At 38.7% G+C, this 288358-nt stretch overlaps 1 protein-coding gene across 1 annotated transcript; it reads right to left on the bottom strand.

Annotated features, from left to right (window-relative positions):
• Window positions 1-67225: 67225 nt before the first annotated feature.
• Window positions 67226-273140, bottom strand: PUR4 (purine biosynthesis 4). Its single transcript, XM_089374764.1, has 31 exons — window positions 272776-273140; window positions 272610-272689; window positions 272136-272246; window positions 271997-272044; window positions 271314-271440; window positions 270328-270527; window positions 270022-270120; window positions 250006-250074; window positions 249804-249911; window positions 249540-249652; window positions 249197-249323; window positions 190747-190866; window positions 190414-190485; window positions 186805-186870; window positions 186602-186691; window positions 186442-186498; window positions 186255-186308; window positions 111745-111933; window positions 111559-111645; window positions 71492-71583; window positions 70934-71036; window positions 70651-70806; window positions 70374-70463; window positions 70039-70092; window positions 69848-69919; window positions 69405-69668; window positions 69233-69322; window positions 68998-69063; window positions 68666-68842; window positions 68025-68576; window positions 67226-67854 (listed from the first exon to the last, which is right to left on the bottom strand). Exons 1-31 carry the CDS (start codon window positions 272897-272899, stop codon window positions 67276-67278), a joined length of 4236 nt encoding a protein of 1411 aa, XP_089230890.1. The 5' UTR covers window positions 272900-273140; the 3' UTR covers window positions 67226-67275.
• Between the last annotated feature and the right edge of the window lie 15218 nt (window positions 273141-288358).

The raw sequence follows: 288358 nt of genomic DNA, 5'->3' as shown, positions 1-288358 counted from the left end.
AATATGCACATTGTTATTTCCTCTCAATCTGACCAACCAACCCCATTTCCCATGTCTTTACATCATTATATGTAATGAGGAATTCGAATTACCACTCTAGGTAGTCGAACTCACTTCATAGAAGTTGAATGGTCTAGATGCAATGCATCTTCACTTGCTATGTAGAAAAAATAGAAATTGTTATTACAATTTAGAAACATCAACTCAAACAATGCATCTTTTTTTAACAACTCAAACTACATGATTTTAACCTATCAACACTTATCCAACAACTAAAATGACTTCTAGAAGCTCCAAATTTCGAAATTTTCCAAAATAGAGTTGACTAATATGTTTGTGTAGTAGAGGGCACCGAATTTGTGGATAAATAGGGTTCAAAAATGAGCTCATATATCCTAAATATGGATATATTTTGCAAAACCGAGGGAGGTTTTTGTATATTTGAGTGTGGTGAAGAGAAACCTCTCTCAGTTTCGAAAACTTCCTCTCTCACTTCACACAATTTTTACCAAAACATCATAACTAAAACAAGAAATTCCAAAACCTGAAAAATAGGTTGTAAAGATGAATTTGAATCTTCCAATATATGACTATTGTGAAGAAACTGAAGAAAATTTGTGCTTTTTGGTTCTTTCTTAACAAAAACCTCTTTCAGTTTTCCCAAATTCATCTGACTTTGGTCGAAAACCACTTTTGAAAATGATGACAAAAACAATCAACTTTGCAGCAAATTCATAGCAAGTCTAGGTAGCCCTCATGATTTGTATGTTTGCACACCTCCTCTATCAAAATGGATCAAATGGGTAGGATTTAAATGTCTGTGTGATGGTGTATAAATCTTGAAGTAATTTTTCCAATGCCTGCAGACCTCCTATATTAATAGTAAGAGGAAAACACACTTTGATTCCTAGATTATAGGATCTTAAGAGGCTCGACACTTTACAACTTTATGTCCAAAATTTCCACATGAATAGAAAATTCCAAGAAGTATATTTTGATACCTGAGAGGGGGATACCTCCTTCATGATACTATTCTCATGATCCTTCTTTTTGATCTTGAACCTTTTGTTCCATTGGGAATCCTTTTTCCTTCTCAATGGATCCTCTAGAAATTATTGCATAATTTTTCTTTCCATCTCCCTTTTCTACCATGGAGGAGGTTGAGCTTGTTACAAATGTTTCCTTATAGCCCAATCTTGTCTTGTCACTCGACATCCTTTGATTTTTGATGAGCTCATCTATTGATTTGGAGCTATTCACAAAATTCTACTAAACATTTCTTCTTTTCTCTTCTTCCTTTCTTAGATAGATTATCGAGCCTACTTCTAAATCCTCCCTTACCTTGTTGCTTTCTTCAAGTTCTCTTCTAAGGGAATCTTCAACATTTTTGGCTTCCTCTATTTGCACTTTAAGGATGATAATGGATTCCTTTTATTCTTCACTCTTCTCATTGATGCTTCTAGAATGTTCTTTTGGTATATTCAGTTTGGAGTCAAGAGATTTGAAATTTTCTCTTTCAACCTTGAGATATTTTACAATTCTAAGCATCTGGTTTTGAAATTGGATCTTGTCTATCTTTTATTCTTTTTCTTTAGGTAATTCCTTCCTCTTGTCCCTAGCCATGAATAGTACTCTTCTTGGGTTTTTTTCTTCATCATTGTCACTTTCTTCTTCAGATGAGGAATTTTTCTTTAGAGAATTTTTTTTTCTTAAAGCCTTTCTTATTACCTTACTTGTTGAATCTTATTTGACCCTTCTTTCCTTTCCTGGGTGCTTCATCTTCATTTTTAGAGTTATTATGGGGACATTTAACTGTAAAGTGACCAATATCTCCACAATTGAAACATATTAATGGAAGTTTACCTTTGCACTGGCTTATTCATCTTTTCAATTTTCTCACAAAGTTTGCAATTTCTTCATCTGAGTATTCTTCTTCACAACAACAACTAGAGCTTGGCCTTGATTCCTCTTTGTTCTTCCCAGTATTCTTGGATGTTGTAAATTCTACTTCTTGGTTAGAAGGGATTTCTTGTTCTTTTCTCATTTCATATGCCATAAGTATTCCATGCAACTGGTCCATGATGAGTTTTTCCAAATCATCTCTTTCTTCAAGAACAAATAATTTAGCATCAAATTTTTCTGGAAGATACCTTAGAACCTTTTGGACAACTTTCTTTCTTGCCATTGGTTCTCCCAATGCTTCTATGAAATTCAATTTTTCTTCCACATGGAGAAAGTAGGATACAATGTTTTCTTCTTCATACATTTATAATTGCTCAAATTTTCCTCGATGAGTTTGGAGCTTAGCCTCCTTTATCTTTTGATCTCTTTCATATGTATTTTTAAGTTTGCCCCAAATTTCTTTTGTTGATTTGCAGTGCAATATTTTTACATATATAGAATCTATAACACCAGACATGACGGAATTTTTAGCTTTATCATTTCTCTCGTAATTCCTTTGGCCGTCATCATCCGAAGGATGAGTCAAAGGTTACTTGTATTCAGTTAACAAAATATTTCAAACATTAAATCCTTGAGATTGAAGATATGCCTTCATATTTCTAGTCCAAAAAACATAGTTGTTCCCATTGAGTACTGGAATTCTTTGCTTATTCCACTCCATGATCTCCTTTGAGTTGTTAAACTTCTAGTGAAGGAACTTGGCTGTGATACCAATTGTTAGAAATACTGAGAGGGGGGTGAATCAATATTTCTTAGCAATTAGTAACTTACTAATATTTTCAAAGCATTAATTAATATTTAGAAGCAATACCAAACATAAATAAATAATAGATAATAGACACAAGATTTTTTAGGTGGAAAACCCCCTTTGGGACAAAAAACCACCAAATGCATCTCTAATAATTTATGCTAACATCAATGCTTGAGATCCAACTAAAAGGGAAGCCCCAATTCCCTAGTACACTAGAGAATCATTCAATTCTATAGCTCCAACTTGAAGGATGCTTCAATGCCTTGAATTGATTAGTCAATGTTGAAAGGATAATCCAACACCCTAGCAAGCTCCAACTCATCCTAGCACCACCCTACCACCCTGAAGTGTTTTCAAGATACCACTACCCCTACCAGAAACCCAACTAGAAAAATAAAAACAATCCGTGAAGGACAAGTAGAAAAAGCAAGTGTCGATGTGCGCATCCCTAAGAAAGTATTCTGAAACACAGAAGCATAAGAAAGATAAGAAGTCGGAGAAAGTAGTGGACAACCTAGATCTTGAGAAGTTCACCATATACACGTCCCTTCTACCTGAGCAGGTCCCTTTTGAAGGTTCGCGGATCGCAAGGATCCCTCTGTTGAAAATGGAGGATTGGGACCTCGCATACCACGCTAGGTTTCCACACTTGGCAACAGAAAAGTATATGCACAGGGTCTATTATGCATAATCAGGTGTTACAGCATTGGAAATAGAGGAATGGGTTCATGGTGTCAAGCACTCAGGGTTACTCAATCTGCTATGGGTGCCCCATTATCACCACACCCCCATTAATACAATCTGTGTGCGCCAACTTCTCACATTGGTGCACGATGGTTGTTTATGGCTAGGAGGGCATATCCCCATTACAAACATGCTCATTCACAGAATCATGCACCTACCTTATAAAGGCGTGAACCTGGTCAAGGAGTTTGGCGAAAACACTGGGGAAAAAGACCTCGCAGAAAGGTTGAAGAGGGATTATGGCCTCCTTAAGAAGTTTTGAGGGTATTCAATTATTTATATAACAGACCTAGCAGTTCAATTGGCTGCCCATATTTTAGCAGGGAAGGTGATGAGAAAATTTCGGGCAAACAAAGCTATAGCGCCTATAGTTTCCCTTGTTACGTAGTGCGCAAAAGGCATATAGTTTAATTGGGCAAGATACCTTTGTTTGATAGGGCAAGATACAGGTGGACGAAGCACAAAAAAAGGAGGCCTTTCTAAAGGCTAGGTTGCAACCTTGGTTGGAGGAGGCCTATCAAGTCATGACTAAAATTTAGGATAAGGTTAAAGGAATACAACAGAAACAACAAATGATGAGGTTGGCCATAGAAGGACCAGCCACAGAAAAATTGGTCGAGGAAGTCAAGTAAAAAGAAACGTAGAGCGTTGCTGAAGTTGCAGTGATCCAGGTGGAGCGGGGGATCTTTGTAGTAAGATCGCAACGCCAATAGAGTGACTCAAGGGTGAGTCATGATCTTTGTGTTGGGGGCCTATAGGGATGGGGTCCCTTAGGTCAGTTTCCGGGTTAATATAACCCAAGTTTTGATATAGTTTTGTAATTAATGTAAAGTCTCCATGATTAGTGGACGCGAAGCGTGTAGATGAATAGGAGTCAAAGGGGTTTAGCCCCTTGTTTCATGTAAAGTTTGAGTCGGTTTTGAGATTCACCCATGGTCCGCGGACCATGGCATTGTATGAAAAAGGCTATAAATAAGTGTGTCTTAGAGAGTCTAATGGATGAAGGTGGAGAAGGAAAGTGATAGTGAAGAGAAGTGGGTAAGGCAGAAGAAAGGCTCTGCAGCTGAGTGCGTAGAGGCCTAGGTGTAGCTGAGTGCACGGACCCCTGCAGCTATGTGCGTAGGGTAGTTTTGAGTCTGTAAGCTTGAATTGAAGATCAACAAAAATAGTTTCCAAAGAAGTCTTGTGTATTTCTGTCTATTTCTGTTAATGTTATATGATGTCGATGAATGATGTGTTTTATGGAATATTGATTGAATTTTACGTGATTTTCTTGAATGAGTGTTAATGATGTACACAATGCATGTCTAAGTATTTTCGCGAAGACTCTGATGAATTCCCTAATGTTTACTAATAAATTAAGTAAATCTGTGTAAACCCTAATTTAGGGTTTCTCTCTGATGCGCATAAGTAGGCAAATTGACTATTAAAGGCCCGCAAGAACTGATCGTAGACCTTCGCAAAGGTCTAAAGGCTATTTTAATAGAGTTGTAGTAGTGTGCACTAAGAGTGTAACAATCTGCACGAAGGCAGATTTGAGGCATTGGAAGATATCACACTAGTCTCTGGATGCATAAACTTGGTTCTTGCATCCCCCCATACTACTTTAGGTGAGACTGTAGCTTGTGCTACATGGGTTGTTGCTGAAAGGGCCAGTAGTGTAGGGTTTTGTTGGTTGGTGTAGCTAAATTTGAACCTGGGTTAGGACCCCCCTAAGCCAACAACCTGTCTAGCACTACTCGACCACCCTGAAAGTTATGATAAACTTGAAAACTATTATGGGCTCTCGTACCGGGGAAATAATGAACCACTTACAATGAATGAATTCCTACAAATTTATGTGGGCTCTCATACCAAGGACAATGAACCACTTACAATGATTTTTAATAAGACCCTTTCTACCAATACTTATAATGATGAAAATATCATGGTGTCAGGAGAAAAGTTAAACCATTGATCCAAACACACTTCAACTCTAGATACATAACTGTCGAACCACCAATTGATATAACCTCTCTTACTTCTGATCCTATTGTCAATATCTTAAGGACTAACTTGATTGTCAAACTGAATTCTTACTGTAAGTGATAGGAAAACTCATCTTTTTTTCTATATTGAGCTGCTATTGAACACCTTGAGGCATACTCTTATAGAATTAAACTCAACACTATACTTCTTACCTAAAATTATTAGTGATGCCTTTATGCATGTTGCTACAGAGACCTTATAAGACTTTTATTGTTACGTGATGATGTGATAGCTACAAAAATCTTTATGCAAAATGTAGCTTGGATGCCTTATATATAGTGTCAAGTGTTTCAAGTAGAATATAATAGCAAAGAAACTTAACTGAATTAAATGTGTGTCTCTATATGTTGCACTCTGACCATGTGAACAATCAATTATCTCTTAGACTCCTCTCTGTCTTGTTTTACACATTTCCAAAAATTTGGATTTGGAATGCACGAGTACAATAACAATAATGGATGAAACTATAGGAATTAGTGAATGCAAGTGTGCAACATACCTCAATAGGATTTCTTTGATTTTATGATTTGAAGGACTTCACATTAGATGTTGAGGATCAAAACTCAAGAAGTATTTTGCTACAGGTCAGCTTGATTTGTTTAATGGAGTTGTATGTGTGTGTGTGTGTGTGTGTATATATATATATATATATATATATATATATATATATATAGATATATATAGAGAGAGAGAGAGAGAGAGAGAGAGAGAGAGAGAGATAGCTGAGCTACTTCTGTATGGAGCACTACTTCAAGATATGTACAAACAACAAACCTTCAAGACAATCAATTGAGCTACCTTTCAAATAGAAGCTTCAAAAAAAAAATGCCACAAGAATATATTGCTTTAGGTCTTTGAAAACAAGTCCACATACCCATACTTCAAACCGAAAATTTTATGAGATAAGTCTTAATTTCTTCTGTTCTTCTCATTCAAATTGATCGTAACCAAACAACAAGTATAATCTTCACATGAGACATATTTCAGGCTTCAGTGAAAGCATCCTAGATTAGGGCTAAAAATCTGATCTTGTTCTTCCCTTAAACATCATCAAAAATCAGCAAGTGATCTTAGCTAACCAAGCCACAAAACCGTAGTTTCTTCATAGAGTTTTAATGCCCTAATGAGGGTTGACTTTTAGAGAGAAAGCCACAAAAACCTTCGATATTTTTGAAGCCTCCTCAACCTCTCAAAAATGTACCATATATTCTTTGGATTGATGCCCTAAAGAAGGGCCAAACTCTTTTTCCTACAATAGACAAACAATGAATCCCAAACCATAGAAAATTCAAATCTAAAACCCTTTTGTCTAATGTTTCTTAGTCTTCATAGGGGCCAAAAATTTCTTCAAGGCTACAACTTCATTGGTTTCCATAGAGACAATCCTGCTTTAGTTCTTAAGGAAGCAAAAAGTATAGAAGAATAATTACAATAGCCATTAGTCTTCCTCCTGTAAGAGAGATTTGTTGGCATTGATGTCAATAAGACCTTCGTGCTTCTGGTCATATGCATGTGTGATGAGTACTTGGTGATGTGTATTGGCTTGATGGTCTTGCTAGTTTTCATTAATGTCAACATACCTATGACTATACCTAGTGGAGGATGAGTAGAGATAGATTCCACACATGTGATTGGATTGAGGTTGGCATGTTGTTGTTGGTTGGAGATGTTGCTACTGTAGGAGGTTGGAGTGCTACTCTAGGTGTTGCATATGTCTCTACATGTCTTTGAGATATTGGATTGACGCTACATGTGATGATGACATTGCTTGTGTTGGAGGTGCCTCTATTAGTGTTGGAGGCAGTTTTATGACATGATGTTGCTACTACAGGAGATGGATATGTTGCTACAGGGGTCGAAGACGTTTAGAGAGGTTGTGGCTGCTACTTGAGGAGATGGAGGTGTTGTTCTTGGTCCTGAAGTTGGCAGAATGGGTCTGGCATGTCATAGACTTGTTCTTAGCCTATTTCATTAGTAACTATAGACCTATTGCATAGGCCTGGAGGAGTGTTTATGAGTTGAATATGATGGTCCATCAATTAGCATATGTTCTAGACTAAAGAACTGATGTTTTTACTAAGCTTAAGCCCTAGTCGCATGCATGTTGAGTCAAGGGAGCAGATGAGATGCTAAAGTCGCATGGAGACAGGCCATTAGGGGAATTTTGAGGTATAAAATGGGCCTTCTAAGGAAATTATAAATAATAGTTGAAATAATAAAATAATATTAGATTACATCATCAAATTTTATAGGGAAAAAATAAAAAACTACTTTTTCAACTAGTATTTTCAACTTATCTCCCTATGGGTTTATTCAAATTTTGAGTGGGGACACTTGTTGGATGAATAATTTGATTCCTCATATAAGTAATACCCATGTTGCATATTTTGATGGACCATGCTACACAAAAAATGAGAAATACATGAAAAACGAGATTGCAATCATGATTTTTCATGTATTTCTCATTTTTTGTGTAGAAGGGTCCATCGAAAGTATGCAACACAGGTACTCATTGGATGAAGAATTATGCATCCAATGAGTAATCCCACTCAAAATTTGAGTAAAACATTAGGGATATAAGTTGAAAATACAAGTTGAAAAAGTAGTTTTAATATTTTATTATTATTTGATCTTTTTTCCTTTTTTACCCCAAAAATGGTGAATCATCCCCCATGGTTGACATCGTCATCTTGAATCCTATTAGTTCTTATAAAGTTTATTTTGGTTGTACATTTTTCTTAGGATGCCCATTTTAGACCTCAAAAGTTCTCTAATACCAAGGGAGTGATTATAGCCCCAATATGCTAAGGTTGCATGGATGACAGTGCAAAGGGAGCAACTAAGGATTTTTCACTAAAATTGCTCTGCATTCCTTACATTGTTGCGCCAAATTTTGTGTTTTGGTGACATCCTTGATCGAAAAATTTCAGTTTATGGTCGGAAAATTTCTTGGGACCTCCATAAGCTTATTAAAGTTTAAAATATCAACAAGGCTAATGGAGTTAGTGGTTGGTTGAGTCCAAGAAGATGAATCTAGATCAAATCGGGCATATTAACATGATTGTTGAGCTCAGTAGTTATGAGTAATTATTAAGTTGAGCACTTGAGTTCATCTACATATTGGAGGAAGCTCATTATGATTTGGTTGATTTTCTAGTTGTTGTGTGGAGTGAGTGAGAGTTTGAAGAAGAGCTTGCAAGCTGCATGTATTGTCTAGTGCAAAATTTCTAAAGCAGATTGTAATTGTAGTAGTAGTGAGCTGAAGTATGTTTCAAACATTATATTGATGTAGTGTGAGAGAAGATGATGTGTGGATTGGTGTAGTATTTTGAGGAGTTGTTTTCCAGCTTTTTTGGATATTTTGTGTGGAGGTTTTGATGGATGGCATCCCTGGGGTCAATTTTTGTAATAGTTTTTGTTAAAGAATGTAAAGTCTCCGTGAAATGTGGAAGCGGAGCACAAAGCTAAGTAAGAGTCAAAGGGGCATTAGTCCCTTGTATGGGTAGGTGATAGAATGGTTTTAAGACCCACCCATGGTCTGCAGACCATGGTATTGTAATGAAGGCTATATATAATTGAGTCATAGCAAGTCTAAGAAGGTAACTTTTGGTGAAGAATCATTGTAAGGGTAAGGTTCTAAGGTAGGAAAAGTTTGTTTCTTGTACTTAGGCGAAAGGGGAAGGCTCCTGCAGCTGAGTGTGCAAAGACCTTGGTAAGTCTGCAAGTTGAGTGTGCAGGCCCCTGCAACTGAGTGCACAAGGAGGAGAAGTATGTAATTGAATGCTTATTCATAATAAAGACTGTTTGGGAAGAAAGTGCATATGTGCCTTGTTTATTGTTTCAGTTAAGTTTGTATATCTCTGCGATATGTTATTACGCGAAAGTAGTGGATATGTATCTTGTATGCATGTTAATAACAATTTAAGACCTTCACGAAGATCAGGAAGTTTTTAGATAGATCTGCTGTAGTTAGCTGTTTGGAAAGGGTAGATCTATGCGACGACAGATCTAGGCCAGAAGAGCTTCAGAACACACATTTACTGCGTAGAACTGGTAGATATGTATTCTTTATGTATGATAATTATAATAAAGTACCTTCACAAGGATTTGAAGGTCATTTTCATAGAGTTACAATAGTTGACAGTCAGAAGGAATAGATCTGTGTGAAGGTAGATCTAAACCCTAAGAACCTTAGGAAACCATCACACAGGCCTCTGGATGTAGAAACTTGGTTCTATCATCCCCAATACTGTTTCAAGTGAGACTATGGCCTACGCTACGTAGGTTGTTGCCAAAAGGGCCAGCAGTTAGGGTGTTGTTGGTTGGTGCAAATAACTCTGAACCTTGGTCAGGCCCCCTCAAGCCAAGAAGTGGTTTCATTGTCGAGTCTGGGATCAATCTGAGGAATGTGTGATGTCGAATAAGTGGTTTCCTACTAAGAAGGAAATTGAGAAGTGGCTCGATCGAAAGGAACACGTGTTTGCAGCTCAGGAAAACAAAAATACATGGTTATCCAAGGAACAGTGGTTAAATAGATACCTATACTCAGATAAAACCAATTTTTTTTTTGTTCCTTCCCTTCCAAATTGCATGAGTAGCTGTCTATATTGGCGGACAATCAAGGTATGTGGAGACTTGACAGCCCTATTCTGTGGGCTCCAGAGTTGGTGAGGCACTTGGAAGCCTCAGAAAATAATATCATGTGGGTTGTTGATCACTCAACTGATCGTATCATAAGAGGATTTGTCACTAAGCTCACGATTGATATGTCCATCCATTATAGTGAAGCAGAGCGCAAGCTTGTCAAGGGACCACAAGGTAAGTACTTAAAATCTCTGAAAACTTGGATTAAGATGTTGTTGTGTGAAAAACAGGTTATGCCATTACCTTGATGTTTGGGACTATGTGAAGTGGAAAACCCTTCAAAAGGAACAGAGAATCAGGCTCTAAATATAGTCTATTATTGGGATCCTCTTCAAGCGACGAAAAAGGAACTATTATGACTATTACACCACGAAGTTTGTTTTAGTTGGTAAGTCAGGGTATCCCGTGGATACCTCATCCATCCACTCCACCTCCACCTCCACTGCATACACCTACACCATCACCTCCACCTCCACCTCCACCTCCACCGCATACACCTACACCTTCACCTCCACCTCCACCTCCACTTCTACCATTCAACATGGAAAACGCAATGAAGATGTTGATCTTTAAAGGGGTAAGGAGCGAGGACCTCAAGAAATTCTGGTTTCTTATAAATGTTGTGTGGACAGAGTAGAAAATCACTGATGATAATTTAAAGAAAGTTCAGCTGGTCACAGTGCTACAAGATAGAGCATTGACTTGGTACATCAAGTACTGTCAAGATCACCCTATCGCGACATTGGAAAATACTCAGGAAGCTTTGAATAGTGAGTTTAAGAACCCTAAGTCTTAAGCGTAGTTGGTTATAGAGTTTAAGGAGATACAAAAAGTGGTAAATGAATCCTCGTGGGATTCGATCAAAGGCTAAAATTCCTAATCCAGTAGGCTAACATGAACATCACAGATGAACAACACAAATATTGGTACATTGCTTTGTTGTTGCCTCACCTAAGATTACCATTATCACAACAAAATATAGCAATGCAAGAAGAAGCAGTGGAGATCGCAATGTGGTTGTAAGCCTCACCAATACAAGATACAAACATTGGAGTACAACAGATTCACTCGCAGCTAGAAAGTTTGCACTTGGAGTTGCAAAGACTAAAGAAGGGAAAGCAAGCCCAGCCTGAAGTTCACGCAGAAGTTTGGTTCCTGAAATGAAAGGGCCATGGTCACGATAAGGACCATTGTCTGGTTTATCAAAATTATCTTGGGGGGGGGGGGGGGTTGTCCCCCTGAATCCAGAAGATACCGCTTGGTCGAGCACAGGAGTAGCACAGTGGTGCGCTATTTGTCAAGTTACACGACAGCACATGACATACAACTGTCATCTACTACAAAATTTTGTACAGATCCCCCAGCAGTTTTTTTGCAATTTTTGCAAATATGTAGGTCATGATGAGTGCCATTGTCGAAGTTATGAATTAATGATGGACAAAACCCCTACATATCGAATGCAGGCAGAAACTCGGCCTCATGATCAAGGCACAGGTGCAGCACACAGAGGATTCCAAGGTTGTGGAAGAGGAAGAGGAAGAGGGGATGCTAGAGGTCATGGACAAGTTATTTGTTATAACTGTGGTGAAGTTGGACATTTTGCGCATGACTGTCCGAACCCAACACATCCATCTTGTTATTATTGCAGACAATTCGACCATGTGATAGAATATTTCCTGATACTTATAGCAAATATGCAAGAAAATAATATTCAGAACTAGCAACCTACACATACTATTCAGATGATTAGGGTAGAGCCTTAGGAAGAAGATCATAACATCAATATCGTAAGGCGCAGTGGTATGACCATAGGAGAAGATAAGGGAAAGTAGCCAGAAACCAAGGGATGGGTGCACAAGGTTGCTAAAAACGAATTTGGGTTTGACCTCAACCAGGCTAAAGAAAATTTTATGGAAGCTAAGAAGAACTTTGTTGAGGCTTCTATGTCAGGAAGCCAGGAAAAACTGGGTGGAAATAGTGAAGTGAAAGATGTGGATCCTTCGTTGTTAGCCACTTTTCTCAAAAGCTGTATGAAGTTGTTGAGGGATCAGTAGGCAGTAGAAGGGCTACAGGAACTAATATAAAATTGTATAGGTAAGATTAATATTCTTTCATAACAACGCATTGTGAGGAAACTAGGTAAACACAAGAAGTAGATAGGGTGTGAGATGAGGCTAACCGCACAGACAGGTGAATATGAAATGGACCAAGTCATCCTGGATTTGGGTTTTTATGTGAACGTGTTTCCTAAGCAGACATGGGAAAGGATGGGGAGACCTGCACTACAATAGTCTCCTATACAGCTACGCATGTCCAATCAACAGATGGTCATCCCTATGGGGCGCCTATATGGGATAACTATGGACATTGAAGGAGCGAGCGCGTTCATTGACTTTGAAGTAATTGAAATCATGGATGACGACAATCCTTAACTTGCGCTACTAGGAATTGACTGAGCCTTCGAAATGGATGCGGTGACTAATCTGAAGAAACAGAAGATGACATTTGAGAGGAAGGCACTTAGGGTTATTGTGCCACTGGACCTTGCTGAAGGAGCAAGCTACACTGAACCCGTCCATGACTTTGTGGAGGAGGATGATGATCCATACCAAATATACAAGATCATGGTGTGAGATGAAGATTGGATCAATCCTACAACCAATGGATGAATTACGTGGGATAGGGATAGTTCATGTACCTCAAACTCAGATGAAGAACTCGAGCACTAGCAAAATTGATTGTGTGAGGTAACTACACTGCATTTCAATATGATGACAAAATCGTTGCGGTGCGTATCTACAGAGGTAATAAACTTCCACATTATGATGGCTTAAATGATGTTAATCTCATTTTGGATGAGTTTGAAAGGGAGGTGCCCAAGGAAAATCAATTCCAGGCACTTAAATTGGCATTGCATGCTATGCTTGCCTGATGGTGGGGTACACATAAGGAAAGCTTTGCTAACTAGAAGGAATACAAGTGGATGATGAAGCTAAGGTTTAGGTATGCTAATACTGGGATGATTGAGAAGTATAGAGGAAAGGATGAACCGCACAATAATTTGGCACGGTGGATGAAAGCTTGGGGAGAAGAGCCATGGCTAGAATGGGTGCACATCTTCTATCACACCTTAGATACTATTCCCATGGATTGGTACTTAGAAATAGAGCTACACCATGGAATGGTCGAATGAGACATCTTGAGGGAAAGCTTATTATTAACTTTTAGCTTTGAGGATGGGTTTGAGTGCATTGATGAAGCACTCTAGGAGATTAAGGCAGCTATCTTTCGAACACTTGAAGAGCTGGTAGAATGGGTACAACTAGACTGGAGTACACATCTGTGCCATGTGTTGGAGTGCTACAATGTGACTTCTAAAGAAGAAAAGGATGATCCAAGAAAAATCAACATTACAGAAACTAAAGGTCAACACAAGGTTGAAGGACCTAAGACAGAGAACCCTGATGTAACAAAGCCGCTGAAAACCTGACAAGTAAATATTGGATCTGATGTGGAGCCTAAGTTCACAAAGATAGGAGACTATTGGGACGAAGATATAGTCGATAAGGTAGACGAACTGTTGCGCGAATACCAAGATATATTCCCAATGAATTTATCAGGTCTAAAGGGTATTATAGGAGATTTGGGCGTAATGAAAATTACTTTGAAACCTGACACGAAGCCCATAAAGCAGAGACCTTATCGGCTCAATCTGAAGTATAAAGAAAAGGTGCACAAAGAGCTTAATAAGATGTTGGAGGCCAAAATTATTGAGCTCGTAGAAGAATCCGATTAGGTGAGCCCAATAGTTTTCTAGGGAAAGAAACAACAAGGAAAAATTAGGATATGCGTAGATCTCAGAAAGCTTAACGATGCATGCTTTCATGATCCGTTTCCAACACCATTTATAGATGAAGTCTTGGCGAATGTTGGAGGCCGGGAGGCATATTCATTCACTGATGGATTCTTAGGATGCCATTAGATTAAGATTGGGTCAGAGGATCGCAGTAAGACAACCTTCACGATAGAGTGGGGTTGCTTTTAGTATACAGTAATTCCATTTGGGCTGAAGAATACGCATGCAATCTTCTCCAGGGTAGTAATTGTGACGTTTAAAGATTTTATTCATAAATTCTTGAAGGTATATTTTGATGATTGGACTATGTTTGGATTGGTAAAGTGCCATGTTGGAAGTTTGCACCTCATGCTGGATACATGTCGCAGATACCAAATCACACTAAATTTGAAGAAATGTATATTTTAAGTGCCTTTTGGAATTTTTCTAGGCCATGTAGTATGTAAGCAGGGATTGATGGTGTACCCTGTGAAGACAGCAGTGATTGTGAATTTAGAATCTCCCAAGAATGTGAAGCAGTTGCGCGCAATGTTGGCCCACATAGGCTACTATAGGAAGTTTATCAAGTCTTATGCCTAGATAACCATGCCGATGGAGAAAATATTAAAGAAGGATGCAAAATTTTGTTGGGATGAGGAGTGTCAATAGATTCTTGATGTGCTAAAGGAAAAGATGGTGACTACACCCATCTTAGTATTTCCAGATTGGAAGAAAGAGATACATGTGCATGTAGATGCCTCATGTATTGCATTAGGTGCAGTATTGACCCAGCCTTGCGAAGGCAAGATTGACCATCTGATAGCATTTGAAAGTGGTGGGCCCCAGTATTGTAGCAATAATGCTACAACTCCTGGAACTCCCTTCTTTAATTTTATCAACCCGGTAGTTCATAACAAACTTGGAAGCGACGGTGCTGTATGCACAAGTACTAGCTCTTGCCGCAGCTGTCACTTGGTCAGCTGGCACAAGTCCGCTAGGAGCTTAAGCCAACTTCTATGAGCTCTTATAAGAAGCTTTTTAATTGATGGATGAAAGCTAACTCGAAGGAAGCTAATCTAATTGCGAAAAGAAAATGAAAGCCAAAAAGGAACGCAAACCCTAGCAAACCCTAATTCTACCAGCTAGTCCTACTGACGCAAATGAGAGCATGCAAACTACTGAAAGAGATGCCATTACTTCTAGGAAGGTAAAATGCATGTGTCTAAGTTATCACTATCTGAAGAAAACATCTTTTTGTATTTTTGATTAAGTTATTAGAATTATCATGCATGTGCTTTTAACTAGCTTTTCACTGTGCAGAGGTGGATCAAGGAGGAGAAATGCATGGAAGAGGTCAGGAAGGTACAGAAAGGGTCTAAGGGATCCCTATCATCCTTTCAGAGAGTTTCACAAAGTCAGGATGCCATGCAACCGTGTTTATGAACTTCTACAGGAAGTCTGCAGGGGTTCTACAGGATGTTCAGAGATTTCTACAGGATATTCTGAAAAGAGGATTTTGGAGAATGGATGGAGGGAAAAAGGTGGAGGAACGAGTATGGAGGTGAAATAGGGGTGTAAGGGAGTTCAATACTTGGAGGTTGGAGTTGAGGAGAAGGTGTAGATGGTGAGATTTGTTCAAGGAGGGATGAAACGATGTTGTACAAGAAGATGAGAATCATGGCAAAGTAAGCGGATGAGGCAAATGTAAGGTAAGGGTTATAAGTGAAGGGTGAAGCAGGTAGGTTGGATGGAGTATGGGCAGGTAAGGAAGGATAACAGGTACTCTGCAAGTGGTTTTTCAAACTGAACAAACAAAGACATGCAAGAAAACAAAGATCTAGTTATAAAACCTATGACCTAGTTACTTCACTTTAATCTGACCTAACAGCAAAAGGAAATGAACAGAAGTTTATTTGCAGTGAAACCATGTGAAACAACTATGAAACTAAGTGATCATAAACCTAAGCATGCATCCAAACTGATATCAAGTTCTACGAACGAGATTCAAACACTAATGATTGCATGGTGAAGCAAAGAAAGTGTTTTTGTTTGGGACAGCACGGTTACTTCAACTCCAGCCCCTGATCCAATAAGGAAGAGGTGAAACCAAAAGCGTTTGCTGACCCTTTTTTGGAGTTGTTTCCTGTTATTATCCTACCAATATATTCTAAACATAAACAACTACTTTAACCATCAAAAGAAATCCAAATAACAATGCAAGATTTAAATACAAATAACAGATTTTATTTTAAGAACGCAACAAAGACACATGATAGTAAACAAAGGAGGTCCTGGGCGCTTGAGATGGGCCCAACCCCAAGAGCCACAGCCTCCTAAGAGAGATTTAGAGCTGGTGCAAAGCTGGATTCATCTTTATTGATCAAGAAACGAAGAGTTACATCAAAACTGTCCACAAGAAGGACTTGAAAATGAGCTGAAAGCAAAGCTAATCTATTGCATAAAAATCGAACTACAAACTAGCTAACTAATGGCTGCAAAATGACTAACCACTAGCTACTATCTACTAGCTAACTAGCTAACATCCACTGGCTAACAAAATGACTAACTGGCTAACCAAAATGAGGCCCTAAGCCTTCTTATTTATACAAATTGAGGACCCAACAGTCCTCCTAAACTTTAGGGACTCGACTGCCCAAAAATTGGAGTTAACAACAGTCCTACTTGACTTGCTTGGCTGCCCTTGTGCTAATTGATTCGGTGGCCCTTGAACTCCGAGTTGATGGTGGAGAATTCGAGGTAAGGGCCCATAAATGAAGGGGACACCTTCCTACAAATCCTCTCCCTTGTCTTCCCACGAATTTGGCTGCCAAGTGCTCATTAAGACCTTCAATTTTGTCTCCAAATTGACCAAAAAGGCTACACAAAGCACCCATTAGACTTGTTGGCATAATGACTAACCAAATTCACTCTATTAACATAAATGTAATAAAAAACATGCAATAAACTAATGGGAATGGTGGATTAAGTCAAATTAGGAGGTTGAATGAGCCCAAATAATTGTCCTATTTTTGGGGCTCATCATCACCCCCCTACTGAAAGTGTTGCTCATCCTCTGAGCAACCAATCTATCTCCTCATCTTTGATGGCCCTGGTGGCCTCCCTGTCATGCCAAGCTTCTGAAGTGATGCCCTCTTCTCTGTCAAAAACAATTCACTAGCATTTTGTGTGAAAGCAAATATACCATCAAACTATCACCTCTCAGCTCCAAAGTAAGATCTTCACAGAAATCATCAAATATGAACATCTTGCCAACAATCCTCAAATGCTAAGTTGGACCAGTTAGCAGAATGAAGCCATCACCAAATCACCCCACTTTTCAAAGGCTTTGGTAAGCAGGTTATTGTGCTTAAGCATATTAGTAAATGGAATAAGTAGCAATATACGAACATACCCAAGTCCCAAGTTGAAAACACCTTCCTCTTTTATAAATTTCACAAACATCAGTGAAACAAGGAGACACAAGACAATCAATCAAAACCAAGCCAAAATAGTGTAGCACTGGAAGACAGTGAACAAACAAGATGCTCAGTGCGCAGCATGCTTTTCTCTTTGCTTCTTCCCACTGCCTGTGCTTCTTTTCCTAGAGTATCTGCATACCCTTTCTTGCCTTAAAATATAGTGGAAGCTCCCTCTTTCACTTCTCCTTCAGCTTGGGAGAGGTACTTAGGGCGGCCAGCACAGCTGCTGCCTCCCTAGCTAGGATTTCGGCCGATTTCTCCTTCTGCTTCCCTTTTTCAGGACTTCCTGTAGAAAGTCCTGTAGCTGATTTCTGGCTTCCTGTAGAAGCCATTTTTACACTTCCTGATTTGGCTTGCATGGCTGGGGGTGTCTTCTTCTTCAATTTTGTTGATGCTAGTTCCAAGACCTTGAGACCTGACCCTCTAGTGGTGAATGCTGCCTACACTAGCATCCTCAAGTATCAAACTTGAAAAATTTGAGAAATGTATGCAAATTTGACTCCATTTCAGCTACCTGTTCGTCAAGGTAAATTAAGAAGCTCTGATATGAGTCAATCCCTTTGAAAATTGCATGGAAGTAATCATCTTCGATCTTATCTCTCTTTGCCAAAAGGCCCTTGGTGTCTACTTTCTGATTTATCTTGTTGTCGTTTTCACCAGCATCATTTACAGCAGTTCTTAGAACTTCATCCATATTAGTATCCTTGCTGCCTGGATCCAACTGAAATGTTCTACTAATTTTTTGGCACAAGATGCAACTTCTTTGGAAGAGACAACTCTGGTTGGTCCCTCAGTCTCTTTTTCAATATCCATGTCAAAACATGTAGACATTATCGTTTTAATTAATTGGGTTTCCTTTACTGAGATTGCCTCACCAAGCTTTGTCAAAGGCTCATCAAGAAGCTCCACATGGTTTTTTTACAATTCTCCAAAGCTTGCAGCACTTTCTTTTTTCCAGAAGCATTTCTCTTGCAAAAGATTCTTTGCCAGCCTTTACACTAGGAGCAGCCTGGAGTTTAAGTTTTTCCACAGCTTCTGTTAACCTCAGAAATCGAGATCTTGCACGGTTTGCTCTTTTAGAACTGCAAACTCGATGAAAAGTCCAAGCTTCTTTGCTTTGGAAGGATATGCCATACTTCCTATAGAACTTCTTCTTGTAGAACTCTCGTCAGCTTGTGAAGGATGTCACTGCGCCTCTAAATGAGCCCGGCACGTGGGAGAATTTCAAACTAGACCGAGAAGCTCGGTGGAGGACGACAAGTTAACAGCTTGTGCAAACTTCAATTGACGATGTGGCAAGTGCAGATGAACAACAATTCGTGAGATTCAGCCGAGCTTACTTTAGTTGCTGCGTGATTTGTGGTGAGATGGCGAAAACATGTGCACTGGCTTTTTAGAACTGTAGTGATATTATGAACTGCATGTCTTCATCTATCTGTCAATCATCTGATGTCTTGTGCACTGGAGTTCAACAGATCTACCACTAACTGTGTTTTTCAAATTTTTCATGAATGACCATACACGTATGTTGCGTGATTTTTCCTTGAGCGCTAGAGAACTGGGTGTCTTGCTACATTCATGGCTTAATTTCACCATTCCATTTGTTCATTCAATGCTTAGACTAGATTCATACAATATATGAACAAGGTTTAGTCACGTACCTGAAGTCAAACGACTGCTTGTGAAGCTTTTTGCTGCTGCATGCTCTGATTCTGCTGCTGCATGCTTGGATCCTTTGATTGCATGAGGGCTTGGCTGATGATTTTTGATTGCTTTTCCTTGTGCAGGTGTCCTCTGGCCGGATCTGAGCTGCATGCAATTGTTTCCACGTTCAGATCTGCACCTTCAAGCTGCTGCTGCTGCATGGTCACAAAACCAGAACTTGTTTTTGCCATTGCTCTCAAACGGTAAATCGGATTGATCTGAAACTTGGTGAGCATGTTCCTATCATCATTATGCATCTCCCATAGCAAAATCGTGATCAATGGATGCACGGATTTCGAGAAAAAGGGAAAATGGCTGAAGATTTCAGAGGTCGATTTCTCGGAAACCGTGCATCGGAATCGGCTGAAACTGCTTGGGTAGGTTACCATCACTCACATGCATATCCCCATGAAACAGGTTTTGAAACGGATGCACGGTTATGGAGAAAATGCAAAAATGGCTGATGGTGATGGAGGCTAATTTCTTGGAAACCGTGCACCGGAATTGGCTGAAACTGCTCAAGCATGTTGCCATCACCCTTGTACAATTCCCCATAAAACGGTTTGTCAAATGGATGCATGGTTTTCAAGTTATGGCAAAAACAAATTTTGTTCTATGGATTTTTACCTCAAGGCTTTTTGCAAATGTTTGCATGGAAGGAAAAACTGAGCTTGGGCTGTGATGCAGGTATGGAGATGATGGAGGAGGAGTTGGAAGATTGCATGAGGGCTTCTGAACCCTTGAGGAAGCTACCATGTTCGCCAAACCACTTTTTGAAATCCATGTCTAGTTTCCCACAATTTCTACAGGAAGTTCCTGTAGAAGCACAATGAGAAGCACAATGAGGTGGAAAAAATGATGGAGAAAGGCAAGGGATGGACACACAAGTGCTTGCAGGTCTAATCAACAGATTCCCACCATTAGATTCCATTTTGAATTTGAATTTGGTTCGTCCAAAGGTTCTACAGGATGTTTCCTGTAGAAATACAGAGCTTCCTGTAGAAGGCACAAAAAAGATTCCTTTAACCTTGATTTGAGTGCTCCTCCTGTCATGAAATGTCCTTCTTGCAACCTGCAATGTCATTGCTGCAACATGAAATTATTCAATGGAGATTAGCTTTATTTTTCTTTTCCTTTTTCTCGGTTTTTTTTTTTTTTTTTTGAAAAAAACAACTAGGGCGCCTCATGGAGGTTTTCACCCTAATTGCCTGCCTTGGGCGCCTCCAAGGGAGGTTTTCACCCAAAGATCTTATTCTCTTTTCTCTTTTTTTTTTTCAACCCATTGACCGCTTCATGGAGGTTTTCAATCAATGAGCCAATCTAAGGCGCCTCCGAGGAGGTTTTCACCTTAGATTTCTATTTTCCTCTTTTTCATTTTTTTTCCTTTTTCTTTTTTCTCTTTTTTTCTTTTTTTTTTTCTTTTTTCTACCCTACCCTACTTGAAAAAACAAAATCGTTCTCAAGTATAAGAATACTTCCAATGGAGCCATGTGCACATCGAGATTAGAGAAAAAATGATGTGAAGGCTCGAAATGCATGCTTTGATAGGTATCCAGATCTCAGAGACCAAATGATCTGACCTTGAAGGGATCAAACATAGCTGAGGAAGAGAGTACTGCTGCAACTTAGTGACTATCTGGAACCATGTCTCAATATAGCTTTGATATCCTTGGTCCTCTTGCTGATCTGGATCATTCTTCATGTCACCTTCTATCATGATTTTCTCATCTTCCTCTTTTTGTTGATATTTCTCTTGAATACATGGAAGATTTGATGGTAACCATGAGGAGGCTTTCTCGATCTCTGATTCTGATCTCTTCTCTTCATCAAGTGCAGCCCATGGTTCTTTGATCTCCTCTTTTGAATCTTGTTTTTCCGGATGTGGTCCTTCAATGCTTTCAAGATAATCTCTTTTTTGCAAGGCTCTTCCTGAGCTTTGGTGAACATCATTGAGCTCAAAAGAAGTCATTTGCACATGTTGTGCCTCAACTTTGCAATTTGGTTGAGCTGCTCCATTGCATGGTTTTGGAAATGGTGCTACGGGTAGCTGAGTGGAGGGGTGTAATTGAGATGGAGGTGGATGGCATTGTGGTTGGGTAGGCATTTGGGGTTGCCTTGGTGGAGGAGGAGGCGATGGTTGTGGATGAGCAGGTGGTGGAGGAAACGAAGTGGGAGGAGTGTTGTACTGGGGCCTCCACCCCTGATGAGGTGCATTCCACTGAGGTTGTGGCTGAGCATAAGAGTGAAACGAATGAGCAACTGGTTGGGCATAATATGGATCTGTGAAGGAACAAGGAGGAGGTGTGAACCAAGAAGAATGAGCAGGGGGACCCCAAGAAGGCATGAAAGTGGCTTGATAGGGGTTGTTATCACAAAATCAAGCACTGAAGGGCTGCTGATCAGGTAGACTCTGTGTAACTGTTTCAGACCAATCTTTTGACTAAGGATTAGCCTCCCTAGCCTGAGAGGGCTCTCTCAAAAGGTTATTGATTTTGACTATTGATAAGATGGCTAACTCTTGTAAGGTGAATTTAACAAACATGCTGGCTGGACAAACATTACAAAGACTTCCATTGGGCTTATGGAGTTAATCATACTTCAGTAAACTATAACACTACTCATACATAGAAGTCAGGGCATGTGATGTTTAAATACTCAAAACACATCTCATAGAAAACCTCAGCTTACAAATACACACAGGAAATCAGAGCAGCATAAGTGAATTCTGAGTGATTGTGTATTTATACAACTGTAAAAACATTAAGGATAAAGCAAAACCACATATCTTGAGCATTGAAACACTGTATGAATCCTGAGAAGAAAAGCAGCAAATTGTATTACTGAAACTGAGTTTTTACACAAGCCAAAATAATACTCTGTTTTCTCAAATATCCAACCCTCATTACATAGATGATTCAGCTATATATAGAAACGTAATTCTAACTACTTGGAGCTTCCTCCTCCAGCATGAGGGGAGCTCGATGACTGCCACTAATGACACCTATCTGCTTTGTAACAAACTATTAAATACAATAACTGATAATTGAAATTCTAAAGAGTTCTAATCTGATTATGACTCTAACTCTATCTCCTTCGTAGAATGATTCCTCCTTGCAGCTTTGACACCTGGTTTCCTTTTCGTTTGGCTGAGATGGCTGAGATGAGCAGTTAATGCTCCATGTTGGCTTTGGATACTGAAGGCTTTAACTGCTCAGCGATGTTAGGGAATATCCCTTGCTTTCTGGTTCTGGTCCCCCATCACTTCGAATATGCAGCAGCATGTCTTTTTAGTCCCTTTAATAACCCAAAAATATAGAACACCGCCATGTTTCCAGATGAATCGGATGCTCCATCGATAGCCAAGTGTGCAAGCCAAAATTCCATGTATGCAATTCATTCAATACCCTATGACCGGTAATAAAGTGGCTTTATAACCGAAAAATTTTTAAACCTGAGTTAAACATTTCACCTTTTTGAAGGCACACCTGTCTTGATCAGAATGGCTAGGATGTCTTCATTTGAATTTTACATATCCTTTAGGTGTTCCCTTTTGGAAAAAATCCCGCACATATTACCAAACTGTTTGTTTGCTTTAAAAAACACCACCTTCAGCAGTTTCGTAGCGCGCTACGAAACTGCTGAATTTGTTAAAACAGCTTGTATTTGCCCTGAGGTATTTACTGCTTAGACCTTTAATTGCTAAAACACCTTTACATATGGCAGGGATCTACATGTCCTCAAAACAAGAAAACTAAGCAAAATTTAACAAAATTCGGAACAACACCTTTCTTTGAACAGCAACTTCATTTAGCAGCTAACTGACCTAGTTGTGCCTTTAAGTCTGCAACTTTCTTCCTCATGGCTTTATTTTCAGCTCTAAGATGCATATTTATCTTTCTGATGAATTTGGCCTCTTTGAGAGCTGGGACCGTCCATGTGTAAACATCAGCTACTGAATCCACCTGGTTTACTAGGTTTTCACTTCCTTTCAATACAGCTTTACGATAATTTGCATACCTGACTGCAGACTCCCTAGTGGCATTCTTCACCTTAGCAATTTCATTTCTAGCTGCTTCTAACTGGTTTCTTATAGCTATAATATTACCTCCTTGGGATATGATGACTGTTCTATTTGTGTCTTTTTGCTTGATTTTCTCTGCCTCCTCTGTTCTGGACAATTCCTCAGCTACCTCTGTTCTAGGCAGTTTCTCGGCTTCCCTTACTTGCTTTCTTGTAATAGGTCTTCTTGGTTTGAAGATGAATTCATCACCTGGTTCATCAAACCTCAGTCTTTTTGAAGCCCTAGACTTCTTGGTGCTTTCTGGTGATGACTGTGTCAAATCAATGTGCACTGGTTCAATGTGCACCGGTTCAATTTGCTCAAACTCAATGGCCTCCAACAAATCACTCAAGCTTGCCTTAGATACCGGGCTCTCTTCAACAGCTAAGGCTTTACCCTTTTCTTTACTTATTTGGCTCCTTGTCCTAACTCTTGACACTGTTTCAGATCCACTTGGTCCGGGTACAGTCTTCTTATGCTGAGCTTCTTCCTTTGCTGATGGCTGAGGTTGTTCTTTAATGATCAGTGGCTTCACTGACTTTCTCAACTGTGACTTGGCTTGCTTTTTATCCTTTGCCTCCTTTTGAAGCTCAGCTATCGTGAGTTCTTTGACTGATTGTTCTTTTTCTTTAACTGGTTGTGGAGTAAGACCTGTTTTACTTTGGAAACCAGCCATGAAAATGAACGAGTTCCAGACTCTACCTATTTTCTGGAGACCATCCAAAACTAACAATTTAACCAAACCATGGTGAAACAAAGATGTTTCACAGTCTTCCTTTCTTAATTGCACTTTGTCACACATTTTGCTCAGACTGCGAAACAAGTAAAAGGGAATGTCTATGGATGCTTTACCAGTAAAATGTAACAGCAACTTGAAGTGATAAGAGTAGACCTTATTGTATCTTCCCTCACAGGTCAAGTACTTCTGAATACAGGTGAGAAGAAGGGCATAATGCTCCTTGACATAGTTTCTAGGCACTGCTTTTGTTAGGTCTTCATTCACATATGCCTCTTTTAAAAACTCTTTGCATGGATTCATATCGAACTTAAAATTCTTAAACCATTCTTGCCCCCCTCTAGGGATCTCAGTTACAGCATCTATTGCCTCCGGAGACACTTGAACTTCCAACATAGCTATTTTAGAATTTAAACCAGTGAAGTTTAAAGCAAAATCTTTTGTTACCTGAGCATGGCCACCTTGCAGCTTCTTACAGAAATTCCAACACCCAGCATCTTTGAATGCTTTCTTCACGCCTTCATCTCTTAATGCGAGGTCTAAACCTTCAGGTTCTGTTCTCTGACATCTTCCAGATCTATGTTCTTTCCTCTCCATTTTGCTTTTGAAATCTTCGCACAGACAATGACCAACAGCTTCAGTTAAAATGGTGATTCAATTCTCTTTGACTCGGCCTCGCTTGTAATCAGGCTCGCTTGGAAACAGGCTCGCTTGAAAACTCAAATACATCATCACACAAGCTGGTCACTTATGCATCGTTTATGATCATCATAAAGATCCATGCACGGTAAAATCCATTTGAATGATATTTCTGTGCATGTCTACAAATCTATTGGTGGAATTGTGGTTAATGACTGACATGAGAGGACGGAATTGATGACTCATCAACAGACTTGACACTTTGGGAAAAATTCGCTGCCAAACGCACGAATCTACGATTTCGCAGCGCGGTTAGTTTTGAATTCTCATAACGCACTGCGAAACGGCTTAATGATGACGCGCTGCGGAATGGCTGAACAATGATTACGCTGCGAAACTGACCAATAAGAGACTGCGCTGCGAAATCACGGAAAGAGCCGGTGACTAGGATATGACAAGACATGGCTTATGAAACCATGATGGTGGAGGACGACCAATAGGATTAGAGTATAATTTAAATTAAACACCTTTAAAGCTCCAACCCTAAGTAAGAAACATAAAACAAAAACAATTTGACACCAACTTTTGACATTGAACTTAGGACAAAGGATTACATGCAAATTTTTATAGTTCTAAGTGATAACAGTGGCTCCACTTGGGATAGTGTGCTCCTGTAGTACACTAAGAACTCGTAGGTCCAGTGCTTTGTTCAATTTCTCAAAAACACACACAGAGTTGACAAGCATTCCTTTCTAGCTTTGTGGGCCTTCACCTCGGGCTTAAGCTTTTCTGTTCAGCTTGTCAGTTATTTTCAACAGGAAAGACTCATAAAACGGTTATATACAATGCTCGTGAGATACTTGGCAGAAATTCATTAATTGTAATGCTTTAAGAACCTGCCATTAACAGGTCCTCCAGCATATGGTGTTCCATTAACCTCCTGCAGAATGTAGGTATTATTTCCATGAAAAGCAGAAATTTGATATGGCCCTTTCCACAAATTTTCAAATTTCCCATGTTTACCTTTCTCTTCAATTCTGGCTTCCCATTTCAGGACTTTATCATGAATCTGAAAAGTGACCTCTTTGATCTTCTTGTCAAATGCTCTCTTGACCCTATTCTGGTTTTGTTGATGACTTTCAAACACCTCACTTCTTTTCTCCTGCAAAGCTATTAGCTGATTGATCCTTCGCTGTATAGCATTTGGTTCCTCTTCTAATCCTTGAATCAGCTTCATTACTGGTACCCCGAGAGATGTTGGGAATATAGCCTCTGCTCCATACACAAGTTCATATGGTGATGTTCCAATGGACCTCTTTGTGCAAATCCGGTCAGCCCACAAGGCATACTTTAGTTTCAAATGCCAAGCCTTTTTATTTTCTTGCAGCAGCTTCTTAATAATTCTCACAAGACTCTTGTTTGAACTTTCAGCTAAACCATTTCCCTGTGGATAATAAGCAGTGGAATGACCAAGGGAAATGTGGTATTGATGACAAAAATTTATCATTCTTTTGGACTTAAAAGCTTGGGCATTGTCTGTGATAATCTTGATTGGGCAACCAAACCTTGATAAGATGTTATTTTCTAAAAAGGAAATTATTACTGAATCATTTGCTTGCCTGGTGGGTATTGCCTCTATCCACTTTGTAAAATAATCGGTGGCTGTGAGAATCCAGCGATGCTGTCCTGATGAAGGAGGATGGATTTCCCCTATAAAATCTAATCCCCACTGCTGGAAAGGTGCTTCAACATAAATAGGAACCAATGGCATTGGCATGAGCTTTCTCTTTCCTTCAAATACTTGACATTCATGGCATGTTGCTATCTTTTTATAAATATCTCTGAACATAGTTGGCCAAAAATATCCAGCTCTCAAAATTTTGTTTGCAGTGGCTTTCCAATAGTGATGGCCTCCACAATCCCCTTTATGAAATTCATCAATTACTTTATCAGCTTCTTCTTCAATGAGACAATTTAATAATATTCCTCCTGCATCCTTCCAAAATAAATTTTGATCATATACAAAATATCTGAGAGATTTCAACTTGGTGAACCGAGCTTTAGATTTTGAAAGGTTATCAGGGGCTCTATTGTGCTGCAAGACAAATGCTACATCCTTATACCACTCTGAGATCAAAAATTTTTCATTGATTTGGACCAATTCTTCTTCATTCTCAGAAATTTCTGAGATTTCTGTGCTAAAATTGATACCAATGCAGTCCAGATTTGACTGAGTCAACAATTTTGCTAAGCCTTGACCTTTTACCAACTTAGTGGGCTTAATTTCAATGTCATATTCCAACAGCTTTGCTATCCATTTTCCTCTTTTTCCATCTGGGTCAGCTTGTGTAAGAATATCTTTTATAACAGCATTTGGCACGTATGCAACAATATGAGAGTGCAACACATAAATTCTGAAATCCTTAATTGCTTTCACCAATGCATATGCTTGCTTTTCTAAGATATTATATTTCAATTCAGCATTAGCCAATGTCTTGCTAAAGAAAGAAATGGGTTGTTCAATACCTTGACTTCCTTTTTGCAATAAAACTCCAGCAATTGTATCTTCAGAAGCAAATGTGAAGATCAGAAACTCCTTGGTAAAATCCGGGCTGATGAGGACTGGTGCTTGAGTGAGTGCCTTTTTGATCTCTTCAAATGATTTCTTTGCTTCAGCTGTCCATTTAAAATCTGCTCCTTTCCTTAACATTTTTGTTATATTTTTGACCACTTCAGCAAAGTTAGGAATGAACCTTCTAACAAAATTAACCTTTCCAAGAAAGGATTGAATCTCTTTCTTACTCCTTGGTAAATCTAACCTTTGAATTGCACTAACTCTATTAGGATCAATCCTAATTCCCTCTTCAGAAATAATATGTCCAAGCAATTTGCCAGAAGTTAAAGCAAAAATACTTTTGGTTGGGTTTAAAGAAATACCAAACCTCCTACACTTTAGTAGGATCCTTTCAAGGTGCTTTAAGTGGTCTTCTTCCTTCTTTGAAAAGACTGTGATATCATCAAGATATACCACCACTGATTTATCTTTTTCTTCAGCGAAAGCAATGTCCATAGCCCTCTGGAAAGTTGCTCCTGCATTCATGAGGCCAAAGGGCATTTTTGCATACATAAATGTGCCCCATGGTGTAGTGAAAGTTGTCTTCTCCTGATCATCTGGATGAACAAGGATCTGATTATACCCTGAGAAGCCATCAAGCATAGACATTCTTTGTGAACCAACAATATTTTGCAAAATGAAATCCATTTTGGGGAGGGGGTAATTATCTTTCAGTGAAGCTTTGTTTAAGTTCCTGAAGTCTATACAAATTCTAATCTCCCCATTCTTTTTCCTGACTGGTACCAAGTTAGCAAGCCAATTTGAGAATCTGATTGGAACAATTATTTTGGCATCAAAAAGCTTTTTCACTTCTTTTTCAATTAGTGGCATCAGAAGAGGATTAATCCTCCTTAATTTCTGCTTAAAAGGCTTCTCATTTTGCTTAATTGGGATGGTATGTTGTATGATTGAAGAATCATACTGTTTCAAATCAGCATAGCTCCATGCGAAAACATCAATAAACTTCTTCATCATTTCAACATATTTGACTTTCATATCAGCTGATAGGAACTTTGAAATCTTGACTAATTTGGGCACAACTGAGTCACCTAAATTACAGCTTTCTATTTCCTCTTCATTGGCTTGCAATCTTGGTGCTTTAAACACATCATTTTGATCAAATAACTTTTCAAGTGGAATAAGGCCTTTAGGAATTAGGTTGTTTTGTAGCTGCAACACTTCAGAATTTTCCCTTATCTCTGTTAACATATTCTGCTGATCTATTTGATTATGCTCAAACTCTTCTTTCAACTCAAGGAAATTTCTTACCTGCTGATCATCTTCAAAGACTTGCCAGTTTAGGATATTATCTGGGATGACTGGTCTATGGCGAACCTTCACTTCATAGCTATCAGAAGAATGTTTGGGAATAATAAAAAGACTTGCAGAAACAGCAAGAGAATCTGCAATAGAATTTTGATCTCTGGTTTTTATACTGAAGGTATAGGATTGAAATTTTTCCAACAATTCCAACACTAAATTTCTGTAGGCTCTCATCCTTGCATCCTTTGTTTGATATGCACCTTGTACCTGCTTAATAATCAATTCGGAATCTCCACAAACAGCAATATTCTTTGCCTTCAATTCTATCAAGGTTTCCAGGCCTAACACCAGAGATTCGTACTCAGCCATGTTATTGGTACAATCAAAGTTTAGTTTGTATGACAGAAACTTACTTTCTTCAGTTGGACTAGTGATCCAAATTCCAGCTCCTGCCCCTTCTTTTCCTGCTGCTCCATCAAAGTATAGGGACCAGCAACCAGTGATGTCTCTTTCATCTCTTTGCTGTACCTCTTGACACTGATTTTCTGCATGTTCATCTTGTGACTCTTTACCAACTGATTCATTGAAAAGGATAGCTGATCCAAGACCTGTATCACATGAGTAAATAGGAAAATTCTGAGGCTTGTCTTTGCTGCTTACCATATATGCCATCCTTGTTTCACGATACAACCTCCTTTGCTCACCAAACACTGGGATGGTAGCATATGTCAGATCCATTTGCATGGTACCCTTGATTTTTGCTGCCCATGACCTTGAAAGAAGCATCCCAAACTTAGGTGGAATGTCTGCAACAACAATGTCCATGACAGTTGTTTTTGCTGGGATTTGTGTGAGTGCCACAACAACATCTTTTATTAAACCAATGCAATGAACTCTCTTTGAATCAAATGAAAATAAGTCCTTGTATGGTCTAGTTACTTCTAATCCCAGTCTTTCCATGATTACCTTAGGCATGAGATTATGTGATGCCCCTGAATCCAGCATAGCATTATGTAGAGTCATATCATGAATATTAATGCTTATGTAAAAAGGGGGAAACTCATCATTTTGTTCATCCTCAAGTCTTGGACCTAAACAGATAATAGGATTATCCTCTTGCACATTTAGAATATCAGCCCCTCCTGGTGGAGAATTAAGCATTTCAACAATCTTGCTTCTATATTTGTCTACCTTGAGAATTTCATTGAAAGGGACTGATATTTTAATTTTTGCAATCTCATTTTCAATGTTAAAAACAGAGGTAGACTTTTCAACTTCTTTAGGAGGAGCAGGGGTTTGAATATCCTTTCTATCAAGAGGAGAATCACCTTTACCATCAACCGGCTTTGACTTTTCCTTTTTATCTTCAATTGCCTTTGAGATATTCTTCTTGGGCTGTGCTTTATTTGCTGTAATAGGGACATCTCGGTTTCTAAGATTGTACTGCTTCTGAATTTCAAATATGGCATGCTGATAACCCTTTAAGAAATCTGAAGGCTCCTCTTCTGCTTTTACCATGCTGGACTCATCATGTTCCTCCTTTGTTAAGAAAATTTCTGAGTCTTCCTCACCAAAGCAATGAATAGATTCCTCAGGTACTTCAGGTTCTTCTTCTTCATCCACCAAGTTTTGTTGGAAAGGAGGTCTCACTGGAGGATCTGCCTGCTGATTTCTATTGTCTCTTGGCCTTTGCTGATTTTGAGGCCTTCTAAATTGAGGGTTTCTAAATCGAGGCTCTTGCTGTGCTTGGGGAGCAGCAGTATTCCCAAGTGCTAATTGGTCCATCAATTTTTCCATGGTTTTCATCATGGTTTCAAACTTGTCTTCTTGAGCAGAGGTAGAAGGCTTCTCCTCTTCCTTTATCTTAGTCTTTGCCATCTTCGACTTCTTAGCAGCAAGCATATTCACATCTACCTTAACTGCATCATTTTGCATGTCAGCCAGAGTAGCAGACTCTCTTTCTCTGAGTAAAAGAGAGAAATCTGAATCAAATGACTCAGCGTATCTTAACTGTGCCAAAGCTCCAGGAGGTTTCAAGTGTGCTGGAATAGAATTATATACTTTATTAAACCTCTTAGAAAAGTTTTGGACAGTTTCATCTGGAGCTCTTCTTAGACTATTATATTCAGTGAGGGCTTGAACAGGATTGGTTCTATTTCCCCATTTCCTCAGAAAGCTATCTTCAAACTCAGCCCAACTATGAATGCTACCAGCTCCAAGGGCTTTAAACCATTTTCGGACTTCCCCAATGAAAGTTTGAGCAAACAGTCTTAATTTTACATCTTCATCATCCACTTCTTCCCTGTCAACAAAATCATTGAATCTATCCACATGTTCCTCGGCTGTAATATCTTCATCTCCTCCCCATGTTGGAATTCTAGCAGCATATTTACTAGGGAGATCATGCAAAACAGCAGGGAGAGCTAGAGGAGCATACCTAGCAGGTACAGCCATAATGAAAGGAGGAGCAGGGATAACAGGTACTGTATGACTAGTGGAACCAGAACTAGTATGAGAGGTTGTCTGAGGACTATTTGGACTAGCAGAGGCAGAAGATAAAGTATGAGTACGGAAAGGGCTATTGGGACTCTGTAAACCACTGACAAAAGAACTCCAATTTGGGAGAGGTAAACCAGTTTTAGATTTAAGCAAAACTTCAAAAGGGTCAAGCTCTTTGAGCTGTTTCAAGTCCTCTTCCTCTAATAGCAATTCTGAAGTAACAATTTCCCAAAACTCTTCTTTATCTTTTTGTGACACTAAAGATGAAGTATCAATGCCTTTTTTTTGTAAATCTAAAATGATACCAATAAGTTCTTCTTCGTTTTCAGACCTCAACAATACTTCTTGAATTTTATCATCAACAATTTTATCTTCAGGGCTTCTAGAAAACTCAGGAAACAAAGACTTTGAAATGTTTGAAGTACCTGGTATATCAGAAAATCTTTGTCTACTCCTTGAGATGATGTTGGGATTATCCACAGGACTAGGTGGGTTTGGGTCAGGATTACTCCTTGTATATCTTCCTCTCGAAGCCACCTTTTGAACTTTAAGATTTAATGGAGTCACCAAGGTAGAATGCAGCCTCGAAAACCTTTCTGAGCTCCTGCTACCTTCAGAAGTTCAGTCTTATAATTTCGGGAATGAGTAATCTTCAGGCTCCCGGCAGACGCACCAAAATGTTATCACAAAATCAAGCACTGAAGGGCTGCTGATCAGGTAGACTCTGTGTAACTGTTTCAGACCAATCTTTTGACTAAGGATTAGCCTCCCTAGCCTGAGAGGGCTCTCTCAAAAGGTTATTGATTTTGACTATTGATAAGATGGCTAACTCTTGTAAGGTGAATTTAACAAACATGCTGGCTGGACAGACATTACAAAGACTTCCATTGGGCTTATGGAGTTAATCATACTTCAGTAAACTATAACACTACTCATACATAGAAGTCAGGGCATGTGATGTTTAAATACTCAAAACACATCTCATAGAAAACCTCAGCTTACAAATACACACAGGAAATCAGAGCAGCATAAGTGAATTCTGAGTGATTGTGTATTTATACAACTGTAAAAACATTAAGGATAAAGCAAAACCACATATCTTGAGCATTGAAACACTGTATGAATCCTGAGAAGAAAAGCAGCAAATTGTATTACTGAAACTGAGTTTTTACACAAGCCAAAATAATACTCTGTTTTCTCAAATATCCAACCCTCATTACATAGATGATTCAGCTATATATAGAAACGTAATTCTAACTACTTGGAGCTTCCTCCTCCAGCATGAGGGGAGCTCGATGACTGCCACTAATGACACCTATCTGCTTTGTAACAAACTATTAAATACAATAACTGATAATTGAAATTCTAAAGAGTTCTAATCTGATTATGACTCTAACTCTATCTCCTTCGTAGAATGATTCCTCCTTGCAGCTTTGACACCTGGTTTCCTTTTCGTTTGGCTGAGATGGCTGAGATGAGCAGTTAATGCTCCATGTTAGCTTTGGATACTGAAGGCTTTAACTGCTCAGCGATGTTAGGGAATATCCCTTGCTTTCCGGTTCTGGTCCCCCATCACTTCGAATATGCAGCAGCATGTCTTTTTAGTCCCTTTAATAACCCAAAAATATAGAACACCGCCATGTTTCCAGATGAATCGGATGCTCCATCGATAGCCAAGTGTGCAAGCCAAAATTCCATGTATGCAATTCATTCAATACCCTATGACCGGTAATAAAGTGGCTTTATAACCGAAAATTTTTTAAACCTGAGTTAAACATTTCACCTTTTTGAAGGCACACCTGTCTTGATCAGAATGGCTAGGATGTCTTCATTTGATCTTTACATATCCTTTAGGTGTTCCCTTTTGGAAAAAATCCCGCACATATTACCAAACTGTTTGTTTGCTTTAAAAAACACCACCTTCAGCAGTTTCGTAGCGCGCTACGAAACTGCTGAATTTGTTAAAACAGCTTGTATTTGCCCTGAGGTATTTACTGCTTAGACCTTTAATTGCTAAAACACCTTTACATATGGCAGGGATCTACATGTCCTCAAAACAAGAAAACTAAGCAAAATTTAACAAAATTCGGAACAACACCTTTCTTTGAACAGCAACTTCATTTAGCAGCTAACTGACCTAGCTGTGCCTTTAAGTCTGCAACTTTCTTCCTCATGGCTTTATTTTCAGCTCTAAGATGCATATTTATCTTTCTGATGAATTTGGCCTCTTTGAGAGCTGGGACCGTCCATGTGTAAACATCAGCTACTGAATCCACCTGGTTTACTAGGTTTTCACTTCCTTTCAATACAGCTTTACGATAATTTGCATACCTGACTGCAGACTCCCTAGTGGCATTCTTCACCTTAGCAATTTCATTTCTAGCTGCTTCTAACTGGTTTCTTATAGCTATAATATTACCTCCTTGGGATATGATGACTGTTCTATTTGTGTCTTTTTGCTTGATTTTCTCTGCCTCCTCTGTTCTGGACAATTCCTCAGCTACCTCTGTTCTAGGCAGTTTCTCGGCTTCCCTTACTTGCTTTCTTGTAATAGGTCTTCTTGGTTTGAAGATGAATTCATCACCTGGTTCATCAAACCTCAGTCTTTTTGAAGCCCTAGACTTCTTGGTGCTTTCTGGTGATGACTGTGTCAAATCAATGTGCACTGGTTCAATGTGCACCGGTTCAATTTGCTCAAACTCAATGGCCTCCAACAAATCACTCAAGCTTGCCTTAGATACCGGGCTCTCTTCAACAGCTAAGGCTTTACCCTTTTCTTTACTTATTTGGCTCCTTGTCCTAACTCTTGACACTGTTTCAGATCCACTTGGTCCGGGTACAGTCTTCTTATGCTGAGCTTCTTCCTTTGCTGATGGCTGAGGTTGTTCTTTAATGATCAGTGGCTTCACTGACTTTCTCAACTGTGACTTGGCTTGCTTTTTATCCTTTGCCTCCTTTTGAAGCTCAGCTATCGTGAGTTCTTTGACTGATTGTTCTTTTTCTTTAACTGGTTGTGGAGTAAGACCTGTTTTACTTTGGAAACCAGCCATGAAAATGAACGAGTTTCAGTCTCTACCTATTTTCTGGAGACCATCCAAAACTAACAATTTAACCAAACCATGGTGAAACAAAGATGTTTCACAGTCTTCCTTTCTTAATTGCACTTTGTCACACATTTTGCTCAGACTGCGAAACAAGTAAAAGGGAATGTCTATGGATGCTTTACCAGTAAAATGTAACAGCAACTTGAAGTGATAAGAGTAGACCTTATTGTATCTTCCCTCACAGGTCAAGTACTTCTGAATACAGGTGAGAAGAAGGGCATAATGCTCCTTGACATAGTTTCTAGGCACTGCTTTTGTTAGGTCTTCATTCACATATGCCTCTTTTAAAAACTCTTTGCATGGATTCATATCGAACTTAAAATTCTTAAACCATCCTTGCCTCCCTCTAGGGATCTCAGTTACAGCAGCTATTGCCTCCGGAGACACTTGAACTTCCAACATAGCTATTTTAGAATTTAAACCGATGAAGTTTAAAGCAAAATCTTTTGTTACCTGAGCATGGCCACCTTGCAGCTTCTTACAGAAATTCCAACACCCAGCATCTTTGAATGCTTTCTTCACGCCTTCATCTCTTAATGCGAGGTCTAAACCTTCAGGTTCTGTTCTCTGACATCTTCCAGATCTATGTTCTTTCCTCTCCATTTTGCTTTTGAAATCTTCGCACAGACAATGACCAACAGCTTCAGTTAAAATGGTGATTCAATTCTCTTTGACTTGGCCTCGCTTGTAATCAGGCTCGCTTGGAAACAGGCTCGCTTGAAAACTCAAATACATCATCACACAAGCTGGTCACTTATGCATCGTTTACGATCATCATAAAGATCCATGCACGGTAAAATCCATTTGAATGATATTTCTGTGCATGTCTACAAATCTATTGGTGGAATTGTGGTTAATGACTGACATGAGAGGACGGAATTGATGACTCATCAACAGACTTGACACTTTGGGAAAAATTCGCTGCCAAACGCACGAATCTACGATTTCGCAGCGCGGTTAGTTTTGAATTCTCATAACGCGCTGCGAAACGGCTTAATGATGACGCGCTGCGGAATGGCTGAACAATGATTACGCTGCGAAACTGACCAATAAGAGACTGCGCTGCGAAATCACGGAAAGAGCCAGTGACTAGGATATGACAAGACATGGCTTATGAAACCATGATGGTGGAGGACGACCAATAGGATTAGAGTATAATTTAAATTAAACACCTTTAAAGCTCCAACCCTAAGTAAGAAACATAAAACAAAAACAATTTGACACCAACTATTGACATTGAACTTAGGACAAAGGATTACATGCAAATTTTTATAGTTCTAAGTGATAACAGGGGTCATAATAGGTCTCGGGTGTCCCTTGCAGTTCCTGCTGGTAAGATCTAGGTCCATGCGGCCAACTTTGGTTCATGTAATAGAGTGATTCAGTGGCTCCTTTGGCTCTCTGATATGCAGCTTTGAATCTGGGTAAGGAAGGGCACTGATCTGTAGGATGGTATTCTTCACAGACAAAACATACTTCTATGGAGTACAATGGACATTCGTTCCTAGGATGCTTTCTAGTGCAACTAGGACAAAAAATGACCAAAGCCCTCTTGGCTTCTTCTTGCTTCTTTTGGATCCGCAAGGTATCCAGTTGCATGGCAAGAAACTGCCTCATATCACTCTTGAAATCTTCGATCTGATTTGCAAATTCATGTTGGGACAAGGTACTGCTCCCAACATTCCTGCTTGTAGCCATTTGCTCCAGAGGAATGGTTTCTTCTTCTTCTTCCCTAGAGGTTCTTTAAATATGCCTTGATGTCCACCTAGGGCTTCTTCTTAATCACAGCCATCGAAGAAGAGAGAACGTTGGCTGTGTGAAGCAGTGGGGGTGTTGTGCAATCATTTTTCTAACTTATCTCTACTCCTACAAGGCATGAAATGAAATCTTTTTGGTTGATTTTTGTTTTTTTTCTACTTCTACCTGCAACAACGAAATAGATTGAACTGCAACTAACTATCTTGCTAAAATGAAAATGTGGAATTGAAATGAAAGCAGGAAAGGACTAATCTATTTTGCTCAAATGAAATTGCAGGAATGAAATGCTAGTCTACGCTTGCGGAATTTAAATGCTAATCTACGCTTGCAGAAGTGAAATTGCGGAATTGAAAAGCTAATCTATGAAAGCGGGAAATGCTAATCTACTTTTGCATAAACGAAATTGCATAATGGAAATGAAATAAACTACTTAGCAGAAGATTGTAGTGGAAAATAGAAGAAAAGCGACAATCACCAATACTCTGACGCTTCCCCGGCAACGGCGCCAAAAAGATGGTGGGCCCCAGTATTGTAGCAATAATGCTACAACTCCTGGAACTCCCTTCTTTAATTTTATCAACCCAGTAGTTCGTAACAAACTTGGAAGCGACGGTGCTGTATGCACAAGTACTAGCTCTTGCCGCAGCTGTCACTTGGTTAGCTGGCACAAGTCCGCTAGGAGCTTAAGCCAACTTCTATGAGCTCTTAGAAGAAGCTTTTTAATTGATGGATGAAAGCTAACTCGAAGGAAGCTAATCTAATTGCGAAAAGAAAATGAAAGCCAAAAAGGAATGCAAACCCTAGCAAACCCTAATTCTACCAGCTAGTCCTACTGACGCAAAGGAGAGCATGCAAACTACTGAAAGAGATGCCATTACTTCTAGGAAGGTAAAATGCATGTGTCTAAGTTATCACTATCTGAAGAAAACATCTTTTTGTATTTTTGATTAAGTTATTAGAATTATCATGCATGTGCTTTTAACTAGCTTTTCATTGTGCAGAGGTGGATCAAGGAGGAGAAATGCATGGAAGAGGTCAGGAAGGTACAGAGAGGGTCTAAGGGATCCCTATCATCCTTTCAGAGAGTTTCACAAAGTCAGGATGCCATGCAACCGTGTTTATGAACTTCTACAGGAAGTCTGCAGGGTTTCTACAGGATGTTCAGAGATTTCTACAGGATGTTTTGAAAAGAGGATTTTGGAGAATGGATGGAGGGAAAAAGGTGGAGGAACGAGTATGGAGGTGAAATAGGGGTGTAAGGGAGTTCAAGACTTGGAGGTTGGAGTTGAGGAGAAGGTGTAGATGGTGAGATTTGTTCAAGGAGGGATGAAACGATGTTGTACAAGAAGATGAGAATCATGGCAAAGTAAGCGGATGAGGCAAATGTAAGGTAAGGGTTATAAGTGAAGGGTGAAGCAGGTAGGTTGGATGGAGTATGGGCAGGTAAGGAAGGATAACAGGTACTCTGCAAGTGGTTTTTCAAACTGAACAAACAAAGACATGCAAGAAAACAAAGATCTAGTTATAAAACCTATGACCTAGTTACTTCACTTTAATCTGACCTAACAGCAAAAGGAAATGAACAGAAGTTTATTTGCAGTGAAACCATGTGAAACAACTATGAAACTAAGTGATCATAAACCTAAGCATGCATCCAAACTGATATCAAGTTCTACGAACGAGATTCAAACACTAATGATTGCATGGTGAAGCAAAGAAAGTGTTTTTGTTTGGGACAGCACGGTTACTTCAACTCCAGCCCCTGATCCAATAAGGAAGAGGTGAAACCAAAAGCGTTTGCTGACCCTTTTTTGGAGCTGTTTCCTGTTATTATCCTACCAATATATTCTAAACATAAACAACTACTTTAACCATCAAAATAAATCCAAATAACAATGCAAGATTTAAATACAAATAGCAGATTTTATTTTAAGAATGCAGCAAAGACACATGATAGTAAACAAAGGAGGTCCTGGGTGCTTGAGATGGGCCCAACCCCAAGAGCCACAGCCTCCTAAGAGAGATTTAGAGCTGGTGCAAAGCTGGATTCATCTTTATTGATCAAGAAACGAAGAGTTACATCAAAACTGTCCACAAGAAGGACTTGAAAATGAGCTGAAAGCAAAGCTAATCTATTGCATAAAAATTGAACTACAAACTAGCTAACTAATGGCTGCAAAATGACTAACCACTAGCTACTATCTACTGGCTAACTAGCTAACATCCACTGGCTAACAAAATGACTAACTGGCTAACCAAAATGAGGCCCTAAGCCTTCTTATTTATACAAATTGAGGACCCAACAATCCTCCTAAACTTTAGGGACTCGACTGCGCAAAACTTGGAGTTAACAACAGTCCTACTTGACTTGCTTGGCCGCCCTTGTGTTGATTGATTCGGTGGCCCTTGAACTCCGAGTTGATGGTGGAGAATTCGAGGTAAGGGCCCATAAATGAAGGGGACACCTTCCTACAAATCCTCTCCCTTGTCTTCCCACGAATTTGGCTGCCAAGTGCTCATTAAGACCTTCAATTTTGTCTCCAAATTGACCAAAAAGGCTACATAAAGCACCCATTAGACTTGTTGGCATAATGACTAACCAAATTCACTCTATTAACATAAATGTAATCAAAAACATGCAATAAACTAATGGGAATGGTGGATTAAGTCAAATTAGGAGGTTGAATGAACCCAAATAATTGTCCTATTTTTGGGGCTCATCAGAAAGTAGGAAATTATCTAAGGATGATAAAAACTATTCAACTACAAAGCACGAAGGGTTGGCGATGATCTACGTGCTGCAAACATTTCGACATTATTTGTTGGGTGCACATTTCAAAATATACACAGATCACTCTGCTCTCAAGTACCTGATCAACAAGCCTGTGTTGGGGTGGGAATCTGTAGATGGTTTTTGTTGTTCCAGGAGTATGAATTTGAAGTAATAGTGAAGCCTAGATGATTGAACCCAGGACCAAATCACCTAAGTCAAATCGAGACAGGTGAAGAACCACCCAATTTGGAAGAAGGGTTGTCGGATCTGCATCTCTTTGTTGTGCGCATTGCAGATGACCACTTTGCTGATATCATTCAGTTTTTGACCATGGGTATAGCCCCAAAAGGTATTCTACTCAACAGAAAAAGGAATTAGTGGTTCGCGCAGCTGATTTTTTTGTTATAGCAGTACATTTGTATAAGATGGGAACCAATGAAATGTTCCACTGATATGTTCCAGAGTTTGAGCGCACTAGTCTCCTCACTGAAGCAAAGGAAGGAGGTGGTGGAGCGGAGTAGAGCACCCCCTTCAAATTGCAGAAGTGGACCAAGGATATGACTTCTAAACCTAGGAAGAATTCAAGCGATCATGGCACAAGCGAGTGGAGTTCAAGTGAGCCTGCAGCAAGTAAGCAAGAGCATAATGGAAACAGAACAGACTCTGGACCTTGGATTCATTCCCTCGCTAGAAGGAACATTACGCGCAGAGTCATAGGAAGATAACGCCCAACTTGAAAAGATCAAAGGAATGGGCATGAATTTAGCCACGTTGCCACTTTAGACCCTCCATGCGCTTCATCGGGGGGTCTTAGATGAGCTTCAGATTAGAGAGAAATGTGCACTATTGGTAATTAGCGAAGTCAAATTGAACAATGAGAAGATCTTCACCGAAAAGGCTTAGGCTCTTAAGGGAAAAGAAGAGTTAGCAGCAGGAAGCCAGACTCACTCTGCCTACTCTTTAATGATTTTTCTAATTCTTGCTCAGTCTCCTTCAACTGTTCATTAAGCTTGAGGACCAAGTCCATAAGCTCTTCTTCAGATTTCTTTTGTATAACTTCAGCAGTTTGTGGATGCCTTGATGGAGGCAATTTTAACTGCTTTCTCAAGGTAGCTATGTCTTCATCTTTCTTCTTTATCAAGGCCTCTGTTGCCTTTACATCCTTTGGGTTATGACCCAGTCCAATAACCAACTCCTCCAATGATTTAATTCTATTGTCCTTAGCCTGTGAGGAGGCTCTTTCTAACTGTAGTTGAGCAGTGGTATTGTTTAATGAGTTTTCCAGTCTTTGGGCCATCATAGCTTTAGTTGTCAATGTCGAATACACCATCTCCCCTGTTTGCTTATGTAATTCAATCTGGTCTAGGGGGTGGATGTCCTTGGCCATGACCTCAAAATCAGTCTTGAGGTAATCTGCTATTGACTGAGGTTGTTGTACTTTGGGCTTAAAGAAGCTCATTTGCATTTTTCCCTCCTTGATGTCATAGGCTGACATCAACCTATTTTGATTGGTGGGAGCCATCTTTAAAAACTGATTGTAGACTTGGATCCTTAGTGGTTCATTTCTGGCCTTTATTTCTTTGAATTTCTCTTTAATGTCTAGGTTCTTATTACCTGAAGGCCTAAAGGATGATACTTCAGCACTTTGTTGTCTTTCCAGCTCCTGTCTTTGTGAGCTAGAAGGTGTCCCACCTGCTGGGAAAGTATGTTGACTGTCTGCACCTTCTTTTCTCTAACTCTCTGTTGTTTCTTCAAAAAATTCCTCCTCTGAATGGGGATTTAGGCTGTGCCTCTAAGCATTAGGCTGATTTGATGGACCACTGGCAGGGGTAGCTCTTTTTCTCATTCAGAGGAGTCTGTAAGATTGGGGGGTCTCCTGTGTTGACTTGAGTTGGGTGGGCTTATGTTTGAGCCTGCTCCTGAGAGGTTTGAGGCTGCTTTGACATGGTTGATTGTTTTGTTGCTGGAGTGCTGGTCTCTTTTTCTCTTCCCTGTGATGTCTCTGCAAGTGGTACACTAGTCTCCTGTGAATGCCTTTGAGAGGTATCAGCTATTGAGGCACTAGTCCCTGATGTTGACTTGTGAGAAGTCTCAAATTGCACCTGTCCAAAAGAATCTGGGTCAAGTGTCTTTTCTAGATCTTTCATTACATTCTCTACATTGACCTAATTAGTGTCCATTTCTACAAGAGTCCCTTCCCTCCATTCATCCATGTTATCATATTGCTCAATCTCTGGGGTTCTGTGATGAAAATATGGTGATAGTCTATTTTTCATTCTCCTATCACAGATGAAACTGTGGGGATCATATGGAGTCCAACTAAAACTTTTGTTTAATTTCATGTGGTCTTCTAGGATTTGTTCTGCTGCTCTCCATGCTTCCCTATTGTTGCAAACAAATGGGCCTAGATGATCTTTGATTCTCAGTTGTGCTTTCTTCTTGGCCTTGGTAAAATGAATTAGATCTGAGTATATCATTTGTTTATAATATTCCAAAGCAAACAGTCTCATTGGAACATATTTTGGTAGCTTAAAAGGAGGAAGCTCACAGCCATACACCTTGATTTCTGTGTGATTCTGGTATAAGTACCAGTCACCTACTCTGTATTGTTTTGATAACTAAAGGATCCTTTTAATTTCCTCACTAATCCTAGGAGGAGAATTTCCAGTCAGCGAGGTGGTTGCTGGGTGGACAAACAGGTCAAGCAAAAGATTCATGGAAGACAGAAGTATAAAATATGATTGACCTTGGGTTCCCCTTTGTATCAAGTTTCTTGACAGAAAATGGGAACTTGTCAGACTGATAGTAGAGGATGAGGTGGTATATGAATGTGGAATATTTGAAGACCTTTTCATTCTCTAGTCTCATGAACTGGTCATGGATTTTGTCAGCTATAAATGCAACATAATTGTACTTGATAGCAGGGGGCTGACCAAGGGTAAAAATGGACATCAATACTAGGGTCAACTCATCTACATACTCACTGGTGTTGAATCCCATGACTGCAGCTATCATCTCAACTATAAGTTTGCCTGTGTCTGTGAAGAAAACTGACATATAAAGGGGGGCGGATCTTTGGGTTGATGGTTTTTATCCACAAAAGTTTGACAAAGGTGACTGAGTTCAGCTTGGGATAATTTAGTTGATTTCTCAAGTAAATCTCCAAGGGAAATGGGGGTTAGGGCTTGACTGGGATGAAATTGCAGCATCTCATTGATTGAGTCTGCAGTTATTGTGAAGAGGACTGTTTGATTGGGAGACATCACTGCTCTGAGGTTGGGATCATAATTTGCATGGCACTGATGGATTATGTCTGGGAAAACGTGTACAAAGGGGAGAAAGTACATTGGGAGATTGGATTCCCACAGTCCTATGGCATCATATCCATTCAAGTGATTATCTCGGATTTAGAAAAACACTTTTAGGTGGTCTTTATCAGTGATTAGGTCTTTTATTTGAAAATCCGTATCTGCCAGGGGTAGATAGTCTAAATCACGGTGACGGGTGGTAATGGGTGCGACATTTAGGGCTACCGGAGTTTCCATACTGGTTTTTGTGGATTCATAAAGGAAACTGAGGTTTATTAGGTGAAAATGATGATACAACAGGTTTGGGAACTTGAATTTCAAGTATGGCAACTGAATTATGGTTAATTGGGATTCTTTTCAATTAAATTTGCATTGAAAGCAAGTATTCAAAGGGTTTCTTGACGAGAATTGGTAAATACCTGCTTTAGGGATGGGCAACGATATACAGGTACACTAGGTGCGGATGGAGGACTCTAAGTGGTGTCGTCTGCAAATTTTGAAGTTAGTTGGCGGTTGGGAGCACAAGCTCGTTGACCTCGTTGTTAAATTTGCATGGATGTACAGGTTCGTAGAATAGAATGACGAAATGATTTATTTTGTTTTTTATACAAAGTCAAGGATTTGGCGGGTTTTGGGATTTGGACAGGTGGCATCAGCGAGCAAATGACGTGATGTTTTTTCATTTAGTGGGAGGCAGTAAGAAGTTTTTATTGCACCGCTTATGGGGGGGTATTTGGGCTCATTCGCGCGATACCATAGGATGAATGATGTGTGGCAAGGGCACTGTTCACAAAACCGCTCCGCGATCGCACGCTAACGTTCAGTTGCGAAGGGCCGTGTGATATGCATGACAATCATCGGATCTGGGAGGCTTGATTGGATGGCTATCAGGGACGCGAAGTGACAAGAGTTTAATGAGGGTGGGCTAGATGTAATTAAAGGTTTTTTAATCATATCGGGAGCGACGAGATTGGTCAGGAAATCTATAATTAATCGTGGGGGTTAATTAATTATTTGTTAATATGGTGGGGGTGGGGTTCTTAATTAGTTATGAATTAATTAATTAATTCCCATTATTAATGTATTATGGTTATATTTTAACCAAAGGGGCGGGATATTAAGATTTCGAGGTTTTTACATAATTAAAGTAATACAGGAATGGGTAGATTTTTATAGGGGATTTATATAATATAGGTTAGTAGTTAATATGACATAATGAAATGAAAAGCGCTAAGTCTAAAAAAAATTAATGTGTGTATTTAAAACTTCGGCTAAAGTGAAAAAGAGGGTTTTAGGAATGTTTCATGAAGGGGTGTGGTTTTTAATGAATGGGCTTAAGTACTTAGGCATTATAAACTATTGGGTCGAGGGTACAGTCCCTCCAAAAGTCAGAGAAATGCTCTGAGCCCCTCTAGTTTGATAGATACCTTGGCACTTTAGGGGAAATTAGTGAAAGTTTAGGGGAAATGGGTAGGGAAGTTAATTATTATTGACTTTGCTTACTTGATGTGCTTTCCATGTGATACATGCCTTTGATTTTTTATGCAAAAAAGATTTACACATTTAGACATATCATTCTTCAACCACCATCTACTTACCCTAACTACTTTAACCTAGCATTTTTACTTCTTTATTTGGGTGCATTTAGACTGGAAAACCCTTATCAAACTCTTCTTTTCTTTTACATGGTAATGCCTATCTAAGTCTACACTTATTACATCCAAGGGCTCATATTAAACTGTTGAGCTCCTTTTTCACTCTACCTATTTACTTATCTGCCAAAATTACACTGTTTGGTCAGATCTTTATTCTCTACTTCTAAAACATGAAATTGAAATATGAACTAGCCAAGCTTAAACTGTTTGACTATTCATGAATTGTGGCATAAGTGACAAGTTGCACACAATATTTTATTCTGCATAATTAAATAGTAGTGGCATTTTAAATTTGCACACTTTCCTGCTCTTTCTGTTTGTTGGGGTTCATTTTATTTCATTTTTTTGACCATCTTTTATTCTTTTTCACCCTTTGATTTTTCTTTTAGGGTATACCCTCTTTACATTTTTAATTTTTTATCCTCCACAAATATGAAAAACATTTGCAACAACCAAAGGTATGAACATATTTCAAAATTAAACCAAGTCAATCATGATATATGACACCTATTGGTATAGGGGCATAATAGAGGGGAGTCATCATCTTTGCTCAATTTGCAGTTTGTGGTCATAGGTGTGCTCATGGGTGCACAGTCCTCCATTCCATATTTTTTGAGCATGTCTTTTAGATATTTGGTTTGAGATATACACAATCCTTCTCTGGTTTGAGATACTTGAACTCCAAGGAAGTGAGACAGCTCTCCTATCATTGACATTTCAAACTCTTTTGACATGTTTTCAAAAAATTCATGACCCATTTCATCATTATTACTAGCAAAAATCAGATCATCGACATAAACAAGAGTAACTAGTAACTTACCTTAATCTGTCTTTATGTTTATATTACTTCCAAGCACTCCCTTTTTGAAACCTTGTTGTTGTAGATAGTGATCCAATCTTGCATACCAAGCTCTAGGAGCTTGTTTCAACCCACATAAAGCCTTTTTCAAGTTATAGACTAAGTCCTTTCCTTCTGTTAGATCAAACCCTTCTAGATGCTCCATGTAGACTTGTTCTTTGAGTTCCCCATTTAGAAATGCTAACTTCACGTCCATTTGATAGATTTTGAATCCTTTTGAGCAAGAAAAAGGCAAGAACATCCTGATAGCTTCCATACGTGCAAATGTCTCTTCAAAGTCAATTCCTTCAATTTGTGAATAGCCTTTGTAGACAAGCCTTGCCTTGTTTCTGATAACCTGTCCTTCTTCATTCATTTTATTTTTGAACACCCATTTGGTTCCTAATATGTTTTTGTCCTTTGGATGAGGTACCAGTGCCCATGTCTTGTTCTTCTCAATTGGGGACATTTCTTCTTCCATGGCTTTTACCCAATGAGGATCCTTACTTTCTTCTGCAAATGTTTCTGGTTCTGTCACAAATAGAAGAGAAATAACATTTCTCTTTGGTGTAATGGTCACCCTTCTTCGGGTTTGCATCCCTTCATCTCTATTGCCAATAATCTGCTCTTCTAGATGATATTTTTGGATAAACTTCATCTTTGAAGGTGTATGAGGTGGTTCTTTCTCCTCTTCTTCTTCCTCATATATTTCTTGTTCTTCAAGTTCTTCTTCTTTAGGTCCTTCTTCTTCTTCAATGAAAATATCATCTTCATATTCTTCAATTTCTTTTTCTGGAAGTCCTTCATCAACCTTTACATCAATGCTTTCCACTATTTTCTTCAGTCGAAAATTGTAACACTTGTAAGCCTTGCTCCGTGTAGAGTATCCAAGAAATATCCCTTCATCAACCCGAGAATCAAACTTTCTTCGTGAGCCATCATTGATTTTTATGAAGCACTTGCTTCCAAAGATCTTGAAGTACTTTACTGAAGCTGGTCTTCCTTTCCATAACTCATAAGGTGCTTTTTCACAATTTGGTCTCAATTGAGTTCGATTTAATGTATAGACAGTTGTCCCTACTGCTTCTCTCCAGAATTTCAGCTGCAAGTCTGCTGCTAGTAACATTGTTCTTGCCATTTCTTGGATTGTTCGGTTTCTTCTTTCAACTACCCCATTTTGCTGAGGTGTTCTGGCAGCAGAGAATTCCCTTTTAATTCCATGAATATTATAGAACTTACTAAACTTGTTTGATGTGAATTCTCCCCCTTTGTCTGTTCTGAGGCACTTAATTTTTGAATCTTTTTCATTTTCTACAAGGGCTTTTAGATTCTTAAAACACTTAAATTTTTTAGATTTATACTTTATAAAATATATCCACATCATTCTAGTATAGTCATCAACAAATAACACAAAATACCTTTCTCCTTGGAGTGCCTGATTTCTAGTTGGCCCACACATATCAGCATGGATGATCTCTAAGGGCTTTGATGTAGAGAGCTCCTTTGTCTTGTGGCTGGTTTTGGTTTGCTTTCCATGTTGACATGGACCACATATTCCTTGATTTGGTTTGAACAACCTTGGGATGTCTCGTACAACTTTGATCTTGTTGATATTGATCAGATTTTCGAAGCTTGTATGTCCAAGTCACTTGTGCCACAACCAACTTTCATCTGTCTCACTCAGGTAGCATTTATTTTCTTGAATCTTGTTTAGAATGTAAATGTTTTCTGGTGTTTTCACCCTTTTTGTCACAAGTTCCCCTATGGAATAGTTCCTTATTTCACAGTATTTAGTGTTGAAGACAACCTTATGTCCTTGATCACAGATTTGGCTGACACTCAGGAGGTTGTGTTTGAGTTCGTCAACTAGCAGAGCATCTTGAGCTTTTCCTTTTCCATTGATTAGAGTAATAGTTCCTTTTCCTGTAATTCTGCCAGATCCGCTTGCAAAGGACACATTCCCTTCCATTTTTCTTAGTGAGACAAACTTCCTTTTGTCTCCTTTCATGTGTCTGGAGCACCCACTATCCACAAACCAATGGTTTCCATTATTTTGAGCATATAGAGCCAGGCCTCATTTATCCATGCTGGAGTTATTACTACTCATCTTTCTTCCTTTGAGTGGGCAGTCTTGTTCATAGTGTCCATTATTATAGCAGAATGAGCAAATCAGATCAAATTTGGTCAAGGGATCAAATGAATTGAAGGTTTTGATTTGTCCTTGCCTTTTAGGGGCATATGAATTGATTATTCGGTCCTTTAGCTTTGGTGTTTCACTTCTGCGAGCCATGCAATGTCTAGCTTGATGGCCGAAGTTTTTATAGTAAAAATAGTGTCCAAGAAAGATGGTTTTGTACCTGTTGAAGCAACCACAGTTTGAGTCGATTTCCTTCCTGGGAATTACTCCTCCCTCATTCTTTGGATTCAAGATGGGCCCTTGGTGTATTATAGGTTTGTATTTGTTGTAGTGTCCATGATTCGACTCCACGTTCTTCTTTGGAATAATTCTCTCTTCATTCTTTGGATTTGGGATGCGCTTTTGATAACATACTTTTTCTTCTTTTGGATTGTAGGAAAGTGCATCGGCATAGATTTTCACACTATTCTTAGTGCTTCAGAATTCTCCTTTGAAACCTATTCCAGACTTGTCATGTTGAGGTTTTTGATTATTCAGAATAGTCTCAAGTATTTGAGAGCTTTTACAACCCTTTTTAATTTGCTCCAACTCCTTTCTCATAGACACTATTTCGACCTCACATTCTTCACAAGTCTCTTCTTTTTCTTTTAGCTTTGCTTCCAAGAGATCTTCTCTCCTTCTTGTTTCCTCGTTTTCCACTTTGAGAGAAATGATTTTATTCCATAGTTTCTCATTTTCTTCAAAGGCGCTTATTAACAGTTCATCTACATTTCCTTCCAGCCCTAAGTCATCATCATCTGCAAGTGCCATGAATAATGTTTCTTGGCTTTCATCATGGTCACTTTCCTCATCTGATTTCTTTTTGATGACCATAAAATCATCCTCATCAAACTCATCTTGCTTAGATAAGAAGTTCTTCTTATTGAACCCTTTCTTTTTGTGTGCCATTCTTTTAGAATTTCCTTCATCATCACTGTCATGTTTATGAGGACATTTTGCTACATAATGACCTATTTTTCCAGATTTAAAACAGATAAGAGGGTACTTGCTTTTAAGCTTAGATCCTTTCTTCAGCTTTCGTACAAATTGAGCTAATTCGGATTCCACATCTGACTCGTCACTACAATCATTCCTTTCTTCCCCTTCTTTGAATTTGAGGCCTTGAATGCAGCATCTTTGGAGCTTGGGCCACCTTTCCTCATCTCATAGGCAGTGAGAATTCCATGGAGTTCATCCATTTTGAGGGTATCTAGATCCTTTGCTTCTTCTATAGCACTTATTTTGGAGTCAAATCTGTCTGGAAGAGATCTTAATACCTTTTGGACAATGGTACTTTCTTCAATTTTTTCATCCAATCCTTTTAGGGAGTTTACCACTTCAGCTACTTGGAGGAGGTATGTTGCAATATCTTCTTCATCTTCCATCCTCAGACTTTCAAATTATCTTCTGTGAGTTTGAAGCTTTGCCTTCTTGACTTTACATCAATAGAAATAGCAAGACGAAAAGAAAAAACAGCCGAAAAGAAATTCGAACCAATATTTTGGTCAAAAGCGGAAAAAACATATGCAAGACGAAGGATACCCCAGTATGTAGACTCAAATAATACAAGATATGTTCCACCACATCATCGTGAAGATGAAAAATCTAATGTGGAAATGCAAAGGATAAAAGAGGGTAAATGTAAATGCTGTGGTGAGAAGTGGGGCCCCAAACATAGATGTGCTAAAGGAAAATAACCAAAGAACCTATATAATTGTGAAGCAACCAATGATTCAAACAGTGAAGATTATGACATAGAAGAAACAGAAGATGCCCCAGAATTCTCACCAGAATTAGATGACGGAAGTATTCCGCAAGTGTCATTATCAGCTATGACAGGTATATCACAACCTCAAACCTTAAAGTTAAAAGGACACATAAATAAGAACAATGTAGTGGTTCTCATCGACTCTGGTAGCACACACAATTTTTTAGATGCAACCGTGGCAAAGAGACTCAATATTTTTTCATTTCCCTTACAAAACATGAAAGTGATGGTAGCTAACGGTAAGAAGATTGAAAAGGTGGGGAAATGCCATAAGGTCAATTTGCAGATTCAAGACTTTAATCTAGAGTCTCTGTTCTTCACGGTACCGTTAGGAGGAGTAGATGTAGCCTTAGGTATCCAATGGCTACGAACTTTAGGTACTTATGCTACCAACCATCAAGTACAATTTATAAAATTCAAATGGGGAGGTCAGAAGTACAAACTACATGGATTCCAAGCACCAGAAAATCAAGTTGTATCATCATCTCAGATGATGAAGCTGAGTCGAAAAGGAGCACTTGCTTATGTAGTACAATGTCACCAATTAGAAATGTTATCTGCAAATATGACCAATGAAGAGTCACCAGAGATACAAGATTTAATTCAGAAGCATGAAAAAGTATTTCAAGACCTACCTATGGAGATGCCACCTAATAGGGAAATTAAGCATACAATAGAAGTTAAGGCAGGGTCATATCCTGTCAAACTCAAGCCATACCGATATCCACATCACCAAAAAAAGGAACTTGAGAGATTAATCCAAGACCTTTTAAAGTGTGAGACCTTGATCATTTTGGAATATTTGATCAAGTGGAAGGACTTACCCGAAGAAGACGCTTTCTGGGAGAATGGATCATTCTTCAACAACATCCGTCATTACTTATGCTTTGAGGACAAAGCATTCTTTCGAGAGGAAGGCAATGTTATGTAAAAAATTAGTTAATTTTAGGTTTATTATTTAATTTTAGGTTTAATTAGACGAAAGGGCACGATCATAAGATCATGCCCTTTCCCAAAGGGTGCCCATGGCGGTATATAAGCCAGGAACCCCATTGTAAACAATCATCATTTGTCAATTCATTTAATAATAAAATATTTCTATATATATTTCTGTTTATCAAGAAGTTTTCGCTTCATTTACTCGAGCTCCACAGATATCTTCTTTGCAGTAGAAATTAGGCTTAATGCATAAGTATCAGTAAAGTTGCATAAATGACAGTGATTTACAATTTAATAGTTAATCAAAACTTTTCCGAATTCCATGATTGTACTATTCAGAATTAGCTGGCTTACTGATTCATCATTCTATATTGTATTTGACACTTATAACACCAAATCCCACTACCTCTTACATTTTTTCTTCTGACAAAATAAATACAAATTTATATTAACAAAAAATCACTCAAGTACAATCCAGAGAACAAGGTTCCCTCCCTTACAAAATGTGGAACCAAAACAAAATTGTAACCACACTTCCACCATAATATATCCCTCAGACCAAAGACTAGTATCACTATTTAGAAAATTATCCACACAGAATTTATACTTGTCAGTGCTTGAGATTGTTCTTGTTGTTGCTGCCTGAATTGCTGGCGTTATGGTCGACATAAAGAATGGAGGGGTACCCAGGTTTTATGTCACTAGGTTTGCCAAACTTCAAACTTAAGGTTCAAAAGTCAGCGAACCTGAAATTTTTTTTGAGGTCTGGTGAACCTCATCTAACCTCGTGGTCATTGATCAATTCCATAGCCCAAGCACATAACATCATGTCACAGCTTAAGCCTATAGTCTATCCTTGCCGTATCCAAGTCCATGATAACATTTTTTATGTCTACTGATGTTGATTTCTTACTATTTTGTGTTTTTTTCATTTTAAAGTTAATATATATATAGAAAATGTATATAGACAAACCTCATCAAAAAATTTGAACTTGAATCAAACCTATTCATTGTTGAACCTGAACTCAAACCTAGACCAGGTGACTTAGCCCAAGTTTGGCATTTGCTTGAAGAAATTCTTCCATTTCTCCATCTGCATAAAGTTGTCAAGATCGGGTCTTTTTAAAGTAGCATTTAAGAAATCCAGATATAGCTGAATGTGGGCTTGGTTTGACATAGCATGTTTAGTATAATCCCACAAGAGCTTATGTTTGTTCTTCTAGTCTGCTTCTACTTTGAGATACACTGCTTCAATCTTCTGTAACCTCTCCTTCATGTCTCCCAGTAACTTTGTCAGCTCTATTTTCGACTTGATTCTATCTCAGCATTGGTAATACATTAACCAATCCAGCAATTGCTTGTACATATTTCTTGTGCCCCCCAGACATCAGCTAATATATTTCTCCCTGTTATGGAATCCTTTGGGTCAGGTCACCCATAGAATTGATCTAGGATTTGCATTTTCCATTATTGTAGTCATACTAGTTTGGAGCTTTTTATGAGACATTTGTAGTTCCATATTCTTCTTTCTGGTGCAATTCCCTCAAAGTGAGACTGCAGCAGTTGGAATTTGACAGTCCAGTTAACGGTTTGGTGCAATGCCTCTCCTTTTTCTGTGGCTTGTCTTTCTAATCTTCCATCAGTGCTGAAATATAAGCAGTGGGATCCCGATCATTCCAAATGAGTAAGTGTAGATTTTTCCAAAGATCAATATTCTATAGTAGGTGGACAATCATAAGGTTCTGAGCGATGCAACAAATGCTAGGAGGCAGCATGTTGGTGGCATGCTCTTATAGTTTTAACTTCAAGAAAAATTGAAATGGTTGATATAAAATGACTATTAAAAGCTCACTCCAAAAAAATATTAAGAAAAGGGCCATTTTCATATATTCAGGACTCATGATTCCTATTTTCCTTTGATCATTTGCCCTAATTCTTCTTTCCAGGACATTTCCTTTGTAGGATGAGTTTTCGTCATTGCTAGGTTTTGAATTCTTGAAGATCACAGCCTGGTTAACAAGCCAGTCTACAATGCAATCTACTGATCATCTTGCAAGGTGACAATCTGTTAACTGAGCCAGTGGTGACTTCCCTTAAGTAGTTACAGACAAAGACAAGACATGAGAGGTTACAGAAAACTGAAGTTTTGGACATGTCTTCCTTGTCCAAAACCCGTTTCAAAAGGAGTGTTTTCTACATTGCAGTCCTTTTTAATGCATAATTATAACCTTCTGTTTAATAGTATAGGCATCCTTTACCTTCACTTTCCAACAGAATTTATCTGGGCTTTGACCTGTATGGGATCTTCCATTATTCAAAGGTCTTGTTCCTATGATGGTTGTAAGGCTATTGGCCGTTGTTTCAATCTTTTCCATCTCACTTGACCTATACCTGTGTTCTGTTCTTCTCTGGTGACTACTTCCCACTAGCCTTTTATTTTCATCCATCCTTTTTATAAAAACAACTGTAAGAATTTCACAAGTCTAGTGTGTTTTTGACAAGGCTCAAAAACCCTGCCATGGGTCATCCCAGAATCTTGCACGATGACCTTTACCAACTATCCAGAAAGCATGCTTGGCCATTAGATTTCTTCCTTTCACTTTGAACTCTATTAACTGGAGCCACAAGTCAGGGAGACCTCTGATAAATAAATATCACTTGAAGCATTCTAAGTTTGTGTGTATCTAGTTCTTAGAATTTTTCTCCTTTGTCATTTTCTTGGATCAATTTTCAAAAATGTTTGGCTTTAGGGCACCGTTTATTCTCACCCCAGACTTAGATCCTTGGGCCTTGCTTTCGCATATGGTCTCCATCTATGATGTATCTGCACAGAGTCCTACCTATACCACCTCTCCCCACTCTTGCCATCTTTTTTCTGATAGAGGCATCTGGAGAGCAGCAAGGTTTATGAGAATTAGTAGGGTAGCTCATGAGCAAGGCTTCAATGCTGAGTTCCCTAAACATGGTATTTATTCTCTTGACTCACACATTGCCTACTTGTTTAACCATGTTGTCTATTTTCAGTTTCCCCTTGGCATAGTCCTAATTCATGAGTCCATGACATATTGTTCACCTGATTTTTGTTATATAAAAATTAGTTAATTAGTAGTTATTAGGCAAAGGGCATGATCAAATATCATGCCCATTCACCAAAAGGCACCCAAGGCAGTATAAAGCTAGGGTCCTCCCACAAATTGTAATCATCTTCTATATGTTTAATAATAATAAATATGAATTCGCTGAATATCTGAGTTTGTCTATGCCATCTGGTATTAGAGCGGTTCCAATCCTCGGTTCCTGGTTATCCGCCCCCTTCTCCACATCCACATCCCTACCCTCATTCCTATTCAACTCCACTATTCTTCACCCCATCGTCGTACACCATCTCAGTCCATCTCTCCTTGTGTATCCAATGTCATCCTCACAGTACCGTGAACCACATCATCCACAGTGTCGCCACATAGGCCGCCAGTCCAAACTGCCACTGCCACTGCACAATCAACGGAGCCAATTCCACAGCGTCAACGTCCCTTCTGCCGCCCACACGCTGAATTTATGTTGTCATCTTCCCCGCCCTCATCTTCCATCAACCCTTCCACCTCTGCAATCATCGGCCTCTGTCGTCATCCAAACCATGTCCGTTCACAGTTGTCTCCCTCGAGTTTCGCTCTATTGACCACGGACTTGCCATCACACACCGATTTTATTTTATTTTATTCAATATATAATTTTATTATATAGTCACATATAAATCTTAATTGAAATTTTTTAATTAATATTTATATAATTAATTATATATTCAATTATTAAATTAAAATATATATTATATATTTAAAAAAATCAATTAAGTTTAAGCTGGTGGACAAATATACACCCCCACAAACCCGTTCAATGTCGTCGATGACAATGACCAATTTCAGCAAAAAATTGATTGATCTTGAGAATAGGATTACTAACCATTCTGATGATTTTAACCAAAAATTAGTCGATCTCGAGAGTAAAGTTACCAGACATTCTGACGACATCAAGAAGCTTCAAGATACGACAAATCAGATAGAACAACAACTCGAGCAGAACCATATCAAATCCAAAATGAATCATAATCAGACAATGACAATGTTGACCATTATTTTTGATAGGATAAAGATTACACCCGAACAATTATTCCAAGATGATGGAGGTAATCAATAGCACAATTCATCAGATTCAACAAATTCAGCGGATTCTCGTGAAAAAACCAGGTCTCCACAAAAATCATCCATTCACCATCAAGAAAACAGTAATGCGAATTTTCAAAATAAGTAGCGCTGGAATTTTTTCACCAATCAATACCCTCTTTTCACTCCACCGTTAGCGACGTATCAACAAAGGGTAAAAATCGAGCTACCCAAGTTCGACGATAACAAAAAATGCAGTGTTGTGTGGCTGAATAAAGCAGAAGAATATTTTGAGCTTTACGATATTGACAATGATGATGAAAAGATTAGGCACGCTTCCATGAAAATGGAAGGCAAAGCATATAATTGGTATATGTGGTGGAAGAAGATGACACTTGCTATCAGTGAGAGAAAATTTAAGGATGTGTTCTTTAAAAAATTCCAAGGTGTCAAGGAAGAAGAGTTCTTTTCAACACTCACTAGATTGCGACAAAAATGAGATGTGGATGAATACTGTAACACCCCTCCCTTGTGTACTACATTATTATAAACCTAAGCTAAGTTAAAGCTAGGTGTGATATCCTCCCTTGTGTGTTAAATGTTGTAAACCTAAGCTGAGGAAAGCTAGGTTTGATACCCTCCTTTGTGGGTTAAACTATTCTACACCTAAGCTGAGGAAAGCTAGGTGATATGTAATATGAAAAGCAAATGTATTATTAAATAAATTAATAAAATAAATCACTTGGAGGGTGGAGCACCAAGAGAGAGGAGATGCTTTCCAAATCCCATGAGGAATGGGATAGAGATGAATCTTTCATGATAAGCTTCTAGATGGGATTCTAGATAAGCTTGGATGGATTGGATATCCATCAGATGGATGGGAGATAAATATCCATCGGACATAAAATCTTTGCGGGAGATAAAGGCAAGCTTTTATGTGGAAAAGCATCGTGGGAGATAAAGATGAGCTTTTCCGGATAAGACCTAGGCAAATGGAAAAATCCATAAAGCAGGACATCACTAATGGTAACTAAATCATGAAAGAGGGTATTAAATACCCAATGCATCGATCAATTGAGGACAGTTGATCCTTGGCAAGATCTTCGGCTCGGGGGGAATCAAAGGTGATTCATGGCTGGGTGGTGGTGCTCATCCCTCCAAGTGAGGTATTAGTTGGTGTCAGATGCGTGGAATGTTTAGTATGAAGATTTTATTAAGTTTCTTCGCTATGGGAATGTTGCATGAATAGCTTATGTGTTAATAGATTTAATGGTATTTTCCTCTATTCTGATGAGATTCATTAGCATGATGTGGGTTTTATTTTAGTCCTTACTTACTATGAGTTAAATCATTTAGCTGAGATAAGTTGATGGTTGATTTCTTATCTCTTATAGTTGGAATGGGTAAATCATTCAGCTCGAGAGCTTAAAAGTTGTGTTGAATAATAATATAGTATTGGTTATGCCCCGTGTGAGCTATATCAATAATCTTCTTCATAAGCATATTAGATGTAATAACCCAAAGTAATATCTTATGCTCTCACTTTGGTACTGGATGGGGAATTGTGCAGATATTCTCGCATGTGCATGTTAGACAAGACAAAAGTAGCTTTACATGCCTATGTTAGTAGAAGTAGATACAAGAAAAGGTTCTTTCATTGTCGCATGAAGACATTAAAGATATTGTAAGGATTGCATGTCACGAGAGTATGTGATTTCACACCCAGGGTATATGACTCCACCTTGATCTTTCATTGTAGTTATGATTCTTGGTTCACTAAATTCGTGGCGGTTGTGAACTCTTAACTGTAACTAAGACAAAAATTTAAAATTATGGGGTCTAAAGGCTGTTTTTCCTGGGTAGGCTAAAGAGGTTCGTTACAAATGGTATCAGAGCCTAGGCTCAAACACTGAGGCCTATGGACCAATTCACCTCTGCAACGTTTTTATTAACGAGATTTAATCTATAATTCATAAGGTGAAGTTTAAACCTAGACTATGATTCCTTGGCGTTAAAGGAAATTAGGATTCTTTCAGAATGAATCCAAATATTAACATGGTCATTGAGGGGTCAATAATATAAACTTCACCTATGTATAATATTATTTACATAACAAGGATCTTAATTGTTTAAATTGGGGCATGAGGGTTGTAATGGATGAATTGAAGTATTAAAATTTTGAGTAAAGAAATGAGGAAGCGCTGACCTTTGTATCCAATATATATATATATATATATATATATATATATATATATATATATATATATATATATATATATATATATATCGGTTAAATTTAATGAGGAGTTTCTATGCATTAGGTTGTATACCGAAACATGAATTCCTGAAAGACCTCATGGGTCAAAAATTTGGATCAATTCAACCAAATTTTACCCTAAATGAATAAAGTAAATTTACATGGACTTCTAAAATAAAGTAAAAATAAAAATACTTGCTAGGAGATGTGCTCATCCATCCCTGTACCTTATTTCAGTGTTCAACATGCACCCAAATGATGATATGCAGCAGGTAGATCAGAATCTTGTATCGAGAAAAAAGAATGGAAGAGATTTATGAAAAAGAAAAAAAACCAAAAACACTGCTCCTGCAATTTTATCATAAGTATGTATAATGAAATGGAGTTACAGCGCTGAAATTGGGGGATGATGGAAGACAAGATGAGAATGCAGTGCAGACTATGATGGTCGTGCCATCTTTCGTCTAAGTAACACCATCACACCATGTTGTTGTAAGGGAGGTGTAACAGTAGATGATAATGATTAGGAGCAGAATCGCATTGGACTGGGTGTATGCATTACCAAAGATAGTGAAGTTGACAATAAACACATGCAATAGCATCTATGCGATGATTGGACAAACACTACAACCAAGTCAAGCTCCTCGGCCCCACGGAGAAGTCTTGGTCAGCACACAGTTGGCAATTGCCAAAAATCATTAAATTTTCGTGCTATCAAGATTCCAGCGGTAGTAGTATAGCTATTTTATGCAATCATTCTTGGTCGCCATTGTTTCTGACGTCCTATTTGATTGGGGATTTGAGAAAATTAGAGTCAATGCACATTAAATCACTGCAATTTACTCTTATTCGCGGGGTTATGGTTGACTCCCTATATAAGCCCAGTAGAACTGCCCCTTCATCGTTTCAGAATGATAAGCAGGTAGTAATCTTCCTTGGAGCACTAGACTTGACCAGGGACATAAACGTTTGCATTTTCCCTTGCACTAATAAGGAAACACTTATAGTTGTTGTGAGATTTGTTCTGGATATATGTGCTGGAATATCTGTTGTGGGTGTACAAAAACAATGTATTTATATCGCTTTCATTCATAGGAGCTAGATATGTAATGGCAGGAGTACATGCAAAAATTTGAAACGATTTCATAAATTGGAAGTTAAGAAAATTTAGAGTCTGAAGTGTTGTGCCAATTATATGTTTAGGTATGTTTGGGGTTTCGAACATTGTATTAGCGTGGATGGGAGGTCTAAGAAATTAGTATGCCTATATTCGATTTAAATAGCATTGGGCATACGCTGATTGGGTTGGCGATATAACCGTGCTTTTAGGATGATGTTAAAGCCACAGCAGTCGTCGGCCATCTTTCGAGTATCTTATCACAAGTTGGAGGCATGCAAGTTGGCAACAAAGCCAACAATACTATTTCCCTCGAAGAATTAAGAAAAAGCCAAAGAAAACGATAAGGGTTCTGAGAGGGATCATAGAAAAGCAGTAGCATTGTTTCCTTGATTGATTAGAAGAATCTATCTACTGGGTGAGGAAAATAGGTTGAGAGGATTATTATCCTCATCATCATTTTCATTCAAATCCATAAAATGTTATCTTTTCCCAAAAACATTAATGATATGCTGCTTTTATCCTCACGCGTTGGACAAAAAGCAGTAATTTCTTTTGCAATTAGAAAATTGTAGAATGTACGCCTGTTTGAGTGTTCTAGGCCATGTTTTATGGTTAAAACAACAGTGGATCGAATTGTGTTTTTATATGATTTTCTACAAATTAAGTTGTGGATAAGTTTCGCATGGTTCTGTTTTGAAAACGAGCAGTGACTTGGGCTCTAGAATTGAGGTATTGTGGATTTTGGTTCACAGCAGTGGATCAGATTGTCTACTATTTGTAATGTTCTGCGTATTGAGTTCTAGAATTGAGGCTTGGTGTAAGCATGGAAATGACTTACATGTACCAATTATATATGAGTAGATTTATCTGGGATAATTACTATGCAAGCACGTGTGTGCAGTATTACAGACTTGAAAGAGTATTGTATTTATCGAACGGTATAGTATAGTTGCATAGTAATAAGTAATATGAACCTTCCATGTAAGCACTTCCTCATGAATTATGGTATTGATAACCTCTTGCATGTTGATTCAGTGCTCAAAAATCATAAAGATATTGATTGCACCAATGCCTATTAAATGGGAGTATGTTCTGTAGAAGAAAAGAGCATGATTGACCTGATGATAAAATGCATGTTTTGTTGTTTATACATTGGGCATAGTTGTGATCTGCAGAATCAATGTTATGATGCAATCAATGTTTACATATATGCATAGCATGTAGGAATTTTGTTTTTCCTACATGCAGGGGATTGAAATTGATTGAACTATATTGAAGTTATATATTGGGAAGGTTATATGCCAATAGTAAATATGCAAGTATGCATGACTATGTTAGGAGTCATGTTGGACAAAGAAATTGAAGGTTATTAATCGAAAAATATTATAACCAAAAATGTTATAGCATGCAATAAGGAGAAAATACCTTAAAAATAAGGTTGTTCAATTTTGATAAAATTAATAAGTAATGCAAATGGTGAAATATATCATTACTTGAGTGGCATACAAAACTAGACTATGATTCTGGTCAGAGATTAAACTAAGGTCATCATGCTATAAAAATAACTGATAAATGGTATAATTGCTATAAAAGTATTATACCCAAGTAAAGGATGGTGAGAGCATGTTATAGTGTAAAGACTATATAACTGTACAAATTGTGGTCAAAATAATCATTTGATTAATTCATTTGCTTACAATGTGACTCATTCTTCCATTGGAAGAAAGTATGGTTAAAGGGGAAATTTAACTTAAACTGATTTCTAGGACATGTGCATCTTTTGAAGGATATGTATAGTATCCTTGAGTGCAAACCATAGTAATTGGTGAAGTAGCACAAATGGTATGGACCCCTGGTCAATTAAATGATATTTAACAATCTATTTTAGATTCATATCATAAATTGTACCAAGAAATTTTGAAAGGATCTCTTATCATATTACATTGATAAGGTGTCTAGACAACATAAGAAAATGTTGTGTGATTCAAATAGAATTCATAAATATATAACTCAACTTTGGTGGTTTAATGTTAAGAATGAGCTACCATGTAAATACCTTGAGGTCATAAACATTTATTGTAAGAGGAGTGTAGGATTGTAAGTAGTAAAAACTTTCATGTATAAATACACATAATTATGCATGGTCAACAAGTTGTTGAAGCATAAATAGGGCAACAATAAAACATACGAGGTGAATTAATGATCTCATGAATATTAAACTTCAACAACTATGAGTTAATAATCTTCTTTAGAACATTAAGCAGAAGATACGATTAGAAGGAAAATGTGCATGAATCCAATAATATACGATTGATATTGTAACCACATGACATCTGGAATTGATTTACACATGACATAAAAACCTTCTTAATTACATAGATGAACCATGAAAAATGAATGTTGGTATGATAGTAACATGGTGGAAAAATATGTTGATAAAGTTTATGTCATGCAGGTGATACCATGAGGATGGTATTATAGGTTGTACCACCGCTGGACTATGTACAGCGGTACATATGGGACCATGTGACTACATATGCTACAAGGTTGAAAAATGAAATGTGTATTGGTGTGTATAACATACCTTGTGTGCAGGTATGCAGTAGTCATTGAATGGATGTCTAGCCATGTAAACAAACCTGGAGGTTACCTAGAAGAAGGAAAGTAAGTACAAGTAACTATGGTTAATCGCAGTTTGATTATGATGAATATATGTATACAAATATATATTGTGATGTGAAATAATCTATTATGACCTTGCAGGCATATTAATGTGGAAAATATGCTAACTGATGTATTGTATGCAGAGAGACTGCAAAGAACAGGTGTTCAACAAGAACACAAAGGCTTGAAAGAATGCAAGCAGAGGACATGCATTCTTCAAATAAAATAAATGATAAGCAATAGCTACTTTAATAATAACAGATTATGATATTTATCATGGTTAAACTTTGCATCGATAAATTCTCACAAATGATTTGAAAAATGTGTGACAGGTAGCTATGGAAGGAGAGATGCTGGTAGCACTCCTTGAGACCGATGTAGCTATGGAAGGAGAGATGTTGGGAGCACTCCTTGTGGCAAATGTACATCGGAAAATTTGCATCAGATGGCAGAGCCATGAAAGCTATTGATTTAGAAACCAACTACCTATGAATGAGGATATGATGTAGTGATACACCGAGGATGGTGTAAAATTTAAGGGGGGGAGTATGTAACACCCCTCCCTTGTGTACTACATTATTATAAACCTAAGCTAAGTTAAAGTTAGGTGTGATATCCTCCCTTGTGTGTTAAATGTTGTAAACCTAAGCTAAGGAAAGCTAGGTTTGATACCCTCCTTTGTGGGTTAAATTATTCTACACCTAAGCTGAGGAAAGCTAGGTGATATGTAATATGAAAAGCAAATGTATTATTAAATATATTAATAAAATAAATCACTTGGAGGGTGGAGCACCAAGAGAGAAGAGATGCTTGCCAAATCCCATGAGGAATGGGATAGAGATGAATCTTTCATGATAAGCTTCTAGATGTGATTCTAGATAAGCTTGGATGGATTGGATATCCATCAGATGGATGGGAGATAAATATCCATCGAACATAAAAGCTTTGCGGGAGATAAAGGCAATCTTTTATGTGGAAAAGTGTCGTGGGAGATAAAGACAAGCTTTTTCAGATAAGACCTAGGCAAATGGAAAAATCCATAAAGCGGGACGCCGCTAATGGTAACTAAATCATGAAAGAGGGTATTAAATATCCAGTGCATCAATCAATTGAAGACAGTTGATCCTTGGCAAGATCTTTGGCTCGAGGGGAACTAGAGGTGATTCATGGCTGGGTGGTGGTGCTCCTCCCTCCAAGTGAGGTTTTAGTTGGTGTTAGATGTGTGGAATGTTTAGTATGATAATTCTTACTCTCTCTCTCGTTTAGTTGCATGTGAATATGTGATGATTTTATTAAGTTTCTTCGTTATGGGAATGTTGCATGAATTACTTATGCTTATGTGTTAATAGATTTAATGGTACTTTCCTCTATTCCGATGAGATTCATTAGCATGATGTAAGTTTTATTTTAGTCTGTACTTACTATGAGTTAAATCATTTAGGTGAGATAAATTGATGGTTGATTTCTTATCTCTTATAGTTGGAATGGGTAAATCATTCAACTTGAGAGCTTAAAAGTTGTGTTGAATAATAGTATAGTATTGGTTATGCCCCGTGTGAGCTATATCAATAATCTTCTTCATAAGCATATTAGATGTAATAACCCAAAGTAATATCTTATGCTCTCACTTCGGTACTGGTTGGGGAATTGTGCAGATATTCTCGCATGTGCATGTTAGACAAGACAGAAGTAGCTTTACATGCCTATGTTAGTAGAAGTAGACACAAGAAAAGGTTTTATCATTGTCGCATGAAGACATTAAAGATATTGTAAGGATTGCATGTCACAAGAGTATGTGATTTCACACCCAGGATATATGACTCCACCTTGATCTTTCATTGCAGTTATGATTCTTGGTTCACTAAACTCGTGGCCGTTGTGAACTCTTAATTGTAACTAAGACAAAAATTTGAAATTATGGGGTCTAAAGGCGATTTTTTTCTGGGTAGGCTAAGGAGGTTCGTTACAAATACACTCAAGAATGGGAGACCTTAGCAACACGAGTACCTGGGTTATCAGAATCTCGTCTAATCCAATCATACATCTCCGGACTTAAAACTCATATACGAGTAGAACTTGAGCTTCATGACATTACGTTAATAGAAGTAGCAAGACAGAAAGCAAAAGCTGCTGAAAAGAAATTTGAACAGATATTGTAGTCAAAACCAGAAAAAGTATATTCAAGACAAAGAATGCCCCAGTCTGTGAATACGGATAATACAAGATATGTTGCACCACATCTTCGTGAAGGTGAAAAATCTAACGTGGAAATGCAAAGGATGAAAGAAGGCGAGTGCAAACATTGTGGTGAAAAGTGGGACACTAAACGTAGGTGTGCTAAAGGAAAGAGACAAAAACCTATATAACTGTGAAGGAACTAATGATTCAAACAGTGATGAATCAGACATAAAAGGAATAGAAGATGCCTCAGAATTCTCTCCAGAATTAGATCATGGAAGCATTCTGCAAGTGTCATTATCGGCTATGACAAGTATATCACAACCCCAGACTTCAAAATTAAAAGGACATATAAAGAAGAACAACGTAGTGGTTCTCATAGACTCCGGTAGCATCCACAATTTTTTAGACTCAACCATGGCAAAGAGACTCAACATTTTCACATTTCCCATCCCAACATGAAGGTGATGGTAGCCGACGGTAAGAAGATTGAAAAGGTAGGGAAATGTCGTAAGGTCAAATTTTAGATTCAAAACTTTAATTTAGAATCTTCGTTCTACACTATACCATTAGGAGGCGCAGATGTGGTCTTAGGTATCCAATGGCTACGAACCTTAGGCACTTACTCTGCCAACCATCAAAAGAAGTTTATAAGCTTTAAATGGGAAGGGCAGAGGTAAAAGTTATACGGATTCCAAGCACCAAAAAATCAAATCGTGTCATCATCCCAGATGATGAGAATGATTCGAAAATGAGCACCAGCTTATGTAGTACAATGTCACCAATAGAAATGTTATCTGCAAAAGTGATCAACGAAGAGTCACCAGAAGTACAAGAGCTAATTCGGAAGCATGAAAAAGTATTCCAAGCCCTGCCCATAAAAATGCCTCCTAATAGGGAAATCGAGAATACAATTTTAGTCAAAGCAGGGTCAGACCCTGTCAACATCAAACTATATCGATGTCCGCATCACCAAAATACTAAAATTGAGAGATTAATCCAAGACCTTTTAAAATGTGGGATCATCTCAAAAAGGAGAGATGAATATACTCTAGTTGTGTTGGTAAGGAAGAAGGATGGATCATTCAGGGTATGCATTGATTATAGAGGATTAAACAAAATAACAATTAAATTCCCAATTCCTATTATCGATAAAATGTTGCATGAACTACATGGCGCAAAATACTTCTCAAAATTGGACTTAAGGTCAAACTATTACCAAATCAGAATCAAGTTGGAAGACATACCAAAAACTGCATTCCAAACACATGAAGGTCACTACAAATCTAAAGTAATGCCCTTTGCGTTAACCAATGCACTAGCAACATTCCAAGCCACTATGAACGAGTTATTTCGTCCATATCTTAGGAAGTTTGTATTAGTTTTTTTTTGACGATATTTTAATTTACAATGGAACTTGGAAGGAGCACCTACAACATCTGGATAAAGTTCTTACACTACTGAAAGAGCATCAGTTCTACGCCAAGAAATCCAAATGCACCTTTGGGAAGGAAGAAGTAGAATATCTTGGACACATAATATCCCATGAAGGAGTAAAAGTGGACCCTAATAAAATCAAGGCCATAAAGGAATCGACCAAACCAGCTAATATATCCAAGCTAAGAGGGTTCTTAGGATTGACTGGATATTACCAAAGATTTTTTAAAAACTATGCACATATAATTGCACCTCTAACAAATTTTAAAGGAAAATTCATTTCAATGGAATGAGGAAGCAGGAAGGTGTTTGAAGAATTGAAGGAAGTTATGTCTAACACCCAGATATTGGCAAACCCAGATTTTTCTAAACCATTTATCATTGAGTGTGATGCTTCCAGGTTCAATATAGGTGCAGTGTTAATGCAAGAAGGGCATCCAATAGCTTTTGAAAGCAGGAAGCTCAATAAACGAGAACATCTTAAGTCCACATACCACAAGGAAATGCTCGTTGTTATGCATGCACTGGCCAAGTGGAGACAATATCTTTTGGGAAGTAAGTTCTCCATTCGAACAGACCATAATAGTCTCCAACCTCTTTCAACAAAAAACACTTCTCGAAGAACAACAAAAATGGATTGAAAAAATTGTCGCGTTTGACATGGAGATACTACATAAAAAGGGAAAAGACAATGTGGTAGCAGATGCCCTGTCTAGGAAGGAGGAAGAACCAACATTACTTGCAGTCTCAGTTGTTGTTCCTGAATGGCTTAATGAGATTCGAAGTGAGTATGCCAAGGATCCAGAAATAACTGCAATAATCAATAACCTTCCAGACAACTCAAAATTTGAATGGAAGAATGATATTCTATGGTACAAAGGAAGAATCTATCTGAATTCAAACTCCAAGTTTAAATCCAAGATACTCAAGGAGTCACATGATTCATTGTCAATCGGACATGTAGGATTCTTTAAAACTTACTACAATGCACGTCAATCATTCTTTTGGAAGGGGATGAGTCGCGATATTTAGAAATATGTAGCAGAATGTGATAAATGTCAAAGAAAGAAAAGAGAAAATATTATGACACCTGGATTACTTCACCCCCTAAACATTCCGAATCAGAAATGGGAAGAAATATCAATGGGCTTTATTGAGGGATTACCTGTATCTGAAGGCAAGGATAAGATTTTCATAGTAGTCGACAGACTCACCAAATATGCTCACTTTATTGCAATGAAAAAATCGGACTCACCTAAACAAATCGCTGAGATATTTTGCCAAAATATTTCTAAATTACACGGTTTTCCAAAAGTCATTGTGAGTAATGCCAAATTTAAGGGTAATTTCTGAAAGAATTGTTCAACCACATAGGAATCTACCTAAATATGAGTTCCGCTTACCACCCTCAAACAGATGGACAAACAGAGGTTTTCAATAAATGTTTGGAAGCATACCTACGTTGTTACGCTACAGAAAAACAAAATAAGTGGGTTCAGTGGTTGCATCTCGCTGAATGGTGGTATAATTCTACTTATCATATGTCAGCAAAAATGACTCCATTCCAAGCTTTGTATGGGTATGAACCTCCGAAATGGAAGGATCTAGCTACCATCCAGACAAATCTACCCGCTGTTAAAAACCAACTAGAAGAAACCCAAAAAATCGTCCAAACCCTAAAAGAAAATTTAAATAATGCAAGAAACCGTATGAAGCAACAAGCTAACCGAAACAGAACCGAGAGAGAATTTGAAGTTGGAGAATGAGTATTTGTCAAGCTCCAGCCATACAAACAGTTGTCCTTGAAACAAAAAGGAAAAAATAAATTGGCACCAAATCTCTATGGACCATATCAGATCAACAAAAAGATTAGCCAATTTGCATATAATTTAAGCCTTCCGAATAAAAGTCGTGTTCACAACGTCTTCCATGTATATTGCCTTAAAAGGGCACTGGGCGACCATCCATCAGCACAAAGAACGCTTCCATCCTTAGATGATGAAGGGTGGGTCATTTTAGAACCAAAAGGTATCATATCCACCAGAGAAAAGAAGCTTCAATCTCGTGTAATCAAGGAATACTTGATCAAGTGGAAGGACTTACCAGAAGAAAAAGATTCTAGGGAGATTGAAGCATTTCGTCAACAACATCCATCGTTACGTATGCTTTGAGGACAAAGCATTTTTCGGGAGGAAGGCAACGTTATATAAAAATTAGTTAATTAGTAGTTAATAGGCAAAGAGCATGATCAAAGATCATGCCCATTCACCAAGAGGCACCCAAGGCAGTGTAAGCTTGGTAGTAGGCATCTTAGAGCTAGTGGATAGGTTGGCTTCGGCCTATAGTACTAGACTATTGACCACATCTTTGCACTTATGGCCATCATCAGGGAGCCTCGTCATTGCTCTTCAAAAGTATTTTGTTGTTTTGTAGGCTTCTGGAAGGCATTTGACATGGTACCAAGAAAGGATCTATTTTAGAGGCTATTTGATATTGGTATCTTGAAGACCCTTCTTGTTGCCATCATGAGAGGAGTCTATGAGTCCATGAACAATACGTTGCCTTTTTCATTTCATCCAGAGCACACTAGGGTCAGGGAAGGGTGTGTTGTGTTGTCGACATGCTTTGGCATCTACCAACGTATCCTTGATGGTGATCCCTATATTCTACATTGGGCGTTGATGTCTCTGCTGCTCTTTGTTTGGTGGTTTCTTATGACCTCGTCCCTTGAGGGCTTACAGAGATAGATTAATGCTCTATCTGGCTTTTACGACCTTCAATAGTTGATAATCAACCTAGATAAAACCAAGGTTACAGTGTTAAATGTCTCAAAGAGTGCTCTTTCTTAAATTATCATTTTGATCCACACCAAAGGTGTCAAAGTCCTAAGTCACAAGGAAATGGCCCAAAGACAACTTGGAGGGATCACCCATTGTCACCTCATTGACCTACTCCCACACTTTAGGTGGTCTAATTGCCAACACAAGGGGCGAATCCATACACAAGTCTTTGATGGATGAGGATAATCTAATAGGTTTTGAATGCCTTAATGCTAATCTGGTTTGTAGTTTTACATTCAGATTTAAGGTGAGATAGATTAAAGTTAAACCTACAATAGCATAAATGCAAGACTCTTTAGTTTCAATCTAAATATTGAAACTACCATGAATTTCTGATGTGAATCTTCAGATTTGATCAGCATAAAAGTTACTTGAATGCGTAGATTTTCAGGCTTAGGGTTGGTTTTGATCTTGCAAAGGTATAAACAATAAAGTGCATATTTTTTTTGGATCAGGGAAAATTAGACTTTTGGTTGTAATTAAGAGATCTAAAATTATGAGTTTGCTGAAATAAATTTTCACATCTCAAATAGCTGAGTGGCAAGATTATGGCCTAAGGAATGAATTAATAATTATGTTTTCTGCAATATATTATTCCAGATTTCATTCCAGCCAAGACAAAAGGAAGATTTATGATTTTTATCAAGGGTTGGAAAGCAAGACCAGTGCCAATATATCATTGAACATATGAGGGTTTAAAAGGCCAAGGTCAAAATGAGCTTATTTCTTTGAATCTAGGACTGTTTACAGTGATAAGAGGCGTGCTACAGCCAACTACTGGCTGCTGTTTATAAATTCCAGAACTTATATCTTTATCCTAATGACGTAAATTACATCAAGTTTAGAGAAGAGAATACATATGACTAAAAATAAATGGTTTCAAGCAACTTCCAAACAATTTAAACTTCATTGACTATTTTCAGCTATCAAAGACAGAAATTTAGTGAGTTACTAACCCATCCATAAACTTCCTTCCCGCATTCCTCCAATGTAATAATCTGTTATTTGGTACGGGTAGTGGAATTTATTAAAATATCTGAGAAGTAGTGTTATTCATTTTTATTGCACTTGACCAAATATATTTTGAACTTTATCTGATAGGAAAATCGTGTATTCATAATCAATCTGCAATCTAACTATATAGTGTGCTTTGGCAATTCTAAGACCATGTGCTCATGCAAGATAGAGAATATTGATGGGTAACCATTTGAAGATACAACCTCCAGAATTTCTATGAAATTTCAAAACTTAGATTTCAAAACAATTAAATCAAATGATATTGATGGGGAAACATCTGAAACTGGAAGCTCGAGAATTTCTATAAAATTCCAAAATTTACAATAAATCAAATATATTCACACCATTCACGTACATTTTGGAACATTTTTAACCAAGGGCTAGGACCCTTGGGATCAAGTTCCCATTCTCTAGGATACCAAGGGAATTGCCACATGAGAAAGCAACGTTCGGGATGTGGCATCAAAGCTAGATGCCTTCCATTTGGAGAACATATTGCTGCAATACCAAGTGGGGAGCCATTAGGATTGAATGGATATTCCTCAGTCACATATCCATCATCATCGCAGTACCTAATTGGGGCTAAATTTGATTCTGTTACATGTTGCAAAATCTCTTGACTGGGAAAGAATGCTCTTCCTTCTCCATGAGCAACCCAAATTCCAACTGTAGTACCTTCCATGCCTTTCAACATTATTGAAGGTGACTCCACTATCCTCACAGAGCTAAAACGGCACTCAAAGCGGCCTGATTCATTGTGAATAAATCGAGGTTGTGAATTATCACCACCGGCACCAAGCACTCCTCCTACTTCTTTCCCAGGTACCCAACCAAGAAGAGCCATAAGCTGACATCCATTGCACACACCAAGACTGAATGTGTCTGATCGGTCATAAAATTCTTGAAACTGCAATGGCAAAACATACAAGTGTTTTAAAAATGACGAAAGTTTAAAATTGAATTACCCCTTAGGCTAACATGATTAATAGGGTATATTTTACTTAATGCAGTGAAATGTAACCATGCAGACTTAACCCATAACAAAGAACATTTAATTATTAAAACAAATGTACTCACCTGTTTAAGAAGAGAGTCATTGAACCGTATTGTGGCAGCCCATCCCTTAGCGGAATCTAACACATCTGCATAGCTAAACCCTCCAACAAAGACTATGCCTCTGAAGTCTTGAAGAGTCACTCTTTCATTCAGAAGATCTGACATTGTCACATCCCATGGTTCAAAGCCCGCAGCATAAACCATAGCTGACATTTCCCTGTCACCATTACTACCTTCTTCTCGAATAATAGCCACCTTTGGCTTTGACTTTGAAACCATGAATTTTCCATTTTCAGATCTGGGCACAAATGACAATGCCCATGCAGGTGCATGTCTGTTTTTCAGTCCTTCTTGCTCTCTCTGAACACATGACTCTAGCCGCTGGCATCTTTCCAGCAAAAAGCTTGTCTCCTCCCACAAATCCCTAAGATATGATGTTTTTTCATTAAGATGTAGTGTGCCATTAACAGACACCTCTATAGAAGGAGATGAAGTGACTTGTCCAATAACCTCAAACAGGACACCGGCAGCATTGAGTTTCTTGGCAATGACATCAAGATTGGCACGGCTAACCTGTACATCACAATGAAAATAGGACAAGGTTCAAATCCCTTATAGAAAAATTATAACTATCCAGATGTATTACACTTGATTCTCATCACCTCGAGGACAAGGCCAAGTTCTTCTGCAAATAGTACTTCAAATATACCAGCACTTTTAGAGCTTAGGTTAACTTTCATCCCACAGTTTCCTGCAAAAGCCATCTCCAACAGAGATACAACTATACCCCCATCACTAATGTCGTGACCAGCTGAAACAAGATTCTCTCCAACCAGATCCTAGAGATGTGATCCAACCGTTAGTTAAGTATCATACTTGCATCATTGAATTTATTATTCAGTTGATAAACATAAAGGTTGTATACATAAGCAAATTATTTACACAGTAATTAATTCTTAAATGGTTGTCAATTACCATTTTGTTAGGTGCTCACCTGGACTGCATTGAAGACTCTCTTGAGATCTGAAACATCATCAAGGTCTGGGCAAACGTCACCAATCTGCAAGATAAAATAGAAATGAAAAGCATGCCTTAATCATGAAACATAATGCAAGGAATGAAATCAAATTGCTCCATCCAACCATTGCTAATATATTGTTCACTGCATAACATATCAATCATTGTTATTAAAAGAACACCAATCAAACAAGAAATCTTTTAGCACTCACCTGATCAAAAACATGGGCAAGGGCAGAACCACCTAAACGGTGTTTTCCTTTAGCCAAATCAACATGAAGTAGAACTCCATCATCTCCTAGCTACAAAACATAAGGATTATGTCAGAAAGACAAATAAAAATACTTTCACAATCTTAGAGCTGCCTGTCCAAATCAAATTCACCTTCAAGTCTGGTGTAACAGTCTTTGAAATATCCGGACAAGTCACATAAGCACTGATTACTAGATTCCCAGGAGCTTTGACAGTCTCTCCTGCAGCTTGTGCTGCCATAGAAAGGCTGTCTTTGCCACCATCTATTGCTATCCCAAGTTCTATCATTGTATCCCGAAGAGCAAGAGCTGCATCATACATGGCCACACCTTCTCCATCTAACTTTGCAGCATACATCCAATTTCCACTAGCTTTGACATCCTCGAGCGAAGTAACCTGTGAACCATGTAAGATGTGCTTCTTTATAAGACCAAATATCAATATAACACAAACATGTGCTTAATACTTCCATTATGTTTTGACAATGACTCTTTTCACGTAAGATTGCAGGAATAATCCACAGAAAATTGGAAAGGCCGTCTTAAGAAAGAAAAATTCTGACATCATATACTCACCTTAGCCCAAACAAGATTTGTCAGAGCTTCGCCCACTGCTAGCCTAGCCATTGCCTTTGGATTCAGTAAACCCTGGAAATTTAAAATTTGTGAGATTGTTTTTCAATTGTTGAATATCAGAGTTTTTTAAGTACATTCAAAAGACATCTCAGAGAGATTTTGCTCATTCCAAAATTGTGAACATCAACAACCTTTACTGGCTGCTCCCCAATTGCACAGGCACCGCCACTTAACCCAGTATGTGTCTGCATGAATGAGACACCTTTTGTCATATATTAACACTAAAAGAAAGTATGCTCTAGTTTAAAGACAATTGAAACCCTTCTCAACCCATAAAAGGATTAAGGCAGGAAAGAAAACTAGAAGAAAAATATAGATACAAAAGTTACTACAGATCTTTCATATACACATCGCATCAGCACTGTGAAAGTAACTGTTAACCAATCAAGAAAGTAGAACCTTCAAATCAATCACATAAATAGACATAAAGTCCTCCTGAATAAACTGCATTAAAATACAAACCAACCTGAGCAATAACAGCAACGTCTGCAAGCGGAAGTTGCAGAGGGCCAACTGTCTGCTGCTGTGCAACAAGACCTGTCACACAGCGATCAACCTGCCAAATGGCCACGCATTCTTAAAATTATGCTTTAAGTTTGAGCAGAAAGTCCAACTGAACAAGAAACTACCAGAGCAAGCCAAAATAACTAGTCAAAAAATGTTATTTTACAGTATTGGGATTCTTTTTGGAAATTGGAATAATTTTTACGAAACATGAACTCTCAAGCAACTTGACCTCATACCTTAGTTGTTAAGAAGCGCTTTGAACACACAGATGGAAGGTGAAGAACTCGTCTGAGGGCATCCAAAACTGTTATTCCTGGAGCAATGTCAAGAGACTCCAATGGTTGGACTTTCCGTGTTAATTCAAAACGTTTTCTTGGCATATCACCGAGTACCTGCACTTAAAATTATTAAGAAAATAAACATGTTGAAAAATAATATTACTTTTGACAGTCTAAGTGGACAAAGCATTTTACAAATATCTTCCTCTTATGATATTTTGAACATAGCTTGACAAATTACCTTCTCAAGATCGAGATCAACTGCTGGAAGAGGCGGGGGTAGACCATTTAAGACAGAATGCTCCATTGCCAAGCTATCAACAAGTACAACTCTCCCATCACCACTGTAGACAACAGAATAAATATAATCATGTAATAACATAGAATATAACAATTCACTCGAGATGACCAGCAAAACAATGACCTGTGTGACTAAATTTGACTAATATACAAGCCATTGAGCAATAGGAATAATACATACACTCCTGTCCTAAAGTTTTATCAGACAACAGGGCAATTTTTCACAAATATATCCTCCAGAGAGACTTTGTCAGAAAGATTGTTCAACCAAAACAAATTTGTACTTAATGAAAAATTTACATAATAATTTCAAGAAAGATGACATGCAACACATCAAGGATTCTAGTTCAATATAGAGAACTAAATATCAACCCTAAACTAATAGTAAGCAAAGAAGCTAATATCTTAGCAGTGATCAAATTGAACATGACCCTGCAGAATATTTAATCACAACCAAAATTCACTGACAACAGATGGTCATCTATGTACAATTATCAACCTGATTTTGCCAATTACAGCCATGGACACCCTTTCTCTTTCACAGATTGAGCGTAGCAATCTCTCATTTTCAGGTCTTATCAGTAACGCATCCTGAAAACAATACAAATTCATAAAACATATGATATTAGTATATTAACAGCCACACACACACAACAAAAAACACACGTCATCAGAAACAAAAATCTAATACTGAAGAAGACATTAGACCCAGAATTTCATTAAAGCAAAATTACATGCGAGAAATATTTCATACTGTGCCTGAAGTAGTAATTATTGATTCTTGCTGTATTATGTCTAAGGAATGTCTACTAAAAGTATAAAACCAATGAAACAAAATGAAAATACTTTTATGTTTACAGATGACCAAAGTACTTCTGTCCACAAATTTAAAATGACTGAAATAGGTCCAAATACAAGACCCATACATCATTTGGCTGTTGATTCAAGATGCTTCAAGATGTTCTTTAAGACAATTGAAGACAATAGATATTATAGTAGCATGGCCAATAAACTTTGGAATGTAATGCATTTGCATGGCACATGCCCATAGTCAACAGAGGTTGAAAACAAACTTCTTCCACAATATTGAAGATGCATTATTTCTCATCAAACACTACCACCAAATGGCATCAGGAGTGTCAACATGAACCTTCCGCAACTAGATAACTCTTAAAATTAAGAAAAGCAAAAAAAAGGGGCAACTAGAGCCAACTCTTTAACATTAAAATTGCAAGAAAAATATAGCTTGTTTCATACAGTGCATAAATGTAACTAACTCTGCAAGAATTGTTTGTTAACAGGCAAGCATGTTTATCAAAGCACAAGCAGTTGATTCTTGAGATACTTGAAAGCAAAGAGGTGACAGGTTTCACTTACTTGGAGGACCAATAAATTAAAATGACCTTCCAACACACTTTGGACATTACACATTAACATCCTCAGGGCATGTGAAGATGGTAAGCTTCACTGTAAGACACACACCCATATGATGGTCTGAGAGTGGCCCCCTTATGGTCCCTCCAAGTGAATTTCTTTGTCATTATTTATCAACACATTAACAGTTATAGTTATTAGTGGCATAGCTCCACTTGTCTGAATCATTTACAAAATGCACTCAACTCCATTTTCCCAATATTGAGTAGGCATTAGTCCCGCTCTTCCACCATACACTTTATTTTCCTATACTATCAAATCTATTTGCTAAGCTAAATCATCACATCACCTTGAGCCTCCTTGTCATAGCCTTAGCAATCATACCTAGGGATACCCCACTTTTGTTGGAGAAGATCCAACCTAAAGTGAGAGAGAGAGTTACTGAGATGACAATGGGTAGCCCCTCTAAGTCACAGTTGGGTTTTCACTTTGTGCTTCGAACTTTTACACATATAAGTTAAAGTTCTAGAGGTAACAATCTGCACCTATGATATGCTACAGATCTGAATTTTCCTCAAGCTGATCTGTTTCGTAAATTGATGTTCTAAGAGTTGCAGGAATAACTACCCCGGGTCTCAAACACTGTCACATGTTGGAGAGCACTTCCAATTTTGTACCATGGAAGTGCAGACTGCAAAATATATTCAATGAGATTGATCTTTGGAGTTTCGTGGAAGGAATGGTGACTACCCCTAACAATCCCACACAGCTGATCGAGCATAAGAAGAAGGCAACCAAGTGGAAGTGAAACATTTTTTATCCAACTATCAATAGAAAGACCATTTGATCCCTCATAGCAGAGAAGAAATCGATGAAGGCTGATAGTTAGTTAGAATGTTAACCAGAAGATGCTATTGAAGAATAAACCCACCAGCACTCACATCATTGACACAAATATTGGGCCCAACCACTTGAGAAAAGATCACTGAACTGTTGAACATGAGGGATGAGAAGCAGGTGCCTGTAGCACAAAATGGGTTCCATTCATCTTGAGATGTGTTGTTCAAGGTGTTTCTTGAGAGAAGCTTCCAAGAATCCAAACTTTCAAAAGCTTGGGGATGATTTCATTCGAGACAAGATAAAAGTACACTTTATTTGAGACAAAGTGGAAGAGATCAAGAACCTAGTCCTTGTTTAGAAGATGAGAAGAGGAGGCAAGAAAGGTGGACCTAGGATGGGGTCAAGAGGGGAAGGAAGAAATTCTTTGGACCAACTGAAGAAAGACTTGAGTCAAGTGAAGTTCTCAAGTGCAACAAGATAGGGCATCATGCATCTCGGTAGCCTAACAGGAAGAATGCCAAGTAGTGAGAAAGGCAGTTCGCAAGCAATGCAAAAAGCTTTAATTAAAGTGGATGAGTTAGCATCTATACTTGAGAAATCTTTCTCCATGGTATCATGCCTTTCTACTAACAAAATTTAGGATAGGGCAGTGGTATTTGTATATTGGAGCATCCAAACACAACCTTCAACAAGAAGGCATTCAACAGACTTCAAGAACAGAGGGATGGCACACAAGTTGAACAAGGCAATGATGACACCTATACAACTACCTTGTTAGAGTCTATTTTTTTCCATGTGACTCCATGGCATGTTCCTGATCTTTCATTACATCACTAGAAATGAAGCACAAATTGGAGATCTGGGTGATCCCCACTTCCAACCCACAGATTTGCTCCAGATCTGTTCACAAACTGATGCCGATCAAACCCTATGATATTTCTGAATGAAATCTCCACAATAGTGAGTTGGGGTTTCGTCCAACACACCAAGAAACCCAAGGGTTTTCGTCCTAGGGCTCTTTGAACCTAAAAACCAAGTTCTCAAAACTCTCCAAGAGAAAATATTCCAAATCCAAGATGATCCCAATGACATGCTTTCCCCGCTTTTAAAGACTTATGGATCTTTATTCAACCTTCTAGAAGAACTTTAATTTTATTATTTTATTTTCATTCTAGAAGCTTCTCCCTTTTATTTTATTTAAGTGACTCTCTTTTATTTCATTTTATTTAAGTCGCTTTTAATCCCCAAAAATGATTAATCTATCTATGATTTCTTTGGCCACTAAAAGTCACTTTTATCATCCCATCCTATAGATCTCTTCATCCCTGTTCCAACAGGCTATTGCACTAAGGTGTTTCTCCAATTAATCCACTCCAAAAAACACCATTAGTGTATTTAATTAAAATATGCTTGATAATAACCCCGTTTTACAAGAATCATTGAAATGCAACAACACTCGGAATGAACTGTGCGGGAATGGCCCTAATGATGAAATATATAAACGTACCTCATCAAACCTATTACCACTCAATGTAATAGTGGCTCTAGGAGGGGTTCCAAAGGGGCAACTACTATACCAAGTAGCAACAATGAGACAGACCCACTGTCACCTAAGTCAATGTCCCCTGCTCTTTACAGACTTTCACCAATGGGAGGAGTCTCGGTATATGAGAAACCACTAAGGATGGTATATCATTAATGGGGAGGTAGTGATTTCAAGAGCCTATTCATGGAGAGATTCAAAATGAAAGCGATTACTTGCTCAAGAAGGAAGGTGTAAGACTCTCCAAGAGAGGTTTACGAGGAAGCCAAGACCTAGGGAGTATGGATATATCTTGATAAGGGATACCTTAGACCTAAGAATCCTAAGAGAATAGGACTCTTAAGTGATCCTTGTGATGTTAGAGTATCAAGGGTGTGGGACCACAAAGATTCCCTAGTGGACCCAAACAAGGCCAAGGGCTTCAAATGAAACTTCAAACAAAAGGTCTTGACCAACTAAGGGAGGAGAAAAGGATCAAAATAATTAGATTTGTCCTGAGTTTTCAATACAACTATCATTAATGAAGCCACTAACCAATTATTAAGATAATGTACCCCTAGGAACATTCATTCACTATACCCATCATTTAATATATGCAATATCCTCACAAAATCAAGATTTGACAAATTTGTATTTCAATAGGGCAAAAACTTAGATTTCATGCACAAGAATTCTATACATTATACATGAGCACATAAATTAGAGAAATAGATCATGAAAAACACTTACAAGTACAGCGAATATATCCAATCATCAAAGAGAGAAAATCAAAGCTAGAAGACCAAGATAGGATTTCCAAATATCAAAATGTATAAAATATCATCCAATTCATCCTCCAATAGCTATAGCAAAATTCTCAAGAAGAGATAAAGGTCCAAATCCAAGTGATGATAAGAAGAGAATGAGCCTCTCATTAATTTATATCATCCTCTAAGGATTCGATTTGCCTAATTAGACCTAATGATGCCCCTAATAATAAAATAATGTGCCAAATAACATTACTTGGTGACAAGCCCACCAAGATAGCCTCCATAACATGAAAAATGTGCCTCTCAAGAGGGCTAAAATGATAAATACAATAAGTCAAAAGGGACATTGAAAGGCCAAGTGGAGTCCAACATGTGCCAAGATATATGGAGGGGCTCCAAATATAGTGATAAAAGGAAGGGGGGGGGGGGGTCGATTTGATATCCAAGCAAATGACATGTGGTGCTCCCAAATGGATCGAACAAGCACCCTTTGTCTCCTATGGTGAGACACAACCTCATATGGGCCCTGGATCAACTGCCAAGTGTGTGGTGTAAGTGTGTAGCTGGTTGGGCAAGGTGGTCCGGGTGCATCATCATTGTCAAATAAATGGAACACGAGCAAGCAATGAGCAGAGCTGAAGGATCCCATGATGTGGCAATCTACTCTCTACTACAGTGGAGGCCCATGGCTCTCAAAGCTCACCTTACAAATGCCAATATGACCCTCTAGAGAACTTGGACCCCGTATAGGGAGACCAAACCCAAGATGAAGACCCACCTGCAATCTTGTATAAGATCCAATGTGTCTCTGCACCTTCCAGTACAACAAATCATTAGTGCAATCAAGTAAATGAGCTTACAAATCATGGAACCAGGTGGACACTTCATAGTGGCACGCCCTTCCATAATGGGCTTCAGAACATGCAAGTGTCTACAAGTTCAAGAAGGAGGTTAACCAAAGACCTTATTAGGTGGTTTCAACCTTTAAGGGAGTGACAAGTGACAAGTCCATAGTACATCCGTCAAGAGGTGGTTGTCATGTGAATAAATGATGGAACGGAGTGGGGCATCAGGGAAGGCTCCAAGCCACATGCCACAATACAAGGGTAGTCATGATAAGGGAAGCCCACACTTGGGTATATAAATGTAGGAGGGAGCAATCGTGGTACATGAGTTACTTCGTCCTTTGTTTTTCCACCCTCCTTCATATGTCTTTTGCCTTTTATTGATTTTTCTTTTTTTGACTACTCGGGGCTCCAGGGATGAGAGCAAGATGTGCAAGATATAGTAATGAATACCCCCTTTAGGTTGGGCAGTTCATCACCCACTAGGGGTTGGGACAATCATCGGTTCCTTAATGATGCAGGGGGCCAAAATAGGGGCCCTAGGAACCAGGGTGATGGCCATAATATTGGGGGGGGGGGGGTGGTAGAGATCATGTTGGTTGTTGCCCACATGTTAAATTTGTATGTCCCAACCATCTTTTGCATTTTTTGGTACGTTTCGTGTTGACAGTGACCAAATTATGTTTTTTACCCTTTTTTTTGTTGTATCAACCTCCGAGGCATCGTTCCAGGCTCGACCCAAAGTGTCGACAAGGGGAGGGGGATGTTAACTCCTTATGTACCCAATGGACAAATGTGAACCCCAATGGAAAATATGTGAAAAGGGGTTATAATGAGCAGAGGGAAGTGATTTATATGGTGTCAGGAAGCGAGACCACGCAACCAAAATCAAGATTTCCCATGGAGTGACACTCTTAAAGCTAGTAGCCAATAAAGAAGATCCCACGGGACTAAGATACAACATTGTCCACCAAGTTGGTCAGAGGAGACAAGAGCACAAACCAAGTCCATTCTTTCCGCAAAATCCCACCACTAATCCATGCCCAAAAGTGTCCATGATAAGTAAGCCAAAATACCCAACTACATAATGAAGGTCATACCTTTGGGGTTGGAACGCCCACCTTGAAACATATAATCATAACAAATGGGCAAGGGAGCATAATGGCTAGCTCAAGTAGCAGAGATGATGGCACATCGAGCTATTTGGTGGCCGCAAAGCGGCTACTAGCTGTCGGTTGAGGACCATCTAGGAGAAAAACTTTCCCATGTAGAGATCACCCACAGGTGGTGGGTAACAAGACCCATAAAATTCCTCCAAGACCCTTCGAGTCCATCGATAACGTAATCTCGTTCCCGTGAGGTGGCTATCACAAACCCAAGAAATACACCCTAACTGCATCATAAGGGAAACCAAAAATGGGGATATTACAAGTCCTCCTACCCCGATATTGCTTGCCCTCAAGCAATCCACATCTATCGACTATAAAGGCATTTATACACCAATATCAAGATCCCATATGAACAATTGTGTCACATCATGCATCCGTGCCACCTAATCATGAATGGATCCCTTGATGCTTGGATCCCGAACAAACCTCTGACCCATCCTGCCACCAATAGGTCCACCTCGATCCCAATGCCACCTAGGCAATCATCACCCATGTCCCATGGCTCCAACTGTACTTTGTCCCTGGCTATGGATGTTGTTCCATAAGTTATCCACTCAGTAGGGATACCAACTCATCCATTGATGTTGGGCTCGTGCAACTGGAATGCTAATGAATTGTCGACCTATATCCTATTGCCAACTGGGGTATCTAGTAATCTCAATGTCTAAAGGCCTCTAATGAGATGTGCCCTTATCTAAAACTACCTTTGCAAATCTAACCCATTCCACAAGGTACCAACTCAAGATCTTTTTCCATTCAACCACGTGGGAAGGATTTAAGCCATGAACACCTGTACACGAAACAAGTCCACTATACCAATGCTGCAGGATGCTCACCTCATGTCACTCCGCCTGGAAAACCTATAAGATCTATCTAGAAAACTTTTCCCATCTCTCTCCAATAAACAAAGGTGGGCTAATAGTGTTGCAATCCTTGTCTATGTAATCCTAAAGAGGGTTGTGTTGAAACTTTGAAATATGCTCCCCTAGCTGCCCAGTTAGGGATGTTAGTTGTTCCCCAGCGCTAGACAGCTTGGCCACTGACTTGACACACGCAACTCCAAGCTCCTCAAGTATACTAATCTACTGCAAGATAGTGACTCGAAGTGTTTGGTTCTTCTTCTTCATCATCATAGGATCTGTCCAAAAATGCTCAATCTTTTCCTAGTGGCTATCATCTAGAAGTCATGGAGCCCTATTGGATTCCCCTGCATCTACTTGCACCTCATTAATGGTTGGCCCCAAAGATGGATGCTCAACTCACTCGATCACAGCTCCAACTTGAGACTTCGACTGGCTCTCCAAAGATTACTCATGATGCACAACTATGTATGCCATACTCCTCCTTATGTAGACCATCTTTAGCCATCAAACATGGACGCATGGGTGAACTAGCATCAACATCTTCACATGATTGCTCATACTCTTTAAGGGCATTCTCATGAATATCAATGGACTCAACTATAGTAGAACTCATCTCATACTCATCAGATTTATTAGAAGAAATCCCCTCTTGTTCTACCCCTATTGTCTCTACCATTTTACCAGAGCATGAGTGATTAGGCTCCCAAGTTCCCTTGCAGATGAAGCAAAGATTTTTCTTCCTTAATTCATTCTTTTTGCTTGTTTGAACCTCTGCATCCTTTTCTTCACCAACACCACTTAAGTGATCAAATCAACAAATTTGCTCCTTCATCCTAATCAATTACTCCTTGATAAATTGCCTTTTGAATAGCCTCATGTTCTACACAACCAACCTTTTTGCTAGTTCATAAACAACACGTGAAACAATTTGTTCCTCCCTTAAAATGGCCAACCACTTGGATTGCAGTGGCTTGCAAATGGCATCATGGTCACTCATAACTCCGGCCATGTTTCTAAAATCTTGAGCCTCTTTCCCCTAGCAAGACCCACGGTGTTATGCAACGCTTAAAATCTTTCTACTATCAGCTAGAAAACCTTCCTCATAATGTCATGATTGTAAGGAGGTAGGGGTGAAGTTAGCCTTATGATCTGACTAAAACAAGACGTAACCATAAGCCTTACCCTTCCACAAGGGTGCTCCAAGAACTTGTGTTATGAAATCAGCTCACAAAAAGATAGAAAAGATAGATCAACACCTTAGAATTCAACCTCTTCAAAGGGGGCAACCTCCTTTACATTACACAAATGAACAATTCTTGGATGATACAAATGACAAAACCTCATTTCTATATATACGAGTCTAAGGGGTTACAATATAATCAAGCCGACATAACAATAATAATATAAGGGCACAACAATAACAATATTGGGCTTCTATGGGGCACAATAATAACATTATGGGGACAATAGAGTCACAACAATAACAATAAGGGCTACAATGACAATAGTAATGGGGGAATCACTAGTATTATAGGGACCTAACATGCCCCTCTCCTTCAAAAAAGTGTTGTCCTCAACGCTCGAGTAGTTCTGGACACTTCTGTATAAAATTCCTGTTAAGTTATGGTGTGTTCTATGCTTATAACAGTTTACTTCTTTTTCTTATTATATTCCACCGATTAGCAATCACATGCACATAAAGTAAAGTGCAGATAGAACATTAAACAATCGACAGAAAACAAGCCAAGACAAGAGACACAAGATGTGGCGGCTAGCCAGGGACAAACCCCACAATGTGTGGGGAAACCCTTTGATCAAATCTTCTTTTATCTTCAATAATTCAGCAAAGAGAATTAGTACAATAAATCTGATTCATATCAGCAGTAGCAAACCCTAGATCAGTAGCATCAGCATTAGCGGCTTCATTATCAAACTAGGGCAGACCATATCTCACAAACCGACAGTCGGATTGACTTCATTCCACCACCAAAAGTTTCGGCTTTCAAAGGAGGTTCAGATGAACCTACAGCGCAGTTCCAAAGAGGAGATCTTCTAGGCCACGCAAGTCAATCTTTACTTCTGCAGTTGCAGCTTCAGTTTCAGCAGTTTCCGACTTCAAACTAGGGCAGTCGATATCTTGCAAATCGTTCGTCGGATTGACTTCATTCCACCACAAAAAGTTGCGGCTTTCAAAGGAGGTTCAGATGAACCTACAGCGCAGTTCCAAAGAAGAGATCTTCTAGGCCACGCAAGTCAATCTTTACTTCTGCAGTTGCAGCTTCAGTTTCAGCAGTTTCCGGCTTCAAACTAGGGCAGTAGATATCTTGCAAACCGTTCTTCAGATTGACTTCATTCCACCACCAAAAGTTGCGGCTTTCAAAGGAGGTTCAGATGAACCTACAACGCAGTTCCAAAGAGGAGATCTTCTAGGCCACGCAAGTCAATCCTTACTTCTGCAGTTGCAGCTTCAAATTCAACAGCGTCCGGCTTCACATGTGTGAGAGAGAGAAACCCATTTCAGCGCAGTAGAGAAGAGACTCATATCTGCGCAGTAGAGAGACAGAGATGTGATGAGATGAGTGAGTCCAAATGAGGAAAAGTCCTCTTATATTTATACACAATGTTGGTGGGTGAATAGATGCGACTGTTGGGCTTCTGAGCCTACATGAGTTGTAGGTCGGCTTGATAATAATTCCATAATCAAAATAAATTCATATCTCCATGAATACTTATCGGAATTGGATGATCTTTATATCAATCATACACCTCTCGACGAGAGGAATCTAATAAAAATATTATTAGCCATGAATAAGATGACCCACATGAAGTTTTGCCCTGGTTGCCAATTTTAACACTCCCTCTCAACCATGGAGAACTTCATCTGCAATCTGTCTATCGGTCGTTACTATTCATCCATCAAATGCACTGCCTTGTACAGCCTGACCCTTGCCCTGCTCTGCTCTATTTTGCCTGTTCTGTTTTGTCTTGTTCTGCCCTGCACTGATCTGTACTGTTTTGTTCTGTTCTGCTCTGCTCTTGCATTGTTCTGTTCTACTCTGCTTTTGTCCGAATTATGAAGAAGAAGAAATGATCGAGGATGTATCATACTGACTCAAAGTCAGTCTCAGAGTATGTACTACTGGTCCCAAACCAGTCTCAACCAACCCAAAGTCAGCGTCATAGTGAGTACAACTCCAATGGTCCCAGACCAATATCATCCTCCACTGACTCAAAGTCAGTCTCAGAGTATGTACCACTGATCCCAGATCAATGGAGGTCATCCTAGCGTAGGGAGTACGGTAGTTACAACGATGCGTCCATCGATACTACTATGGTCCCTAACTTCATTTCCTTGCTCATTGATCAGATGAGAGGTACTTCCCATGAGTCCCAGACTGCATGGGTAGGATGCCTCGACAGGAGAACTAATCAATCCTGTCCTCACAGGAGAACACATCAATCCTGCTACAATCGCCATGGAGAACACATCAATCCAGGCCGCCATGGAGAACACATCAATCCAGGCCTCACAGGAGAACACATCAATCCTGCTACAATCACCATGGAGAACACATCAATCCAGGCCTCACAGGAGAACTAATCATCCTGCTACACAGGAGAGCGAATCATCCTGTTCCACAAGAGAGCGAATCATCTTGTCCCACAAGAGAGCGAATCATCTTGTTCCAGTGCGCACCACCAGGGGAGGGTGAGTCACCCTGTGGTCGTATGTTGCTCAAGTGAGAACCACAAGCCCTCAGAGCTCCCAGAGCTCAATGTATGCAAGATGCAGGACCCTTGTACAAGGGTTTCTTGATGACTCCAAGTCGTTTGGGAAAATCACAAATTAGATCTTTCCTCAGGGCTTTGACAAGGTGTATCAACCTGTAAATCATCTTAATGCGATGGAGCCTCCTTGCTCATCAACTTACCATATCCCAGATGATGTCTATTTGCTGGAGCAATCGACGAATATGGGATTCCTCAATAATCGAATCCCACCTCTGGTTGTTATAGAGAATCACAATGGTATCCAAACAGCTCACTGAAGAGCTTTCGCAACCAGACTGCCTCACACGAGGTCATGCTAGCAACAGTATATCCTGCTTCAGCGGTGCTCAAAGTCACCGACTTCTGCTTCCTGCTCATCCAGGATATCGAAGCAGATCCCAAGGTGAAACAGCACTTGGAAGTGCTCTTACGGTCCACCACACTGCCTGCCCAATCAGCATCAGTATATCCAAGTAGTCTCACATCTTCGACAGTGTATCTTAACCCATTGTGCCACGAAGATATCTCAGAAGATTCTTGGCACCAATCCAGTGTATGTGGTGGGGTTCAACCATATGCTGGCTCAACGTGTTGACTGCAAAGCATATATCTGGACGGGAGTTCACTAAGAACATTAATGCTCCGACGAGTTGCCGATACTCGGTAGCATTTCGTAAAACAGGTCCAGCAGCACTACCGCTTAACTTCTTGAAGTCAAGCTCCATCGGAGTAGTTACAGGCTTGTAGTCCACCATTCCGAATCTTTCCAATATCTTCACCACATATTTTCCTTGAGATAGGAAAATTTCTCCTGGCTTTTGCCACACTTCAAGTCCTTGGTCCTTCATTTCAAATTCAGAAACCATCTCCCTCTTACATTTGTGAATGAGAGGGTTTGCACCTGTAGAAAGAGGTCATCCACATGCAACACCAGTATGATAGGCTTTTCATCTTCAACCTTAAAGTAAAGGTTAGGATCGGCTTCACTCCTAGTGAATCCCAACTTCATCAAGTAGCTATCGATCCTCTCATACCATGCTCGGGGTGCTTGCTTCAGCCCATAGAGAGCCTTCTTCAACCTGCATACATGAGATTTTCAATCATAAATCTCAAATCCTTCAGGTTGCTCCACGTAGACCTCTTCTTTGATCAAACCGTGCAAGAACGCAGTCTTGACATCCATCTGATGTAGGTTCCATCCTTGTGAAGCGGCAAGGGCTATGATCGAGCGGATGGTCATATATCTGGCAACAGGTGCAAATATCTCATCATAGTCTACACCTTCCTCGAGCCTTATACTTTTCCGTGCTTCCATCTGCTGCATGCTTTATCTTGTAAAGCCATTTGGAAGTAACAACAGTCTTGTCCTGCGGTCTGGGAACTACTTCCCAAACATCATTCTTTACGATAGACTCATATTCTTTGGTCATAGCATCCTTCCATACTTGATGCTTGACAGCATCTGAGAATGACGAAGGCTCATTTTGTATGATCATGCTCATGATGGTCAGGTATCCTTGATACCTATTAGGTTTCTTACTTTCACGAAAGGTTCCTCGGGGTGCAGCATGTCCTTCAGCATCATCAAGTAACCTCTTAAGCCATGAAGGCCTCTTCCTAGAAGAGGAAGGCTCATATGGAGGAGGATCAATCGGATCCATGGGTTCTTCTACATCAGGCATTGATTCATCATCCTTTTCTTTCGGTTCCCTGGTGTCGGCTTCTTGAGAGCTCCTCAAAGTCGGAAGATTGATCACCTTGTTGAGAGCCATATCTTCGTCAAAGGTGACATCATGACTAATTATGACTTCCCTTTGACCGGCTACATAGATTCTATAGCCTTTAGTATTTTCACTATAGCCCACGAAAACTCCCTTCTTTCCAAATGCTCCCAATTTATTTCTTTTCTCTTTCGGCACATGAAAGTATACAGGGCTTCCAAAAATTTTAAAATGAGAAACATCAGGTTTCTTACCAGTGAATTTTTCTTCAGGAGTCTTGGAACCCAATGCTTGATGAGGGCATCGATTTTGTACATATACGGCGGTGATTGTAGTTTCAGCCCATAGAAACTTCAGAAGTCTTTGATCATGTAGCATGGCCCGGACAGCTTCCATCATCGTGCAGTTCTTCCTTCCCACCACACCATTCCGCTCAGGAGTATGTGGTGTAGTAGTCTCCCTCTTAATGCCAACCTCAGGTATGCCTGAGTGAACCAACTGTAATATATCGGAGGTCTTGCTTTGGCTTGAGGGGAATGGTCCCCTTTTGAGGTTTCCTTCGGCACATCCCGGACATACACCTTCTTTCTCTACTTGGAATTCGGGCATCCCTGTTACCATCTGTCTTACATCGGGTAGAGCTTTGTAATGAAGGTGGGAAAACCTCCAATGCCAAAGTTCGGACTGAAGCGTTGTGTCACAAGACATGACACCTAGCGGACTTCCACCAACTTGATATAAAGAATCAACTCGAAACCCAAGAGTGAAAGCATCTTTAACATTATTTTTCCATATGCGTACCTTACCATCGCTGAAGGTTACCTTATAGCCTTTGTCTTCCATTGCCGAGACGGATACCAGGTTCTTTTTGAGATCAGGTACATATAATACATCTTGTAAGTGAATCGTATTACCTTGATTCAGTTTAAGAGAAACATTGCCTACACCTTTCACTGGGTATTTCATGTCATCTCCAAGGACAATTTCTAGGTTAGTTTCTTTCTCTACCAGATTATAGAGTACTTCTTTGTAACCAATGAAGTGTCTTGAGGCACCACTATCAATGAGCCAAATTCCCATTGAGTCCGAAGGAGCGGAGGTAGATAGAGCAGCTGGTAGATAATATTCAGCCTGCTTATCGTCAACAGTGTTAGATTCATACCTGGAATTTCTAGCCTTCTTGAATGGTTGCCCTCTTCCTTGATTTCTCGCATTCCTTTTTCCTTTGTTGTTGAATTTTCCATTCCTTCGATTACCATGAGAGGGATTTTGATCATCGTCACGGTGAGAGTCCTTTCTATCAGGGCATTCCCTTGCATAGTGACCTACTTTATTGCAAATGAAACATCGTCCTTTTCTTCCACCCTTAAATCCAGCCTTTCTTTTCGATTTAGACCCAAAATTATTCCTTTTCTTAGCATGAGAAGAAAAAGCAGCAGGAGGACCTTTAGGCAAGGGCATTTCCTGCTCTTCTACCCTTGTTTGTTCTTGAATGCATCTAGCCATTAATTCCTCGAAACTAGGAATTACATTATTGTTCAGAAGAGTAGTCCTGAACACATACCATTCAGATGGTAATCCTCCGAGAGTTGTGAGTGCCATTTCTCTGTCAGTAATGGTTTCCCCAATAGATAGGAGATCGTTCTTGATCTCAGTGATTCTTAAGAAGTATGCTTGCATACTTTCATCTTTACCCTTCTTGATTTCCCTCAACTTATTTCTAAGAAACAAAACTTGATTTGCATCATTAACTTTAAATAAACTCACCAGTCTGTCGTAGATTTCCTTGGAGGTGTCTAGATCAGAGATGTAGGCCACCAAGCGCTTGTCGATAGAGTCCCGGATGATCTTCTTTGTTTTGACTTCTCCATTTTTCCATTTGTTCCAGGCAGCAGCAGATGCATTTGATGAAGGCTCAACAATATTGCCTCTTACATGGTCCAGCGCTCCTTGATCTTCAAGGGTTAGATCGATAGACATCTTCCATCCGTGATAGTCAGCTTTCTCACGGAGCTTGTCTTCAATGATTGCTCTTGCTCTTGCTCGGGCTTTGTCTTCACCTCAGCTCTGATACCATGTTAAGTTATGGTGTGTTCTATGCTTATAACAGTTTACTTCTTTTTCTTATTATATTCCACCGATTAGCAATCACATGTACATAAAGTAAAGTGCAGATAGAACATTAAACGATCGACAGAAAACAAGCCAAGACAAGAGACACAAGATGTGGCGGCTAGCCAGGGACAAACCCCACAATGTGTGGGGAAACCCTTTGATCAAATCTTCTTTTATCTTCAATAATTCAGCAGAGAGAAATAGTACAATAAATCTGATTCATATCAACAGTAGCAAACCCTAGATCAGTAGCATCAGCATTAGCGGCTTCATTATCAAACTAGGGCAGACCATATCTCACAAACCGACAGTCGGATTGACTTCATTCCACCACCAAAAGTTTCGGCTTTCAAAGGAGGTTCAGATGAACCTACAGCGCAGTTCCAAAGAGGAGATTTTCTAGGCCACGCAAGTCAATCTTTACTTCTGCAGTTGCAGCTTCAGTTTCAGCAGTTTCCGACTTCAAACTAGGGCAGTCGATATCTTGCAAATCGTTCGTCGGATTGACTTCATTCCACCACAAAAAGTTGCGGCTTTCAAAGGAGGTTCAGATGAACCTACAGCGCAGTTCCAAAGAAGAGATCTTCTAGGCCACGCAAGTCAATCTTTACTTCTGCAGTTGCAACTTCAGTTTCAGCAGTTTCCGGCTTCAAACTAGGGCAGTTGATATCTTGCAAACTGTTCGTCAGATTGACTTCATTCTACCACCAAAAGTTGCGGCTTTCAAAGGAGGTTCAGATGAACCTACAACGCAGTTCCAAAGAGGAGATCTTCTAGGCCACGCAAGTCAATCTTTACTTCTGCAGTTGCAGCTTCAAATTCAACAGCTTCCGGCTTCACATGTGTGAGAGAGAGAGACCCATTTCAGCGCAGTAGAGAAGAGACTCATATCTGCGCAGTAGAGAGAGAGAGATGTGATGAGATGAGTGAGTCCAAATGAGGAAAAGTCCTCTTATATTTATACACAACGTTGGTGGGTGAATAGATGCGACTGTTGGGCTTCTGAGCCTACATGAGTTGTAGGTCGGCTTGATAATAATTCCATAATCAAAATAAATTCATATCTCCATGAATACTTATCGGAATTGGATGATCTTTATATCAATCCTACACCTTTCGACGAGAGGAATCTAATAAAAATATTATTAGCCATGAATAAGATGACCCACATGAAGTTTTGCCCTGGTTGCCAATTTTAACAAATCTTCTGCGTGTAAGTTCTTCCACTTGACAAGATACTCCGAAATTAATCGATCTCGCAACTATCGAGTTCTAGTTTCTGTGACTACTTCAGGTTCCAATATGATTTTTCCTTCCTCGTCAAGTTCTGGCAATATTGTTTGAACAAGGAGCTTGTCACCAATAACCTTCTTTAAGCATGAAACATGGAAAACTGGGTGCACTAGGGAAGTTGCAGGAAGCTCCAATTTGTATGCAATAGTACCAATCTTTTGCAACACCTTGTACATACCATAATACTTTGGCGATAATTTATTATCCTTCTTAGCTTGCTTGAGGGACATTTGTTTATATGGTTGTAGTCGTAGAAATACTCAGTCACCTATATCAAAACTTCTTTCGTTGCGATGTTGATCTACTTGTTGTTTCATTATATTATGTGCCAAAGTTAGGTTATCCTGTAAGAGTTGGAGAACTTGTTGTTGATGTTCGATGTGATCTTCCACTGCTTGAACCTTAGAATTTTCTCTTAAATATGATGTGATGGACAGTGGGTGATATCCATAAAGTCCCATAAATGGCGTCATTTTTGCTATAGTATGGAAGGAAGTGTTATACCACCACTCAACCAAAGGTAACCATTTGATCCATTGTGTTTGTTTATCAGATACAAAGCAATGAAGATATCCTTCCAAACATTTGTTTACTATCTCAGTTTGCTCATCAGATTGAGGATGATAAGATGAGTTATGAGCTAACTGAGTACCAAGACAAGAAAATAATTATGTCCAAAAATTTCCAGTGAAAATCGGATCTATGTCGCTTACAATAATCTCTAGGTTTCCATGTCGCTTTTGAATTGTTTCCATAGATGCAGTAGAAACTGTACTGCCTTTAAATGGAAGAGATAATGCACAAAAGTGTGCATACTTGGTAGGTCTGTCAACTACCACCATGATGACACTCTTTCCTTCAGACTTGGGTAAACCTGTGATGAAATCCATTGAAATCTCCTCCCAACATTGACTTGGAATGGATAAAGGTTGTAATAGACCCATGGTCTTAATTGTTTCAACTTTATTTTGTTGGCGAACCAAACATTCCGCCACAAACTTTTGAATATCAGATTTAAGGCCATCCCAAAAAAACTCCTTAACCTTGTGGTAAGTTTTTAAAAATCCCGAGTGCCCTCCTAAGGGAGAGGCGTGCAATTCCATAAGAATCCTTTGTTTGAGTTGGGAATTTTGACATAGGTATAAGCGATCTTTGTACCATAACGAATCATTTTTCCAACTAAATGTATTAGATGTACTAGGATCTTCTTGTATCTTTTGAATGAGTGCCCACACTTCTTCCTCATTTTTCCATTCATCCCTTGCTTCGTTTATCCAATCTGGTTGGATAGTAGAAATGGCACAAAGCAATGCTTCCACATCCTCATTCTTTCTTGAGAGTGCATCTGCCACAACATTTTGCTTCCCTTTTTTGTATATGATTTCAAAGTCATAGCCCAACATCTTTGTGACCCATTTTTGTTGCTCTTCTGAAGATAATCTTTGTTCTAACATGTATTTCAGACTATCATGATTTGTTTTTACCTTGAAGTGTCTTCCCATTAGGTAGGGTCACCATTTCTTAAGTGCATGTAGTACTTCCAACATTTTCTTCTCATAAATAGCTGTGTAAATACTTTCCTTTGATTGGATGACTTTCGAAAGCAATGGGTCTTTCTTCTTGCATTAAAAGGGCACCAATTCCATTTCTTGAGGCATCACATTCCACAATAAAGGTTTTTGTGAAGTCCGACATAGCTAAGACCAGTGCTTGGCACATTACCTCTTTAAGATGTTCAAAGGCCTTCATTGCTTCTGGAGTCCATAAAAATGCATCTTTTTTCAATAATGTTGTTAGAGGTGCTATTGTTCTCCCATAATTCTTAACAAACTTGCGATAATACCCTTTCAACCCAAGAAATCCTCGTAGATGCTTTATGGATGTGGGGATTTTCCATTCCTTAATGGCTTTAATTTTGCTAGGATCTACCTTAACACCTTCATGAGATACAATATGACCCAAATATTCCACCTCTTGTACTCCAAAGAAACATTTGGGGCTTTTTGCATATAATTGTTTCTCCTCAATAGTTTGAGCACCCTCTCAACATGTTGAACATGATCCTTCCAAGACTTGTTATAGATTAGTATATCATCAAAAAATACTAACACAAATTTTCCAAGGAAGGATTTGAAAATGGAATTCATCAAACCTTGAAATGTAGAAGGTGCATTGGTAAGGCCAAAAGGCATGACCAAAAATTCATAATGACCTTCATGAGTTCTAAATGATGTTTTCAGAATGTCTTCAACGTTCATTCTGATTTGATGATATCCTAAACAAAGATCCAACTTGGTGAAGTAAATTGATCCATGTAATTCATCCAATAGTTCATCAATGACAAGAATGGGAAATTTATCTTTAATTGTGAGCCTGTTGAGCTACCTATAATCCGGACATATGCGCCATCATCCATCCTTCTTGTCCACCAATACTACTGGAGCAGAGAAAGAACTTTGACTAGGTTGACTTATACTAGCCTCTAACATTTCTGCAACCATACATTCCATTTCACTCTTTTGGGCATAGGGATACCTGTAAGGCCTGATGTTTGGAGGAACACTTCCTGGAATCAAATGAATAGCATGATCATGATCACGAATAGGTGGGAGACCTTTGGGAGTCTCAAATACCTTGGAATGATTGTCCAAGACTTTTTGGAGATCTGGAGAAATAGATGATTTTGATGTGGGAAACTCTAGCGAACATAATTGTGCAATTACACCTCGTTGTTCTTTCTTTAGAAGCTTTGTCATTCCATTAGAGCTAATTATCTTTCATGGTTTCCCTATGATACCTCTTAATTCTACTTCCTTTCCTTTCGAAGAAAATTTCATGAAAAGTACTTGAAAATTAAAAGCTATTGTTCCCAAGGGTTGTAGCCATTGGACTCCTAGTAAAACATCAACACCACCCATTGGAATGGAAAGCATTGGGCTTTCAATACATATTCTCCCATGGATAGCTTGATATTATGGCACTTTCCAGAGCAATTTGTGGTTCCTCCACTTGAAACCATCACTTGACACTCTGGAGCTGGATATAGGAAGCAATTCAATTCCTTGGCTATCTTACAATGAATAAAATTATGGGTACTGCCCAAATCAATAAACACTATTACCTTTTTCTTCTTGAGATGTCCTATCTTGATAGTTTGAGGAGTGGTAATTCCGGCCAATGCATTACAAGATATGGTCGGATTCATTTCTTCTTTCTCTAGGGTTTGTTCTTGGTGTATATCCTCTTCTTTTGACATTTCTTGTTCCTTTTCTTCCTCCTCTTCACAATCTATGTAAAATAATTTCTTCTCAGCACACTTATGACCTTTAGTGTATTTGCTATCACAATTGTAACAAAACCCTTTTGCTCTTTTTTCTTCCAATTTTTGGGGTGTCAACCTTGTAGGTTGTGGAAGGCTAGGGGAAACAACACTTCCATCCTTATAGTTGTGAGTGGTAGGCTTCTTTGTTGCCATAATTTTGCTTTCCATTTTTCTTGCCAACCTGAATGCCTTCTCCAATGAGTCAGTTTCCCAAAGGTGAACCTCATGTTGGATGTTATCCTTTAAAGTCCCAATGAACACATCAATCCTATGCTCCTTTGGAATATCTTTTACCCTTATATTCAATTTTTGGAAGTCCTCAATGTGCTCCATCATTGAACCCTTTTGCTTGAGGTTTATCAATTGGCTAAAAAAAGTGTTGCTTTTTGTATCCTCATAATGTGCTATCATTTCTTCCGTAAAAATTGTCCAAGTGACAATTTGTTTACCAAAGCAAAGCCATCGATACCATACAAACTGATTTGGTTCCAAATATAAAGTTGCAATGCGTACCTTTTGTGTGTTTTGCACATTATGGAGATCGAAATATTGCTCCATATGTAATATCCATGTTACGGGATCCTTGCCATCAAACTTCCTCATATCGATCTTTGGAACATGGTGGGTCTTCAATCCAACATTAGAGCCTATGAAATCATTATTAACATTTCTTTTGTTCTCATCATGAGTTTCTTTTACTACCCTTTCACCATTAGTAAGCATTTCTTGTAGCAACTTAGTCAAATCTATCTTCAAATCTTCCATCTATCCATCCATGCCATCCATCTTAACTTATACGCCATTCATATTAGCTTCCATGTCTTTCTTTAAACCATCAATCTTAGCTTCTGCTACCTTTTGTGACAGTGAAATTTGTTGCATTTGGTCTCGTGATTTTGATATATCATGTTACATTTCTTTCTCTTCTTCATGAGTCATGCTAGAGCTTTCAGGTTGCTTACTAGGTGTTTCCATTTTCTTTCTTCGAGGCATCAATTAATGATAATTATGCTTCACTAAGCCCTTTGAACTTCAACCTAATTTTTCAACCCAAACTTATGCAAAATTTTAAAAAGACTACACACCTTTCCTGTGATAGCCCTCTGAGTCCTCTTTCCAATGCCACCAGTCTGATCAATATTGGATTCTCCAAGAGAGAGTTATGCCCAATCTCCCAAGATGACCCGATTATATAATTTTTCAGTAGAGCGAACTTGTACGACGTGCCACGTGTCACTGTTTCAACCTTCGGATCTGAAAAAGATACACAAAAAACTATAGTCCGTCCTATTTTTGTAACTTCTTGTGAAATTTCAATCTGATACTCATAGATAAAGTTATGACGATTTTCCCAAAGTCACTTGTTTGGAATGTAATTCGGGAGTACGCAAAAACCCTAACTTCCTTGGATCATATCTCCGAAAATATAGTGAGACAAGATCTGAAATTCGGACCCGAGGTTCAAAACGATTTCCACTGAAATGTGTTTTTTTAAGCTTCTAAAACGTCGCAGACAAAAAAAAAAGGGAAGTCATAGCGAAAATGCCATGATGACCTATTTGGAGCAACGAAACCCTAGAATCCAAAGCTCTGACACCAAATGTTATGAAACCAGCTCACAAAAAGATAGAAAAGAAAGATCAACACCTTAGAATTCAATCTTTTTGAGGGGGCAACCTCCTTTACATTATACAAATGAACAATTCTTGGATGATACAAATGACAAAACCTCATTTCTATATATAGGAGTCTAAGGGGTCACAACATAATCAAAGCTAACATAACAATAATAATATTAGGGCACAATAATAACAATATTGGGCTTCTATGGGGCACAATAATAACAATATGGGGACAATGGGGGCACAACAATAACAATAAAGGCTACAATGGCAATAGTAATGGGGGAATCACTAGTATTATAGGGACCTAACAACTTGTGTTGTGTCAAGGCAAGCATTGATGGTTTTAGGGCCCAATTTAAACCCCTCCAATCTAATTGGTTCAACTTGGAAAGATGTGAGTCTAATTTCTCCTATTTAAGAATGGCATTCACTAACACCTTCATGGTCTTCTAGTTTGACCCAAGTGCAAAGAGAAAATTTCCTATTTCTTGTTCTTTCTACAGACCCCTTGTTTGCTCCAGCTGTAGAATAGCATGGTCTCCTATTGACAAGGGTATGTTGTTCTACTTCTTTCTCTCGTCCATAGAAGCATTGCAGTCCAAAGAACCAATTGATGCATTGTTGTGTTGGTTCATGACAGTGTTGTTAAAATCGCGATAAAATCGCGATTTTATCGGAAAAGCGCGATTTTTTCATTTACCCGATTCAAATCGCGATTTTTATGCATAAAAATCGCCACTTTTTTTTATAACGATTTTTATCGAAAAAATCGCGAGTTTTTGAAAATATCGCGATTTTTTCGAAAAAAATCGCAATTTTTAAGGAAAAAATCGCAGGCCGTCGGGGCAGCGGGCTTTTTATATGCAAAATCGATTTTTTTTATGTCATTTTGCTGTTTGCGCGCGGAGGAGGAGGAGAAGAGGTGAGGGAGAGGAGCTGAAGGGTTTCCGTCGGATTTGGGAGCGAATCGAAGCGTTTTTAAGAGGAATCCAAGCCTAGATCACCAATTTGTCCATAAAAGAGGTATGTAGATTAATTTTTTTTGGTTTTGCTTCTATAAAAACTTTGGTTTTCATTGTTTTTAAAGAATTTTTTGAAATTTTTCATTGATTTGGGATGGGTAATTTGTTATGACTATGAGAACCAATTTGTTATTTTTATTTTCTCATTTTTTTTAAACATTGTTTATTTTTTTTGAATTTTCATTGTTTTTTGGCATTTGGTTGGGTAACTTGGGTTTAGAAATTGGGATTTTGGAAATAATTAGCTTGTAATTTTGCAAATGCTAAATTGTAATTTGTATTATCATTTATGTAATCCTAAATTCCTATTTCCTAATCCTTATTTTTCCATAGGTTTGCAAATTCAAAATTCAAAAACAAACATGCCAAGGAAATTGGATCCTTTCTGGGAATATGGTGACCCTAAAACTCCGAATGATAGACAAAACTTGTATTGCAAGTTGTGTGGAAAGGAAATATTCGGGGGGGTGTACAGGTTGAAGTTCCACCTTGCACAAATCCCTGGACGTGATGTGGGGCCCTGTCTAAAGACAAACGCTGAAATTATCCAAAAAGCCATGAGAGCATTGGGAGAATTAGAGCACACTAGAGACGCCAAAGAAGAACTCAAAAGGCAACTAAAAAGGTCAGCTGAAGGAAGTGGGCCAAGTGGCACAGGTTCTACTGCAGCGTCAGTCAATCCGGTAGCTGCATCATCATATTTTGTTCCTCGAACCACACCTGGTTCACAACCAACTATTGGTTCAATGCTAAAAAGAACTGAAAAAGAAAAAGCTGACAAGTTGATGACAAAATTTCTCCTCTGGAGTGATATTCCTTTCAACATTATAAGGAATAATCCATTTTTCCAACCTACTGTTGATGCTATTACCAGTGTTGGCCCGGGGTACAAACTCCCTTCTCTTCATGATTTCAGAGGCCGGCTTCTTCAAGATGAAAAGCGTGACTGCACCCAAAGATTGGAGGATTTTAGGGCATCATGGGCACAAACAGGATGCACTGTTATGTCAGATGGTTGGACTGACCAAAAGGGGAGAACCCTTATAAACTTCTTGGTTAGTTGTCCCAAGGGGACTATGTTTATCAAATCTGTTGATGCAACTCATCAAATCAAAGATGCAAGAACTTTATGTGATTTGCTGGATGTGTTTATTTTGGAGGTGGGTGCAGAAAATGTTGTCCAAGTCATAACGGACAATGCTGCAAATTATGTTGCTGCTGGTAGAATGCTTATGGACAGGCATCCTGCTTTATTTTGGACACCTTGTGCTGCCCATTGTATTGATTTGATGTTAGAGGACATTGGGAAAATTCCCTTTGTCAAAGAGGTTGTTGACTCATCAAAAAGCATCACAAAATTTATTTACAATCACACATCTGTGCTTAGCTTGATGAGAAGATTCACCAACAACAAAGAGTTGGTGCGCCCCGCCATTACACGGTTTGCGACGAGTTTCATATCTCTTCAATCCCTCTTGAATTCTATGTGGGATTTGAAGAGAATGTTTCTTTCAGAGGAGTGGCGTGCTTCGTCAATGAGCCGCAAACCAGAAGCAGAGGCCGTCTGCAGACTAGTTTCATACCAGGAAGACTTCTGGGCGAGAGTGCAGGAGGTGTGCGCTGTTACAGAACCTTTGGTAAAGGTTCTTCGGTTGGTTGATGGTGAGAAGCCCGCAATGGGCTATTTGTATGAAGCCATGGACAGGGCCAAAGAAGCCATTCGGTCCTACTATGATGACAAGGGAGATGATGGGTTCCAGAGACAACTCCTTCTATGGAAGGTCATTGATGAGCGATGGAACAACACACTCCATCGTCCAATTCATGCTGCGGGGCTTTTCCTGAACCCTGCATTTTCTTATGCATGTGGGTTTAATTTTGATGTTGAGGTCGTGGAAGGATTATTAACCTGTGTCCAGAAGATGGTGAGATCTTCAGAAGAACGTATGGAGATCTCTAGACAACTTGAGCAATATAAGTTGTCAGGTGGCACATTTGGCTTTGAGATGGCTGTCATTGATAGGACGGTTAAAATGCCAGGTATTTTTTAGTTTGTACTTTGTAACTTTGTTTCAAATTTCATTGTTTCTTCAAATTCCATTTTTTTCTTATGTTTATTTAAAATTTTATTTGTAATTTTGTTGTAGACGCATGGTGGAAGATGTATGGTGGCAGAGTACCCCTTTTGCAAAATCTTGTCGTACGCATCCTCAGCCAAACATGCAGCTCCTCGGGATGTGAGCGCAATTGGAGTGTATTTGAAAAAATACACAACAAGAAGCGCAATAGGTTAACACTTAAACATTTAAAATATTGCAAATTTCCAAATAAATTTTTGAATTCATTAAAGTTTTAAACAATATTTTTTTTATAATATTAATTATTAATTATTAATTTATTATTTCATGAACTTTGTACAGGTTGGAGTCCCATAGACTTAATGACATGGTCTATGTCTACTACAATCTTCGATTGTGGGTGAAACAACTAGAGAAGACACCTGATACGGAAGCCATCTCATTGGATGGGATTGACACCACTGCTGAATGGAGGGTTGAGACCGAGAGGCCTCTCATGGATCCCACTGAGGATTGGTTAGTGCAGGATGAGGGGGAGGAGGAGGAGGAGGAGGAGGAGGAGCAGTAGCAGGAGCAGGAGCAGGAGGAGGAGGAGTTGGAGGAGCAGGAGGAGGAGGTGACACCGCCTACCCGGGCTACCCGGGCTACCACTACCAGAGGACGTGGTCTCCGTCCACCTCGGCCTCCTGTAGCTGCTACTACTAGTTCTTCAGCTTCTAGAGCACGTCAGACTCCACTGCCATTTCCACCACCACAGGCACCAGCTTCTACATCTAGAGGGAAAGAGAAAGTTGTGCCATTTTCTCGCAAGAGGGGCAGAGGAAATCAATAGGATTAGACTTTCATTTTATTGTATATGACATTATGACATGATGAGATACATTATCATATTTTTTGTTGATATTTTGAGGCTGAGTTGGACTTGGGACTCAGGACTTACTATTCAGGACATGATTCAATGTTATGTGTGATTTTAGCGCTAGAAATGATATTAAACATCTTATATATTAGTTTTTTTATCATATTTATGTGTCAATGTATTTATTTTATGTTGTAGATGGTTTAGATATTAAAAAAATTGAAAAAAAATGAATATTTTTGTGCCAAACGATTTTTTCCCGCTTTTTTCCGATTTTTTCCCGATTTTAACGATTTTGTCCGCTTTTTTCCCGGCGCCGATTAAATCCCGATCGCGATGTGTGCAACACTGGTTCATGAGGCGTCTTAAAAACTTCAATATTCACTAGCTCATCATGAAACCCTACCAGAATCATCACCCCACTCTAGCTCAGTGATTCAAAAGCACAAATAACATGCCTTCACACTCTCATCCACAAACCCTGACTCAATACAACGCAAGACAACTACAGCAATAAACTGGCAATATGCCCTGCAACAGATGAACTCAATCAAGACTTTTGACAAATATGCCACCGGGTCCTTAAGAGCAGCAATCCTTTACTCTATAACACTAGCAGCAACTCATACTCTAACTCTGATCCAAAGCACAAGGGATAAACTATGTCCAAAACTAGCAGCAACTCTTCACTTTATCATCTAACATGATTTTTGATCATTGTTCTTAGTGAGCTTCGGATCAAATCTCTAATACATCACAGGCTCGATCCTTCGAAATAGAAGTTTGTAGGTTTATGCATTTGACTCTACAGTGCACACCCAAATCACACTCTGCTACAAGTGAAAAGTACAAATCACTCTACCTCTCGCACAACATCTCACTCAAGAGAGACTCATCACACATGTGTCTCCATTACTACGCAGAAACAACCATCAAACTGAGATTCAGGCTCTATGCACACTTCATCAACCTACAAGGGCATTCAACTTCTTTCAAATGCTCTGCCTCTAAAAAAAATCAGTGTCGATACACGAAATGGCAATTTAACACTAACGCCTAGCACCCAATCGATCCACTTCAACACTTCAAACCACTTCAACGCATTTACACTATTTGCGCCAATTGTTCATCACATAGCGAACCATGATCCGTACGCATGTTACTCCATACATAACACTTCACAAGTTATATGTGACATATATTATTCAATAGCCTCCAATCACACTAGCCACAATGCAAACGCACTAGCACTTCGACTTGACATCCTCTACGCAAGAAACCATGATTCGATCCAACACTTTGCATCTATGTGCGCAGGCATACAGATTACTCTGCCTCGGCCACCGCACCAGCATCTCGATCCACATTAAATCTCCTTTACAATTTCACAATCAACACCAATGTTTTACGACTCCGACTCGGCCGACGATCGACTCCGACTCGGTAATGACTCGGCCGGCTCGATTTCAATGACTCGGTCGTTGTAAAAAATACATTAAATATTTATTTTTTTATAAAAAAACATAATTTTAAATATTTTAAACATAATTTTAAATATTTTCATTCATGTTTCCAAACACACAGCATTATAATATAGATGGAAGACAACATATGATCAAAGTAGGCTCATGAACCAATCCATTATATCAAAATGGTACCCAATGGCAATACATAGTCAACTGTCATACATGATCAAAGACTCAAAACAAAATACAAATAACCAAGGAGGCTAGAAATGGCCTCTACAACAAAAGTAAACTGTGATGGTGACCAGACTCCAATACTAGTACTACTGGCTAGTAGCTACTGCCAGAGGAGCCAAGATCATCTCGACCAATCTCTGGATCATCATCATCAGAGTCAGACAAGGGGCCCCATGCCTCCTCCTCATCATCATCGTCTCAACTGCAACTGTAGAAGTGGTGCCAGTACCACTAGCAGGCTGTGCAGCAGATGCAAGCTGAGATAGAGTAGATATGCGGTTGCGCTTCTGTCGTGGCTGAGCAGAGGAAGCACCTACAACTGGAGTCCTACTCCTTGCTGGCTGTGAGACTGAGGCTAGTGGATCGGGATCTGCATTCAACTGAACAGGCTGAAGATGATGTTCCAGTTCAAGTTCATCAAGATCCTCATCAGGATCAAACTCTGGTGGACGACTCTCCACTACCCAATCTGATGTTGGATCAATGTCTTCCAACACAATGGGATCTGAATCAGGTCTTTTGTTCAGCAATTGGTTCCGTCTGAGCCAAAGGTTGTATTGGACAAAAACTAGATCATTCAACCGTTTTTGCTCCAAACGGTTTCTCTTCTTTGTGTGAATCCTCTCAAAGACAGACCAATTGCGCTCACACCCAGATGCACTGCAAGTTTGACTCAAAATACGAATTGCAAACTTTTGCAATTCAGGGCACTGGCCACCAAAGGCCTCCCACCAATGTTGCACGAAGCGGGAGCGAAGCGGAAGCGCGAAAGCGGAAGCGGAAGCGCGGAAGCATCATTTTCCAAAAATCTAGGAAGCGAAGCGTCCGCGGAAGCGTCTGCTATATATATATATATATTTTTTATATTTTTTTGCATTTATACTCAAAACAAACATCCCAAATACCAAATTAATTGTAGAAGACATGAAAACATGCATATTTTTGCATAAATCAAGATAGATATGGCATCCATGATTCCATTGTAGTTACTAGTATGTACAACAATCATCTATATTCTAGCTATTACAAACATACATCAAATTTTTAAGCATATTATAAAACATAAAACATTTAAGCATATTATAAAACATAAAACATAGAGCATATTATGATTTATCTAGCAAGTGAGCAACTGTCAACATTTGTCATGTCCAAAATTCAAATAATAATGTTTACAAAATATGTCACTTGGTCACCGCCAAGCCAAAAAGGTCCAAAATTCAAATTCACAAGTCTACAAGTCTAATGAGTAATCTATGACAAAAAGTAGTAGATTGTGAATATATCTACTAATCTCTCCTCCTTCCACCACGAATAGAACGTGGTGGCGGGCCTCCACGTGGTGGCAATGAAGAAGATGGTGCCTCTGGAAGTCGTGGCACTGAAACTGATGAAGAAGAACCCCCTGCTGTTGGTGTTGAACCATGGAACCTAGGAACCAAGGGACCAGATGAGGGAGCATCTGCTATATTTATATTTTTTTTTGCTTTCATTTGTCACCCTAACCCAAGGTGGACCCACCCCCAACAAGCAAACTCACCTAAAATTTAAAAAAAAATTGAAAAAAAAACGATTTTCTAAATGCTTTTCCGGAAGCTTTTCTGGAAGCGTCTCGGAAGCGTCTGGGAAGCGTCTGGGAAGCGCCTGGGAAGCGCCTGGGAAGCGTCTGGGAAGCGTCTGGGAAGCGCCGTACGAAGCGCGCTTCGGCGCTTCGGAAGCGCCAGCGCTTCCAAATTTCCAGGAAGCGTCTAAAAATTTCGGAAGCGCGCTTCCGGGGGCGCTTCCTGGGCGCTTCCGTACGGGGCGCGCTTCGGGCCTAGGATCCGGGGGGGGGGGGCTTCCTGCAACATTGCCTCCCACCATTGTGCTGCAAAAAACATAGGAGTGTAATGAATTATGAGTTAGATCAAGATGAAGGCTGAAGCTCAACAAAATTACAAATTATATCTAACTTTCAAATTATAAATGATTTAACAAACTTTAGTCTTTAATAAAAAAAGTAAAACTGTAAAACCATTAAGAAATTGAAAATTGAAATTTTTGTTTACCCGGCTCATCTGCTTCTCTTGCAATCTTTGCTAGGTTCTTCCCAAAGGTACCTGTTGCATTGCTGAAGGATGTGACCTGTTGATGTATCTGCAGCTGATCAGACTCCGATGGGATCATGCGTTCAATGCAATCAACCAGTCCATCTCTGACCTCCCCCCTCAAAGCTCCTGACTCCTTAGCTTTATAATGATACCGTGGGTTCAAAAAATACCCAGCTGCATGTATAGGGCGATGGAGTTGATTGTTCCATCTTTCATCAATGATTGCCCAAATGGGCCCATACTTTGCCACTCTATCCTTGTATGCTGTCTTTATTTGCTCCTTTGCTTGATCCATAGCCTCATAAATGAAGCCCATAGCCAACCTTTCCCCATCCACCAACAGCAACACCTTAACTAGTGGCTCGGCAAGCTTCACAATCTCTGCTGCCTTTCTCCAAAAAGTTTCATCATGGACTTTCCTTTTCAATTCTCTGCCTTCTGGTTTGGTAGACCAATTGCTTTGATTCCATTCATCACTGGAAAACATCTTTTGCAAGTTTCTATGTTGGGAAAGCATAGATTGCAATGTCAAAAAATGTGTAGCAAATCTAGTGATGGCAGGCCTAATAATATCCTTGCCTCCAGTGTGTTTCCTCATGAGACTCAAAACCAGTGTATGATTGTAGATAAATTTTGTTATGCTTTTGGCATTATCTACAGTGTTTCTCACCCAATCTAATTTTCCAATATCCTCAAGCATGAGGTCTATGCAATGTGCAGCGCATGGGGTCCAAAAGATGGTCTTGTGTTTTTCCTCTAACAGTTTACCAGCAAGAACATAGTTAGAGGCATTGTCTGTGATGATTTGAACAACATTAGCCACCCCCACATCCTCAATAACCTCATCCAATAGCTGAAACAACAAGTGGCCATCTTTTACCTTATCAGATGCATCAACTGATTTTAAAAACATGGTTCCCTGTGGGCAGAAGACAAGAAAGTTTATGATGGTACGGTTTCTTTGATCAGTCCATCTATCTGACATGATGGTACACCCTGTTCTTGCCCATGAGTCCCTGAACTCTTGCAAATACTCATTAATGGATTGAATTTCTTTCTGCAAACGAAACCCCCTTAGCTCTTGCATACTAGGGCCTTTGAAGCCTTTTCCAGCAGCATGTATGGCATCAAACATAGGCTCATAATATGGTGAACGAGCAGCATTAAAGGGGATATCAGCATCATACCACCATCTAGCTATGTAGTCACAAGCAGTCTCCCTCAATTCTTTCTTCCAATGGTCATCTAAAGTGGGCTGAATATGACCTTTACTAACTTCAGGACCATGTGCATCTGATGGAGAGGAGGTAGTGAAATAACTTTTGATAGTCACATCACCCTTCATTCTACCCTTTCCCTTATCTTGAACAGAACCAAAAGAGGGAGGAACATAACGGAAAGGGTTGGATGCATCAGTTTGAGGGATAGAGGAAGAACCCTCAAAATCATAGTGGGGGTTGGTAGCCATCATTCTTTGTATCTCCCTCTTCCTCCCAATTTCATCCTGTATCTCTTTTTGCCTAGCCTTATCTTCTTTAAATTTTTCAAAGCTGGCCAACAAATTCTTTCTAATCTCCCCAATTTCATCAGAGGGACATGCAGTAATTTGGCCTTTAATCCCTGCCAAGTGTTGTTTCAGCCTATTAATCCCCCCAGGACCTTCCTTAATTTTCCTATGGCAAAACTTGCAATGCATCTGACTATCAACCATTTCAACATATGCCCAAGCAGGATCTTTTGCTCTAGGTGCCATTTTTTGACTAGGAAAACAATCTGAAAATGAAAAAAAAAAAAAAAAAATTGATTCAATGTTCATTTATTTGACTAAAAACACTCTCTAAGCTTTCTTGATATGCACCTAAAATTTACTAAGTAAAAACAAATTTATAGAGGTGGAAAAAAATACCTCCAGGGCCCAGGCACAAAATGCCTCCTCAAGGTTGCTCCAAGAATCAGCTCCTCAATGCTGCTCCAAATGGCTGCCCAAGAAGCTCCTCACTCCAGCTACAATGCTCCTCCAAGACTCCTCACTGCTGCTCCAAAACAAGCTCAAGAACTGCTCACTAATTCTCAAAGAAGACTCTCACTCAAATGCATAAGACTGCTGTGAGTGAATGAGAGCATTTGGCTGTCTTAAATAGGGTTTGGGAGGGGGAAATGGACCCCAAAAGCATTTAACAATTTACCATTACCCTTTGGAATCCATAAACCGAATTAAACTTTACCAAAAATCACAAAAAAGTGAATTTATTTCATGATTTACGCTGCCCAGCCGTAGTTTCATTGACTCGGCCGAGTCAATACGGACCCGGCCGGGTTGACCGAGTCAACTATGACTCGGCCGAGTCATTGGATGACTCGGCCGAGTCATAGTTGACTCGGTCAACCGAGCCGGGTTGCTGGCCGGGTCAAACTTTTGGGTGCTGGCTCGGTTCGGAACGGTCGTTTCCGAGTTGACTCGGCCGGGTTGTAAAACAATGATCAACACACTACCAACCACATCTGTAGACAATACTCTACCACCATTTCACACAAATCGGTGCACCATACCTAAGCTGCCAACGACCTCAGTTATTTCCTACATACTCAAACCAACTTGCACTCCATCACTGTTTGTACAATTCAACGCATAAGATCTTTAGCCATCATTCAATTTCCTTGCATTGCTATGTGATTGCACATATCGCTCTAAATCTAGTCTGATCGCTTCTCTAGTACGCACAGCAACCACAAAGAATTCAGGCTATAACATGAATGGTAATCTGGCATGTTACCGATCAAACTAGCAGGGGACCTAAAGGGAAAATGCTAGGCCAAGGGCAACAAATGGAGACTTAGCCCACTGTCACCTCAGCTAAGACTCCCTACTATTTACGGACTTTCATCGATGAGAGGAAACTCGGTATATTATGGAGTCACTGATGAAGGATAAATCAATGAGTGGATGTGGAGTGACCCAAATGATCCCTTTTCAAAAGAAGTTGAAGGATGGAGCTTTCTTACTTTCTAAGCAAGGTACAATGTCTTCCAAGAGAGAAACGAGACAATTTTAGGGTTAGGTTTAAGGGATATGATTTGTGAAAGAGTTTCCCAATCCTTAAAATCTTTATTGAAATTGGTATCCCGAATGGTTCTTGAAGAATTCTCTTTTCAAAGGAACGGGACCAAGTGGACCTAGCCTAGGCTAGGGGGCAAGATTTTAGCAACCAATGATGTTCTTAACCTAGACAAGGTGGGGAAAGGATCAAAGAAAGAATATCCACTCAAAGGTGTTGAATTGATCCTATGAGGCACAAGCCTTGGGGATACTATGGCAAAGTTTGATCTCGAAGCTAGGGCTTGGCTTTTCTCACAACTCCATCGTCGGAATGGCCTCAAATTTGGAGGACGTCTTGAGGAGACACCATCGCAGGAGAGTCTAGGAGATCAAACTTTTAGGAGGAATAGTTCACTGGAAAAATGATTCCCTAGGTGACCCAACTTGGCTAGACCTAGGAAAAGGTGAAAAAAAGTTGATTTTAGGTGACCACATTTTGGTAGATCAGTGCCCTAGTCTTGGGAGAATAGAGTCTATGATGAATATGAGTGAGGACCTTTGGTTCTTAGTCAAGGAGGCCTCAAGACTACTTTGCTAGCCTTCTAGGTCAAAGAGAAGCAATCTTGCAGCTTTTATACTTCAATGTGCAAAAGGTGAGGGCATGTCAAGATAAATTCGTTAATAGAATTACCCCTAAGAGATTTCATTCACATTACATGGCCCATACACTGAGAGATGCTATATAGAGACAAGATTCCACAATATAAGCAGTAAACGCATGCAGCGATGAAAATCCCAGTCCAATGTATGTGACAAAGTAAAACAAGAATAGCATTAGAAGTATGTACTTACATGTAATAGAATATATCCAATCATCCACAATTTGACAATAGAGAAGCTCCAAGATAAGATAAACCAAATCCACACATCAAAATTCATCCATAAAGCTCCAACTCACCCTCCAATAGAAAGTGCAAAATTTTCAAGAGAAAAGAGATCCAATGCAAAGTGATGATGAGAAAATGAATTCAACTCACTTGTATTTATACACTAACGAGGAGTTAGAATTAGTCTCCTTAGCCTACATAAGCCCCAAAAATAAAATAATGTGCTATTAATCTAACTTTTGGTGACAAGCCCACCAAACTAACTCACAAATGAAAGAATAAGCCTCTTAAGAGGTCGGATGTGTTAGAAAATCAGAAAGGTAGAAGGATTTTCTTATACTTGATAATTACTTGTGATGTTCTTGAATTCTTATTGTTAGAAAATCAGAAAGGAAAAAGGATTTTATTATTCTTGATAATTACTTGTGATGTTTCTTATTATTACGATTCTTTATATCTTCTTTCTTTTAGTTCATCAAACAATTACCAAAGCAGTAGCACACAAAACAATAGACACCAAATGTAGGCATTATGCCAAGGCAAAACCCCCCTCAAGAGGAAAACCCAGTCAAGAATTCCTTCCTTTCAATAGTATTCTTTGAGAATCTTGAGGGAAAACCAAGATATGTCCTCCCTCTCAACCAAGAAGCACCTACTCCCTCTTAATCTTAGGGAGATCTCTTCTACTCAGGCTTCCTCAAGGAGATGAGCTTCTTCTTTTCGTTATGTGGCTTTCAACCATTTCATCAAAGTTATCATTATCCTTACCATGCTTATCACATCAACAGGCATCTTCATCATATTGAAGATGGTGTACCTGCACAACTTGGATAGAAAGTACAATCAAAACTATTGGAGCATGAAGTTAGTCATACCAGAATCATGGAAGCATTTCAACTCTATACATATCAGATACCCAAACTTTTAAACAAGAGACATATACTCTTCAACATATTGCTAGGGACTGTCATAAACCCTAGACTACTTCATAACAACTTTCATTCTATCTAGGGTTTCAATGTTCCTTCCAAAGGTATGACATACCTTACTTCAACATATAGAAACCCTAGAAACAATTCAAACAAATATAGATCTACAAAGCATCTAACAACTTAAGTGTGGGGGATTTACGCAGTGCATTATATTAGATATTTTTTGGGATTCAACTGCGTTAAGTAAGTCATTCAAACGTATGACCATTTCCATGAGAGGTAGTCGTAACTGACTAATTTCTCATGATTTTTGAATAGTTCACTTAGCACTCATTGCATCGGGTGATGCTCACAGGGGTGAAGAAGTGGGATTGAAACTAGTGAAATGTGGAGAACGAATCACATAGCATCAATCATCACTTCCGGGGCTTGCCCGGTAACCAGGACTTCCCAGGAGGTCACCCATCCCAGAACTCCTCTGGCTCAAGCGCGCTTAACTGTGGAGTTTTCCCCACAATCAAGCCCACTTAGCTTGCTACCCCATTTGCAAAACCTTAGCAAGTATTGTGCCTCATGAACCATTCAAGTAGAGATCCCTTGACTCTTTTTGAATTTAAGTGTGGGGGATTTACGCAGTGCATTATATTAGATATTTTTTGGGATTCAACTGCGTTAAGTAAGTCATTCAAACGTATGACCATTTCCATGAGAGGTAGTCGTAACTGACTAATTTCTCATGATTTTTGAATAGTTCACTTAGCACTCATTGCATCGGGTGATGCTCACAGGGGTGAAGAAGTGGGATTGAAACTAGTGAAATGTGGAGAACGAATCACATAGCATCAATCATCACTTCCGGGGCTTGCACCCGGTAACCAGGACTTCCCAGGAGGTCACCCATCCCAGAACTCCTCTGGCTCAAGCGCGCTTAACTGTGGAGTTTTCCCCACAATCAAGCCCACTTAGCTTGCTACCCCATTTGCAAAACCTTAGCAAGTATTGTGCCTCATGAACCATTCAAGTAGAGATCCCTTGACTCTTTTTGAATTTAAGTGTGGGGGATTTACGCAGTGCATTATATTAGATATTTTTTGGGATTCAACTGCGTTAAGTAAGTCATTCAAACGTATGACCATTTCCATGAGAGGTAGTCGTAACTGACTAATTTCTCATGATTTTTGAATAGTTCACTTAGCACTCATTGCATCGGGTGATGCTCACAGGGGTGAAGAAGTGGGATTGAAACTAGTGAAATGTGGAGAACGAATCACATAGTGATGATTGATGCTATGTGATTCGTTCTCCACATTTCACTAGTTTCAATCCCACTTCTTCACCCCTGTGAGCATCACCCGATGCAATGAGTGCTAAGTGAACTATTCAAAAATCATGAGAAATTAGTCAGTTACGACTACCTCTCATGGAAATGGTCATACGTTTGAATGACTTACTTAACGCAGTTGAATCCCAAAAAATATCTAATATAATGCACTGCGTAAATCCCCCACACTTAAATTCAAAAAGAGTCAAGGGATCTCTACTTGAATGGTTCATGAGGCACAATACTTGCTAAGGTTTTGCAAATGGGGTAGCAAGCTAAGTGGGCTTGATTGTGGGGAAAACTCCACAGTTAAGCGCGCTTGAGCCAGAGGAGTTCTGGGATGGGTGACCTCCTGGGAAGTCCTGGTTACCGGGTGCAAGCCCCGGAAGTGATGATTGATGCTATGTGATTCGTTCTCCACATTTCACTAGTTTCAATCCCACTTCTTCACCCCTGTGAGCATCACCCGATGCAATGAGTGCTAAGTGAACTATTCAAAAATCATGAGAAATTAGTCAGTTACGACTACCTCTCATGGAAATGGTCATACGTTTGAATGACTTACTTAACGCAGTTGAATCCCAAAAAATATCTAATCTAACAACTTTTCAAAATTCATATGTTAGACTTCTCACTAGGGTTTCATACAAATCCTATATTTCATACAAAAAAGTCAATCAAAACGAATCACAACTTAGTCATTAACATGACCAGCTTCCACTAGGGTTAGTTGCAAACCCTAGATTTCTGATCAATCATCAATCCCAATCAAAACTCAGATTTCAACAATCTTACACAAATCTCAAATTATCATATTGTCATCATACATTAGAGATTTTTACTTCTACTAAGGTTCAACTCCAAAACCCTAGAATTCTATTTTCACAATCTCAACAATCATCAAATAGATCTTAGATTGTTATATCACACATACTAGAGAATTTAACTACTACTAGGATTTAGCTACAAACCCTAGATTTCCAAATATCATCATCCTAGAATCTCAGACAAGGACTTCTATTAAATCCTAAGACTTATGACCATCAATAACTAGGTCAACACACATATCTAGGAATTCATAATCATACATAAGCATATCGTATGTCTGACAACATTAATACATCTGACCTATACCAAGCTAGGGATTCGACCAAAAGGAAATATCTATATATACCTAGGTTTTCATTATCATGCAAAGGTGTTTCATATCATGTGTTAGTCAAACCCAACTTCACAATGATCAATAAGAGTACAACAATCTTGATTATACTAGGGTTCGATCAGATAAACACACACATACCAAGGGAATCATTTATAAGACACTATAAGGGTCTTGCCTACATATTCCACCAAACCCTAATGAGTTACAGTTTCAACATAAGAACATAACAAACCTAAAAATTACCAAAACTTCAAAGATTCTGGATTTTAAAATTTAGACCTTATCATTCAACCCTAACAAGTTAGGTTTTCTTGATCATACCAAAATCCCAAACATGACATCATCAATAAAACTTCAAATATCATTTCACAATATCCCTAAGCAGTGTAGGATTTCAGACATTCACATTAGCATACCCTTCAGTGAGGGTTTTCCAGAACCCGCTCAGGGTTCTACAAAATCAGTTAAGAATATGAGTGGGGTGGGTAGATATATCAAGTGATGAATTACCCAAAACAAGAATCATTATGATTCAATATAACTAGGCATAACAATGTTAGTAATAGATTGTCAAATAACCCTTTAAAGAAATCAATGTATTATAGTTTAAGGCATACCTTTGTTTCTAGACCAACCTTTTCTTGGGTGGCTCTCTTCAAACTCCTTGAGGATATAGCAGATGTTTTCCTAATCAAGACAATAGAGGGAGAATGGTGATTAGTATTAATATAATCAAAACTTAAACAAGTACATGAAACCAAAAACTGAAAGGAGATGAGATACTTATCTTTGGGAGTTATTGGGGGCTCCCTCCAAAGCTTTAGGGATACCTACAAACTTATAAAAACAATAAAAATGTCTTTTCCAAAATATGTTAAAAGCCTATAAATTCTAAAACATCAAAAATACAAAACTAGAATATCTAAGACTAAAAACAAAGGACTTAATAGTGTAAGTCACTTATATCAGATTCTTTTGGTTTTGCTTTCTTTGGGTCTCCTTCTTCAGCAATGTTAACATATTCTTTGGATTGTCAAGACAGTCGCTCTTGTAGTGACCTTTCTTATGACATTTATAGCACTCTATCTTGGACATGTCAACTTTCTTCCTTGGTCCTTTTGATTTCCTTCCTTTGTGTTGAGCAATGTAGGCATTTGATACTCCTTCAGGATTGGCTAATGAGATCCTCAATTCTTCCTGACTGCAGGCATTCCATAGTTCTTCAAAAGTGGGAGCTTCCTTCCAACTGTTGAGACCTGCAACAAATGCACCCCAAGAGGATGGCAAACCTAATAGGGCAGTGATCACGAGTTCTTTATCTGGAACAATTTCGTCAATGGCCAAAAAATCATCCCTGATTCTTGCTATCTTTACAAAGAAGGATGCCACTGTGTCTTCTTGAGTCATCTTTGTGGTCCTTAGCTCATTCTTCAAACTAGATACTTGACCAATGTTCTTAATAGTAAATAACTTTGACAGGGCTTCATACATTTCCTACGCATGATCGATGTTAGCTATGAATCGAACAAGGTTGTCCTTTATTCCTTCTACCATCAGTCATGGCCACCAATTCTAGTTCCCTGAATTTCACTTTGTCATCATCACTGGAATCCTCTGTAGGCTTCTTTACTTTTCCTTTGACCAAGTCTAGTACCTTGTCCTTCTCAAGGATGAGGTCAATCCTCTTCTTCCAGGACCTATAGTTTGAGGCCCCTTCAAGTTTGTTCTCTCCCTTGATTGTGTTATAGACATCTTCCTTGAATATAGTGGATTCCTTCCTTGAGATCATTTTGAATAGTTCCTCGATCAAGTGCTTGAGACTGCCTTTTTCTTCCTTCTTCACGAAAGCTCTGATAACATGTTAGAAAATCAAAAAGGCAGAAAGATTTTCTTATTCTTGAAAATTACCAATGTTCCATGGGGATGCGTTCCCCAGGGTCGGGTGCGCGCACCCCTCGAACCCCGCGCACCCAGGACGGGGGGACGTCTGGGGAAACGTTTCCCCACGTCCCCCTTTTGGGGAGAGTCAAGAAATTCTTCCTTTCAATAGTATTCTCTGGGACTCTTCACCCTAGACCAAGACCAGACCTTCCCTCCACACCAAGTCAGTCTCCTGGAACTTGGAAGACTTCGAACTCCCAATCCAGGACCCGAACAGAGAGAGAGGGGCACCAAAATGTTGATTTTTTCTTTCTCCTTAGACTTCCCCAAACTCGCACTTATTTCAGCATCTTGGCAACAGACTCCGCACTTTTTCCAGCTACAAGAGATATCAAATTTCTTGTGAGAGAGTGTGTTCCAAATGAATTCGATGTGCTTGTATTTATAGGCTCCATGTAAGGTCGAATAGTCTTCTTAGGTCGACCTGATCTTCTTTTAGGCTGACTTGGTGTGGAAGATACATAAATTATATTTGACTCAATACTTGACCTTTTTACATGATTCAAAAGGTCAATAAGGGTCTCTTTAAAAGTACAATAACTTTATTGACTCATAATAAATACTAGAAGTCCTCAATGGGGAAACTAACCTAAAACATGGTGAGCCAAGCATGAAACCCATGCTTTAATAAGTCACAATCATGATAATAAATTCTTTTTCTTTATTCTTTCGACAAGTACATTACATGGTAACTCAAATACATTAAATGAAGACCGAACCTCGTTACATTTTCCAACACTTTTTAAGTTTTTTATGTTCTTTATTTTAGTTCTACTTGCATGTCTGAGATTTTTGTTCTAAATTGCGAATTAATGTCCGCAGAGCAATAGTGTAGGTTTGTGTCTTGTAATTTTGATTTAAACTTCATGAGCAGTTGCAATTCTACACATTAATTTCTACAATATTTAAAATATATGTGAAGCATTTGAATTTGATTATTATTAATGTGGCAGAATATTGAAAATGAATTTGAATTTAGATTTCCCTCCAAGTTTTTATGAATTAAGGTGAAATATGTAATTGGTAAATTAAAATGGAAAAAATATTCAAGTCGACCAATAGAAGGATGCACCTTTTCTCCTATATAATTTCCTATATATTAAACCCTCTCATGGATCATTTGACACAATCAATCACACTGTCTTCCTGTAAAAAGGAGTTTGGAGTTCTGAGGCAGTTATTTTGAAGTTTGGAACAGTGAATGGTGCATGTCTTGACAATTGCAAAAGCCTTAAAACAGGAGCCTTGAAGCACTTGTGAATCAAGCCTTTGACAAGCAAATTGAAGAAATTGTGAGACAATCAAATGCAGAGTAAGGACATTTGTGTTGATGATCTGATGTATGCATTTTATTGATCTACAAATTGCATATTGGATATGACAAAGGGGCAGAACTAAAGTTGTTTGAACGTTGTTGTAATTGGGCCATTTTCTCTGGTACAGGAGCCCAAGAAGATTTTATTTTATAGGGTGGCCGGGTGGTGCTAGGGAAGGAAGTTGTAGCTTCCTTCAGGAGGTTGTCACCTCCTTCCAGTGGGAGTTGGTAAATCTTGAGGTTGTAGCCCTTCCAGTTCTGGCTGTTAAACTAGAAGTTATATTTTCCCTTGTAATATAAATATATTGGTTAATTGTTTTGATACCTAAATTGTTGAAATTTATGAAATACCATTCACCACCTCTCAGTGTTTCCAACATCACTAGCACCCATATCCCAACATCTTAGGCCCTATATGTACTCTGGATCCTTCCTCATATGACTTATCCAAAGCTGAATTTGATGATAAATACTCCCTGAACTCCCTGAAACTGAAAATAATCCTTCCAAGCTACTGATGGTGAAAACTCAATCCTCTTTGGTTAAAAAGAACTCCTCCCAAACTGCTAGAGGTGAAAAATCAGTCCTCCCAAGCTATTATTGGTGAGAAATCAATTCTCTGAAGCTGTCATCCTTTCTGGACACCTTCTGCATAACAGTCATTTTATTTTCTTAACAGGATAGTTTATACAGCTGACTTTATATGTGGTTAGTGGTTTGTAATCTGGATGCACTGGATTAGTTAGATTTGGATTAGATGTTAACTTTAAAGTTGGAATTTACTTTTATAAAGCCACAACATTTTTAGAAATGCATAGGGATTCACAAACATCCTTGGTATGCCATGGATGTACCTCAACCTTAAATTAATCCAAAAATAGAATGGATGGAGGCCTGGGGCCAATGACATAACAGATCTCAATGTTTTGAATGAAACAACCACTCGGATCCATTCCTAGACCCACTAGACAACCAAAAGTGAAATATACCTGTTCCTGGTATTCAGCACCCCATATCTCCATAACAGACATTGTTTCATCACCAACAACTATGGATCTTATGTCAATCTCTGCTCCCTGTTTAAAATGACATCAGAAATGGAGTGCATTGTTATACTTAAATATGAACAGAATGAATTAGACACTGTTCAAATTTATGTCAATGTAGATCAGTACCTTGGGATAGATTATTTCTTTAACAACATTACAGTTGCCTCCAGCACCTTGATCATGAATGCTCACAATAGGATTCTTGTTGCCCATCTCCACACATGCACGAACAACACGATACAACTTTTGAGCCATCTCTGCATCCCCTCGTTGTACTGCATTAAAGTCCAACTCTGCATCATTCTGCCCACTTACCTGCAGAGGAAGTTAAGTAAAGAGATGAAAGAGTCAACCAGATCTGAAACAAAAAATAATTCACAACAACAAATATAAAATTTCCACAAACATAAATGACAACATTTAGGCACTAAAATATAGATTGGCCATGGAAATATAATTTCAGAACGATTACTAATTATAACTTGTGATATTAGACTTGTATAATGGACAAAATTGCTTTATAATTATAAATGATAAAAGCAAAAGTATCAACTTCGAAATATGTATCAAGTTATAACACCGTTAAGCTGAGTTTGTATCATTTTACAGCGCATCTGTGCAAAAGTCGGCGAAAATTCATACAGGTATTGTCTCAATGTGAGCAGAAGTTCTATCCTCTAGACCACGCATGCCTTCCATGGAAGTTTAAAATCAATATGCTAGCCAAAGCAAGATGCTGCATGAGTCCAATTGCATGTAGAGAATGGGTGTTGGTGCATTCGGGTTCACATTGTTGAAGGGGAAGAGAAATCAGGAGAGGAAGATCAGAGGCATGGAGTCAGGGGGAGCAGTGATCACAGGGGAAGTATGTGTTGCCATCAATGACAAAGGGGGAGATTGTCGAATGGTGTTGTCATTGATGCCAATGTCAGTGATTGAATGCTCTTAATATTGGTCTTCAATTGGATGCTCCATTGGTCAAAGCTCCTGGAAAACCCTAGAATCCCTTGAAGCTCCAAGTAGCCCCACATTTGTTGAGGTTTTTGCAGATGAAACTCAGTGAATTTGATCTCAAGGACATTGTCATTAGATGCTCCTCATCAAGCCGATTCCAGTGGTATATGGCGCACCTCAAGAGCCTTCACCATTTGGGAATTACGCTTGTTTGAAGATGAAGCCCCCAAATTGTGGGCATCAACACCAAAGGTTGATGATGTTGCAGCTCTTCCTTAGCTAAGACAAATGCACAAGCCATAAAGCTCCTCATCAAAATTAAAATAACATTTCTCTTGGCAGAAGGTTGATCATGAAAGGTTATCTTTAAAAATCATGGGCATATGAGGGATTTGAAATTTGAATTTCAAATTCAAACAACCCTAAAAAGGGGTTTTCCCTCCAATTGTTTTGAATTTTAAACATTAAAGTCTCCCTCCAAATACCTATGAGATGCCTTCATATGACACTTCAAAAAGCTATTTAAAGGGTTCGATTTGTATTATCTCTTGCATGGATCTAACGCCATATCTATGAAGTGATAATTGTCTGAAATATTTTCGGTCTGTGGAAAAGTGCTATATCAAACGAGAGGGTGTTCTGGAAAGTTGTTTTTGTATCTGTTTTAGTATGGGATTCGGTTGGCACTTTCTTGTGGGTGGAGCAAATTTTTTCCAAGGTTCGGCCATTATTAAAGCAGCCTCTTTGTGCATGAACGTTCTATCTCTCAGCAGCCAATATTTATTGGATCTGTAAGCACATTATTCCTGTGGCTCTCACCAGCGAAGAAAATGTTTGATCTGGCCCAGAGTTCATAAATCTTCATGTCAATAAAGCCCTAATTCATATCCTATTATTTGTGTTGTTTTTACTGTGAAAATTCGTCTTTGAAATTGGCACATTTGAGTCTATGGAACAGAGGTACAATTGGGGTTTATTCTGTCTAGCAAAAACCATGAAAGCATTGATTGGTTTCATCTGAAGGAGGACGAGTTTTTCGTCTATTAAAGAAGGTCAAACCTTCATGACAAACTCGCTCCTCAATGTGGTCAATTCTGCACTGTATATCGAAGCCAAGAACAAGTTATTATAAGGAGGCCAAGCACAATAATATATTGCCAGATCACCATCAGCTCAGGAAATAAATCAAGGAGGCCAAATCAATTTATTGTAAATCGATCTCTGCTATTTCTCCAAGGCCGTGGGCACTGTTTAATTAAGTTATGAGCGAATTTTATAGCAGAAGTATTCCTCCCTTTGAGCATGCTACCTCCAAATCACTAGGCCGAGGTTATTAGTCATTTCTGGAAGCTGACATTATTATACTTCCTTCTGTCTGTCTGTCTGTCCTTCTATTGTTTGGTAGTAGTACAGTGATTGGTTATTCTTATCATCTCTGGAAGTTGTAATTATCATTCCTATAAGAAGCAGGAGTATATCTGAAAGTTGAAGCAGAAGAGGAGCACAAGCCTCTCATTCCAGCTATTGTACCCAAACAAAACAGGTGATGGTTATCAATATATTACTTTCTCTTCAGTGAAAATTAATAAAAGTTTGTTTGCCCTCAAAAAGCATTATTCTGTGGTTATGTCCTTAAATTCTCTGAGTCTTTTTTAGAACTACTTCAGAATTTGTTGTGCTCTTAAGCATGTTACATTGTGGTACTGTATAACAGCAATTAACCTCACAGAGATTTAGTTTTGGGCAGCATACTTGACTTGTAGCAAGGAAAAAAGGCATTGAATGACAAAGGGCAGTACTATGTTCTCTAAAGCATGATTTCATTCACGACCTAATTACACTGTTATATCTTTCAGGCATTAGATTGCAAGCTAGACTCAATGCATTGGTAAGACTTGTTTGCATCATCTGTTATGGTAGAACTGGAATGTTCTGAGAACATACATCCATATGTTGCATCCAAGAAGGTTCTCTGTATAGTGGCCTTATGACAGTGACATATGAAAGACAGTCTCAGAACTTGTATACCAGAACCCTGATATGACAGTGATCTTGTTGCATATAATTTAGTTGACAGTAACAGTGATATTAAAGTGAGACTACAATTGTGTATGGGTTGATGATGGTGTGACAATGTCTCTAAAGACAAGTGATCCATGAGATAGTAATCTATTTAACAGTGAGACTGTGTTGTAGTTGACCGCAACTTGAATCTATTGGACAGTGACTTGGTGTTGACTTTAACATATCAGAACAGTGACCCAGTATACATTGACATTGTTACATAATAGTAACCTCAACAGTGGTAGTCTTATTGTCAACATTGACTTTGTTGTATGACAGAGATCCACATATGGTTTATGTGATGTATGGCAGTAATCTTGTATGGTCATTACAGTGAGATGGTATGTCAATGACTTGCAATACACAGTTATAATGATGCTTGGTGAGACAGTCATTGATATGACAGTAATGACATGGTGATTTCCTTCACCATGGTTGCATATCTCACGATCTCTTCCTTGCTTTCTTCACACATTTCATTCCCAGGAACTTCAGAGTTCCTCAGTTGTAGTCAACTACCTCATACTCCATATGAGGACATATTATGTTGATTTCATCTAATTAAATATGTGAATCATGTATTCTTGCATCCCTTTGCGGGAGGAGATCCTTTCTTTGATCATGCCTCAGTGATCCCTGTTGTTTGCAACCATATGACATGACTTCCATAATATCAAATGTAAGCATACATACCTCATCTTCCTTTTGAATCATCCAGATTTCCTGCAGCAGTTTCCTTTGAATGAAGAGACTTCATTCCCTTGATTTGCTTCACTGTCATGTTATCATACCATCCTTCTATGAATTCCACAAGATTGGAATTCTTGAAGACCTACTTACTTTTGCTCTTGATCCGTGAATCTTACAATTCCATCAGAGAATCTTGAGGATCTTGCATATCTTATCTTGCAGATGTTTCCTTTTGACAGATGTATGATAACCCTTTTTCCTAGATGACTTCTTCTTTCTTCATAAGTATCACTTGAGCTTCTAATGAGGTTTACAAAGAGCTACATCCTACATAGTTGACTTCCAGACATTCATCATATTACATATGTCACGAGCTCTTACTTCTAATGCTTCTATCATGATGCCATTCTCTGATATAATGCATCCTATCTCATTAACAAAGTTTCCTATCTATAATACAACAGAAGAGTACCTTTTAGTGAAGGAGATTCTCTCAGTCATAGTAGAGATCTTTCACTTCCTCCTTCTTAGGCTTCTTTGTCTCAGGCTCTTCTACTTCTTCGGTAATATGGGCTTCTTCCTTATTCCTCTTGTTATTGTCCCTTTTACGCTTGGGACAATCTCTTCGATAGTGCCCATATTCTTGACATCCATAACATTGTATTTTAGCCATGTTTTTCTTCTTCCTTTGAGGACCAAATTTTCAAAACTTTCCTTTTCTTCTTGACATAGCAGCATATGCTTGATTCTGCTCATTTGTTCCTACATCCGACTTGGCTTTCAGTCTGGTTTCTTCGATCTTACATAATGATCATAGATCCTGAAAGGGAGTGGCTTCTTTCTTCCCATAGATACTTGAAGTGAAGTTGCCCCATTCCTCCGGTAGTGCATTCAGTACTATAGTGGTCATTTCTTTGTCAGACATTATTTCACCAAGAACTTGAAGTTGATCTCTTATCTCAAAAATCCTCATAAAATATGAGGTTATTCCTTCTTCCCTTGAGATCTTTAATTTGTAAAGTTCTTGCCTTAGAGAGACTATTTCTCCAGCAGTAGTTACGGAAAATAACTCTACCAATTTGTCATATATAGATTTTGCAGTGTCTAATTTTGATACATATGGGATGAGAGAGTCTTTGATGGATTCTATAAGAATCCTTTGGGCTCTTACTTCCCTCTTCATGAATCTAGCATGTGCTTCAGTATCTTCTTTGGGAGGTTGAGTTATTGACCCTTTGATGTGGTCCATGACTTCATTTTCAATGAGATTTAGGTATGTTCTTTTCTTCCATGCAAGGAAGTTTGCAGCCCCAACCAATTTGTTGCTTTCCTTGCAAAAAGACATTTTGATAGTATCATATGAAGTCATAAACTTACTTGAGTATTTGTTGCTTGCTTCCTCCTTAATCTTGATGTTGATAGAAGATTACTACTTGAAAGGTTGAGAGAGAGTTTGCTTCACGATCCTTCTTGAATGTTCTAGCCTTCTTAAGATGATGATCTTGGAACTGCTTCTAGGGTTTTGGTCTTTCCTTCTGCTTCCTTCTTGAGTATGATTTCAAGACTTCTTGCTAGAGTAGATTTCTTCGATCTAGGGTTTTGGTGTGTTGAAGATCTTGATCTCTTGCTTGGTGTCCTTTGACTTGCTTTGCTCCTTCCTTGAAACATGGCTCTTTTGTGTATTCTTAATTCACTGCACCTAAGATCTTCCTTGTTTGATGTCTATCATTGGGGGGCTGAGGAGAGTGTTGATAAATCTAGGGCAATAATGATTAGGACATTTCTCTTCTTCATAATTGCTTGTGATATGCTTTTACTTCTTGTATTATGATCTTCTCTTCATTATATTATCAAGGTGTTATTTTCATCAAGACAATTACCAAATAAACAATAAAAGACAAGAGACACAGTATGTAGGCTTCTTAACCAGGGCCAAAATCTCTCACTCTTTGAGAGGAAAACCCAATCAGAAAATTCTTCTTATAGATCTTCAATTGACGAATACCAAGACCATGACAAAGACCCTTGTCACTAACCTTGATGTTCTGCCTCTTCCCTATCTCGGCTTCCTTCTTCTCTTGAACTGCTCTTCTCGGCTTCCTCTAGAGAATCTCGGTCTCTATCCTTCCACACTGCTCTTCTAGGCTTCCTCTAGAGAATCTCAGTCTCAACTGCTCCTCTTGGCTTACCCAGAGAAACTTGGTCTCCTAGGTTAGCCCTAGATCTGAAACCCTAGAATAGAGTTTCTCCTCAGTTTCCTTATTGTGAGATCTATGCCCAAACAAGATCACTTTAACAAGTTCTACTTTGATCTTCTTGTGATGCCTTCGGTCCTTCTTCTTTCGCACGTGGGAGAGTATATGACCCAAGACAGAAACCCCAGAAGAATGCTTCCTTTGCTATCCCTTCTTCGCACTTCTACTTGTAGTCTCTTCTTCGCACTTCTACTTATAGGCTCTTCTTCGCACTTCTCTTGTAGGCTCTTCTTCGCACTTCTCTTCACTGAATTGCTTGCTCCTAAGTGAGGTCGAGTGTGGCTATTTATACACACTATCTCATGTCCTTTAGGCCGACATGATCACTAGGAGGAAGGCCGACATCATCTAGCAAGCTCTCCATTCGTTGACAGTCGGCTTAAAGAGAATAAGTAACAAGGTCTTGGAGGAATTCTTTTCATAGACAAGTTTGACTCTTTACAATGTGTAGCATGACTTCATTACATGACAATGACTCCTTATTTTATGACTAGATGACAAACAATTCCTAAAGGCTCTCAATGGGAGCCTTGACTCAAAAATAAAATCTCTTGCTCATGAAACCCATGATGCAAGCATTATAATATTTTATTTTTCTTCTTTACATCTCTTCACATAAAATCACAATTACATGTCATTATGAAGACCGAACCTGGTTACACTTTTCAACAGGGCGAAGGGGGCAGGGGCATTAAAGTTGCCTCTCTAGGAAGTGAACTTTTTAATATAAAGTGATTTTATATTACACAAATGAGATTTTCTACAAATTTTTGTAATTAATGACTTAAAAGTGCATTTAATGAGAAAATTATATGAAGTATATTTAATGTGAGATTAAATGTGATCCCTAGATCTAATCTAATTTGATCCATTGAAAAGATGGTTAGAGAAGTTAGGGTTAGATCATTGAGAGAAAAAGTATAAAAAAGACTATTTAGAGAGACACATCAATGCGAGAGGTTCACATGATGGGAGAGAGAGCATTCATGAGTTCATTGAATGAAGAGAGAGAAGAGTTGATAGGAAGAGAAGGTTAGCATTGAGCAAAGGCAGGTGTAAACTTCAAGGAGGGATGCACACATCACAAGGCAAAACTGTATGGAAAGACGTCATACATCAACATTTAGGCACTTTTTCCAAGGAAAATTTTATAGCATTAATTGCTATACTAGTGTACTTTTCAAGATCAAAAATCAAGGATTTCAAGCACATTAAAAGAGAGTGACGTACAACATTAATTCCTATAGCAGACTATGTAATTTTTTGAGTTGAAATCTAAAGTGGGTACGAAAAAAGGAGTCTAACTGGCACAAATTTCAAGGGAAATTTGCTTGGGTAATGAAATAAGTTTGATTATATTTTTATACTATTGTAATTTCCTATATGCCCAAGAAGAAATAAAGATCTCTTTCTCTAGGTTTTCCCCTATGGAGGCTTTTCCCCAAATTTTGTGTCTATTTTTTGCGAAGCTATGCTTATGATTTCCAGTTCAGTGGTTAGTAAGAGATTCATTGTGTTTCTATTCTAAGTTCAGCTAATCAGCATCATTTAATTAATGAGCAACAAAAATTAATAAACTATGTACAACTTAGTGAAACAGAAGATCAAGGTTGAGTCTATAAAATTTATATGTGAGAGGTCTCAAAAGGCAAGGACTAGACCAAGGGACAACACTATGAGGTGAAGGCCCATTGTTCACCATAGCCACCACCACCTCCTACTCTTTAGTGGACTTTCACCACAAGGGAAGCTTCCCTGTGTAGGACACCTAATAGATATTCAAAGTCTCAACACTCAGAGCTGACAAGGATAGGCTCAAGGAAAGGCACTCAGCTTATGGACACGGCTCAATCAACAAAGACAAGGTAAGGTGTTCACTCCAAGAGACCTATTTAAGGCTCTTACGACCTAGGGTTTAATGTATAGGCAAGGAGAAAGGTCCACCAAGGTACACAAGGCCAAGAAAAGGCTTGAGAAGATAGATATGATCAATAATTGGAGCAACAAGCCTTCAAAAAGCCCCAAGTTGAAGCTTAGGGTTAGGTTAGGTTTCACCCTAGGTCAAAATAGGGCTTGTGACATCCGCCCTAAAATGGAAGAATTTATTGTGGAAAAGAGTTGATTTTGAGGTAATGAGACATACAACATGTGAAAAACCCTTCCACAACCCAACGAACTCCTAGTTGAATTTGGCCCTAGCCCTAGTCTAACGGCTTGCCTTAAAGGGCAAAAAACGTGAGATAAGACGAAGAAAAACAAATTTCAAGACGTTTTCTAAGGTGTGGTCACCTATGTGTAAGGCTAGTGCTTCATCCTTGGGGATGGAGTCTAAAGGGAGACCTACTAATGGAAGAATCAAACCTTAGTTGGATTAAGGGCAAGAAAAACCCTAGTTTTCAAAACCCTAGCTATCATTTTATGAGGAGATATAGTCAATGAAGAGAGCTTAATATGAAGATCCATTCACGGGATTGTCACACATTCTTTTAGCGTAACGCATGCAATACTTTGCCCAAATTTCATAAAACAATATTCAACAACACTAGCACATAAAAACCGTAACAATAGTCATTCCCTACAATAGCCATAAAAAGATATTCAACAATATAGAATATTTACAAGAAATGCATGAACCAATCCTTTATTATCCCAAAATGATGTCTCCAAAAGCAGAATCTCGATAATAGGTCACATCTCCACAAGTATATAAGGCTATTTTAGTTAGGCCTAAATCCTGGAAAGAGGCCAAATTGATACACAAGTGATCATCTAACATGAAAGTGAGGTGACCTCTATTTATATGAGCTCTACCTCAATAATTTCTAACTAATGAAGCCCCTAAAACAAGTTTGACATAAGATAACCTTGGGTTACAAGCCAACCCACTAGCTAAGTGACAAAATAAGCCATAATTTCCCACACATGTGAGTAATAGCCTCAAGATGTGTTGATGTCATGCCCTTTTAGCGCTCCAAATGCCATGTCATGATTTGATGAGTTCTAGAAAAGTATCATAATGCCAAAATAATCGAAAATTTGAGGAATAGCCCTCAAATCCACCTCAAATCATCCTTTAGGGTCCCAAATCTAGTTGGGGTATCTTTGCCATCTCCATGGGTCTCCAACGGTCAAAACAAGCCCCCTTCTCTACAGCGTTAGGGCTTCTCCAAGTCCAACAAGCCCTTCCTAATCTCTCAATGGAAGACCATCCTCATCAAGGCTCGGAATCAAGTCTTTCCCATCAAGTTGTGTCAATGCCAGCCTAGAGGCAAGTGAGTTCCAATCGTGCTATCATCAAGAATCCTTTGTGTTGGGTCAAAGTAGACCAACGTCCTAGGTCCTAAGGTGCTCTAGGACATGTGACATCTACTCAAGTCATCAAGAGGCCCAACCTTCTCAACATTGCATCTATTATGCCATATATCTCTCTGAGGAAATCCTGGGTACCTGTGTAGTGGGTGTCATCAAGGCCTAAGCTGCTATGGACCACCTGACATAACCAACTTGAACTCAAGTGAAAGAAACCGTCCATTAGAGACTAAGATCATATGAGCATCTAAGTGGACTTATTGACCACTAAAGTTGCATTTGAATATTTTTTGAAAACTCCATGCCCAAAGTACATTTCAGAACATTTCAGAGCATTCCTACACTTTCAGATCATTCAGTGTTTTAGATTTCATCAGGGCTTCTAAGCCCCTTCCTTCTCTCTTTCTTCATTTTGTACTCAGATTCTGCAAACCTGTGGGGATATTGTAAATGCGATGCTAAAATGATGAATAAAGCCATGTAATAGGCCTAGGTAGCTTGGAACTTTACTAAGAAGTGAGTTCACACTAGGGAGTTTTCCGCCAAACTCTTTGATCGAATTCAAACCCTCATGCAGCAGGTGCGTGATCCTGTGGATGAGCATGTCCGTGATGGTTATAAGCGCGCCAAGCCATAAGCACCCATCATGCACCAGAGTAAGTAACTGCCGCACACAGGTGGTGCTAATATTAGTGCGGCGATAGTAGGGCACCCACAACAGGTTCAACAACCCGGAGTTCTCCACTCCACAATTCAACTATCTCCAACTCATTGACACCTAAGCCTGGGTAATAAACATGCCTCATATAATTTTATGTCGCGAGGTGAGGGAAGTGCTCATGGTAGGCCAAGTCCCAATCTTCCATTTTTAACAGGGGGACCCGCGGAACGCGCGGACCTTCAAAGGTCATCTACTCCGGCAATAGGGGCGTATGAATGAGAAACTTGTCCGAGTTTGGGTCCTTGGGGACCTTCCCCTTACGTGGAGGGATATATTCAGGCAACTTGGTGATGGGCTCTGCTCCCTCAGCGTCTATATCCTCGGTGCCCTGTTCAGCTTCCAAATGCACAACCTTCTCAGTCTGTTTGTCCTTCTTCTACTTCTGAGTTGCAGTATGCTTCCTAGGCAACTCGCGCACTGGTACCATCCTCTTTTGTTTGTCTTTCTTTGGTTTCTGGGTCTCTTTAACAGGGGCGGGCTTTGGCCTAGGCGACCTCGACACCGTAGGCACAGGAGCCGGAGCTTCCATGCTCACAACCTCTGGAGCAGCTCCTTCAGATGCGACGGTTCCTCCAGTGCTCGCAGTCTCAGCGAGGCCTGGTCCTAACATGGTATCACAGATCAATTTCTAGGTTAACTCTGGCAACTGATCAAAAGGAAACCTCACGACCAAATCCTTGAAGAACGCACGATTCATAAGCAAGAGACGGCACAACTCAAAAACTCTAAGGGTGCAAAGCGTTCTCTGTTGGACTAGCACGCGTAATTTATAGGAGATTTTGAATTCAAATCCAACTGTTCACCCCAAAATTCGTCCATTAATGTTGTTTTGGCGACAGATCTTCAAAGATTTTGGCCTTAAATGTCATCAGCCCACTCCTCTTAGCCGTCTTCTAGCTGTCAAATCATGAACAATGACTCCAACGGTCACTTTTTGGTCATGCTTCGCGGTACATTTCCTCATAGCGCAGCTCCCTTCACGCAGCTTCTGACACCGTAACGTCACCCTTTTGTACACAGTCCTCCTGCCGCGTAATCCTCCAATCTGGGCAGTGTAGTTTATAGTCTCATGCTCCCTTGCAGCTGCCTAGAGCACTAAGACTGTCTTGCCGTCATGTAGTCATTGAGTCGGATCTCTTGTATATGTCTTTAATCAGCTTCCATTCACCCTTCCCAGAAAAGGTTCTCCATTCAGGTTCGTGAGCTGAACCGCGCCTCCCTATGTAATTTCTTTGATGATATATGGCCCAAGCCAGTGCATCTGAAACTTTCATGGAAACTTAGCGAACCTACTACCATATAATAAAACCAAATCATTTACCTTGAACATGCGCAGCTTGATGTGCCGATCATACCATGCCTTTTCACGTTCCTTCTGTATTTGCTGATGGAATCCAGCCAAGAATCAGTCTTCTTCAAGCTCCATCAACTGCGCGAGCCACTCTTCCAAGACTCCGCGACCCGCAATCCCTGTGAAAGCCGCTATGGGTAAACTAGGCATGATATATTCCATCAACATTACAGCTTCTACACCATAGACCAATTGAAAAGGCGTTTGTCCTGTCAGCTTCTTGCAAGTAGTCCTGTACGCCCATAGCACTGCAAGCATGCGCATATCCCAATCATTTCGTTGCGCGTTGCAAATCTCTGTGAGCGCGTTCTCCAATATTTTATTGAAGGCCTCAACTGTTCCATTAGCCTGAGGATGATACGGTGTGCTCTTTTGATGATAAACCTGGAACTCTTCAGTCAGCGCGTTGATCGTTTCATTTAGGAAGTGCGTACCCCAATCACTCATCAACACCTTTGGGCAGCCAAATCTGGTCAACACATACTCAAACAAGAACTTCGCAGTTATAGCCCCTTACAATTGTTAAGTTATGGTATGTTCTATGCTTATAACAGTTTACTTCTTTTTCTTATGATATTCCACAGATTAGAAATCACATGTACATAAAATAAAGTGCAGATAGAACATTAAACGATCGACAGAAAACAAGCCAAGACAAGAGACACAAGATGTGGCGGCTAGCCATGGACAAACCCCACAATGTGTGGGGAAACCCTTTGATCAAATCTTCTTTTATCTTCAATAATTCAGCAGAGAGAAATAGTATAATAAATCTGATTCATATCAGCAGTAGCAAACCCTAGATCAACAGCATCAGCATTAGCGGCTTCATCATCAAACTAGGGCAGACGATATCTCACAAACCGACCATTGGATCGGCTTGATTCCACCACCAAAAGTTGTGGCTCCCAGAGGAGGTTCAGATGAACCTACAGCGAAGTTCAGATGAGGACATCTTCTAGTCCACATAGGTCAATCTTTACTTCTGCAGTTGCAGCTTCAGTTTCGGCAGTTTCCGGCTTCAAACTAGGGCAGTCGATATCTTGCAAACCGTCTGTCGGATTGACTTCATTCCACCACCAAAAGTTGCGGCTTTCTGAGCAGATCCAGATAGACCTATAGCGCAGTTCTAAGGAGGAGATCTGATGGTCAACGCTGGTCAAACTTTGGATCTGCAGTTGCAGCTTCAGGTTCAACAGCTTTCAGCTTCACATGTGTGAGAAGGAGACACTTTTTTCCGTAGTAGAGAAGAGACTCATTTCTGCACAGTAGAGAGAGAGAGATGTGATGAGATGAGTGAGTCCAAATGAGGAAAAGTCCTCTTATATTTATACACAACGTTGGTGTTTGAATAGATACGACTGTTGGGCTTCTGAGCCTACATGAGTTGTAGGTCGGCTTGATAATAATTCCATAATCAAAATAAATTCATATCTCCATGAATACTTATCGGAATCGGATGATCTTTATATCAATCCTACACCTCTCGACGAGAGGAATCTAATAAAAATATTACTAGCCATGAATAAGATGACCCACATGAAGTTTTGCCCTAGTTGCCAATTTTAACACTCCCTCTCAACTAGGGAGAACTTCATCTACAATCTGTCTATCAGTCGTTACTATTCATCCATCAAATGCACTGCCCTATACAGCCTGTCCCTTGCCCTGCTCTGCTCTAGTCTACCTGTTCTGCTTTGTCTTGTTCTACCCTGTACTGATCTGTATTGTTTTCCTCTGTTCTGCTCTGCTCTTGCATTGTTATGTTCTGCTCTGCTTTTGTCTGAATTATGAAGAAGAAGAAATGATCGAGGATGTATCATACTGACTCAAAGTCAGTCTCAAAGTATGTACCATTGGTCCCAGACCAGTCTCAACCAACTCGAAGTCAGTGTCATAGTGAGTACAACTCCACTGGTCCCAGACCAGTATCATCCTCCACTGACTCAAATTCAGCCTCAAAGTGCGTACCACTGGTCCCAGACCAGTATCACAGTCTCAGAGAGTGTACCAGAGTGTACCACTGGTCCCAGACCAATCTCAACTGACCCGAAGTCAACATCATAGTATGTACCACTCTCACTGGTCCCAGACCAGTACTGCACTGACACGAAGTCAGTCTCAGAGTATGTACCACTGGTCCCATACTAGTGTCAACCGACCCGAAGTCAGTGTCATAGTATGGTACAACTCCTACCACTGGTCCCAGACCGGTATCATTGATCACAGATCAATGGAAGTCATCCTAGTGTAGGGAGTACGGTAGATACAACGATGCGTCCATCGGTACTACTATGGTCCCTAATTTCATTTCCCTGCTCATTGATCAAATGAGGGTACTTCCCATGAGTCCAAGACTGCATGGGTAGGATGCCTCGACAGGAGAACTAATCAATCCTGTCCTCACAGGAGAATACATCAATCCTGCTATAATTGCCATGGAGAACACATCAATCCAGGCCGCCATGGAGAACACACCAATCCAAACCGCCATGGAGAACACATCAATCCAAGCCTCACAAGAGAACACATCAATCTAGACCTCACAGGAGAACACATCAATCCTGCTACAATGTCGCCACGGGGTGTACATATATACCACCAGGGGATAGTGAATCATCCTGTGGTCATATGCTGCTCCAAGAAGCACCCCGCACCCCCTGGAGCTCCCAGAGCTCAATGCATCATACATGACCCTCATCAGAGGGTCTTTGAACAACTCCAAGTTGTTCTCGGAAAGTCAGAAATTTTACTTTCCCAAGGGGTTTTGTCAGAATGTCAGCGACCTGTTCATCTGTACCGATATGTTGGAGCCTTATAGCTCCCCGCTGCACCATATCTCGAATATAGTGGTATTTGATATCAATATGCTTAGAGTGATCATGAAATACGGGATTCTCTGACAAACGAATCCCACTCTGGTTGTCACAAAGGATCACGGTGGTATCCAATGTAAATCCAAACAGCTCACTGAAGAGCTTTCGCAACCAAACTGCCTCACAGGAAGCCATGCTGGCAGCAATATACTCTGCTTCGACGGTGCTCAAGGCCACCGACTTCTGCTTCCTGCTCATCCAGGATATCGAAGCAGATCCCAAGGAGAAACAACACCCGGAAGTGCTCTTATGGTCCTCCACATTGCCTGCCCAGTCAGCATCTATGTATCCAAATAGTCTCACATATCCGGCAATGTATCTTAACTCATAAGTGATAGTGCCACGAAGATATCTCAGCAGATTCTTGGCACCAATCCAATGTATGTGGTGGGGTTCAACCATATGTTGACTCAATGTGTTGACTGCGAAGCATATATCTGGACAAGAGTTCACTAAGAACATTAATGCTTCGACGAGTTGCCGATACTCGGTAGAATTTTGTAAAACAAGTCTAGCAGCACTACCGCTTAACTTCCTGAAGTCACGCTCCATCAGGGTAGTTATAGGCTTGCAGTCCACCATACCGAATCTTTCCAATATCTTCACCACATATTTCCCTTGAGATAGGAAAGTTTCTCCTGGCTTCTGCCACACTTCAAGTCCTAGGAAATAGTGCATCAGTCCTAGGTCCTTCATTTCAAATTCAGAAGCCAACTCCCTCTTACATTTGAGAATGAGAGGCTTTGCACCTGTTAGAAAGAGGTCATCCACATACAACACCAGTATGAGAGGTTTATCATCTTCAACCTTAAAGTAAAGGTTAGGATCGGCTTCACTCCTAATGAACCCCAGCTTCATCAAGTAGTTGTCCATCCTCTCATACCATGCTCGGGGTGCTTGCTTCAGCCCATAGAGAGCCTTCTTCAACCTACATACATGAGATTTCCGATCATAAATTTCAAATCCTTCGGGTTGCTCCACGTAGACCTCTTCTTTGATCGAGCTGTGCAAGAACGCAGTCTTTACATCCATCTGATGTGGGTTCCATCCTTGTGAAGCAGCAAGGGCTATGATCGAGCGGATGGTCGTATATCTGGCAACAGGTGCAAATATCTCATCATAGTCTATACCTTCCTTCTGGGAGAAACCACGAGCAACAAAACAAGCCTTATACTTTTCCGTACTTCCATCTGCTGCATGCTTTATCTTGTAAAGCCATTTGGAAGTAACAACTGTCTTGTCCTGGGGTCTGGGAACTACTTCCCAGACATCATTCTTCATGATAGACTCATATTCTTCGGTCATAGCATCCTTCCATACTTGATGCTTGACGGCATCTGAGAATGATGAAGGCTCATTTTGTATGATCGTGCTCATGATGGTCAAGTATCCCTGATACCTATTAGGTTTCTTACTTTCACGAAAGGTTCCTCGGGGTGCAGCATGTCCTTCAGCATCATCAAGTAGCCCCCTAAGCCATGAAGGCCTCTTCCTAGAAGAGGAAGGCTCATGTGGAGGAGGATCAATCGGATCCATGGGTTCTTCTACATCAGGCATTGATTCATCATCCTTTTCTTTCGGCTCCCTGGTGTCGGCTTCTTGAGAGCTCCTCAGAGTCAGAAGACTGTTCACCATAAAGGTGACATCATGACTAATTACGACTTCCCTTTGACCAGCTACATAGATTCTATAGCCTTTAGTATTTTCACCATAGCCCATGAAACTTCCCTTCTTTCAAGATGCACCCAATTTATTTCTTCTCTTTCGGCACATGAAAATATATAGGGCTTCCAAAAATTCTAAAATGAGAAACATCAGGGTTCTTACTGGTGAACTTTTCTTCAGGAGTCTTGGAACCCAATGCTTGATGAGGGCATCGATTTGTACATATACGGCAGTGTTTGCAACTTCAGCCCATACAAACTTCGGAAGTCTTTGATCATCTAGCATGGCCTGGACAACTTCCATAATTGTGCGGTTCTTCCTTTCTGCCACACCATTCTGTTCAGGAGTATATGGTGTAGTAGTCTCCCTCTTGATGCCAACCTCTTTACAAAAATCATGGAACTCATTAGATTCATATTCAGTCCCATTATCAGTTCTTAAGATCTTGATCTTCTTTTCGGTTTGACTCTCGATTAGGGCTTTGAAGTGTCGAAACCAAGAGAACACTTCATCCTTCTTTTTCAATAAGTATATCCAGGTCTTTCAAGAATAGTCATCAGTAAAAGTGAGATAATATGAATATCCTCCCAAGGAGTTCACAGGCATCATACCAGATATGTCTGAGTGAACTAGTTGTAATATATCGGAGATCTTGCTTTGACTTGAAGGGAATGGTCCCCTTTTGAGCTTTCCTTCGGCATATCCCGGACATACACCTTCTTTCTCTACTTGGAATTCGGGCATCCCTGTTACCATCTGTCTTACATCGGGTAGAGCTTTGTAATGAAGGTGGGCAAACCTCCGATGCCAAAGTTCGGACTGAATAGTTGTATCACAGGACATGACACCTAGCGGACTTCCACCGACCTGATATAAAGAATCAACTCGAAACCCAAGAGTGAAAGCATCTTTAACATTATTTTTCCATATACATACCTTGCCATCACTGAAGGTTACCTTGTAGCCTTTGTCTTCCATTGCCGAGATGGATACCAGGTTCTTTTTTAGATCAGGTACATATAATACATCTTGTAAGTGAATCGTATTACCTTGATTCAATTTGAGAGAAACATTGCCTACACCTTTCACGGGGTATTTCATGTCATCTCCAAGGACAATTTCCAGGTTAGTTTCTTTCTCTACCAGATTATGGAGTACTTCTTTGTAACCAGTGAAGTGTCTTGAGGCACCACTATCAATGAGCCAAATTCCCAGTGAGTCCGAAGGAGCAGAGGTAGATAGAGCAGCTGGTAGATAATATTCAGCCTGCTTATTGTCAGCAGTATTAGATTCATATTAGTTTCTTTCTCTACCAGATTATGGAGTACTTCTTTGTAACCAGTGAAGTGTCTTGAGGCACCACTATCAATGAGCCAAATTCCCAGTGAGTCCGAAGGAGCAGAGGTAGATAGAGCAGCTGGTAGATAATATTCAGCCTGCTTATTGTCAGCAGTATTAGATTCATACCTGGAATTTCTAGCCTTCTTGAATGGTTGCCCTCTTCCTTGATTTCCAGCATTCCCTTTACCTTCGTTGTTGAATTTTCCATTCCTTCGATTACCATGAGAGGGATTTTCATCATCGTCACGGTGAGAGTCCTTTCTATCAGGGCATTCCCTTGCATAGTGACATGTTTTATTGCAAATGAAACATCATCCTTTTCTTCCACCCTTAGATCCAGCCTTTCTTTTCGATTTAGACCCAGAATTATTTCTTTTCTTAGCATGAGAAGAAAAAGCAACAGGAGGACCTTTAGGCAAGGGAATTTCTTGCTCTTCTACCCTTGTTTCTTCTTGAATGCATCTAGCCATCTAGCCATTAAGTTTTGCCCTAGGTGCCAATTGTAACAAGAATCCTTCATAGGTTGTTCTTCGCGGTGATGATATAGCGCGCACCTGTCTTCTTTCCGGGGGGGTGATTTGGTCCAATGAAATCAATTGCCCATTTTTCAAATGGTTGCAACGATACTTGAGGATTCAGTGGCAACTCGTCCCTTCGTGATGGTCTACCTGTTTGTTGACATGCATCGCATGCCCTATAATATGCTTTCGAATCTTTATGCAACGTAGGCCACCACAATCCTACGCGCAAAATCTTTTGCGCTATCGCTTTTCCTTCACAATGTCCTGTCGCAGCTCCTCCATGAGCTTCAGCAAGGATGCTATTTCGTTCAAACTCTGGCACATACCATCGCAGTATTTCGTCTACACCCATCTTATATAAAGGTCTGGCAATTACTGGGAAATCTGTGGTGTGCACCACTAGTTCCTTCTTTTGCTGACTGGTATATCCTTCTAGAGCTGTTCCGGTAGTCAAAAAGTGGAAATATCTGCAAAATGATTATCCGCTACGTGCACCGCGAAGAGCTACGCATCGGGCAACCCTTCCTCCAAATTAGTGGGCTCCTCTCTTGTCTCAATCCGCGTCAGATGGTCAAGTCCTACATTCAACCTACCTGGGTTCACAATGACCTCAAAGTCATATTCTTGAAATAGCAACAGCCATCTGCAGATCTTCCCCCCAACACAAGCTTACTGACCAGGTATTTCAAGGTGGAACGGTCTGTGTACATTTTGAAATGTCCGCCCAACAGATAATGCCTGAACTTTTGAAGCGCATACACCATATCCAGTCCTTTGCGCTCTATCTTTGAGTAATTCTTCTCAGCTTTTGATAATTTCCTGCTTGCAAATGCTATAGGGTCGTCCATTTCTCCTTCACCGACCTGTGTGAGCGTTGCTCCCAACGCAATACATGAGGCATCAACATGCACATCGAATTCCTTCTTCGAATCTGGGAAGACCAAAATCGGCGTGGTGACCATCTTCTCCTTTAATACATCCAAACTATGTTGACATTCTTCATCCCAACAGAACGTAGCGTCCTTCTTCAGCAGTTTCTCCATGGGTGCGGTAATCTGGGCATAAGCCTTGATGAATTTTCTATAATACCCGGTATGTCCAAGCGTTGCGCACCGCTGCTTGACACTTCTTGGAGCCTCCAAATTTACTATCACCGTGATCTTGGTAGGGTCCACCATCAGCCCTTGCTTGCACACCACATGACCCAGCAAAATCCCAAAGGGGACACAGAACAAACACTTCTTCAAGTTCAGTGCGATCTGATATCTTCGGCACGTATCCAACATTAAGCATATACTTGTTACATGGCGCCCAAAGGGGACACAGAACAAACACTTCTTCAAGTTCAGTGCGATCTGATATCTTCGGCACGTATCCAACATTAAGCATATACTTGTTACATGGCGCTTTACTAACCCAAACACTGTCCAGTCATCAAAATATACTTCCAAGAATTTGTGAATAAACTCCTTGAACGTCATGATGACTACGCGAGAGAATATCGTCGGCGCATTCTTGAGTCCAAATGGCATCACCGTATATTGGAAACAACCCCATTCTGTCGCAAAGGTTGTTTTGCTCCTATCTTCTGGCGCGATCTTAATCTGATAGTATCCAGAGAACCCGTCAGTGAACGAGTAGGCCTCCTGCTTTCCGACGTTGTCCAATACTTCGTCTGTAAATGCTGTTGGGAAAGGATCATGGGCGCAGGCATCATTAAGATTTCTCAGATCTACACAAATCCTTATTTCTCCCTTCTATTTCTTTTCCTAAACCACCATCGGGCTCACCCAGTCAGATTCCTCCACAGGTTCGATAATGCCTGCCTCAAGCATCTTATCCAACTCCAAACGGACATTTTCCTTGTACTTGCGATTAAGGCGATACAGCCTCTGCTTAATAGGCTTCGCGTCCGGTTTCAAAGTAATTTTCCTCACACCCAAGTCACCTATGATGCCTTTCAAGTCCAAGAATTTGGTAGGAAAAAGATCCTAGTACTCGTGGAGTAACTCAGCAACTTTATCCACCGTGGCATCATCTCAGTAGTCCTCGATCTTCGCAAATTTTGGCTCTGCTTCATTACCAATGTTTACTTGCTTGGTTTTCAGTGGCTCGATGATATCTGGGTTCTCTATTTGCAGATCTTCAACTTCGCAATAGTCTTCTGCCTCTAGAATATTGATATTCCTTGGATCTTCATCCTCCCCCTCAGCGGTCACATTATAGCATTCCAGGGCATGGCACAGCTGGGTGCTCCAATCGGGCTGCACCAACTCCAAAGGATCCTGCGGTATTCTGAAGATCGCTGCCTTGACCTCCTGCAGAGCTTCATCGATGCTTTCGAACCCATCTTCAAAACTGAAGGTCATTAAGAATCATTTCCTTAATATGTCCCACTCCACAGTGCCATGGCAGAGCTCTGTTTCTAGGTACCAGTTCATAGGGATTATATACAAAGTATGACAGAATAAGTGCACCCAATCTGGCTGCGGCTCTGTGCCATAAACTTTAGTCGACTGTGCTAAATGATCGTGTAGATCATTTCCATCGTACTTTTCAGTTAGATGAACTTTAGGACGACCAGATGGCAACCTCATCATCCTCCTATAATCTCGTCATTCATCAAAGCTATCTTTATGCATACCCCACCATCGTGCGGGCGTAGCGCACAGCGCCAAATCCAATGCTTGGAATAGATGATCCTCAGGGACCTCCTGTTCAAAGGCATCTAAAAACTTGTCTACATCAATTAAACCATCATAATAGGGTAATTTTCTTACCCCCGATGACACACAGTGCATCGATTTAGTCATCATGTGGCAGCACAGCGTAGATACTTCATGCAACCTATTCTGCCAATGCTCCAAATTCCAATTCTTCATCTGAATCCGAGGTACAAGAACTTTCACGGTCCCATGCAATCCTTCCATCGGCTATTGGATTAATCCAGTCTTGATCTCGCGCAATTATTTTATAAATCTGATCCAAGTCATCATCACTTTCTTCATAGTCACGGACTGGTTCTGTATAGCGCAGTCCCTCCGCAGGGTCTAATGGTACTACAACGTGAAGCGATTTTCTTTCAAACGACATTTTCCTTTTCTTTAAGTTGATGACTCCATTCATATCAATGGCCCAGTCAATTCCAAGGAGTGTGGGGTATGAGTTGTTGTCATCAACAATCTCTATTACTTCAAAATCAGCGAACGGGCTCGCACCTTCAATATCTATTGTTACTCCATGTAACCGTCCCATGGGGATGATCTTCTGTTGGTTTGTCATTCTAAGTTGGATCGGAGACCACTGGAGGGCAGGTCTCGACTCTCCCCATCCTTTCCCATGTTCCTTTAGGCAACACGTTTGCGTCAGACCCCAAATCGAAAATAACTTGGTCCATCTCATAATCTCCTATCTACACGGTGAGCCTCATCTCACGCCCTATTCTTATCTTATGTTTGTCGATTTTTCGTACTACGCAGTGTCCATCAAGAGTGTTTTCTTTACTAGCACACTTGTTTATCAATTCCTGCAGGCCCTTCACAGCCTTGCTATCGCGCAGAAATTTCATGCAAATTTCCAGGAATGTAGTAAGTACAGAGGGATCAACCTCTGTAGGCACACTAGTCTCTGTTGCTTTGTTTTGACTTCCTAAAGTAGATGCCTCAGCGAAGCTTTTCTTGGCTTCCATAAATGTTTCCTTCGCGCGTGCCAGATCAAAACCTGCTTCCTTTTCTGGGGCCTTGCGAACCCATCCGTCTTCTTCAGGTTATTTCCCCTTATCATCCCCTGTTGTTACTCCGCTTCTTAGCACGATATTTACATTCGGATCTTCCTCGCGGGGCTCAGCTCTCATCATTTGTAAGTTTTGCGTAAGGTGTTGAAGCTGTGCCTTCTTCTCCTGCATCTTAGCCATCACCATAGGGCATTCTTCAATAGTGTGATCAAACTAAGTACAACATTGACATGACAGGCGTGTCTGATTCTGACACTCTCGTGCGTAGTGCCCTGGTGTCCCACAATTATAGTAAATAACCTGATTGCGACCTCTACCAGGTTCTCCTCCTCCTCGGCCTCATCCTCGCCCCTGAGGCATCGCCCCCCCCTGTAATATAATTCGCAAAGACAGTGCAGTGGTCTTTATCATGCCCTGGCTCTTACACTTGAGGCACCATACTTCCTCGCACACCTTTGGCCTAGCCTCCTCCTCTTTTTTCAAGCTCTGTAGTTCCAAGTAGAGGTTTTGCAGCTGCGAGTGAATCTGTTGAACTCGCAAAGTTGCATCCTACATAGGTGTCTCGTGCAATCTCATCGTGATTTCCAAGGCTTCTGCCTGAGTTCCTATCTTCTGCTATGACAAAGCAATCCTTAGGTGGGGCAGAAGTGAGGCTATAAACCACTCGCGGTGTTGGCCATCTGTAATCTGCATATTAGCTTCATGGATCACACATTTCAGCGTTTGATCTAACTCCCAGGGCGTCTCACCAGCCCTCATTGTGATTTCCTTAAATCCAATGAATGACTGCGAGCCAGACTTAGGTTTACTAAACTCCTTGTTTAAAGCATCCTTAGTATCTGCTAGAGTTGCTAAAGGATGATCAGTGCAATACTTAATATACCATGTCAGAGCATGATCTTACAGAGCAGTAACTAAGTGTGCCTTCTTTAAAATTTCATCAGTGATCTATTGCGCGGTCCATACACCATTCGCGATGAACCAAAATTGATCTGTATCCTCGCTCCCTATACCCTTGAAAGTTCAACATGTTGAACGGTGATGGTGGAAGCAGTGGTGTGGGTGGTGGTGTATGTTGTGGAGGTGAAGGTGGAGGTGGAGTGGATGGATGATTTATCCGCGGAAAACCTTGTTTTATCAACTGGACCGCACTCTGCGGTGAGGCTTGTGTCGTTCCCTCGTCGTAACTCGAGGGAGGTCCAATCAGCGATTATATTAAGGGCTTGCTTTCTCTCGATTTCTGAAGATCCATCCACTTCGCGTAGATCTGAATATCAAGGCAACAACATAACTGTTTTTCACACAAGAGCATCTTAATCCAAGTATTCACAGATCTCAGATACTTGCCTCACGGTCCTTTGAAGAAGCGTCGCTCTAGAGTCCACACTATTGGACCGTCAAGCCTCCACCTTCCTTGGTCGTCTGCCAACTTAGTTATCCACTCGTATAGTTCGATCGGGAAGGTGCATAAGAAAATTTTGTGTATTTCTGTATATAAATATTTGTCCAACCATTGCTCCTTTGACAGGGGCGGATTTTCGTTCTCTTGTGCCGCGAATTTGTGAACCTTCCTATCCAACCACTTCTCAATTTCCTTCTTGATCGGATTCCAGTGATGCGACATCACACATCTCCTTATGCAGATCTCTTACCAGCAACGGAACCATTTGTTGGCTTAATGGGTCCTGACCCAGGTTGAGAGTTAGTTACGCCAAACAAAACCCTACACTACTGGCCCTTTCAACATCAATCCGCGTAGTGCGGACTGAAGTCTCACTCGAAGCAGTATGGGGGGATGCTGGAACCAACTTTCCGCATCCAGAGATTAGTGTGATGTCCTTTTATGCTATAGATCTGTCTTTGCACGGATCTACAAGCCCTTATGGCTTGGTTTTGTAACTTCCCTCAAACCGTCTCTAGACCTCCGCGAAGGTCGATGATTGGCTTTTGCAGACCCTTAACAGAGGAATCAACTACTTACGCGCACCATACATTAGCCTTAGATCAGAATTTATCTAGATTCTCTCAAGTATTCAATAAAGATAACAAAATATATTATAATCTTCGCGTAAATACTTAACATGTATTGTGTTCAGTTAATGAGAGCTATCCAATAGATTCGCACATCAATACACAATTAATTCATAGAGACATTATTTCAATCACAGCATATAGCGCAACATAAATAATAGCAGTAAACAAATAAATACATGAATTTTCCCAACTGTCTTCTTTATTAATCTTCAGTATAAAGTTACAGACTCGAAATTTCCCTGCGCACTCAGCTGCAGAGGTCCGCGCACTCAGCTGCAAGACACTACTCTAGGCCTCTGCGCACTCAACTGCAGAGCCTTTTCCTCCTCTAAGACTTACTTCTCTACACTATCTCTTTAGGACTTCATACCCATAGACATGCCTTAGACTCCCTAAGACACACCTATTTATAGCCTTTTACATGCAATCCCATGGTCCGCAGACCATGGGAGAATCTCAAAACTGACTCAACTTTACATAAACGAGGGTAAAAACCCTTTTTTACTCCTAACTACCTATGCGCTCCGCATCCACAATTCACGGAGACTTTACATCTTTTCATCAAAATTTACATCAAAACTTGGGTTTTTAACCCAAAACTGACCCAGTGGACCACATCCCAACAGTACTATCTCTCTCTCTCTCTGTTGAACTATTGAAGAATATAAGAAGATTTGATCAAGGGTTTCCCCACATTGGGGTCTGTCCCTGGCTGGTGCCACATCTTGTGTCCTCTTGTCTTAGCTTGTCTTCCACTATTTATGTTTATGTTCTATCTGCATTTTACTATCATGTTGATGTGATTGCTAAATTGGATATTGATATTGGGCTAATAAGAAAATTTAAGTAAATTGCTCTTAAGCATAGAACATACCAAAAATTAACATTCTTGCATCTGCAAAGAGGGGAATGCAAGTTCCTTTTTGCTACATACAAGTTGTATTTTATTTGTATATTCTTCTCTTATAACTTGTATTCATTTATTGATTATGTTTTCTTGTGCTCTCATCGCTTGTGCCATTATAGTGGACCCTTCATTAGGGAGTTTTGATGTCTAAAATGGACCTCCTAAGGAAATTATAAAATAATAGTGGAAATAATAAAATAATATTAAATTACCTTATCAAATTTTAGAGGGAAAAAGAAAAAAAAAAAAAAAAAAAAAAATATATATATATATATATATATATATATTTTCAACTTATCTCCCTATGTGTTTACTCAAATATCGAGCGGAAACACTAGTTGGATGCAAAATTTGATTCCTCATCCAAGGAGTACCCACGTTGCATACTTTCGATGGACCCTTCTACACGAAAAATGATAAATACATGAAAAATGTGATTGCAATCACGTTTTTCATGTATTTCTCCTCTTTCGTGTGGCAAACTCCATCGAAAGTATGCAATATGGGTACTCCTTGGATGAGAAATTAAATTTTGCATCCAACGGGTACTCCCACTCGAAATTTGAGTAAAACCTTAGGGAGATAAGTTGAAAATACAAGTTGAAAAAATAGTTTTATTATTTTATTATTTTTTAATATTTTTACTTTTTTACTCCAAAAATGGTGAATCATCCCCCATGGTTGACATCATCATCTTGAATCCTATTGGTTCTTATAATAGCTTATTTTGGTTGTACATTTTACTTAGGAGGCCCATTTTAGACCTCAAAATTCCCTGATGAAAGGCGTTCGGGAGGCATCACTTGAAGAGATTTCGTAGGTGGAAGATTTGAGGATTGAAGAGAGATCATTGATGTCTCTCTACCACCCTTGCCTTCTTTCATTTGCACAAGGATTTCTCTTGGAGATTTGGAAGTGGAGTTATTAAGTTACATCATTTTGGGAAATGTGAGTTGCCTCTTTGAGGCACTCTTGAGTTGTAACCGTGCACAAGTTGTAATTTCTCTTTTTTCATTTGGTCTTTACGATTAGTATTTTGCTCTTTGAAAAGCTTCTTGTAAACTCTCCTCAAAGCCTTGAAGTCCCTCATCTCTCTATAAGAGGGATTTTCCTCTAATTAATAAAAGCAAACCTTGTGTCTTGTGGGAGCTTGGGAACTTCCCCTTGGCATCCCAATCTCCTCAGTGGTGGTTGGTCTCTTTCTTTGCATTTTCAAGTTCCTTTTTCATTTTTGCAAGTAGCTTAACCCTCTTTCTTTCACTCATTAACTTGCTCACCAAATCGCACTCTTATTGGAGCTAATTTAGCATTTCAACTTACACTTTACATTGCTCTTTTATGCAAATTACAAATCTGATCTAACATATTCTAATTGCTGATTATAGTGCTTCTTCATTGGTCATTTCATAAGTTCATTTCATATGAAAGTATAGTATTCCTTTAGGTGTGAATAAACATCTTTGTTTAAGAAACTTTTGAAGCATCTCACATTTTGGAGCACTACTTTCACTTGCAATTAACCTCAATCATTTACACCACACTTACACAAGCATTGCATACATAAAATTAACCTCCAAGCATAAGCTTGGTTGATAGACTTTAGGAAATATTCTTGGATTGTCCCAAAATTTGAGTTTGGAGAAAAGGTTAAACACATGACCACATAGTTCTCTTGTGGCCGAGTCCCTTGTAGGAACGATGGCATATGGGCTAACTTGAAGGATTAGGTGGATACTCGTTAATGAAGTTAAGCTTCTCCACCTAAGGCCTCTGGCATTCACCTCATTCCTTACCACGTTGAAGGATTTGAAAGGAAGTCACACTTTAGATAGGCCCCTTAAATAAAATCTACCAACGACACCATAACACGCAACCACCTTACAACTTTGAATCGTTTTTTGCATGCATTTGAAGCTTGGATATTGTTGAGGATTTCATCATTTTAGCTCTTTCTCAAATACATGCAAGATACCTTGAAAGCATCTATATCTATTCATTTGCAAGTACTTTAGTTCTTTTCTTGTATCTTGTCCATGCCCATTGGATTAGCTTCAAGTTCCATTGATGTCATATCATTGTTTATATTTCATGTGAGCATATTTCCTTTCACAATTACAAGCAATATCTTACCTACAAACATTCAATTCCATTTAGTGTTTTCTTTTCAAAATTATACCATCATATTGTAGATTTGTTATTGGTTGTTCTAATGTTTGTTTTGCAGCGTCAATATTCTATTGAACTTGTTGCATCTTGAAAGTATGTTCGTATTGCAAGTGTTGTTACTATCTTTCAGCATATTTTATTTCTTGCAAGATTATTATTGAAGGAACTAGTCCACTTACATAAAATTGCCTTGCAGGATATATTGTTGAGCCACTTTGAACTATTTACATTTTGATGATTATTATATGCTCATGATTCATTTATACTTGCTAATTCGATTCCTTTCTTTAAGCTACTTTACAAGTCTTTGAATGGTTGATGCTTTAATTGGTTCATTAATCATCTCCTAGAACTTGCTAAGTCTAACAAGCCTTCCTTAGAATCTTCCATAGGGTCTACCCCCCTTGGCTTTAGCTAGGAGAGAGACGGGATTACGTGATAGCCCCTTCTCTGAGCTTTGCCAACAAGGCCACAGCTAGTGGGATTGAGGATTTTTCCCACATTAACTTGAGTGTCTAAGCAAGGCAGCAATAGGCCAAACATGATTGTTAAGGGCATATTAATACTTCAAACAAGGATCACCTTCTGATATCTAACTAGACCAAGTCCCGTAAAGGTGTTCCCTACCTTGACAAAGACGGCTAATGGTCAACCATATTACGTGATTTCAACCCTAAAAGGAGAAGTGGCATTTCCAAGGTCAACCCCTCAATCAATAGTTGTCAGTGTAAATATATGACAATAAAGGGGAAAAGGCTTCATGGCCAAGTGTCGTGGTCAAAGGGACTAGTTGATGGGAAGTTCACATCCTAAGTGTATGAATGTAAAGGAGGGAGCAATAGTGAAGGCATGATTTACCCTACTCAACCTACTTTTCCCACCCCTCTAGTGTGCCTTGCACTTCTTCTTAATAATGTGCTTTGTATTACGATGCATAGCTCAAGGGTTAGAGCTTGCTCTTTATGATAAAGCATTTTATATTACCCCTTAATATGAGACAATTCATTTCTTATCAAGGTTGGGACATGAAAGGGTTCCTTTTGATGTAAAGGAGCATCATGTGCTCAGGGACAAGGTAATGGCTAATGAGGAGGGTAGAGCTCATGCTAGGGTTTTGCTTGCATGCTAATTTATGACCTAGCCATCTTTTGCATTTTTATTTTCATATTTTTCTTTCTTGTGGCCATGATATGCTTTTTCATTCTTTTAGCTGTATCTACCTCCACAACATTTTTTTTGGCCCTAATTAAGGAGTGTGGACATGTGGTATTTACACCCAAGGAATGGATGCGGTATATGGGACTTGTAATGTGTGATGGAAAGTATCAAGTATGGTATAGGTGATAATGAACACGCTATCTCAATTTGAGTTTTCCAAGTAGTGCCCCTCCTAGGCTCCTATAACCCTAAGGCCTTAAGGGAGATGTTGTTAGACTAGGGCTAAAGATTAACCCCCTAGTAAGGTGAGAGAACAGATTTATAGTCAAGATTCGTCAATCTTCCAGATCACCCCTTTATCCATACTAAATGCGCAAAACAAACAAGTATAAGCAATCGATTACAAAATGATTAAAGTAGAGTTTGAATAGCAACCTCTCCTTCATCCAAGTGGAAGTGACGAATAGTGAGAGGTACATGGTTAATGCAAATGGCGGAAGCACATGCCATATCATCATCAAATAGTGGTTTTCAAAGGTGGTTGTTGGTTGGCTAGCTATCCAGCTAACTGTCAAATCTAGGAGAAAAGATTTTTCCTATGGGGTTACCCATTTTGGTGGGTAACGAGCCTCATAACATCTAGCTTGCGTGGGGGCCATGTAGTTTTTGCTCATGTAGGCATCTATGTGGACCATTTGCCTTGGCATTACAAGCCCAACAAATAGAACCACCGTTCCATACCTAACACGAAGGAGCAAGAAGAGAAATTTGTACTCAACATTCATTTATTTTTACCATTATTAATGGGTTGTATCATTTGCAACCTACACAAACAACAGAGGGGGAACAAAGGCCTAAAAGACATACAAAAGATAAAGAAACAAAGATCGCAGGTCTTTCCACATAGTATTTGTGTTGGTGAAGTGAGAGGGTTATAAGTCCCTCGTTTACAAATTATAAGGTACGAGAGCAATTTAATGCTTCACCATGGCACAATTGCAAGAACATTGCAAACCTCAACATGGCACAACTAGTATGAAGCCATGTTGGTGAAGCATGTGGGCTATCAGTGACTCATTTACGTATCATGAGAAAGGGAAACTAGCCTAGAGAGATGGCCACAAACTAGAGGAGTCAAGAAGCCTCTAATAAGCAACCCTGAGCATGCTCAATAAGGGGGTGAGGGGAGGCAATCAAAGTTATGGCCTTGGAAGAATAATGTGTTAGGTATTGATTTCTATCCCTCCTATAGGCTAAATCTACAAGGACCAAACCCTATGTGTTGAATTTTGTAGTTATGGTCGGTCTCCATAATTAATATTCTTGGTCTTGATGTATTTATAATGATAAATGTAAAGCATGATCTTCATGCTAGTGTCAAAAGAAAAATATTAAGGCACATTCTTCATGTCCTTATTAAAAGAGAAAATTTAAATTCTGAAATATGAATTATTTGGCTCCAAAACAGCCATTACGTCCTCCTCCTAGTCAAGTTTGCCACGTCGAGAAAAGGCACCCATTCGACCTTCAAGATAACGATTTATAAGGGACTCCACCTCCTCTCTGGGAACTAATTCAGATCTTCTATTCAAGCAAGTAATTCGGATCTCTTCGAGCAGCAAGATGAGACAAGTATGAGGCAAATAGAAAGGATTTCTCTGAGGAAAAGAAAAAGTTGATCTAATGTAGAAAAGAAGTCGATCTAATGTAGAAAAGAAGTCGATCTAATGTAGAGGAGTCACCTCTGAGGCGGAGTATGTTTATCTCAAGGATGGATATGAGTATGAATTTTTGAGATGATGATGAAGGCCGAATTTCTGAGATGATGCAGATTGAATCTCAAAGGCATGTAGCAAGACCGAGTTTATTGATGAAAAGGGAGGCTGAAATTCAGACTTAACAGAGCAAGCCAGATCAATCTTCTTGGGCATACAATTGACTTGACTAGGAGGTTATTGAACCAGGTTTGACATAGCTATATGGTTGATCCATGGTTGTGAGGGAGTCTAGTACTTTTTATAACTATTGACTCATTCGTATTTATTACGGTATTTTTTGTAAACAATATATGACAATTTAAGTTTGAAGTTTGAAGTTGGCATTTATAACTCATTGGTAGTGAATTATGAATATGATGCTTCGTGAAAGTTGAAAGTTGAAACATTTCATTTCATGTTAGATATTCTTTGTTATAGTCTAATTACTTCATAATGGTAATGGTTACAAGTACAACTTTAGTGATAAATGATGACAAATGTTATATATTGAATCTTGAAACTTTAAGATTGATGAATCATGAGACTCGATATGTTGTATGTTACTAACTTGTGGACGTGGTTGATGACGATTTTAACTTCTAAATGATGGATGTTATAATGGCAGAAGTGTCCTCAGACACGTAATTTTATTAATCAGAACAAAAAAAAAAACAAAAATTACATAATTTGATCTTGCAAGAGTTTAGACCCGAATATCCAAACACTCTTGCAATGAGCTATTTATAAGCTCCATGTCCTAACTACCTCTTATTATGGATCACTTATTAAATAACAAGTGTCCATTTACAATAAATGTTATTCAAACCAACTAGCTAACAAATCTTCTAAAGTAGAGCCTAAGATACGACACATTTGGAGAGTCATATCTAGTTACAACAATATACTAATTCTAAATAATTAAACATTCTAGAATAATAATTATTAATTTAATATCTTAATTAATAATTATTTTATTATAATTTTATAACCTATGATAAGATTGTATTTTTGGATCATTTAACATTCCCCCCTATGATCCAAAGATACATTACAACAGATACCAAGTTCATCCTTGAACTTAGTAAATTTTATTCTGCCAAGCGGTTTCGTGAAAATGTCAGAGATCTGATCTTCGGAAGGACAATAAACAAGCTTGAGGACATCTTTGGCAATGAGAGATCTAATATGATGATACTTGGTGTCCACATGCTTTGTCTTTGAATGAAAAACTGGGTTCTTGGCAAGTTTGATGGCTGACTGGCTGTCAATGAATAATGATGTAGCTTCTACCTGAGAAATGCCCAAGTCCTGCAAAATTCTGCACAACCAAACAATTTCACATGTTGCTTCCCATGCTAAAATGTACTCTGCTTCTGCTGAAGAAGTGGCCACTGTAGCTTGTTTCTTACAACTCCAAGATACTGCGGCTGACCCCATGTTCATTAAATAACCTGATGTTGATGCTCGATCATCAATACTCCCAGCAAATTTGGCATCAGAATATCCACCAAGTACAAAATTTTTAGTCTTTGTGTAAAGAAGACCAAAATCTTTTGTTCCTTGGATATATCAAAGAACTCTTTTGGCTACATTCCAGTGGCTGTCTCGTGGTTCTTGCATAAAACGTGAAAGAATACTGACTGCATAAGATAGATCAGGACGATTATTTGTCAAATAAATCAAGTTGCCAATCAACTGTCTGTAAGTTGTACTGTCCACCTTTCCGCCCCTTCAAATTTTGAAAGTTTCAAGTTTTGCTCCATGGGGGTGAGAACAGTCTTGCAATCTTGCATGCCAAATGATAAATCGTTGAAGAACCTTTGTTGCATACTTACTCTGAGAAATGAAAATATGATGTGGACGTTGGAAGACTTCAACTCCAAGATAGTAGTGAAGTAACCCCAAATCTATCATCTTAAAACCTGCATGTAACTCCTTTTTCACCTGTGCAATATGATCATCATGGTTGCCAATAATGATCAAATCATATACATACATAACAAGAATTACCAGATATTTTCCTTGTTGTCGCACATACAAAGTATCATCAGATTCACTTCGTTGAAAACCAACTTTCTTAAGGTATTCATCCATCTTTGCATACCATGCTCGGGGAGCTTGTTTTAATCCATATAAAGCCTTGATCAATTTGTAGACTTTATGTTCTTGTCCTTCAATTTCAAAACCGGGCAGTTGGGTCATATACACTTCCTCCTGTAAATCCCTGTTGAGAAAAGCACTTTTCACATCCATTTGATGAACTTTCCATCCTTTCTGAGCAGCCAATGCAAGTGTTAATCAAATGGTGTTCCATTTAGCTGTAGGAGCAAAAGTTTCCTCATAATCAATGCCTTCTTGTTGCGCAAAACCTTTTGCGAGAAGTCGTGCTTTATACTTTTCAAGTTCTCCCTTTTGATTATACTTAATTTTGTAAACCATTTGCATCCTATGGGTTTAACATTTGATGGACAATCAACAAGTTTCCAAGTGTTGTCATTCTTTATGTTTTACTGCTTCTTTGTATGTGGAAGGTTCAGTAAAATCATTTGCTATTAAGGCAAAATTGCCTTCACTTCTATGTGCCCTTCTGGTGCCTGTTTAATTCTGCTCATCAGGCTTTACATCTTTCAAAAGTTGAACTGCCCATTTCAGTAGTTGGTGCTCACTTGTTTGCGCTTCTGTAAAATCTCCATCATTGTAAAGAGGATTAATATAAACTAATGTTCTTCGTTCAGGTGAAGGGTGTGGAGAATCACTGTCAGAAGAACTGTTGTTGCTTGGAAATGCGGATGAACTACTAGAAGACCCGGATGATTTTGTTGATGTAGATGGACTGGATGACTCATCTTCAGAGGAAGGAAAATCAAGTTCATACCAATTTGGTGAAGTTGGTTGACTTTGCATTTTTCCATTTCTTTTACTTCCCTTAGTTTCTAACTTGTGAAGAATATTTTCAATTTCTTCAGCACTCTTACTCTCAGTTTCATCAAAAATGACATCCCTGCTCACAATGAATTTTCCATTGGTCAAAAGACGATACCCTTTCTTCTCATCAGAATAGCCAATCATTGGGCATTTTAAACTTCTTGAGTCAAGCTTAGTCTGTTTTTCTTTTGGAACTAAGGCATAACATACTGACCCAAAAAATCTAAGATGTTTAACTCGAGGTTTGAAACCAAACCAAGCTTCATAAGGTGTAATTCCATCTAAAGAAGCAGTTGGAGATCTCTTTCTTAAGTAGACAGTTGTATGTATTGCTTCTGCCCAATATGTTGGACTTAACCTCTTGAAAGTTAACATGGATCTCGCCATTCCTAAAAAGGTGCGATTCATTCTTTCAACTACTCCATTTTGTTGTAGACTGTAAACATTAGTAAGATGTCGTCTTATGCCATTTTCACTACAATAAGTTTTGAATTCATTTGAAGTGAATTCTCCCCCATTATCCATCCTGAGAGTACCTATCTTTTCTTTGACTTCATTTTCAATAAGTTGGTGAAAAATTGACTTGTTCTTCAAGAAGTAAACCCAAGTCATTCTGCTGAAATCATCAATGAATAGTAAGAAATATTTGCAACCACCAAATGAAGTTTTTAGTGGACCACAAACATCACTGTGAACTAGTTGTAGCCGGTTGTTTGCACGCCATGAACTTGTTGGAAAACTTTCTCGACTTTGTTTGCCATAAATGCAAGCTTCACATTTTGAATTTTCCCTTTTGAAAGTGGGAAGTCCTTTAACCATTCTTTGTTTCTGCAATTGAGAAAGACTCTCAAAATTTTAAATGTCCATATCTTACATGCCATAGTCTTACAAGTGAAATACCTAAAGTCACTGCCCTTGCAAAATCAAAATGCCTTGGAATAACTGTCCCTTTCATCCGTAACAGTTTTCCATCTTCATAACCTGTCATGACAGTTTTCAAGTTTTGTTTGACTAAATTAATTTTGACTAAACCATCTTCCATAATCACCTGATGTCCAGCTTGTCAAATCGTGACTAAAGAGAGCAAACTTTTCTTAAATGTTGGTACATACCATACATTGGAAATCATTTTTTCTCCAATGCCAAGCATAAAAACTTTAACTGCTCCTTTTCCATAAGGAGTATGTTTTGTATCATCAGCAAGAAAAATGGAATTAAGTTGGCAATCTTGAAAATTCCAGAAAAAATCACGTCGACATGTCATGTGCTGAGTTGCGCCGAAATCCAAGACCCAGGCATCTTCATAATGACTTCTAAGATGGGATGAAAGTTGTGATACTGGTGAGGAAGTAAAAACATATTCTGAGTTATCGTCATCTTGATCATTTGCAAATTGCGCTGAGTGCTGCTGAAACTTGGGAATTTTATTAAGAGATGTTCGACAATCTTCAGCATAATGGCCAACTTTATTACATCTTCGACACACAATTTGACTTAAGTCTCTTCCTCTTCCTGAAGATTGTCCTCTGCCTCTGCTTTGACTTCTATATTGAGATTGTCCTCTACCTTGATTGTTATTTCCATGTCCCTGAAAATTGCCTCTAATTTCCCAGTTAATTGTAGAGTCTCCAAAAAATGTGTGTAGGAAGAAGGAAGTCGAGCAATTACAATTGTTACCATAAAACTATCATCTATTGCTGGAAAACCAGCATTAATGATTTCCTGCCTAATATTATTAAGTCTTGAGATATATTCAAGAACATCACCTCCTTCAGTCAATTTTTGTTGTAACAATTTTAATTGTAGATCAACTTTCTTTGATTCAAGTTGAGTATCAAAGAGGTCTTTAAAGGCTTTCAAAGCAGACCATGCATCTGTAGCATTTTCTATATGGACATACATTTCATCATTCACAGAAGATTTAATAAGAGCTAAGGCTTTGGCATTCTTAACTTCCCATTTTGCTAGTGCAACTGCATCTATGGGTTTATTCGGCTTAATATCTCCATCACATATACCCTGCCATAATTCGTTGTAAATGAAAGTGCTTTCGATGAGACGGTGCCATGTTTTATAAGATTTTGTGCCTTCAAGTTTGTCGAAATCAGAAAACAAATTAATCAACTTAAACATTGTAGCGTTGAAGCTTCGCACCAAGAATCAGAACAAAAATGTCAAGATGGGCAACACAACACACCACGCAAAAAACACGATCTATCGGGGCTTGGCCTTGACCCTCGTATAGTCGTTGAAGAAGGAGAAAAAATAACTGAGCTTTGCACTTGGCTCTAGTCAATTTCTCAAAAATTACAAGGTAACTTTCAAAATTTGACTTTTACAATGATGCTCTTGCAAAACTTGGTAAAAAAAAAGTTACCCCCCCCCCTCAAAGTAAAATTACTTTGAGTTACACTAATCCCTTCAAATAAAAATTACAAAGAAAAAAACTCCTTATTACTCCAAAAATTACAAATTTCAATCGCACCTTATTTCTCCACTAATATACAAAATTTCAAAATATAATTACATCTTATCACTCCATCAACATTACAAAATTAAACAAAATATTTCTTATTGCTCTGCAAATTCATTTTTCACCAGTGGAGATCTTCATAGAGTTGGATAAAGGCCAAAAAGCATTGTTTTTCTTCTGCTCTTGAATATCACGCAATCCAATCCGAGAGGCGAGGAAGGGCAGTGCTCTTGAATATCACACAATCCAATCCGAGAGGCGAGGAAGGGCGAGTGAAAATTTATCGAGAGACCCAAAAATGGATGAGTAAAGCGAATCAAAATAATCACTTAGGGAAATGATATCATGGGGTTCCCCATAACCCAATTGCAAAGATACCCATGTAATGAATAGGATTGATGATGGCTTACGCCTCTTCAATTCATTTCGATTACCCTACACATCTTTTACTATTCACAGGTACGTACCGCTTGCAACTGTAATGGAGTTCTCTCCTCGTACGTCATCTTATTTCAGTACACAATCACTCCAATCTCTACGACCATGACCAGAGGTCTGTAAGTCAGCTCCAAACCGCTGAGCCCGATCCTGGTGAATAAAGGGTATAAGCTAAACGTGTTGGAAACCGCTCCTTTCACTGCTAGTGGGTATTTGATGTTTGAAAACTCAATCGTGGCAGAAGTTTTGTTCAACTGCTACTTCAAAAAACAGAGGAAGCACGTAAGGAGCAGCAGAGTGACCTCAGGCTTTCGCAGCATGGGGAGCTCTCACCGTCGACCATGCCATGCAGGCGGACCCGGTTCCTGCTTCATCCACAATTGAAATAAACCAAGAAAATGATATGAAGAACGCCTTGAGTTCAAAATTGAGTGAGGGCAATCATTTCAAGATCGAAGCAAAAAATAATATGAGGCAGCAGGGCTTGAGTTCGAAATCGAGTGACAGTATTTTCAAATTTGACAGTAAAAAAAAATAATACGATGCTGTAGGGCTACATTACAAATTCAGATTTTTAACACAGATTTCCAACGTAAACTGGTCATGCTGCCTGACCAAAACAGTTCTTCCATTGAAGTCGAGATGTGGCAATACGCTGTAGGTGGATGTCAAAAGGATATTGGCCAATCGCCAGTCTGCTGCACGCTCCAAGGAAAGCAAGATGCGTTATATCTCAGAGCTGGAACGCAAAGTCCAGATCTTGCAAACTGAGGCAACGACTTTGTCCGCACAGCTGACTCTTTTGCAGAGGGATTCAGCTGGACTGGGCAGTCAGAACCATGAGCTCAAGTTACACCTACAGGCCATGGAACAACAAGCGCAACACTTTCCCTGCGTTGGATTTGTATTATGCCATCAACAGACAATTTAATGTCTCCAGGTCCAAGTCTTCTCCAGACTGGAATTCCTCACACCAATCGGAGTCAAATGGTGGCAGCAGTAATTCTTACCAATGATTTTCAGATTTAAAAAAAAAAATCTAAAATCACTAAAATAATAAAATTTCTTCTCTTTTGAACAAAAACTTGACAAATTTCATACCAATCATTCGCTGAACAATTCAATGGAGTTTCCAAAAACTTGTAGAGCTGGAATCTCCTCCTCACATCAACTACAGCATTACTGGAGCTCTGATACCACAATAATGGCAGAAGTGTCCTCAAACATGTAATTTTATTAATAAAAAGAAAATTAATTACATAATTTGATTTTGCAAGAGTTTACACCCGAACATCCAAACACTCTTGCAATGAGCTATTTATAAGCTCCATGTCCTAACTACCTCTAATTATGGATCACTTATTAAATAACAAGTGTCCATTTACAATAAATGCTATTCAAACCAACTAGCTAACAAATCTCCTAAAATAGAGCCTAAGATACGACACATTTGGAGAGTCATATCTAGTTACAACAATATACTAATTCTAAATAATTAAACATTCTAGAATAATAATTATTAATTTAATATCTTAAATTAATAATTATTTTATTCTAATTTTATAACCTATGATAAGATTGTATTTTTGGATCATCTAACATGTTATATGCTCCAATCCATGTTTTTATGTTTTTTATATCTAATTCATCATTCTACATGCTTTTGTTGACATATATGAATCAAAATGTATAAAAATATATATTATATAAAAAATCACTCAAAATTCGCTCTCGAACCACGAGCTTTTGAAAATGTCACTCCCCACTCCCGTTCCCGCTCCCAAGTAATTGACCTTGTATTTGGTTGATGTATCTCCGTTGAACTTGATGATTTCTCTAAGGAAAAAGGTTGTTGGGTTTTCCCCCATGTGGGCTTTCCTAGGGTAAATTCTTTTGTTCTTGATCTGGTTCTCTTTATGATCCTAATGTATAGGGTTGAAGATATTTTGTGTAATTGCTTTATGATGAAAATGAATGAATGAAAACTTAAAAATTAAGGAATCATACAAAGTAATTATCAGATAAGAAGATCACTAAAACTCAACATAGTGTCAGAGCCATGGTACAAGAGCAGTGTTGAACAGTGATCCTAGATCAAGAAAATGGTCAACAATAAGAGACTGAAGTTTTGTTGAATATTAAGTTTATAAGTAGCAAAATTTTGAAGAATGTTGAAACCCTAAATTTCTAAATCACATATCTAACTTTAAGCCACAGTTCGAGCTTTAGGGACTATTAAAAGGGTCGAGAATCCTCAGTGATCTGAGTGTTTCAGAACAATCATTTCAAAAAGGATAAAAAGGCTCAGGGCTAATCCAAGGTATGTCGAGAAGGCCTCAAGACAAATGATAGAGGAACGTATGGGTTCACAAATGACCTTAGAGAATTCATAGTAAATAAAAGGGCCTTCCAACAATGTTTCTGGTATGTAATCCTTTGTATTTTGACAAATGCTTGATCGAAGTCTTAGTGAAGTTAGTTCGCTGAAATTGCATAGGGTCGAAACTCAAACCCTCAAGTTGAAGTTACCTAAGAAATTATAGAGGTTCAAGAGCATCAGTAAATTGATAAGGCGGTCTCAGAAAATTGTTTCAAAAGGCCTAGGTTGCCTTGTTCTTAGTGCAAGAAGATCGATGAGCTCAGGTTTAATGGTTTGTTGCAATAGGTCGAAGACTCACAAAGGTGAAATAGACTATTGCAATAAGCATTGTTATTATGGATCACTCAACAAATTGATTTCGTCATCAGACCTAGGTTCGTGTAAAGATAATAACCGTCTTAAGCAAGAAATTCAAGATGTTTGCAAGCATAAATTATACTGAATGTGTTGTAGCAAGGATTGAAGCATCACTGGATAAGGCAGACGAACCTCAGGAAGATCAGAAAAACCTCAGAAGCCTAACCTTTGTCGTGCGAGCTTTTGAAGAAAATCAAATTGACTAAGTCATCTCTGGATTGAAAAAGGCGAGTTCCTTACTCTCCTGAGAAGTCAAACTAGTGGCACTTTTGGCGTTTGAAGTAATCTTTGTCTAAAGATTGTTTCCATACAATCACATGAGATGTGTGTGACCTGGAAAGTACAGAGAGACCAACGAAGCCATCTAATGCTTGAAATAAGAGGTATGTATCATCGCCAAATTTACCTGCAATGATTAAAGTTTTTACTTTGGCATCATTTTTGTTAGAGGAAATGATCACCAAATAAGCTTTTCCTTCAAATATGCTTGGTTAAAAGAATAGGACAAAGATTTTAGTTTGATCTATTATCACGCTTGAAGAATCTGTGAAGGGCAATTATAAATTCATAAGAAAATGTTAGGATTGAATTGAGTAATCTATATTGTTGGAAACACTGAGAATGGGGGTGAATCAGGATTTCATAAATTTCAACAATTAAGTATCAAAACGATTAACCAATAACATTACATCAAATGAGCACAATATATATATATATATATATAGTAGCTTTATATTACAAAGGAAGCTACAACTTTCGATTTACCACCTACAATTGAAGGGCTACAACCCGAAGATTTACCAACTCCCAGTGGAAGGAGGTGACAACCTCCTGAAGGAAGCTACAACTTCCTCCCCTAGCACCACCCTACCACCCTATAGAATAAAAGATAAAATAAGATCTTCTTGTTGGATGGTGTCGTCATTGATGTCAACCCATGGAGTTCACTGGGTTTGACTTTGACCAAAAACACCAATCATTGATGATAGTGATTCTTACCGCAATCCCATTGTGTATAAGATGAATAACTTCAAGAACCAAAGGCAATAAACCAATCATTGACTTCACAACCTAGGTAGGACCATATGCACCACGTCAAAAGGTCAAAGGTAAAATCTCAAAAGTCGCCAAGGTCAAGGGAAAATTAAATAAACAAATTTAATATAATACTAATAAAAACTTAATATAATCAAATTAAAAGGAGACAAAATTAAAATTATCAAATAAAGAATTTAAAATTATAATTATAACTAAAAACATCATTAAAATATACAGTTATTAGTACTTAGCAATTGAAATTAAACATAATTAAGATTTTCTTAGGGCCAATTGCTCTTCAATGTTTACATTTAGACACCCCTACCATACACTATAAAAGAAAAGACTTTGGTCATTTTAAGTCATATAAACTCAACGAATTTCTTAGCTCTAAAATTGTTTGTATTCAGACCTCTTGTACCAAATGTTTTTCGGCATTTTGAAGACTTCTCAGGCACAGAAAGAGTCGATTCCTTCTGAGGCAAATAGGACAGCGAATCAAACGTAAGGGATCTTGTGTTATTTTGTTTGGTTTTGGGATTTGTTTGGACAAGCTCAATTACAGGTGGAAGTCCAAGGTTTTGAAGAAGTAGCACACTAATTCAGCCCTCATTAGGGCACAGACCAATGGCCTCTTTCTTTAAGGCACGTTCTAAGGTAGAGAAGGCCCTCTTTGGCTCTTTGAATGACAGTGAGGAACCTCTAAAACTTACCGCGAGTCTAAGTCTTGTATTGAGATTGATCCAAGCACTTTTCACTGCACCACAGACCTGTAGCACTATATTAGGGCAGCGAACAGTCATGTTTGCTCTTTGAAGGCAGTGAGGAACTTCTAGAGGATAGAGAGAGTCTAGGCTCCTTCTAGGAGACATCCACACCTATTTCAAGCAGGGATGTAGGGTGTGTTTTAAGGTCTATTACAGTCATCCTTATTATAGGATTCTTAACACTATAGGCAATAACAATGTGACAAAGACCTATGACTTATGACATGACAATTGACAATTTGACCTTAACTTGGACACTCAGATCTAGACATAACAATGGTCTTATATATAACTGTAATTGACATTTCAGTGAAGTAACAGTGACATAATATGATACTTGTAAGTGACAACTGTATATTGACATGATTGTATGTTGACTTGACATATCCTTATGGGTATCTTAAGAAAGGTAGCCCTGTTGTAGCATCTCTCTTGGTATATAGATATGTCTCATCACACTTGTGACTTGACTTGATAAATAGCATATCCTTGTGAACACTTTAAGGAAACAATCTTGCTACTATCAATTGACCTTATACATAACACACTGACTTGAGTTGACTTCATAAGTAACGTATCCTTGTGAGTGACTGTCAATTGATTTGATATGTCCTTGATCTGACTTGACAATGATATATTTTCACTTGTGATTGTTTGTTATCTTGACTTGATGAGTGATACTTCCTTGTGAATGTAGCCCTTCTAAATAAATATGTCTCATCACATTGACTTGAATTCATTGCTATAGTAACTCTCTTTGTAATTATCAATTGACTTGATACCTTAACTCATCATATTAACTTGACTTGACTGAACATTGATATGTTGACTTTGACTCATTAAGAGTAGATTTGATATCTCATGCAACATGACAATTAGACATAACAGTGATCAGATATTTAAGCTAAGATTAACTTAACTATGTTGCAATTGACCTTGTGTTGACTTGATTTGATGAGTGATGTACCCTTGGTGATTGTCAATTGGCTTGGCATCTAGCTTGAGTGGACCTAATGGTTAATAGCATGTGTTTCCTCCTAAGAGGTCATAGGCTCAAAACCAGAGGGGGGTAGAGTATGTATGCCTTCGTAGACTTAGCAGTCAAATCACTATGTGGAGGTGGGTCCCTTGTCCCACAAACAAGGGGGTCTCATACACCAATGTGGTGTCTAGCTTGGTTGTGACCTTAACATTGGATAAGGATAATAATATAGATAGGTCCTAGTAACTGTTGACCCTAACTTAGTGAGAGTAGACTTAACATACTAGACATAACACATATGTTGATATTTTGACTTTGACTAGACTTGACACTCTACATGCAACATGATGTTTGATTGACATAACAAGTTATTGATATGTTGACTTTGACTTGTAGAACCTTGATTTGACACACTCTCATAATCTAACTATAGTGGCTATGATAACATAGGGTTCATACTAATCGTGACCTTACAGGGTAACAAGTTTCTAAGGACACATCACCTTGTTGTATAGCTTATTGAAGTAACAATGGATAGCAATTTGTGAGCAGTGCTCAACAGTGAAAGAACATATGTTGGTAGCTCTTTGTGGCATCTGGGATTGTGCCATTCTCAGACACTTGTATTCGACACGTGCAGCAGTACAGTGTGATTGGTTCAGTGATGTGGCAGTCTATTTTGGAGCCTACGACGATTACTCATACATGTGCAGGGCAATGGCAGTATCAATTTGAACTATAGTTCTTAGTAATGTGCAGTTGACAATAAAGTGTAGTGATCAATGATGAGCAGTGTTCAGTGATATTTAGTGGGTTGACTTGGCAGTGGTCAGTTGAGCAATTTTATGCAGCAGGACTTGACAGGATATACATATCGTGCAGAGCATTATTATCTTCATTACAACCTTCTTATATTGACTCGGAGCACAGGGGGATCCACTCTGAAAATTGTGAAACGTGGTCTGTCAGCACTTCAAGGTGGCAAGGTGGTGTTAGGATATTCCAACACATAGGAAATAGTTAAGTTCAACTTGGTCTAGTATAGAGTTAGGTATAGAGTTAGGTAAAGTGTGTTTCTTTACCGTTGTACATTTTGTAACTTACAATCCGGCGGTCACGATATGTAGTGATCCGACGGTTCACTCTCTCCTCGGTATTACCGACACTTGATCCGTGGCTTGACACCCGATTGGTCCATGAGTTCTATTTAAAGCGCATGGAGGGTCATTGTTCGGGTAATCCGTGCATGAGAGAAGCTTATGTAAATTTTCATTCTTTGATTAATAAATTGCCTGTAGTAGCCACGTTGGCGCAGGCCGTGGACTGTTTCCCTCTTTGAGGGTTTTAACCACGTCAAAAACACTGGTGTATTGATCTGTGATCTGGTTGTGAGCGGTGTCCTTTTGGTGTTCTTTCTGAGGAACTTACCCTGTAAATTCCTACATGGTATCGGAGCTATTTGAGGGCCGCGTCCGTTGGTGATCCAAATCTGAAGTCGGTAGAACTGCATGCGGCTGTCGTTTCCTAGATCTGTTGTTTCTGACTGCTTTCGGGCCGAGAGGACTGCTCTGTTGCGTTCGGAGCATCTGTTCCAGTGAGGAACCCCTTCCGTTTCACGCGAAAAGGTTTCCGGTAGCCCTAGCTGCGTCATTTTTCAGATCGGGAGGTATACAGTGTTTTTGCAGTTTACTGTTATTTTCTCTCTGCTTATTTCGGTTTCGGTTTATTTAGCCCTTTTTTTTAACCGGATCTATACCTTTCATTTCTGCGTATGCTCTTTGCCCTGCGACTCTGTGCGATCTAGGCAAATCAGAAACAGAAAGGAAGGATTTTTCTCATGCGTATGCTCTTTTCCCTGCACCTTAGTGTGATCTCGGAAAATCAGAAACATTGAAAAAAATATTTAGTTTTTCGGCTAAAGCTAACTTTGAGCCGCAAGGTTCATTTTTTTAAAATATCTAGTTTTTTGGCTAAAGCTAACTTCGAGCCGCAAGGTTCGTTTTTCTTTGCATATTCGTGTTGGCTTTTGTGTTTTGTGTTTTGTAGGGAAAAAGAGCTTTCTCAAGGCAAGCACGCAAACCAAGCCCCCCCCCCCCCCCTCTCTCTCTCTCTCTCTCAAATTTTTTGTATAGATCAATTGGTTCAAAGCTATTTTAAGAGAGTAGAGGTCTTGGGTTCAAGTCTCCATTTTGTGGGGGCGGATTTTTTCATTCCCGCACATTCGCGCACTTTGCCGGCAACTTCAACAAATTTTTTTCAAAAAGCCATAACTTCTTCATCTGGAAGCCTTTTTCAGAACCGTTTTTTTTAAAACAGCCTAATTTTTTGAGATCTATCCATTGGAACACTTACTTTCAGCATCTTCAGCTTCAGTTTTTTTTTCGTTTTTTAAATGGAAAGTCCATGCCAAGTCATTCTTGACAGCACTAACTACTATCAATGGATAGCCTACATGGAAGATTTACTTAGAAGTAAAGGTATCTACAGAATAGCCACAGACCAAGAGAAGAAACCAAAAGATGAAGACAAGGCTGCAAAATGGGAAAATAGACAAGATCAAGCACGTGGTTTGATAGGGATGTCTATTTCTCCTGATCTTAGATTCCATATTGCAGAACTTGAGACTCCTCATGAAGCATTGGAAAAAATCACTAAAGTTTTTGGGATTAAAAATGAAATTAGAGCCCATCAACTTGAAAATGAGTTGCTTACTTTGGATCCTAATAATTTTTCTTGCATTGAAGATTTCTTGTCCAAATTCAAGACCCTTAGATATCTCTTGGAAGGTGTTAAGGTTAAGAAAGAAGATAGTAACCTTATTTATTCCATCCTTACTAAGTTGGGACCAGCCTACTCTGTATTTGTTTCCACTTTCCATTCTACAAGGGAAGCTTTCATTTGTCAAGGAAAAGACTACAAGGCCCCTTCCTTTGACTCCTTTTGTGATTCCTTAATAAGAGAACAAGAAAAACTCTTACACCTTGGTCTTCTTAATCTTGGAAACTCTTCCAAGAAAGCGTTAGCCGCCCAGCAGCAACCAAATTCAAAGAATCCTAAGAAGTCATATCCTAAAAAGAATGGTCCTAAACCAAACAAGGGTCCTAAGCAAACTCAGCCTCAAAATGAAAGATCATTTCAGCAAAATGATAAGACCAATAAAAACAAATGGAAGAAGACTGATAGACATTGTAACTTTTGTAATCGAGATGGCCACTTAGAATCTAAATGCTTTAAGAAGATGGAAGCCTTGGAAGCCGCAATGAAGAAACATAACATCCATGTGGAGCATTCTTCAACTTCAACTTCATCTTCAGGAATGGCACTTTCTGCATGTCGTTGTCAATCATTTCAGTCTGGTTATGCATTAAATGTATCTTCTTCTTCTCATTCTCATGAGTGGCTCATTGATTCTGGAGCCTCTTATCACATGGCCAAAAACCAAGCCATGTTTTCTTCTTTAAATGATTGTAACACCAAAAATATATATGTTGGTGATGATAGATCTCTTAATGTTGTAGGGACTGGAACTGTTCATCTAAACAATGGTCAGTTTAATGATGTATTATGTGTTCCAACCTTATCCTGCAACCTTCTATCTGTATATCAGATAACTCATTCAAGTGAAGGTAAAATTGTTGAATTTTCACCTCATGATGTTGTAATCAAGGATCTAAGAGATCCTAAACAGATTCTAGCTACTGGTATTGCTGATGATTCCACAAGGTTGTATAAGTTTCACAACTTTGGGTCATCAAATCTTCCCTCAGTATTTGTTGCTCATAATGATGAATTGAGCAAACTTTGGCATGAGCGATTTGGTCACTTAAACTATCGCTCCCTTCAGCATCTATGTAAAGAAAATATGGTGACAGGTCTTCCTATGGTATCTTGCAGAGATGGTGTTTGTTCCGGATGTGTACTCGGAAAACATCATCGGGACAGCTTTGAAAAACGTGCCTCTTGGCACGCCTCAGCCCCTTTACAGCTTGTGCACAGTGATTTATGTGGTCCACTTCCTGTTGCTTCATTCTCTGGCTGCAAGTATTTCTTAACTTTCATTGATGATTTCTCCAGACGCACTTGGGTATACTTCTTAAAACTCAAGAGCGAAGTATTTAACACATTTTTGGCCTTCAAAGCCTTTGTTGAAAAACAATCTGGACATCAAATTCTTAAGCTAAGAATTGATAATGGTGGAGAATATGTTAAAAACACATTCATCAACTTTTGCACCGAAAATGGAATTCAAATGCAACATACTGTTCCATACACTCCACAACAAAATGGTGTAGCTGAAAGGAAAAATCGCACCTTTAAGGAAATGGCTAATTGTATGCTGCAATCTAAAGGACTCAGTCTTAGTTTTTGGGCCGAAGCAATTAATTGTGCAAATTATATAATCAATCGCACTCCTACTAAGGTTCTAAAGAATATCACTCCAGAAGAAGCTTGGAGTTCCATTAAACCAGATGTAAGTCACTTTCGTGTTTTTGGAAGTGAAGCATGGGCCCATATTCCAGATGAAAAGCATAAAGCTTTAGAACCTAAGAGTGAGAAATGTACTTTTGTTGGATATTCTGAAGATGTAAAAGGTTATAGACTTATTCCATTTAAGTCCAAAAATGTTATCATTAGAAGAGATGTAAAATTTGATGAAAATAAATCGGCCTGCGAGCCTAGTCCGGCGGATGTGCCACCTCTTCCTATCTCTTCTACTTTTGAAAACATTTCTTCTTCAGATGATGAAAGTGAGGATGATAATCCTCCCCCACCTTCTCAGGATCCTCAACTTCCAAGATGGGTCCGTGCTACTCGGGATGCAGCAGGTAATCTTGCCGGTGATCCTACAGATCAGTGACGTACACGTTCTCAGTTTGAAAGAGCCTCTTCTTTACTGGCTCAAGCTCCAGTACATCATGATCCTGACACTTTTGCAGAAGCTTCAGGCCATCCACATTGGGAAGCAGCTATGAATGAAGAATATCATTCATTGTTGACAAATGATACATGGGATCTTGTTCCTCTACCAAAGGGACGCAAACTTGTTAGATGTAAATGGGTTTACAGAACCAAGTATGGACCAGATGGGAAAGTTGATAAACATAAAGCTCGTCTTGTTGCTAAGGGTTTTTCACAGGTTGAAGGCATTGACTACACTGAAACCTTCTCCCCTGTTGCCAAAATGAACTCTATCCGCCTTGTTCTTTCCCTTGCTGCCTCTTTAAAATGGGAAGTCCATCAGATGAATGTTAAATCTGCCTTCTTGCATGGGGACTTGCATGAAGAAATCTATATGGAACAACCCATTGGCTTCATCCAAACAGACTCCAGCCTTGTATGTCGACTTAAGAAATCTCTCTATGGTCTCAAGCAAGCTCCTCAGGCTTGGTATGCCAAAATGGATAGCTTTCTTTTAGAATCTGGCTTTTCTCGGTGTTATTCTGACAATACTGTCTACACCAAGAAAGTGGGCAACTCTCTTATCATCCTTGTTCTTTATGTTGATGATCTTATTCTTACTGGTAGTGATCCCAACCTTATCAACCATGTGAAGTCCAGCCTTAAAAAGAAATTTGAAATGACAGACTTAGGACACCTACACTATTTTCTCGGTCTTCAAGTCTTGCAATCCAAGGAGGGTATTTCCCTTTCCCAGTCCAAGTATGCTTGTGATATTCTTCGTCATTTTCACATGGAAGACTGTAAGCCAGCCCCTTCTCCCTTTCAGTCTGGAGTCAAACTTTCAGTCTCTTGTACTTCTCCTAAAGTTGATGCTACCTTATACCGTCAACTTGTAGGAAAACTCTTGTATTTAACCCATACTCGTCCTGATCTTTCCTTTGCTGTTGGCCTTGTTGCTCGTTTTATGCAAAACCCCCGTGAAAGTCATTGGAAAGCAGCCAAAAGAATACTTCGTTATGTTCGAGGTACAGTACAGTTTGGGATTCATTACAGTGCCAAAGCAGCTCCTCTATTAGTTGGTTTCACTGATTCTGATTGGGCTGATGACCCTGATGATCGGAAGTCTACTGTCGGTTATGTCTTCACTCTTGGTTCAGGACCTATTACATGGGCTTGTAAGAAACAGGTTGCCATTTCTCTTTCGTCAGCAGAAGCATTGTATCGTGGTGCCGTGGAAGCTAGTAAGGAAGCCTTGTGGCTTCGTCAGATTCTATCAGAGTTTGGCTTTGAGCAGCAGCATCCAACCACACTTTGGTGTGATAATCAAAGTGCCATTCAGCTATGCAAAGATCCAGTCCAGCATCAGCGCAGTAAACACATTGAACTACACATGCACTTCATCGGAAAGCTCATTCATGACCATGTTCTTGAAGTGCAATATTGTTCAACAGATGATCAGGTTGCAGACATCTTCACAGAGGCGAAGTTCACTAAACTTCGATATATGCTTGGAGTTCAGGAAGTTGTCACTAAGGGGGGATAGGCTCTAGTGCCTCCTTCCTTCTCCTATTGTGTCATATTTGTAAATCCTTCAATCCTATCCCAAGTTGTTCTTAAGGGGGGATGTTAGGATATTCCGACACATAGGAAATAGTTAAGTTCAACTTGGTCTAGTATAGAGTTAGGTAAAGTGTGTTTCTTTACCGTTGTACATTTTGTAACTTACAATCCGACGGTCACGATATGTAGTGATCCGACGGTTCACTCTCTCCTCGGTATTACCGACACTTGATCCGTGGCTTGACACCCGATTGGTCCATGAGTTCTATTTAAAGCGCATGGAGGGTCATTGTTCGGGTAATCCGTGCATGAGAGAAGCTTATGTAAATTTTCATTCTTTGATTAATAAATTGCCTGTAGTAGCCACGTTGGCGCAGGCCGTGGACTGTTTCCCTCTTTGAGGGTTTTAACCACGTCAAAAATACTGGTGTATTGATCTGTGATCTGGTTGTGAGCTGTGTCCTTTTGGTGTTCTTTCTGAGGAACTTACCCTGTAAATTCCTACAGGTGGTGCAAGGCAGGTGAGTGGAGTCACCTTCAAGTTGTGGCCTGAGAACACTTCAGGGTGGTAGGGTAGTGGTAGGGTAGGTTGTAGCCTGCACAGGGCATTGTGGCATCCTTTCAGTTGGGGCAAATAAACTATAGGGCGACGAAGCATCCTTTCCGACAACATCTAGTAAACAGAGTGTTGAGCCACTCGTCAAGTTGTGGCCTAATTTATAGGGTGTTGGGGCGCCCCTCCAATTGCAGCAAGGTATTAGGGTTTAATAGCGTCCTCCAGGTTGTAGCCTCCCTCAGTTATAAATGAAATCTTGATGTAATGACTTTTCTTTTAAAGAGGAGGAGAAAACAATTACTAAGAAGCGTTTGGTGGTTTCTGACCCGAAAGGGGTTTTCCACCTAAAAATCTCTGTGTTCACTATTTCATCTTTTTGCATTATTGTATGGCATTGTCTAATGTGGATTAATGTTTATGATTATTGAAAGACAAACAATAATAATATCTGAAGATTTACTAATGCTCTGAAAAGGATTAAAAAGTGCTAATTGCTAAGAAATATTGATTCACCCCCCTCCCCCAGTATTTCCAACACTTCTTGGGCTCCCGTAACAGGGACAATGGCCCACAACACTCAAAATTATAAAGGCAATTTTATACCTTAGATTATCAATACCCTTACTTGTCTTTAACAAATTGCTCCAAGACTTCAGAATAAGCACCAAAGGTTATCTCCAAGTCTGCTTCAACAAATGTCTTCAAAATATGCTCCAAGTCTGCCTTAGGCTTGCTTCCAAAAGGGCTTCACAAATCTACTCAAAAATGCCTTTTCTTCATACTTCATACACTGCTTCAAGCGTCGATCCAAAATTTACTACAAATAAGGCTTCAAGTGTAAAGAACAAAATTTGTATACTAGTTAAGTAATCCAAAATAATTGGCATATAAAGACATCCATTGCAAGATAAGAATATATATATTGCCATTAATGTATGAAAGAAGTGATATGAGATTCTTAGAAATGAGGCTCGTTTATATACCTAGTCAGGTGCCCCTTCATGAATGGTCATGTCCTTAGAGACATGCCTCTTCTATTATAATTATTCTTTAATTTATTCATATATATATATATATATATAGATATATATATTGTTTTTATCTATTTTTATTCATAACATTTCCTTCCTCTTCAAAAAGCATTGTCCTCAAAGCTTATTGCGAATAAGACTTGTCATCTATTTCTTTTTCTTGTAATCTATTCGCATTTTTCGGAGTTCTCCGAGTTGTCAGCTTCGATGATACAAGATGATAGGATCCTCTAAGTGATAAACAAAATTGTCAACCCGAGAAGGGATCTAACCAACCTAAATCAATCTTCTATGGACCTTTGCAATTATTTGATAGCTAGGATAAATTTTTATTGTAAGGCTTGATTATGCAGACATCAATATTCTTCAAAACATAAGTTTGTTGTTTCTATTTTAAGTGATACAAATAAGCAGAATAATTGAGATGTTTGCTCTTGTGATTCGAGTGTCGAAAAGGAGTCCTTGTGATTTAATTTTCCCTTATGATGCTTGTGGAGATTACTGATTTACTTCAGGTACTGATGTTGTTGAGTTGGTTACAAAATTTTCACTTGGATTTCTCATTGTCTGACTGCAACATCTAAATATGTTTTTGCATCAACTGATTTGTCATCTTCATGAATTGTGATATTGACTGGATTGGTATCCGTTCCTTTTTCGTCAACTTGGACTATTACGTTTGAAGACCTCAATAGTTATTTTGTGATAAATTCTTCTAATTTGTTTTTCAATGATTCCTTATCATCCTTAATTTTCTTAATCTGAGTAAGCAAATTTTGGTTATGATTTTTTAAATGTGAAAGTTCTTCAACTCCTTATTCAACTTCTTTTCGACGCTCAATCGTTTCATTTTTTAAATCTATAATTTGTTCTAATAACTTTTGATTAAAGTTTTTGAAGCGCAATTTTTTCTCAGAACTTTCCTTTTTTGTTCTAATTTGTGCTTCATAGTTTTACACTTACTAACTTGTGCAAGTAGTTTCTGACTATGATCCTTCAAATGAGAATTTTCTTCGTTTTTATTGGATATGACTTCTTCAAGCTCCTTCTACTTCTTTGATATTGTTTCTTGATTCTCTTGAAGTATCAGTTTCGAAATATCCTTAAACTCTTCTGATGAAGGCATTATCGATTTTGACTTCATTGTCATGTCTTGGAATGCGATCATCTTCTTCTTATAAGGAAACACCACAAAAAATTTCTCTATGTTTAACACAAACGTACCCAGTTCATTAAACCAAAATAGACCGAAAATTATGTCAATCTTTTTGTTATACATAGATGCGACATTGAATTTAGATATATATTCATAATGATCGACTATCACTTGTAAATCATTAAATTCATACTCTTTTTCACCAAAAATATTTTCTTTTCAGCAATATTGGCTCTAGAATTTATAGTTGATTTGCCAAACTACTATTGATGTAATTTTCTTTGTCGTTCATGTTAATAATGACATTAATCATTTTTCCACGAATACTCCCCTTTAATTTAAATAATCTAAAATATGCAATTGGATGACCCTTGTGGGAGAATCTTCCTTCTTTCATTTCTAGATTATAATCCATTCCTTTTTCTTCCAAGTTTGACACCCTTTTTGCGTTCATTGATAATTTCGTCAAACAATACTTTAATCAAGGAGTTTAACTTTTTTGTATGAGAAAACCACTTCTCAAAAATATAATAAAGTATTTGATGGACTTTGAACACCTCTATGTGTTAGGTCTTTTCTTTTAAATACCTCCAAAACTTTAAGAGTAATTCTTTTTATAACCCCTTTATGAGCCCCAAATACCCTTTATTATAGTAACACTTTTTATATGTGCTTTTGACATATAAAAGTATTATATTTTCTTTTTAATGTTGAAGAACTTTTATAGCCTAAATTATTTGACTTTTATAATTTAATATTGTTAAGCATATAAAGTGGCTTATGAAACTGTTTTTATGAACCTTTTACCACCATGTAATAATATTTAATCCTCTTTAATAAATTTTAATGGTTCGTTGATAAGGTTATGGCTATTGGTGTGACCTATATGTTATTCCCCAACTATCACAAGTATTCCTAAATAAATAAGCAGCTAGTATTGTGGCTTGAATCAAACAATATTGTACGGATGGTTTCACTAATTCATATGGATGAGGCAGAATTGCAATTAATTTTTTAATATAGAAAAAATCACAACGGTTAAGACATATATGTCGAGTTGTACATGAATTAAAAAAAATGGTGAATGAAGTTTTTACAGACCAAAAAATGATGATTGTATAGGATGCAGCAATTCACAATTATAATGGCAGCTGCAAGATGGATTGGAGTTAGGGTAAGAATGACTGCAGATTGTACAGATCAAAGCGGAATCTATACGTATGACGGCTATACAAAAGGACTCGTACGAATGGGCTATAGGGTTGAATTTGGTGCAATGTAGCAGCGGTGTACGACAATAGTTGCGGGTGGCCAGGTGGTGATGGCTAGATTGGCTACGTGTGGCTAGTGTCGATGCAACCACATGCGGCATGTATGGATGCAACAGCAGTTGGGCAGTCATCCAGCTACTGCAATTGCAATTTTTTTCTTTTATTTTTATTTTTTCTATATATATCCTTTTTTTAAATCCCTTTCTTATATATATATATATATATATATATATATATATATATATATAATTGACACCCTTTTTCAATTATTTTAATATATTTATATATTTTTCCCCTTTTTTAAATATATTGACTTTTATATTCATTATATATATATATATATATATATATATTGAAATAATGTATATCTTTCTTTCTTTTCTAATGGGCAAAGGCTTGGCCACAAAATGGAGAACCTCCAAATACACTTTTTGTGGTTAAAAGCTTCAATTGCAGCAGTTGAGCGGCCAAAGGATCGAATAGCTCTAATACCAATGTAACGAACAAAATTCATATACTAGTTAACTAATCCAAAATAATTGGAATATAATATATCCATTGCAAGATAAGAATATATATATATTGAGTAATGTATGAAAGAATTGATATGAGATTGTTACAAATGAGGCTTGCTCATATACCTAGGCAGGTGATGTTGATTTCTGATAGCATCGGAAGTGCTCTAAGCCTCAAAATTTGCAGGGAGGCTTAGACACATGCATTCTCCAATACCCAGAAATCGTTTTGGGAAATTCCACCCAGAGACAGTTTTATTAAAAAACTTAACTATTTTTAATGGGAAATTAAAATAATTTGTTGAAATTTGGTACCGGAGGACAGGTGGTTCCCTTAGGCTTTGATCTTTGGCCTAGGGAAAAGTGTCCAAAAGAATTTAATTTTTCTCCTAAAGTGACTTTATAATTTTATAAAGTTAAATCTAATTTAAAAGTGACTTTAAGTGATAAAGTTATTAAGTCTAATTTTAAAGTGACTTTTATAAAGTCAATGAAAAATTAGAAAGGAAAAGTGACTTTGGAAATAAATGACTAAGTGGGTCTTTATTAAAGTGGGGTGAATTAAAAAATAGAAAGTGAGATTTAAATGAGCATTTAATCTCAACCATTGATCTAAATCTATTTCAGCCATTGGATTTAGAGATCACCCAAAAGTCACTTGGATCACCCAAAAGTCACTTGGAGTTATATTAGAGGAAAAGGAGGAAAAGGTCATTCATTCTTTCATGAGCAGATTGGGAGAAGGAGAGCAAGAGAGCAAGAGAGATTTCTGAGCAGGAAGGAGAAGGAGACAGCAGCTTGGCACACATTCCAAGGCAGCAGTTGAGCAGATTTGTACAGCTGATTCAGCACATAGTGAAAGGTAGATTTTTGCACAAAAATCGAGGAGCAGTTTGCTGATTTTTCTGCACACAAAACGGAGGTCGTACAGCATTTATTGCTGTCCTGTTTGCTGTAATTTCCAGATTGTTGTGAGGCACGGGAAAGGAGATAAGTTGTAAATTTGCTTGCTGATTTTTTGCTGAATAATTCTCACTGTAAAAAGACAATTTTCAGAAATAAAGAAGAGCTCTCAAACTGGTTTTCCCCAAGAGTTGTAGGGGGTTTTTCCAGGGTCAAGTTGACCAAAAATATCAGTGTTTTAATGGCTGTTTTTAATTGCTGATTTTTAATTCTGCAATTTTCAGCATTCCGAAAAATTTTCAGAATTTGGGTTTTCAGCAATATTTATTTTTTTCAGTCTGTTAAATGTATGGTTATGGGAATGGGCATTTAACTACATGGGAGAAATAAGGAGAAACTAAAAACCGGGGTGGGAAAACAAAAATTTTTACATGGTATCAGAGCTTGAGTGTTGAAGGGCAGTTTGGGACAGCAAAAGGAAAAATTACAGTTGCTGATTTTTCACTCAGAAAATTCCAGCAAGCTGATTTTTTCATAAACAGCAGTTTTATCTTTACTACAGCAGTGCTATTTTTCAGTTTTAGGACAGCAGGATGTCATTGGGATTGAGGGTGGAGGATAGGCTGGATGGGCATATAAATTACAGCGTTTGGAAGGAGAGAATGCAGAGTATCTTTGAGGAGGCAGAAGTCTGGGATATCATAGTGCATACCGCACAGAACCCTGTTGTTGTGCCCACTGATGTTACTCAGTTGGCTGAGTATAAAAAGAAGAACAATAAGGGTAAGAGGCTGATTCTAGACGGAATCAAAGACCATTGCATTCCTCATGTGAGAGGAAAGAGCAATGCCCATGAGATGTGGACAGCATTGTCCAATCTCTACCAGAGTACCAATGAGAACCGGAAGATGGTCCTGAAGGAGAAGCTGAAGAACATTAAAATGGGTAATGATAGTGCAGCTGGATATCTCACAAAGATTACCAATGTGAGAGATGAGCTGGCAGCGATTGGAGAGGCCATTCCATCCACTGAGTTGGTGCGTATTGCAGTGAATGGCCTCCCCCGTTCATGGTTGAACTTTGCTGATGGGGTTTGTGCACGTGAGACCCTTCCCACATGGGAGAGGTTTTGGGATGATTGCATTCAGACAGAGATCAGGAAAGGACAGCTTGGGGCAGCCAAGCCAGTTGAGCAGGATGAGGACGTAGCACTGGTGGCAGGAGGCAAGAAAGGCAAAGGGAAGACGCAGGCTTCCACAAGCAGTGGTGGGGGCAAAGACAAAGGTAAAGGTAAACCGGGGAACACACAGAAGGACTATTCCAAGGTGAAGTGTTGGAATTGTCAAAAGATGGGACACTATGCAGTTGTGTGTCCGGAGAAGAAGAAGAAGAGGGGAAAGAACCAGGACGTGGCAGCTTCAGCTGAGATTGAAGACTTTGCAGGTCGTTTTGACCGGGAGTTTGCGTTCACTACATGTGAGTCCTCTAGTGCAGGATCACCTGCCACACAGGTTCAGAGGGAGCATGCTTTTCCCTCGATTAGCGGAGCATCTACAGGTATTTGGTATGTGGACAGTGGGGCTTCACGTCACATGACAGGAGTCCGTGAGTACTTCTCAGAGCTTTCAGAGAGTGGCACTGATATTGAGGTAGTACTCGGTGATGACAGAGTTGTTAGAGCAGTCGGGGTGGGGACAGTGACATTTCAGAGGGAGTCCAAACCTCCCTTGAAGGTGTCAGAGGTTCTTTATGTGCCAGGGATGAGGAAGAACCTCATATCCGTCTCAGCTTTGGAGGACAGAGGATATGACGTAGTGTTCAGGGGAGGACAGGTGTTGATGTATCCCAGGGACACTCCAGCTGATTCAGCTAGAGTGATAGGTGTACGCCATGCAAAGGTGTACAAGTTTGCATTTCAGCCCCTTTTGGCATTCAGCAGTAGTGTCATGGTTCAGCCGGAAGCAGCAGTCAGTAGCACTGAGTTCAGCGGAAGCAGAGTATATGGCAGCCAGTCTAGCTAGTTGTGAGGCCATCTGGCTTCGCAAGATGTTGTTTGGCTTATTTGGTCAGCCGTTGAGACCTTTAGTGATTTACTGTGATAATCAGAGTTGCATTAAACTCACGGAGAATCCAGTATTTCATGACAGGTCAAAGCATATCGAGATCAGATATCATTTCATCAGAGACTATGTTCAGAAGGGAGCTGTGAAGCTTGAGTATATTTCCACTGATGAGCAGGTTGCAGATATCCTTACCAAAGCCTTACCACGGGGCAAGCATGTCTACTTCAGAGACAAGATGGGTGTGGTGAGGAACACCTTCCTCGGTAAGAGGGAGTGTCGAAATTTGGTACCGGAGGACAGGTGGTTCCCTTAGACTTTGATCTTTGGCCTAGGGAAAAGTGTCCAAAAGAATTTAATTTTTCTCCTAAAGTGACTTTATAATTTTATAAAGTTAAATCTAATTTAAAAGTGACTTTAAGTGATAAAGTTATTAAGTCTAATTTTAAAGTGACTTTTATAAAGTCAATGAAAAATTAGAAAGGAAAAGTGACTTTGGAAATAAATGACTAAGTGGGTCTTTATTAAAGTGGGGTGAATTAAAAAATAGAAAGTGAGATTTAAATGAGCATTTAATCTCAACCATTGATCTAAATCTATTTCAGCCATTGGATTTAGAGATCACCCAAAAGTCACTTGGATCACCCAAAAGTCACTTGGAGTTATATTAAAGGAGGAAAAGGAGGAAAAGGTCATTCATTCTTTCATGAGCAGATTGGGAGAAGGAGAGCAAGAGAGCAAGAGAGATTTCTGAGCAGGAAGGAGAAGGAGACAGCAGCTTGGCACACATTCCAAGGCAGCAGTTGAGCAGATTTGTACAGCTGATTCAGCACATAGTGAAAGGTAGATTTTTGCACAAAAATCGAGGAGCAGTTTGCTGATTTTTCTGCACACAAAACGGAGGTCGTACAGCATTTATTGCTGTCATGTTTGCTGTAATTTCCAGATTGTTGTGAGGCACGGGAAAGGAGATAAGTTGTAAATTTGCTTGCTGATTTTTTGCTGAATAATTCTCACTGTAAAAAGACAATTTTCAGAAATAAAGAAGAGCTCTCAAACTGGTTTTCCCCAAGAGTTGTAGGGGGTTTTTCCAGGGTCAAGTTGACCAAAAATATCAGTGTTTTAATGTGTTTTAATGGCTGTTTTTAATTGCTGATTTTTAATTCTGCAATTTCCAGCATTCTGAAAAATTTCCAGAATTTGTGTTTTCAGCAATATTTATTTTTTTCAGTCTGTTAAATGTATGGTTATGGGAATGGGCATTTAACTACATGGGAGAAATAAGGAGAAACTGAAAACCGGGGTGGGAAAACAGAAAATTTTACATAATTAATGGGTATTAATCTAAACTGTGGTTTAACTTCTAGAAGAAGACGAGGATCAAGCCAAAATGATCTAAGCCACTGAATAGAAGTTAATCTGGGTCATTGGTTGTCCAACAGAAAGATATAGGAAGAGGCTTGAGTAGCACTTGGAGAACACATAGAGGGGAGATCAAAATTTCGATTTTCTGAAGCAGAGCAGCTGCTTGAGAGATTTTCGATAGTGATCTTTTGCAGTGAGGGGCAGGCATAGTATCCGAAGTGAAATCATTCCTGGACAGAGAATACTCAGCAGAAAAGACAGAGAGAGATCCAGCAAAGGTAGTGCAGAGCTAGAGAGGTTGACGTAGAGCCACACAAGGCCATGCAAAGGCAGCGCAAAGGCCAAGAGCGAATCTGAAAATTTGCTAAAGGAATTGATTGCAGAATTCAGATGCCAGGGTGTGAGACTGGGAGGTGCAAATCGAAGTTCCTGGGCAGCAAATCGATTAGCTGAAGGGGTGACGTTGTACCCAGAGGGTGTAACGCTAGGTTGATGCAGTGACTGCACAAAAGCAGCCAAGGGCAGTTCATTCAGTGGCTGGATCAGCCAGGATTTCCAATGACAGTGTGAGGTAACCTCACTTATCTCTCTATCGGTGATATTGTCTGTAACTGGATTGTTGGGAAGGCATCCAAAGATTGTATTCATAAATTTATACTACATAATAATAAAACCCTCAGAGTTGTTGCACCAGTTTTCCCGCATTGGGTTTTTCCAGGGACATTTGTCCAAAACTAATTGTGTAGATGTGTTGTATTTCTTTCTTGTCTAGTTGCTTGTTTCCGTATTTTATTTAAATGGCGAAGGTTGCAGTGTATCCGTTTCAGTGTTTACTGTAGGAAACAGTAAATAATTTGGTTCAATAATTAACAAATAGGAAAAACGTAATCAGTTGCTGCAGTAGGAATTTGGGCATCCAAATTTTCACAGGTGCCCCTTCATGAATGGTCATGTCCTTAGAGACAGCCTCTTCTATTCTAATTATTGTTTAATTTAATCATCATTTATGATTATTATTATGTATGTAATTTATATATATATATATATATATATATATTTTTCATATCATTAAAAGCTCCTCCAAAAAGGGTTTCCAAAATCTACTCTAAAGTGTCTTCAAGTGTACTCCAAAAAGTCTTCAGAAATGCTTCCAAAAAGGCTACTATAGAGTCACTCCAAGGACACTTTAGAAACTTCTTCAAGGATGCTTCAAAGTCTGATCAAGAAGACTTCAAGACTGCTCCTCAAGAATTCCTCAAAACATATCAAAAACCAACTCCAAAGATGTCTACAACAATCTTCTAGAAAAACTCTCAAACTTAGCTTTAAAAATGGCCTTCAAGATTAACCAAACAGCTTCAATATAGCTTTAGGCAGATCTGCAATAACCTAAGGTACAGGACCGAGAATCTCAGGTGGATAGGCCTAGTTGCAGGGCTATGTCTGAGGTATAGCATTGAAGATTTCAGATGTGAATTGCAGGGCCAAGTATCTGGAAAAGGGACGAAAATTTCATATGTGAATTACAAGGCCGAGTCTGAGGTAAAGGGCCAAGTTGCAGGGACCAAGGCCTGTCCTCAAGAGGCCAAAATTAAAGTTGTAACGAAGCCAAAATTCCTCCAATAACAAGCTAAAATCTACTCTTGTGATTAGTGCAACAAAGTGACCAAGTTCAGCTCCAATGATAGACTTTCAAATGCAGATCAAAAAATCACCAAAACCATATCCCAAGAGTCATAAAAACCCAAAACAAAATACTTTCTCCTCCAACTTCTTTTAAAGTTCATGAGGTATGAACCACTAAGTCTCCTTCTAAAGACCCTAACATGTCTCTTACTTCCTAAGACAAGTTTGAGGTCAATTGGGGAGAGAGCTCATGTATTTATACTAGTTTCGTCACACAACTTCGGCCAACTTCTAAATGGACATGACTGTTCTTGGAACCAACCTTAACTTTTATCAAGCCGACCTATACAAGGAGGACACTTAAAAATCAATTTTGTCTTTCTTGTAATCTCCTTTCAAGGCAGACCTGAACCGATGAATTTAGGCTTCTTAATTTATGAATTTTGACCTTCCTTGTAGGGCAGTAATGAATGTTAGGGCCAAAAACCCTTGGGGGAAATGTGTTAATGCGAAAAGCATTGATTGGGGCATAAATCTTTAAAAATCAATATCTTTCCAACCAAGAGGACCCACAAAATGTACCACCTATCCAACGAAATGGTATGACAAGGACTATCACTCTAGGAGGTCCTTGTAATCAAATTCGCTAAAATGTGCATGCAAACCATCAAGAGAGTACTAGCCCATTCACCTTTTGACATCAATGACAAATACTTCCAAAATTTATGAGTTCAACAAAGCACTGAAGATGCAAGTCTATGATGTTATATACTCAGTGACATGTTGCACAGTGATAAGTAGTGATATGTTGCACAGTGATAAGTATAACTACATTGAATAACACATGGTGCACTGTTAGTGTAATAAGGCTTGAAGAAAGTCTTCTCTCAGATTATATATATATTGGGTAATTGCACAAACATAAGGAATGAACCATGTGAAATTCCTGTACTTGTGCCAAGAGTATTTGACAATCTGAAGTGACATATATATATATATATATATATATATATATATTAAAGTCTTGAAGTCCTATGTATTGCTTTGTATTTCTGAATATGTTTAGGAGGAGAACTCTTCGAAAGATGAATTGCATAAGATATTTTATGGGCACATAATCCAAAAACTTATTCTTTACACCTCAAGATAAAAGATTATTGTCACTAGCATGCTTTCAATATGACAAAGCGATCGAGTTCTCTTTTCAATTTTGATAAACCCAAAAGATGAGTCATTTGCAGAACTTAATAAACTCTTGGGTTGAAGAAGTCAAAACTAAATGATCAATTGAAGATATATTTGCAAAGTAGTATGTTCTCCTCACAAAGATATCTCACATTTATTGAGATCCTTAATAAGTCTAGTATATCCATGATTGTTTGGTGAGATATGGAAAGGAAAATTGGCACATTACAAAGATTGTTGATCGTTCAAAAGGAGTTGTAAAAGGTTAGGGTTTGTAAACCCTAGATTAATCTCAATGAAGACCTAGGGTTTGAAAATAGAACCCTAGCTAGATGTTTTCCATAAAAGGAAGAAAAACCCTAGAACTAGATCTCAAGTATTGGGGGTTGACATTTCTAGTGAAAGAAGAAACGCTAACCCTAGCAAGGAGGGAATGACATCATGCTAATGATAAGGACGAGGATGATTAAGTTGCAAAATAGATGTTCGGAAGCTAAGATCAATAAGTAGCAGACCTTTCCCTATAATCCTCAAAAGAAAAGTATTTTATATCTCTTCTTTGATTATTACTATAGTTGTTTTTACTATTAATTAGTCTCTTGTCTATATATCCTTCGCTTGCTTATAACTGTTCTTCCATGGCCTCCTAGTGAGAATTGCAAGTACATAGTGAAGGTTGCCAAGGTTTTTGGCAGCAGATGGAAGAAATAGAAGAATGAAGCAAAGCATGTGACAAGAGTACTTTCCCTGAATCATGAGTTGTGTTGAGAGATATTGTGCTAGATGAAATCCAAGCTCCAAAGCAACTAGTAGATCAACACGTTTGAAGTATGCGTGCAGTAGATGGCAACATATACAAGTACAAAGCGAGAGTTGAATAGAAGGTTTTCCCACAAAGAGGGAGGCAATTAAGGAGTACACTTCTGTTAGAACTATTATCATTGCTTTGAAAATTACACCAAGTGAATGCAAAAATCGTTTCTCTCAATGAAGTAATTGAGGAACAAGTGTACAAAAAGCCACCTCAGGACTTTGAAGTGCATGAGAAAAAGTCTCATGATTGAAGAAGGCTTTGCACAATCACAAGCAGACACATTAAGCTTGGGTTTGGATTGATGGATCAAGATTGATGATATATGTTTTGTGTCTGACGAAAGCAAAAGGACTGAAGTAACAAAGGGAGCAGTCAAAAAGTCTTGTTTTACCTTCAGAGGGAGTTGATCTCTGAATTCTTGAAGATGGACTATCAGTTGATATGCTAGAAAGCAACAATGGCAAAGGAGTAACCTAAATTACCACAGTTGGATGTATTTCAGTGTGAGAGGGAGCACCCGGAGAGGGTGACAGGAAAGAAGTTGTGGTGATGGACCCAATGAAAGGAAGTTGGTCATTATGAGCCAAGGCATGTTGCTCAACATGGGTTGAAGTATCAACATGGTACAGTTGGTCATGGAAATGCCAATTATGTTTTGAATAATGAAGTACAGTTGCAAATTCAAATTGGGTAGAGAGTGCTAAATATGGAAGAGTTCATCAGGATATTGCTTCAGTTTGGGCTCTGTTATGACTATGAGGATGAGCAAACGTTTGTCGCCCTCAGTATTGCAATAGTCGCATATATTGAAGTTGGATAAGCATGTTGAGAAGCAGTATGGCTTTAGAGGCTACTTGTAGGATTGTCTTGATCAAGTGCAAGTGACAACCATGATGATAGGTCGAAGCACCGAGAGATACAGTACTGAGACATGGTACAGAAAGAAGCAGGGTGGCTTCAGTATTACTCTACAATATAGCAGATTTTTGGCAAGCTTTGTCTCCGAGTGAAGTTTATATATACTTCAAGGACAATCTTGGACTTGTTGAGAATTCCTCTCTCATTGAGAGGGAGTGTTGATAAGATAGCATCGTCAATTGACATTCTTCCTGTGCCACGTACGTTGACCAGAATTAGGGAAAATGGTCTGACTGAGGACATGTATTCTTCCTGTGTCAAGTATATTGGCCAGAATTAGGAAGAATGGTGTAAGAGGCTGGATTGACCAGACTCAACAATAAACATAAATGCATATATATAGTTTATTAATAAATTGAAGGATGATTACAATGAATGAGGGCTCATGCTTAAATATAGCCCAAGATCCATTTACATGAGGGGCATGATCTTTGATCGTGCCCCTTAGTCTAAAAATGGAGTTAATTAAGTTAGAATAATTGTATACATAACATTGCCTCCCTCTCAAAAGAATGCTTTGTCCTCAAAGCATACATAACAATGGGTGTTGTTGACGAAATGCTTTTGTCTCCCAAGAAGCTTCTTTTTTTGGTAGGTTCTTCCACTTGATCAGGTATTCTTTAATTACTCGAGATCGTAACTTCCTTTCCCTCGTGGTAACAATTCCTTTTGGTTCTAAGATGAACTTGCCTTCATCATCTAATATCGGAAGCATTGTCTGTGTTGATTGGTGTTTTCCCAACGCCTTTTTAAGACAAGATACATGGAAAACGTTGTGAAATCGACTACTATCCGGAAGGCTTAAGCTATATGCTATCTAGCTGATCTATTTGTTAATCTGATATGGTCCATAAAACTTTGGCGTCAATTTGTTTTTTCCTTTTTTCTTTAGGGATAATTGCTTGTAAGGCTAAAGTTTAACAAATACCCATTCTCCGACTTCAAATTCTCTCTCTGTTCTGTGTCAGTCGGCCTGCTGCTTCATGCGATTTCTTGCAATACTTAGATTTTCTTTTAATGTTTGAAAGACTTTTTGGGTTTCTTCTAACTGCTCCTTAATTGTTGGAACTTTTGTTTCAGAAATGGCCAAGTCCTTCCATTTAGGAGGTTCATATCCATATAGAGCTTGAAATGGGGTCATTTTTGCGGAAGTGTGATAAGTTGAATTGTACCACATTCAGCGAGATGTAACCATTGAGCCCACTTCTTTTGTTTGTCTGTTGCATAACAACGAAGGCTATTTTTGGGCTTCCTGCTATCGAAAGCTATTGGATGAACACCTTGCATCAATACTGCGCCTATCCCAAAACCTGAAGCATTACATTCAATATAAATGGCTTTGAAAAATATGAAGTTGCTAACACATACGCATTGGACATAATTTCTTTGAAGTCTCCAAAACACTTTTCTGCTTCATCATTCCAACAAAATGAATTTTTCTTTAGAAGGTTTGTCAGAGGTGCAGTTACATGGGCATAGTTTTTAATAAACCTTCGATAGTATCCAGTTAACCCCAAGAAACCCCTTAACTTGGATATGTTAATTGGTTTGGGCCACTCTTTTATAGCCTTGATTTTATTATGATCTACTTGTACTCCTTCCTTGGATATTATATGTCTGAGGTACTCTACTTCCTCTTTCCCAAAAGTGCACTTGAATTTCTTGGCATAAAATTGATGCTCTTCTAATATAGTGAGAACTTGTTCTAAATGTTGTAGATACTCCTTCCATGTTTACTATAAATTAGAATATTATCGAAGAACACTAACATAAACTTCCTTAGATATGGACCGAATATCTCATTCATGGTGGCTTGGAACGTTAGTGGAGCATTAGTTAGACCAAAAGGCATTACCTTAAACTCATAGTGACCTTCATGTGTAGGGAACGCAATTTTTGCTATGTCTTCCAACCTTATCCTTATTTGGTAGTACCCTGATCTCAAATTAAATTTTGAAAAGTATATAGCTCCATGTAGTTCATCCAGCATTTCATCAATACACGAAATTGGAAATTTGTTCTTAATTGTTATATTGTTTAGCCCTCAATAATCTACACATAGCCTAAACGATCCATCCTTTTTTCAAACTAATACAACTGGAGCAGCATATGGACTTCTACTTTTTGTGATAATACCACATTTTAAAAGATCTTGGACTAATCTCTCAATTTCGGTTTTTTGATGATGTGGATATCAATACGATTTGATGTTGATGGGATTTGATCCTGATTTGACTTCGATTGTATGCTCGATTTCTCTTTTAGGAGGCAACTTCATTCGAAGGTCTTGGAACACCTTCTCATGCTTTTCAATTAGTTCTTGGTGACTCTTCGCTAATCATATTTGAACTTAGCATTTCTAATTAATGACACTGCACTAAATAAGCTAGTGCTCCCTTCCAAATCATTTTCATCATCTGGGATGATGATACAATTTGATTCTCAGGGGGTTGGAACCCATATAACTTGTATTTTTGCCCTTCCCATTTAAATTTTATAAATTTCTTTTAATGGTTGGCAGAGTAAGTGCCTAAGGTTTGTAGCCATTGGATACCTAGGACCACATCCACTCCTCCTAATGGTACAGTGTAGAACGGAGACTCTAGATTATAGTCTTGAATCTGTAATTTGACTTTATGGCATTTCCCTACCTTTTGAATTTTCTTACCGTCAGCTACCATAACTTTCATGTTGGGCATAGGATGTTGAAAAATCTAAGGCATAGAGATTAAGTGATTTCTCTTCTACTAGTAACTGCTTGTGAATTCTTTTCACTTTCTGAGAATAGGATCTTCCTTTACTTAAATGATTATTGTTCTTTTTTATCAAACAACTACCAATGCATAAACCATCAAGAGACAAGAGACACAAAATATAGGCTATCAGCCAAGGCCAAAACCTATCCTTCTTGAGAGGAAAACCCAAACAAATTCTTCTTCTTATAGAGATTCCAATTTACAAATACACCAAGACCAAGACCCTTGATCTATTTGCCATTCCAAGACCAAAACATAAGTTCCCTTGATGAGATAGTCAACATTTTGCTCCTTCCTTCCTCTTAGCTCCTCTTCAGCTTCAGTTTCCTTCTGCTTCAGACTTTCGGCCTCCTTGAATTAGGTTTGCAATTGTTGACCCTAATTCAGAAAACCTAATTCATTTACAAGACCTTCCCTTTATGACTTGATTCCCTTCGCTTTAGAGGGAGATCCTTTCCTTGGTAACTCGGCTGGAGATACACCCTTGTCTTCTCTTGATTTGACCTTCTTACAAATCTACAATACTTCAGCCTTTTTTGCAATAGAAACAGTCCTTTTCTTTGAGTTAAGGTTAACCCTAAAACAGACCCAAATAATCCTCGCTCTTCCCTCCTTCCTTTCGCTGGCTATAAAGCTTCTTTCCAAGTGATTCTCGCACTTCCTTACACTTCAAACCTTGAGCGAAAATCTCTGCCTGAAATGATGTCGAGTTGCCCTATTTATAGTGGTTTGAGTCTATAATAAGCCGACTTGAGAGAGAGTGAGCTAACATGTCTCTTTGTGTAGATTATCAAACAACTACCAATGCATAAACCATGAGACAAGAGACACAAAATATAGGCCATCAGCCAAGGCCAAAACCTCTCCTACTTGAGAGGAAAACCCAAACAAAGTCTTCTTCTTATAGATATTCCAATTTACAAATGCCAAGACCAAGACCGAGACCCTTGATCTATTTGCCATTCCAAGACCAAGACACAAGTTCCCTTGATGAGATAGTCAACCTTTTGCTCCTTCCTTCCTCTTAGCTCCCATTCTGCTTCAAACTTCCAGCCTCCTTGAATTAGGTTTGCAATTGTTGACCCTAATTCAGAAACCCTAATTCATTTACAAGACCTTCCCTTTATGACTTGATTCCCTTCGCATTAGGGGGAGATCCTTTCCTTGGTAACTTGGCTGGAGATACACCCTTGTCTTCTCTTGATTTGACCTTCTTACAGATCTGCAATACTTCGGCCTTTTTTGCAACAGAAACAATACTTTTCTTTGAGTGAAGGTTAACCCTGAACAGACCCAAATAGTCCTCGCTCTTCCCTCCTTCCTTTCATTGGCTATAAAGCTTCTTTCCAAGTGATTCTCGCACTTCCTTACACTTCAAACCTTGAGTGAAAATCTCTGCCTTAAATGATGTCGAGTTGCCCTATTTATAGTGGTTTGAGTCTATAATAAGCCGACTTGAGAGAGAGTGAGCCAACATGTCTCTTTGTGTAGATTATTTAATTCATCTTGAAGTTGACTTGAAGGAGAGGTCTCGTGCTTGTCTTGGAGGTCTTTCATACATGACATAGACTCAAATTGACTTTTATGACTAGATGACAAATCCTAAAGGCTCACAATGGGAGCCATCACTAAAATAAAATTCTTTGCTCATGAAACCCATGAGACAAGTGTTACATTAATAATTTTATTTTTATTATTTTCATCAATTACATAAAATCATAATTACATGCGTCATTATGAAGACCGAACCTAGTTACACTTTTCAGCACTCCCTCTTAACTAGGGAGGTATTCATAATGGTACTTGGTCATTCTCAATCTGAAGAGTTTCTCATAAGAAGAGTCGGATTGCTAACTCATTTGTGTAGCATCACATCAACCAGCATTGTCACATAGCAACTTTATCTCTCCACGAGATCTGTGCACAACGTTGGCGAGACCAATGATGTATAGACACCCTCATCATTGTCTCTCTCGGAACATACCCCACCCGAGTTCTCAGGGTGTGTTCCACCAAGACTATTCGTATCTTGGATTCCCAGTCCTCAAAGAATATCGGTCCTTTACAACTACTCTTATCTTGGATGCCCTAAGACATCCTCAAAGAGCATCAGATGCCAGACGTGTTTATTTCTCCCTCTTAATTAGGGACGACATATCTATTCCAATAAAGGGATTTACTCATTCCTACGGAAGGAATGTACCTAAGCTCTCTCTTGGCTTAGGAATTTTGCTTCCAAGTTTCTACCAAGAAAGAAACTTGTTTCTGAGCTCCCTATTAAATAAGGATCTACAACAGCTCCTTAGGTGGAGATGATGCCACAACCCGTTGCTTGAAGAACTCCTCCTCACAATGTCATGAACGTCTTTTCATTCTCTAGGAAACTTCATGTTTGGGAACTCTTCATAGGGCACAGAACATCCATCGCTTTCATCCATGAGTCAATCATGTCATCATCAGAAAGTCATCTATCTGTTCATATCTGGCCTTCCTTCATGCCATGTTGCCTTCTTCATGCCATGTTTCCATAAGGATCTTTCATCCTACTACATGGGCATCGATGGTGGAATATATCCATTGATCTTCCCTCGGCAGCCATGCATAAGCCCATCCAGATATTTGTTCAAAAATAAGAAATGAACACTTAAATGAAAGTTACCTTTGTGATGATCTTTCATCATGACATCTTCTAGTTTGCATAAGCATCCTGCATACATATCGACACATCTCCCAAAGATATTTACTGTCAAGGGTCTCCTTCTTTTTCAAACTCCATCACAATCTTCATATCTTTCATGGAAATATCCTAGTCAAATCTTCTTGGTCTTTCGGATGTTAATTGCCTTTAGCATGGTTGCATATTCCACGATCTCTTCCTTCCTTTCTTCACACATTTCATTCCCACGAATTTCCAATCAGAGTTCCTCGATTATAGTCAACCACCTCATATTACATATGAGGATATATTATGTTGATTTCGTCTAGTGAAGGTGTGACCCATGCATTTATGCATTCCATCGAAGGAGGAGATCCTTTGATTATGCTCTCAAGATAGAGCATTGATCCATGTTACCTGCAACCATATGACATGACACTTCAATATAGACTGTAAACATACATGCCTCATTTTCCTTTGGGTCATCCAAACTTCTTGCCGCAGCTTCCTTGATTGAAAGAGCTTCAATCCCTTGATCTGCTTCTCCTTTTATGTCATCATACCATCATCCCATGAATTCCACAAGTTTGGAATTCTTGATGAAACATTTGCTTCCTCTCTTGATCGGTTCAAATTTAATCTATCTCACCTTAAATTTGGATGTAAAACTACAAACCAGATTAGCATTAAGGCATTCAAAACCTATTAGATTATCCTCATCCATCAAAGCCTTGTGTAGGGATTCACCCCTTGTGTTGGCAATTATACCACCTAAAGTGTGGGAGTAGGCCAATGAGGTGACAATGGGTAATCCCTCCAAGTTGTCTCTGGGCCTTTTCCTTTTGAATTAGGTCTTTGACACCTTTGGAGTGGATCAAAATGGTAATTTGGTGTGGATCTCAATGGTAATAGGTCTGATGATGGTATCTAGGAGGTGTACCTTTGATGAAATGTGTTGGAAACTTGGAACTAGCTCTAGAAGCACTATCTCTCAAGGAGGGCAAGGAACCCATATATCTTGTTGAGTCGATGTTATAGGGTTTGGCACATGCTAAAACATGGCCCCATGAACTGGTCCCCCAAACAAGTGCTAGACATAGTCACTCTTTCTGTGGCAGTAGAAATGCATTTCAGAAAGAGCACTCTTTGAGACCTTTAAGACCGTAACCTTGGTTTTATCTAGGTTGATCATCAGCTATTGAAGGTCGTAAAAGCCAGATAGAGCATTAGTCTATCTCTGTAAGCCCTCAAGGGAGGAGGTCATAAAAAACCACCAAACAAAGAGAAAAAGAGATATCCACACCTAATGTAGAATATAGTCGTCACCATCAAGAATATGATGGTAGAAAAAGACTCCAATCTGTTGATCTAGATGCCAAAACATGTCAGCAACACAACACACCCTTGCCTGACCCTAGTGTGCTCTGGATGAAATAGAAAAGGCAATGTATTGTTCATGGACTCATAGACTCTCATGATGGCAACAAGAAGGGTCTTCAAGATACCAATGTCAAATAGCCTCTAAAATAGATCCTTTCTTGGTACCATGTCAACTACCTTCCAGAACCCTACAAAACAGCAAAATACTTTTGAACAGCAATGACGAGCCTCCTTGATGATGGCCATAAGTGCAAAGATGTGGTCAACAGTCTAGTACTACAGGCCGAAGCCAACCTATCCACCAGCTCTAAGATGCCTACTCCCAAGCTTATCCGAAAACCATGGATGAAGAATTGCATCATAGAGTTTTGAGAATGTCTACCAATGATAATAGGCTCATCCCTGTTGAGCTAGCCCTTGCTTTGAAAATCGGGTTGGCAATATATCATGGACTCATGAGTTAGGACCATGTCGAGGGGAAACTCAAAATGGACAACATGGTTAAACAAGTATGCAATGTGTGAGTCAAGAGAACAAATACCATGTTTAAGGAACTCAACATTGAAACCTTGCTCATCAGTTGCCCTGCTAATTCTCATAAACCTTACTTCTCCCAGATGTCTCTATCAAAAAAAGGATGGCAAAAGTGGGGAGATGTGGTACAAGTAGGACTTCGTGCAGATACATCATAGATTGAGACCATATGGGAAAGAAAAGCCCAAGGATCTAAGTCTGGGGTGAGAATAAACAGTGCCCTAAAGCCAAACATTTTTGAAAATTGATACAGGAAAAAGATAAAGGAGCAAGATTCTAAGAACTAGATACGCAGAAACTTAGAATGCTTCGAGTGATATTTATTTATCAGAGGTCTCCCTGACTTGTGGCTACAGTTAACAGAGTTCAAAGTGAAAGGAAGAAATCTAATGGCCAAGCATGCTTTCTTGATAATTGGTAAAGATCATCGTGCAAAATTCTGGGACAACCCATGGCAGGGTTTTTTTGCCTTGTCAAAAACACACTAGACTGGTGAGAATCTGACAACTGTTTTTATAAAAAGGATAAATGAAAACAAAAGGCAAGTGGGAAGTAGTCACCAGAGAAGAACAAAACAGAGGTATAGGTCAAGTGGGATGGAAAAACTTGAAACAATGGCCAATAGCCTTAGAACCATCATAGGAACAAGACCTTTGAAAAATGGAAGATCCCATACAGGTCAAAGCCCAGATAAATTTTGTTGTATAGTAAAGGTAAAGGATGCTTATACTATTAAACAGAAGGTTATAATTATGCATTAAAAAAGATTGCAATGTAGAAAAAACTCTGTTTGAAACGGGTTTTGGACAAGGAAGATACGTCCAAATCTCCAGTTTTATGTAACCTCTCATGTCTTGTCTCTAACTACGTAAGGGAAGTCACCATTGGCTCAATTAACACAGACTGTCACCTTGCAAGGTGATCAACAGATTGCATTGTAGACTAGCTTGTTAACCAAGCTCTAATCTTCATGAATTCAAAACCTCGCAATGAGGGAAATTCATCGTACAAAGGAGAAGTCCTGGAAAGAAAAATTAGAGCAAATGATCAAAGGAAAATTGGAATCCTAAGTCCTGAATATATGAAAACGGCCCTTTACTTAGTATTTTTTGGAGTGAGCTTTTAATAATCTTGTCATATCAACCATTTCAATTTTGCTTGAAGTTAAAAGTTAAAACTATAAGAGCATGCCACCAACACGCTGCCTCCTAGCATGCTCAGAACCTTATGCTAAGTTACTGAGAATCGAATCCGGATACGGATACGGATACGGATCCAGATCCACCAATTTTTTGAAAAACTAGGATCTAGATATGGCAGGGAAACAGCAAGTACAAACAATATACATATAGTTTTATAATTTTAAAAACAAGCTATTTATATAAAAATAATATAATTTATTATTATATATATATATGAAATATGTTATTATTAATGTATATTTAATATTAATTATTATGAATATAATTATCATATATATAATTAATATTTTAAATTAATAGTCTTATAATTAATGTACCATTTATAATTATTTAACCTTGATTATTTAGACAAGTATTAATATATATGAATATAATTATATATATATATATATATAATTAATATTTTAAATTAATAGTCTTATAATTAATGTATCATTTATAATTATTTAACCTTAATTATTTAGACAAGTTTAAATTAATAATTTCTTATTAGTAAGTTACTTTATAAACCATGTCCCTTTAATAAACTTTATCTTTTAATAAACTTTACTTTTTACGTTTTGAATGGTTGATAAAGTTCACATTTAATATAACTATGCCAAATGGCCATGGTTTATAAACATTACTTTTTATATATTTAAAAAACCATGTTACTTTAACACGTTACCTGTTTAATAGGTTACTTTAATATTTCTCGATATAAACTTTACCTTTTACCTTTTGAATGGTGTATAAAGTTCACTTATAACCATGCCAAATGGCCATGGTTTATCAACATTAATTTTTATATATTTAAAAATCTATGCTGAAGCCTCATTTTTTAACTCTACAAAACAAAACCACAAGAGTTAAATCATCGAACTCTCCCGTAAAGTTTATGTGAGGACATGTCGACTGGAAGGAAATATACTTATGTGAGGACACGACTCATCACGAGGAAATGCCGAAATGCAGATATTGGCGGGAAGGTAAAGCCCAAAATGCTGATCCATCTGCCTGCAACAACGAGATGATGGGAATTCGATTTTCAATTTTACATTAACCCTAACCGTTGAAAAAGCCTTCGTTGGCCGAGTAATCCATTTCCCAGCATGAAACCCAAAAAATTCATTGTCTAGTCTATCCTACAGTCAACGAGTTGATGCACGTAACACGGTGTTGTTGACCTGTCATCCATACGAATCCTGGGCGGATCCCAACGAATCCGGATCTGAATCCGTATCTTATCCGCAAATCCAGCACCCAGACCTGACGGATTCGGTAACTTAGACCTTATGATTGTCCACCTACAATACAATAATGATCTTTGGCAAAATCTACACTTACTCATTTGGAATGACTGGGAGCGCACCGCTTATATTTCAGCATTGATGGAAGATTAAAAAGACAAGCCACAGGAAAAGGAGAGGCAATGCACCAAACCATTAACTGGACTGTCAAATTCCAATTGTTGCAGTCTCACTTTGAAGGAATTGCACCAGAAAGAAGAATATGGAATTGCAAATGTCTCATAAAAAGCTCCAAACTAGTATGATTACAATAATGGAAAAATGCAAACCCTGGATCAATTCTATGGGTGACCTGACCCAAAGGATTCCATAACAGGGAGATATATATTAGCTGATGTTTGGGGGGCACAAGAAATATGTACAAGCAATTGTTGGACTAGTTAATGTATAATTGTTAATTTTAAATAACAATGGTATGTTTTATGCTTAAGAGCAATTTACTTCAATTTTCCTTATTAGCCCAATATCAATTTCCAGATTAGCAATCACATTAACATGACAGTGAATGCTGATAGAACATAAATAAAAAGCAGAAGACAAGCCAAGACAAGAAGACACAATATTTGGCGGATGCCAGGGAAAAACCCCAATGTGGGGAAACCCTTTGATCAAGTCTTCTTATTATTCTTCAAAAGTTCAGCAGAGAGAGAAAGTAAAATATACAAAATTCACTTGCCCCATTACAATCAAATCTGTCCAGTCAAACTGCAGTCAACAGGATGCCCTAACCAGAAAGTCAATGTTGGTCAACTTAGCAGAAATCTTCCTCCAAATCAGCTTGGTCAAACCCAGTCAACTTGGCCTCCAAGGATAGTCCGAATCATCCCAAAACGGTCCCGAAAATATCAATCAAACTCGGTCAAAACAAAGTCAAACCTGTCGTCAACACTTGTCAAACAGCTCAGAAGGCCTCAATTTCTGTGCCCAGAAATGTGGTCTGTCCATACAGAAATAATTCCACAAAAATCGCAGTCAAACAAGGTCAATGTTGCCTGGTCAAACTTCCTGCAACTTGGTCAACGCTGGAAACAGAAAATTGCAGTCAGACTTTCACACATGTGGAGGAGAAGAAGGCTGCCTGAACTCTGTACGACCCAATCAGATGAGGAGAGAGAAATATGCAGTGTTCCACGGGGACGCGTCCCCCAGGGTCGAGTGCGCGCACCCCTCACACCCGGGACGGGGGGACGTCTGGGGAAACGTTTCCCCACGTCCCCCTTTTGGGGAGATGTGGGGAGATGCAAGGGGGGACGTTTCCCCAGTGTGGGGGACGCGACTCCCCAAAAGGGGGACGCCTGGGTGTCCCCCCCTCAAAATGGGCTATGCGTCCCCCTTAAATTTGCTTGTAAACAATGATTTATGACAGGGGAAACCTAGTATTTGATCATATTGCCCTACTAATGCTATGCAATTCATGGTAATGTTAAATTCTTAAAGTAAAAGTGACATTCTCCTTTATCTTTCATTTTCATCCTTTTACTTAAATTTTTAACATTACCATGAAATGACTCAGGATGTTTGAGAGTGGTTCCGACCTCTTTGGATTTCATATGCAGAAAGTAGAATTTTAGATCTCACTCAAAATCCAGCAGACTTAACAGTTTTTCAGGAATTCAGGATTCGATGGATTGCAATGTTTCCATTGCATTTTGTCATGTACAAGGGTATGGAATTAGTATTTAATCAAGAGCACCAAGCCCTCTGTGTACTTTAGAGTGACTTTTAGACTCATCACTCCACTGTTTTTGAGTTTAGTTATATCAAAATACTATTCCAGTCTTTAGATTTCAGTATCTATTATAGTCTATTTTGCTTAGTACTAATTAGATTCTAGAATGATGAATGATGAATTTTAATTTTAAATCAATTTAGAATCTAGAATGATGAATGATGAATTTAATTTTTAAATCAATGTAGATTCTAGAATGGTGAATAATGAATGATGAATATGTATCAGAGTATTTCATTATTGAATCTCGTGGTCTACGGATGAATCATTTATGTATTAGTAAGGATGATGAGTATGGATCAATGTATTTCATTACTTAATTCAATTATGTATGTATCATTGTATTTATGCTTTCATTATTGAATATGAATTTGAAATATATATATATATATATATATATATATATATATATATATTATAAAAAAAATTATATACCCCGACGTCCCCCCGTCCCCCGTAAATTTCCCTAAAATTTGAGGGTACTCCCACACGTCCCCCTTGTGCATCTCCTCGCACCCGCGTCTCCCTGCCCCAGAGTCTTGGTGGAACATTGGAAATATGTGTGAGATGAATGATCTCCAAATGAGGTAGATGCACCTTAATATATCCAACTTTGAGGATGAAAAGACATGTCTTTTGGGCTTCTGAGCCTACATTAGTTTGCTGGCCGAACTTGACAATTTGTCCATAAACGAAATAAATTCATAATTCCATTTGTACATGTCAGAGTGAGATGATCTTTAGATCAATCCTACACCTCTCGGAAAGAGGAATCCAATAATAATATCAGCTTCATCATATGAGTTGTCCAAGGTGGAGTTTGGCCCTAGTTGCCAAATTTAACAATAACCAATGCTGAGATAGAATCAAGTCGAAAATAGAGCCGACAAAGTCACTGGGAGACATCAATGAGAGGTTACAGAAGACTGAAGCAGTGTATCTCAAAGCAGAAGCAGACTAGAAGAAAAAGCATAAGCTGTTGTGGGATTATATCATTATACTAAACATGCTATGTCAAACCAAGCCCACATTCAGCTATATCTGGATTTCTTAAATGCTGCTTTAAAAAGACCTGATCTTGACAACTTTATGCAGATGGAGAAATCGAAGAATTTGTTCAAGCAAATGCTAAACTTGGGCTAGGTCACATGGTCCGGGTTTAAGTTCAGCTTCAACAAGGAATAGGTTTGATTCAAGTTCAAAATTTTTGATGAGGTTTTTTAATTTTCATTTTCTATATATATATATATATATATATATATATATATTAACCTTAAAATGAAATATAGCTCAAAATAGTAAGAAATCAACATCAGTAGACATAAAAAATGTTATCATGGACTTGGAAACTGCAAGGATAGACTACAGGCTTTAGCTGTGACATGATGTTATGAGCTTGAGCTATGGAATTGATCAATGACCATGAGGATAGATGAGGTTCGCCAAACCTCAAAAAAAGTTCAGGTTCGCTGAATTTTGAACCTTAAGGTTAAAGTTTGGCAAACCTTGTGACATAAAACATGGGTACCCCTCCATTCTTCATGTCAGACCATAACGCCAGTAATTCAGGCAGTAAGAACAAGAACAATCTCAAGGACTGACAAGTATAAATCTCTGTGTGGATAATTTTCTAAACAGTGATACTAGTCTTTGGTCTGAGGGATATATTATGGTGAAAGTGTAGTTACAATTTTGTTTTGGTTAAAGTTTAAAGTTTTGGTTCCACATTTTGTAACAGAGGGAACCTTGTTCTCTGGATTGTACTTGAGTGATTTTTGTTAGTATAAATTCTTACTTATTTTGTCAGAAGAAAAAATGTAGGAGGTAGAGGGATTTGGCGTTATAAATGTAATATAACATATATAATGATGAATCAGTAAAGCTAGCTAGTTCTAAATAGTACAATCTTGGAATTCGGAAAAGTTCTGATTGACTATTAAATTGTAAATCACTGTCATTTCTACAACTTTACTGATACCTACGCATTAAGCTTAATTTCTGCTGCAAAGAAGATACCTCTGGAGCTCAAGTAAACAACAAATCCAGAATAACTTGCAGAAAAGATATAAACAGGAAACCTTTGAACAAATAATTGCATAGCCAGACTCCATTGATGCCAACCATATGGACATTATTTTGCAATATAAGAACTCTAATGACAATGTAGAATGATCATTACGGTTCTCGGATGCAACAGTAACTGAGGATTTTTGTATCTGATAAAAAGGCTCTCTTATTAGAGTTAAAAAAAGCAAAAGCAAAAAGGAGATAAAGTTTACCACAGGAGAAAATTTTGTACAAATTAAGTGCCAAGTCATTAGAATATTATGATGCTGGTATTGCACATATAGGAGAAAATAACTCACCATGCTGGATGCTGCACCACCTCCCATCCCAATGCGATATGCAGGACCACCAACCTATGACCACAGACCGAAATTAAATTAGTAGAGTAAATGAGTAGTAAAACTTGTATAAGACCAAATTATGGAAAAATTGATGATCCTGCACATTGTATGTACACATTCATCTTTATTGTTCAAGAAAACTAACCTTGACAACAAGCATTCCGACATCAGGTTCTCCTTTCTCTATATGCTGATGGTCAATCTGTCACATACATGACAAATGTTAAGAACCTCCCCATGTTAAATATCTCAAGTTTCTGCATAAGGTGTTCTTCAATACTAAAAGTCAAGACAATAACTAGAACCTGGCCAATTCCTGCACTGAACATGATGGGTTTAAGCCATTCCCGCCGCTCACCATTTGGTAACCTCATCCCAAATGTTCGTGTGTACCCCTACAGCAAAAAGTAAATTAGACACTTAGTTGGGATTCTAAGATTACATAGACATCAGAATCAACAAATAAAAATCATAGCCGCCCAATACTGCATTGATTAATAGAAGAAACCTGAATCAAGGGCTCTCCAAACTTGTTGCCATAATCTGATGCACCATTGCTTGCATCAATTAGGATCTGCCAGATATATTAACAGCATGAATTAATTTAAAAGAATTCACTGGTTAGAATGGCATGAATATTCAACATGGAAACAACGAGTACACATCAGGCTTCCAGCAACAAAAGAACTCTGAGATTTCTAGAGATATGAATAGGCATTTCAAGGAAAACCTTAATATTTAAACATGTTAATGAGATATTTTTGGCATATGTGTAGTATCCTAGGGTAATTTTTCCCTCGGGTTTTTCAACAAATTTCCTTTCTTATTCAGATTATAATACAGAGAATTCAAATATGCAGTGAACAATACTATTTCCTTCAACAACACAGTAAAGATTCAAACACAATACCATTGTAAATTCAACAGTACCAATACATATTCAACAGTTCAGTGTCATTCAGAATTCAATTAGGACTTAAACTACAGCATCTGACAAAGGTCCTGTTGTCGCCCTGATTGTACAGGCACCACGGCAACACTTCAGGACAGGGGTTGTCACTCTGATTCCCACCCACTCCATTCTAGCTGTCTTCCAACAGCAGGCTATGGAATGAAGTGAAGGAAATCAAGTTGAGAATCAACTTACTTGGGAGACATGGATGAGTGGCCTAGCCACTTGGTTGAAATCAAGTAAGATTTTGACTAAATTAGATTTTCTATTATGAGACCAATGCCTTAATGGAGTCACAAGTTCATGTTTCTTATGAATTGGAACCAAATAACCAGATGGACTCTCGTTGCTCGAATGATTGACTAACCTATGTGAGATGCTTATGCAAGAGATTATGAGTGACTGCTATCTTGGATTAAGATTGGTTAGATTACTTAATTACTTATGTGAAATTTATCTTAAGAGTACTTAACAATGTTATGATGCAATCTTAAACAAAATAAGTTTCAAAACGTGCACGTGTAAACCTCAATAACCAATTCACCAATTAACACAAGATGTTATACCAAGCTATGAGATTAATGAGATTAACCAATTTCAGATGTATCTCAACAATAAATATTCAGAGAATTCAGATTTGATCAATGTTATAACAGCAGTAAGAAATGGTAAACCAACAATGTTTATGCTTGCCCAAGATCACGAAAATATGCCAACTTAAAAAATTATGTATGTTAATCTTCTCAAGATGTATATTTCAGCAAGATTTCAGATCTGAAGTATAAATTGCAGCAGTAAATTAACCCACAGATCAGTGAGAAGTGATATCAGCACCAATGCCCAAAAATGCCTAAAAATAGTAAAAATTGTCAATCTTGAGGAAAATCAATTTTTAGGATTTTTTTAGGGCTTGACTAAGAAAATTTCAGATCTGATATACTTATTTCAGTAGTGAAACAGTGACAGATCAGTAAGCTAAAATTGCCAAAAATAGATAACCAATATTTCAAGAAATGGCAAAATACACTAAAACTTGAAAACTTCCAATTTGAAGGCTTTAGGAGAGTTTGATTCGGCAATTTTCAGAACTGCTACGTTTATAACGGCAGTATATTAATGACAGATCAGCAAACTGAAAATACTACAGATAATCCTCACAATGTCTAAAAATAGTAAGTTTCCCGAAAAAAATTTGAAAATTCAGATTTTTTAGACTTTAATTAGGATATGATTCAGAAATGTTCAGATTCTGAATTTTCACATCTATCCAGAAATTTCCAGCAAGCTAATATGCCAAATCTAGGTCAAATCAATGTTTTATAACTCCGACTCCAACTCGGCCGAGGCTCAACTCCGATTCCGACTCCGATTCAGTATCGACTCAGACGACTAAATTTCAATGACTCGGTCATTGTAAAAAATACACTAAATATTTACCTTTTTTATAAAAAATCATAATTTTAAAGATTTTTATTCATGTTTCCAAACACAGCATTAGAATATAGATAGTTAATAAATATAATAAATAAATTAATCAAATTTTTCTGGAATAGATTATTTAAAAATTTAATAGAATTTTTATTAATTTAAACTTTAAATTTAAAGATAATCTTTAGATATTTAAAAATAATCAAAATCTTACTCAAATTTTAACATGGATAAAGCATGAAATTTCAAAAATTAATCTTCACTAAAACGCTTTCTATGCGTTTATAAATGTTTTTAATTAGATTATTTAAAAAATAATTAAACTTTTGATTAATTCAAAATTTTAGATTAAAAATAAAATTTGAATAACTTTAAAATAAGTTTACATTTTTAAAAGAGACTATCATATAAAACTTGAATCACGATGGAATTTTAATATTTTAAAATTTCGCGGCATCCAATTATATAAAAGTTGAATCACGATGAAATTTTAATATTTCTAAATTGTGCAGCATCCAAGTTAAAAATGGTCAAAAATAATATCTGCTAACATATATGGAACTTGGATCATCAACGATGTTTAAAATTTTTACATATTCAACTTAAAAATTGTAAAAAATAATATGTACTTGCAAGCAAATTAACTTCAAAAACATATAAAAAAAAATTGAGATAAATTTGTGTGAAACAATTGAATATGGAGACCAGTCCAGTCCAGTCCATGATTGCTTTAGATGTTAGAGTAGTTGATGAATAGAGGTTGTGAGTATGTCTTCAGCAACTATCTCATACGCCGCCTCTATGGGATGAAACGCATCCCAAAAGATATATTTGGATGCATCAGAACACGTTAATGGATTTTTCTTGTTGCATATATATGAAAACTCTATTAGACCACTTCTGCAACACGTAGATTTTAATTCATGTTTCCGCTATCATCGAGCCTGGACTCGGCCCAGCCGGCCAGGTTATTACCGAGCCGGCTGGGCCGAGCACTATTAAAAGGCTTGATATATTTTTCTATTTCGAATGTCTTCTTGTCTCGAAGCTGCCATCTTCGTTGATACAAGTTGATATGGTCCTTGGAGTGATATTTAAAAATGTCGCACGGAGGAAGGATCTGACCATCTTAAATTAATCTTATGTAGAACTAACAAAGTTCATATACTCAAAGAAATTCTCTGATACTAGAGAAATGCTCTGATACCAATGTAACGAACAAAGTTCGTATACTCTGAGAAATATTTTGATACCAATTTAACGAACAAAGTTCGTATACCTACAATAATCTTCAAAATACTTCGAAGACAAACACAGCCATTGTAGGACAAGTAATTATATATAAGAATATTTGAATACAAGTAAGAGAATTACAAATGAAGGTGAGGGCCTGCTTATATGCCCTACGCAGGTGTCCTTTTATGAATAGTCATGTCCTTGGGGACATACCTCTTCATTAACTAATTAATCATTATTCATGATGTGCTATTATTATTTATATTTATATTATTTTATTCATAACAATAGCTAGCACATAGAAACAAAATAGGTGGCATCACAACTACAAAAATAACAGATTTATTATGCACACAGCCTTATTGACCTACACTGGTGTATGTATAATAGTATCTTTGATTAACGAAACAACTGAGCAAACAAGTGAACTTTAATAAGAAGACAAACTTAACCAACGTAAATCTAATTCTGAAGTTTTACAAAATCCCAAATCACATGTACCTGCAGCGGAGATGCCAAATTTGATGGATAAGAAAACGAAGGGTCCTCCCATGGAGCGAAAGAGCCTTCAATCTGCATAAAGCTTAAATTCAAATTAACTCTGAGTGACAAAACCACGGATCGATTACACTGTATATTGGATCCTTAACCAATACACCAATGTATGACCCCAAAGGTTGAGCAGTGTAAGCATGGTAAAAAAGCAAATGCAAAGGACAGTAAGAAAGCTTCTTGCCTTGCCAGAGTACAGAAGAAATAAGAAAGGCCCTGAAAATAAGAGATGATAAACAAGAAGCAAGACCAACCACACCAAAGGAAAACCAATTCACATACCTGTAAATTTCCAACACAATAACCAGCAGTTGCAGCAACCACAATAGATCCTATCCCTGTTGCATGGGTATCTCGTATGCGCCCTCCTGCTCCAGTTTCTGCACCTGGAAAAGGAGCAACCTGAAAGGTGAACACAATTTATCAGCCTTTCACTATCTGGGAGACAATAGCAAGCATGCATACACAAAGAAACAAAAGTACATGCTCGCATAAATTCTCTAGCATCAGAACAATGTAACATCACATATTCCTCGAGGAATACCCTATGCATGATGCAAAACAATAACATATTTATATTGAGATATCATCCAAAGCCAAGGGCCGCAGCTCTTTTGAATATAAACCAAGCAAACATCACTTTCATGATATATATCACATATATCAGCCTCATTCCAGTGGGCAGATCCTCATAACAGATCTTAATACTACTACTGCAAAAACAGTGAGACTATATTCTACTGTGCAGTGATTTACTTAGGTATGGTCTTTAACGGTATTAAACACACATTAACCATATTCATAGAATAGAACTAAAATAAACCATAAAACACCATGAACACATGATTAACATTAAACAAACCTACGAAGTTAGAACTCCAGCAAGAAATAAAGTGCAGTGCCTTGCTCTTATTATTCTCAAAAATTACAATGCAAATAAAGGGAAAACTAAAACACTATGGAATGATTAGACTGATCAGACATTGTGGCCTCATAAAGAGTTCTACAGGGTCACCAGCTTCCTCTACTCATCATGTCTCCCATCTATGACCACTTGGCAATGGAACACAAATCTACTATAATAGGGATGAAACTCTATCTCTTATTGTTGCTAGGGTTTAACTCCCTCTCTTTGTTGTTAGGTTTAGGGTTTTGGTCCTTGGATACCTCTCCTTCTGATAAGAGTTAGGGTTTCAGCTCCTCTAGAATCTTCTTGGAAAGCCATGACTGGTTGACAGCACACAATGTTAAAAAATTAGGGAGGGTCCAGAAAACACAAAAATAGGAGGGAACAAAAAAGTAAAATCTGCAAACATCAACAAAATTTATTAAAAAAAAAAAAAAAAAAAAAAAACCAGAAATATTTATTTTTTTCAATTTTTTAGTATATAATGCATCCACAACATCAAATAAATGCATTGCCACATAAATATGAAAAGAAAACAAATATATAGGATGTATAAGGTGTTGAGTGCTACATCACACATCAATACTGAATCATGTCCGGAATCCGGAATCCGGAGTCCTAAATCAGCATCAAAATATCAACAAAAAATATAATAAATGTATCTCATCATCATGAGTCATCTACAATGAAATTAGATACATAAACTACTAACAATCGATTTCCTCTACCCCCCTTTACGGGAAAAGGTATTGGCTTTTCCTCTAGATGAGGAAGACCCTGGGGCTGGAATTGGACTCTGACATCCTCTAGACGAAGAAACAAGAGGTAGACTACGTCCTCTACTAGTGACCATGCTAGGTGATGTCGCCTCCTCCTCCTCTGCCTATTGTGAAAATTCCCTTGAAATGCAGCAACTGGAAATTAATTCTCCTCACTGATTAACAGTTTATTAATTTTCTAATTGATATCGAATTAATCACACTACAATTTCTTCACCAAAAATAAGTATTGCGAAAGCAAAAATAGGAACTAAGAAATACTAGAACACACACATAAAATGACACAGTGATTTTTGGACAAACATCCCCAAAAAAACCCAATGTGGGAAAACCAGTGCAGCAGCTAAGGGTTTATTTTATTATGCAGCAATGAATTCTGAATACAATCTTTGGAAGCCCAACTAGCTATCCAATTAGCAAGAATTTGAAAAAAAATATTCGAACATAAAATTATCTCACTCCACAAGCAAACCTCGGCCCCCGTCTCTCTCTCTGAAAATTGGTCGTCCAACCCCTACGCAGATCGTTTCTGCATCTGACAATCCGCACAGTTGTGCTGGGAATACACCCACAATCCTCGCAATTGTTCTGGGAAAACCCGCACGATACTCGCGGTTGTATCGAAAAAACCCGTGTGACCCATGCAACTGTTGTGGGCAAGCTTTTTCTTGGAATACTTTTGTCACTTCTTGTTGCCTCTCCGAAACTAGAAATATTCCTCTAGATCACTGTCTCTGCCCCTCTAACACTTGCTACTTGATCACCTAATCACTGTGTCTCACTCGTGCATCCTTCTCGCTCAAACTTCTCTCCCTTGCTTGATCTATGCAGCTGGGTAGCTCAATCTACCAGGGAACTCGCACACCGAGTGTGTCCTCTATCTACCTATTGACCTCGTCTTCTAATCTTCAGTTGGGACTCCAATGGCCATGATCAAAACTTAATCGATGGTTGAGATCATCTCCAAGTCGATCCGTGTGAGTTTCTAGATAATTCATACATTTCTCAATTAATTCGTATTAATTAACCGCTTTTCCTAAGTTAGTCTTAGGATTTTTTTTTTACTTATGGTCAATTAATTTAACTAAGCCATCTCTATGTGGAATTTCCATAAACGATTTCTGGGTTTTGGAGAACTATTGTGTTTTAGCCTCTCCACCAAGTCTCGAGACTAGAACACCATCCTATGCTACAAAAATTAACACTCCCTCTTAGCGAGGAAGGTGTTCTCTCCAACTAATGTTGCACAACTACGCAACACCATGTTTCTGCAACATCCTCCTATACATATTGTTGATGTCTGACAACTGTAGCTGTCTGCCACTGTCCACCAACTACTGCGCAACACTGATGTTGCATTTGTGCTGCTGTTGACACTGCACTGTACAACCTATATTGCTACCAACTCCGCATCTGCACTATAATTTTCTCTCAACTATTGTTGTTGCTACTACAACCACTGCAACTGAGAAGCATCCAAAATAATAAATCAACTATATCTATGTGCTGCAATTATCTCCTGAGCATCTGACTTCAACTAGCCTATGCATTGTCCACTAGGAAATTTGCGTTGCTGCTAACTCTGCTACTGAGCCTCCTACTTCGTTGTCAACATTGCAATCCGCTCCTCAACATCTGACTACTACTAGTCTGCAACTGTCGCTCTAGAATCTGACTACATCTACTAACACTGGCCCTCATGCTACTGAACACTGTGGGCCCCTGTAGCAAGGTCCATGAGGAGACACCATCAGATGCTCACCTCAATGAACCCTGCCCAAACCTATGCAACTCTGAACTCTGATCTATTCATTTTGTTGTTGCTTCTGCTATGTTGTTATCTTTGCACTACTGCTACAACTACTGCAATAATGAGTTTGATCTCCCCAGATCGTCAAGCACTAGCTTCCATAGGGATGCTCCCTCTGAAACTAGACTCCCTTTGGGTCTCGAACTCCCTATGGGAAATCTCTCTGCTCCCACCTGGTAACTCGCATTGTCCTCCTGCACTACAAACTGCATTGCATAGCTCTGTGCTACGAATCTCTTAGCTGGAACTTCCCCTACATATTGCAACTAGGCAATTCACACTCCCTGTATCACTGCATCTAGCTCTGCAACTATCTCACGTGTACTGACTGCAACTAGATTTGCAGTTGTCATATGAATGACTGACTGTGCCTACTGACATTGAATCTTGCTACTATGATACTGTACCCCTTTAGCAAAGGTGATGATCCTGCTAAAACCATTGGCACTGATCTAACTGATCTCCTAGCTGCTTCTGCATTGGACCCTACCCATTACAGCACGCTGGAGTCTCATACACCATCTCCTCCTCGATCTGGTGCCCCACTATCTCCTTTTGACTCGTGTCCCTTGCTAGGACCCTTCTTCACTTTGCAACTCACACTAGACAACTCATGCTCCCTCCGGCACTTGTCTTCGGTAACTGGAAGTCGACCTGCTATCCAGATCTACATTCTGCCGAAAATTGTGAAACTCAAAAACTGGGAAATAACCAGGAATCTCCTCCCTTTCCTACTTGGCTTCCTACACTGCTACTCGCACTCCCTTTTGGAATGCGCAATTCCGCTAGCTACTATTACCACCAGCAACTGAAAAATTTAGATTTCTGAAGCTAGAAACCCTCTGAGAGAAAACCATGTATGTGTGCACTTTCTCTTCCTTCTGGAACTAAATCTACTCTAACGAACTGCTGCAAACCCTTTATACCTAGAAAAGAATCTGCTCTATGAAAAATTTGAGATGCTTCTAATCCCTCTGTTGCACTCGCAGCTATCCAATATGTACTCACACGATCTGCCCGGCTGTATAGGGAAATCTCTGTGAACATTCCCTTGAAATGCAGCAACTGGAAATTAATTCTCCACGTCCCCGGAAAAACCCAATGTGGGAAAACTAGTGCAGCAGCTGAGGGTTTATTTTATTATACAGCAAAGAATTCTGAGTACAATCTTTGGAAGCCCACTTGGCTATCCCTCTGTTGCACTCGCAGCTATCCAATCTGTACTCACATGATCCGCGCAGCTATACAGGGAAATCTCTGTGAAAATTCCCTTGAAATGCAGCAACTGGAAATTAATTCTCTGTGAAAATTCCACGATCCGCACGGCTAATCCCTCTATTGCACTCGCAGCTGTCCAATCTGTACTCACGCGATCCGCGTGGCTGTACAGGGAAATCTCTGTGAAAATTCCCTTGAAATGCAGCAACTGGAAATTAATTCTCCTAACTGATCAACAGTTTCTTAATTTTTTATTAATACCAAATTAATCACACTGCAATTTCTTCACCAAAAATAAATACTGCGGAAGCAAAAATAGGACCTAAGAAATACCAACACACACATAAAATGACACAGTTATTTTTGGACAAACGTCCTTGGAAAAACCCAATGTGGGAAAACTAGTGCAGCAGCTGATGGGTTCATTTTATTATACAGCAATGAATTCTGAGTACAATCTTTGGAAGCCCACTTGGCTATCCAATCAGCAAGAATTCGACAAAAATATTCAGAGAGAAAATTCTCTCACTCCAAAAGCAAACCCTGGCCTCTATCTCCCTCTAAAAACTTGTCGTCCAACCCTAAGCAAAGAAGCATCTAGTACTCCATTATGAAGGTCATTTCTAGCAACAAAAGAAAGACCATCAAATCTGCACTCTTCTCCGAATTTTTTATCTCTGGTATGTACATTATTGATTAGTGAATTTATAAAGTTTTATGGAGGGATTATTCTAATGATGCAAGGCATTCAGGCTTTTCTATTTGGCCTCCATATCAACCCTGGATGGAAGGAAAATCTTATGCTATGGCCCAAATCCTATGTTACTAATTTATTTGATAACCCATAAAAGTCTGTCCTCAAAGGAACTAATCATGTGTAAGTATTGAGTCAAATGTTGACTTTGTTGAAAGGATAATTTAAGCATGAACCTGTATATTCCTGAGCACGAGGTAAGAGCTACTTGGAAAAGGAGCAGCTAACTCTCCAGTTCAGAGCTCGTTTCATCTCATAAGATCTCAACTCAAGCCTCTATCATAGAGAAAAGTGGAGTTGAGTATCATAAGGGTTTTAAGAAAGCTCATCACTGCAACTTAAATAAATAACAAAAAAGGATTAAATCATCCATACATCTTATAGTGTCAAGAATGAATGTTGATCTGTGGAGACAATATGGGTACCTGGGATAAGAGATCCACGATTAATATCGTGATTAACCCATATATATATTCCCTGTTTCGAAAGGAGTACTATGATGCTCATCCATCAGATGAATTGGAACTGTCAAAAAGGAGTCTAGATACCTCTAACTGTGAATACACATGGATGGGTGATAGGTATTGATGCTTTGGTGGAAATTTTGCACTACATGGTACCCGCACATATTGTTCAGATCCGTTTGTTTGCAGTCAACAAAATTTGGAAAGTTTTGGACTGTGGACAATGATTATCAAAGTTTCACCCAGCTTGTAGGTGTCGTTGATATGGAAGAATATGATCCAAGCTTATTGTAATTTTGATATGCATTCTGTTAATCTGAAGTGACTATCCGAAGTTCCAAGTACAATTATAGTCATCCACTGTGATAAGTTTCAGTTACCATCCATATGTCATCCAATTGTAATAAAAGTTGACAAATTTGTCAGACCTCTTGCTCTGATATACTAAAATTGTCAAATTTTATCATTGCAGTAAATCAAGACCTTCAGTGGATCTACACCAAAGGTAGTAAGATTTTGGTTGAGCTCCGATAAATGACTTGTCCAAGACTTCAGTAGGACCGTGGGTTGATGATGACAGGACATAAGGTGATGTCTAACCATCACAAGGTATCATCTATGGTCTACAAACTCGGTGCACTGATCAAATTTTGATCGTCGTGATTATAAGTCAAAGATCTTTGTGATTGCATTCAACTACATCATTCATATTGAAGGTCTCTGTTATGAATTAAATATTCATAAATAAGATATACATAGGATTCTAATAAAATATTAAAATATTAGTAGTTTATAAATTATTTAAGATTAAATTATTTAATTAAGTTAGTGAAGTGGCATGAGTCAAAAAGACACATCTCTTATTTGGCATGGCCAGTCAACTCCTATATATGGAGAACCGCCATGACCATGTAAAATCATCAGCCATTCTTTTAATAATAAAAATATTACATTTCAAAAGAAATTGTAAATTACAGTCTTCAGCGTACAGTTTTCTTCTCATATTACTCCAGTGGTATCAGAGCAGTTCGTCTTGCTAGCAGACACCAAGATACCCTGCAGGCCGTCAGCCCTGCAGGCCGTCAGCCCTGCCAACCGTTCGTTTTCTTCATTCCACTCTGTTCCACTGACCTCGGCTATCCTCATTGTTTTCCCCATTGTCTGTGTGTCGTCCTCCAGTCCGCGCCCATCCGCGTTGCGTCCCTGTTTGCGTCCACCCTGCCGCGGCTTCCATTATTCGTCCCTGTTGTCTGCGTGTCGTCCTCCAGTCCGCATTGTCGTCTCCATTTTATGTGTAACGTCCAGCCTTGTCCGCTTCCCTGTCGGTTTATTCGCTGACCTGTCGATGTGCAACCTTGCATTAGATCGTGTATTATCTGCGTCTGTCGAGGGACTTGACACTCGGTCAATGGGCATGGCCCAGTGAACTATCGGGTGATCGATATATTCGGTAACTATACATAGGCCAGGATACATACAACTTTATCATAATCATTATATTATAAGGTTAATATAATTTAAAAATTATATTATAAAGTTAATATAATTTAATTAATTAAATTATCAAAAAAAAAGTTGGGTCGTCTAGGAAGAAAAAGAACAAAATGGATCATGATGATAATTCAAAAAAAATTCAAGAAGAACTCGATAGGCTGCGGAAATGCCTTGACGATGTCTAAAGGAAGACTCAAAACGACATGGCACAAAATATTCGAGCGATGAAAAACATGTTGAGTCAGTCTAATAAAGGAGCCAATCCACCCTCAGCCACGCAAAGTCCCGAACCCCGGAAGGAGAAAATTCTCCAGATAATGAATTATGGATGCACGAAAAGTTGCGAATTCCACAAATACACTTTGAAGGAAGCCAGTACTATACTAAATCTTCTGAAAGGAACCATCTTAAAATAAAAAATGAATTATCAAAGTATGATGGTAAGAACTATAAAGGTGTCGTCGTATGGGTAAATAAGATGGACGTCATTTTTTTAGCGAACCCTCCACTCGGCGAGCAAGAAAGAATCATGACTGCATCCAACTACCTAGAAGTAGAAGCATACGAATGGTTTCTTTGGTGGTCATCTAAATGTACAGGTTGCTCGTTCAATTGGCAAAACTTTAAAAACGCCCTGCTAAAAAGGTTTCATGAAGAGGAAGAGGATGATGTCTACAAAATATTCGTTCATCTGAAACAAAAAAGATCAGTGAGTGAATACAATCACGAATGGGAAGTACAAGCAGTAAGGCAGAGAGGGTTCTCAAATGAAGAGCTATTAAAAATGTATCATTGTGGCCTTAAAGATTACATTCGGGAGGAATTAAAATTACATAAACCCAAAACCATTGAGGATGCCAGACACGTAGCTATAATTATCGAACGGAAATATAAACTCCACAAGGCACCATATGCTAGTAATGAGAAAACAAGCAGTTATTCCAAGGGGAAGTCAGGAAAACCATCCTGGAGAACACTAGCAAGTATGTCCCACCACCAATGCGCAATGAGGGGAAACAACAATCTAATGTTGAAAGAAAAAAGAATGGCAAATGTTGGAAATGTGAAGACAAGTATTATGCAGGACACAAATGCACAATGCAAAAACTTTACAACTGTGAAGCAGAACAAGAAGAAGAATCTTAAAAAGACAGCTCTGACGAAGAGAACAATGAAGAAAATGAAAACCCTAATCTAGAATCAGAAGAGGATATGTCACGAATTTCTTTGGCAGCCATCATAGGGATAGCTCAGCTGCAAACACTAAAACTCAAAGGTCACATCAAGAAACAAAACGTTATCGTTCTAATAGACTCAGGGAGTATGCACAACTTCGTTGATGTCAATGTTGCAAAAAGACTGAACATTTTTGCTTACCCCATAGCAAATTTAAAAGTCATGGTAGCAGATGGGAAACGTATATATGGAATAGGTAAGTGCCATAAAGTTAAATTGCAGCTAAGCGAATACGAAGTGGAGTCCATTTTTTATACAGTCCCCCTAGGAGGGGTAGATGTCGTGCTAGGGATACAATGGTTACAAACACTAGGCACATATTCAGCTAATCACCAGAAGTAGTTCATTAAGTTCAAGTGGGATGGAAGGAAGTATAATTTGTTTGGGTTCCAAGCTCCACCCACTCAAGTCATCTCTGCTCAACAAATGAAAAAACTTATTTGCAAGGGAGTCCCAGCATTTGTCGCACAATGTCAACAGTCAGAATTATTATCCATAGAAGGGGCTCACCAGCCATCAGAAATTTCATCCTTGATCCAGAAATACGAGAAGGTTTTTCAAGATCTACCAATGAAATTACCCCCTGAAAGGCAAATTGAACACATCATCGAAGTCAAACTAGACTCAACACCAGTAAACGTTAAGCCATATCGTTATCCCCATCACCACAAGACAGAAATAGAATGATTGATACAAGACCTACTGAAGCATGGAATCATTACGAAAAGTAGAAGTCCATCCGTTGCACCCATAGTATTAGTGAGGAAGGATGGATCTTTTCGATTATGCATAGATTACAGAGGGTTAAACAAAATCACTATCAAACATAAGTTTCTGATTCCGTTAATTGATGAAATGTTAGATGAACTACATGGTGCAGAATACTTCTCAAAGTTAGATCTAAGATCAGTGTACTACCAAATACAGGTAAGACTAGAAGACGTCGAAAAAACAGCGTTCAGAACTCACGAAGGGCATTATGAGTTTAAAGTTATGCCATTTGGATTGACAAATGCGCCAGCCACGTTCCAAGCAACCATGAATGAACTTTTTCACCCATATTTGCAGAAGTTTGTATTAGTTTTCTTCGATGATATTATGGTCTACAGTAAGACATGGAAAGAACATCTCAAGCATCTCAAACAAGTATTGTCTGCATTAGAGAAGAACCAATTCTACGCCAAACTATCAAAGTGTACTTTTGGGCAAAAGGAAGTTGAATACCTAGGACATGTCATATCCAGGGAAGGAGTCAAAGTGGATCTCAACAAAATCAAGGCAATCAAAGAATGGCCCAAACCCAAGAACGTATCCAAGCTACGAGTATTTTTAGGTCTAATCGAGTATTACAGAAGATTTATAAAAATGCGCATTTGACAGCGCCCCCGACCAATTTGTTAAAGAATAATGCTTTTCAGTGGAATGACCAAGCATACAAGTGCTTCGAGAATCTAAAGGAAGTAATTTCAACCACAACAGTGCTAGCGACTCCTGACTTCTCTAAACCGTTTGTAGTCAAATGTGATGCTTTGAGATTTGGAATTGGAGTTGTATTAATGCAAAACAACCACCCTATAGCATTTGAAAGCAAGAGACTTAATAAACGAGAAAGCTTAAAATCAACATACCAAAAGGAGATGCTCGCAATCATACATGCTTTAACGAAGTGGTGCCAATACTTGCTTGGGAGTAAATTCTCAATCCAAACCGATCACAACAATCTTCAATTTTTACTTCAGCAAAAGACACTATCAACAGAACAACACAAGTGGATGGAGAAGTTGTCAGCTTTCGACTTAGAAATATTGCATAAGAAAGGGAAGGAGAATGTCGTAGCCGATGCACTCTCTCGTAAGGATGACGATAATACAACTTGTGTCGCCGTGATAATTGTTCTGAAATGGTTAGATGAAATACGAGCCGAGTATGCCAAGGATGAGGATTGTGATTCCATGATTAAGAATATCAGTCAATATACCAATTTCGAGTGGAAGAATGACATAATGTGGTACAAAGTTAGAATTTACCTAACACCAACGTCCAAATTTAAGTCGAAAATTATAAAAGAATCTCACAATTCACCTGCAGTCGTACATGTCGATTTCTACAAGACTTACTACAACATTCGACAATCATTCTATTGGAAGGTAATGAGCAAGGAAATTCAGAAATATGTTGCAAAATGTGATATTTGTCAAAGGAATAAGAGTGAAAATATTCCAACCCCGGGTTTGTTACACCCGCTACATATTCCCGACCAAAAATGGGAAGAGATTTCGATGGACTTCATAGAAGGACTACATGCGTCTGATGGTAAGGACAAGATATTTGTTGTAGTCGAGAGACTCATTAAATATGCCCATTTTATGGTGATCAAAAAAACGAACACAACTAAGCACATTGCGGATATGTTTTGTAAAAACATCTACAAACTGCATGGGTTTCCCAAAGTCATAGCAAGTGACAAAGATGCAAGTTTCAAGGGTAATTTTTGGAAGGAATTCTACCACCAGACAGGAATATCCCTCAACATGAGTTCAACTTATCATCCCCAAACTGATGGTCAAACTGAGATCGTGAATAAGTGCTTGGAAACATATCTTCGTTGCTTCGTCACTAATAAAAAAAATAAGTGGACTCAGTGGCTACACCTGGCGGAATGGTGGTATAACACCACCTACCATACGTCGGCTAAAATGACACCTTTCCAAGCTCTCTATGGTTATGAACCACCCAGATGGAAGGATTTTGCACTACTCGATTCTAGGGTTCCAGTAGTCAAAAACCACTTAGAAGAGAACCAAAGGATCATTAACTTATTAAAAGAGAATCTAACAATGGCACGTAATAGAATGAAACAACAGGCCGATAAACATCGCACTGAAAGGGAGTTTGAAGAAGGAGATTGGGTCTTTGTTAAACTTCAACCCTATAAGCAGTTATCATTGGAACAAGAAGGAAATAATAAACTATCACCTAAATATTATGGTCCATATCAAATAATCAGAAAAACAAGTATCGTGGCTTATGGACTGAAGTTACCCGACAACTGCTGAATCCATAACACCTTCATGTATCAAATCTGAAGAGAGTACTAGTGCAAAACCAAGTAGCTCAAACATAAATACAAGAGACCGATGAAGAAGGAATAATCATTCTAGAACCAAAAGGTATACTCGCTACTCGAGAGAAGGTACTACGGTCCAAGACAATAAAGAAGTACCTCATCAAATGGAAGAAATTACGAGAGGAAGATTCGTCTTGGGATCAAAACGTTTCCTTCAACAACACCCAGCATTACCCATGCTTTGAGGACAAAGCATTTTTAAGGGGAAGGCAATGTTATGAGTTAAATATTCATAAATAAGATATACATAGGATTCTAATAAAATATTAAAATATTAATAATTTATAAATAATTGACGATTAAATTATTTAATTAAGTTAGTGAAGAGGCATGAGTCAAAAAGACACGTCTCTTATTTGGCATGGCTAGTCAACTCCTATATATGGAGAACTTCCATGGCCATGTAAAATCATCATTCATTCTTTTAATAATAAAAACATTACATTTCAGAAGAAATTGTAAATTACAGTCTTCAGCGTACAGTTTTCTTCTCATATTACTCCAGCCTCTCATATGAGACCTTGATCTTGCTCTCCCTATTATAACAATATCTTGATATGAATCTTTGAAGTCTATACAACAATTCTATATGGCAGAATTTCTACAGTAATGTATGTCATCACATAATGATGAGCCAATATAACAATCCTTATAATGTTTGGCAGACAGTGATTTAGAAGATGAGCATAACCTATACCTCTGAAGGATATAATAAAGTTCTATTCTTATATCTGCTATGACAACAATGTTTCATGTCTAACATGATCATAAAACTCCATGACATAAATTCTTCAGAGATCCATGAATTGATATCTTTGATTGATGAAGACGCTTCCTATTCAGGGGGGGAGAGGATAATGATAAGATCCTTGCATGTATTACTGAATGAATCACCTTTTGAAGCTACCTCTGAATTTTGCAGCAAGAATTTTGATGATCATTTAATGAAGTGAATGTATGATTAGCTAACAGTCTATCTCCGAAAGAATGGTGTATCTCATCAGCCTAAGAGGGAGTTGTTTGTTGAACTTTCCTGGAAATTATAGCAAAGAACTTCTCTATCTATGAATGGGTATTGTCAAAGTCATGGCATACTTATGAATTCTCTTCAGCATGGACATTGGACCAGAGATAGTCTGGTCATATGAAATTTCTTTTGCAAAACAGGTACTGGGGCACCTTCATGATAAAGACAAGCTTAGGCTTGTTGTCTCCCTAAGTAAGAGGGAGTAAGGTTAGTTAAATATTTTATGTAAACAAGATGCACAGGAAACAGAGGATTGTCAAGTGCTGCCAAGATTACTGCTGCAAGAATGCCTTGTCATAAGAAACTCTTCACTAAGTTGTGTGTCCCCATGTATACATCTGTATGCTGCTAGGTAGAGCAATAAGGCTCCCACTGACAATCTGGTCATCGATATTATCACCAAGAATTAGTCTTGGCTTTCAAAAAGCAGCTTGGCACTATTCCCTATATGAAGGGATCCTTGGTTGAAGATTGAGCTCTAGGAGCTCATGGGCGCTTGGGGTACTTGTTAAGCTATGAGCGAACATAGGGTGAGTGGTTCACCTTCCCCTGTGATACCCCATGGTGGTTGACATGTGTGTAGGGTGAGCGGTTCATCTTCCCCTACGATTGTGGACACGTGTAGGGTGAGTGGTTCACCTTCTCCTATGGCATATGAGCAGAAAGAGTAGTTCACCTTCTCTTGTGGATTCCCCATTGAAAGATGCATATAGGCATCTGTTGACATGTCGGTGGGACGTGGTTCATCCTTGCCCCACATGTAGGATGCTTATTCCCTATGAACTGTGGTTGACATGTCGGTGGGATGTGGTTTGTTGACACCTAATCCGAAACGGATGAGGTCAAGCTGGACAGTCATCTAGAAGATGAACTGATCCGTTTTGTATATGTATAAATAATGTGCTAGCTAATGAATAAAAATCAATCAGTGTTTTCTCTCGTTCAATGTGGAGTTACCCTGGCCTGACATGGTATCAGAGCACAGGTCCCAAAATAGTGTAACTCCTGCTGAGTGCTGCATCATCCTGAGGGATTCCTGACACTGCTGAGACTGCGCTCTCTGCTGAGGGATTCCTGACACTGCTGAGACTGCGCCCTCTGCTGAGGGATTCCTGACACTGCTGAGACTGCTGAGACATGGAGACTGCGCCCTCTGTCTGTGGAACTATGCGTTGATGCGTTTTCTGCTGTTGGTAAAGAAAAAAAATCCATCTCATTCCATTCAAACAAAATGAAATTACGATGCGTCATATTGTTCTTTTGAAGTCTGCGCTGCGTTTTTTTGTAAAGAACTGAGGTATCGTTTTGTTAATGGTGGTATGCGTATGCTAAGTGTTGTGGACTGCGTTTTTATTTGATGGAAACCAAACAATGTTGCTGTGGACTGCGTTTTTACTTGTAAACCAAACAATGTTGCTGTGAAATGTTTGGGCTATTGTTCAAGTGGAAATATTTGACGGCCATATAACGCATTTGAAATAGAAAAATTATATTGCTGTGGACTGCGTTTTTTTTTAATGGTGCGGAGTCCTTCATCCGCTAAGAAAAAAAAACACTCAGAAATTTGTTGCTGAAACTGTGGTATCGTTTTTAATGACTACATTGTATTATATGAAGACTGCTGCGTTTTTTAGACTGCATTGTATGAAGACTGAGCTCCACAGCGTTATGCACAATGACTTCATGAAGACTGCGTATTGATGGTGACTGCGTTTTCATTAAAGACTGAAAAGATACTGCGTTTTTTAAAAAAAAAACTTGAAATGGTTAACTGCATTTTTATTTGAAGACTGAATGCTGTGGGTATATGCGCATTTTAAATGTTGTGGAGCAGTTTTTGCTTTATCTTATGGTATTCGATACCTTTGTGGCTTCTGCACATCTGGAAAGCAAACGAAGTCGAGGCTGTGGTGTGGTGCCTGACGGTGTTTTGAGGGTTGTTTCTTTGAATAACCCGTTTGTAATGTGCTAGCAGCGGAGTTTATAGTATATTTGGAGCAGAGTTTTAATCTTGTTAAACAAATACAAATGCCTGGACCATCTCAGAGTTTTATTACGCTGTCTCTTGAACAGTTTTTGCATTAATATATATATTGAAGTGATATATATTTGAGCGCCCTCTTTTTTCAAAACAGTGATATATGTTGAGTAGCAGTATATGTTAAACAGTGATATATGTTGAGCAGTGATATATATTTGAGCGCCCTCATTTTTTTTTAAAAACATAATATTATGGAAGTGATGGTGATATAAGAAATGCTCATGATATGCTGATGAAATGTTAGAAGAAGAATAAAATGCATAAGGCTATGATATAAGGATTTTTTTACAGAAGTTTGGCAGAGATATTTTTTTCAGAAGGATTTTGTTTACAGAAGTTTTTGGCAGAGATTTTTTTTTACACAGAATGCATTCAATCATTTCTATGGTCGGAATAGTTCTCACTGGCAAGGAGAACTATTCTGAATGGTCCCGGATGGTAAAACACACCCTCATCTACAATGAGCTGTGGAAAGGTGTGTGTGTCGGAGAAGAAGATAAAGACCCTGTGCAGCCCACATCAGACAAAGAACTCGCCATTTGGGAAAACAAGAACAGCAAAGCCTTTGCATTGATCGCAGCATCTGTAAATGAGGAAGTAAGTCGTCATATTTCATCCTATTCCACTGCCTTTGAAGCTTTACAAAAGCTGAAAGAACTCTATGATACACATTCTGCACTTGAAGTTGTTCAGCTCATGATTAAACTCTTCACTCTTGAACTGAAAAATAATGATCCTCTTACTCTTGCATCTGAAATAAAGTCTATAGTGCATGATATTAAATCCACTAAGGTTGAGCTGGATATCTCTCTTATTGCCTTTCTCAAAGCACTCTATCCTACCTACTCTAACTATCTTGAGTCTTTACAAGCAAATGGAAATCTTAAAGATATAACCTTTGACACTCTTGTGAAAAAGTTTGCTGAAAGAGAGAAAGCCTTTGGAAAGAAAACAGTCCCTGAATCTTCTGAAAAGACTGTTTGCCTTGCTCATAAAGAAAAGCATCCTGCTCAAGATTCTACAAGAGGAAGAGGTGGACGAAGAGGAAGAGGAAGATACTTCAGAGGCAGGGGGGGCAGACATCCTCAAGCAGAAAAAGCAGATCTGCATTGCATTCGCTGCAAACGAAATGGATCACATGATGCTTCTACATGCAAGCTACCATGGGACAAAGTTGAGCAGAGAAGAAATCAGCAGAAAGGTAAAATTGATGACTCAGACAAAGGTAAAGCACCTGAATCCGCTCACTATATTGAGGCACAATGTAACATTGGAGTAAATGAAGATTTGTTTAATGCTTCACTTGCTTCTTCGAAAAATGACTGGTTGCTTGATTCAGGAGCAACCTGTCATATGACTTATAGGAGAGATTTCTTTGAAGATTTCACTGACAATGTTGATGGAGCAGTATACTTTGCAGATCAGTCAAAAATCAAGCCATCAGGGCTTGGCACAATCAGGCTTAAACTGCCTGGTCTTCCAGACTTTCTTCTGGATCATGTTCTATATCTCCCACAGCTGAAGAGAAACTTGTTGTCCCTGGTCCACATCCGCCAGCAAGGTCACTCCATTCACATGTTTGATGGCAAGCTTGAGGTAAGAAAGGCATCTGACCACTCACTTGTCATGAGGGGTATAGAAGAAGAAAGACTCCTTAAACTGCAAGGAACCTCTGCTCATGCACAGCATTTCTCATATATTTCTCATCATGAAGAAGGTGCACTTCCATCAAGTTTATTATGGCATGCTAGATTTGGACATTTAAACTATGATAGTCTCCGCTTGTTGAAGAAAAATGGTGTTGCTGGTTTGCCTACAATTCCTAGAAAACATAAACAATGTGATGCTTGCATTCTAGGAAAGCATAGCAAACTGTCTTTTCATGATTCACATTCAAGAGCACATAGGAAGCTTGAACTTATTCATTCAGATTTATGTGGTCCAATGCCTGTTTCTTCTGCAAATGGAAATAAATATATCATGACATTTATTGATGATTACACCAGAATGTGTTGGGTTTACTTATTGAAGAACAAATCTGATGCTTTTCAAACATTCAAGAATTTTCATAAGTGGATTGAAAATGATGCACAATCTCATATTGGGTCTATTCGCACTGATAATGGAAAAGAATATACATCAAATGAATTTGAACACTATCTTCGCCAACATGGGATTAAACATCAAACAACTGTGCCTTATAATCCTCAACAGAATGGTGTAGCTGAAAAAATGAACAGAACAATTTTGAATATGGTACGATCCATGCTTTTCTTCAAAAATGTAAAGACAATGTTTTGGGCTGATGCTGTTCTATGTGCTGCATATATAAAGAATAGATGTCCATCTAGTGCTATAAGAAACAAGACTCCTTATGAATTGTGGTATGGACATGTTCCTTCGGTAAAACATCTCAGGATATTTGGTTCCACCTGTTATGCTTTAATACCAAAGGTACATAGAAACAAACTTGGTGCTAGAAGTCGTAAGTGTATCTTCCTGGGGTATTCAAACACATCTAAAGCATACCGCCTTTATGATGAAGTAAATAAAAAGTTTGTTTTATCTAGAGATGTCATTTTTCTTGAATCATCCAAATCTGACAGTGTTGTTGAGCGGCAACTTGATCGCTTGGATAGATTCACAAAACCGAAATCATTTCAAGAGTTTGATAATCAGATTCCACATCTTGAAGGGGGGATTCCTATACTAGATCAACATGTGGAATCTTCTTCTGAAGAACAATCTCCCCTGCATGACACTCCAACAACGGATGATGCTTTAAGTGATGTAATTGATAGAATTGGGAGACTCAATCTTGATTCAGACCCAACTCAATCAACAGAACAGCCTGGACCATCTCAGAAAGGTCCCCCAAAGTGGCTGACAAAGACACTTGAAAGTGTTCATCCTGATGAAATTGGAAAAACAGGAACCAGAAATTCAAACCGACAAGATGGAGGTGATGTAGATAACTCTAATTCACCTGTTGATATGGATGTTACTTATGATTGTGAATTGAACTTGTCTACAGATTTTGAACCAACTTCCTTCAAAGAAGCTGCTTCTCATGATGAATGGAAAGAAGCGATGCAGAAGGAGTATGATGCCCTCATAAAGAATGGCACTTGGAAGCTGGTTGATCCTCCATTTGGAACCAAACCAATTGGCTGCAAGTGGGTCTACAAGAACAAGTACAAAGCTGATGGCTCACTTGACAAGCACAAAGCTAGCCTTGTGGCAAAAGGTTTTGCACAGAAGGAAGGGGTCGATTATGAGGAAACTTTTGCTCCCACAGCAAAATGGGCCACCATCCGGACACTCTTTGCACTAGCTGCTCAGAACGGTTGGAAATTCCATCAAATGGATGTAAAAACTGCATTCTTGAATGGAGATCTAAAAGAGAATGTTTTTATGTCCCAGCCTGAAGGATTTGCTGTGAAAGGACATGAACACAAAGTATGCAAACTTGTGAAGTCCTTGTATGGCCTCAAACAAGCACCACGAGCCTGGTATGAAAAACTAACTGAGCATCTTCTGAAACTCAACTTCAAACATTTTGATCTTGGTGATGCAACTTTATTTGTCAAGAAAGTTGGCAAAACCGTTGTATATCTTGTGGTATATGTAGATGATCTTTTAATGACAGGGAACAATGAAAGCTATATTGCATCCATAAAGAAAGAATTAGGAAAATTTTTTGAAATGACTGATTTGGGCTATGTTCATTACTATCTTGGCATTGAAGTAACCCAACATCCAAAGTCCATATTTCTTTCTCAAAAGAAATACATTGGAGATTTGTTAAACAGATTTGGCATGACAGAATGCAATCCCCTTTCTACTCCAATGGAACAAAACTTGAAGCTCACATCTATTGAAGGAAAAGAATTTGAGGATGCAACAAAGTATAGACAGCTTGTAGGAAGTCTCATCTACCTCACTACTACCAGACCAGACATTTCATTTGCTGTTGGAATCCTCTCCAGGTTTATGCAAAAGCCTTGTGAGGGACATTGGTCTGCTGCAAAAAGAGTTCTAAGGTACTTGAAGGGAACTCAAGACCTTGGAATCAAGTATACACAGGTGGACGACTTCAGCTTGATTGGATACTCTGATTCAGACTTCGATGGAGACAAAGAAACAGGGGTATCTACTTCAGGATATACTATGAGTCTTGGATCAGGAGCTGTCTCCTGGAGATCACGCAAACAATCAGTACCAGCAGATTCCACAACAGAAGCAGAATATGTGGCAGCAGCTGAAGCAACGAAAGAAATTGTGTGGCTCAGGAAAATTCTTGAAGATTTGCAGGTAAAACAAATACAATCAACTCCACTCATGATTGATAACACATCTGCAATAAAGTTGGCCAAGAACCCAAAGTTCCATGATCGTACTAAGCACATAAATACTAAATATCATCTGATCCGACATCATGTTGAGGCCAAAACAATCCATCTCCGTCATTGTTCCACAAACGAGCAAATTGCAGACATCTTCACCAAAGCGCTTGGAAGAGAAAAGCTTGAAAGATTCAGAATGATGCTTGGACTCACCAACATCCCTTCAGATTAAGGGGGGGAATGTTGACACCTAATCCGAAACGGATGAGGTGAAGCTGGACAGTCATCTAGAAGATGAACTGATCCGTTTTGTATATGTATAAATAATGTGCTAGCTAATGAATAAAAATCAATCAGTGTTTTCTCTCGTTCAATGTGGAGTTACCCTGGCCTGACATGGTTCATCCTTTCCCCACGTGTAGGATCCTTCCTACTATTGTTGGTTTGCATGCGTGTGCGACGTGGTTCATCCTTTCCCTACTCTCGGTGTTTTGCATGCGTGTAGGATGTGGTTTATCCTTTCCCTACGATGATTGTGATATGTGACTATAGGATGTGGATCATCCTTTCCCTACGTGTGATTATGACGTGTTTGTAGGATGTGGTTTCTCCTTTCCCTGCGTGTGATTATGACATGTGTTTGTAGGATGTGGTTGTGAGCAGGATGTGATATATTCTTTCCCTGTTGATGTTCTTACATCATCCTACCCATGTAGTCCGAGACGCATGGGAAGTACCTCTCATCTGGCCAATGAGTTGGGAAAAGTGGATAAGGACCATAGCACTACCGATGGATGCATCGTGTACTGTTGTACTCCCTATGTCTAAGATGTATGATGATCAATTAACTTGATCACTTGGGATCAAGTCCTATTGGGGTTTGACCCTTTTTATGTGGACTGACTTTTGTCAGTGGAGAGTGGCAAGGTCTTGTGACTCACTCTCAATCAATTCTTCTTCATAATCTATATCAGTGTTCAGCAGAGTTAAGATGAGATGCAGAGATGGTTCATGAAGACGGGATGGCATGGTAAATTGGCAGGTGGAAGTCTCCCTAGTTTAGAGGGAGTGCTAAAATTGGCAACTAGGTCCAAAGTCCACTTTGGACAGCTCAGTTGATGGAGATGATCATTCCATTGAATTCCTCTTTTCAAGAGGACCAAAATTGATATAAAGATCGCCTCATTTGGACAAGCGGAAGTGTGATTTTGAATTTTTGTTTTCTCACATGTGATTATCAAGGTCGGCCTCTCCTATATGTCGGCTCATCAAGCCCTACAGTCACGTCCCTTCAAACCCAACGACTAGTATACATTGAGGTGCCCTCAACCTCATTTCACACATCGATCTCATGTCCTCTCTCTGAAATGGCCGTAGAAGGAAGGTATCTCCAACGAAGGATGACGGGCTTGTTTGGTGTCATGACAGGGCTAGTTGATGGGTCGAGTCCCTTGAGAAGAAGGTCGAGTCTCTTAAGATCAGGTCTGGGCTTATGTGAGGATTGTTTTTGGGCATCTCTCTCCTATTGCAGGTCCGAACTATTCCTAAGGATGACTGCAGAGCTAAAGTGTTTTGGGTGTACTTTCATGGTGTGAAATCTCTCTTAAATGGGTCGTAGCTTCTAGAAGCCTTTCTCAAGAAGGTCGCAAATCTCTTCTTGGAAATTCGTGGACTGAAAGGAATAGTATCTGTTCAAATAGGCTATAGCCCTAATTTGGTGAAGGCGAGAATTCATGGAGGCTAGCTTGGGGTTGGATTGAGCCCAGATGTGTGACATGAAGAGGACAGATTATCTTGTAAGCAGGCCACATCTATAGAAGTATGTTTTGAATGGTTTTGTGAAGTCTGAAACTGTGTCTCATGCCCTAACCAGGAGCAACATCCAAACAGCAGTGAATTTCCACTTCTCATTTTATTCAGTTGACTAGATTGGACAGGTCCTTACAGACTCTTGATGATTTGTTAATAGCCCTAGCAAGAACATGGTTCTTCTACTGTTTGTCACCAAATTAAGAGGGTACATCTTCACTGCACCAGAATTGCAACTATAATGGAAGGCAGTATTAATGGATCTCGTAATTGGCAAGCCAATCTCGACCTTTTAATTATTGTACTCTCTCTCTCTCGCTTTGTTGAAGCATTTGATTATAATAATAAGAAGAATTGATCAAGGGTTTTCCCTGGCTTATGCCATATCCTTGTGTTCTCTTGACTTGGCTTGTTTTATGATTCGATCGTATATGTTCTTTCTTAAGTTGCTATCAATGTGATAATGATTCAGTGCTAATGAAAGTGAAATGGACTAACACATGGGCTTATATGGAATTTGAAGTAACTATCTTAAGCAAGAACATGTTAACTGAAATTTAACAAAGACACAAGGGTCAAGATAAATGATATTTCCACTTCACCTTGAATTGGATGGAAACACTAGCGAATATCTTCTTCCAAATGCAGATAAAGGTATGTGCAAGTTATATACTCTTCATATTGCTTTGTTTCATAGTGGAGGAAGCAGTAGAATGTTGATGATTCTCTGTGTCATCCCTGCTGAGACAAATTTTGAAGAAACACTCAAAACAAAATATGCAAATCAACTTCGCAACAGTCAGAACAAGACCATTATAAATTGTGGTACAATAGTTGTTGAGATGCAAAGGATAAGGAATCAGTTCAATTTGCAAGTTGAGTTTCCTTGTTATTGTATTGGAGATGTCTCATCTTATAAGGTGCAGGTTCTATAACACAAAATCTCCTAGCTTGAAGTAGCAAAACGACTTCAAGAATAAATGCAACAAATTAAGACATAAAAAACAAATTAAGATGAAGCAAGAGTCAAAGTAGTCTCATCATTGAAAGCTTCTCATGAGAAGGAGCTTCTTCAGCTTAAGAATGAGAGAAGGAGAAATGAATATGAGATGCATAAACTTCAAGCTTTAAATCAATGTCAAAACATGGTTCTTCAACGAAAAACTAAAGAGGCTTCCATTGCTACTAGGAGGTTAAAGGAGCTATTGGAAGCTCGAAAAGCTCCATCTCATGATGATGGAAGTGCATGGGGCAATGGATTCATTTAGAGTAACAAGAGATCTTTGCAACAGTCTCTTGAACAGGAACTAGACATAGTCATTCATGTCAATAAAGCTTGTTCTAGGTATGAAAGGCAAGCTAAAAGGGGGGTTGCAAAGTCAAAGGAACATGATTTTCAAGAAGTAATCAAAATCATTGAACATCTACCCGATATAACTTCAAATATCAAGGGAGGAGGACAAAGTGGGAAGCAACAAAACTTGTCATTGCTTGAGGGCAAGCAATGTCAAGAAGGGGGGACTGTAATGTTCTCAAAAAATTAATTGCCCAAGAGGCAAAGTAGCCTATCGATCCTTGTAGGTTATAGTCCTTAATAAAGAGGAAAACCCCAAAAATACCCAATATTTGGGCAGTGGAGGGCAAGTTTTGGGCCAGTTAGGCAAAGAAACCCAAAGTTGGGGTTTGGTGTGTGTTGTCGCCTCACTTGCACACCTAGGTTAATGTGGGAAAAATCTTCAACCCCACAAGGTGTGATCTTGGTGGCAACCTAAGAGAATGGGTTGTCACATGATCCCAACTCTCTCCGTTAAAGCTCTCTCCTAGTTAAGCTAAGGGGGGTGGTCCCTAAAAAAAGTTAATAAAGTGAAATGTGAGGTTCTAGGAGACTAAAGTTAATGGAACTACTTCTCAATGATTTAAAATATAAGAAAGCATGTAAATGTATGTGTAACATAAGGATATATGTTCAATGATAGTCAATGCAACATCCAAGAAATAAAAATATAAACCAATGCCTTGTAAATGATTGCTCAAATAGAGATAATAAGTATTAGCTCAAATAGAAATTCAAAGTACAATAATAAGTATTCCTGCAAAACCAATGTTAGATAAAGATGAGCAAATAAAATATCACTTGCAAAACATGAATAGAAATTGTACTTGTAAAGGAAATGCTCAAGTAGCAACAGATAATGACATCAAATAACAATGAGCCAAATAATCATCAAAATGACAAGTACATTAAATAATAGTATTACAAGAAAAACTTGAAATGCTCACAAGATGACATGATTAAAATGGTGTGCAAACTATGTGGAATGCAATTATCTTGTTTAATTTTAGTTTATATGTCTATCCTAAAGTGAGAAATTTTCTTTTCAAATTCTTGCCAAAAGGTAAAGATTGGGGTGATTTGCAAGGAAAAGGGGTTGAGGAGGCACTATTCCATTGTTAACGATACCCTTCTCCTAATCCTTACAAACCATATGTGTCATCATTCCTACAAGGGGACAAAGCCACCTTCATAACTGCAGGGTCACGTACTTTACCTTACTCTAGAGTCTATACCAAATGGAAGAAGTTTTCAAGAAAATTTGGTCATATGTTGTCTATACAACCAAGTTTATGCTTGGAGGATTTTAGAGATGCAAAACTAATACTAAAATGCCCAAATAATTAAGTGTTATGTTTCCCAAAGAAGAGTATTAATAGCAATACTTCCAAATAAGAGATAATGCTCGAGTGAATTGCACCAATATCTTCAATGGAAAAATTAGAATGAAAACTAGCTCAATATAACTTCACATGTTCCAAAATGAAAGTTGATGGTAATAAAATTGCTTGTAAGTAAATGGACTAGATGTTAAATTGCAAATTGCTTCAAATAGAGTGACACAAGAATGCTTCAAAAGATATCAACAATAATAAATATAACATATAACCACGAGTTGACATAAAATGAAGAATCAATACATCCAAAAGACTTATCAAGCAATTCCCAAGGGAACAAAGTAGATGGATTAATAAGCTAATCTAAGCTTGCCAAAAATGTAAAGCACTTGCTTATGAAAAATGAGTTGCTTCAAAAGAGATGTTGCAAATGTTGTGTCCTAAGCCAAAATAAATTGCAAGAACTTGAGAAATGAAATATGGCAAACTAGACAAGTTCAACTTTGCATAAGAAATGTGAGTGTTAAATCTAGATATTAACCATGCATAAGCAAATTAGATTAACAATAGTAAAAGGCATGGAAGTTAAGAGCTAAACTAGAGAAATGAAACCACACACAAGAACAAGTCCTCCCTCTAAATGAGAAGGTGGGATACCATGGGAGAAATTCCCAAGCGCCCTCAAGCAAAAAAAATGATTTTATTAGAGTGATGTTACAATGAAGAGAAGCCTCTCAAAAGGCTGCCAAATGAAGCAAGGGGAGAGTTTACAAAGTATCACTTATAAAAATTATATCTCCTCCTCAAAAAAGCAAACACTAAGCACTTGAGTCACAAAATAGGCTTCTTCAAATCTGAAAATATAGGGGATTGTTTTGCAGCAACAAATCAGCGTCAAAGATGTGGAAAATTGTGCTCGGAGAAGAGAGAATGAGCCTCCTAAAGCCCGCGGCCTTTGTCAAGGGAGTAAGGCAGCCTTGAGAGCAGCTCACGGCCTTGCCAAAATATATCCCAAAAGATGCCCATGGCCCTGTCAAGATGGTGCCAAATGGATAATAAAGGTCCTGCAAACAACTTGTTAGATGTTTCAAGTGAGAATTCGCTCAAGCCGCCAGAAGAATGAGTTAGTAAGTGTTGCTAGAAAACTAGTCAAGAAAATGCAATATACACAATATAATCTACAAGGGCTAAAGCTAAAGAGTATGAATAAACTCTCATCTTTCCTTAGCCATCATCAAGCTCTTAAATAGAAAATTTATAACAATGAAGCACAAGCTTTTTTTAAGAGGAATGATTTAGATTTAAAATAACATGACTTTTATACAACCTATGGCAAAACCCCTGAAAGAAATTTCAAAAGATTAGGCAATGACGCTAAAGCAAATAGGAGTTCCTTCAAGAGTTATGCCCAAAAGTGGGATGGTCTCTCCAAATATTTCCCCTCACTCTTGTAGCTTTATTCAATAATGATTTTCCTTCTACAAAACTCAACCAAAGATTAGTTACACATATAGATTTGAAATAAGTAATGATGAAGGAGGCCAAGTGATTTATGTAAAATCGACTACGATTCTTAAATCATGTATTGATGAAAGGTAGCTCTACATCTATACATCTCTAAAAGCACATGGAAGCATGAAAATTATAGCACATGTAAAAGGAAATAAGCACATTAATCAACAAAATTCCATACCATGCTCAAGGAGAAAGAACATCCAATTCTAGAGCAAATTCTTAAATCATGTATTGATGCAAGGTAGCTCTACATCTATACATCTCTAAAAGCACATGGAAGCATGAAAATTATAGCACTTGTAAAAGGAAATAAGCACATTAATCAACAAAATTCCATACCATGCTCAAGGAGGAAGAACATCCAATTTGTGAACCCCAAAGTCTTTATTGATATTGAAAGTACACAAAGTAGCAGAGTTTCCGCAAGCACAAGAGCTTGTATCAAGAATACAAAGTGAGAGCCAAAGACTCATATAAATAAGAGTGCAGGAGCCAATCCTAATGCAAGATGGTGAGAATCCCAAGCCAACCCCATGCAAATCAATTCCCCAAGTGGCAAGTCGAATTTCTCCAAAGAGGCCCACGCAATCCTTGATTTGGTGACCTCGTTGAGGTGGAGGGGACAAGTGGATAATGGAGTGGAGTGGTTTGAGACCACTCTCCACCCATTTATAGTGAAACTCAATTCAAAGCCCACCAAATTGGTGACTTGTCCATCTTAACTTCTCTCCTTGAAAAATGTGATTTGCTTAAGGGACTCGTGGTCAACTCCACAAGAAATTCGATTTGCTTGATTTGTTGCTTATAGGTGGAGTCCACATCACTTGTTAATTCAACTCTAACTTCTTTGAAACATTTCCACCTCATTTCCACATCATTTTGCCATGTGTGTATATTTATTTTCTCCCATTTATTTATTTTATGGCTCAATTTATTGTCACATTTTCCCATAGACTTAGGAAAACTGGGTTTTGAGAGTCCATAACTTATTTTTTACTCCTCAAAATGTGTTTTTGTAGAAATTTGAGGAGAGGTGTAATTTTGAGCACACATACCCCATACAACTTCTCTAGATATCACTTATTACAATTTACAATCAAAATTTATTAAAATTTCCATTCTTTGAGAAATTTTAAAAAATTTTAAAATGACCCCTGGACATTAGGACTCACCCAAGGCCTTGCTATCAAGCCACACTCCAGCTTTGGGGTAATATCTGGGACAAAAAACTCAATTAATTATTAAGTGCTAAAAAGTACCAATAATTAACCAAGTAAAAAAAAACTCCCCAGAGTGAACTCACTTGATTACAATGTCCCATGTTACCTAGGCTTGTTACATGACTCAATTCATCATACTAGCATCACTTTACAACATCCTCATAGGGCTTGCGGAATTTGAGTACAATATAGAAGAAGAAAGAGCTTAAAAGATCTGATGATATCTGAACTCTGATGGTACATGATTTCTCTGACATATCCTCGGGCATGGAGCCTTCAATTATTAAAGTATGATTCAATGGTCAATAGTGTGAACCTCACTCAACCAAGTAAGGAGAAAACACCCTCAAGGAAATCTATAAATACAAGGGGATTAAATTCATTTGAAGCATCATTGATTGGATCATTTTATCTTTGTTTTTCTTTGAGCCTAAAGCTCTGAGGGTTTTAAGACCCTTTTTCTCCTATCAATTTCAAGGGTGAAAAATTCCACCCTAATTGATAAACTTATTTTCTCTTTTATTTTCCTATTTTCTACTTTGTTTTGGCACATGTTATTGAAGGAAGTTGTTGGTCTAAAGGATATTATCAAGGATTGAATCCACCAAATGTGAATATGTCGTGAGGTCATATGAATTTGTTGAGGTCAGATCATAGCAAATCTTTGGTAGATCGAGACTTACTATGTGGCAAAGGAAGCACCATTTCTGAGGTTTTAAGGCCAAGCGAGGATCACTCCATCCAGAGCGAGAGAAGATTACTATGTGGGTGATCCAAACCCTTTTGAGGTTGAATATGGCCTTCTGAGATCATGCTCATGGATAGGTCGAAAACAATTTTTTGAGCGTACTCCTGTAAATCTCTTGCAAGTTTATCTATAGTTAAAACCAATGTTCCACTATTCGTTATCGGGATTAATTCAGCGCGGGGAAAAAATCGATAAAAATCGGGAAAAAATCGTAACATACAAAAATATTCATTTTTTTTCAATTTTTTTAATATCTAAAGCATCTACAACATAAAATAAATACATTGACACATAAATATGATAAAAGAACTAATATATAAGATATTTAATATCATTTCTAGTGCCACATCACACATAACAGTGAATCATGTCCTGAATAGTAAGTCCTGACTCGTGACTCCCAACTCAGCCTCAAAATATCAAGAAAAAATATAATAATGTATCTAATATCATGAGTCATAATGTCATATACAATGAAATGAACCAAATAACTAAAGTCTAATACTACTGATTTCCTTTGCCCCTCTAGATGTAGATGTCGGTGGAGTTGGCAGTAGACTCTGCGGTGCTCTAGAAGTTGAAGAACTAGGAGCTACAAGAGTTAGATCACGTCCTCTATTGGTGACAGGGGTAGCTTGGGTCACCTCCTCCTCCCCATTAAAAAAAAAAATATTTATTTATTTATTTATTTTTATTTATTTTTTTCACGATTTTTTCATAAAGATTGACAAAAAAAAAAAATTGCTATTTAATCGGCCGATAATATCACCGATTTGAAAAAATCGTGATTTTCCGATTTAATCGCAATTAGTGCAACACTAGTTAAAACCTTAGCAAAGTTCTGTATAGAATCACCCTAACGCTAAACAAATTTGGTTCCAGACAAGTTGAAGTAATAATCTTGAATAAATCACATTCTTAGATGAGTTTCTTGAAGTTAGTCTAGGACAGACTACATGTCCTGATGTCAAACAAAGCTCTATACAAATGGATTCTTTAAAAGATCGAACCCTAAAATAATCAGTGTTTTTAAACTAGGTCGATCTGACTCAGACCCGGCCTAGTTGACCGATCTGAACCCCTCGCTAGTCTTACTTGGCCAATAAATAGATCCAAGGACCGGTCCAGCCGAGTTGGTCCTCAACTTGGCCAGTTTGGTAACAAACCGGTCAGACGGACCAAGCCCAATATAAACTAGTCCGGCTCGGTAGCGAGAAAAAATGGCGTGTTGCGAACACCAAATTTTTATTTTTGTTTTTGTTTTACTAAATCCTAGCCCCTCTACCCTTTTCCATGCATATAAAAACCCAAACCCCTCACATTTCCTCGTAGCTATCACATTGCATTTGTGTGAGCATTTGTGAGGAGTTTGTGAACAGTTGAAGTTGGTTTTTGGAGCAGCATTGACGAGGTTCTTGGGCGACCTTTGGAGTGGCATTTGTCATTGAGAAGTTCTTTTTTGGAGCAGCGTCAAGGAGGCTCCATATGTTTTCTTTACTTCTCAAATCTACCCCTTTTTTTCCTTATCTAGAAATTGAAATGAGTAAATTTTCTAAGAAAATAAGAGTTGTTTTCCTTTTTTTCATTTTCAGACTTTTGCCCTTTCATTTCCAATTCCAATTATTAGAAAATGGCTCCTAGAGTGAAAGGCGTTGCTTGGGCATATGCTGAGATGATCGACAATCAAATGTATTACACATTTTGTCATAAAAAAACTAAGGGAGGCGGATGGGGCATTCACAGGTTGAAACAACACTTGGTCAGTATTAGAGGCCAAATTGTCCCATGTGCAGCACCACGAAAGCAGATTGGGGAAATTAGAAAGGAGTTGCTAGAAAATTTTGGGAAGTTTGAGGAAGAAAAAGTTAGGCAAAAAGCAATAGAAGCTGAAATAGGGAGGAAGAGAAGTCTAAAACAAATGATGGCAGGCCAACCCCAATTTTGATTATGAGGGTTTTTCATCTATCCCTTGTACTGATGCATCAAACCCTTACATTTTGTTCCTCCCTCTTTGGAGTCTATTCAAGAAAAGGGTAAGGGTAAAAAGAAGAGTGGTATCAAAAGTTATTTCTCACCCTCCTCTCCCTCTAAGAATCTTTGAAAATATGTTTTTTCATTAAAAATTAAATATTTAATGTACTTTTTACAAAGGCTGAGCCATTGGAATCAACTAGTGTAAGTCGATTCTGAGTTGGAGTCCGAGTCGAGTTGACCTTCGGCCGGTTCCGAGTTTGAGTTTGAGTTACATTGGAAATAATTCAATGACTGGTTAAGAGCTCTAAGGTGTTTTCAAAAGGTGATATGAGTTCCCAGTTGCTAAACAAGGTCTTCTGAATGCATTTCGTGGGGTCCTATAGCTAAAGGACATTTCATGAGGATATATTCGCCATTTACTGCTCCTGTGTGGGACACAAAAGTGTTTCCTGAGGCCACTTCACCGATCCAAGGGTCTATAACAGAGCTGGGAAGTGTGAGGGTTCTAAGTGGCCCGAAATTGTTAAGGATCTAAGTCAGAATGAGTACAAAACTGATACAGTGACAAATTCATACGGAATTACCCAATCTGCAGATAGAATTTGGGATCTTTACTAGGGCATTATTATTCTGTTGCATTTATTACTAAGTTACCGGAAACGCTACCCTAGCCTCCTAGATCTGTCGTTCAACGTTTCAAATCCTAGAATGGGTACGAAACAGCCTAAATATGTTTCAGTCCCGTTTCAGAATTCTGGAAACGGCTAGGGAAAAAATTTACACATTTCAGAGCGGTTTTTCAAATTTAGAAACGGATCCAGAAATTTGCCAATACGTATTCGATTTATGGAAACGGATCCAAAAACTTTCAGATACATTTCACAATTTTTCTATGGATGTTGGAAACAGTTCGAATCTCCATCTGCCGAGAACGGGTTGAAGTTTAGGTTAAACTATTTTTTTAAGTTATATAACATATAACCTTTATGTTTTTACGTCGTTAAACCTTACCTGTCCTCCCGTCATTGTTGCCACCTGACCCCAAGGCTAGACCGATTGCTGCCGCCAGAGAGCTTTGCTGCCCAATGCCCAGTGCCAACTACACTAATTGTTCTGCTGAGGCCCGAGAGTCGAGACTAGTCACTACACCCGGACACCGACAGTTGCAACTTGCTACAGCCTGCCGCCCGAGTCCAAACTCCAAATTGCCACCGACTGCCCAATGCAGGTAAGTCACTGACTTTAAACTTTCAACCTGTAGGTTGTCACAGGTGCAATTATGTGCAGATTCTTAAAACAGCAAGATCATTTGTTCTTAGCATTAAGTTTGGGTTGTTTAGATGTATTTCCCAGCAAAAATCACAGTGTTAATGCAGTGATGTAGATTTGGTTATCCGCTGGCCAAAACCATAATAGTTAATGAATGATGTTAAGTTATTAACCTTCAGCAGTAGTCAAAGAAATCCATCATTTTTGTTTCAACAAGAATTCTAGCCAGCAAAGTAAGTACGAATATCTTATTATCTTTCCTTCTTATGAGAAATCTGTTTTGGCATCAAAAGGATGGTCAGTGCCCAACTTCAAAGAGCCATTATCAGAGTGTACACTGGATCAGAGAGAAATCATGGCAAACCCTTGACATTACAACCTTCTAAATTCCATATGCAGTCACCAAATGAAAGAGGATATCTTTTCTTTCCACCATGGTTCTAAGCCTCGTACAAGTTTCAATTTTGCAAATTAGTTATGCAAGAAAGAGGATATCCAGCAGGCTAATAGTCATCGTAATGTGACATGCTGGGAGCAAATCTAGTTTCAATTTCAATCTTAACAGGCTAGCATACCACATCATACATGTCATTTTCTTTCAAAAAAGGAGGCATCATCTATTATTAAATAGAGTCAACTAATAATAAGTGTTTCTCCAAAAAATAAGATCTAGATTCTAGGCATATAGAAATTTGTAAACAGTTTTGTAGTATTGTACATGATGCCTGACCACAAGGATTAAGATTCAAGAATCTACAGTAGATATTGCTTTAGTTCTGGTAGGTGGGATAAGGAGTCTGCAGCCACATTGTTTACCTCTTATTGTAATAATTTTCAAAGTCAAAAACTTGTAATTAGCTCGCCCATTTGGCTTGTTACTCACTCAAATTTCAAGTCATTCTGTGATAAGAAATACTTTAAAGTTTAAACAATGGTGGTTTGTCCAAATCAAGGTTATAAAATGTTATAAAACGAAATGAAATGAAACAACTTTCACGAAGCATCATATTCATAATTCATTACCAATGAGTTATAATTGCCAACTTCAAACTTCAAACTTAAATTGTCATATATTGTTTACAAAAAATATCATAATAAATATGAAAGAGTCAACAGTGATAAAAACTACAAGAAACTAGAAAAGACAAGTAAATCTATCATATACATCTTCCTCTTACCACCAGGAATAATGTCTAATTTCTGAGCAGGTCGTTGTGGTCTTCTAGGAGTCTCCTCCTACATAGTCCCACGACCAGAACCAGAAGGCACATGCCCTCCACGTGAGGATGTACATGGAGGCAGCGACAGCAAAGTAACAATACTTGGAACTCGAGCACTGCTACTGGATGGTGAGGGTGGCATGCTTATTACTTCATCTTCCTCCCTCATAAGTTTTGTTTCCAGTTCTTCAAGATGTATAGTGCCATCCTCCAAATTATCGTCCTCTGGGTGGTTGTCCCAAATTTTATATGTTGGATCCTCATAAGCCCCATCAGAGTAATGACTCAACAACCTCAAGTTGTAGTGCATAAAGCAAGCTTTTTGCCCGGTTTTCATTGAGTCTATTTCTTCTCACATTATGTATGAAGTTGTAGGTGCTCCAACAACTCTCTGCAGAAGAAGTATTTACAACCTGTGAGAGAACTCTTTTTGCCAATTTTATCAAAAGTCCCTGGCCGCCATATGCTTCCCACCATGTGAGAGCATCAAATTTGTTTCTATCTTCCATTGCATGGAAAGAACCAAACAAACAAGTGCAACTGAAGTATCTGGCTAATTCAAGACGCAGATTAGCACATTCCTCCCTGTCAGGTATCAACTTGTCTAATGCTTACAAATATCCTGTATATACCTCTTGATCTATATTGGGTTTGACCCTAACCCCACCCCCAGGTGCAGGTTGGCCCAACCAAGATGGAGAATAGTATTTTGGCATAAGGATATACGCCAAGGCATGTAGTGGAACATTAAATTTATTACACCGTGTACACACACAATTGTGAATCAGTGTATACAAGTTGGGATCATCCTTTTGAATAATATCTTTTATTTGCCCCAACATGGTATCCATCTCCTCATACACCTCCCCAATCACTGGTTTATATGTATCTGCAAAACAAATCATGTGATAAATGGGCTTGGTGAATTCCAATACTTGCCTCACACGTGCCCAAAATTGACCATCAAGGGCCGTCTCCTCCACCTGTTCAAAATTTGTCATGTCAGCTGCATTTGTAGCCCTTTCCTTTAATACCTCCCAGTGTGGACTTGATACCATGCTAGCCAATGACTCTCTTACCTTCAAAAGGCACCTGAAGGTGAGGTAATAGCTAGCAAATCTAGTCTTCGCAATCTTCAACAGCGCCAATCTTGAGTGACTGCAGAAAAGCCCATGGGTATTGCTATGATTTGTAGTAAATTTTATCATTTGTTTGTCTCTCTTGTACAAATCACCAATCCATTTGTATTGTTGGTTTTTGTTCTTAATAATATCCTGCATCAAAAGGTTCATTGTGTGAACCAAACACCTAGACCAAAATATGTTGGGGTATTTATCCTCAATAATTGCTCTAGTTGTGTTATGAAACCAGCTCAAGAAAAGATAAAAAAGATAGATCAACGCCTTAGAATTCAGCCTCTTCGAGGGGGCAACCTCCTTTACATTACATAAATGAACAATTCTTGGATGATACAAATGAAAAAACCTCCTTTTTATATATAGGAGTCTAAGGGGTCATAACATAATCAGAGCCGACATAACAATAATAATGTAAGGGCACAATAATAACAATAGTGGGCTTCTATGTGGCACAATAGTAACAATATGGGCACTACATGGGTACATCAATATAATAAGTGGGTTGTACTAATAACAATAAGGGGTTACACTAGTAGTATAGGGGCCTAACATGCCCCTCTCCTTCAAAAAGCGTTTGTTAAAATTGGACAACTAGGTCCAAACTCCATGTTCTGATGCTCAGATTAAGAGGCTAATATTTTTGTTGGATTCCTCTTTCTGAGAGGTGTAAAATCCATATAAAAATAGTCTTAATCCGATGAGCAGAACTTATATTTTGAATTTATTATTCTTAATAAATTATATGTGCAAGGTCAGCCAGTTTTGTAATGTAGGCTCACATGCCCAACAGATGTGTCACACACCCTCATTAATGGATATATATACAGGAAAAGTTGGAGAGAATTTGAACACAACACAACTCACATCTTCCTCTCTCATCCTAAAAGTACGAGCTACCTGGAGGGTTGTTGTGACATATGCTGGGCTGGCTGACCAAAGGAGACTTTGCTGGTTGAAGCATCCTGTTGACCGCCGAAACGAACACATACATTTTTCTTGTTTCTGATTTGTCTTCTGTAAGATCTGCTTATATGTTCTATCTGCATTTTGCTTATCTACATGTATGATTGCTGTGAGAAAAGTGAAATTACTCTTAGCATAGAACATCTACAAAAATTTACATGGTATCAGAGCTGAGGTGAAGACAAACTCACTTCAAGTGATCTCCTCTCCACGTCTTGGGTTTTTGGAGAAGGAGATTCACACTAGATTTCACCGGCCTAGTATGATGCCCTAACGGAGAACGCAGTCATGAACTTATACGCTGTTCTAAGCAGCCCTAAACGCAGTTAATGGATGCCTTTATATAGAGGATCATATACGTTGTTCATAAAGGATTATATACATTGTTGTCAAAGCACAGTTCATAGAGTATCTTACACGCAGATAATAATGACACGCAGCCATACGCTGGGAACGCAATATATATATGCTTCGCTGTAGAAATATTATGGAGCACAATATATACATATATGCGTTGTTCTTAAGGAACTTACACGCTGTATGATAAATGGTGGACGCAGTAATAAAAGGACACAGTCAACCGCAGTCTAAATTCCACAGTCCTGAGGTGTAGCTGGAGTTATGTATACGTTGTGCAATTATTCGCTAGACAGTCCTGTACACATCGCATGAGGTTATATATATACACACAGAGGTCCTGTACACATCGCTGAGGTTATATATATACAGCCAGAGGAAAGGCCCTAAATTACAGTCACGCATGCAAACCTATATGTTGGATACGCTGGTTTCATGCCGTCATGAGAAATATTAACGCGTCAATGGTCATGCTTTCCACAGTCAACGTTACGCTGTAGTGGAGCCTAGCCGCAGTAAGGGAAGGAGTAAACGCAGTCTCTGCTAACAATGAAGACACATACACATGTCATAAAGATCCGCAGGCAAAGGAAACAAAGATATTGTTACGCTGGAGATTATATATAGTTCTCACGCTGTCCACGATGGATTACACGTTGTACATGATGAGGTTATACGATGTCATAACGCAGTTACGGAAATTCAATGAGGTCATGTATACACAGGGAAATTCAACGCTATCATGTATACAGTAATATCGCAGTCATGGAAATGTGTACGCAGGGAATAATTTGTCATGTATACGCAGACATTAATATATGTTATGTATGTGCTGAGCGTCATGGTATACGCACAACATGGAAGATCTCATACGCTGTGTATAACACCGTACATGGAGACATATAAAATGCAATCTATACATGAAGCCGCAGCAAATGCACAAAGCCGAAGTCAGCGTATGGAGCCACAGCCAAATGCACGCAGCCACAATATGTTGACCTACGTAGTTAATGAAGACTCCTTCTACGCAGACATGGAGATATCAATATGTTGTAATATATACGCAATCACCAAGACATTTCTACGCTCTCTGCACGGTCAACGTAATTCATTTATATGCAGAGAGACCTTACAGTCAATGTAATTCCCTCATCTATACACAGGGTAGAGAGACCATACTCGTTGGCAAATTTCGCAAGAAATGAAGGCAACATACATGCGGAAATTATGCAAGAAATAAACAACGCAGCAAGACGTAGTAAGATCACTCAGGCAATGGTAGCTGCAGTAAGGAAGATAGTTACTCGCTGTAAATAGAGACACTTAACCACAGCAAGCTCAGCAGTAATGTCTCGGCATCAATTTAAGGATGAGCTTCTCAAATGTTGTCACAACGGTAATCTCTCAGTTATCATTACAGTTTCTATATAGTGTTTATGTAATCATGATGAAACTGTCATTATAATAATGAAGCCCTAAATGAAGCTATCTAACAAAAAGCATAGTGAAGATCTCAATAGATCTCATCATTGGGAAGATGCTGCTGTAACAACTTCAAAAGGTACAGCAAGCATGATCTCAGTAAAGGTGCAACTGTGGTGAATAATGTAATGGGCAGCATCATGATAAATGAGATCATGAGCATGGGCAGCATGATGCAGATCATGGACAACATGATGTATGGGTAGCATGATGTAGATCATGGACAGCATGATGTATGGGCTGCACAGTGATGCATGAGATCAAGAGCAGCATGATGATGCATGATGCAGTATGAGTCAAATGAGTTCAAAGACTTTTGCAGAGAAGCTGGCATTAAGAGGGAGACTACCACTGCATATACTCCTGAGCAGAATGGTGTTGCTGAACGCAAGAATAGGACTATTGTAAAAGCTGCCCGTGCCATGCTATGTGACCATGGTCTTCCAAAGTTTCTGTGGGGAGAAGCTGCAAATACTGCTGTGTACATTCAAAACCGATGCCCTCATTCCGCTTTGGACTCAAAACTCCCGAAGAGGTTTTCTCTGGTAAGAAACCTGATGTCTCACATTTTAGAATTTTTGGATGTCCTGTCTATTTTCATGTGCCGAAAGAAAAGACAAGTAAGCTAGATGCCACTGGGAAGAAAGGAATGTTTGTGGGCTACAGTGAGACTTCTAAGGCATATAGAGTCTATGTACCTGGTCAAAGGGAAAAGCCATGATGTCACTTTTGACGAAGATGCTTCCCTGAAGAAAGTAGTAGATCTTCCTAGATCTGAAGAAAACCATGAAGAAAGACCTGGAAATCTGGAAGAACCCCAGGATGAGACTATGCCTGATGTTGAAGGGCAAATGGACCCTATTGATCCTTCCCCTTCTCTAGGAAAGAGGCCATCATGGCTCAGGGACACCCTCGAAGATGCTGAGGGTCATGCTGCCCCAAGGGGAACATTCCGAGAAAGCAAGAAGCCGTGTAGATACCAAGGGTATCTAGCTGCCATGAGTACTATTATACAATCTGAACCTGGATCTTTTGAGGAAGCCATCAAGCATCAAGTCTGGAAGGATGCTATGCATGAAGAATATGAGGCTATTATGAAGAATGATGTCTGGGATGTGGTCCCGAGACCGAAGGACAAATCTGTTGTCACCGCTAAATGGCTCTACAAGATTAAACATGGATCTGATGGGAGTGCTGAAAAGTTTAAGGCAAGATTTGTTGCCCGTGGCTTCTCTCAAAAGGAAGGAATTGACTATGACGATATATTTGCACCTGTGGCTCGATATACCACCATCCGATCCATCATAGCCCTTGCTGCTACGCAAGGATGGAGTCTTCATCAGATAGATGTCAAGACCGCTTTTCTGCATGGTGCAATAAAGGAAGAGGTGTATGTAGAACAACCTCTGGGATTTGAAGTTCAAGATCGAGACACTTATGTCTGCAGGTTGAAGAAAGCCCTCTATGGGTTAAAGCAAACACCCAGAGCTTGGTATGAGAGGATGGATAGTTACTTGATGAAGCTGGGCTTCACTCAAAGCAATGCTGATCCAAACCTTTACTTTAAGGTTGAGGAAGGAAAGCCTCTCATTCTAGTGCTGTATGTGGACGACCTCTTCCTGACAGGTGATGACCCTCTCATTCATCAATGTAAGAGGGAGCTTGCTGCTGAGTTCGAGATGAAAGACCTAGGACTGATGCACTATTTCCTAGGCCTGGAGGTCTGGCAGAGACCTGGAGAGATTTTCCTTTCTCAAGGAAAGTATATTGTGAAGCTTCTGGAAAGATTTGGGATGGTGGACTGTAAGTCCGTGTCGACACCAATGGAACTCAACTTTAAGAAGTTGAGTGGCAGTGCTGCAGGGCCTATCTTGGCCAATCCTACTGAGTATCGTCAACTCATAGGAGCTTTGATGTTCTTAGTGAACACCCGTCCGGACATATGTTTTGCAGTGAATACTTTGAGTCAACAGATGGTTGAGCCTCATCATTTTCACTGGGTTGGTGCCAAGAATCTTTTGAGATATCTTCGGGGCACGATAAACCATGGGCTGAGATACACTGCCGGGAGTGTGATACTCCGGGGATATACTGATGCCGATTGGGCTGGCAGTGTGGTGGATCGTAAGAGCACATTTGGATGCTGTTTCAATCTTGGTTCTGCTTCGATCTCATGGATGAGCAGGAAGCAGAAGTCGGTGGCTTTGAGCACCGCGGAGGCCGAATACATTGCTGCTAGTATGGCCTGTTGTGAAGCAGTTTGGTTGAGGAAGCTCTTTAGTGAGCTGTTCCAACATGTGCTAGATACCACTGTAATACTCTGTGATAATCAGAGTGGGATTCATATGACTGAGAATCCTGTGTTCCACGACCGATCCAAGTATATTGATATCAGGTACCACTTTATCCGGGATATGGTACAGCGAGGCGCCGTAAGGCTCGATCATATAGGAACTGATGAGCAGGTCGCGGATATTCTCACTAAGCCCCTGGGGAAGGTCAAGTTCCTAACCTTCCGTGAGAGTCTTGGTGTCGTGGAAAGACCCTATGATGTGGGTCCTGTTGAACGATGAGCTCTGGGAGCTCTGGGGGGCTTTGGGGATAGCTTCTCGGAGCTATAAGCACTCATAATGCTTCTACCCCACCCTTGTGATTATTGAGCTGGTTCGTCACTCATTTAATCTGTGCCCCGTATGCATCCTACCCATTGAGTTCAGGGCTCATGGGAAGTACCTCTCATTTGGCCAATGAGGTGTGGAAAAGCTAGAGACTATTAGCAAAGACTGATGGACGCATCAGAGATTGCCGTACTCTCTATCTAGGATGGCATGGTCCAACCACTTGATCTGGGATCAAGATTTGTGAGGTCTGGGACCTCTGGACTGATTATGTCAGTCGGGGAATGATGTCTTTGTGACTGACCCACTTCTGTTCTGAAATAAAGAAGCCAGCAAAGCAAGTTTCGGCGGGATGACTCACGATGTTAATTGCACTAATAGATGGAGTTCTCCCTAGTTGAGAGGGAGTGTTAAAATTGGACAACTAGGTCCAAACTCCATGTTCTGATGCTCAGATTAAGAGGCTAATATTTTTGTTGGATTCCTCTTTCTGAGAGGTGTAAAATCCATATAAAAATAGTCTTAATCCGATGAGCAGAACTTATATTTTGAATTTATTATTCTTAATAAATTATATGTGCAAGGTCAGCCAGTTTTGTAATGTAGGCTCACATGCCCAACAGATGTGTCACACACCCTCATTAATGGATATATATACAGGAAAAGTTGGAGAGAATTTGAACACAACACAACTCACATCTTCCTCTCTCATCCTAAAAGTACGAGCTACCTGGAGGGTTGTTGTGACATATGCTGGGCTGGCTGACCAAAGGAGACTTTGCTGGTTGAAGCATCCTGTTGACCGCCGAAACGAACACATACATTTTTCTTGTTTCTGATTTGTCTTCTATAAGATCTGCTTATATGTTCTATCTGCATTTTGCTTATCTACATGTATGATTGCTGTGAGAAAAGTGAAATTGCTCTTAGCATAGAACATCTACAAAAATTTACAGCGTTGTCCTCAACGCTTGAGTAGTTCTTGATGCTTCTGTATAAAATTATTGTCCTCGCATGTGGAATCTTCAGTGGGTAAGTTCTTCCCCTTGATGAGATATTCTAAAATTGATCGATTTCGTAGCTGTCGGGTTTTTGTTTCTGTGACTGCTCCAAGTTCCAATATGATTTTTCCTTCCTTTTCAATTTCTGGCAATATTGTTTGAATTGGGATCTTTTGCAACTTTTGAATAAGTGGCCATACTTCTTCGTCCTTCTTTCATTCATCCCTTGCTTCGTCTATCCAATCTGGTTGGATAATAGAAATAGCACAAAACAATGCTTCCACATCCTCATCCTTGAAGACTCTTCCCATTCGGTAAGGTCGCCATTTTTTAAGTGCATGTAGTATTGCCAACATTTCCTTCTCACAAATAGCTTGCTTGAGATGTAGTAGTAAAAATACCCAATCACCTACATCAAAACATTTTTCACTGCGATGTTGATCTACCTGTTGCTTCGTTTGATTTTGCACCGAAGTGGCGTTATCCTTTAAAAGTTGGAGAACTTGTTGTTGATGCTCGATGTGATCTTTCTCTGCTTGAACCTTTTTCTTCTTGATATGTCCTCCTATCTCTAGAGTTTGAGGGGTGGTAATTTCTTCCAATCCTTTACAAGATATGGTCGGATTCATTTCTTGATGCTCGATGTGATATGGTCGGATTCACTTCTTGAACATTTTTCTTCTTGATATGTCCTTCTATCTTGATAGTTTGAGGAGTGGTGATTTCGACCAATGAATTACAAGATATGGTTGGATTCATTTCTTCTTTCTCGATGTGATCTTTCACTTCTTGCACCTTTTTCTTCTTGATATGTCCTTGTACCTTGAGAGTTTGATGAGTGGTAATTCTTGTCAATGCTTTACAAGATATGATCTGATTCATTTCTTCTTTCTCTGGGGTGGGGTCTTGGCGTATATCCTCTTTTTTTTATGTTTCTTGATCCTTTTCTTCCTCCTCTTCATATTCTATGTAAAATAATTTCTTGTCAGCACACTTATGACCTTTAGTGCATTTGCTATCACAATTGTAACAAAGCCCTTTTTCTTTTTTTCTTCCAATTGTTGTGGTGTGACCCTTGTAGGTTGTGGAAGGCTAGGAGAAACAACACTTCCATCTTTATAGTTGTGAGGGGTATGCTTCCTGGTTTCTATAATTTTGTTTTCCACTATGTCACAAAGCTTTTACTCTTTCCAATTGTTGTGGTGTTGCTCTAAAGAAGGTGTTGCTCTTTGTATCCTCATAATGTGCTATCATTTCCTCCATGAAAATTGACCACGTAACAAGTTGTTTACGAGAACAAAGCCCTTCATACCATAAAATTTGATCCGGTTCTAAATATGAAGATGCAATACATACCTTTTGTAACAGTGGTACACCATGTAGATCAAAATATTGCTCCATCTGAAGTATCCAATTTACCAGATCCTTGCCATCAAACTTCTTCATCTTGTTTTTTCTTGATTTTAGGAGCTCGATCTTGAAACAACTGTAACTTTGTACTTTCGGATCTTTAAGTTCTGAAATTGCGACCTGTAGTAGCCCTCTATGTCTTCTTTCCAATGCCACCAGTCTGATCCAAATTGGATTCTCCAAGAAAGAGTTATGCACAATCTCCCAATATGACCTGATTATAGACCTTTCCAGAAGAGCAAACTTTTATGAACTGTCACATGTCACTGTTTCGACCTTTGGCTCTGAAAAATATATACAAGAAACTACAGTCCGTCCTCTTTCTGTACCTTATTATGAAATTTCAATCCAATGCTTAGAGAGAAAGTTATGACAATTTTCCCCAGGTCACCTGTTTGGATTGTAATTCAGGAGTCTGCAAAAAGATAGAAAAGAGAGATCCACGCCTTAGAATTCAGCCTCTTCGAGGGGGCAACCTCCTTTACACTACATAAATGAGCAATTCTTCCATCTTATCATCCATGCCATCAATTTTAGCGTCCATGCCATTCATCTTACCTTCCATGCCATCCATCTTATAGCTTCTACACCTTTCTTTAAACAATCCATCTTAGCTTCTACATCTTTCCTTAAACCATCCATCTTAGATTCTGTTGCTTTTTGTGTAAGTGACACTTGTTGCACTTGGTCTCGTAATTTTGATATATCATGCTATATTTCTTCCTCTTCTTCATAAGTCATGCTAGAGCTTTTAGGTTGCTTACTAGGTGTTTGCATTTTCTTTCCTCGGGGCATCAATTACCGATTCAAACTAATTTTTCAAACCAAGCTTATGCAAAAATTTAAAAAAAACTACACACCTTTTTTTTCACTTTGTAGAAGCTTGATATTGAATCTGATGCATCTCTGCAATTTCGAATCATCCAATTCTGAAATTGCGACTTGTGGTAGCCCTCTATATCCTCTTTCCAATGCCACCAGTCTGATCCAAGTTGGATTCTCCAAGGAAGAGTTATGAAACCAGCTCACAAAAAGATAGAAAAGAGAGATCCACACCTTAGAATTCAGCCTCTTCGAGGGGGCAACCTCCTTTACATTACATAAATAAGCAATTCTTCCATCTTATCATCCATGCCATCAATTTTAGCGTCCATGCATTCATCTTGCCTTCCATGCCATCCATCTTAGCTTCTACACCTTTCTTTAAACAATCCATCTTAGCTTCTACATCTTTCCTTAAACCATTCATCTTAGATTCTGTTGCTTTTTGTGCAAGTGACACTTGTTGCACTTGGTCTCGTAATTTTGACATATCATGTTGCATTTCTTCCTCTTCTTCATAAGTCATGCTAGAGGTTTCAGGTTGCTTACTAGGTGTTTGCATTTTCTTTCCTCGGGGCATCAATTACGGATTCAAACTAATTTTTCCAACCAAGCTTATGCAAAAATTTAAAAAAAACTACACTTTTTTTTCACTTTGTAGAAGCTTGATATTGAATCTGATGTATCTCTGCAATTTCGGACCATCCAATTCTGAAATTGCGACCTGTGATAGCCCTCTATGTCCTCTTTCCAATGCCACCAGTCTGATCCAAGTTGGATTCTCCAAAGAAGAGTTATGCACAATCTCCCAAGATGACCTGATTATAGACTAGTTCAGTAGAGAGAACTTGTACGACGTGCCACGAGTCACTGTTTCGACCTTTGGATCTGTAAAAGATATACAAGAAACTACAGTCTGTCATCTTTTTGTACCTTCTTACGAAATTTCAATCTGATGCTCAGAGAAAAAGTTATGACGATTTCCCCCAAGTCACCTGTTTGGAATGTAATTCAAGAGTCTGCAAAAAGACCAACTTCCTCAGTTCATATCTCCGCAAATATAGCGCGAAAAGCTCTGAAATTCGGACCCGAGATTCAGCGCGATTTCTTCTCAAATGTGTTTTCTTTTAGCTTTTGAAACGTCGCAGAAAAAAGTTATAGCGAAAATTCCACGATGACCTGTTTGGAGCAGCGAAACCCTAGAATCCAAAGCTCTGAGACCAAATGTTATGAAACCAGCTCAAAAAAAGATAGAAAAGATAGATCAACGCCTTAGAATTCAGCCTCTTCGAGGGGGCAACCTCCTTTACATTACATAAATGAACAATTCTTGGATGATACAAATGAAAAGACCTCCTTTCTATATATAGGAGTCTATGGGGTCATAACATAATCAGAGCCGACATAACAATAATAATGTAAGGGCACAATAATAACAATAGTGGGCTTCTATGTGGCACAATAGTAAGAATATGGGCACTACATGGGTACATCAATATAATAAGTGGGTTGTACTAATAACAATAAGGGGTTACACTAGTAGTATAAGGGCCTAACAAGTTGCCTACAATTAGCAGCATTATTAGTGATGACTTCGATGACAATGTATGGCCCAATACGTTTAATTGTTTCAAGTAATGGCTCTGCAATGTTGATGTCGGTCTTGAACTTGTTTGAGTAATCATATGCTGAAAGAAAGATGGCACCACTAACAGGAGTACAAGGCATTGTGATCTCTAGATGCATGGCAAAAGGGCCTCGAGAAGAAAAGATACAGTTGCCTGCCATCTTTACCGATAACCGCAAGACCATGCCCCTCATTCTCACCGGTCAATGCCAGCCGAGAGGACATCAGAGGGAGATAGCACAACAATTGAACATCACTAGAAGGATTGCTTATGGAACATAGAGGGAGGCACAATCAAATTCTCACTCTAGTGGCTTTGGTGGCTACACATCAGGTAACATTCTATTGGAAGGACCTTCAGAAAGGTATTTCTTGGGTGCCAGGCAATGGTAAACAGATTAGACTCTGGAAAGATAGCATTTTGGGGCCGCCTACCTCTTGAACAAATCTCTGTGGTTCCGCGATGTAATACGCGCTATAGACGAAGGTAATCCACCTGTTCAAAACTTGTCTTGTCAGCTGCATTTGTAGCCCTTTCCTTTAATACCTGCTAGTGTGGACATGATACCATGCTAGCCAATGACTCTCTTACCTTCAAAAGGCGCCTGAAGGTGAGGTAATAGCTACCAAATCTAGCCTTCGCAATCTTCAACAGCGCCAATCTTGAGTGACTGCGAAAAAGCCCATGGGTATTGCTATGATTTGTAGTAAATTTTATTATTTGTTTGCCTCTCTTGTACAAATCATAAATCCATTTGTATTGTTGGTTTTTATTCTTAATAATATCATGCATCAAAAGGTTCATTGTGTGAACCAAACACCCAAACCAAAATATGTTGGGGTATTTATCCTCAATAATTGCTCTCACTACCTTACAATTAGCAGCATTATTAGTGATGACTTCAATGACATTGTATGGCCCAATACGTTCAATTGTTTCAAGTAATAGTTCTGCAATGTTGATGTCAGTCTTGAACTTGTCTGAGTAATCATATGTTGAAAGAAAGATGGCACCACTAACAGAGACAGCAAGAACACTTATCAATGGCTTGCCTTTTACATTTGTCCATCAATCAAATACAATGGACACCCCATGCTCAATCCAAGAATTTGTCATTCTACTCAAAGAATGTGATATTTTTGCTTTTTCATGATCAAGTCCAACGTTCTAGCCTTGTCATACCCAGGGCTCTTGTATCCTTTAGGGGCATCATTTGTGGCAGAAACCATTTCATGCCAATAAGGTGAGTGAAGAACAATGTTTTAAAACTACGACTCCTACACCAACTCGGTCGAGGGTCGACTCCGACTCCGACTCGGTATCAACTCGGCTGGCTCGATTTCAATGACTCGGTCATTGTAAAAAATACATTAACTATTTTATTTTTTTATAAAAAAACATAATTTTTAAGATTTTCATTAATGTTTCCAAACACACAGCATTAGAATAAAGATAGAAGACAACATATGATCAAAGCAGGCTCATGTATATATCCATTATATCAAAATGGCACCCAGTGCACTGTCCAATACATACATGATGATGATATAGAGAATCAAGATCAAAACAAAAACACATAACAAATGATGCAAGATATTCTGATTATTAGAACATGGAAAATTCAATCCAAAAATTTGTACAGTAAGGATGAAATTGCTTTTTTTTATCAAGCAGTGTCAGTCTGTTCATTCACTTCAAGTGGCAAAAATGACTGTCCAATACATACATGATGATGATATAGAGAATCAAGATCAAAACAAAAACACATAACAAATGATGCAAGATATTCTGATTATTAGAACATGGAAAATTCAATCCAAAAATTTGTACAGTAAGGATGAAATTGCTTTTTTTTATTAAGCAATGTCAGTCTGTTCATCCACTTCAAGTGGCTTTATTAACTTACCCTTAATCTCCATGTTCTATTTTAGATGTCAGGTTAATCCTTGAATTCTGTTTTGGAGGAAAAGGAGGATGCATAGAGAAAAACATTTCTGTGCATGGGACATAAACTATGCCTATTGCATGATGCATCAAAGGAGTGGATGCCACATTATTCTATAAAACTTAGGCATTGCTGATGATATTTCATGGATCAGAACAACTATTGTAGAAGGTGTGGTGACAAGAAGGAGAAAATGAACAAATTATTGGATTTATAATTATATTAATTTGTACTTCATCGAACGGAGAGATTCTTCTATTACTGTAATTATGTTTCTCTAAATTTCCTTTAGGCTTAAAATTGACACCTTTGTGTCAATACTTTTCAAAAGAGGAGATGTGAAAGGTCATTGTCTTTGTGAGGTCAGTGGGATTTGTTGATGGGATATATGCAGCTAGTCAACTGACACTTCTCCAGAAAATATTGCAACTGACACTTCTGCAGAAAATATTGCAACTAACACTTTTGCAGCAAATATTGACGTCCGAGTTGTGTTTTAGAAACTATACATGTTGCAAGGTGAAACTCAGTTTTCTATGGGATTCAAATTCCGATTCTGTAGGCTCCTAGTCTATCATTTGTGATTCAAATAGCCAATAATCAGAAAGTTCGTTTGCATGTTAAAATGTCACAGTGAATTCAGTTTTCGAAAGAACATTGAATTTTTTGATTGAAGATACTTAAGTTATTCCAGGAAATTCATCTGTAGCATGGGCCTCTTTTTCTAACCCGATCGGGTTAATGTTGGCTCGGCCGAGCCAGCGGGGTTAATACTGAGCCGACCGAGTTGTTAGACAACTCGGCCAGCTTGGTATTAACCCGGCCAGCCGAACCGAATCCAAGGCCGAGTCAATTCTTTTTGGCCTGGCTCGAACCAACTCGGCCGAGTCGGTTCCGAGCCTGCCTATTTTGAAAACAGTGACGAAGAACATTGAATGGTATCCCACATGCATAGAGAAACCAATCAACTTTTGAATCCACATCATTCCTACACCCTTCATCAAGGAAATCTGATATGGTTCTACGCCTTAAAGAGATGTTTGGTGACCCTGTGCCTCCATATCCACTACCATAGGAGGATGCTGAAGGATTTCTTTGTGCATGTGATTTTGAGCTTGGTTCAAAGAAACCCTTTGATTTTTTAGATTTGTATTGGGCTTCCTCCTCTTCCCTTATGTAATTGCCTCTCTCTACTGCTGACACACCTGTACAAGTTTTGGTTCCTATTTGTTTATCTCCATCCCATGGCCTTTTCCTGCAGAGGTGCTTTTTAGCACAAGTGTATGAACCTGTGTAATTATTGTTGCAATGGGGGCAATGAAATTTAGTAGTTCCACCCCCTTTCCCTGCTTTAGGCCTATTAACATATTTCCACAATGGGGTTTGGTCTTGTTTAGTTTTTTGAGTTGAATCATGTTCACTCTCCTCTATCTCCTCCTTACCAAGGTACTCCTCTCCGAGGTTTTCATCAAATCCACTATAACCCACTTCTTCATCCCCTTCTTCATGTTCAACCCTCCTTTTTCTACTCTCCAACACCATAATAACCAAAAAAGGAACCAAGAAGAAGAAAATGCCAAGCAATATAACCATAATGTTTGAAATTTGAAGTTTGGATCTGCAAAAAATGGAATGGGAATGGGAATAGTATTAGAATAATGCTATTTAGTGTTTAATGCTCATTCTTATTAGCTGTTGCTATTTTTATCATTTTAGCAGTTTCTTAGAAGAAATTGGTTGTTTCTATTTTCTAACAAAAACTTGATGTTTCTATTACTGTAAATATCTCTGTATTACTTATTGAGCTACATTTTGCTCATGTAAATCAATTCAATACATTCATTGATTATGGTATCAGAGCCAAGTTAATTTTTTGCATGTTCGATCCGAGGGTACCTGTTTCTAGAATCTGGGACGTCTGCAAGTTTTCTTGGTGCGGTGTTGAAGCGGTTCATTTTTGCCCGTTTCATTTGAAGTGCACCGTCATGAGGCCAGTGTTTATCGAAGTCCTCAGCAAAATCTCGTTTTTTTTTTCATTCTAGAGCAGTCGTTTGTCGTGCGAGGCACCGATTTTTGTTTTAGCTTCGTTCATCGCCGAGAACATTTTTGTGGGCCGCCATCGTATGCCCAAGCACCGTCAGAGATTCAGAGCATGGAAACCTGAGTTCTCTGTTCTCTGTGGCTACTCACTCTTGATGAATCCTCGTCGTTCGAACAGGTTCTACGCAGTTCACGTTCAATCAATCCCTGGAGACGCCTGACATCCACGCGGAAGCATTCGAATGTTTGAAATCCACACGGAAGCATTCGACTGTTTGAAATTCACGTGGAAGCATTTTTTGATTCCGGTATTAAAAAAAAAAGTGTTGGGCGTTGATACCCCATGCCATCAAAGCCCGCCCACAAACGTCTGCGCTTGAACGAAAGGCGCGTCCACCAGACAAAACAGAGACGGGAGCGAACATAAAAAAACTGAGTTGACAATCAACATATCTTCCTCGTGTTTCGGAAAGGGAATGTTAGCCGAATCATCGAGCATTTCATGATGTGTTCAAATTATATATATCCCTCTCAATGATCCCGGTTGAGTATTGAGTTGAAGAATTATACGCAACAAACCGAGATCAGCGACCTTTATTAGCCGGATCCCTGTGCGCGTTGTATGCTTTGGTTTTGCTGTAGAAATTGGCAAAGGACTCATTTTGGAATTTTGCACTTAAAACAGTTCAGTGGCACAAACTACTCTGTTGGTGGCAGTAGACCCTTCGAAGGTCACTTTTCTTGGCTGAGGTGGCTCTTTAGCAGGTTTGACAGAAAGAGGCAGAGTTTACTAAGGCTGGTTGCACGGGCCAAGTTTTCATTCTGGTTCTCTGTCAAATTGCACCAGCACTTGTCAAATTTTGTCTGGATCAGCCGGCATCTACAATCCGTGCAGGATTTCTTTGTTATTTTCTGTGTTTTTGGAAATGAACAAATGGCCTCATTGACAAATCTGATGTTGGAAGGCGGTCAGCGCTTTAATGGCACAAATTATAACATCTGGAAACAGACAATGTTGACCATTTTTGAATATAGGCGTCTTGATCAGCTCGTTCTGAACAAAGAGCTTCGTCCTGGTACAGCTAGCACCGATCAAGATAAGTTTGATGATCGAAATCGAGAGGCCGTTATTCTTCTCAAGCTCTCTGTGACTAATGATCAGTTACCACAGATTCCTTTTGGCAAGACAGCTGCCGAGATCTGGCAACATTTGAAGGAACTGCACGAGACATCCGACAAGAGCAGAGCTTTCTTTCTCAAGAATCAGTTGTTCTCCATCATGATGGACGAACATATGTCTTTACAGGAACATCTTAACAAGATTAAAGACATTCGAGATCAACTCGAAGCTTTGGTCGAACCATGGAGAAAGAAGATATGGTAGTCATCACTCTGAAAAGTCTACCAAAATCTTATGAACACTTCATAGAAACACTCAAAATTACCTCCACTAATGTTGATCTGAAGTTTCCGGAGTTATGCAACAAACTCATGCAGCAGGATCGTTGGAAACAACAGTTTGGTAGTAGTGCTTCATCAGCCTCCTCAGAAAATGTTTTTGCTGCCAAATATCAATCCTCTCAGCCTTTTCAGCAGAAAGGTTCTTCTCAGCCTTTTGATCTCGCTAAAAAGAAAAATGTGCAGTGTAATTACTGTCACAAGTTCGGTCACATGAAAAAAGATTGCCGACAGAGGATTGCTTCTGAACAGAAGAAACAGGGAGGGTCCCATCAGACAGCAAATGTTGTTGAACATTCCGAGCAGACAGAATTTGCCTTTTACGCCTTTATGGCTAAAAGGTCTTCAGATCATGTGCCGTCTTTTGCCTAGTACATTGACTCTGGTGCATCACGCCATTTCTCTCACAGGTGTGACTGGTTTATTGACTTCTCACCTTTTAGTGATTCAGTAGTATTCGGCAAAGGTGAAGAGTACATAGTGGTTGGCAAAGGTACAATTCAGATTCAGTCTGGTGGGCGCACACTCATCTTCCTGAATGTGTACTATGTTCCTGGTATGGAAATTAATCTGTTGTCTGTCAGCCAGATTACGAGGAACTCTCCTCAGCTTGATGTAGTGTTCAGTGCACACAAGTGCTCCATTATCGATAGGGACACTAGTCTTACGGTTGTTGTTGGCCTAGAGGATCATGGTCTATACAGGCTTCTTGACACTAGAGATTCTCTAAAAGTAGCTCTAGCAGCTCATGTTTCCCCCATCAACACTCTGTGGCATCAGAGATATGGGCATCTAAACATGCAGTATCTCTCTCAGCTCTCTCGGGAGGGACTTGTGTCAGGGTTACTTGATATTCAGACTCAGCAGTTGGGAGTATGCAGCGCCTGTCAAGCTGGCAAGCAACATCGGTCTTCATTCAAGGATGGAGAATCTTGGCGTGCATCTAAGGTACTCCAATTAATTCATGCTGATATTTGCGGTCCTATGAATACACCTTCTATTACTGGTTGCAAATATTTTTTGCTTATTGTAGATGATTTCAATAGAAAGATGTGGGTGTATTTTCTAAAAAATAACTCTGATGCATTCAGTATCTTTCAGAAGTTTAAATCTTTAGTTGAAACAGAGTCTGGCTGTAATATCATAACTCTTAGGACAGATAACGGGGGGGAATTTTGTTCTTCTGCTTTCTCCAACTTCTGTGATACTCATGGCATCAAACGCCAGTTAACTACACCCTACACTCCTCAACAGAACAATGTTGTCGAACGTCGCAACCATACAGTTGTTGAAATGGCTCGTTCCATGTTACAACACAGGAGTGTTCTGAACAAATTCTGGGCTAAAGCAGTATTCACTGTTGTCTATCTTCTTAATCGATCGCTTACTCAAGTTGTTAAGGGGAAGACTCCCGAAGAGGTTTGGTCTGACCGTAAGCCTAAGATCAGTCACCTCAAAGTATTTGGCTCGGTTGCATATGTTTGGATTCCAGCTGCTAAGCGCTCTAAGTTGGATTCCAAAAGCCAGAAACTCATGATGACTGGGTACAGTGACCATCACAAGGCCTATAGGCTAATAGATATAGCCACTGGTCGTCTTAGCTTCAGTCGGGACATAGTATTTAATGAAGACAGAGGATTCCTTCAGTCTCCTCGTTCTGAGCAGTGTTCTGAGGATCAGCCTCACAGTGTTCTTTTTCCAGTAGGTCCACCTAATGGGAGGGATGATGCAGCATCAGTATTTGATGATACACTATCTAAGATTCCTCCGGAAAATAACCCTTTTGTTGCTGCTCCTATTGTTCCTGAGCCTTCTCCACCTCCTAACATTGGTTCCTCTACTCTCCGGCCTAAATGGTGGGCTAAAACCATTGGTGATCTCTGAGATAATGAGCTCCTGGAAGGTAGAACTTCTAGACATAAGAACAAACAGCAGTCTACAGTAAATTTTGCTCTTATGGCTAACCTACACAGTATTTTTGAGCCTCAAACCTATTCAGAGGCTAAGAGTACACCTGAGTGGGAACAGGCTATGGAAGCTGAATTCCAAAGTCTTCAAAAGAATCACACTTGGACCCTTTCTGATCTTCATAAAGAAAAAAAGCCCATTAGCTGCAAATGGGTGTATAAAGTGAAATACAAAGCTGACGGGACCCTAGACAAGTATAAAGCTCGCCTTGTTGCTCGAGGGTTCTCACAGAAGGAAGGCATTGACAACAAGGAGACCTTTGCTCCTACAGCCAAGACAAGTACCATACGGCTTGTCCTTGCCTTAACAGCTCAGTTCAATTGGAAAGTCCATCAGATGGATGTAAAGAGTGCTTTTCTGAATGGTGACTTACAGGAAGAAGTCTACATGACGCAGCCTCCAGGATTCAAGGTTGTCGGTCAAGAACAAAAAGTCTGTAGATTAGTCAAAGCACTATATGGTCTGAAACAAGCTCCTCAGGCTTGGTACATGAAAATTGATCAGTACCTCACAAATCATGGTTTTCAGCGAAGTCCATCTGATACAAACCTATATATCAAGCATACTGGTGATGATATTCTATTTGTGGTTGTCTATGTGGATGATCTTATCATTACTGGCAGCTCAGCACATTTGATTCATGGGATCAAACAGGATTTGTGCATCACTTTTGATATGACAGACTTAGGACTTCTTCATTATTGTTTGGGGGTTGAAGTCTGGCAGACTAAGAACAACATCTTTCTATCTCAGTCCAAGCATGCCAAAAATCTTATGGACAGGTTCAGAATGCAAGATTGCAAACCGGCCACAATATGGAACCAGGGCTCAAACTTTCAGCTCAGTCATCCTCGCCCCTTGTGGATAAAATCTTATTCAGGCAATTAGTGGGCAACCTCATCTACCTTACTGCCACTAGACCTGACATCAGTTTTGCAGCGAGCTACATTTCCCGCTTCATGTCAGCTCCTAAGGCTGATCTTTGGATCGCAGCAAAGCATGTGCTGCGTTATGTGCGTGGCACTCCTGATTATGGACTTTTGTACACTCGAAGTTCCAATCCTATACTCAGAGGTTACACAGATTCTGACTGGGCCAGTTCAGTTGATGACCGTAAATCTACAGCTAGGTATGTGTTTAGTCTAGGATCCGATGATGTCACCTGGACTAGTAAGAAGCAGCAGGCAATGGCTCTCTCCTCAACAGAAGCAGAATATCGGGGAGCAGTTAAGGCATCTTGTGAGGCAGTTTGGCTTCGACGTATGCTTGCGGATATGCATGTTTCCCAGACAGGTCCTACTCCCTTGTTCTGTGATAATCAGGGAGTGCTCAAACTTGCCAAGAATCCAGTCTTTCATGAACGAACAAAGCATGTAGAAACCCATTGCCACTACATTTGCCAACTTGTTGAAGACAGATCCGTTTAGTTGCAATATGTTCCCACAATAGAGCAGCCCGCAGACATCTTCACCAAGCCTCTTGGTCCTTATAAGTTTGTAAAATTCAGAGGGTCTATCGGTGTTGTAAATATATTGAACATTAAGGGAGGGTATTAGAATAATGCTATTTAGTGTTTAATGCTCATTCTTATTAGTTGTTGCTATTTTTATCATTTTAGCAGTTTCTTAGAAGAAACTGGTTGTTTCTATTTTCTAATAGAAACTTGATGTTTCTATTACTGTAAATATCTTTGTATTACTTATTGAGCTACATTTTGCTTTGATCAAATAGGAAACATAGAAAAAAATTTATTTATTTATTTAGCAATGAACATAGAAAAAAAAAAAAAAAATAAATAAATTGCTAGATTAGAGTGTATATCCTACCTCTTTGGCCTTCGATCCCAAGCTCCAATCTCCCCTTGCAATCTCTTCAAACTTCTCCAAGCTCCTCTCCTTACTTCAAACTCTCTACAAACTCTCTCCAAACTCTCTTGCTCTCTCTCAATGGGATGAAGTGAATACTGAGAGGGGAGAGGGTTTATTTATTTTCGCCCCTCCCCCCCCCTTCCCTTCCCTCTCTCCCTTTTTCCCTCCCTCTCCCTCTCTCCTACGCCATCGTCACCTCTCTCTCAATCGCACAGGCATCACTCTCCGCCAGTCAGGAGCGACTTTTCCAACTGGGGAGCGGTCGGGAGCGATCGCTCCTCGGTTAGAAAAGTCGCCCGGAACGACGCTCCCTCCTTCGATCCCAAAAAAACTAGGCAACGGTTTTTTTGGGTCGTGAGCCCCCTCTCCCCTTCCCTCTCTCCCTTTTTCCCTCCCTCTCCCTCTCTCCTACGCCGTCGTCGCCTCTCTCTCGGCTGTGCGGGCATCGCTCTCTGCCGGTCGGGAGCGACTTTTCCAACCGAGGAGCGATCGGGAGCGATTGCTCCCCGGTTGCAAAAGTCGCTCTCAGAGCGACAGGAGCACGCTCCCGACTGGAGCGTGGATTAGGAGCGGGATCAAGGGGAGCCGCTCCCCGCAATCTTGGTCCAAATAATGAAACGCTTCCCAACAAATATTGTTTGAACTTTACTATAACATGAATAAGAGACAACAATTTTTAATCGTAGATTGATAAGAACTTCTACTTATTAGTCAATTTCCCATTGAAAGGCAACTGTCCATTAATTTTCCATGAGGATAAAATTTCAAGGGTTTCCTCTTGTTGTTTTAAGTTTTAAAATTTTTCACACTTCAACATGATCATGAGTGTATTTATTTCCATTTTCAAAAACACTTTCATCATGTTGTTGACCATGGTCTTGATCTTCATAATCTTGGGAATGTTGTTCTAAGTCTTCTTGATCTTGAGAATTTATTTTGCAGTTTCATTTACATCATCATCATCATTCATGGCAACTTCAAGTTCAGTCATTCATGAGGCAGAGACAGTGGAACACGAAATTGAGTCTGCCCCTAAAGTTGATCTTAAGTCACTACTTTGGAAATATGTAACTATTGTTGGGAAGATCCAAGGAGGGGGATGATGGGCATGGATTTGCAGTGAGCGTAAAAAGGAGTATAAGGGATCATACACACGGGTTAAAGCACATTTGCTTGGGTTAAAAGGCAATGGGGTTCGAATATGCAGTGGCCCACCTAAAGAGAATGGGACAAATAAAAATGGTTTAAGGAAGGCAAAACTTGCAAAATATCAGAAAGAATAAGGCAAGGCAGATGCTAAAGCAAATGAGGCAAATAGTGCCTCCCATTTAAAACACCCAACAAGGTTGGGAGCATCTTCATCAAAGCCTCCACTTCATTCTCATGGAATTGTTTGTTCATAGCAGTCTAATTTGGGACCGCTTGAAATGAGTTTTAATAACGACACTCGAGAGATAGCAAATGCAACTATAGGGCAATGCATTTATGCAAATAGTCTTCCCTTTAACCTTGTGTGATCTCCTTACTGGGCAAAGATGATAAAAGCAGCGAATGAAACCCCAAGAGGGTTCAAGAGCCCTAGATATGAGAAGGTACGCACCACAATGTTGTATGCTGAAAAGTTAGATTTGGAGGCTAAATAAAGCCCCATTCGTAATTCATGGCGCATTTCAGGGGTGTCCATCATTTCTGATGGATGGAAAGATCAAATAAATGGGCCTTTGATTAATGTGATTGCTCAAAGCCCACAGGGGGCAATGTTTTTGAAGGCAATGGATTGTGAGGGGCAGATGAAAGATTATCAATTCATTGCTGAGATCTTGATTGAAGCAATTAACTTCACAGGGCCTGAAAATGTTTTCCAAGTAATAACTGACAATGCAACGGTGTGTAGAGCAGCAGGCCTAATTATTGAAGGCAAATATCAACACATCTTTTGGACCCCTTGTGTTGTACATTCATTGAGCCTCAAGTTGAGCAAGATGGGGAAGCAAATTGAGTGGATTCGAGTTATTTTTGAAGAGACAAAAGAAATTCAAGCCTTTAACACAAACCACCACATGTCCCAAGGCATCTACAGGGAATTTGCTAAGTTGGAGCTCCTTAAGGTACCTATACTTCAAAGTTTATTTCATAAATTCTAATTTCTGACTCTAAATTCAAATATCTAAATTGGATTCTCAAATGTCATGATTCGTGAATCATAATAGTTATTCAATCAAATTATGATTTTTAATTTGATGAAATTTGAAACATTGGCAATTTGGCACCTGCAGGTTGCCGAGACTCTATTTGCTTCTCACAACATAGTCTTAACAAGGCTTATGCAAGTGAAAGATGCATTACAATCAATGGTATGCAGTTCTCTTTGGAATCAATGGAGGCAATCCCAATTGATAGAGCACAAGCACTGAAACGGTTAGTTGTTGATGATGAATTGTGGGATAGGGTGGAGTACCTCTTGGCATTTACTAAGCCAATTGTGGATTTGCTCCGTATGTTTGACATAGATATGCCTAATTTGGGAGAGGTGTATGAGGGCATTGATTCCATGATAGAGAAGATGAGGTTGGTTATAAATGCCAAGGAGAATGACCCAGATGAATTCTTTTACATAGAAGTAAAATATATATTGACCAAAAGGTGGAACAAGATGACCACCCCATTGCACCTTTTGGCCTATGCAGTGAATCCAAAATATTATGTTGCAGAGTTGCTAAGTGATCCAAAAAGAACCACACCAAACAAAGACCCAGAAGTCGCAGAAGGATTTAAAAAATGCTTTTAGAAAGCTTTTTGTAGATCCAAAATTGGGCTTCGGATTCATGCACAATTTTCTCATTTTATGGGATTAGAGGGTTGGGTTGTGATATTGATTGTATGTGGGACAAGACCAGATTAAGTCCAGTTGAGTGGTGGAACTTCTATGGTGGGGCACTTCCACATATCCAAAAATTGGCCATCATGATCATGTCACAGGTTGCTAATTCCTCTTCAACAGAAATGAACTGGAATACATACAGCTTCATCCATTTAGTGAAACGAAACAGATTGGGCTCTAAGAAGGCTGAGGAACTAGTGTATGTTCATTCAAACCTTCACCTTCTGTCACACAAGAGAGATGAATACAAATTTGGGCCCACCAAATTATGAGACGTGGAACCAGAGTTGCCTGACCAGGGAAAATTTTAGGGGCTAATATTAGCCCATGGGCTAATTTTCTATACTTTTTCCAAAAACAGATTCGCTAATTTCCATTTTTTTGTAAAAATGATTCGCCCAAATTTTATAGAATGAAATTATTTTACCCTAAAAATCGCCAAAAAATTATATAGACTATATAAAAATATTATAAATTTGAATATTTTTACAAAAATATCTCCAAACATTTTATAGATTTCATATTATGGACTAGTGGGATTCGCCAAGGTTTCTAAACTTTAAGATAAATTTCCATCCTTAAAATTTTTCCTATGCCTAACCTGGATATGACATTGAATGACATGTCTCATATGACTTTGTTTGATGCAGAGTCACCAATAGGTAGATCTTCAAGTGCACATGGCAGCAATGTTCCCAGTCCCACTTCTGGAGAGGATGTGGAACTTTTTAGTGGCATGAATGAAGACATATTTGATGACACGTAAATGTAATTTATGATGGTGTTTTAACTTTTGAACTTTTGAACAACCATATGAATTATGAATAATGATAGTAGACTGCCAGTCATAGTTCATTTTGTACTTTGTACTATGTAGTATGCATTATTAATTTTGGTAATGGTGGTGTAACTTGTCATGTTGATAACTTGATGATTGAAATTTGAAACAAAAACTTGATGATATGTTGAATCATGAATGTTATAATAATCATTAATGATGATGACAATGTTTATGTTGAATTGATGATGATGAATCATGATGGATCATAGATGATAATTGATTATGTATTTTTAGTCTTTATATCTAATTTAGGTTCTAAAATATGTATGATAATATGAATTTTTTATTTTTTAAATTTATATGTGCATGTGTGTGTGTGTGTCGTTTCCTGCCGTATCGTATCCAGATTTTTTGAAAATTTGTCGTATCCGTTTCAAACCCCATATCTGTATCTGTTCCCGTATTCGTTTCAGTGCAACTTAGATTTATTATGCTCTGTTTGAATTGTTCATCTGTTGCAATTGGATTATATCGATTGATGAAACGGTTGGGTTATACTATTGGAATTGTTACATTATTGGAAGCCAGCACTGTTTATTGAAGTATATTATTGTATTGAATAAATTGTTTGTTTCAAAAGTGAGAAATTTTTACTAAGAAACCCTAGTTCTTAAGGAAACGCTAGGGCAAAATTATGCTAGATCACTACATGTTAAAAATATTAAGGGTACCAAGGAAGTGTTTCCTAGTGCATTAGCCTATTTTCCTAGCAAGACAGTTTAATTACCTTTTTGGCATGTGACTTTATGGGTTATATTAAAGTCATGGTGAAAAAGTCACTTTGTGTGGTACATGTACTAGGCACTTTATATTAATGTCACTTTATGTCTTAAAGTGACTTTATGAGAAAAAGTACTAAAGTACTTTATAATATTAAAATCACTTTATATTTTAAAGTAGACTTTTATGTGGAGAAAAAGTACAAGGTATAAAACTAGTTATAAAGTAACTAGGAGTCATTAATGAAGGGGGGTCACGCAAGGGAATGATCACCATTGTGATCAATAGCATTAGGGTTCACCTATCTTATGGAAGCTCAATTTTCATTCTTCCAATGAGCATTTGGAAAAGAGAGGGAGCAAGGAGAAGAGGAGGAAGTTGTGATAGTAAGTTTGCCAAGGGAGAGAGACCACCTACAGCAAAGAGATTACAATCAAGCAGAGATTAAGCCTGTAAGAGTGCAGATATCACTCCAAGACTGATGGTCCGAAATTCTAGGAAACTGCTTCAGCGCGAGTTCTAGTTTGACAGAGCTCAAATTTTCTGGAGAAGACCAGCATGAAGTTCGAGGAATAGAGCTGCCGATCCTGGCTCGAAATTCGAGGAAGAGGTCTGTCTGCTAGAGACCCAAATTTCGAGGAACTCTATTGACATTTGCTGACCAAAAATTCTAGGAAGAGGGCAGTCACTTGCAGGCCTGAATTTCCAGAAAAGGAGCAGATCTCTGGCACAAAGTTTAAGGGAATGTTGTCAGTGAAAGAGCACAAAATTGAAGGCATATCAGTCAGCTGTCAGTGCAAATTTTGTCAGTGAAAGAGCACAAAATTGAAGGCATATCAGTCAGCTCTCAGTCCATTAATTGTAGCTGTCAGAGGTTAACTGTGGGGCACGAATTTCTATGAAAAAAGGCTGAAGAGTGGCAGAGAAAGAGGGAGATAAGTATACTGTTGTTTTATTGCTGTGTAATTGTTTTCCTGAGAAGTAAATAAAAATCCTCTGTGAAGACTGGAGTCTGGTTTCCCCTTCTGGGTTTTTCCAGGGTCTAGTTGACCAAAACTCACAGTGTAAGTTCTGTGTGAGCTTGTGTTATTTCTTCCTTATCAGCTGAAAATTAAATGGAGTAGAATAGTCCTGTATGTTTCAAGTTAATTAGTAGCTTTATCAGTTTTTATATCAGCCAACACTTTGGGGCTGTGGACATTAAAGTTTAAACATTATGCTATAACCTGGAAACTGGGTGGGCTACAAATTTGTAAAAAAATTCCCCACTACATACTACCATGCTCCATCCAGAAAACTAGGAAAGAGGGTGGAAATCCATAAGGGTTGACAAGGTAACAGCCTCCTCACTTGTAATGCTTAACAAATAGACAAAATGGGGGGCTATATTTCTCCAGAAAAAAACGTAGTGCCACAACATCATCTCATTCAAGTACTCCAAAGATGTAACTCACACACCTCTTTCGTTTATTACACCCAAATATATGGATTCTGAAATGTCCGATAAAATACAAAAATAAATGTCAATGTATATGAAGAAGACAAACAATGCTTTATGGGGTTTATATTGATTAAAGTTCCACAACAAAAGTCCCTACAGCATGTAGATCCAAGTTTCATTTTGAGATGCCTATGCACATGTGTTCATGATTGCAATAAACATAAACCCCCTTAAATAAATAAATTTAAAATTAAAACAAAAAAAAAAAAAAACAGAAAACAAAAAAAACACATTTTTTTATGTTACAAGTGCACCATGTATATTAAAATCTCAATCTTCAGTTCACTGTTTTACCCTTGATTACCACTTACAAGTTGGATGCAACTCTCAACACTGAAGATATTACACATCAATGTCTCAAAAACTTTTGAACAATTACAACAAATCATGCAGCATGAAGAGACTGGCAAATTTCTAAACCAACCTTGAGACACAACGAACAAATAGACTGAAAGAGCATACCGCACAAGGGAAATTATGAGTCTCTGCAGTGAAAAGAATGTCAAAGTCACGATGAACAGTACTCAGTGGAGAGGTTGAGCCTGCTGATACTGGAATTAATGCCTGTACTGGAAAGCCTCTGATTGCACTGATGCACAATCATATAAATTTGTAACTTCACTTCATAATCAATCTAGAGTATAAATCTATGTACAGTATGTCTCAGGCTAAATTTTTGTTTAAGTTCACAGCCAAAATAAATGTCTTTGAAGTAACAACATGGGAACAAAAATGGAATCCAATTAAAGGTTTTAAAAGGGTAGTGACGTCCAAGAGTAAAATCTATGGGATTGTATTACTTTACCTTGAGTTGTCTTTAAAGCCAATCACAGAGTTGTTTGGATTCGCTTTCAGTGTATCTTTTACAATTCTCATTAGATTGCTGACAGTAACTTGTCCATCAATGACTAAATCTCCCTGATCATGTGCGAGACAACATTAATGGGAAAGCTAAGAATTATCTTATGCAAGGCACAAAAATGTTATCTAAAACAAGATTTTAGAGCACAAACCTACCAAACCAAGCATTCAGCACATAGGTAAAATTTAAATGAACACTTTATTGTACCTGGAAAAACCAGTGTCTGGAATGTTCACTGTTAGACTGAGCAATGTCAAAAAGTTCTACATTGGTGGGGTTGCGCTTGATATCATCACGAAAAAGCCTCATGTAATACTACAGCCAAACCAAAATATTAAATTAAATATTCTCTCTCAAGAGAAAATGTACAGTTGAACTCAACCAAAGTATCAAAGAATTGAAAGATTACCTCCAAGTCAAAATCATCAAAAGCAAGTCCCATTTGTTTGTTAATCTCCTCCAAAGCTTCCTTTCCTTTCTTCAGTGTTCAAAAAAAGGTATTATCAAGAACTTTAACTTAAATTTTAAAATAACAAAGAAAGTAAGATTGACATGTTGAAGTAAATGACAATTTCCCTATCCCATCCACAAGGACAAACCAGTTTCATGTGTGCAAGTTATGTTACAGAGAAGAGCTACTTATTACAGCTTAGTTTTGATTTCAACTTAGTAATGTTACTTGGGTTCAGTAACATTTATAATTTCTTTGATTCTAATTTTAAACTATATTACTTAATCTTTTGTCTTTTTGTTTTCAATATTTATTCTATTCTATTCTTAATATAACTTAATTTATTCCAATTTCATTAAAGATATCTTGTATAATATTCAAATTAGCTTAAACCAAAAAAAAATCTTAATTTAATTCATTAATTCCATATTAATTCTATTTTATTCTATGTGGACGAAAATCAATCTCATTCTAACTAATTAATTATTAATAATATTTTATTCTTATGCCCTTTGTTTTTAATTCTTCCATTACCTGTTTTCTGATCCTATCCCATAATTAAAAATATTTTTTTATTCCAATTAAATTAATACTAAGTTAATACAATTTTTTACCTATTATTATTAAGTATAATTTCCAATTCTTAACAAATTAGATACTAATTTAATTTAAATTATTTGACCTATTATCAATTAGATAAAAAATTGTCCTTAGCTGACTTCATTAATAACCCTTTTAGTTATTTCTTTTTAATTCAAGTTCAAACGTTCCTATTCATTATTAATTTCAACAGTCTCATCATTTTCACCTACCCTAACAGTTGTATTCTAACTCCATCCTCTATATACCAAGGTCCGGCACTCTTCGCATCATTAGTTAAGCTTTATGTCCCTGAATATGGGTGAAGTGTTCACCTGAAACATCGGGCATATCAACGAAAACAACACACAGTTTACCGGAAGGTTTCATCAATAACATTTATAAAGAAACTGCAAAAACATCTATGGATCCAAATATCATAATATTGACCTGGTCATATGCGACGATCTAGGTACAAGTTTGCTAGTGCTAGTAGGCATGCTGAAGACCCAACACTCTACTCAGTGTGCCTCAATATTTGTGTGCATTTCACAAATAATGTTGTTCAAGGAATTTTCTTATAGATTTACATCATGGAGTGCTATTATAGTTTTAAGGGTTGTTGTGTGGATATTGTTTCATGCAAAATGTGAGTTGTTACCATATTATTCAAAACTGGTCGGGTTGAACCTGTAACCGGTCAAACCGTTCGGTTCATTAGCCTTTGTGACCAAACCGACCAATAAATCCAGTTCATCCCCCTGCAAGCCAAGGGATTGCATCAAACCAGTCATAAACCGGAAGGTTTATGACAGAACCTGCTAGTTTTCCCATAAACCGGTCAGTTTCGTCATAAATTGGCCATTCATTACCAACACGGCCACGGAAGCTACGCGCAACGGTTTTGGGCATGCATGAGTGGTTTTGAGGGAAACTAGGGCTTGTTTCCCTCCAAAAACAGCCCCTCCAAGCCTTTAAAAGCATGCCTCCCCTCTCATTTGCCTCACACATCTCATTTGGAGTTTTTGTGAGCTTGGAGAGTGCTAAGATTTTATGGTAGTGGAACAGAAAAGAGTCTGGGTTGTGTTTATCATCTTGGAGCTACTTTGGAGTTGTCTAGTGGAGTTGGCATCTTCAAGAGGAGGCTAAGGCAGCTAGTTTGCATTTCCAGGTAAGGATTTTCACTTGAAAAAATCCATATTTCATTGGTGTCCGTGTATTTAATTTATTTTTTTGTGTTCTTGCGAATTTCAACTACTAGTTTTCAAGTCTTAAATTTCAACCTGTTTGTAGGCTAAATCTACCCCATTTTTTTTTCCAAATTTATCTTTAGGTTTTCCATTTTACTTAGTTGCAATTTTTTTTAATTTGCAGATTTATTTCCTTTGCAAATTTCAAATATTTCATTAGCCACCATGACTCCAAAAGCCAAGGACACTGCATAGGCTCATTGTGATATGATTGATGGAAAAATGATCTGCAAATATTGCCAAAAATATGTTGGATGGGGTATTTACAGGTTGAAACAACACTTGGTTGGGATAAGAGCCAAGTAAAGCCATGTAAAGCACCGAAGAAGTGTTAGGCAATATTAGGTCAGAATACCTTTTGAAGTTTGAGAAGCTTGGGAATAAGGCTATCCAAGAAGAAATTGCAAGGAAAAAGGAAATTTTACAAGCCGTGAGAGCTGGTGGGTATGAAGATTTTGAGATTCAAGGCTCCTTTTCTATCCCTTCCACCAGTGTCCATGACCCGTTCCACTATGTTCCTCCTGCTCTTGGATCTTATAATCAAGGCCAACAATCTAAAGGAAAAAAGATGATGAGCATAAAGAGTTAATTTTCAACTTCCCTTGCCACTATGTCTGCTAATGCCACTTCCTCCCAACCACGTCTAACTCAACCCACTTTGGATAACCATTGAAAAAAGCTATGCAAAGAAGTTTATTTTCAATACATTGCTAGATGGTGGTATGATGTAGATATCCCCTTTAATGATGTCTGCTCACCTTATTACCAAGCTATGTGGGACTTTGTTATATCTGCAGGAAAGGGCTTCAAAGGCCCTAGTGTACATGACTTGAGGGAACTCTTTTGCAAAAAGAGATTGTTTGAATTAATGAATATTTGACTGAATATAGAGAGTCATGGGCCAAAATAGGTTGTTCCATCATGTCAGATGGATGGACAGACGGAAAAAACCGCACTACCATTAATTTCCTTGTTTCTTGCCCTCAAGGAACCATGTTTTTTAAATTAGTTGATGCATCTTATACGGTGAAGGATTCAAACCATCTATTTGAGCTTTTGGATGATATGATTAAAGCAGTGGGGGAGGAGAATGTTGTGCAAGTTATCACAGATAATGCCTCAAACTATGGTCTTGTTGGAAAGATGCTAGAGTCCAAACATAAGACCATATTTTGGATTCCATGTGCTACACATTGCACAGACCTCATGCTTGAGGGCATAGGCAAGGTGGAGTGGGTAAAGAACATTGTAGAGCATGCCAAGTGCATCACAAAATATATCTACAACCACTTATGGGTATTGAGACTAATGAGAAAAAACATTGGGGGCAAGGAACTTGTTAGGCCTGCAGTTATGAGATTTGCAACTCACTTCCTTACATTGCAAGCCCTCAATTCTCAACAAAAAAACTTGCAGAAATTGTTTCCTTTTGATGGATGGAATTCATCTTGGTGGGCTCGTAGACAAGATGGCAAAGACACCAAAAAGAAAGTTTTGACAATTTCTTTTGGAGAAAATCTTCAAAGTTTGTGAAAATTGGTGAGCTCCTTGTTAAGGTGTTACAAATGGCAGATGGGGAAAAAATGGCCATGGGCTACACCTATGAGACTATGGATTAGGAAAAGGAGCAGATACAGGCAACCTACAAGGATAAAGTAGCTAAATATGGGTCTATTTGGGAGATCATTGATAACAGATGGAACAATCAACTCCATCGTCCTATACATGCAACCAAATATTTCCTGAACCCAAAGTATCATTATAAAGCTCGGCTAGGAAAAGAGCACACTAGGAATGTCAAGATGGGTTGTATGATTGCTTAGAGTGCATGGTCCCTAAACATTCCGACTAGTTGGAAATAAATAAACAGCTTAGTCTTTTCAGTAAAGCGGCAGGTACCTTTGGCAAAAATGGCAAGAGATGTGGATCAACCAAGTAAACAATTCCAATTTGTTTTTCTTTTAAAGTTCAATTGTTTACAATTAAAACTATAAATACTTGTTTTTTAGCCAAATTTAGAATCTAAATTGTTTTACAATTAAGTAATGAAATAAACTAACTAATGTCTTTGTCGTTGCAGCACATTGGTGGGAGTCATTTGGTAGCCAGTATCCTCAATTGCAAAAGTTGCAGTTAGAGTCCTCATCCATACTTGCAGTGCTTCTGTTTATGAGTGCAATTGGTCTGTTTTTGAGCTGATACACACGAAAAAGATAATCCATTTGGAACAAAAACAATTTAAGTGATCTCGTCTTCATGCAATACAACCTTTGACTAAGGCGTAACCAGTTAATGAACAGAAGCCCTGATCTAGATCTCATTGCGTTGGACAATATTGATCCAACATCAAAATGGGTGAAGGAGACTCAACCAACTGAGTTTGATGTTGATTTTGATATTAACACCATGGAGTTAGGGGGTTGATCCTAATGCAAATCTAGTAGTACCAATGGAACCAAAACTAGTAGCTGAATCAAGCAAAGTCAAACAACCAATGGAAGGCACTAGTCATGCAGCTCAACCAACTCATACTTCCATTAGGTCTAGTTTTGTTGCTACTACTGAAGTTGCAGAGGAGTCTAAGTAGTCCTCAAATTCTAAGCCAGATGATGTTTATGTAGCTCCTATTGATGATCCCATGTCTGGTAGTGGTGATGAGTTTGATCATGATGAGCAGTTGATCATGATGAGTAGTTGATCATGTTGATCACTAATATGTAGACTTGTAGTAGGCCAGTGGCCCCATAGCTTGTAACATTGTTTTTGGACTCTAGAGGCCATTTACAGCCTCATTGATTATGTATTTTGTTGTTCATATGTATTGCACTTGTTGCCATTTTGATATATTCACCTTTACATGGTATATGGATGAGCAAACTTTGCATATTTTGTGTCTATGCAAGGATCTATGTTTATATGAATGTCGCAAAGTAACAAGACCCTGTCATTGATTCCACTAACATAGCACCACATATACCTAAATGCACCAAGTCCAATATCCACTTGGACCTAGTCTCACTGTTGGGAAACATTGCCTTGGCATGCTTTCCCAAGCGCATACCCTTTACACACTCTCTCCTGCTCCACCCAGATTTTCAGAAAACCTATAACCATTCTCTGTAACATAGGAAGAACCCTCTAGTGTAGGTGTCCCATCCTCTTGTGCCAAGTCTCACACTGGCTTTCACTCTCATGTATGAAAGCCTTCACTGATTGTCCTCTTAACAAATATAGGTTGTTCTCCCTACCCCCAATTACTCGCGTCTTCCTAGGATCAGTGCCTTTCAGCGCAACAACTACTTCACCTCCCATGAAGCTAACCTCTAGTCCTCTGTCCTCCATTGTCAAAATTGGCAGGAGATTATTTTCCAACCCGATACAAACATCACTTGATTCACCTCCATGATACCCCCTGAGTCCATCTGAAACTCAATGCTTCCAATGCCATCTACTGGATACTTCTGTTGCATCCAAGCTCCACATGTAGGTCTATAGGCTCTTTGGCCATGTTGGTGAAAATATCTCAAGATACCATCATGTGACGAGTTGCCCCATTGTCCACAAACCACACCCCTCTCATAATGGTCGCAAAAAGGCATGACAACAAGGCAAAGTTCTTCTCAAACTTCTCAACCAACTCATCCATCTGTTTTGTGGTTGTTGTGATGTCTTTCCCTTGCCCTTTTGTTGATTAGGGGTAGTGTCGGATGTGCTCTAGCCACGAAATTTGGTGGAGAGGTTGGGGCACATGAGACCTCCAATACCCAGAAAGGGTTTGGACAAATTCTAAACAGATCAGAAGATATTAAAATAATTAATATTTTTAATGGAGTCCCTAACTCTAAACTTAGGAAAAATAAAATATTAATGTGTATTAATATGAATCTGTGTTAGAATGGTCCAAAGACATGGATCAAGCCAGATCTAATCTTAGCGGTTGATTAGGGACTTAATCTCGGCTGTTGAGATGTCAACAGGAAAAGTATAAGAGGAGGCGTGAAGGTCACTTGGAGAGACACACCAGATGATCAGTCATTCTTCTCTAGAGCGGGGTTTGCTAAGAGAGATAGAATCAATGATTGGGAGAGCAGCTGAGGGGCATTGAGTACATAGAAACAGAGAAGGCAGAGATTGTGTCGGGAGAGCAACGCAACAGCGAAGGAGAGTGACGCAGAGCTAGCAAGGGCTCACGCAGGGCCACGCAGAGGCAGCCAAGTGTTGCGCAGAGCAACAGAGAGGCCAGCGTGTCTGACGCAGAGGCCCAGAAAGCTGACGCAGGCCAAGAAAGGTTGACGCAAGGCCAATGTGAGACAAAGGGGCTGACGCAATCCAGATTGGGCAGACGCTGGGGTTACAAAGCAGTTTTGTGCTGAGGAGCTGCCGAAAGGATTTTCCAGGGTTTTAGCCAAGAGATTTCTCTCAAACTGTGAGGTATAGCTGCTAAGGAAATTCTCTGTTGGGTAAGCCAGTTTCGGCACCCAGATTGTACTCTGATATTGCTTAATAAGAAAACCCTCAGATAGTTGCACCGGTTTCCCCGCATTGGGTTTTTCCAGGGACATCGGTCCAAAAATAATGGTGTTATGTGGTGTGTTTGTTCTTATTTCTTTTAGTTGTTGATTTGTAATATGTTGAGCATGAACTAGTGTTTATTTTTAGTATTTACATTGTAAATAACTTGTTAAAGAAAAATAACAAGTAGGTAGGAATAAATCAGAAAAAGTGCACGAAGGGTTTCTAAACTAAGTAAACTTAGAAACTTCAACATGGTATCAAAGCGTGATTGAAATCACAGGAGGACTAAGAGACATTAGTCGAGCGGAGCAATAACAGCAAAAAACAGTTGTCTCGAGGTGACAGAAGTTGTTTCTAGCAGTGCAGAGGCCAAGAAGTGTGACGCAGAGCCAACCAAAGCCACGCAGAAGAAGCAGGGAGCTGCGCAAAGCCTCAGAGAGGCCAGCGTTGCTGGCACAGAGGGACAGAAGGTTGACGCAGGGCATCCCACAGGTGACGCAGACCCATCTGGGGTGACGCAGAGCCAGCGTGAGGCAGAGAGGGGCTGACACAGTTCACAGAGAGGCAGTTGTTGGAGTCTAGAAGGTTGCAGAAATATTGCAGAGTGGAGCTGGTGAGGTACTGTAGTCAGAATAGTACCTAACAGAGCAGGGCCAAAGGAGTTGTTACCGAGGGTTTCTAGCCAAGGAACCTGGATCAGCAGTGCAATTGCACAAGACGATCAGAGTAGAGGGCATCTCTACAAGTGGCAGAAGGATTTCCAAGAGGGAAATCAAGACACAGACAGAGTCCAGAAGAGAACTTCCAGACGGGAAGTAGAGACTTAGAGGAGTCGAACAGAGAACTTCCAGGAGGGAAGTAGAGGAGCGTCATGGCACTACACGGGGTAAGAGACCAGGATAGACTAGACAGAGCATCGAACTTCGCAGTTTGGAAGGCCAGAACCTTATCAGTGCTTGACAGGAATCGTGTCAAGAACTTCACCTTAAAGGTTATAGCTATCCCAGTCGACCCCAATGATAACGACAAGTACGAAGAGGCAATGGCGAGGGCCAAGTGCATTATCCTTGATGGGGTCAAGGATCATGTGGTACCACATATAGCCGAGAAGCAAATAGCAGTTGAGATATGGGAGGCTCTCAAGAACCTGTACTAGCATACTTATGTGCAGAGAAGAATGTTGCTCGAGAACCAAATGAGGTCGTATCTGATGAAGAAGGGTCAATCGATTGACACCTTCATCGGAGGACTGAATGAGATCCGAGACCAATTGACTGTTATAGGAGCGACACCGGATCAGGAGCTAATGGTGAGGACAGCCCTAAACGTTGTCTCAGAAGATTGGGAAGTGTTTGTCTAGAGTATCCTGGGCAGAGGGACTCTCCTACCTTGGAACGAGATGTGGGCAGCTCTTCACCAGGAAGAGATCAGATGGCAGTCGAAGAAAGGTAGCAGCAACAAAGGGATCAAGGTCAAGGAGGAGGAGGAGGAGGAGGAGGAGGATGTGGCCCTAGCATCTGAGGGAAAGCAGGAGAAGCGAAAGAAAAAAGATCTCTCCAAGGTCAAGTGCTTCCACTATGGGGAGATGCGTCATTATGCGACCCAGTGCCCAAGGAAGAAGAGTAAGGGAGAGTCTTCCAAGACTAAGGCAGCACCAGCCTGGGCAGAGAAGGAAGTTTTGAGAGACGATGACTGTGCCATGAGTGCACACGCACCACTTGAGCCGAAGTGGAGAGGCATCGAGCTATAGTCAGGCGAACTACAGGCGATGACGGATAGGATCCTTGAAGTACCCAGCCTCTTGGATTAGACCTTGCTATGGGAGCCCCGAAGAGGAGTAGCAGGACTGGCTGAGTCGAGTAGAGACAAATGCGGATGGAGCGGCAGGGAGAGCTACAGTGCAGGAGTCCCAAGACAACGCAGAGCTAGCAAGTTGCAGCAGTGCGAGAGGCAAAAGAGTGTTGCACCAGTTCAGGAGGGCACAGAGAGGTGTGCAACGGTGCGAGATGCAAGGAGTTGCTGCAGCAGCGCAGAGGTCAGAGAGAGGGAGCACTTGTCAGCGGCAGAGGGAGCTTCAGCATCAATGGGTGTCTCTAGCCCAACAGGGAAGTTAGTTAGGAGATCAGTTACTTACTTCTCAGTAACTGAGTTGGAGTGCAGCAGTGGGCAACTTGATGAGAGGAGGTGAAGTGCGGATGCAGTGCTAGGAGAAAGGACCGGTAGCAGCATGGATGCAGAGGGAGCTATCATACAAATACAGCAGCGACAGTGGCAGAACCATGGGCGGCAGTACAAGAGGCAGCAGTGCAGAGGATGTTGAGCAAGAAGGCCTAGCATCAGCACCAGTACCAATGCCGGATGATCAAAGTAATACTCAGTGAGGAGTATTGCTAGAGCACAATCCTCGCTAAGAGGGAGTGTTGATTTTGGGTAGCATCAGATGTGCTCTAGCCACGAAATTTGGTGGAGAGGTTGGGGCACATGAGATCTCCAATACCCAAAAAGGGTTTGGGCAAATTCTAAACAGATCAGGAGATATTAAAAATATTAATATTTTTAATGGAGTCCCTAAGTCTAAACTTAGGGAAAATAAAATATTAATGTGTATTAATATGAATTTGTGTTAGAATGGTCCAAAAGACATGGATCAAGCCAAATCTAATCTTAGCCGTTGATTAGGGACTTAATCTCGGTCGTTGAGATGTCAACAGAAAAAGTATAAGAGGAGGCTTGAGGGTCACTTGGAGAGACACACTAGATGATCAGTCATTCTATTCTCTAGAGTGGATCTGTGTTAGAATGGTCCAAAAGACATGGATCAAGCCAAATCTAATCTTAGCCATTGATTAGGGACTTAATCTCGGTCGTTGAGATGTCAATAGGAAAAGTATAAGGAGGCTTGAGGGTCACTTGGAGAGACACACTAGATGATCAACCATTCTATTCTCTAGAGCGGGGTTTGCTAAGAGAGATAGAATCAGTCGTCGGGAGAGCAGCTGAGGGGCATTGAGTACAAAGAAACAGAGAAGGCAGAGATTGTGCCGAGAGAGCAGTGCAGCAGCGAAGGAGAGTGACGCAGAGCCAAAAGGGCTGACGCAGGGCCACGCAAAGGCAGCCAAGTGTCGCGCAGAGCACCATAGAGGCCAGCATGTCTGACGCAGAGGCCTAGAAAGCTGATGCAGGGCCAGCGTGAGACAGAGAGGGGCTGACACAGTCCAGATTGGGAAAACGCTGGGGTTGCAGAGCAATTTTGTGCTGAGGAGCTGCCGAAAGGATTTTCTAGGGTTTCAGCCAAGAGATTTCTCTCAAACTATGAGGTATAACTGCTAAGGAAATTCTCTGTTAGGTAGGGCAGTTTCGACACCCAAATTGTACTCTGATATTGCTTAATAAGAAAACCCTCAGATAGCTGCACCGGTTTTCCCGCATTGGGTTTTTTCGGGGACATTGGTCCAAAAATAATGGTGTCATGTGGTGTGTTTGTTCTTGTTTCTTTTAGTTGTTGATCTGTAATATGTTGAGCATGCAGTGGTGTTTATTTTAAGTATTTACTTTGTAAATAACTTGTTAAAGAAAAATAACAAGTAGGTAGGTATAAATCAGAAAAAAAGTGCATGAAGGGTTTCTAAACTAAGTAAACTTAGAAACTTCAACACCTTCCAATTTGGACATTATCCGGCAAAGTGACCAAACTTAAGACATGCAAAGCATTTTACTTCGCTCATGTCGTTCTCCTCCTTTTGCGAAGATCCTCCTCCATTTTGGTTCTTCTTGGCCTTCCCCTTGCACTTTTTCGCTTGAGTAGCAAGAGCAAGTTCTTCTTCCCACCACCACTCCTTCATTGTCCATCAGTCAATAAATTCTCCTAAATCTCCTTCTAGATGAAGCCATCCAACAACCAGCGCCAATCAAGAAGCCATTACTTAGCAAGGATCCCATCCACAAAGGTGGTCCAATGCTTAGCGCATCCTTTCAGAGCTACTCTCACAATCATTCACTATCATCCAAACAATTGATAGCTCATCACAAGCCTGTTAGATCTTGGTGAGGTAAGATGTTCTAATCTTTGATCCATTCATCCTGGTGTTTAATTTTTCTCGCAACACCGTCTTCCTACTCGAGCTATGATAAATACTGGATAGGGATACCCAAGTTTATCGTGTTGTGTCCTTCCCTGTTATGTGAGGAATTATATGATCCCTCACACCATCCAAGATTACACACATTGCTTTCACATCCTTAAGGTTGTGCTCAGTTGCTTGGATAGAATGAGAAGGAATCTAGATATTTGTATTTGCAAAATCCCACAAACCATTTTCAAAACAATAGTGATCCACTCCTTCCATGGACTAAAATTAACAGCCCTGTCCAACATGTTTTCATATCTCAAACTCATTGATGCCATTTCACAAATCGACCTTGGCTACAAAACCCTAGCTACAAAATAAAAATTCTACTATCGGAAAAATAAATATCGTGTTGTTGTAAAACCCTTATGATCTTGAATCTCTCCCTCAAAGTTTTTGATGCTTTGATACCATGTTAAATTTCTAATACCAGCCCAGATTATTTTCTCTCAACAATTATTCCTAGAAAATTATTTTGTTACCCAAATAATTTCTAAATTGCTAAAAAATAAAATCACAGGTATGTTAACTTCCATAAATTAATATGTAGCAAAAAAATAAAATAAAGAGATCAATCACATCACAACAACAAATGTAAATCTATAACAATTCTCCTTCATTCAATAATCTCAAGAAAATCTGGGTTTCGACCCAATTATTGAAACCTGTAACTTGGCCCCATTGGGAATAATTCAACCCAAGGAATTTTCTCCCTCTGAAAATTAGCCCCCAAAGAAATTAGGCCCATCTCTCACCAATAATTTGACCCTAGATAAATCAGCATCTCCAATTCGTAGCCTCCACACTTCACCAATTCAGCCTCCCTCGATCTCCAGATATTGACCTCCTATAAATACTCCTGAATCACCCTACTTTCTTCCTCTTTCTCCTCAATCTAGATGCGCCTCTAGCATTGGGGAAAATCGCTCTCTCACTTTTTGAGAAAACAACTTTCTCAAAATGCAACAATTGTCTATTGTCTTGTGTCTTCACCTCTCCCTTAGGCTTCTCTTTATAATCTTCATTAAGCCAAATCCATAACCCTATTCTCCTAAGTGATTGACGATTGAGATTAAAACTCACCTCACTTGACATCAAGGATTGAGATCATATCTAAGTCACTTAAATAATTTACTATCTATCCTTGGTACTTTGGCTTAATAATCCACGATAATTAATTGATTTTAATTAATGTGTTTTTCCTAAGTTAGACTTAGGAAAAAAGTCATAAATCACTTACTCCACCAAGAGGCAATCAACCATTTCCTACATGCTAAGTCACCAAGATCATGTAGAAGCGCTTCTAAATCTACCACAAGCTTCAACAAAAAGAACCATCAACACATTCTCGTATCTCTCTTTCACGCGTCTATAGACAGCAGAACCAAGTTGCAAACATACTCTTGAAAATCACAGGGAAAACCTAGGCCAGTATCATTGAGCATTTTCACACAGATTGGTTCTAAGTCTATTTAGAACATATATTAATTTTGTTACCTACATTTTTTATCACTTTTGACAGCTATAGAAACAATGGACAATTCTTTACAGTCGGATACCATGAATATTTGCAGGAATTTTTTTGTATGTAACTTTAAATATGGCTAGTATGTGATGTCCCCAAGAGATTAATTGCCCCAAGAGACGAAGTAGCCTATCGGTCCCCGTAGGATATAGTCTTGGATAAAGGGGAAAAACCCAAAATTTCCAATGTTTGGGCAACAGAGGGCAAGTTCTGGGGTAGCTGGGGCAAAAAAGCCCAAAGTTGGGGTTTGTTGTGAACCCCACTCAATTGTTTAAGGAGAAAAATCCCCTCAAGGAAATCTATAAATACAAGAGGTCATTTGAGGCATCATTGGATTGGATTATTTGTCTTTGTTTATCTTGAGCCTGAAACTATGAGGATTTTAAGACCCCTTTTATCCTACTAATTTCGGTGGTGAAAGATTCCACCCTAGTTAGTAAATTTCTTATTTTTCTTTCTTTGTTTTGTTCTAGAAAAGTAGGAAGAAATCGTCTAGCATAAGGTCATCAAACTGGTGGAAAGGTCAAGCAAATTTCATGGTATTGTTCATGATCTCTTCAGTGTCTTTCCTTTGTGTCTAGCGTGTTGAAAATAGTAGCGAGAAAGGTTCCTTGATTGTGCCTTAATCAAAGGTGTTGAAGAATATAACTAGTGTCAATCTTCATGATTGTATTTGAGTCATGATGTAATGTATTTGTCAAAAGAAAGAAAAAGAATTTTTATTATGAAAGAAACATTACTTATTAGCATGCATTTCATGCTTTATTATTTTATTTATAGGTCAAAGTCTCTATTGTAGGCTTCTAGGGTTTGTGTATTGAGTCCTAGTCATTGTCATCATGTAATAGACCCTTCTTGGGCTTTGTATATCAAGAAGAAAATTATTTTGATGTAAATTAGGTCAAATAGGCCTCCTCCACCAAGTCGACCTCAAGGAAGACAAGTCGGCCTAATTAGGAGCCAAAAACCACTATAGCAGCAACACAACTTCATTTAGAGCATAAGACAAGCAAGTTCGATCAGCACTTGTTAGAGAAGAAAAAGAAGAGTGAAATACCTAAGGAGAAGGAAAAAACACTAGCGAAGAAGGAGACCTTTGTCAAGCAAGAAGTCAAATTTCTCTCCTTTTTGCCAGACGTGTGAGTTTCTGGGTTGCTGCTAGAGGGCCAAAATTTCAAATCTGCAGTAGGGCCAAAATTTTGTATTGTTGTTGGGTTGATGTTGGCTGACAAACAATGACTACTGAAGTTTGGTTAATCATCTTGGAAGGTTGACTAGGTGGAGTGACGGAAGCCTTTTGGTCTGATCTAAGGTCTTGATTAGTCTCAATTTGATTTGAATCTATTAGTGGAAGAGTTTGACTGGGTTTTCCGCTGCATAGGGGTTTTAGCCCCGACTGAGTGCCTACTTTTGGTGTCATTGATCTTCATGCTTTTGATTTGATGATTGTTTGATGAGAAGAAGATAAAGAAGAACATAAATAAAACTATTAAGAATATAAGAGTATCACAAGTAATTGTCAACATAAGAAAATATTTTTGCCTCTCTGATTTTCTAACAAAAGGAACCACAACGAGTTTCTCCTTAGCATGCTCGAGTTCCCTATAAGTTAGGACGAATTCCTATAATTTAGGATTTGTTCCTAAAAGTTAGAACGAGTTATAAATCAGTTAACTAATGTGCAAAAGTGGAAGGTCGAGTTTGTTGTCTTCTAGTGCGAGTTAATTTGGGAAAAGGACAAGTGACTGAATCTCAAGTTCTAGAATTGAGATGAGACGAGTTGCATGAGTTAGTTCAACTCAGTTAACTCATCAATCACAAAATCAATTCCTAAAATCTAATCTGCCAAATTTAGCCATTCAAATCACTTATGAGAAACGAAGGCACAATTGTGAGCTTGTGAGAGAGCGAGTCAAGCAGGAGGCTTGTGTGAGTTTATAGAGGGAAGAATTGCCTTGGGAATGTGCTAGGCAATAGAAGAAAATTCCTATTTAATAGGAACTCCTCATGCGCTAGGAAATGGGAGGCTCTTTCCAAGATTTGCCCAAGGATTTTAGGCTCATTCAAGCAAGGCAAGAAGGCAAGCAAATCAGGGGTCTTGCGAATTGTTTCAAGCTTAGTTCAAGCAGGGAGATCATTGTATTCTCTATTGAAACAAAATTGTTTTGTAAGAGATCTATTGCTCATTCTTCTATCAATAAAATTCTCAAGCAAACAAAAAATGAGCTTTGCAGCTACTAGTTCTTGGCAGCTAAGGTTTCCCTAACCGCGACATCTGCTAGCTCAAATCTGATATGCAAAAGACTATAGCTCTTCGATCTTGGACTCCATTTCATGATTTGGTCGTTGAAGATTAATTTTTGCAAAAAGAGACCCTCGCAACTGTAGTTACGACTCTAGTAAGGTTCAAGCTTGTATTTGACAGACATATTGTAGGGGCATCACAAATCTGAACTTGCAAATCAATTTTCCTCTGCTCATTATGGAGGTGGCTGCATTCAGAGCCATGCTGCAGGCACAAAAAATGCGGGGACCTTCTTCTCTCCCCCAAAAATTTGTGAAGAAATTAGCTGAGATTCCCAATGTGGAACTCTCTCCGTCAGATCCATGCAAGAGAGCCTTACCCCTCTTAGAAAAAGCATCGGTTGGCAAGTTAATGGGCGTATGGCCGAATCTAAAAGTTGTTGAATCCTGGATCACGAAACAATGGACCCCCAAGCTTCAAGGTCAAGTAACTTTCTTTGTAGATGGTAGGGGTTTCTATGTTTTTCAATTTGTCAATAAACTGGAAAGAGATATGATTTTCAAATCAAGGTCATATTTTATGGGGACCAAAGGCCTCTTCACCTCCCCATGGACTCTGGATTTCAATCCAAATTCAGAAATTACTTTTGTGTCGATGTGGATTTGGTTGCCTCACCTTCCTCTCCATCTCTGGGGCCCTTATGCACTAAAAGAGAATGGAAATAAGTTGGGTCGCTATCTCGACAAAGCAGAACCAAAAGGAGGCCAATTTTCTTATGCTCGCATTTGTGTCGAAGTAAATCTCTCTGAACATTTACTGGAGGCCCTAAAAATAAATTTAGGGGAATGGAGCCATTTTCAAGGATTGGACTATGAGCAAATTCCCGTCAAATGCATCATTTGTCAATCTCATGGGCACTTTGCCAAAAACTACCCGCAACAGAAAAAGGATTAGCAAGCCCAAGCCCTTATATCTAAAGGAGGGCAGGCCCATACCCCCATATCTAATGAGGGCAATTTTCCACCAGTTCAAAAGTGAAGGAAGAATCAACAAAACAAGGTTGCAGCTCCAAAGAAATTTACCGAAGAAGTTCCAGAACCTTCCTTCAGCAAAAATTCTTTTGAGGCCCTTCAAGATCCAGAAGAATATGAAAATACTCCTCTAGATGAAACCAAAGGAGGATCAAGGAAACTTAGCAACGCCAGTGGAGAATGACAAGAAATCTCCTTCGACTATTGTCTCTTCAGATATTGAATCACACTTTGTGGCAAAAGTATTAACAATGTCAGATTCTGAGCTTGCAGAGACGAATAGATGTACTCCAACGTTTTACAGACAAGTTATGGCAATCAAAGCAACTCACTCTAAGTCAAGTACAGGAGGCAATGCTGGAAAATCACTCTCCTCGAATGCAGCAGAACTGCCTCTCACAAGTGGCTGAAAATCCTATAAGGAAAAAAGGGAACGTGAAGCGGATGTTAATTTAGCTTCAGGATCCCAACTTCGTGTAGACTCCATGTTGCAAAAGTCTCCCAAATTAGTCAATGTATTGGTTATGCATATTATTATGTTTGCAGATTGTAAGAATTTATTCTTGTAATCACGAGGAAAGTCTTAATTGTAGAAACAATGGAAAATACTAGGATTTGTCTCCTAGAATCGTAGTCAGTTTCTCAATATACGATCCTCTAAAGATGGTGCGAATGTAAGGACTTTCCCGGGGATTTTTTGTTGCATCCGCGCACAAATCTAATAAAATCCTCTACTCATTTTTGTTTAAGAACAAAATAATAATAAATAAATAAATAAAATAAAATCTCAAGCAAGCAGAGGGTTTCCCTAGTTGGGTTCCCTAGAAAAATTGTGTTGTTGAATTGTGTGATTGTGAATTTATTTATGTTCCTATTCCGCTACAAAATAAGTAGAGAAATTTTGTGTCTATATGAAAAGAAATTAGTTTCAGATTGCTCATATTAGCAGTTGAATAATTTTGTGGGTTTTCTACATGGTATCAGAGCTTTGAACAAAATCAACCAGCAAACAAATTTCTGATTTGAAAGATGGCCACAATAGAGTTGAGAGTTCAAGATAGACTTGATAGCACCTCGAACTTTGGTGTTTGGAAAGTCTGAATGTCATTCTTGTTGGACGAGTTTGGACTGAAGGATTATGCAGAGAAAGGCATTGTAGAACCTTCAGATCCAAACCAGTTACTGCAGTTCCAAAGGGAGAATGCCAAAGCCAAGAGGATGATCCTAGATGGAGTCTGGGATCATATAGTTCTGCATGTTTCCCGTAAGGATACCATAAAGGAAATGTGGGATGTCATTGTGAAGCTATACCAGGATCCATCTGTGAATCGTAAAATGATTCTCAAGGAGAAGCTGAGGGTCACCAAGATACAAAAGGGTGAGAACGTAACTTCTTATCTCACCAAAGTTCAGAATGTTCGTGATGAGCTAACAGCGATAGGAAGAGAAACCAGAAGGCAGTGAACTGGTGAAGGAGTGGGCTACTTTCGTTCAAGGGATTAATGAATGAGATAAACTGCCAAATTAGGAATGCCTGTGGAGAGATTTCACTCAAGGGGAGCTCAAACTCAATCTTGCCAAGAGCAAAAGTGACAAGGGATCAAAGGTTGAGAAGGATGAGGAGAATTTTGCTCTTGCAAGTAAGCCCAAGGGCAAGAAGGACCAACGAGAGGTCGAGTCCAATCAGATGGGCAAGAAGAAGGATCTAAGCAAGATCAAGTGTTTCCATTGCCATGAGTTTGGACACTATGCCACTAAGTGTCCTAAGCGAAAGGAGTCCAGTAAGGATCATGTCGCTGCATCAGCAGAAATAGATGCACTTTTTGCCCAGTTTGAGAAAGATTTCTCATTGATTGCTTGCATGGCAAGCTCAGCAGATAGTAGTATATGGTATATTGATTCAGGAGCATCCATCCACATGACTGGGAACGAGAAGAGTTTCAACCACCTGAAGGAGGACATGCAGTTTCAGATTGAGCTAGGAGATGATGGTCAGTATGCAGCTAGAGAAGTTGGTACTGTCAATTTCAAAGGGAATCAAGCAATCCTCTTCATCTCAAAGATGTTCTCTATCTTCCAGGATTGAGGCAGAATCTTTTTTCAGTAGCTACACTTGAGGACAAGGGACATGATATCATCTTCAACAGAGGTAAGGCATACCTCCAACACTCAGCTTCTGGATGTAAGAAGTAGATAGGTGTGAGGGTGAAGGATCTCTACAAGTTGTAGGTAGAGACAAGTGCAGCCTTGAGCAGCAAGGCAGCGAGTTCTTAGAGTAGAGATGTGGTACTTGAGCAACAGCGTGATAGAGCTCTCGAGATGGAGCCTCAGCCAGTATCTCAGTTTGAGTCCAAGCTAATTGGCAGTTGGGTTAACCAACAAGACGATGAGCAGCAAAGCCCAGGGCGAGTGGAGGTGACCACTCAATCAAAGACTCCCAGTATAGGGAGAGTTCAAGACAAGTGGGCAGAAGATTTGGTTAAGGGTGCTGAGAAGACAGTTGAATCTTCAAGAATCACTTCCAACTAGAGGAAGCAACTATAGAGGTACACAAGGTACATGGGCACTTATGACTAAAGTGATCGACTCGAAAAGCATGGTGGGAAACAACAGGTTTTCGAATCAAGTTCTGTAGAAGAAAGCAGGGAAGTCTTCTAGTTCAGAGGGAGCAGCTGCAGCAGCAAAGAATGTGGTAGTATCAAAGACAGATCCAGGTGGACGAGGTTCTTCCAAAAGCACCTTCCTCGCTAAGAGGGAGTGTTGAAAATAGTAGTGAGAAAGGTCCCTTGATTTGTGCCTTAATCAAAGGGACCACAACGAGTTTCTCTTTAGCATGCTCGATTTCCCTATAAATTAGGACAAATTCCTATAATTTAGGATTCATTCCTAAAAGTTGGGACGAATTATGAAGTAGTTAACTAATATGCAAAAGTGGAGGGTAGAGTTCTTTGTCTTCTAGTGTGAGTTAATCTGGGAAAAGGACAAGTGAGTGAAACTCAAGTTCTAGAATTGAGATGAAATGAGTTGCATGAGTTAGTTCAACTCAGTTAACTCATCAATCACAAAATCAATTCCTAAAATATAATTTGCCACATTTAGCCATTCAAATTGCTTAAAAGGAGGAACGCAGGTGTATTCATTCTTGAGCACAAGTTTTGTGTGTTAGCTTGTGAGAGAGCGAGTCAAGCAGGAGGTTTGTGTGAGTTGATAGAAGGAAGAATTCCTATTTAATAGGGTCTACTCATGCACTAGGAAATAGGAGGCTATTTCCAGGATTTGCGCAGGGATTTCAGGCTCATTCAGGGAAGGCAAGCAGATCAGGAGTCTCGCAGATTGTTTCAAGCTTAGTTCAAGCAGGGAGATCATTGTATCTTCTATTGAAACAAAATTGTTTTGTGAGAGATCTATTGCTCATTCTTCTATAAATAAAATTCTCAAGCAAACAGAGCGTTTTACCAGTTGGGTTCCCTAGAAAAATTGAGTTGCCGAATTGTGTGATTGTGTATTTATTTCCGTTCCTATTCTGCTGCAAAATAAGTAGAGAAATTATGTGCCTATATGAAAATAAATTAGTTTCAGCTTGTTCATATTAGCAGTTGCAGAATTTCGTGGATTTTCTACAGAGCGAAGGATTGTGAGTAAGTTCTGAAGGGATTTCACATAAGCTGCCCTGAGGTACTTCGGCCTTCCTGATACCCAGCCCAGCTCCCTCATAAAGCCCAATTCTTGAACAGAAATCTGAGTTAGATAGAGACTGATTTGCAAGGAGATCCTGGGCAGAACAACGACTTTTCCTGAAGCAATCCAAAGGGTTTTCTAAGCAAAAACGGGCATCATTTCAAGCAGTACCGAGTCTCCCCTAAGGCTATTCAGAGGGTGACATAGATCTGTGGCAGATTAGGAGTCCCCTGAAACAAACCAGCAGTCCCTGTGCCAAAATTCGGAGGAGTTCATGAGGGAAACTGGAGGCAGAACCTGAGACAGGACTTGAGCATCTTCATATAATGATCTGTTCTGAATTTATTCGGTATCTTTTCTGGTCACGAAATTGTTCAGAACTCTGCGGATTAGTCTAGATTAGCTCGGTCTCTAGTTAGGGTTACTTATCAGTCAAGATTGGTTGAATTTTGGGATTGTGCCGAAATTGTTGGATCTGGAACTTTCAGGAACTAATGAATGGTTGAATTATAGCTACTGAATCAAATGTTTGATTTTGTTGATTTGAAGGAGCAGTGCTATTTACTGAAGATTTTATTGTTTAAACTTTATTTACATCTGTCATAGTGAATAATTGGTATCATTTCCAAGCCACAAAGGATTTTTTTGAAACCCTATGTTACCATAAGGCAAAATTTCCTTGGACACTACAGTGGCTATTGAATGAACTAGGTTGTATTGAAGAAGCAAAGGAGTTTTCTGTTGAAACCCTAGTTATCTAAGCAACCCTAGGGCAATAAATTCCCTAAGATATTACATAGTATCTCTACAGGATGTTAAAACTCTATAATTTTGTCTACTTCAGAACTGAAGCTATATACTAGACTTTCTTTTGAATGGCTTTAGGGATCTCCATTTCCCAGAAAACCAAGGGATATAAGCCACAGGAATGCAAGCATCTGCAAATGTAATTTTGTTATACATTTAATAAAATTGCTCACTTTTTTTCTTTGAAACAAAAAAGAGAAAGAAAAAGTAGCGATACCTCGAGTAATGGCACCTGAACAACAGGTTCTGGCAAGGCATTTGTCTTAAAAGATAATAGCTTTGAGGGGTAAATACATTCTGTCATTTTATCATGGACCTGTCAATTGAAAAAACAAATCAATGTTCATAGAAGTTTGAGAAAAGGAAATACAAATTTTGCTAATTCTCAAACTACAAATAAAGCTTAATATACAATCATAATGGTTTGATCTAAATTTGGGATCATTTTACAAAAGCTGTCAATATCTTTCTACATAAAGTATATGGCAATCTCATGAAATAAAACCACAGATTTCTCACTCACCATTGCCACGAAGTCATCTAGCTGACTTTGTTGCAGTGCAGTGGCATTTGTTTTTAGACATAACAAATACCGCCTTGATCTTTCTATGCGCGTGACTTCGGTCAATGTACCGGCCTTGCATATTGAAACAGCGTTTGCTGACCATGCAGTAGTAAATGAAAGGCGAGGGCCCACTTCAACTAATATAGTTGAGCCAGTCCCTGCAGATTCCACATTGTCAACAAAGCAAACAAGGGACAGAATAAAAAAATGTGAATATATGATGTTTGCTAGTATAGTTCATGCAGAATTTTGTTTGCAGTCCTTGATCATGATTCGTAAGTTTTATCAAAATAAAAGAGTTTACCCGACTGTTAAAACTTATCCCAATCAAACACTGTGGGGATTTTTGAAAATCAAACATGCACATCCCATCCAGCGAAAAAGATTAAATCGCCTTACTGTGCCATAAGAGAAATTACTGACTATTCTTTGCTAGTTGCTAATCCTTCCAAATGAGCATTACAGCGATTCCCAATTACTTGCAGATAATTAAACACTATCGAAGGAGAGGAAAAGAAAAGAAAGTAACGTGTGCCATCCATCAGTGATTAGAAGCATGCGATACTTTGCACTTCGGTTAATTTTCTAGAAGGAAACTCCACCTTTGTATGATAACAAAGACATCCCTCAATTTTGGGAGACATGGCCTTCAAATGCTTATTTTCTTCATCTTTTATCTTTTATTGTAACATCCCTCAATCTTGACAAGCATTGCCTCCAAATGCTTATTCTCTTTACCTATTCATCTTATATATTTCACACAAATTTGAATATTCAAAATCAACAATCACAATTGCATGAAAAATATCAGTGGCAAATACTACACCTTCCAAATTTGCCAATCACTATATGCATTAATAAAACCAATACAACCATTGTCTGTAATATTAACCATATAGAAACTATTTAAGTACTTTCTCAGAAAAAAACAGAGATCAACTTACTTGGCATTCCCATCTCCAGCAGACTTTGAGCCTGTAACTTTTCGGGCTCGTATGTTTCCCCAAGCAACCATTTTAATATCGCAAGTTTATCATTAGACAATGGTGAACTCAAGCCAACATTAAAACACTGCAAATTAGAAAGCAGTTTATTTCATGTCAGGGTAGGTTTTTACAATCTCGTGGGTTTTCAAAGCTAATGCAGCTGAATTGAAAATTAACATGATAAAAATTTTATCTTGTCGCCTGAGTCTCCCTCTAATCTTTAAGGAGACCAGCTAAGTCAGCTCTTCAGAATCTGACTCAGAGTCACGAGTAAGATGCAAGTTATGTTGACTAGACAAGTCTCACATGATTGCCTGTGAACAAAAGACACGTAACAAAATGCACTTATTTTGCAATTTTCTTACCCGACTTCCTGGCAGACTACAAACAGACCCGCCAACAGTTTATCGCACTTTGGAATATGTAGTATCATTTATGATCATTGATACCAGTTCACATTGAAACTTTGCATCATGTAGAAATTGTAAACCATGAAATTTAGATTTTTTTTCGCGAGTCAACCCCGGAGTTCATCCCAAGTAAAGGTAAACTCCGAATATACGACCTCTCCGAGGGAAAACTGGTAACTTTCTAACGATAATTTCGTTCAAAGGGAATCAAATGATGAAAGATAAGCAAACCTGTTCGGTCTTTATTTCCGCGATCTCATTGGAAATCTTCGTCTGAACCTGCAAGGTTATTAAACATATTATAGCTTTATTATAACCTTTCCGATAAAAATTCCTAAAATGATTGAATAGGAATAAATAATCACCATACTCGCTTAAGAAGTTGAGCTGCAGCACTGTCACTTAGTAGAGGAAGCCGGTAGAAATGTATAATTTGAGGGCTACCTATTTCAATAGCTTTAACTATTTCTTTCTGAATTCCCTGTAAAAGGATCAAAAATGTCAATATATCGGATCTTTAAATGAAAACAGAAACAACAAAAAGCATAAACAGAGATAATCAGCAGTGTTAAAACCGTCGCAGGCAACGTCGGGTTGATTCTATTTTCTCGGCATCGGAACACACACATAGATGGATTTTTTTTCCGAAAACTTATCATAACGCAGTTTTGTATAAAGCAGTGATAAGAAAAATGCATTTTCTTTTTAATTATTCCGCGAGGTTTTCCCTTTTCAAAAACTTCACTGTTTTTTTATTTTTCTGCTATTTCAACATAAAAGATCAAAGGAAAAGTATTTTTGCCAATTTCAATTTGAGAGATCAAAAGAAAATATAGAGGCCAACCTCCTGATTGCCTGCAACCACTGCCTCGGCCCTTATCAAAGACCGCCCCGCCCTTCGCAGGCATTTCTTACGGCTAGAAGCTGTAATTGAAAAACCTCTGACAACTTATTTAATGAAAAACCACTATTTCTTTTAAGAAAACTATGCACAAAAAAACACAATATACCTCTTAGTCTACACAACGCAGGTCCCCAGAATCTGCTTGTCAAACCCTGGAATCCTATCGCTCTAGTTTCCCTCCGGCATGTCGTGGAATCGCATACCGGGAAAGGCCTGAAAAGAGCCTCCATTGAAGCTTTAGATTTTGCAGACGCTTGGTCCTGGTTCTGAACCAAGCTAGGGTTTTTAGGGTTTTTTTCAAGGTTGAAAAGCGTAAAAGCAGCAGGTCCCCTGTTTCACACTGGCAATTTCACTGTCGAATGGAGGCTGGCTCACGGTTGGAATTTGACGGGCAAAATACCCGTCATAAGGCATTTTGACCTATTTTACGTTTAAAAATTAAAAGCACCCGTTTTTTGCGATGGGTTTTGAAAGTTATGAAACGTATTTTTGACGGTTCACTTTTTGACGAAAATTTCATTACTAACCTCTCAAACCGCTGAAAACATGCATGGCATCAGTTCTGGAATTGGATCGCCCGTATTTACTCGTAATATATTTTATTGATTTATCAGTGATTAATAGTTGTTATATTTGGTATTTGGAATTTGTGTCATAATATTTGTTTTTATGGAAATAAATTAAGTTCATATTATTTAAAGTTATAGGTGAATATTTGATGATCAATAATTAATCTTTGTAATATTTGGTATTTGGAATTTGTGTCATAATATTTGTTTTTATGGAAATAAATTAAGTTCATATTATTTAAAGTTATAGGTGAATATTTGATGATCAATAATTAAGTGTTTAATATTTGGAATTTACATTTTTATTTAAATAAATTAAGTTTATGTTACTTATATTTAAATAAATTAAGTTTATGTTACTTATATTTAAATAAATTAAGTTCATGTATTGCGTTGGTTTTATTAAAAATTCAAATTTTAGATCAATTCTATGTGATTATGATGGTGGAGAGGAATGTCAAAAATAGTTTTGGTCAATTTCAAAGTCTTTGACATGGAAATTTATTTTTGAGAAGTTTTATTGGTTCATATGGGTGAAAGAAATCTATTTGTTTTCACTGAAAATAGAAATCCAAATTGAGAATATTGAAATAGGTGCATTGTTAATTGGGGGTGAGTAAAATAGATTTCTAGATATACCTATTTGTATCATGTCTTTGGAAGAATAACTCACAAGTGGAATATGGATGATATGGGAATTGTGGATCCCATCCATGAGTAAAACAACCTTCATGATTCAACAAATCATTTAGTTATGGTTATGTGTTTTTCTTTTCTTATTATAAATATATGAGAAAAATTAATATAGTTGTATGATTGAAAGATATTTTTAATTAAAGCTTTATCAATGAAGAGCCAATTTTTATCAAAACATTATGATTGAATGGCAAAATTTTAAACATAACGTTCCTTGATGGGTAACATAAAAACCTAAAACGTCAAAAAAAATTGTTTGACGAGTAATGAAGAATCCAAATTCCAACCCTGGGTCAGCTTGCTATTGTAAGGTCCCAAGGTTCCTCGGGTTCTAACACTCGAAATTTCGACCAGCGGCCTAGTCAATATCAAGGGTAGTATAGGAATTGATTGTACTCTCTCGAATTAAAAAATAAATAAATAATTTAATTGATGCGTTGATCTTTGGTCAAAAAGTTTGATTCGCGATGCGGGTGTGCGTTGGTCGTCCGAAAAATCTCAGCCACAATGAAAATCTTAATTTATTCAACCTTTCGTCAAACGGTCGATCGATGGTTAAATATGAGAGTTTCACTTTTTAACCATGAGTAAATATTTTAAAATTTCCATTTTAATAAGGGTTCTTTTTTAGTAAGATTTTAATAAGGGTTCTACATACTAGCTATTTTTTGTAGGTTAAATTAAATATAACTAAATTAACATAGAAATATTGAATTCAAGTTAGTGTTAAGGTTTAGAATCTGATCAACTTAAGTTTGATTGATTGGTAAATTGAAGTTAATTTGAGAGTTTCATTTTTTAACCATTAGTAAATATTTTAAAATGAATAAATTGAAGTTAATTTGAGAGTTTCATTTTTTAACCATTAGTAAATATTTTAAAATTTCCATTTTAATAACGGTGTTATATAGTAGTTATTCTATGTGGGTTAGATTAAATACAGCTAAATTAAAATAAAAATATTAATTCAAGTTAGTGTTAAGGTTTAGAATCTAATCAATTTAAGTTTGATTGATTAGTACTGAAAAATAGTTTGATTGATTGGTAAATTGAGGTATTTTATTAATTGTAATTATGGATTGTTTGCAAATATGAACAACTTTATTGCTTATTTCATTTGTTGAAATATGAATTAAATTATATTTAAAAAATAATAAATTTTAATATATAATGCTCAACTATACAATTTTTGCAAAAAAAAAAACATAATGAAACCCAAATAATATGAGTTTGACTAAAAACCAAATGCAAAAATCTACTAAAAGAGATAATAATAATTAAAGAGAAGAAGGGAAAATGAGTAAAACCAAATGTAATAATTTAAAAAAAAAAAAAAACAAAGGGGACTTTTTAGGTTGATTTTTGTTTGGTAATTTTTTTTCATTAGATGGAAACTTACTCCAATAAATAATAATTTAAATATTATATTAGAAGTTTTAATAAACAAAAAAAATCAATTTAAAATCTATTCATATTTTCAAAACCCAAAAGACTTGCTTATAATTAAAAACATTGGCTTTGAATTGTGTGACATTTTGACAATAGGAATGAAGTTTGCTACCTTATATAAAGTATATTATTTAAATTTATAACAAATTGCTCATTATTAAACAATAATATTTTAAAAAATGCATGATATTAAATAACTTAAAACAAATTGGTATGATATTAAACGTGAGATGGGATTAAAATCCTCTACAGAGTTTTATTCGGAAATCCTCTACATAATGATAGTTGTGGAAATCTACATTCTCTTATCTAATAAATTAGTTAATTTAAGGATTTTTTTAACCAATTTCCTAATGGTTGATAATGATACTTGAGGTGCAGGCGAAGGTGATTCAGTGCCCGAGCAAAACTGTCCTGTGGAGCGTAAAGTTATGGAAAAGCATTCGCATGCCCCTGCAAATCCGAAGATGTCGATCTAGAAATGCATTGATTGCCAAGCTTCTATGCGCAAAGAGTGCCACAGTTGGTTAGCATGTGATGGATGTGACCGTGGATGAGGCGTATCAATATCTATGACAGTGAGAAATCCTGGAATAAAATCTTAGTACAATACATTTCGAAGTCTCTCTCATCCAGTGAAAATGGGTGGTTTTAATATATAATGTTTTCTACACGTAAATGGTCTCTATGACGTTGAAAGTTTGATGTTTAGTAATGGTTATTTAGATGCAAGTTGGTAGAAGTTACAAAATCTTATGCTTGCAAATGGTTTCTTTTTGACATGACGTTGAAAGTTTGACGTTTAATAATGGTTATTTAGATATAAATTACAAAATTTTATGCTTGCAAATGGTTTTCTTTTGACATGACGTTCAAGGAAAAGACAATCGTGTATAATCTACAACAAGTCATGGAACCTGTGTACTCTTGGTTAGTAAATACATGCAAGGAGCAATAATATGTTAAAATTCATAGCAATCGGGTTAAAAATAAATAAACAAAATTATTTTTAAAAAATAATAAATTTCATGTTGTAATGTAATACTATAGATTTTTTGTAAAAAAAATTGGTCAAACCCAAACTAATTTGAGTTTGACTAAAAACCAAATGCAATATCTGCCTGCGGCAGAGATAATAACACTTAACACTTAATTTATTTTTTTAAACGTCAAATTGATATATATATATATATATATATATATATATATATATATATAAGGTCACAGCGAAGCCAGACACCAAATTGGTGTATGAGACCCCCTTGTTTGTGGGACAAGGGACCCACCTACGCGCAGCAATTTGACTACTAAGTCTACGAAGGCATACATACTCTACCCCCCTCTGGTTTTGAACCTGTGACCTCTTAGGAGGAAACACATGCTCTTAACCATTAGGCCCCACTCAAGCTATATATATATATATATATATACATATATATATATATATATATATATATATATCTATATATATGTATATATATATATACATATATATACATATATACATATATATATATATACTTTATTGATTTTCCCATAAAGTAACAAAAGTTTTGATTTTTCTATAAAAATAGTTAGTTTTAATAATAACTTTTCCATAATTAATAATGGAGAATTTGGTATTTTAGGGGTGACATGATGATTAGGTGCTCAAAACTCAAAGTAGCAGAATCTCAATAAACTTAGCTTTAGATCGAAATGCTCGTCATCCTGATTTCAACGGTGCAAACGAAACTCGAATCCGAGCTCATATGAAGAAGTTAAAGCAAGTCAAAGTTCAGGTTTGACTTTGACAAATGGCAGGAGAAGATGACGTGGCAGGACCCTTCAGCAAATGGGGAAGCACCAAGTGGCAAGCCACCATTGGCCCCGCATTTCGCAAATCACATATTGGAGGCGGGTTGGCGTTAAAGAATCGACCCCAGAGCGAAGCCACAGTGCGATGCGATATCGCTTTCACATATCGCATAGCACAGCGGCCCATTATGGAGAATCACCCCTGCTTCGGCTGATTGCGATTTGCGATGGAACTATCGGCGCCGATAGTTTATGGCCACCACGTGTCCTCCTAATGGTCAGCTAAAAATTTGGTTGGCAAGACAGGTCGAAGGCCAAGGTCGAACTCGTGACCTCCCATACAACAGCGCCAAGGTTTACCGTTGAGCCCGCAGCGTGTGACTTAACAAACTATGGTCGTCGATTATATTTTAAATTTTGTTGACTGTCGAGTTAGGGGGAGACCACCAGCATAACCGTCAGCGGCCCTCCCACGTGAACACCTCCTCTGCAACCCGCAACAATTATATTGTCGCCATGGTAACCGCACCACCAACGCCAGTCTAAACACACATGTGACCACCTTATCTGCAGACCGTGACATTTTTTATAACCACTAGCGAGGTTATGGGCGGAATTAGCCGTCCTACAATTTCGCCCAGTGCGCTGCGAAATCTTCGCCTAATGAGCGCTTTTTGGTGCAAAATTGGAAGATCATGCGGATTTGGAGCAATTAGTGGAGCGAATAGTGGGCTAACTAGGAGAGGTCATAACTTCTTCAATTTTCCACCAAATTGGATGCAAAGAGAGGCTATATAGCCATTTTTTGGACATTTTGGACTTATTGGAGCAGGTTTCAGAAGCGTTTGAGCATTGTAAACACATCTTTTTTATACTTTTGAGCATAATAGAGAGGCCCAAGCCATTGGAAGTTAGACCAAGGAGACGTAACCCAAGAGGGGTGTTATCATGTTCCTATTGTAATGTGTTTTTGATGATGTTCTGTACATGTTTATGATGTTGTTCAATCTCTTATTTATGTTAAATTGCTCATAAAATTAACATAAAAAGCTCATCAATTCACTTGCAAAAAATCATGAATCCTTAATCACGATGAATGCATTTTGTTTATACTCTGAGGAGGATCTTAGCACAACAATCTAATATTCTAAATCAAATCATTTTGGTATCGGATCTCTAGGTTTTCTTTGTGAAAAAAGGATTTAACTGTTTGCAAGTTTATGTCACGTTTACAAGGTTAAAACTCAAAAGAGGAGAAGGGAAGTTGGTTGGAAGCCCTGACATTGGGTCAAGGGGAAGGAGAGCAAGGTTGCCACAATCTCCAACACTAGTTCAGCCTCGAGTTGGAGTTGAGACTCCAAAGATCATTTCTCATGAAGGAGAACCTACAAAAATGGCAGAAGATTAGAAGACCTTCAGAAAGGCTTTCTTTGATATGACATAGATGGTAAAGGTCCTCTATGAAGAGAGTAATACCAGGTTGCAAGGGGAAAGTTCCAAACCTCCCAAAGGAGAAGGCTCTTCAAGAGGAGGTAATGGAAATGGAGACAAACCTCCACCCTCTCCACCATCTTCTTCATCTTCTTCTTCACAAACATCTTCACCCTCTTCCACTAACACAACCCTTACTAGTACTCATCATCATACTTCAGAAGGAACTGGTAAAGCACCTTTTTAAAAACTTGATGTTAAATTTGAGTTGCCCATGTATAATGGTAAAGTGAATGCAGAGAAGCTTGATAATTGGATTCGTCAGTTGGAGGTCTATTGCAGGACTCAAAACCTTCAAGAGGATGACATAAAGATTCAGTTAGCTTCCTTGAGAATGGAGGGTGTAGCACTGGTATGGTGGGAATCAAAAACCCAAGAGGAGATTAAAAAAACATGGTAAGATCTCAATTTCTTGGAATGATTTCATTGCTGCAATCAAAATACAATTCTACCCTCTAGTTTATATGTAAAAAGGCATCATGAATTGACAGAACTTTAGACAGCTTAAAGGTCAAAATGTGCAAGATTACACCTGAGAATTCAAAAAAAAAGGTCTTTGATGTTAGGTGTAGATTTGCAATCACAGGACACATTGTTGAAGTACATAGGGGGTTTACATAGTTACCTGAGGCATACTATCTTAATGTTTAATCCCAACAATCTAGATGATGCGTGTGTGCAAGCCACTCATCTTAAGGCAAGAGGGAAAAACACCCTAGAAGAAGGTAGTAAAAAGCCATTTAAGAGTAAAGGAAAGGAAAAGGCTTTCAAAGGGAAGGCAAAGAAAAATGCGTCTATCAAAAAAGAAGTAGAGAAAGTTACATGTAAACATTGTTCCAGGGAGGGTCACGATGAAGCTTGTTGTTGGAAGCTTCATCCCGAAATGAGACCAAAGAGAAACAACAACAAGGGAAAACAAAAGACAACTGCAACCACTCAACAAGTTTTGGGATCCAATTCGGGCGATGAAACTAAAATCACAGTGATGGGGTTAAAAGGAAAAGAATCCATTGCTATCACTAGTTCTTCAAACTCACAAAATGAAACTCCAAATGAAAATAGGAGAATATAATTTTTTCACATAAGGGTGGTCTCAAAACACAACAAGATTGATACGCTTTTCGATAGTGGCTCTCAAGCCAATCTTATCTTTGAAAACATTGTCAAAAGTTTAAACATGGAAACCGTTCCACACCATGAACCGTATCCACTTGGATGGGTGTGTGACAATGCGCAATTGCAGGTTACTAAAAATTGTAAACTGAAATTTTCCATTACTGCAAATTTCATAGATGACTTGGAGCTTGATGTTGTGTTGTTAGATATCTGTGGCATATTTTTGGACAACTTGATGTCTTGAAAAAAGAACAGTTGTATCTTAGGATGTCAAAGTGCGAGTTTCGAAAAACTTCTTTAGTTTACTTGGGTCATATTGTTGGAGGAGGTGAGTTGAAAATAGATCCCTCCAAGGTTGATGTCATTTTGAATTGGCCAAGGGCCAAGACAGTTACCGAGGTAAGAATTTTTTTGGGAGCAACCCCGTATTGGAGGAAATTCATTGCTAATTTTTCTCTTATAGCCACTCCTTTTCATGCGTTGACAAGTGTGAAAAAGGTTTTTCATTGGGGAGGCAAACAACAAAGGCCTTTGATGCATTGAAGGAAAATATCAATACATCTCCAATACTTGCACTTCCAGACTTGAGACAGTCATTTGAGATTCAAACTGATGCTAGTGACTACGCCACGGGTGTAGTCCTCATGCAACATGGTAAGCCTATCTATTTTCATTCATAAACTTTTAATGGCGGCAGTGATTAACTATCCTACATATGACAAGGAATTGTATGCATTGGTGCAAAGTGTGAAAAAATGGAAACATTACTTGATGGGTAAGGAAACAGTCATTCACATTGATCATCACAATTGCAATACTTGCAATCACAATCAAAGTTGCAGCAATCAAGGCACTTCCGATGGATGGGTTTTTTTCAACAATTCCACTTGGTAATCAGGTATAAGAAAGGTATCTACAACAAAGTTGTCGATATGCTTTCTAGGCCTATTGCTAGTGCACCTACTTTACTCAAGCATAGTTATGTTTTACTTGAAAGTTATATTGAGCAATATGCATTAGATAATGACCTTCAAAATGTTTATGCAAGCTTGAGTTAAGGTAACCAAGTAGATGATTTGGATTATCATTTGCATGATAACTTGTTGTACCATCTTGACAAACTTTGTATTCCACAGGGAGAAAGAGTTAACATCATAAGAGAAGTGCATACTTCTCTTAGTGTTGGTCATTTTAGTGTAAGTAAGATGGTGGCACATCTACAGAGGTATTGTTATTGGCCTCGTATGCTTGAAAGTGTGTCTCGTTTTATTAAAGGATGTTCCTTATGTGCAATCAATAAGCCTAACAATAGGAAGTTAGGATTGTAAACATCACTTTCGATTCCTTCACGACCGTGGGAGAGTGTTCCTATGGATTTTGTAGGAGGTCTTCCATTGTCAAAAAGAGGTCATGATTATTTGTATGCAGTTGTGGATAGGTTCAACAAAATGTGGATATTGATGCCATGTAAAAAGAAAGTTACAGCTGAACAAACTGCTCAATTATTATTTTAGAATGTTTGGGTGCATTTTGGATTGCCCACATCCATTGTTAGGGATAGAGATTCTCACTTTGTTGGGAATTTTTGGTCAAGCTTGTGGGGGTTCATGGACACCAAATTGAAAAAGAGTACAACTTTTCATCTAGAAATAGATGGTCAAACAGAAGTGTTGAACAGAACATTGATACATCTTCTTCATGAGTATTGCATCAAGCATCCTAAGTTGTGGGTTGAACGTTTGCATTGTATTCAACACGCTTACAACCGAGCCAAGCACTCTTCAACTCAGACTTTGCCATTTGAGGCATGCTTGGGATACTTACCTAAATATCCTTTGGATTTTATTTTTGGTAAAGATGTTCCTATTGAAGGTCATAACGACATAGACAAAGCAAGAAAGTTCATTGAACAAATCCCATTAGTACACCAAAAAGTTTGAGAACAACTTGAGAAAAGTCGAGGCAAGTACAAAGCAAGGCACGACAAGAATCGTCAAGATCACAAGTTCAAAGTTGGTGATGAATTTTGGCTTCACATTAACAAAGAGAGGCTCCAGGGAGAAGGTAAAAAGCTAAAACCAATTAGATGTGGTCCATTCAGAATTTTGGAAAAGATTGGTAACAATGCCTTCAAGTTGGATTTTCCTTCATATATGCAAATTTATGGTGTTGTTAATGTTGATAATTTAAGGTTGTATGAGCCTCCTTTGATTGAAGATCAAGGAGAGAATATTAAAATTCCATCTATTGAAGACTTTTCTCCAGAATTCCTTGATGAGCTTCAACAAGACACTATACTTGATAGAAGAACAAGGACATAAAAAAAGGGAAGTGTCGATTATCTTCTAGTGGGGCTCAAGGGTACAAATCCTTTAAAATCCAAATGGATAGAGGTTGGAAAGGTGAGGGAACTGTACCCTCACTTGTTGGAAAATTGAAATGATCTTTTGGGGTCCAAAAGGCTTCCAGTGGGGAGTGATCAGGGGCTCAAAATTAGGCTCAAAACTCAAAGTGGCAAAATCTCGATAAACTTTGCTTCAGATCGAAGTGCTCGTCATCCTGATTCCAACGGTGCGAACAACACTCAAATCTGAACTCATATGAAAAAGTTAGAGCAAGTCAAAGTTCAGGTTTGACTTGGACAGGTGGCAGGAGAATATGACATGGCAGGACTCTTCAGCGAATGGGGAAGCGCCAAGTGGCAGGTCGCCATTGGCCCCGCATTTCGCAAATCGCATATTGGATGTGGGTCAACGTTAAAGAATTGGTCCCAAAGCGAAGCCGGAGTGCGATGTAAATCGCAATCGCACATCGCATGGATCGAGTGCATTTACAAAATCGGCCCCGACAGAGTCAGGTTGCGATTGCGATATCACAATCTCATATCAAATAACACAGCATCCCGTTATGGAGAATCACCCTTGATTCGGTCGATTGCAATTTGCGATGGAACTATCAACGCTGATTGTTTATGGCCATCACGTGTCCTCCTAATGTTTGGCTAAAAATTTGGTTGGCAAGACAGGTTGGAGTGCAGGGTCGAACTTGTGACCCCCCATACAACAGCACCAAGGTCTACCATTGACCCCGCAACATGTGACTTAACAAACTATGGTCGTGTATTATATTTTAAATTATGTTGACCGTCAGGTTGGGGGGAGACTGCTAGCATAACCGTTGGCGACCCTCCCATGTGAACACCTCGTCCACAGCTCGCAGCAGTTATGTTACTGCCATGGTAACTGCACCGCCAACTGCCAGTCCAAACACCCATGTGACCACCTTATTTGCAGGTTGTGACATTTTTTTATAACTGTCGACGAGGTTATGGGCAGAATTAGCCATCCTACAATTTCGCCCATTGCACGACGAAATCTTCGCCCAGTTAGCGCTTTTTGGGGTGAAATTGGAGGATCATGCCGGATTTAGAGCAATTCGTGGAGTGAATAGTGGGCTAACTAGGAGAGGTCATAAATTCTTCAGTTTTTCACCAAATTGGATGCAAAGAGAGGCTAAATAGTCATTTTTTTGGACATTTTGGACCCATTGGAGCAGGTTTCAGAAGCATTTGAGCATTGTAAAGACATTTTTTTTTACACTTTTGAGCATAATAGAGAGGCCTGAGCCATTAGAATTTGGACCAAGGAGACGTAGCCCAAGAGGGGTGAACTCCTTTATCATGATCCTATTGTAATGTATTTTTGATGATGTTCTGTACATGTTTATGTTGTTGTTCATCTTCTTATTTATGTTAAATTTTTCATAAAATTAACATAAAAACTCATCATTTCACTTGCAAAAATTCATGAATCCTTAAGCACAATGAAAGCATTTTGTTTCTAATCTGAGTAGGATCTTAGCACAAAAATATAATATTCTAAGTCATATCACATGATTAGGAGGGGAAATACACAATCCGATGAACAAAATGGATATACTTTTGTCTGGGTCTAAGATGGGCAACAAACAACCAAGCGGAGTACTGGACATTATGGAAAGGCCTATAACTCACCAAGGATAAAGGAATAAAAAATTTGATGATCCTAGGAGACTCGATGATGGTAATCTGACATGTAACAATGGAAATCTCAAGAATGCTTCCTACTTTCCCTTCAATTGTCCAAAGAATAGCTCTATTGGCGTCTCAATTTGAAAACATCTCCTTCATCCACATCCTTAGAACCGTTAACGCGGAGGTGGACACTCTAGCCAATCAGGGCTCTAGTCTAGAACAAGGTGTAATTGGGTTCAAGGGTGGCGAAAGGAGAACCATGTCGATCCCATAATGTAATTGAATGAATGAAAATTTTTGGGATTTTGAACAAATCATTCCCTCTAACAGTCAAATTAATGGGAGCTAAATCAATATGCCATTTGGAATCACATTGCCACAGGGATGAAGGAAGGAGAGGATAGTTTGGATCTCAGCCTGCTCACCACACGTTGCGTTGCATGCATGGTGGTCTGCACACTTGGTTCGATAGCAAGGAAGGATTGTGTGAAATAAAATCTTGGCGGTCCTCTCAAGCTCAATTGATGTAGGAAATGAAGTTTAATGATGTGAGTTCCATTAATGTTAATAAGAATCCTCACTGCGCAAGGTCCAGCTCATCACCCATGTTGCACGCAGTGATGACTCACTCTCAAAATGAGTTAATGCAGGTAGATGGAGGATACCTCTCCCAAGAGGGAAGGAGTGTATTAAATATAGGATGTCAATTAGATACAAAGCCCATTTGGATGTTTTTAGGTTTGAGAACGTTGTTGTGGAAGTGGTCATCGGCGGAGATGGAGAACATGAACACCACAGACAATTTCAAGTGGTGGAGGAAGACGACAGAGAAGATTTTTAAGAAATTAATGGGGATGTACAAAATGTGATAGGAGGCTTGAATTACTTCAGAAAGAGATGGATTACAAGGAAAATGCCATGGAACACAAATTGGAATGGACGAGCGCCTGAGTGGAGTGTCAACTACTTGGCATGGAGTCAAACATTTTGATGCTGAAGATGAGAAAACGGGAGGTGGATTGGATCGGACGAGGAGAACAACAGGGCCTGTCGGAACCAACACTGAATTTGTAGGAAGGGACACACGTAGGAGTAGAAGGAGAAGCTGATGTAGCTTGTGGCAACCATGTGCCACAACATAACAACCTTGACCTATATCTTGACCCCTCTAGGGAAAATTATAATCTAAATTAGTATGTTTGTTGGTATAAAATATTTTTGGGGCAATTTTGCAGGATATTTGGACTTTTTTAATGTAACGGGATAGATAAGAAAGCTCACAGCGATAGGAAAACTAAAATATGGCTCTTTTGGAATTTTGACATAGTTTATGTAACCATTGACTGTAAATAGAACTCACCATGTTTTTCTAGTCTTATAATATAATACAAAATAGCCATTATGTTTAAAAAAAATGGAGAATTTGATTTTTACATAGCTAATTATTGTGTCGAGAGGCACTCTTCAGCCCAGTATGCAAGAGATGTTGTAATGTCATGTCTTGTAAACATTTTGACTTAGATAAATTACATAAATAAAATAAAATAAAATAATTTGAAAACATTTTACTTGGTCAAAATAAAATAATAATAAGAAGAAAAACAACGTTAAAACAAAAATAACTTGTATTGACCCATGGTATGAAAACCTATGGTATTGTTGAAAATGCAGTAATAAAATCTCAATTTGACTTTGGCTTGGTCAAACTAGAGAAAATTCGAATTTCTATTTTAGCAGAAATCTTGGAGGTAGTTAACTAAGGTGACATGGCACTTGTCACTCAGTTAACTTAGTTAATTTGAGTTGGGGAAGCTTGAGTTCAGTTCAGTGTGTTTGATTACTAATTTGTAGCAATCTATCTCAATTAAATTGAGTTATTGTCATTTTAACTCGTTCTAACTGTTAGAAGAATTAGTGGAGGTCAAGTTGTGGAAGTGGAACTTCAACCACACTTAGTGATCAACTAGTTAATTGATCAATCAACCCAAAATAATTGTTACATGCAGAGAATTCGAGTTACCCAGTTGAGATGGAGATTCCAAGGCAGTGTACTATCAGTTGTAGCATATTCCAATGTGTACAGGTGGTGCATGCAGTCAGAGAAAGGACCCTAGAGAATTGCACAATTCAATAGTGGGAAATTCCTAAATAATAGGGACCAATTTCCCAAGGGAACAATGCAAGGAAATAGGAGCTTGGAGGGCTTGAAAATTGGCTAAGTGTTGGCCATAGTCAATCAGTCAGGCAGAGGGATAGACTATACACTTGCAGGGTGTGCTTAGGCTTGAGAAAGCATATGTATTTCATCTATATTCTCTGATTAATGCAATATAGATAGTAAGGGGTTTTGAGCAGTTGCTTTCCCCTAGATAAATCTTTGTGCATGTGTGATGTTTCCTTTTGCATGTCTATGATTCTTGTTCTAGATGGTGAATTAACTTTTGCAAATCAGTAGAGTAGCTTCAAGTCTTGTGATTTAGTAAATTTCATGAGAAGTTTTGAATCTACACATTAATTTCTACAAGGTATCAAAGCTGGAATTATAGTAGAACAAAGATTTTGAAGTTATCATTGCAGGAGGCTCGAATTTGAAGATCAATGTTGTAGTTTTTATTTTCAGGACTGAGAAGATGGCTTTCAATGGACTGAGGCTCAAGTATGCCTTGGAAGGCACCTCAAACTTTATTGCATGGAAGGACTGCATGGAGACAGTGTTGGATGACAATGGGCTGTTATAACACATCAAGACAGATTTAGCAAAACCCCAAGCATCTGATTGTTGAGTGATAAAAGGTGTCTTTTTAACTCCTATTTATCCTACATTAATTATCAATCCAGGTAAGATTTTCTATTTCAAGAGTGTACACAGTATGTGGCAGCAATTTTATCCAAGAGTAATGTTTCTAATTTGCAATACAGTGCTTTCAAATACAAGAGTAAACAGATGCTTGAAATAAAACTTACTTGCAATTAAAAGAAACTCAATGCTTTGAAACTAAATCATTCACTTAGGAAATTAACAGCAATTATCAGTCAAGGATGCAGTAGCAATAACTCTTTCCTCTTTTAACTGATGTAAATGAAATCAAACATAAATAAGATCCTCAATCTGAGAACTCTGACAGTAATAGCCAATGTCCTTTACAGTTGTTGATCTCACACTCCACGCCAAATGACAATGAATTAAATCAATAATGCTGCTAATAGAAATGGGATAAATATGCTAACTGTAACAATGTTGAAAGGCAAAACCAAACACTTGCAGAAAGGAAATGAACAACAATGTTATTTAATATAAATGAACAACATAAATTATGAAATTGTAATGAACAACAAAGTCAATTTACTGGAATGAATAGCGAAGCTCTGTAATTGAAATGAACAGCATAATAATATAGTTGCAGAAAATAATAATCTTATTATGATGAGAAGGAACGACAACACAATTTAGTTATAGCATATATAATAAAACAATTCATAAATTCTTGAAACAAGGAATAGTAAAGCAATGCGATTCCAATAAACGAAAATCAAACCAAACCATCACAAAACTGCGAACGTAAAGGAATGGTACAAAATAGCAAGTGGATCCACCAGGGCTAGGCCCTTAGCTGCTAGTGAAGCACTGCCAGACTACTTCAGTATAAAAGAATGGAACAACAGCCAACTTATATATTAATCATATGCGAAAATGTTTATAGCGAATTGTACTCTGTTTTAATCAACGAGAGTCGATGATCAAAGTGAAAATACAATAGTAAGTTCTGAATAATGATGATGAATGATCCCTGAATCCTTACAAGCATTGTCCCTTTTATAATGGCCAGGTAGATAAAACAGGAATAACAGATAGACTTTGAAACAACGATCCCTCAGGACCAAGAGATCCTGTGGGATCTGCTCAATCTTCTAACTCCAGTCAACTCTTTGTCATTTTGTGTTGATGTTCTGATCTTTTCCGTTCTTATCCTTAACTGCGTGCTCCAATCTTGATCTGCTTTTCTGGATACGACTTCCTGGTGAAGGAACAACAGTTACTCTTTTTTTTCTTTTCTTCTAGAATGGTAATTTTCCATTTCTTCTCTTTCCTGCATGGAAAAAGACAATAATTAACTAAATTGCAATAATCAATAACTCCCTTGTTTTCACTATAATTCCTTGATATATTACCATCTTATAATATAAAGGAGATATGATTAAGGGAAAAGATAAGAAAATAAATGTCAAATTCATATATTTTCCATAGCTCAACACACTCCCCTGATTACCCTTTTTCATGCCCTCATGAAAACCATGTAATTTGCGTGCAAAGTAGTCAACAAATAGGTTGGAGAGGGATTGTCATGAAGTGGTCTAAAACCATGATTTTGAGCTAAAACTTCAAAGATGGGCCCTGTCTGCCCTTCAGGTAATTCATATATGGCTTTATACCCTTCTGTCGGATACCATATAATAGGACTTCGAAACCTACAACCAAGCCAATACGAGCCTTCCCTCAAGATGAGGTTACTATAGGTAACCAAGTGATTTGCAGCTAATTTAAAATTTTTGTAGTTGAG

The sequence above is a fragment of the Pinus tabuliformis genome, chromosome 8, assembly GCF_031772625.1.
Source record: "Pinus tabuliformis cultivar Carrire ecotype Pingquan chromosome 8, CPIR1, whole genome shotgun sequence".
NCBI lineage: Eukaryota > Viridiplantae > Streptophyta > Pinopsida > Pinales > Pinaceae > Pinus > Pinus tabuliformis.
The sequence above is the reverse complement of the archived record's forward strand: the minus strand, read 5'-3'. Positions and strand labels throughout refer to the sequence as shown.

Excerpts from the sequence above, each read along its gene's own strand:
- PUR4 (XM_089374764.1), bottom strand. The coding sequence starts at position 272,899 with ATGGAGGCTCTTTTCAGGCCTTTCCCGGTATGCGATTCCACGACATGC. Across the intron at positions 272,045-272,135 it reads CAGCTCAACTTCTTAAGCGA|GTTCAGACGAAGATTTCCAA; the intron begins GTATGGTGATTA and ends ATAACCTTGCAG. Across the intron at positions 271,441-271,996 it reads CGGAAATAAAGACCGAACAG|TGTTTTAATGTTGGCTTGAG; the intron begins GTTTGCTTATCT and ends TCTAATTTGCAG.